Source organism: Muscardinus avellanarius (assembly GCF_963383645.1).
Source record: "Muscardinus avellanarius genome assembly, chromosome: 9".
Lineage (NCBI taxonomy): Eukaryota > Metazoa > Chordata > Mammalia > Rodentia > Gliridae > Muscardinus > Muscardinus avellanarius.
Window position 1 is genome coordinate 63,569,327 of NC_137795.1, and position 243,897 is coordinate 63,813,223.

Sequence of the window (243,897 nt, forward strand, 5' to 3'; positions counted from 1 at the left end):
AGACAAGCATTTACAGATAAACAAAACAGGAGCTTCTAACTAAGAATCTCACTCTAATACAACTTTTGAAAAATTATACTTTAAGGAAGGGGAAAAGAACACCAGAGGAATTGCTGAAATTCAAGAAGAAATGAGGAACAAACAAAAAATGGTGGACACATACAAATTCAAAGAAATAATGGCCTGTGTAAAAGAGTAACAGTGACCAATGTATAGCATTCAAAGAGAGAACTGAGTTGTGTGTGGTGGCGCAGGCTTGTAATCCCAGTACTTGGGAGACTGAGACAGGATGATCACAGGTTCACAGCCAGCCTCTGCTATTTGGTGAGGCCCTCTGCAATGTAGTAACACCCTGTTTCAAAATAAAAAACAGGGATTGGGTTTAGGTCAGAGTTAGAACATCCCTGAGTTCAATCCCTAGTAACACACACACACACACACACACACACACACACACACACACGTGTGCGCATGCTTGCAAGAAGAAAAAAAACAACTGACCAGACCTGGTGGCACATGCCTGTAATCCCAGTGCTTGAGAGGTGGAGGTCGAGACAAGAGGATTGCAAGTTCAAGGCCAGCCTGGGAAACTTAGACTGTTTCAAAATAAAAAATAAAAATAAAAAAGGGCTGGGGATATACTCAGTGATAGAGTATTTCTGGGTTCAATCCTCAGTACTGCAAAAAAAAAAAAAAAGACAGCTGGAAAATTACATAATAGTATATGAGTCAAAAATTACCCCAAATACCTTTACTAATCATAGTGGATAATAGTAACTTTGCATTAAAGAGGGCCAGTAAACATGGCTTGGGCCAAGTGATTAAACCACTCCCAATGCATCATGTTCTTTTGGATGCAGAGGACTGGGGATGGAAGGGCACCTCACTCATGTGGTATTCTTCCAACACTATATATTCTCAGTCTAATCATGGACAAATTAAGCTTCAGGGACATCCTACAAATAACTGACCAGTACTATTGAAAAATGTTGGAGTCATTAGAGAACAAGAAAGACTTAGAAAATAGGAAAAGATGGATGAGACAGAGATACAAATAAACTCTCTTTATTATTTTTACAACTTTTCTGTAAATCTAAAGTTATTCTGAAAAGGAAGGATTCTCTCTCTCTCTCTCTCTCTCTCTCTCTCTCTCTCTCTCACACACACACACACACACACACACACACCCCTTGGTAGTGCACACTTGTAGTCTCAGGAAGCTGAGGTGAGAGATCATTTGAGCCCATGAGTTTTTAAGACCAGCCTGGGCAATGTTGCAAGACACTCTCTTTTTTATTATTTATTTATTTATTTATTTATTTTTACTTTTTATTGGTGAATTATATTCATATATCATATTGGGGTAAAAACTTGTGTGTACATACATGTACACATCACTGACTTAATCCCTACCTAACTCCCACCCCATTCCCTCCCCACCCCTCCTTCCCATGCTTGGCTTAGTGGATGACTTTGATATGTTTAAGTACAGTGTGTATTTTAGAGAATTTCCTTCTTCCCCCCTCCCATCCCCTCATTAAGGTTGTCTTGTTTGCTCCTCTATAGGATTTCCTTTTTCATCTAGAGTTCCTCCTATGATCCATTTCTCCTTAGCTTTCACATATTAGGGAAAGCATCTGATTTCTTATTTTTTGTGACTGACTAATCTCACTTAGCATAATGTCCTCCAGTTCCATCCATTTCCCTGAAAATGATGTAATTGAGTTTTTTTTTTTTTTTTGATGGCTGAGTAAAATTCCGTTGTGTACATATCCCACAGTTTTGTAATCCATTCATCTGTTGATGGACATCTTGGCTGGTTCCATAGTTTGGCTATGGTGAATTGTGCAGGTTTGAACATAGATACACATGCATTAGTTTGGTAGTATGGTTTCTTTTCTTTTGGGTAGATACCCAGAAGAAGACACTCTCTTAAAGAAACAAAAAACAAAAACAAAGTCCGAGATTAAATGTTCTAAGGTCTTTTAGCTAGGGTAGTTTAGAAATGGTTCATCTTTAAGACTCTTAAACATGCTTGATAAAATTTGATAAATTAATCCAGGCATGATGGCTCATACTTGTAATCCCAGCATTTGGGAGGCTGAGACAGGAGGATTGTGCAGATTCAAAGGCAGCCTCAGCTACTTAGTGGGGCTCCTTGCAACTCAGTGAGCCCCTGTTTCAAAAAAAATTAAGAATAAAAAATAGGGCTTGGAGTGTCGCTTGGAGATGGAATGCCCCCAGGTTCCACCCTCAGTACCACACACAAAAGAATTGATAAGCGTGTGTGTGTGTGTGTGTGTGTGTGTGTGTGTGTGTGTGTGTGTGTGTTACTGGGAATTGATTCCACAGGCATTCTATCTCTGAGCTACTCCCAGCCCTATTTTATTTTTTAATTTTTGAAACAGGGTCTAAATTGCAGGGGTTTCACTAAATTGCTGAGGCTTGCTGCTAACCTGTGATCCTCCTGTCTCAGCCTTCTGAGTACTAGTGTGTGCCTCCATGCCTGGCTTGATAAGATTTTAAGTTCTTTTTAAATAGGGTATGGTTCTGATATTTATTTAATTATTTTATCTATGATACATAGGCTGGCCCTGAGTGCCTGGGCTCAATCAATCTTCCTGCCTCAGTCTCTAGAGTAACTGGAACTACAGGTAGATGCCACTGTGCCCAGATAAAATTTCAAATTATGAAAAGGATAAAATACAGCGTACATTTTAGATTTGTGAAGACAACAATGTTAAATAATGGGGGAAATACAAAAGAAGATGAGGAACAAGACTCAATCAGATTTTTTAAAAAGAGAAAAAGGAAAAACTGGACAAAAAATTTGAGAGGACAGAAATCAATCTCAGACTTTCACTAACCAAAATAAGTGTGAACAAACTGGGTGTCGTGGCACACACCTTTAATCCCAATATTTGGAGGCTAAGGCAGGAGGATCACAGGTTCAAGGACAGGCTAAGGTAGTGAGACTTTCAGCAACTTAGCTAGACGCTGTTTCAAAACAAAAAACATAAAAGGGCTGGGAGTATAATTCAGAGGTAAAATGTCCCTGGACTGAATCCCCAGTATCACAATGAGTAAATAAAAAAGTAAATGAATAGGGCTGAGGGTTTAGCTTGGAGGTACAATGCCCCTGGGTTTAGTCCCCAGTACCTAAAACAAAACAAAACAAAATAACAAGTGTGAATATGCCAGGTGTGGTAGCACACACTTGTAATCCCAGTACCTGGAAGGCTGAAACAGGAGATTGCAGTTCACCGACAGCCTCAGCTATTTAGTGAGGCCCTCTGCAACTTAGTGAGCCCCTGTTTCAAAATAAAGAATAAGCGGGGCATGGTGGTGCACGTTTGTAATCCCAGCATTCGGAGGCTGAGACCAGAGTACTGCTGTTCGTGGATCGCCTCAGCTACTTAGTGAGGCCATTCACAACTTAGTGAGATCCTGTTTTGAAATAAAGAATAAAAAATAGGGCAGGAGTGTAGCTCAGAAGTAGAATGCCCCTGGGTTCCATCCCCAGACCTGCAAAACAAACAAACAAACAAACAAATAAATAATAAAAATAAAGAATAAAAAAAATCAGGCTAGGAGTGTAGCTCAGAAGTAGAATGCCCCTGGCTTCCATCCCCAGTACCACAAAAGAAAAAAAAAAAAGTGTGAAAAGACTAGATACACGAAGTGTCAGATTTGTAAGACAAAAACAACAACAAAAAGCTACCCCACATGTTATTTTTAGATGATAACTCTAAAATGTAAAGGTCACAGAAAGGTTGAAATAGAAAGGATAGGACCTGTGCACGCATATGACAAAGGCGACCCTACCGAGCACTGGGGAAAAGATGGGTTTGGATTCTGAGCCACTGGCTATCCATACAGAAAGAAGTAGGTATTTGACTCCATCCCTCCAAGTCAATTTTAGATGGGCTATGGATTTAAATGTGATAAGTTAAACAATGAGGCATTAAGTAGATGATTTAAGAGGTTGTCTTCATGACCTTGGGACAAGGGAATGAATTCTTAAATGAAAGAAAAGCAATGCTGGAACAATATATAGATTGGAAATAGACAGGCATGGTGGCACATGCTTGTAATCCCAGTACTTGGGAGGCTGGCCTCAGGTGTTTTTTTTTTTTTTTTTTTTTTTTTTTTTTTCCCTGTACTGGGGATGTAACCAAGGGGCATTCTACCTCCGAGCTACACCCCAGCCTGATTTTTTATTCTTTACTTTGAAACAGGGTCTCACTGAGTTGCAAAGGGCTTTACTAAGTAGCTGAGGCTGTCCTGAACTGCAATCCTCCTGTCTCAGCCTCCCAAATGCTGAGATTATGTTTGCCACCACATCTGGCTCAGCCTCAGCTATTTAGTGAAGCCTTCCACAACTTAGTGAGATTGTTTCAAAATAAAGAATAAGAAGTAGGAGGTATGGCTCAGAGGTAGAATACTCGTGGGTTTCCAGTATAGCAAAAAAAAAAAAAAAAGTATTTCCTTGCATAGATCTAAATTTGTCTGAATGTAGAATCTGAGCCACTCCATGCTGGGATGGAATTTAATCAATACACTTCAAGATTTTTTATTGTTTTTACCATAATTGTTACTATAACTGAGTCAAAGAATTGGGGTTTATGATTTTCTATTTCCACAATGTATTTTGTCGTATTTTAATTTTATGGTTTTGGTCTTTGTACCTTAAGAAATTCTTCTTTACTTCTCTACCAGTCAGGGACTCATAGTAAAGAGACAATCCTTGTAAACTGACTAATTTTCAAGGTGCTGTAGTACACACCTGGAATCCCATAATTTGGGAGGCTGAGACAGGAGGATTGCAGGTTTGAGGCCAGCCTCAGAAACTTAGCAACTTACTGAGATGTTGTATCAAAATCAAAAGGGCTGGGGATGTAGCTCAGAGGTAGAATGTCCCTGGATTCAATTTTCAATATCCACAAATCAAAACCAAACCAGCAATAACAATAAACAAAACAAACAAACAAAAAATCCAAATTGGATAACCTGAGGAAAGTTTAAGTGCTGATTTATAGAGGTCTGAGCAAAATGTACATAACTGACAAATTAAAAAATGATGCTTTTCTTTTTACATTTAATCCTTATGGAAATTATTTTGTAGGTAGGAATCTAAGTTAATTTTTTCCTCTATGCTTAGTGAATTATCTCCAACAATTGAATGAATAGTAAATTCTTTTATCAATGATCTCCAATGCTTCTTCAAATGTACATCATGTATCTGTGGGGATATTTCTAGACTTTCAGTTCCATTTCTTATTTGTCTAAGTTTGCATCCATTCCACATATTTAATGATTTTAACTTTACAATGTATCTCGACGTCTGGTAGAGACGGTCTTCTCACTTTGTCCTTTTTCTTCAAAGCTCCTGTGATTATTCTCAATCTTCTACGTAGTCAGATCAACTTTAGAATCAGTGTGTCAAGTTCCACAAAACATCTTGCTTGGATTTCAAGTAGAATGGATAGAAATTATGCCAAATTCACAGGCAAACAATGAAAAGTCCTCTTAGAAAGCTGGCCGTGGTGGTGCACTCTAATAATCCCAGTACTTGGGAGGCCGAGACAAAAGGATCGCAGGTTCAAGCCAGCCTCGGCAACTTGGTGAGACCCTGTGTCTAAACAGGGCTGGTGGTGTAGTTTGGAAGTAGGATGCCCCTAGATTCAATGTCCAGTCTCTCCCCCACCAAAGTCCCCTTGGGGGCAGACCAACACTACTTTGTTTAGACTGCTTTATCGATAACAAAGATGCTATTCCCAGTATATGTACTGACAGAGAATTTGGGAGGGGAAGAAAGGATGTTATTGGTTGATGATCGCTCAAATTCCAACATTGTGGCAGAACACTTTGAAAAATAAGTACAACTGGAAGTTGATATAAAATTGATTGCCTAGGATTCATGGTTTATGGACTCAGCATTTTGAAGTTCGCATTTTGTAGGAGCCAAGTTTGTGCAACTGGCTTTCGTGAGGATGGCTTTTTCAGATGGCGTTAGCCCTTGGGCTTTAGTAAGCGTGGCATACCTGGGATTGTGATCCTGGTGGGTCACTGCCAGTTATGGTAGTTTTGTTCCCTGGTGTTTGGTTGTGTGTGTGTGTGTGTGTGTGTGTGTGTGTGTTTCACAAGAAAGAGATTCCTCCTTTTGTGTGTGTGTGTGTGTGTGTGGTCCTGGGGATGGAACCCAGGGGCATTCTACCTCCAAGCTACATCCTCATCCCTATTTTTTATTCTTTATTTTGAAACAGGGTCTTACTGAGTTGCAAAGGGTTTAAGTAGCTGAGGCTGGTTGTGAACCTGGATCCTCCTGTCTCAGCCTCCCAAATGTTAGAATGACAAGCTTACACCACCATGCTCAGCTTGATTCCTCCTTTTTAGGGTTTAAATATACACAAAATAAAATTTCCATTTTAAACTATTTATCATTCTGTTTTACTTCGTTTTATTTTGTAGTGCCTGAGGGATGCACCCAGTGACTTTCTACCACTGAACTACACTCCTAGCTGTTTTTATTTTGAAACAGGTTCACATTATGTTAGCTTGTGCTGCCTGAACCTGTGATTCTCCTCTCAGCCTCCCAATTACTTGGATTACAGGTGTGTGCCACCATGTCTGGTTTAATTTTAACGTGTGTGTGTGTGTGTGTGTGTGTGTGTTGGGAATTGAACCCAGGGTCATTCTACCTCTGAGCTATACCCTCAGTGCTAATTTTTTTTTCCTTTTTGAAACAGGGCCTGACCAAGTTGCTGGTCTAACTGAGTTGTGGGGGGGCCTCACTAAGTTGCTGAGACTGGCTTTGAATCTGTGATCCTCCTGTCTTGGTCTCCCTAGTACTGGGATTACAGGCATGTGCCACCACGCCTGGCTAATTTCAACCATTTTAAAATAGTCATCCTAGCCAGGTGTGGTGGTGCATGCCTTTAACCCCATCATTTGGGAGGCTGAGACAATTCCCAGGACCGCAAAACAAGCAAACAGGCATCTGGCATTAGGCGCCTTCACATCATTGTTCAATAAAAGAACACTCTTGAAAAGATGCAGAACATATTAAACACTGCACTAGCCTTTCAGTATGAGGAGAGCTATAGATTAACCTGAAGCGGATCCCACCGAGTACTAGAGGGGACACAATTAGAGATGAGAGCTCCTGTTCCACTGGCCCAAGTTAGTCACATACCCATCCCTGGACCACTGATTGTGGCTAGAGTGGGAAAATGTTGTTTTAGATAGTGCTATGTGGTTTACCCTAGAGCTTGGGGTAGCATTTGCCTCCCTAGAGGAGAAAGAACAACCCCAAACAAGACTAGATGCTGGAAAAGCAACGAGGATCTTCTTCATCTTCATTCTCCTTCTCCTCCTTTGGTTGGAAACCAGGGGCATTCTACCTCCCAGCTACACCCCAAACCTCCTCCTCCTCCTCCTCCTCCTCCTCCTCCTCCTCCTCCCTTCCTCCTCCTCCTCCTCCTCCTCCTCCTCCTCCTCCTCCTCCTCTCCTTCTCCTTCTCCTTCTCCTTCTCCTTCTCCTTCTCCTTCTCCTTCTCCTTCTTCTTCTTCTTCTTCTTGTGATACTAGGGTCCCTGGAAGCCTTAATATCCGGGCTACACTCCCAGACCTACTTTATACTTTTTATTTGGAAACAGGGTCTCTTAAGCCAGCACAGCTGGCTTCAAACCTGCGCGATCCTCCTGTCTCTGCCTCCCAAGCGCGGGGATTACAAGCGTTTGCCACCACACCCTGCTTATTCTTTATTTTGAAACAGGGTCTCACTGAGTTGCAAAGGGCCTCACTAAATAGTTGAGGCTGTCAGTGAACTGTAATCTTCGTGTCTCAGCCTCCTGAATGCTGGGATTACAAGCGTGCTCCACTACCCCCAGTCAGGATGTTATCTTCTTAGACACTAGAAGGACAGACATTCCTTAAAGATAACCATTGGTGAATATTACTTATATATGTTTTTTTTTTTTTAACAAAACGGAGACCTTAATATGTAGCATCATTGTCCAATAAGATAGCTGCTAGCAACATGGCTATTTCAACTGAAATTAATTAAAATTAAGTTAGCCGGGCGTGGTAGCGCACGCTTGTAATCCCCGCGCTTGGGAGGCAGAGACAGGAGGATCGCGCAGGTTCGAAGCCAGCCACGCACGCTGGCTTAGGAGACCCTGTTTCCAAATAAAAATGTAAAAATAGGTCTGGGAGTGTAGCCCGGAGGTAGAAGGGCTTCCAGGAACCCCAGTACCACCAATAAATAAATAAATAAATAAATAAATAAATAAATAAAATTATGGTTCAGTCCCCTCGTCTCACTCGCCATATCTCAGGTGCTCAGTATCTTCCTTCAATTGGCTTGTGACTACCTTATTGGTGAGTGCAAGTAGCTAATGTTTCCACCATCACAGAAAATACATAGTTATTCACTTGCACTGATCGAAAACAAATATCATTTGAAAATTTTTTTCATGGCTACAAAATATTCCACTGAAGAAGGTGCTGTCAATTAGCCATTACCCTGTAAGCCTGATCTACACAGCCTGATTATATCTGTGGGAAAGTCCTTCTCCCTTCATCCTCTCAAGCATCAAGCATCTCATTTGAGAGCTGGGTGTGGTGGTGCATGCTTGGAATTCAGTATGGCAGTGGAGGGTGGAAGGTGTGTGGCCAGCCTCAGGAACTTAGCCAGGCTCCCCACAACTCAGTGAGATCTTGTTTCAAAATAAAAAAATAAAATAGAAAGCCAGGCATGGTGGTGCACACCTGTCACCCCAATACTTGGGAGGTTGAAACAGGAGAATTGTAGGTTCAAAGACAGCTTTAGCAAATTAGTGAGATTTTTAGCAACTGAGACCATTTCAAAATAAGAAATCAAATAGGGCTGCGGATGTAGCTCAGAGTTAGAACGCCCGTGGGTTCAATTCCCAGTAACACAAGAAGTGAATAAAAATAAATAAAAATAGGAGCTGGTCATGGTGGCGCACGCTTGTAATCCCAGCATTTGGGAGGCTGAGACAGGAGGATCACGGTTCGTGGACAGCCTTAGCTACTTAGTGAGGCCCTTTGCAACTCAGTGAGACCCTGTTTCAAAATAAATAATAAAAAAAAATAGGGGGTAGCTTAGAGGTAGATGCCCCTAGGTTCCATCACCAGTACTGAAAAAGAAAGAAAAGAAAAAGAAAAAAATAGGGCTGGGAATGAAGCCCAGAGGCAGAATACCCCTGAGTTCAATTCCTAGCACCACATACACTAAAGAAATAAAATAAAAAAGAGTCTCAAGCCGGGCATGATGGTACACACTTGTAATCCTAGCATTCAGGAGGCTGAGTCAGGATGGCGGTTTGCAGACAGCCTCAGCTACTTAGTGAGACCTCCACAACTTAGTAAGACCCTTCCTCAAAATAAAGAATAAAATATAGGGTGGGGGGGTGTAGCTCGGAGGCCAAATCCCCCTGGGTTCCATCCCCAGACCCGCAATAAATAAATAAATAAATAAATAAATAAATAAAAGTAAAGAGTCTTACTTGAAAACCAGGCATGGTGGTGCAGACTGTATTCCCAATACTTGGGAGACTAAGACAGAAAAATCGAAGGTTTGAGGACAGCCTTAGCAACTTAGTGAGACTCCAAGCCACCTAGTGAGACTCTGTTTCAAAACAAAACAAAAAAGGGCTGGGGGTGTAGCTCAGAGTTAGAACACCCCTGGATTCAGTCCCCAGTACCTCCACTTTCCTCACCCACAGAGGCTCATGTGAAAATAAATATCATGCTGGGGGTGATGGCGCAGGTATATAATTCCAGTATTTGGAAGGCTGACACAGGAAGATCACAGGTTTGAGGCCAATGCATGATAATTTTTTTTTTTTTTTTTTGCAGTACTGGGTATGGAACCCAGAGGCATTCTACCTCCAAGCTACAACCACAGCCCTATTTTTTAGTCTTTATTTAAAAATTTTTTTAAAATTTTTACAGTACTGGGGATGGAACCTGGGGGCATTCTACCTGACCTCCAAGCTACATCCCCTGCCCTATTTTTTATTCTTTATTTTGAAACAGGGTCTCACTAAGTTACAGAGTACCTCACTAAGTAACTGAGGCTGTCTGCAAACTGTGATGGTCGGGTCTCAGCCTCTCCAATGCTGGGATTACAAATGTGAGCCATCATGCCTGGCTTTGTTCTTTATTTTTCTGAAACAGGGTCTCACTGAGCTGCAAAGGGCCCCACTAAGTAGCTGAGGCTGGCTGCGAACCTGCATGATCCTCTTGTCTCAGCTTCCCAAATGCTGGGATTACAAGCGTGCACCACCACACCTGATTTAGTATTTATTTATTTATTTATTTATTTATTTATTTATTTATTTATATTTTGCGGTACTAGGGATGGAACCCAGGGACATTCTACCTTCGATAGCCCTGTTTTTTTATTTTATTTTATTTATTTATTTATTTATTTTTGGTGGTACTGGGGTTCCTGGAAACCCTTCTACATCCGGGCTACACTCCCAGACCTATTTTTATACTTCTAATTTTGGAAACAGGGTCTCTTAAACCAGCGCTGCTGGCTTCGAACCTGCAGATCCTCCTGTCTCACCTCCCAAGTGTGGGGACTACAAGCGTGTGCCACCATGCCCGGCTTTATTCTTTATTTTGAAACAGGGTCTCAGTGAGTTGCAAAGGGCCTCACTAAGTAGCTGAGGCTTTCCAGCGAACCGCAATCCTGTCTCTGCCTCCCGAATCCTGGGATTACAAACGTGCACCACCACCATGCCCGGCTCAAGGCATGACAATTTAAAAGAAATTGTTTCAAAATAACATAAAATAAAATAATAAAATAAAGGGTTAGGGTATTTCTCAGAGATAAATCCCCTATGGGTTAAATCCCCAGTACCACAACGCGCTAATATTGCCTGTTTAATAGGCAAAAATAATTCCAAACTGTTTTAACAAATATTAGTAAAGTTAAAGACAGAATGAGATTTGTTACATGACTGAAAGACATAGATATTCAGGAGCCCCAGCGCTTTCTCCTATTGTGCAGCACCAACAAACCGTTTCCTAGGATGTAGGGGAAGGGGGAAAGGCATTGGACAAAGGCTAAAAGGACAGGGACAGAATGCAGACCTGTGAGAATAGGTACCCTGGAGCGGTGGAGACGAGGAGGCGGTGCCGCGCTGCAGGTGTTGAGGGGAGGTGGGCAGAAGCAGAGCCTGGGCTGGCTTGGTGGGTCCTGGGTCTTGCTCCTCTCAGTCTCACCCGGGCTGCCGGGGCTCCTGCGCGGCCGGCAGGGGGCGCGCTGAGCGAGGGTCCGGCGGCGGCTGCCCTGGCCTGACCGTGGTCGGGGCGGTGGCCCTGGGCTCGGCCGCACCCCCGCGTTTGTGAGCTGGCCCTGGGTCACTGGCATGCCTAAGGGGTCCCTTTCATTTCCCCAGGACCCACGCCCTGCTGCCCCAGGCACCGAGAAGGCCGCCCACGCCCCGGGATGTTTACTGGAATCTCCCCGGGAGCTTTGGCAGCGTGCCCGAGGCCTGACCCGCGGAACCGGACTCCAAGGAGCAGCCAGGATGGAGAACCTGGATCCTGGTCCTCTGACATCCTCACGATAAGCCAGCTGAGTCCAGCTTTCGGGATGGTCGCTCTCCCACTGGCTTCCAGGGAGCTTTATTTTCCTGCCTGATTTCAGAGTTTGTTAACAAGGATGAGTGAACAGCAGGTGATGCAGGCACACCTGCAAAAAGGTATTAGGGACAGAGGAGAACCCACGTCATTGTTCACTTTCAGCCAAACCTCCTCACCGAGTCCCGCCTCATTTTTGTTAGTTACTCCAGGCACGCCCGGGCTTCCGAACCACAAGCCTGAATGAGGGAGAGCCACCCGAACCCAGGAGGATCCCAGCACACATCTCAGGCTAGTGCCACTGTTTAAAAGCACCCCCGACGTTCCTAGGGTTTGGGTTTTGGAAGCCGACCTGCCTTGGCTGTTACTGGGAAGGGTACCGGTTAGTAAGTCTGTAGACACCGGGGAGGTGATGGCGCTCTGCCGAAGTTTCAAGGGGAAATTGGGGCCTGGTCTTTCCCCATCACCTAAACACTAGGAGACGAGTCAGAGTTACAAAAAGACTAAAGTAGCCCAAACACAGTATTTGTCAGAAAACCAACTAGTATTTGTAGACTATGAGGATGTAACTGAAGAACTAGATAGTTTTTAGAACGGGAAAAATAGAGCAGGGCGTGGTGGCGCACGCTTGTAATCCTCACGCTTGGGAGGCTGAGACAGGAAGATCGGACGGTTCGAAGCCAGCCCGGAGGTAGAAAGTCTCTGGGTTCCACCCCCAGTACCACAAAAAGAAAAAAGAAAAAAAAAAAACAGGGAAAAAAGACTTTGTTTGGTTAATAACATCTAAAATACAACAAAATTAAACCAATGAGTTTGTCTGATTGAGAAAGTATTTTAAAGTGCCATTTGAATTCATTTTTTTTTTTTTTTTTTTTTTTTTTTGTGGTACTGGGGTTCCTGGAAGCCCTTCTACCTGGGAACCAGACCTATTTTATACTTTTATTTTTATTTTTTGGAAACAGGGTCTCTTAAGCCAGCGAGGCTGGCTTCGCACCTGAGGGATCCTCCTGTCTCTGCCTTCCAAGCGCAGGGATTACAAGCGTGTGCCACCACGCCCAGCTTTCATTTATGTACTTTTTTATGAAAAATAAAAACATAGCCTCACATGGTGGTACATGCCTGTAGTCCCAATACTTGGGAGGCTGAGAAGGGGGAAGCGCAGGTTCAGGACAAACCTCAGCAACCTAGTGAAACCCTGTTCAAAATAATAAATGAATAAATAAATAGGGCTGGAGGTGTAACTCAGAGGTAGGATGCCCCTGGATTCAATCCATGCATACGTGTGTGTACGCGCACACATACCTACACACCTGAGCACTTTATCACCATCTACATTTCAAGATGATGTTTAATGTGTTCTTATACTGATAGTTTAACAGGACACCTGCAATGCCTTATCCAAACTTAGGCTTTCACTTGCTGCAGACCTTGCTGTCTGCAGGGTGAGTCTGTTCTGGGGATTGGTGGCTGCCACCTTGATGTAGAGACAGACTGCTTCCTTGTTGATAGGATGGTTGGCCCAAGACTCTTCCTGGACCTCTCTCCAGAAGCCTGAACTATATTCAAGTTGTTAGTGTGTGGAGCCTTGTTTATAACTCCCATCACCACCAGATTTGAGTTTTGTTTTTTGTGGTACTGGGGATTGAACCCAAGGGCATTCTACCCCTGAGCTACACCCCAGCCCTATTTTTTTTTTTAATTCTTTATTTGAAAACAGGGTCTTACTAAGTTGCAGAGGGCCTATGTAGCTGAGACTGGCTGCAAACCTGCAATCCTCCTGTCTCAGCCTCCCAAGTACTGGGATTACAAGTGTGTGTCACCATGCCCAGGTTCATAGTTCAGTTTTGAAAAAAAATTTTTTTGGTGTATGATTCTGGGGATTGAACCATTCTACCTGGGCATTCTACTTCCGAGGTACATCCCCAGCCCTATTTTATTTTGAAACAGGGTCTCAAATCTCACTAAGTTGCAAAGGGCCTCAATATACTAAGACAACAAGCGTGCGGCACCACGCCTGGCTTCAGTTTTGAATTTAAAGGTTAAGTGTTGAATGCAATTAACTTCCTTTTTATGAGCAGCAGTGATGCTTGTCTATAATTCTACATGTGTAGCTTTTTAGTTTGCTACTCTATGGAATGAATTTGGAAGTTGTCATTTGCCCAAGTTAATCTAACAGAATTTGGTAATTATCTGGAAACACATATAATTAGTGTTCTAATTAGTCTATGTTGCTCCTTTTGTTTTTAATAGAAGGCATTAAAGGTTGCTGCTTAGTGTATTTACTTTTACTTAGTATAGGGGAGAGGGAAAACTTCTCAATCTTAATTTGGAAATTTATTACATTTTTCTTTAGAATACAGATGGCTTTTTCTCTTTTATTTCATATTAATTCCATATTTACATAATAGGTTGGAATAATCTTCACCTAAGTATTATCCCAAATTTTATTTATAATTTTTTTTCAGGTCTGGGGATGGAACCCAGGGGCATTTGACCTCCGAGCTACACCCCCAGCCCTATTTTTTATTCTTTATTTTGAAACTGGGTCTGAGGCCCTTCGTGGTGGGCGTGGTGGCGCACGCTTGTAATCCCCGTGCTTGGGAGGCGGAGACAGGAGGATCGCACCTGTTCGGAGCCAGCCTTGCTGGCTTAAGAGACCCTGTTTCCAAATAAAAAAAATATAAAATAGGTCTGGGAGTGTAGCCCGGAGGTAGAAGGGCTTCCAGGAACCCCAGTACCACCACCAAAAAAAAAAAAAAAAAAAAAAAAAAAGAAACAAAACCAGGTCTGAGTTGCAAAGGGCCTAAGTAGCTGAGGTTGTCTGTGAACCAAGATCCTCTGGTCTCAGCTTCCCAAATGCTGGGATTACAAGCGTGTGCCACCACGCCCGGCTTATTTATAATTTGAAAGTAACTTAAACTTAAAAAAAAAATTGTCACAGTAACTTCTAGAAAAGTGATTACTTTATCTTGGAAAATTTCTACTTATCTTTTCCTTACTTATATGATGATCTAAATGTGAAACAGTATATTTCACTATTCACTTAAATGGCTGATTATGACTAGGGGGAATGTTATTAACTTTACTGCATTCAGGAAAATTCTGCTTTTAAACTTTTTTTTTCTCTTGGTGGTACTGGGGATTGAACCCAGGGGCATTCTATCTCTGAATTATATTTCCAGCCTTATGTTTTGTTTGGAAACAGAGTCCTGCTAGGTTGCTGAGGCTGGCTGCGAACCTGAAATCCTGGGGTCTCAGCCATTCGAGTAATGATGACAAGCATGCATCGCCAGGCCCAGCTCCCCCATCTAATTTCTTGCAGCACTGGGGATGGAACCTTGGGCCTTGTACATGCTAGGCAAGTGCTCTCACTGTGCTACGTTTGAGTCACATCTTTTTTTTTTTTGGGGGGGGGATTAAACTCAGGGGCATTCTGTTGCTAAGTTAGATTCCCCCAGGCCCTTTATTTATTTATAAGTAAAGAGGGTCTGGCTAAATTGCTGAGGCTGGCCTCAAATTCGTGATCTTCCTGCCTCAGTCTCCCATGTATTGGTATTACAAGCATGTACGACCATGCCTGCTTTGCTTTTAAACTATTATATGACATAAATTATTATGTGGTCAGTGGACATCCATAAATTTAAAAATAGTAAATAACACGTAAAGTTCAGAAAAAATTAAACTTTTAACTACAGAGAGTTAGTGAGTTGGTTGAAATAAATTACAGACCTAGGCTGGCTCTTTTCTTTGTCCTAGTGGTTATGTGTACAAAATCAAATTTAATATTAATTGAAAGCAAACAAGAAAGGAAAAAATGGCAGACATTTAACTTAGGTGAGAATTATTTATTCATTTTTCTCTGCAGATGATTTATTATTTTAGGTTCTATTCTTTCCATTGTAAATACCAGTAGGAACTGGTATTTATTCAGTAAATACAAATAAAGACATCAGCATCTATAAGATAAAATAAGGAAGGCATGCTATTAAACTATCACATAACATATCCCCAAAGCCCACAAATAATCTGCTGATTATTGGTCTGAGGTTATACTTGCTTTACTCATTTAATTAATTTCATTGCTGTCTTGGTCATTTTCCATTAATAACACATACCACAGACCGAGTGGGTGACAAACAGTTTATCTTGGCTCACAGTTCTGGTCCAAGGTCAAAGGGCCACACCTAGTGCTGGCCTTCCTGTCAGAGCGCTAAGGAGGCACGGGGTTATCACCTGGGAAGAAACTGAGCACCTGTGTGTCTAAGTCCTGCCTCTTCCCCTCTCTTTAGAAAGCCATCAGTATTCAGTCATGGAGCTCCATCATGATAACTCATCTAATCCTCATCACCTGCCAAAGCCCCACTTCTAAGCACTGCAGTAGAATCAAGTGTTCGCTCTCCTTCATACCTTATAATGAAGACCAAATTTCATCATGAGTTTTGGAGGGAACAAGCCATATTCAAATCATAGCAATGGCATAATCCCATTATTCTTTAGCAACTAATTTGGCATACTCTGGGGAGAAATTTATTTTAAATGCAGCTGCCTTCATATATTTTATTTCCAACTGTACAATTTTGTACCATCTTTACTCTTAGGAAACTACCATTTTCCCCTGTTGAACTGAAGTACAGTTCACTCTCTAGGCCAGCAGAATTGTACCAGCCAAGCACTGCAAATGAGAAGACAGGGCGGCAGGTCCATCCTTGGGCTGGCCTCAAGTGGGAACAGGTCAAAGAGAGTAAATAAACATTTTTCAGACTGCTTTACCAGCAGATTGAACCTATTTTCAGTGCCACCCAAAACATACTCCCATATGTCACCATGGTCCTGTGCCATCACTGATTTTTAATTAATGTAGTTTTATTCTTAAAATTTTAATAAGGTTCTGTTTGGCATTTTTGTTATCAAAGATCTTTCTTTCTTTCTTTCTTTCTTTCTTTCTTTCTTTCTTTCTTTCTTTCTTTCTTTTTTTTTTGTATTAGGGGTTGACTCTAGGGGTGTTCTACCTCCAAGCCTTACTCCCAGACCATTTTATTTTTTATTTTGAAACAGGGTCTCATCAAGTAGCTGGAGGTCTGTTTCATTAAGTTGCTAAGGCTAGCCTTGAATCTGCAATCCTCCTATCTCAGTCTCCAAAATACTCAGATTACATATGTGTGCCACCATACCCAGCTTAAATTACCCCATTTTTGAAAGTTGTCTGCATTTCCAAAGATTTCTGTAATGTTAATCTTGTCTGATCATTCACTAAATGGAATATGGGCAGTGACTTATATTTCTATAAAATCTTTATATAGCTGAGCATGGTAGGCAGTACATTCATTCATTCTCAGTATTTGGGAGGCTGAGAAAGGAGGACTGCAGGTTTGAGGCTGATGTGCAATAACATAGTGAGATACTGTTTCAAAATAAAATAAAACTAGGAGTGTAGCTCGGAGGTAAAACCCCTAGGCCCAATCCCCAGTACCACACAAAAAAAGAAAAAAATGTCCAATATTTCAAAAACACTACCTTATACTAGATATATTTATATATATTGTTTTAAATAAACATATTGAGAAATGTTTATGGACTGCAGAAAAATGTTTTAAATAACAGTGGGATATGCTCCAAGTAGAAAATACATTTTCTTTATTCAAAGCTTCTTGACTTTCAGCATATTTTGAAGTAACACACAAAGTTATAACAAAGCTACAATTTAATTTCATCACACTCCGCTCCAAATTCTTTAACATATACCAAAAATAACTTTATAAAGCTTAGTATTTTGTCTTATTATACAGACTATCAATCTATATTTTATGTGTTTATCTTAAAAATTAGAATAGCTTATGAGGATATCATATAAAACTAATTGGTATATTACACACCAAACATAAGTACAGATTCTGTACAGTGTAATAGTATACAGATATATTACAAGAGACTAAGTGCCTTGTTAAAAGTAATACTTTAAGAAATCTTTCATGGAAAAAATGCAGTAGCTTCAGTACCAGCTATTTTCCTCTCAGGAGTTTCTTTCAGTGGGCATTAACTGTCCATTTAGCTTCATTAGCAGTTTTACCACAAGACCAGCCTAAAAAAATAAAATATATGTCAACAACACATATGAAACATACATAAGGATGTTTAAAGGATATACAGGGCAGTGGAAAGTTCCCTATTTGAAAGAAAGTTTTCTTTCTAGGAGGCAGCCTATCAAAAAACGGAACACAGCCAGGCATGGTGGTGCACACCAATATTTGTAATCCCAGTATTGGAGAGGCTGAGAAGGGAGGATTGTGGTTTGAGGAAAGTCTCAGCTATTTAGTGAGGCCCTTTGCAACTCAGTGAGACCCTGTTTCAAAATAAAGAATAAAAAATAGGTCTGGGGGTGTAGCTTGGAGGTAAAATGCCCCCAGGTTCAATCTCCAGTATTGCAAAAGCAACAACAACAACAAAAACCCAAACAAAACTGAGCACAGTGGGTGAATTTACTCAGGATTTTTTAAGAGATTTAAGATGTGATCTGCTAGATACTACTAGTAGTTCAAATAGGATATGAGTGAAGAAGCAGGAAGGATTATCAAAGATCTGATAGGAGAGGAAATACTAATCAGAATTTAAAGAATATAATTGTTTTAAAACTAAAATAAATAGCTGAGTTTCTGGCTTTCCTTGCTTAGGAAAGGTCTTCCATTTTTCCTTGGACTTAAATATTTAAATTTCATCTAATATTAGAAGGCTCCCTTGAAGTTAAATGAGTATACGACTTTATTTATTTATTTATTTATTTATTTATTTATTTATTTATTTATTTATTTATTTGTGGTACTGGGGTTCCTGGAAGCCCTTCTACCTCTGGGCTATACTCCCAGCCCTATTTGATATTTTTTTATTTGGAAACAGGGTCTCTTAAGCCAGCGCGGCTGACTTTGAACCTGCGCGATCCTTCTGTCTCTGCCTCCCAAGTGCGGGGATTACAAGCGTGTGCCACCACGCTCGGCTTACGACTTTAAAAAAAAAAAGAAAGAATTTGAGCCGGTGTGGTGGTACACGCTTGTAATCCCCCTGGTTGGGAGGCTGAGACAGGGGGATCGCGCAGGTTCAAAGCCAGCCTTAACTGGCTTAAGAGACCCTGTTTCCAAATAAAGTATAAAATAGGTCTGGGAGTGTAGCCCGGAAGTATAAGGCCTCTGGATTCCATCAGGAGTACCACCAAAAAATAAAAAATAAAAATAAAAAAAATAACTTTACTAATAAAACACCTCATTATTAGAAGTCCAAAATAATGGATGACTGCTTACCTGTTTTGTGTGTACTATAAAGCTCATTTTATTTTCCATACTGTGGATCTGAAAACAAGTATCAGCATCTCCCAATTGCCACATAAAACAACCATACTTAAGACTGATGAGTAAAGCCTACAACATAATTAGAAATTATATTAAAAGACATGTTAAAAACAACACATATCCTTTTCCTTCTAAACTTATCTAGTCAGTTCTAACTATAAAGGGTTTAAATATTTTAGTTTATTCAGCGCAACCAGGCTAACTTCACAAACCTGCAGCACAGAACCTAGACGGCAGATGCTCAGGAGAATGCCAAGCACAATGATTTCTTTCTTTCTTTTTTCCCAGTACTAGGTGTTGAACTTGGAGGCATTCTACCTCCAAGCTATACCTCCGGCCCCATTTTTTATTCTTTTATTTAAAACAAGGTCTCACTAAGTTGCAGAGGGCCTCATAAGCAGATGAGGCTGTCTGCGAACCTGCGATCCTCCCAAGTACTGGGATTATAAGTGTGCGCCACCCTGCCTGGCTATCAATGTATTTTTTAGTATCAGATTGACAATTTTTAGAAGATATCCAATTTATCAGTGACATTCAGGATAATGTACTGAAAGCTTTTATTTTCTGCCAGTTAAATTATTTCTTTAGCTGGGCGTGGTGGTACATGCTTGTAATCCCCGCGCTTGGGAGGCAGAGACAGGAGAATCGTGCAGGTTCGGAGGCAGCCTCGCTGGCTTAAGAGACCCTGTTTCCAAATAAAAAAATATCAAATAGGTCTGAGAGTGTAGCCCGGAGGTAGAAGGGCTTCCAGGAACCCCAGTACCACCAAAAAAAAAAAAATACACACACACACACACACACACACACACACACACACACACACACTTCTTTAATTTATTCAGTAACTTTTTAAAAAAAATACATATAGTACTTTGTGTATGTGGTACTAGGGATTGAACTCAGGGGCATTCTACCTCCAAGGTACAACCCCAACTCCACTTTTATTCTTTATTTTAAAACAAGGTTTCACTGAGTTGCAAAGGACTTCACTAAGTAGCTGAGGCTGTTAGTGAACCATGATCCTCCCATCTCAGCTTCTCAAATGCTTGGATTACAAGTGTGCACCACCACGCCTGACTTTGAGCTATACTTTTTTTTGTGTGTGTGTGGTGGTACTGGGGATGGGATAGAACCCAGGGGCCTTCTACCTCTGGGCTACGATCCCAGACCTATTTTATATTTTTTATTTGGAAAGAGGGTCTCTTAAGCCAGCAGAGGCTGGCTTCAAACCTGCACGATCCTCCTGTCTCAGCCTCCCAAATATGGGGATTACAAATGTGCGCCACCACGCCCGGCTGAGCTATACTTTTTGATGGACAACTTTCATTATTTTTAGGAAAAACAAGCTATAGAAGTAATTGATATAAAAAAATAGCTGTATTCTGTGGCTTTTCTTGAGAAGTAATATCCGAGGCTAATGTATGCTGTGTGGTTGTGGAGTTTTAAATGCGAATGAAGGTAGTTTTGCAGGTGAAGGTGTTTATTTTAACAAAGCTTTACCAAATTTAACCATCGCAGATCTTGGTGGATCTAAGACAGCTAAGGGCAAGCTGGTTCCTAACTTTGATAACTGGAAATATAATCATCTCAGAGCTTTCAAAGGTGTCAAATTTACCAGTGCCATTTCTGGATTGTGCATGCAGCCTCCTATTGTTATTTTAGATATTACATGTGAATGTAATCCAATGAGAATGGTCAAAAACAGTTGGAAATCTACCTTAGTTTCCATGTTGAGGAGATGAAGTCCTTTTATATTCACTCCTACATAAACAGGGATGACTTTATGATTGCTGGGACTTGCTTTTGTAAATATCTGTCCTGTGAAAAACGCTGCTCCATATGTAGGAATTTCCCAACAATTCTGTAAGAACATGCGCTGCAGGTGATGCATTTCTTTACTGACACCCTCGCTTGTACTCAGATTCTAAAAAAATATATAAGGTAAAATAAAAACAAATAGCATGTGACAGGAGAATTACACTGTTGATAATCCTAAGAGGGCAATTAAGCAGCTTCTACAACCAAGCTTTCTTCCCAAAGAAGACTGAAATCATGACACATTATCCCAAGAGTACTTTTCTTTTGTGATCTTAATTTTAAAAGTAAGTAAACTGAGATCTAAAAATATTGTCTATTAGATTATAAGTGCTTCATGGTGAAGTAGAGTATATTATTCCAAATTTTATCCCTAGCTCTTAGTATTGTATTCAGTATAAGATTCTGTATTACTAAAAATAAAACATATTTTGTTGCTTTCAGTTTCAGGCATTGTGAAAGATCCATCTTTAGTTTTAGAACTATAAATTTAATGTGCCTATACTTAAAATATTAATAACACTAGCAAATATCAACTAGGCTATAAAATATCTTTTGACTCTTTACCTTGTATTCATGAAGTATTCGATTTGTCCAGTGAGGTGCCTTACTTTTCAGTTTGGTAATAGGTACAATGGATTTTAGATTTTCTTCACTGCAAGCACATATGCCAACATCCTTTAAATAAGTTATATTTAGTAGCTAAAGTACAATAATTTCTTTGACACAAATAACTTTAAATAAGATAATTTTAAGCCAAAAAATACTATTTTAAAATATTAGAGAACTCTAAAGTTTTAAGAGTTCAAAAGTTGTGGCAAAAAAAGTCACAATACTAATAATACTATCAGCTTAGAGAAATGTTTCTTCTTTCCATAACCAGAAAATATTTTGGAAAATTAAAAACCACAATAACCAAACTTAAGATGTATTAAAATCTCAGTGTTTTCTCCTAAAGACTGAATAAGATTTTGAGATTCTAGTTTCTATGGTAGGATTCTTAAGTGTATCTATCTTATAAATATATTTTTTTACTGCGAATTTAAGTCAGGATTTAGTAAACTTACCGAAAAAGAAATATTAAGGAAAAATAAGAAAAATATAAAACTGAGGTATATCAAACTATTCAAATATAAGAAAAATAACTTTGGCCAGGTGTGGTGGCGCATGCTTATAATCCTTGTGCTTGGGAGGCAGAGACAGGAGGACTGCACAGGTTTGAAGCCAGCCTCACTGGCGTAAGAGACCCTGTTTCCAAATTTAAAAAATATATATAAAATAGGTCTGGGAGTGTAGCCCGGGGATAGAAGGGGTTCCAGGAAAAACAAAACAAAAAAAACATTAAAAAGTAAAACTGTAAGAATGCTTTAGTATATGGTTGAGATTTTCCCCCCACTCATTCTATGTCTTGTATTATTTAATTCTATCAACTGTATAAGTATCATTATTACCTGGGGCAGTCTACCTCTGAGCTATATTCCCCAGCCCATTTTACTGTTAAATAAGAGTCTCACTAAGTTGCTGAGGCTAGCCTTGAACCTGAGATCCTCCTGTTTCAGCCTCCCAAGTACCCAGATTATAGATAGGCATGTGCCAATGTGTCAAACATTCTAATAACACTTCTAAGCTTTCTTGGTTAAACAGAATCTTGAACATAGCAGAAGACCATGCACTGTATTAAGTACTTACTTTAGAAAACCTTGCTTGTGTTTCTTACTCTCATAATTTCCATAAACTATTTGCAACAGTAGACTTGCCAATGTTATCAGTTTAGCATCAGGAGCTGTATAAAAGCCCTTTAGTAAATTATATCTGGCTTCATCAAAAAGAATAAGAATAGCTAGTGGGTCTTCGATCTTAAAAGAAAAAGTGTAACTTGGTTATGAGGCTATAATTTCCTTTTTAAAATGTACAACTTATCATTGTCTACTACAGAAAAAGCAAAGGCTACATATTTGTATATAAATGAGCTGTTAACTCTCTGAATTAGGAGTTGGCAACTTTTTCTATGGGGCAGATAGTAATAGCTGAAGCTCTGTGAGCCACATAATCTCTGCTGCAACTCCTCAGCCATCAGTAGCCACAGGCAACACATCAACAAATGGGCGTGGCAGTGTTCTAATAGGACTTTTTATAGTGAAATTTGAATTTCATAAAAATTTCACATGTAATGTAAATTGTTCTTTTAGTCTTTTAGCTATTAAAAATATAAAAACACATTCAGCTTTCAGGATATATATACACGTAGGCAGAAGGCAGGATATAGCCATAGTTTGCTAACACTCGATTTACCATGTAACAATATTACCATCAGCTAATAGATATTCATAAACTCTGGCAAAATTTCGCCTAAATATTTACATTCCTAAGACATTTTTCTATTATCTATACTTCATAAAATATATTAAGAAACCTCAAAGAAGATAAAAAAGAAAGTATGTTAAATTCCAGAAGGACAAACAGTTTGAAAAAGCGTTTTTTGTGGCTTTGGTGATTGAACACAGGGGCATTCAACCTCTGAGCTACATCCCAGCACTATTTTTTATCCTTTATTTTGAAACAGGGTCCCGCTAAATTGTGGAGGGCCTCACTAAGTAGCTGAGGCAGGCCATGAACCTGCGATCCCCCTGTCTCAGCCTTCTAAGTACTGGGATTACAAGCATGCACTATCACACCTGTCTTAAAGCTTGTTTTAAATCAAATATTTTTATATTATTTCAATAAAAAACTTCATATTTTCAAATAACATAAAAAGTTAAAATTTTATCCAGTAAGATTAACAGATTGAGAAATGCTAGCCTACAGTATTTGTTTCTACTTGTTTAGAATAACTTCTTAAGCCGGGCGTGGTGGCGCACGCTTGTAATCCCCGCGCTTGGGAGGCGGAGACAGGAGGATCGCGCAGGTTCGAAGCCAGCCGTGCTGGCGTAAGAGACCCTGTTTCAAAAATATAAAATAGGTCTGGGAGTGTAGCCCAGAGGAAGGAGGGCTTCCATACCTTCTTTGAAATTTACACAACTAATTATCCCTTTGTTAACAACTTATTGTTAATACAACTTAATACTCTAAAAAGATTTCCAAGCAAACCTTTTTTTCAACTTCCAAAGGAAGTCTCACATCTCTTCTTAGGAAAAGCTGTGGTGTTTCCCTTTGGGGATCCAAATTAGTCAACTCAGCAAGTATTTCTGGCCAATCACGAACATGTTGCAAGGGTTTATGATAAGGCTTGAGCTGAAGGCCTGAAAAACATCTTTCCTTTTATAAATGATAATATAAAAATAAATCAATTATATCAATGCATACAAACTTTGTATTAAACTATCTGCTCTTATGTTCTGAACACACACAAAATTCAAATTCTTAATCATTATTATTACCCAATATGTGGCTAACTATAAATATTAGAATATAAATATAAAAATAATTCTTTTTTTGTACTCAGGATTGAATCCAGGGGCATTCTACCTCTGAGATATACCCACAGTCCTATTTTATTTTGAAACAGATTCTCACTAGTTGCAGAGGGACTCACTAAGTTGCTGAGGCTGGCCATTAACTTGCAATTCTCCTGTCTCAGCCTCCAAAGTACTAGAGTTACAGGCATGCACCACCCACATTGGAAGAATAATTCTTAAATAAAATGCACAGGAAATTCTTAATTCCATTATAGCCTACTTAATTATGACACAATCAGTATAATTTGGTGTTAAAAATACAATGGAACCAATAGATAACAACCCTATCAATCAGTTAAATATTTTGAAGTAATAGATAACAACCCTATCAATCAGTTAAATATTTAAAAATCAGTTAAAGATTATTATGTTGATTTTTTTTTTTTTTTTTGCGGTACTGGGGATGAAACCCAAGGGCATTCTACCTCTAAGCTACACACCCATCCTTATTTTTTAGTCTTTTTATTTTTCAAAACAGGGTCTCACTGAGTTGCAAATGGCCTCACTAAGTAGCTGAGGTTTTCAGAGAACCTTGATCCTTAGGTCTCTGCCTCTGGAATGCTGGGATTACAAGTGAATGCTGGGATTACAAGCATGCACCACCACGCTGGGTTTATTATGATGGTTATGCATGCCTGTAATCCCAGTACTTGGGAGACTAGGGGATTCTTGGTTGGAGGACAGCCTCAGCAATGTAGGGAGATTCAGCAACCTAATGAGACCCTGTTTCAAAAAGAAAAACAAATAAAAAGAACTGGAGGTATGACCTGGGAGGTAGAACGTCTCTGGGTTCAATCCCTAGTAACTTACTAACACACACACACACACACACACACACACACACACACACACACACAACTAATGTGAAGGAAAAGAACATTTGTACTATTTTGAGATGAGCACTGAAAATAAGCATGAGTTATATGAACACTACATTTAAGGATTCAAATCAAATGCAACTGCCAGAGAAGACAAGTTTTAGTTTTCACTATTTACAAAATACATGAAGCAGAGAAGGGGGCCTAGAGTGTTAACTATTTTAGTAGTTTAAACATGGGTAATTTATATAAAAAATAATAATGTATTATTTTAAAATCTGCAAGTCAATAATATATATATATATGATATACTGAAGTTTAACAACCCACTCTCAAAGTGTAATAATAAGGTTTAAGCCACAAGATTAAAACTTTCTTACTGAGGTTTTCTGAGCAGATCCAAATAGTGAAATACTGCTGGGTTTCTTGAGAGAGACGCATCCCTTCCATTATTTGCTGTACAGTGGTATTATTTCCATGCTTCAGTTCAACAGAACGGTATGATCCATCCATTCTGTATATTCGAACTTTTTCATACTAGGACAAAGAATGATGACAAATTATGCAAACTGCTTAAAAACTGCCTACCACGATCCAAGAAGATACATCACTTTGAATTTTACAACCTTAGTATAGATTGCTAATATGGAAAATATTAGAAAAACAACTTCAAATGAGAACTTGTAAACAAAATTTAAAAACACTTAACTTCCATTATTTATATGTTATTTTCTTCTGAATGTTCCATGTCAAATAAGTTTGGAAAATTAAAGAAAATGGCTTTTTATATTTATTTATTTATTTGTTTATTTATTTATTTACTTATTTTTGGTGGTACTGGGGTTCCTGGAAGCCCTTCTCCCTCTGGGCTACACTCCCAGCCCTTTTTTTTATTTATTTGGAAACAGGGTCTCTTAAGCCAGCAAGGCTGACTACGAACCTGCGCGATCCTCCTGTCTCCGCCTCCCAAGCGCGGGGATTACAAGCGTGTGCCACCATGCCCGGCCTAGAAAATGGCTTTTTTAAAAAAATATTGAGCTGGGCTAGGTGGTGCACGCTTGTAATCCCCAGGTTTGGGAGGCGGAGACAGGAGGATCATGCTGGTTTGAAGCCAGCCTCGTTGGCTTAAGAGACCCTGTTTCCAAATAAAAAATATAAAACAGAATAGGTCTGGGAGTGTAGCCCGGAGGTAGAAGTGTTTCCAGAAACTCCAGTACCACCAAAAAAAATAAAAAAATAAAAAAATAATTGAGCTCAGTGTGGTGGCACACACCTATAATGATAGTACTTTTGGAGCTGAGACAGGATGATCTCAAGGTTCAAGGACAGCCCCAGCAACCTAGCAGGACCCTGTTACAAAATAAAAAGCAGGGCAGGGTATAGCTTAGAGCTAAAATGCCCCTGGGTTCAATTCCCAGTACCACCATAAAAGAAAAAACTGAACTTCAAATTCTTTTAAGAAGTCTTTCACATTTCAACCTTTAACATATAAATATCATATGGGGAATTTAGACTTGGTTACTAAATCCAGTATTAGTCAAGTACTAATGTCTGTTAGGCTATAAATAATACTGAAGATGTATGGAAAAGCAACAACTTGTACTGAGTAGTCTGTAACAGAAGACTCTTCAGGCAAAAGTTGTTGAACAATAGATTATTTATTTATTTATTAAATTAGCAATGGAGTAATTTTTGTGAGTATGTGTGTATAGTACTGGGGATTGAACCCAGGGAATTCTACCTGTGAGGTACACCTCCAGTCCTATTTTATTTATTTTAAAATTTTGAAACAGAGTCTCAGCCAGGTGTGGTGGCACACGCTTATAATCCCAGTATTTGGGAGGCCAAGACAGAATTATCACAGGTTTGCAGCCAGCCTCAACTACTCAGTGAGGCCCTCCACAAATTAGTGAGACCCTATTTCAAAGTAAAGAATAAAAAACAGGGCTGGGGGTATAACTTGGAGGTAGAATGCCCCAAGTTCAATTCCCAGTACTGCAAAAAACAAAACAAATAATAAAAAGAAAAAGAAACAGGGTCTAAGTTGTGGAGGGCCTTGCTAACTTGAAGCTAGCTAAAATCTGCTATCCTACTGTTCTCAGTCTCCCAAATCTGGGATTACAAGCATGTGCCACCATACCCCGCTGAACAATAGATTTTGAATTAGTCTCTGTCCTCTAGTTCAGAAAATCCCAGCAATAAGTGGCATTCTCAATAGATTTTTATTGTTATGGGATGTAGCTAATCCTCTTAAATGACCTGTAGGCCAATTCATTTTGTTGAAGTACCTGATTCCTTTTATTGTATCCATTCACAATATAAAAATTATGCCAGAAAGTCAGGCATGGTGGCGCATGCTTGTAATCCCCGCGCTTGGAAGGCGGAGACAGGAGGATCACGCAGGTTTGAAGCCAGTTGTGCTGGCTTAAGAGACCGTTTTCAAATAAAAAAATAAATAAATCTGGGGGAGTAGCCCAGAGGTAGAAGGGTTTCCAGGAACCCCAGTACCACCAAAAAAAAAAAAAAAAAAAAAAAAGCCAGAAATAAAAATGTTATATAACTACATGGTTAGAAAATCAATTGTAGCCGGGCGTGGTGGTGCAGGCTTGTAATCCCTGCGCTTGGAAGGCAGAGACAGGAGGATCGCACAGGTTCGAAGCCAGCCTCAGCTACTTAGTGAGACCCTGTTAAAAAATGTCTGGGAGTGTAGCCCAGAGGTAGAAAGCCTCTGGGTTCCACCCCCAGTACCACCAAAAAAAAAAAAAAAAAAAAAAAAAAAAGAAAATCAATTGTAATGAAGTATAGCATAAGGGGGCCTCTACTGCTTATCTCTTTCCTTTACTATAGATTATTCTCTTGAAAGAGAATTTTGAAAAATGTTTCAGAATATCTGGTGGATGAGTCTGAGTGTATGTGTGTGTGTAAGTATGCACACACTTGAGTGATACTCCCTAAGTGCAGAGATATATATTCTTTTTCAAGAGCATTTTATGGTGTTAAGCTCAGACCTACTCAACAAATACTCTTATTGCCTGGTTGATGGTTAATATCTAGAAAGGCTAAGAAATACAGGTTACAACTACTGGTAAAGGATAAAGCTTTCCTTTATCTGATGATATAAACGTTTTATCTGGTTTAAAAGTTTTTAGTTTGCCGGGCGAGGTGGCGCACGCTTGTAATCCCCGCGCTTGGGAGGCTGAGACAGGAGGATCGCACAGATTCGAAGCCAGCCTCAGCTACTTAGTGAGGCTCTCAGCAACCTAGTGAGACCCTGTTTCCAAATAAAATGTAAAAAAGGTCTGGGAGTATAGCCCGGAGGTAGAAAGCCTCTGGGTTCTACCTCCAGTACCACCAAAAATAAAAAATAAAAATTAAGTTTTCAGTTTTAAAATTAATGATAGTTTTATTAACACTATAATGTTTATAATGTTTAGGCATAACCAGGTTTCTTCTAATTATCACTTTATTACTTCTTCATCTTCTCTTTTTTTTTTAACAGTGCTGGGAATTGAGGCAGGTGTTCCACCTCTGATCCACATTCCTAGCCCTTTTCTCCATCTTAATGTTACTACTGATTGTAATTAAACTTTGTTCTTTTTGTGTGTGAGTGGTACTAGGGATGAAACCCAGGGGCCATCTATGTCCAGGCTATATCCCCAGCCCTATTTTATTTTTTATTTTGCAACAGGGTCTTGCTAGATTGATGAGAGTCTCACTACTTGCTGAGGTTATCCTTGAACCTGTGATCCTTCCAAGTACTGGAATTACAGGTATGCACCACCACACCTGGCCTAAACTTTATTCTATTTTACTTACTTACTTACTTACTTACTTACTTATTTATTTATTTATTTATTTATTTATTTATTTATTTATTTATTTATTTATTTATTTGCGGCACTGGGGATGGAACTCAGAGGCATTCTACCTCCAAGCTACACTCCCAGCCCAATTTTTTATTCTTGATTTTGAAACAGGGTCTCACTCACTGAGTGGCCTAAGTAGTAGCTGAGGCTGTCTGCAAACTCAGATCCTCCTGTTTCAGCCTCCCAAATGCTGGGATTACAAGCGTGTGCCACCACGCCCGGCCAACATACATTTATTTATTTATTTATTTGTTTGTTTGTTTGTTTGTTTGTTTATTGTGGCACTGGGGGTGGAACCCAAGGGCTTTTCTACCTCCAGGCTATACTCCCAGACCTATTTTTTAAAACTTTATTTGGAAACAGGGTCTCATTAAGTTAGTTGCTGAGAGCCTAAGTAGCTGAGGCTGGCTTCAAACCTGTGCAATCCTCCTGTCTCAGCCTCCCAAGTGCTGGGATTATAAGCATGCGCCACCACGCCCGACTTCAACTTTAGTCTTTTAATGCAACATTATTTTAACAGGTATGTGCGCATGGCATTAGATTTATAAATTTATGTTGGGTGGTTGGGTGGAATTAGACGGAAAGGTTAGGTTGAATTAGCAGAGTAAAAGAGCCAGGAAATGACTTATTTTACTTTTTGTGAAGAGGAAAATGAATATATTACACATTAACTTGCTGAAACTAAATAAATTAATGCAGGATATGCAAAGCTCCTATTTACAAACACAAACTTGCTGAAAAGGCACAAGTAGAGGGATATAATTCAATGAATAGATTAGAATTGTTTTAATCAACATGTCAAGTACACTCATGTGTCACTTAATGTTTCAATCCATGACAGAACCAGATATGATAGTATATACCATATACCCTCATAAAGTAGTAGGCTGTGACATCTAGGTTTATATAAATGTACTCTATGATATCCACACAATGACAAGATCACCTAATGACACATTTCTCAGAACGTGTCCTATTGTTATATGATGCATGACTATAGAGTTATATTGGAAATTAGATGAACTTTTGTGTGTGTGTATGAAGGGGACCAGGGTCTTATGCATGCTAAACATACACTTTACCACTTAGCTACACCCCAGCCCCAAAAGAGAATAATTTAACTGTCTTGAAAGTTTTATTTACTTATTTAATTTATTTTGTGGTGCTGGAGATTGAACTCAGGAGCATTCTACCTCTGAGCTATACCCCCAGCCCTATTTTATTTTTTTATTTTAAAACAGTCTCATTAAGTTGCAGAGGGCTTATTTATTTTTCCAAGTTTCATTTGGTTATGCTAGAATAAATGTTCAACTGTTAGGAATAATAAATCTGAATAAAAATGATAACAATGAGGTTTTATAGTATTAAAGCAGCGATCCAACTGTTTTTTTCTGCTCCTGCTGCGATCTTCAAATTATCTATTAATTTACATATTATGTTCAGAGCTAGGCACAGTGATGCACACCTGTAATCCCAGTACTTAGGAGGCTGAGACAGGAGGATTGCAGGGCCTCTGTAACTTAGTAAGAACCTATTTCAAAATTAAAAAAAAAAAATAAAATAGGGTTGAGGGTGTAGCTCAGAGGTAGAATGCCCCTGGGTTCAATTCCCAGTACTACAAACACACACAAATAAATAAAGTTAAAAAATATTATGTTTGGATCTATTTATAAATAAAATTCTTACTGGTTTGTTAACAGCTTCTTTCAACAATTTTGCTGCTTCTTCCCAGTTATTTTGTTTGTTTTCTTCACAAATATTTAATGGGGATCTTCCTTGTTGGTCTGTTATGTGCTACAAATGTGCAGGAAGGGAAAAGGAAAAAAAGACATTATAAATATAAGGTATTTTAAGGAAAATGTTATTCAGCTAATCAAAAATTCACAAAAAATTGTCAAGTAGTAATTATTAACCATATGTAGTAAGTACTACAGACTTAAATAAAATTGGCAAGGATAAAAGACTGAAAGTACGAACCAATTGTATTTTTTTAAAGTTCTGATATAGAGATAACAAAGTTTTATTAATGGCTTTATATTCTCCTTATGAAATATTTGTTACTACAAATTCTAGAAAATAGATTTAAAACCCTTTTTCCTTTTTAAGACATGTTTGGAAAATATAAAATGAAAAGAGGTAACATTTTCTGTATATTCTAGAGATCAGTAGTGGTAACAGTTGCACAGTAATGTGAATATACTTAATGTCACTGAATGGTGCACCCCAAAGTGACTAAAATTATAAATTTTATATGAAGTATATCTTACCATAATAAAATCTTTATAAATTTATGTTGAAAAAGACAGCTAAATATTATTCTGTAAAATAAGTGAAATTTTGTTTTTACTTTCCAGCTGACCTCTCAAGTGTACAAATGAATATCATTACTTACTCGGTCAACTTCTGGATGGTTTAGGAGAATCTGTACTATTTCAGCATGTCCTCCTCCAGCAGCAAAATGAAGAGGAGAACTCAGCTGTCCATTTAAAAGGTTTGGGTTGCACTTTCCTTTCTCTAATAATATCCGAGTGGCTTCAATTTTTCCATACCTATAAAAAAAAAAGACTTACCTAAAAAGTCATTTGAAATGTTTTAAAAATCTCAAAGAAATCTAAGATTTTTCTAGTACAGTGAGCAAAAGATTAATGGATTGACACTAACATGAATTACTGAGTTACTCATGATGATTAATTATTATAGTTCAGTTCAACTTTCTATTTATCATCAATGAAGAGAAAAATATACTCAAATACAAGATAGAGCAGATGACAGAGAAATACCCTATACAAAGTACAAAAGTTATAAATTAAGGAGATACAGTTTTTAGTTAAAAATAGATTAAAAAGGGCCGGGGGAATATAGCTTAGTGGTAAAGCTTGTGTTTAGCATACATGAGACCCTGGGTTCAATCCCCAGTAATACACAAACATATACACAAAGGTTAGATCAGAAAGTCAGTCATAAAGAACCTTATAAAAATATTCCACATTTAGGCCTGATTATGAACTACAAAATAAGCCCAAAGACAATTATTTATGTAAGTGCTAAATTAGGCATTGTGGGAGACATAAAATATATAAGATCCATGGTTCTGCTCCAAAGGGTTTGCAATGTAATCAGGGAGACAAGATATTGAACATGGATAAACTACATAATGCCTTTAATGCAACAACTCAAGACAACAATCAACAAAAAAGGTACTTTACATTTGTTAAGTCCAAATAATATATAACTAATTCCTAGAGTAAATACACATATAAATATATATACTGGAGAAGGGAGATATGATTTCACTGTTTTCAGAAACACTGAAAAGTGTTTTGAAAGAACAGTTTGAACTATATTTTAAGTAGGAAAGAATTAGTTGGGCGTGGTGGCACATCACCTGTAATCCCAGTACTTGGGAGGCCGAGACAGGAGGATTGCAGGTTTGAGTACAGTCTCAGCAAGTAGTGATGCTCTCAAGGATCTACTGAGATACTATTTAAAAAAAAAATAGGCTGAGAGTGTAGCTCAGAGGTAGACTGCCCCGGGTTGAATTCCCAGTGCCACATAAATAAATAAATAATAAATGAATAAATAGGAAAGAACTAAGAAAGTGTTGAAGGGAGGTAAAATAGTCTAGGTAGAGGAACAAGGAGTAATCAAAGCAAGTTATCAGAGGAATACAAAGCATGTGCCAGACATAGCAAGTCATTCTTCTGGTTGCAGGCAAAGATTTATGCAAAGCTGCAACCTGTAGCGTTGGTGGAGAATAATTCATTGTTTGGAAATAAAAGAGTGGCAGGACAGAAGGAGAAGGGAAATTTGGTTTTAGATCTGGCACATTTGAGGGCAAAATAGCACATCATTAGAAATGATCTGATTTGCCATCAACCTTTTCTTGCTTCCCCTTCACAAACACTATGGTCTTGTAATACTCTGAATTGACCAACCGCATCCTGGCTCTTCTAATGAAGGCTTCTGGAGGTGTCCTGATACTATAGCTTCACAAAGAATTAATAGGATACTTTCCTAACACAAAACCAAATACAAAGTCGTTTACTTTGGATTACACTTTATAGTATAGTATACAGTACTCTAAAGTACTGTATACTTTATAGTAAGGATAAACTAACATAACGCCAATAAAAAAACAACAGAAGCTGCAAAGGTATGTAAAGGGCACTGTGTTCTGCAGTGACATTTACTAGTTAGTAACTATCCTACTGTTTGACTTGGCAACACCTAAGAATACTCCTAGTACTTTTCCCATGAGGCAGACCTTGCAATTCTGAACATTGGCACATGCACAGTAATCAAAAGATCAAAATAGAAACCTCAGAGGCAAACATGGCAAAGAAAATGTCTGTAATTAAAATAGTCTTTAATATTTAAAACTAAGAATTAATTCCCTTTAAAAAGAAGAGTAAGTAATCCATTTACCAGCATGCATAATGAATGGGCGCCCAGTGGTCACTATCTAACTGGTTGACGGAAAATTTCTCATTGAGAAGACGACTTAGTAATTCCAAATCTCCTTCACAGGCACTTCGATGGAGAGGAAAATCATCCACCCACTGTCGTTCTCTAATCATTAAAAACAAAGTAAAAAAACAAAACAAACAGCACTGTTGAAATTCAAATTGTTTCCAAACAGATGAGACACACCATTGAAAGCTATATATTACATAGCCACTGTAATCTAACTAGTAATTAGATTGCATAATTGCACAATACCATTTTAAACTATTTTAATATTAGAATATAGGTTTTTTTTTTATTTTTGCAGTATTGGAGATGGAACCCAGGAGCATTCCACCTCTGAGCAACACCCCCAGCCCTACATTTTTATTCTTTATTTTGAAACAGGGTCACACTGAGTTGCAAAGGGCCTCACTAAATAGCTGAGGCTGGCTTTGAACCTGCGCAATCCTCCTGTCTCAGCCTTCCAAATGCTGGGATTATAAGTGTGCGCCACCACGCCGGGCTTAGAATATAGTTTTAGCCAGGCATGGTGGTGCACGCTTGTAATCCCTGCGCTTGGGAGGCGAAGACAGGATGATCGTGCAGGTTTGATGCCAGCCTCGCTGGCTTAAGAGACCCTTTTTCCAAATAAAAATGTAAAATAGGTTTGGGAGTACAGCCCAGAGGTAGAAGGGTTCCATCCCCAGTACCACCTAACACACACACACACACACACACACACACACACACACACACACACACACACACACACAGTTTTAAGAAAAGCAATAGTAAAGTAAAACCAAAACAATACTTGTCTTCTGTGACACTGCTCATGCTTCTCTGCCACTTTTCCTGTTTGGGAATTTGGATTTTTGAGTAATCTGGAGCTCCTAGACCAAAGTATGGATTTATTACCACTTTATCTACCTAGAAAGGAAAAACGAAACAAAAATACCTTAAGAGCTTTAGATACTTGACACACACACATACACGTAAACAGAGCACAAATGACATCTCTAAGTAGATAATAACAGATGAATTTATCTCATAAAAAATTATACATGAAATATGTTTTGAAACAAAAGTCAAAATTCAACTCTTACTCGATTTGTATACTGAAGATCTGATCCAAACAATGGGTTGTAAATACAGGTGTCTGCTTTCTCAAGAGCTAACATTTTACTCTTTATTTCTAGTGCACTGTAGCCCATATGTAGTGAGTTTTCTGTCTGACCTGATTCAGCAGCATATGCAGGGTTTATGACATTAGTTTTTATTCGCTCAAGAGGAGAAGGTCGGAATAAAGCCGGAATAAAGTGAGACTGTGCATGACGTTCATCTAACCACCTGGAAAAATACAAAGAAAGAGGTAGTAGAAGTACCTATTCAAAAGTAAAGATGAAAAAGGTAGACAACTACCACATTTTGATACATCATACTATCTAATATTACATTCAGGTTCTTATAATTTTAATTATTGTTGATTAAGCATTTCATTAATGTAAGTTTTGTTAATGAACACAGTAAACAATTTTAAAAGGTATATGCTACTTTAATAATGCCTTTCAAAAATATGTAGTACTTCTAAAATTTAAACCACTGTTATGTAGGTGACATGACCCCTATTTGTGACAAAAAGACAAAGACAAGAAAAATTAAATGACTTTGTTTCCTGAAAGAGTAATTAAATCTAATTTTATAATAGAAAAATCTTAATTCTTAAGTCAGGGCAGCATTCATTGTTGTTATTATTATGTTTGGTACTATGGATTGAACGTAGGGACATTCTTAACTATACTAGTGGCCCCATTTTATTTTTATTTTGAAACAGGGTTTCGCTAAGTTTCTGAGACTGGCTTTGAATCTTGTGATTCTTTTATTTCAGCCTCTTGACTACTGGGATTAGGTGCACACCCGCCCAGCATTTGTTAGTTTTATTTATTTACTTCTATCATTTGTTATTCTGAAGAATAAATTTAAAAGCTATAAGCAGACTAGCTAATCTTACCTTGGGAGTTTTTCATTTTTATATAATTAAAAAACTTACCTTTTTTTTATGCGGTACTGGGGATTGAACCCAAGGGCATTCTACCTCCGAACTACCTCAGCTCTAGAGTTTTATTTTTATTTTGAAACAAGGGCTCACTAAGTTGCAGAGGGCCTCACTAAGTAGCTCAGGCTGGCCATGAACCTGTGATCCTTCTTTCTCGGCCTTCCAAGTACTGGGAGCCCATGTGATCCCATGACGGGCTTGAAACTTACCATTTCTTAATACATATATCATTTTCATTCAAAAGTGTCTGTATCTATCAGACTAATTGCCACTATGAACATATATCTGATTAATTAAAAACACTGTTAGCCGGGCATGGTGGTGCATGCTTGTAATCCCAGCATTCGGGAGGCTGAGACCTGGAGGATCATGGTTCGCGGACAGCCTCAGCTACTTAGTGAGGCCCTCTGCAACTCAGTGAGACCCGGTTTCAAAATAAAGAATAAAAAATAGGGCAGGGGGTGTAGCTCGGAGGTCAAATGCCCCTGGGTTCCATCCCCAGACCTACAAAAAAAAAAAAAAAGAAAAACATTTTTAATGATGTTTCTTACTTATCCAAGGCTATTAACATTCTTGCTGTAAGTGTTGCAAAGTGAGTACTGGATTCACTACAGACTCGCATAATATCTTGTAAACAGTAAAAAATTGGGCATCCTGGAGTATAGGCATATTTAGTATTATCTGAAAGAGAAAAATGAAGAATTATGCCATTATATAAGGTTTGCAACTCTACATTCTTCATTTAAGTATGTTTTACAACTCCACATTCTTCACATACAGTATGTTTTTTAAAAGCTTGTTAAGTATAACATGTTTTAGATTTGGAATCAGGAGACCTGGAATCAAGTGATGATTGTTAGCTCAGTGACACTGTCTACTTAGGTGAATGCAGTACTTTAAAATCTTGGAGGACTACACAAAGTGTTTCTTTCTTTTCTGTAAACCATATTAATTTTTCAACACCATGTAAAATACTGAACTTTTAAAGTCAAGAATGCCTGGGAAAATATATTTGTAATGCCATAGGTGGCTAATAAAATACATGTAAGCACCAAGAAGCAACAGGCTTGGTGGGTCATTACGATGTCATCAGTATTATTACCATCTTCTGTGAGGCCAGTACTGTGTAGTTTACAAAGTGATTTCACTTCTAATACATCATTTAATTCTTCCTGCACTAGGAACCAGACTCAAATTTAATTTTCATATTATATCTACATTCCTTAAATATTACCAATAATAACGCTGGGCAGAGTATTTTAGGGTTACTATTGCTATTTTCTTATCTTCAGCATATGATATGCTCTGATCAAAAAGTGATTTATTTCCAGAATACTAAATAGATATTTATCTATTTCTGTTGTATTTATAGCATATTCTTTTTTTTTTTTTTTTGGTGGTACTGGGGTTCCTGGAAGCCCTTCTACCTCCGGGCTACACTCCCTATTTTTACATTTTTATTTGGAAACAGGGTCTCCTAAGCCAGCGCGCGCGGCTGGCTTCGAACCTGCGCGATCCTCCTGTCTCTGCCTCCCAAGTGCGGGGATTACAAGCATGCGCCACCACGCCCGGCTATAGCATATTCTTAAAAAAAAAAAAATCCCTAATTTTAATCTGAATAGTTTTAATTTCAATTATACCTTCAGTCCTTATTTCTCTATTCTACATGTAAAAACTAAAACAAAAATATTACTGTTAAGCCAGGAAGGTTATATATTACATTAAAATCAAACATTTTACTTGAGAGCCTGGGACAGGAGGATCACAAGTTTGAAGTCAGCATCAACAACTTAGCAATGCTCTCAGCAACCTAGTGAGACCCTATTTGCAAAGAAAAAATAAAATAGGGTTGGGGGTATAACCCAGACACAGAATGCCCCTGAGTTTAATCCCCAGCACTGTACACACACACACACACAAATTTTTTGATAAGTAACAAATTTTGTTTCAAGTTCCATAGCAGTATCTATAAATGCAAATTCCTAAGTTCTCAATAGACATTTTCTTAGCATCTAAAGTACATAAAGATTATTTTCCTAGCTTATTTATTTTTTAGAATTTTATTGGTACAATATAATTATACATTCTAGTCAGATTCAAAGTGATATGTTCATAAATGCAAAGATAATCTCCAGGTGTGTTTCCCTGGCTCCTTTTCCTTCCCTGTACATGCTAGTGAAATTGGTAGTGATATCTTCATATATGAATATAACATGATTTGATCTGCTTCCTTCTTCACACCTCCTTTTCTTCCTCCCTGACCTCCTTCCACTATTCTACTGGTCTCTGTCCTTTTCTTTCTTAGCTTCCAACACATGAGAAAACATGACTCTTGACTTTCTAGCTTCCACATATGAGAAAAACAATTTTTGATTTTCTTCTTTCTTTTTTTTTTTTGTGGTACTGAAGATTGAATCCAGGGGTATTCTACCTCCAAGCCACCCCTAGCCCTATTTTATTATTTTGAAACAGGGTCTCATTAAATTGCTGAGGCTGACCTCTAGCCTGTAATCCTCCTATCTTAGCCTTCCAAGCACTGGGATTACAGGTGTGTGGCACCATATCCAGCTGATCCTTGATTTACTGAGACTGGTTAATCTCACTTAACATTATTTTCTAGTTCCATGTCATTTTCCTGAAAATAACAAAGATTTGTCCTTTATGGCCAAGTAAAACTCCACTGTGTGTATATACACCATATTTTCTTTATCCATTCATCCGCTGATAGACACACATCCATTCATTTGTGGTTGGTTTCATAATTTGACTATTATTAATTGTGTGGCTATAAACATGGGTAGGCATGTATTACTTAATATTTTTACTTTAATATTTTGGAAAGATACCAAGGAGTGACAAATCTAGGTCATTTGGTGGTTATATTCCTAGTCTTTTAAGGAACTTCCTTACTAATGTCTACAGTGGTTGTACTAATTTACAATCCCATCAAGAGTGTAAAGTATATAAAGATTTATACGATACATTTAGACTTTACCTTTTACAACTGAGGGAACAATAAATAATGCTGCTTCTCTACCCATCTTCTCTCCATCCAGAGGAAATTTTTTCATTAGAACCACTCGTTTTCCTAATCATTTAAGGAAAAAAGTTAGCAAAGATAAAAATACTTTAAATTATGTAAGCCATCTTGCAAATTAGAATATAAATTTCTAGAAGCTGGGGATATAGCTGAGTGGTATAGCATTTGTCTAGCCTGGGCAAGGCCCTGGGTTTGATCCCTAGTAATATAAAAAAATAAAAGGAAAACAAGGGGGAGGACTTAAAATTAGGCCTGGGAGTGTAACTCGAAGGTAGAACGTCCCTGGGTTCAATCCCTACTACCACACACACAAAAAAAAAGTACAAAATAAGAGATAGTAAAAGGAACTAAAGTTAGTCAGTTTTATTATATATACTAATAAAAACTCATAATTGTGGTAATACAGGATCATCTGCAGATAATCAATTAGAAGGTTTAGGTTGTGGTTTGACTCACTATAAGAGACGCTTCCTATGAATACTAAGAAAGACTGTTGTGCTAAGGACTGAGCAATTCTCACAAGGCCTCCTATAGAGTCAACATACACTTTCTCACTCAGCTGTGATAAATGTGTTAATTTTATTACAGATTGGGTTCAATGAAGAGAGTGATATATGCAACTTTTAAAATCTTAAATGTTACTAGCTCTTCTTTTAACATTTAAGCTCCATTCCCAATTTGAATTTTTTTTAAAATCTGACTGAGCTACAAACTTTTGTTCTGAATTGTAACTGTTTTTAGTCTGTTTACTGTGATTGGGTTGTAAAGGAGCTATAAATAATAACATAGATCATGTACTCTAAAACCCCTTATACTCTAGATATCTTTGCCATATTAACCCTTCCAGTCTTCTCACTTTAAGAAACAGAGCAGCTAGCAGGTAGGATGACTTCTGTGAACAGAAAGATAGTTTCAAAGTATCAGCATTTGTGACTAAGGCCTTTTCTATTATAGGCCCCCAAACTATTTTACAAAATAAACATTTGTTTAAAGTGTGTTAGAAGCCAGGCTTAGTGGCACACACTTGTAATCTTAGTAGCTGAGAGACTGAGACAGGAGGATAGTAGGTTCAAGGACAGCCTCAGCAAGTAGTGAAACTCTGTTTCCAAATAAGAAAATCGGTTTGGGGGTGTGGCTAGGAGGTAGAATGTCTCTGGGCTCAATTCTCAGTAACACACACACACACACACACACACACACACACACACACACACACGCAACCACAGTGTTAGATACAGAATGACATTCTAATACATTTGGAGGCATTGCTTCTGTTGTCTGGCTTGAGGTCTCCCCTTCATTTGATTTTTTCTGTGTTGCTGCTTCCCCAAATTTGGCAAGATGGACTGTTTAACTGCCTATTTTGCCTATGAGATCACTTGTGGGAGAAAAAAACCCACTGATGTGAGGGTTCTAGTCATAATTCCTCTATCAGTGGCAATGCATTCTTAGCAGGTGACAACTTATGTATTTCCATTAATAGATGTTAAAAAAGACCACAAACCAATGCACGGGACCAATTTAAGAAATTAATGAATAAGTGTGCTTTACAAGTGTTTTATGAACTATATAGTACTGTATAAAATGTAAAGCATGCCTACTGCTACTAGTCATTTGTAATTTTCACATGATGCTTATTTAAAGACTCATATCACTATATGATATAGACTAGTATACAGCTAATTGGTAGAGCATGTGCTTAGCCTATGTGAACTCCTGAGTTTGGTCTCTAGTACCAAAACACAAACAAAAACAAATAAAAACAAAAACTTATATTGAGTTTTAGAAAATCTCAATTGAATAGGAGGAAATTCAGGATATGGTATGGCTCATTAATATAATTTTCTATTCAGCTAAGTAAACTTCTCTTTTTTATTTCCTTTATTAAAAGTTGCCTGAAAATGTTATCAGTACATTTTACTAAGTATACAAGGCAAAATTATGCTAGACATATTTCAGGGAACCCACTCATTCATAACTGGGACAGGGGACATTTTATTAACACAGACACCTCTTCCACACCCTTCTAGGTAAATGAACCTAGTGGGAGAGCTTGGCTAATTAAAGCAAATTATGACTTGTATATCTCAGCTCAAATATGTGATAAGATAGTAACATTTCTCTCTTCAGGGATTTGGACTCAGGATAAATCCTGATAACTAATTTGGCAACAGTGGAACTAGTCTGAATGAAAAATTTTCAGAGAATTCCAAGAGTAAGGTAGAAAGATTGATAAATTTGTGACACCTAATCTTTCACATTGTTAATCAGTTTCCCTTCCTTTTTATTTTAAACTAAATTTGGTTTCTAAATTATTTCATTTCAAAAATGAATTTGAGCCGGGCGTGGTGGCACACGCTTGTAATCCCCGCGCTTGGGAGGCAGAGACAGGAGGATCATGCAGGTTCGAAGCCAGCCGTGCTGGCTTAAGAGACCCTGTTTCCAAGTAAAAAAGTATAAAAAATAGGTCTGGGAGTGTAGCCCGGAGGTACAAGGGCTTCCAGGAACCCTAGTACCACCACCACAAAAAAAAAAAAAAAAAAAAAAAAAAAAAAAAAAAAAAGAATTTGAAGTTGGGCACAGTGTACCTGGGAGGCTGTCAGGAGGATCACAGGTTTGAGGCTCAACTCAGACACTTAGCTAGAACCTCAGCCACTGACAAAACCCTGCTTCAAAATAAAACAGGACTAGGGTTGTAGCTCAGAGGTAGAATACCCCTGGGTTCATATCCAGTACAAGTAAATAAAAGGATATTATAATTAAGAAAAAGGAATGTTCTTTGTGAGACTTAGAATATGTATCAAAGATCTGTAAACTTCTTACAACCATGAGTTTCAATGCTTAAGAGTCCCAACTCACAAAAACCTTAAGGTCCTATTGTGGAATTAACCTCCTAGGAAAGTGTAATATAGTGAATGGTACCTACAAAAGTTACAAAATTATAGTTCAGCTAAATTGTTACTAGAAAATAAATATTCAAAATAAGTAATATATCACAGGATTCAACTACATCTCTGCACCAGAAAAATCTCTTTACTGAAACAGATGAACCACTTACTTTCAGATTTATGAACAGAAAAAAAAAAAAAAACACTGAATAAGTTTACCAAAAAAAAAAAGTAGGCATGGAGAGCTACTTTTTCTCTCATTAACAACTGTTTCCAACTGTTGCTGACTGAGCAAGGATTACTTTTTAAAATTATGATCCTTAAATCTTGGACATACTTTATAGTTTAACTTTTCACAGCTTCTTCTGCTTATCAGGATATAGCTGAGAAAATGGATCATTAATTTTAACCACTTTCATAGTCTATATATTATCTAATATTTTAAATGGGGCTTCAATCTTTCAAGGTTAACACTTCTACAATTCAGTTTGGCTCTTCGAAAAGGGTCTTATTCCTATGACCAAATAGGAAGAAATTTGGTAACTTTGCTGCCTGGTAACTTCTAGGTATTTTTCTATTAATTTTCTTTTGACTTTTTTTTCTCTTTTTAAATTTTTTTTATTGGTGCATTGTAGTCATACATCTTGATGGGATAAAAGATGGTGGAGACACACATGCACACATCACCCAATTGGCCCTTACCATATCTCCACCCCATTCCCTCCCCAACCCTCCTTCCCATGCTTGGCTTAGTGATTGACTTTGATATGTTTAAGACATCATGTGCTTTAGAGAGTTTCCTCTTCCTCCCTCCCATCCCTTCAGTTAGTTCGCCTTATTTGCTCGTCTAGAATCTCCTTTTTCATCTGGTGATATTAACTTTCACTTAGTTATGAAGAGAAAATTAGTTTCCTCTCTCCTGCTATAGAGACATAAAAGTAGTAGTTTAAAGATACTTTTCTAGGAAACTATTCTTTTAGCAAAAATAAAAGTAGTAGTTTAAAGATACTTTTCTAGGAAACTATTCTTTTAGCAAAAGTAACTTACACTCTATTAGTTTTTAAAAGACTCCACTTCTCCTATTGAACAAATCATTAATACTGCAATTTCTTAAAATGCTTTTTAAGTTTTGAAAAAAAATAGATGAGTTACTTCATAAAGGGCGTGGCTATAGCTAGAAAAACCTTTTTCTGCAAGTTTTTCAAATGGAAAAGAATATAAAAAGAAACTTTCATATATTTAAAAAACATATTTCTTTGCAAGTATTTAAAGAAAACTGTTTTAAGAAAATAAAGAAAAAATGTTTCCTACCTCTGATACCCTGGTTTGCAGGAGAAATTGGTTTGGTGGTTTCTATTACATAATCCAATATGCCTTGTGTTATTTCACTATTGCCTTGAAGTTTAGTTTCCAACAAAACTTTCTTTCTCTTTTTTTTCTGTCCTTCAATAGGAACTTCGTGCAACAAAATCTTAGACAAGGAAAATCACATTAAGACAAAGTTTAAAATAAAATGTAATTGCCATATAATGCTGTAATGAGCTGGCAGCAGCCATAACTGCATATTAGAATATCTTGCAAAACTCTAAAATAATATCAATGCCCATACTCATCTCAGACCTATTAAATGAGAAGGAGGCTACAGTGCTGATATTCACAGGTTTTTTTTTTTTTTTTTTTTATACCAGGGATTGAACCCAGGGGCATTCTACCTCCGAGCTACACCTCTAGCCCTATTTTTTATTCTTTATTTTGAAACAGGGTCTCACTAAGTTGCGGATGGCCTCACTAAATAGCTGAGGCTGGCAACGAACAAAGATCCTCTTGTGTCAGCCTCCCAAATGCTGGGATTACAAGTAAGAGGCACCAGGTCTGGTGATACTTATAGTTTTAAAAATTCCCCAGATGGTTCTACAGTGCAGTCAAGATCGACAAACAGTAAGTCCTTGCATTGCTGAAGAAGCAGCCTCCTGAACAGGTTTCAGATAGACTTAAAAAATAGTTCAGGCAAAATGTTAGAGAAATTAAGTTAGATCACAAATATTTAACAGTGCTTGGAATTTGTTGCAATGCACTTAGATATATGTTTATATATGTATTTGCCTCAATTATAAGTTTACTAATATATTTAATACATTCAAGATCACAGAGAAGTAACTTAACTAATACTTAATTTAGGTAAAAAGAAACTTTAAATGAATTGTTAAAAATAATTTGAAAAAATAATCAAGCAGGAACAATGTTTATATTTAAATTGAATGAGTTTGACTTTTGCATTTCTTAAATATAGAGAGCCATGTCATATATTGTACTAAAATGTGAGTATATAACTTTTAAGAAAACTCAAACAAGCCAGGTATGGTGGTTCATGCCTACACTCCTAGTATTTGGGAGGCTAGACAGGTTTGGGACCAACCTCAGCAATTTAGTGAGACCATGTTTCAAAATAAAAAATGAGTCTAGGTGCATAGCTCAGCAGTAGAATACCTTGGTGTTCAAGCTCCAGTAACACACACACACACACGCACACACGCACGCATGCCAAAACAAAAACAAGTCAGGTGTGGTGGTGCAATTTTGTAATCCCAGTACTTAGGAGGCTGACACAGGATTGCAGTTTAAAGGACAGCCTCAGCAATATAGTGAGATTCTCAATGACCTAGCAAAACCCTGTTTTAAGATAAAAAATAAAATAAAATGTAGGGCTGGGGGTAGAATACCCTTGGATGTAATCCCCAGTGCAAAAAAAAAAAAAAAAAAAAAAAAAAACCACCCCAAAACCCACGAAACTCAAACAAGTTCTTTTTACTATCTAATAATCTACACATGTAAAATAGCAAATGGTCAAAAGAAATGCAACAGAAAAAAGACACAGTAATGGTCAGAGATCTACAATAACTAGCTTATCAATAAGAATTTGCAGCACATGGTAAGCCATTACACTTAGATGGTAGTTCAGAATAACATTTGATGGTAGAAATCAAAGGCCATTAAATCTTCTCACTTCATATGACTTAGCTCTGTATTCCCGAGAATTGAGGCTGGCAGTATTCTTTGGACGAATAACAGCAACATATGCATCTTCTACGTTTTCTGGATTTCCCATTGCTTTATAAAACAAATAAAAACAATTCCTTTAAATTTAAATGACACACTGGTGGCAAAGTAAAAAACACATTATATTCCAACCTGAAAACTTATTTCCACATACTCACTTTGAAAAACAATTTTAAAAAAATCTTTACTTTTATACCCTAGACAATATAGTACCTAAAAGACAAGCTAAGGATGACTTTGATTATATTTTTATCATTTAAGTATCCACAACCTTATCTTATAATTTAAGGTTATCTCATAGTCTTTTTATTCCTTTTATGTTAAAAGTAAAATTTTTCTAAACAGCGACTCAACTTTTCATAGGTCTTGACTTCACCAGTAAGAGTTGGCCTTTAGGGCTTAAAAATTAATATAATTATAAAATATCCTTAAAAGTGAATAAGGACTTGAAATAGTAATCCAGAAATAAAGCATTTATTTTCCATAAATTATGCAAGTGAATGAGATATATGAATACCTCCTTAAAGACTGCAAGCCCCCTAAAAGATACTGTGTTGTGGAGATACTATATAATACATAGGCACAATTATGGAAACAATTTTTTTCTATTAAGCACATAAAAGAGGAATCAAGTAATTCTTAGTTTTCCAAACAGAATTTAAAGCAAATCAATTCCTGTCTTGGTCAACTCATGCTAACCAAATAATTATTAGTAAGGTTCTTTGTTAGTATTCATTATTTACAGTTTTTTTTTTTTTTTTTTTTTTTTGGTGGTACTGGGGTGGAACCCAGAGGCTTTCTACCTCTGGGCTATACTCCCAGACCTATTTTTATATTTTATTTGGAAACAGGGTCTCACTAAATTGCTGAGAGCCTCATTAAGTAGCTGAGGCTGGCTTAGAACCTGTGAGATCCTCCTGTCTCAGCCTCCCAAGCGTGGGGATTACAAGCACCACCACCCTGGTTTAGTGTTTTGTTTTGTTTTTTTTGCGGGTCTGGGGATGGAACCCTGAGGCATTTGACCTCCGAGCTACAACCCCTGCCAAATTTTTTATTCTTTACTTGAAACAGGGTCTCACTGAGTTGCAAAGGGCCTCACTAAGTAGCGGTCTCAGCCTCCCAAATGCTGGGATTACAAGCATGCGCCACCAAGCCCGGCTAACAGTGTTTTTTAAATTTTTTATTTTAATGTTAATATTAAAAGATTCCTAAATTTTTAAAAAGTATTCATACTTGACTATTTGAAACATACATTCTTCCAGTGACATGAAAGTACGTTTAAGTCAATAAAAGCTACTAATATAGGAAGGCAAAAGCTGCTAAGGCAGAAACACATAAAAACGGGCGGAGATTAAGCTGAGCTAAAACTAAGAGAGGTATAACTAGAGCTTGAAATGTTCAGACTGAGTTTTTAATAACAGTTTAAGTGACTATAGAAAATATATGGCCTTTGTTATATGGCTCACTCTATGCTAAATGCTTAGGCATAAATGACAATATACTGCCTAAATAATGAGGACTCATAAATGGAGCGGTGGGAAAATGGGCGGGGTACCTATCTGGGCTCATCTGAAAATATGTAGGGGTGGCACTTTTGGCTGGCACCACAAAAAGGAGACATACTATTGGTACGTAAAAACCCATGGGCAGGGTAATATGTCTGTAGTAAGTCAGATGGTCTGCAAACAAACAGAAGAGACGAAAAGGAATGGAGCTGAGATCCTGATATAAACAAGGTAGATAAAAGACATCTGGTGAAGCTAAAACCACCACGAAGAACAAGCAAAGAAAGCAAGCACAAAACTTTAAACGCAGGGAAAAGGCACAGAGGGAGCAGAGGGAGCTAGAATGAGAAACTGTGCATTGCATTGCTTTCCCTCTCATGACAACAGCAAACACTCTGCCTAGGACTTTCCTCTCCGCCACCACCCACCAAGGTCCATTACCCGGAAAATCACGAGCTTCTTCGCTCAAAGAGTTTCCGCTCAAAAGGTGACTCTGGCCTCTCTGTAACTACTCCTCGCATAAATAAAACTCCTCGCCTGGAGACACTAGATGTGGAGATGACTCCGTCCCCCGTCTCTGCTTTCCCTCGCTCTGGTCTGGATCTCGCTTCTCCCGGTTTCCCGCGCGGGCGGCCGACGCCTCTGGCTACTACATCAACTCACGGGCGTGGGACGGCCACCGGGAGGCGGAGACCGTCACCGAGTTCTCACCCCTCCTACCCTTCTCCAGGCACAGCAGCCCGGCCCAACCTCCAGCGCAGAAAGCCCCTCGACGGCCCCCAGGAGCGGCGGGCGCTCGCGGGCTCGGCCTCCGGAGCCGGAGGACCTCAGGCACCCGCTCTTTATTGTCCTTCCTTTTTCTCGCGCCTGTGCACCATTCGCCCCCGTCACCCACTCCAGAACGTAAGGGACGCCCAGGTCCTCAAGGGCCTGCTCTTTCCATCCCGCCGCTACCGGGGCGAGAAACCACTTCCGGGGTTACGCCCCACACCGCCGCCTCTTGGCGGCGAAGAGCTTCCGGGTCGCGGCCGCGGTGCTGCCGTTCCTGCCGCCGCTGGTTGGGGCTGCAGGCTCACTGGGGCTGGCGGCGGGCGGCTCGGGCTCCGCGGCGGCGGGAGCGCCGGGGACAGAGCCCGAGGCCGGGGCGCAGAGGAGGGCGGCGGGGCGGCGCGCGCCGGCGCGAGCATGAGCCGGACTCGAGTGTGAGGCGGAGGCTAGAGCCACCGCCCCCTCTCCACTGCCCGAGGCGGCGATGGGGGGCGCCCGCCCGGTGTGAGCTCGGCCGCGGCGTCCTCGGCTCCGCGACGCTTCCCGCCGGCCCGGAGCGCCGCCTCGGCCCCAGCAGCCTCGGCCCGCCGGGGGGTGCACCCGGGCCGGCGAGCTAGGGGCGCCCGTCCGGGAGGGTGGGGCGGCGAGGGTGCCTGAGGTCGCCCGCTCCGCGCGAGAGGAGGGACCCGCGCGGCGGAGCAGAACTGCAGCCCTGCCGGGTCCGGCCGGCCCTTCCCCGCAGCCCGACAATAACCGTAAGTCTCAGCCTCGCCGTACGGGTCTGTCCGAGGCTGCCTCAAGCCTTTTGGGGTTCGGACTTGAGAGCTGGCCTGTTCACGCCCTCTCGTGTCTCCCGCGAATGTGCCTCTCTCCCCTTCTGGAGCACTGCCCTTCTGTCCCCATCACTGAACAGGCAGCATCCTCTCGTCTGCCCCGCGGGGCTTATCCCCGGACGACTTTGCAATCCTCCGGGTTTCTGTGACGCGCCCGGTCCTCCCCTTCTAGATGCATCGCCTGGTCCCTCTCTCCTCGAAGGATTGGTGTCCTCCCTCGTTTTCCATCAGCACTCCGAACACACAGCCTCCCCATCTCTGAAACGTGGAAAGCCTCGGGCTCTACGGAGCACGGGGGCTCGAGTGTTGAGTGAATGAGCTCGGCAGGGCTGTGATGGGTGGGGATAAGTACAGATGGTTCCAGTGAACCTTTATTTTTGCTGCTTCTGCCACCAAAACAAAAGGGCGCTCCCTGTACCGTGTGTGTCTGAACTGTTTTCTGTACGTTGTTGGTTGGGTCGAAGGAAATTGGAGCTAGATATGTAATTAAGCATCTCCCGAGGTGGTTTTGAGAATTAGTCTCACGCTTTACCCACACGCAATGACATATTGAACAGTCTTGTATTGAAATGCAAACCCATTCCAGAAGAGCTTTACTAGTAGATCTGAGAAACGATGTGAAAACAAAAGCCTGATGTTCCAGAGTGTTTTGGATAACCTTTAGTTAATTTTTAGTGCTTCAATTTACATGTAGTTTGTAATTTACAAATGTGAATATATGTGCATCATGTGAAAATCCTTGTATTGTTCTTGCTTTGTTATTGGAGACATACAGGGGTTTAAAAATCTTAACACTAAAGTGATTTTTAAAGATGTCAGGTTGTATTTTATGATATTCTCAATTTCAGAGAAACCTTTTACTAATTTGTATCAAGCACCCACAGCTGTTACACATCTTGCTGCCAATGACCTTCCTACTTAGTTTTTTTTAACTGAATATCTTTGTTTATTTTCAGTTTTTTTTACTAGACTTTTCCTCATTAAGATTTGGTTTGCATTTTAAGCTGCTGCTTCAGAACTTTCCAGAAATTAGATTAAATATAACTTTAATGTTGTCTATGGACAGTAGCTGTCATGTGCCTTCATGCTGTTACTACTTTTCAAGGAACCACAGAAAGCAATTGATCATTTAAAAATAATATTACTCAGTGTATTGCATGTTCAGTGTTATTAATCAGTAGATGACTCCATAATGTAGTCTAGTAGCTATTGTGATTTGTTTTTCTTAAAGAAACATTTTGTTAAGAAAGATAGATGTATTTCGTGTTTTCTCTTGTTTTGCTTTCATAAACCTCTCCGCAATTGATTCGAACCTTTTGTAACTTTACACTTTACAGATTTTAGTGTGAAGCAGGCTCAGGAGATAGAGCTTCAACTGTCTCTGGAAACGTACTTGTCACAGAAGACAACCACTGTACAGTTGAGTGTATTAAGGGTGTGGCTTTTGTTTTCTGTAAAAGCAATCAGTTTAAAATAAGAATGGGGTGCTGTAGTAAGTGGATGGGCAATAACTTGGAGAAATCTTTTTTTTTAAAAAATCTATTAATTTTTGTTTTTTTGTCTTTGGAGTAGGATGGGAAAGATAGGACCATATTTTCATATTTCATTTGTTCCCTCATTCGCATATCTGAGAATTTTGAATTTACAATAGGAAAGGGTTCTGAAATCATGCAGACTATTGTAAGGAAGTGGCTGTAACAGGTGGCTACTAAGACTTGAGCAGTAACTTTTGTTAGCCACTCTACTCCTATGGCACTGCCCACTTCAAAGAATTGTTTTCATTTTCTTTTTGTGGGTGTATACACAAACTTGTGAAAGTGAAATGTGTATTTACAACTTATAAAGGTTCAAGCTGTGTGTGTGTGTGTGTGTGTGTGTTTGTGTGTGTGTGTGTGCGCGCGCGTGCACATGAGCACACAGCTGTTGTAAGAATGATGACTTAACTTTATCTTATTCTTCCTGAATGGAAGTTATAAAAGATCCTCATGCTGGGTGTGGTGGTACACAGTTGTAATCTCAGCATTTGGGAGGCTGAGATAGGAGGATGGCAGTTTGTGCCCAGCCTCAGCTAATTAGGCCCTTTGCAGCTCAGTGATATCTTGTTTCAAAATAAAGAATAAAAAATTAAATTTTTTTTTTCTTTTTTCTTTTGCAGTACTGGGGATGGAACCCAGGGGCATTTTACCTCCAAGCTACACCCCTAACCCTATTTTTTATTCTTTATTTTGAAACAGGGTCTCACTGAGTTGCAAAGAGCTCCACTAAGTAGTTGAGGCTGTCTGTGAACCGTGATCTTCCTATCTCAGCCTCCCAAATGCTGGGATTACAAGTGTGCGCCACCATGCCCAGCTAAGGATTTTTTTTTTTTTGGTGCACTATCATCTCACATCATAATGTGGATCATGTTGACAATGGCATATATTCACACAGTACTTGGTGACCCCCTTTCCCTTTTCCCTTCCTCCCAATACTGCGTGTCCATGTTAACTATGTTATATTTACATGTATACACATATTCAAATGTAGTTTTTCCATTATTTAACCTCAGCTTTCTTCCTTCCCTACCCCTCCTTTCTGGCTTTGCTGAGGTTTCCCCTTCATTATCAAAGTCCCTCTGGTATCCCTAATGCTCTCTAGCTTGGGCGTATTGGAGAAAACTTATGTCCCTTCTTTTTCTGTGCTTGGCTAATCTCATTTAACATAATGTTCTCCAAGTCTTTCTATATTCTTGCAAATAACATGATTTTGTTCTTCTTTACTGCTGAGTAGAATTCCATTGTGTATATTTCCCATAAGTTTATAATCCATTCATCTGTTGATGGAACCCACAAATGGTGCTAGGAAAACTGGCTATCCATTTGTAGAAAGATGGAACTATAAATCCTTACTTCTCACCGTGCATAGGAATCAACTTAAGATGGATCAAAGACCTGAAAATCAGACCAGAGACTGTGAAGATATTAGAGGAGGGCAGAGGTTCAACACTCCAACATATAGACACAGGTAGTAACTTCCTCAATAAGACCTCCAAAGTGCAGGAAATTAAACAAGAATTAACAAGTGGGATGGCATCAAATTAAAAAGTTTCTACTCATCAAAGGAAACTATCAAGAATCTAAAGAGAAAGCCTACAGAATGGGAGAAGATCTTTACCAGCTACCACTCTGATAGAGGGCTAATATCCAGAATATACAAAGAGCTAAAAAGACTCTACACTAGCAAAACAAACAACCCAATTAGTAAGTGGGCAACTGAATTGAACAGACACTTCAGAAAAGAAGAGATACAAAGAGCCAATAGGTTCAATATCATTAGCCATCTGGGAGATACAAATCAAAACTACACTGAGATTCCATCTAACTCCAATTAGAGTGACAAGCATAATGAAATCAAATAACAATAAATTCTGGCAAGGATGTGGGGAAATAGGAACTCTTTTCCACTGTTAGTGGGAGTGCAAACTAATTTCAGCCACTCTGGAGATCAGTGTGAAGATTCCTTAAAAATCTGGGAATGGATCCACCATGTGATCTGGCGATAACACTTCTGGGTATCTTTCCAAAGGGGTTGAAATCAGAGAACTACAATAATGTAGGCATACCCATGTTCATAGCAGCCAAAGGATTTGAAAGTGGGCTCAGTCATTAGAGACAAGCCTGAAGGGAGTTTCCATGCATCATTCTACAAATGCTTAGGTACTTTTATTTCTTTTCTCAAAGTGACTTGCTTAGGGAACAATTTTTGGACTTCTGATTTATTTTTTGCCTCAGATTGTCTTTTTTTTTTCTTTTCCAAATAACTTACTTTCATGCTTTTTTCATTTTAATAAACCTTTATTGATTGTCTATCATGGGTGTAAGGTCTTGTGCTATTATCTAAATCTACAAGGATAAATATGTTAAGATTCCTTTCGTAAATTGAATTTACTAGTCTAGATGTTTGACTATGCGTCTGCCCATGTTCCTGAATAGGCTTCTCAAATAGATTTTTAAGACATTCGACTTATTACTGAGTTGTTTCACATCCTTTCTATAAGAATAAACATGTCACTTAGTGCTTAATTTGTGCCAGCTCTGCGTGTGTGTGTGTGTGTGTGTGTGTGTGTGTGTGTGTGTGTGTGTGTGTAAGGGATACTAGGGATTGAACCAGAACCAGAGGCATTTTACCTCTGATTACACCCACAGCTCTATTTTATTTTTTATTTGGAAACAGGGTGTTGCTGGGTTACTGGAAGTCTCAGTAAGCTGCTGAGGCTGTCCACAAACCTGCCGATCCTCCTGTCTCAGCCTCCCAAGTACTATTTCTTTAATTTAAATTAGAATATTATTACGAGTGGTTTGTCAGCAGTTTGATACAGTTCAGTCTAACAATTTTTCAGATCTTCTAACTTTTTTTTTTTTTGGGGTGGTGGTGGTGGTGGTACTGGGGTTCCTGGAAACCCTTCTACCTCCCGGCTACACTCTCAGACCTTTTTTTTTTTGTGTGTGGTACTGGAGTTCCTGGAAGCCCTTCTACCTCTGGGCTACACTCCCATACCTATTTTTACATTTTTATTTGGAAACAGGGTCTCCTAAGCTAGCGCGCGCGGCTGGCTTTGAACCTGTGCGATCCTTCTGTCTCTGCCTCCCAAGCGCGGGGATTACAAGCGTGCGCCACCACGCCCGGCTCAGACCTATTTTTTTTAAATATATATGTTTTGGAAACAGGGTCTCCTAAGCCAGCACAGCTGTCTTTGAACCTGCGTGATCCTCCTGTCTCTGCCTCCCAAGCGTGGGGATTACAAGTTTGCGCCCCCATGCCCGGCATCTTCTAACTTTTTAAACATAATCTACTATCAACTCTTTTCCAAAACCATCTTTGTATTCTAAACATTTGTTCTGTTTTTTTTACCCCAAAATGTTATTTCATTATTTTTTAGGCTAAAGCCTTTTACTAGTAGTGCAATCTTCTGCTTTTAGGAATATTGAGCAGACAATACTTCTCTAGTTCTAAGAATGGCAGTTCTTGATATTTTTCTATTCTCAGTCTTATATATATATTTTAACTTGACATAGTCCTTCCTTTTCAGTGTAGCAAAATCCTTGGTATTATTCAAGTCACTGATTGGAACAGTATTGGGAGTAGAATTTCTACTGAAGAACCTGAGTGACTAAATTACAAATGTGTTGGGTGCTGAGGCTACCAAAAAAATATATCCTTGCTCATTTAAGATCCATGAAAAAAATTCATTTATAATATTGAGATGCTCTTAGTTTTTTAAAACCTGGTATAAAACATTCTCTTTCTTGTTCATTCATCTAATCAGTGTGATAAGGAAGTCATGTAAATGAACACAGGAAACCAGAATCTTTATTCTATTTCCTGGCTTTAGACAATACATGATTTGTGTTTACTGTAAAATTTTCTATATCACATCTTTGTTTCAAAAATTTAAAAATTATTTTGAAATAATTCAGACTTATAGAAAAGATGCCAGAACACTACATAAGAATGGCTGTATCCTCTTCACTCAAATTTCTTCCATTGTTAATTTTTTTTTACTGTGTTTCTTTCATTATTTGCCCTATCTCTATACATACATGCATTTGTGCATGTGTATGGATTACCAGTCTTCTCCAAAACCTTGTAAACAAGGTGCGAACATGCCCCAGCATCCTTCAGTCCTCCAGTGTCTACTTCTTAAAATCAAGGAACTGGGTCAGGCATGGTGGTGCACGTTTGTAATCCCTGTGCTTGGGAGGTGGAGACAGGAAGATCGCACAGGTTCGAAGCCAGCCGTGCTGGCTTAAGAGACCCTGTTACCCTGTTTCCAAATAAAAAAGTATAAAAAGTAGGTCTGGGAGTGTAGCCTGGAGGTAGAAGGGTTTCCAGGAACCCCAGTACCACCAAAAAAAAAAAAAAAAAAAAAAATATATATATATATATATATATATATATATATCTGTCTATCTATATCAAGGAACTGTGTTACACAACCAACATAAAATCCTCAGTCCTCCAGGAACACATTTTTATATTTAGTTGTCATATATACTTTTTTTTTGTGTGTGTGTGGTACTAGAGATGGAACCCAGGGGCATTGTACCTCTAAGCTATACCCCCTGTCCTATTTTTATTTATTTATTTTTTTTTAGTCTTTATTTTTTGAAACATGGTCTCGCTGAGTTGCAAAGGGCCTTCCTAAATAGCTGCGGCTGTCTGAGATCCTTAGGTCTCTGCCTCCTGAGTGCTGGGATTTTAAGTGTGCCTCACCACGCCCGGCTAGTTGTCATATCTTTTTAGACTTCTTCAGCCTTAGTTTTCCCTATCTTTTGTGTCTTTGGCAGTTTTATAAAGTACAGATCCTGAGTTTCATATGATGACCCTCCTCCTAGTTGTGTGGTATTTCCTCATTACCCTAATAAGGTGATGCTTTCCTGGTAGGAATGCCACAGAAATATTGCTCTGTCCTTCTTAGTATGTTACATCAGAGGCATACAGGATCAAACCATGTCATAAGTATTGATGTTAATAAGATCACATTTGTGTTCTTTGTAATTGATTAATATTTATGGAGATTTATTCCAAAATTGTGCAACTATCCTGTTTCATAATGAAACCTCCACTCACTAACCTAAAGTCATTGATGACTCCCATCTCAATTAAACCTCTTTTATGATGATTGACCAACGCTATTTATTTCTGTTATTCTTTCTACATGTAGTAGTTGATACTGTACTTTTCTTCCATATTAAATCAGTAAATTCTCATAGATTTTAACTATATTCAATGTGTTATGATTTGTTACTATTACTTATTTTGCTCTTTAAATTTCCCCCAGTTTACTTGTGGGAGCCCCTTCAAGCTGGCTGCCATCCACATTTTTTTTTTTTGTTTTTTTTGGTGGTGCTGGGGTTCCTGGAAACCCTTCTACTTCTGGGCTACACTCCCAGACCTATTTCATATTTTTATTTGGAAACAGGGTCTCTTAAGCCAGCGCAGCTGGCTTTGAACCTGTGCAATCCTCCTGTCTCCACCTGCCAAGCGCAGGGATTACAAGTGTGCGCCATCACGCTCGGCTGCCATCCACATTTATTATGTTTCTATCTCATTTATTGTGCTTTTCCTTAGGATTTTCTTGCAGAACAAGCTGTTCCTGGTTCATCTTGTGCTTTGCTTGCTCTAGCCCTGGAATCAGCCATTTCTTCAAGGAACATTATTTTTGTCAGATGATATTTGAAAAACAAAGATTTGGGAATTTAGTGTGCATATTGATGTTGGGTATCACTGCTTCCAAGTCTTGGTGGACAAAATTAGGATATATGTATATGGCTTACATATACAAATATGTATATGTATATATGCTATATGTATATACATATAAATTACTTCTATACCTGTTTGTATTGTAAAATCATAGATTTGTTTCTGTAGTTTCAATTCCAGCTTAATACTCCATATTCATTCTAGTCTACCCCCTTCCTGTGTTTCTCTGGTAATAAGGAACTAGGCTTGGCATGTATTTATCATTTGCCCAGTTTTACTTGTTTACTTAGTGTGCTACAATTCTCCCTGCTATGGAGACCATCACCTATTTGTTTCTACCCCTACCATCTTGCATCATTGACTGCTGGGCCTGCTGGCCTGTGCCTCTTGATAAATCTAGGGTTCCTCCTTGGACCAACAACTGTATAACCTTTCCCCATACAATATTCATTGTCCTTGTCTCTGGGCGTAATGTTCCAAAACTTTTGCTAGAGCCTGGGGTGATGGCGCACGCTTGTAATCCCAGCATTCGGGAGGCTGAGACCGGAGGATCGCGGTTCACAGACAGCCTCAGCTACTTAGTGAGGCCCTCTGCAACTTAGTGAGACCCTGTTTCAAAATAAAGAATAAAAAATAGGGCAGGGGGTATGGCTCGGAGGTCAAATGCCCCTGGGTTCCATCCCCAAACCTGCAAACAAAACAAAACAAAACAAACCTTTTGCTAGCTTTTCTAAAATGCCCTCACTGCCTGGCATTCTGAGCCAGCATCTTGACTTCTTTGTGTATATCAGTATACAGTTTTTAAGTAAATTCCAAACATACATGTATGTGATAAAATGATTTCCTGACATGTAAATGGCAATATATTAAATGTTCTACACCTTGGAATTTGTTTTATTTACTTATATCTTGAAATATTTCCACATGAATATGTAAAGCAATACCTTATTCTTTTTATCAACTTATGTAGATATTTCAGTGTTTCTCTGTCTATATATATGTATATACATCCAAACACACATACCCCTGTGATAGTCTTTTGTTTTTGTTTTTTGTGGTACTGGGGGTGAAACCTCTATCTCCAGGATAGAGGTTTTTCTATCTCCAGGGGCGTTTCTATCTCTAAGATCTACTCACAGACCTATTTTATATTTTAGTTGGAAACAGGGTCTCACTAAGTTGCTGAGAGCCTCACTAAGTAGCTGAGGCTGGTTTTGAACCAGTGCAATCCTCCTGTCTCAGCCTCCCAAGCGCTGGGATTATAAACGTGCGCCACCACGCCCAGCTAGTATGTTTAACAATTACAAATATTTCTTATTCTGGTGTGTATTCCTCTTTGCAATGTGCCTTTCCTGCTGCTTCCATCTAAAAGAGGAATCGCTTTCTCTCTTGAGTTTCTGCTAACCTTGAGACTAACTTTGATCAATGAATATGGTGGAAGTGATCTGTGAGTTCTGGAGCTAAAACTTAGAGGCTTCAAAGAGTATAAATATTAGCAAGGAAATTGGTCTACCATATTGGAGGATAAGAATTTTCTTAAAGGAGAACCAAGATGCCCCAGCCTACAGCCAGCACCAAACAGGAGACATTAAAGTAGGCTATCTTGGATCTACTAACCTATTTGACCCCTTAGTTGAATGCACTAGCAGAGGAGCAGCAGGTAACAGCAGCAAAAAACCTCCATCTAATTGACAGAAGTGTGGGAAATAACATAATTGTTGTTTTGAGTTTGGGATAGTTTGTTCTGGAGCAGTAGATATCTGAAGCTGTTAACTGTGTTCATTTGGACAACTAAGTAATCTCTCCTCCAATGAATACTATATTGCAGTAAATATCTTTATACGTAGTATATACCAGTTTAATTTTTTGCTTTTTTGGTACTGGGGATTGAACTCTGGAGTGTTCTATGCCCAGCCTCCTTCCCCTTTTTAAAACAGTCTCAAGTTGCTCAGTGTCTCCCTAAATTGCTGAGGATGGCCTTAAGCCTGCGATCCACTTCCCAGGTACTTGGATTATAGGCGTGCACTGCCAAGACTGGTTTATACTAATTTAATTTTTACTTATTCTTTGTGGTAGTAGAGATTGAACCTGGAATATTCTACCTCCAAACTATACGCCTAGGCCTATTTTATATTTTATTTTTATTTATTTATTTTTTGGTGGTACTGGGGTTCCTGGAAGCCCTTCTACCTCTGGGATACACCCCCATGGGCTACACTCCCAGACCTATTTTTTAACTTTTTTTTTATGTGGAAACAGGGTCTCTTAAGCCAACGAGGCTGGCTCCGAACCAGCGCAATCCTCCTGTCTCAGCCTCCCAAGCGCGGGGATTACAAGCGTGTGCCACCACACCCGGCTATATTTTATTTTGAAACAGAATCTTACTAAGTTGCAGAGGGCCTTACTAAGTTGCTGGCTTTAAACCTACAATCTTCCTGTCTCAACCTCCCAAGTACTGGGATTACAAGTATGCACCAACATGCCTGGCCTGTTTTTTTCTTATTTCTTATTTATTTTTTTATTTTTTTGGTGGTACTGGGGTGGAACCCAGAGGCTTTCTACCTCCGGACTATACTCCCAAATCTATTTTTATATTTTATTTGGAAATAGGGTCTCACTAAGTTGCCGAGAGCCTCACTAAGTAGCTGAGGCTGGCTTGGAACCTGTGTGATCCTCCTTTCTCAGCCTCCCACGCGCGGGGATTACAAGGGTGCACCACCATGCCCGGCTCTCATAATTTTTATTTTGACATTTTTTTGTTTGTGTGGGTCTGGGGATGGAACCCAGGGGCATTCTGCCTCCAAGCTACACCCCCTGTCCTATTTTTTATTCTTTGTAATTTGAAACAGGGTCTCATGAAGTTGCAGAGGGCCTCACTAAATAGCTGAGGCTGTTCCCTGGGATTACAAGCATGCGCCACCATGCCCAGCAGTATTTTGACATTTTTTAAAAAACTGTTTAATCTTTTTTTATTGGTGCATTGTAGTCTTACATCTTAACGAGGTATAAGATAGTAGAGACATACCTGCAGACGTCACTCATTTAGCCCTTCTCCAATTCCTACCCCATTCCCTCCCCATCCCTCCTCCTGTTTGGCTTACTGATTGACTTTGATATGTTAATGAATGAACATCTTGTACAGTAGGGAATTTCCCTCTTTCCCCTCCCATCCCCCTCAGTCAGGTTGCCTTATTTGCTCAGCTATGGTTTCTCCTTCTCTAGAGTTGCTCCTATAACCCTTTTTTCCCCTAGCTCCCACATATTAGGGAAAGCATAAGATTTTTTACTTTTTATGACTGACTGCTCTCACTTCTTTTGACATTTTATGTAATCATTTATGTCCAACTTTTTTTTACCTTAACTTCTAATGTTCCTATCCTCAAAATATCTGTCTAGGTTATACAAACTTTTTCTTAATTTTTTTCTAACTTTGTATTGTCTTTGCTATCAAATAGAAATCATGTTCAGCTGCCACAGAATCTAAAATTGAGTTATATAAACAAATAGGTAGGTAATGGTGTGTGCTTCTAGTCTCAGTCACTCTGGAGGCTGATGAAGAAGGGTCACTCGAGCCCAGGAGTAGGAGACCCTTAAAACATAACGAAAGGTTGTGGAGAAGGATATAGTTCAGTTTTAGCGTGCTGGTCTAGCCCTTGGTTCATCCTTGTACCACAAGAAGGAATAAGCAAAGCCCTGTCCAGGGCCATGTGGTGGTTTAACAAGAATGAAACTATCAAGAATGCAGGCACATTGTCTTTCTCTTTAGTCATCCAAGCTTGTCACCTTGTGGTCCCAAGATGAAATTATAGGCTGGGTAGTGGCGTCTTTCTATTTTTTCTTTCATCATATATGCCTCTGTTTTAACTGAGGGTCATGTAAAGTTTTCTGACTGATATCTCTGTGAATGGGGCCCAGATAAAGGAGGCCCCCAGAATAGCAAGTTCTTATAAAATATTTTTTCTGTTTTTTTTTTTTAAATAATGCTGATTTTGCTTTCTGTATCATAATAAATGTGTCTGCAGAATAAAATCCTAGAATTTTTTGCCTTTAGCCTATTGGTCTACCATATTTAATATTTTCAAAGTTATTTACAAGCAGACATAGAGATACATAATTATTGAAAATAATTATTGGTAACAGGACTTTATCATGGGGTTCAATAACTAATATCCTTTTTTGTGTGTGTTTGTGTGGTACTGAGGGTGGAACGCAGGGGCTTTTCTACCTCTAAGCTATACTCCCAGACCTATTTTTTTACTTTATTTGGAAACAGAGTTTTACTAAGTGGCTGAGAGCCTCACTAAGTAGCTGAGGCTGGCTTCAAACCTATGTGATCCTCCTGTCTCAGCCTCTCAAGCACTGGGATTACAAGCATGTGCCACCATGCCCAGCTACTAATGTCTTTTAAAAGTATTGTATGTGCCAGGAACTCTGATAAGCAGTGGGTATAAGACTAAATACATAACCGGTAAAGCATTGTTTAGATGGTAAATTGAGTATATGATCAAGTTAGGCAGACTGACTTAGTTGAGGATTGGGGAGCTATGGTCAGGGAACTTGATAGAGAAAATGACTTTTAAGCTGAGGTCTGAATGATGTGTAGGAGTTTGACTATTGGAAGGAGCATGGGTTAGGGGAGAGAACATTCCAGAAGCTTTAATTTTTCTGTGGTGGGGCTGAGTTACATAAGAGCTTGTGAAGAGATAAGTGCTGGTCTTGGCAGAGAATTTTCTTTAAGGCTGAGAGCCTTTAGAAATTTTAAAAATAGAATTGGATGAGATCAGATTTGTCCTTTGATAAAAGTAATCTAATTGTAATAGGAAAAATGCAGTTGAGGGTGGGATCTAGAAGGAATGGAATTTTATCTGATATATTAAAATATATTCTAGTATTAGTTAAATATTTATAAAATACCTATGCAAATATAATGCAGGAGAATTCAGAGATGTATCAAACATATTTCCTATTCTCAATGAGTTTAAAATAAGCACTAGATATTGATAGTAGGAGGCAGTTTGCTAATATTATGGCTTCGATCCTATAAAATGAGGGCAAGAAAAGGCTGGAATTAAGACATTGAACCCTCAAAATCTAAACCTGTACCTTTTCCCAGTATTCTACACTGCTTTCCATAGGACTTATTTTCTCCCTGACCTGTTGTTATCTGTATGTTGCTTGTACCTTACCTCAGAACCCTTGGGAATAAGACCAGAGTACAATCAAAATTGTTTTTACCTTGGGTACAAAGTATCAACAAAATTCACTCTGGCTTTCTTTAGGCACTTTTAGTGTTGGGCAGAGTATAATCAGGAAGATAAATGTTGGTCAGACAAATTTACATGTTAAGTATCAAAGAGTTATTGTGAATAGTCTTGAGGTTAGTTTTGGAGAAATTTAGTATTGAACTGATAGGATAGTGGGAAACAAGATGATGGCATGGCATTCCATGTTATTAGATAGATAACTGGATAACAGTCTTATTAAAGTTCTTTTTCCACATTTACAATACAGAACAAAGAATGAGAAAAGAGCATGTGCTATTGCCTGCAAATAAAGCATTTTTTAATGTGCGTTAATTGGCACATTATAGTCTCACATCATAATGTAAATCATGTTGACAATGTAAATACATGTGCACAGCACTTGGTTCCCCTCCTCCCCATTTTCCTCCATCCCAAAACAGAGTTCTGAGATTGACATTAGTATATTCATAGACATGTGAATACTCGATGATAGTATTTACATTAATGAACCTCAGGCTTCCTCTTCTCCTTCCCTTAGACCTCCTCCCTGGCTGCACTGAAGTTTCTCCTCCATTATCTGAAATCCCTCTTGTATCCCAGTTATTCCCTAGCATACGCATATTAGAGAAAACACATGACCCTTCACTTTATGTGATTGACTAGTCTCACTTAACAATAAGATTTTCCAGGTCTTTCCATTTTCTTGCAAATGAGATAATTTGTTCTTCTTAATTGCTGAGTAGAATTCCATTGTATGCATTTCCCCTAATTCTGTAATCCATTAATCTTTTGACAGATACCAGGGTTGATTCCATAATTTGGCCATTGTGATTTGTGCTGCTGTGAAAATGAGTATGCATATATCACTGTAGTTCTCTGGTTTCAACTCCTTTGGAAAGATACCCAGGAGTGGGATAGCTGGATCATATGGTGGATCCATTCCCAGTTCTCGAATCTTCACAGTGATCTCCATAATAGCTGGGCCAGTTTGCAATCCCACCTACAGTATAGAAGAATTCCAATTTTCCCACTTGACTTCTTTATGACTACAATTCTGATTGGGGTTAGATGGAATCTCAGTGTCGTTTTGATTTGCATCTCTCTGATTGCTAATGATGTTGAACATATTTTTATTTATCGGCCATTTGTATCTCTTCTTTTGTGAAGTGTCTATTCAATTCAATTGCTCATTTCTTGATTTAGTTGTTTGTTTTTCTTTTTTTTTCTTTTTGGTGGTACTGGGGTTCCTGGAAGCCCTTCTACCTCCGGGCTACACTCCCAGACCTATTTTTTATACTTTTTTATTTGGAAACAGGGTCTCCTAAGCCAGCGCGCGCGGCTGGCTTCGAACCTGCGCGATCCTCCTGTCTCTGCCTCCCAAGCGCGGGGATTACAAGCATGCGCCACCACGCCCGGCTAGTTGTTTGTTTTTCTAGTGTAAAGTCTTTTAAGTTCTTTGTATATTTTAGATATTAGACTTCTGTCAGAGAGATAGCTGGTAAAAATCTTTTGTAGGCTTTCTTTTTAGACTCTTGGTTTTCTTTGATGTGCAGAAACTTTTTCGTTTAATACCATCCCACTTATTAATCCTTGTTTTAATTTCCTGAGCTTGGGGGTCTTGAAGAAGTTTCTTCTACCTGTGCCTATATATTGGAGTGTTTAACCTACGCCCTCCTCTAGTAGCTTCACAGTCTCTGGTCTGACTTCCACATCTTTGATCCCTCTCGAGTTGACTCTGCAGGGTGAGAGGAAAGGATTTAGTTCAATTTTTCTACAAATGGATAACCAGTTTTCCAACACCATTTTTGAAAAGGCTATCATCTTTTCTCCAGCATACGTGTTTGGCCCCTTTGTCGAAGATCAGTTGGCTATAAGTATGTGGATTTGTTTCTGTTTCTTCTATTCTCTTCCATTGGTGTATGTGCCCATTTTTGTGATAATACCATGCTATTTTTTTACTACTATAGCTCTGTAGTTTAATATGATGTTGGCTTTGAATTTATTGTATATTGCCTTAATGATGTTTAGATACATTCCTTCTGTTCTGATTTTTGCCATGTTTTTAACATGAATGGGTTTTAGATTTTGTCAAATACTTTTTCAGTGTCTATTGAGATCATGTGATTTTTGTTCTTAGTTCTATTTATGTGATGAACAACATGTATTGATTTGTGTATGTTGAACCAGCCTTGCTTTCTTAAGATGAAACCAACTTGGTCATGGTGTATAATTTTCTTGATGTGGTTTTGAACGCCCATGGCTATTATTTTGTTTGGAATTTTTGTCTCTGTTCATCAGTGATAGTGGTCTGTAACTTTCTTTTCTTGGGGTATCTTTATTTGGTTTAGTATTAATGTGATACTGGCCTCATGGAGTTTGGAAAAATTCCATCTCTTTAGTTTTAATGGAATAACTTGTGAAGTATTAGGTTTAGTTCTTTTATAAAGATTTTGTAGAATTTAGCTAGAAATTTATCTGGACCTGGACTTTTCTTTAATGGCAAACTTTTTATTGCTGTTTCTATCTCTTTGTTTGCTATTGGTCGGTTTAGAATTTCTGTCTCCTCCCTGTTCAATTTAGGTAGGTTGTATTTGTCTAGATCTCTTTTGATTTCTTCATGTTTGTCAACTTATTGAAATATAAATTTTCAAAGTAGTTTCTGATGCTCCTCTGAATTTCCTCACTGTGTCGTGATGATGTCTCCCTTTTCATTTCTGATTTTAATCATTTGGGTTGATTCTCTTTTGTTTAGGTTGGCTAGGAGTTTGTCAATCTTACTAATTTTTTTTTTAAAGAACCAGCTATTTGATCTGTTGATCCTTTGTATTTTCTCTATTTCATTGATTTCTTCTCTGATTGTGATTATCTCCTGCCTTCTGCTGGCTTTGAAATTAGACTGTTCCTGTTTTTCTAGGTTCTTGAGGTGTGTCATTAGGCATTGGTGGTTTTGATGTATTTATTTCCAGAAAGCAGTTACAAAAGTAAAGAGTATTTTCTCAACCTTTTTCTTTATTTAAATTTATGTAGCCAGCTGTTTAGATAGATAGATACATACATACATACATACATTTTTTTTTTCTTCAGTATTTCTAGTGCTTGGGAGGCGGAGACAGGAGGATCCAGGCTAGCAAAGACCTGCAGCAACTTAGATAATTTTATTCTTTGCTTTCTTTTTACTTTTGTAAACGGGTATGCATGCCATGTGACCAAATGTGGCTACATTTTACCTGTATCCAAATTGTAATTTGACATGACATCCATAAGATTACTTTAAAAGTTATAATATATTCTGATTGGAAAATCATTGCTTTTTCTAGAAAATGGGGATGGAGAATAAAGGTTGAATTGATAAGTTGATATCACTTAATGAGGAGAAACAGGGAAACTTGGGAAGTATGCTTCTGATTTTTTTTTTCTTTATCTTGAAACAGTGTCTCACTTCCATTGGGAGGGCCTCACTAAGTAGCTGAGGGTGGCCTTGAACCTGAGATCCTCCTGTCTTAGCCTCCCAAGTACTGGCATTACAGGTACCCACCACCATGCCCGGCTACTTCTGACTTTTTAACTACTCAGAAGCTCAGTTATGGAGACCATGTGTGTAATCCTAGTACTTGGGAGGCTGAGACAGGAGGATCATAGTTAGAGGACAGCTTCAGCAGGTAATCCGCAACATAGTGAGACTCTCAGCAACCTAGCAAGACCCTATATCAAAAATAAAAAAGTAGAGCTGGGCATGATGGTGCACCCTTGTAATCCCAGCATTGGGGAGGCTGAGACTGGAGGATCGTGGTTCTCAGACAGCCTCAGCTACTTAGTGAGGTTCTCCGCAACTTAGTGAGACCCTGTTTCAAAATAAAGAATGAAAAATAGGGCTGAGATTGTAGCTCGGAGGTCAAATGCCCCTGGGTTCCATCCCCAGACCTGCAAATAATAATAATAATAATAATAATAATAATAATAATAATAATAAAAAATAACAAAGTAAATCCAAGGGCTGGGGTTGTAGCCCAGACATATAGAGTCCCCCCTGGTTCAATCCCTTATAACTAACATACACACGCACACATACACACACACACACACACCCTCACCTTCTGAAATGTAGATTAAATTTTATGCATATGACAAGAAAAAATGAAAAAAAATAAGGTTTAATTTATAAGACTTTTATACTCTAATAACCTTATTCATTTGGCATTCCTTGAGAAAAATTGAGCTGTTTGAGAATGTTCTAAGCTAGAAGTTCTCAAAGTTTAGCATGTATTAGAATTATCTGGAAGGCTTCTTAATATACAGAATACTGGGCCCCACTTTCAGAGTTTCAAATTCAGTCTGACAGTTTTCATTACTAACAAGTTCAGAGATGCTGCTGGTAGTGCTGTTATCTATTGTATGAAATGAATTTATGTCTTATGCCTCTCGAATGGTACTAGTTGTGTATGATCTTTGGTAGAATTTAAGAAATAGTGCTCAAGTCATTGTGTGTGTATCTGTGTGCTTGTGTGTGCACATGCACTCGTGTGTTTTGTGCTTTGGATGAGGAACTCTGATGGAGAAAACCTGGATTAGTGAGAGATTAAAATGTATGAAATTAGTCATAATTCTAAAACTTAAGAGTCATAGACATATGTCTCTTAAAAGTTGCATAGACATAGGTTAATATGCATAGTTGCAGACACATAGATTAATCTAGCATCATGTGCAAGAAGGATTCGAGTGGGAAGAAATAGGGTATAGGATCATTTATTCATGAGGTCTTCCATCCGCAGGCTGCCTGGAGTATGATTTAAAAGAAACCACTCCATTTGTAATTTGTTTGCCTTAACCTCTAGGTAGCATCAACTGTACATCAAGGGCCAATTTAAAATATAGCACATACTGTGATATTTCTGTGCCAGTTTACAACCTAAAAGTTACATAGCTGTAGATACTTCTCCATGATGCTTCTTACTGAACACCTTCCTTGTTAATTCCCTTTAGTCTTTGATGTGGCTTGTAATATTTCTGTCTCCTTAATTGAAATCCCGGCTCCTGATATTTGTCTCCTATTTAACATGTGTGTTAAAACTTAATAGTTTATTATATAGGCAGGTGAAATACTTCAGCAGTTTGTTTTTTTTCCCCCCCAGTACCGGGAATTGAACCCAGGCATTCTACCTCTGAGCTAAAGAACCCTGTTTTTTATTCTTTATTTTGAAACAGGCTCTCACAAAGTTGCAGAGGGCCTCACTAAATAGCTGAGGCTGTCCGTGACCCGTGATCCTCCTGTCTCAGCCTCAAGTACTAAGATTACAAGTGTGAACCACCACTGGCTCATATTTCAGCATTTTAAAATTAGAAAAACATGTATGGAAAATTACAGGTTCATGTGTTTATGAGCTTTTTGTGTATGGTGTCAGTTTCCTAATTGTATCTCCCAACTGTATTCTTTCACTTCAGCTTCACTCATTTCTCTTCTTTTGCTATTAAACATCTAATAAATGTAAGCAGATCTTTCCACTCCCATTCAAACCTCGCCTGCTCCAGTCTCCCCCTTTCAGTAATGATAACTCCGTCCTTCAGACCAAGAACCTTAGAATCATTCTTACCTTTTCCTTCTCTCTCACTACTATTTGCAGTCTGTCAGTAAATTTTGTCTATTCTTAACCTGTAGAGTACATTGAGAGTTGGAAGAGTTACCTCCTATGTGCAGGCTACCATCATCTTTTACTTGGCTTAGTGCAGCCACTTCCTAAATGGTTACTTGCTTCTTGTCTTTCCCTAACCCCATTAGTCTTCCCAACAGCCAGCCAGCCTGGGCAATTCTGTTATATTTAAGTCAGGTTATTTCACTTCTCTGCTAAAAACCTCCAGTGACTTACCTTTTCACACAGAGTAAGTGTAGTGATTTACAATGACCTTCAAGGACCTACCTAAACAGACTGTCTGCTACCATTCTCCCAAATTTCTTGATTTCATATCTACTACTTTCTTCTTCACTTTCTACACTACAATACTCTGGCCTCTCCTGTGCACCGTACACACAGGACATGCTTCTGTGTATTGGCTCTCCGTATGCCTAGAGTTCTCTCTCCCCTCCACACTGCAGGCATGGCTTACTACCTCACCTCCAGCTCTTACTCAAATGTCACCTTGGTAGGGCCGCCTCTCATTATCCTTTTAAACATTACAACATACCAACCCACTCTTTCCTTCCTGGCTATGGTATGTGTTAAAATAATACTTTATAGCTGGGCATGGTGGTGGACGCTTATAATTCCAGCATTTGGGAGGCTGAGACAGGAGGAGCGCAGTTCGTAGACAGCCTCAGCTACTTAGTGAGGCCCTTTGCAACTCAGTGAGAGACTATTTCAAAATAAAGAAGAAAAAGTAGGTAGAATGCCCCTGAGTTCCATTCTCAGTACCGCAAAAAAAAAAAAAAAAAAAAAAAAAAAGTCCAGCTGGCATGGTGGCATATACCTGTAACCCCAGTAACTTAGGATTTTTTTTTTTTGGTGATACTGGGATTCCTGGAAACCCTTCTACCTCTGGGCTACACTCCCAGACCTATTTTTTATCTTTTTTTATTTGGAAACAGGGTCTCTTAAGCCAGCGAGGCTGGTTTCGAACCTGCGCAATCCTCCTGTCTCCGCCTCCCAAGTGCAGGGATTACAAGCATGCGCCACCATGCCTGGGTAATTTAGGATGTTGAGGTAGGAGGATAATAAGATCAAAGCCAATAGAGCTGGTGATGTAGCTCAAAGGTAGACTGCCCCTGAGTTCAATTCCTAATACTAACAAACAGAATACAAAATCACTTTGCATTATTGAACATAGAGTTTATTCAGCAATTTTAGTTTGTTTCTGCTGTATTCCTCTACACTTAGAATAATGTATGGAATGTGGTAAGTGGAAGATAAATATTTTTGCATGAGTTTATCTGCCTAGAAAATTATACCTTTCTTTTGAGAAGTACATCTGAAAATTATATGGCTTTAGTGTAGGGCAACAGTCATTGACTTTCAACACTTAACTTTTGTTTCTTATTCCTAAAATTAGTATGTTTTATGCCTCTCTCTTGTTTGTATTTGAAATTACTGTGTTTTTTGCTTTGTTTTGTTTGTAACATATGTCCCCTGACATAAATTATAATTCCTAAGTTTATGTATTATTTGGGGAAATACTTAAACACACTTTAATCTTTATAAAGTATATGACTTATTAATTACTGTCATTGACTGCTGTTTCCTAAGTCATAATAATATTTTGGTATGCATTTTGCTTTTAGATGATTTTATCTCATAATTTATAACTAAACCTTTCTTTCAAAAAAATAGTTATTTTCAATACTTGTTTCCCTTTTTAAGCTTAAGAGTACTTAGTACTGATTTGATTTTTGAGAGTTTAGTTTTTGTGTAGCCAGTACTTAATAACTCTCTTAATCAGAGCAGTTAGATACTACAGAAACACCTTGCTTTCTCCGTTTCTTTTGGCCCAACAATATTTGAATTTTATGTACTTGCTTGAAAGTCATATACTTTCACTTTTTCATTTCTTGTGTTGTACCTGTTGTTAGATCATGTGTGTGTGTGTGTGGGGGGGCTACTGGGGATTATTGAATCCAGGGGAATTCTACTCTGAGCTATACCTCCAGCCCTATTTTATTTTTTATTTTGAAATAAAGTCTTACTAAGTTGCAGAGGGCCTAAGTTGCCCAGGCTGGATGTAGACCTGAGATCCTCCTGTCTCAGCATCCTAAGTACTGGGATTACAGGCATTCACTACCATGCCTGGTTTAGATCATGTTTTAAATCACATTCTGACTTCCCAACTCTTTTTTCCCCACATACTTGGGATGGGACCCAGGGGCATTCTACCCCTGAGCTACACCCCCAGACCTATTTTTTATTCTTTATTTTGAAAAAGGGTCTCACTGAGTTGCAAAGGGCCTCACTAAGTAGTAGCTGACGAGGTCCTCAAACTGAGATCCTCCTATCTTAGCCTCCCAAATGCTGCGATTACAAGAGTGAGCTGCCACTCCTGGCCAGACTTACCAATTTGAAATAGTCATTGTAGAACTTTTGTTTGTCCTGCTATCATTTTTTTCAGGATGCAGGGAAGTACAGGTAGCTTACAACTCAATTCTTCATCTCTATTTTTAGGTATTACAGGATGCTATATTCCTGTAGTGTCTTTCATAACTTCACTAAGATAGATGGAATATAAAGTGAATTCCAACACATTAAGTCAAATTCATAGAATTCAGATTTTAGTTTCTAATATTCAAGAGTTTCTAGTCTAAAGTGGGGTCTTTGGCCTTGCCAACAGGTAATAGACATGAGGAAGCCCTCACTCTTAGTTATATTTTATTGCTATGGCCATAGAATGTACTTAATGCTAAGGTTCAGTATCAGTAGCTAAAGAATTATAAATGAATTCCTCTACATATAAACAATGATTTGAATGTCAAAATATATACGTAGCTTGTAAGCTAATAAGTGGTACAGCCAGGATTCTAACTAAAGTTTGTCTTAAGAATTTTCTCAGTATACCATAAAGTCTTTCCAAAGACTGTTAATCATTATCGTAAAATGCATATATGATTTTAAACGAATTGACAGAAGGTTCATAAACCATGGGAGTAGGTTTTTCCTATGAGCATCTCCTTGTAAATCTAAGCTTTTGGCTTTCTTTCTTTCTTTCTTTCTTTCTTTTTTTTTTTTTTTTCTTTTTTGGTGGTATGGGGGTTCCTGGAAGTCCTTCTACCTCTGGGCTACACTTTTTATGTGGAAACAGGGTCTCTTAAGCCAGCACGGCTGGCTTCGAACCTGCATGATCCTGAACCTCTTGTCTCCTCCTCCCAAGCACGAGGATTACAAGCATGCACCACCACGCACGGCGCTTTTGGCTTTAACAGTTCACTTCTGCATATGTATTCTTCAAGTTCTCTTGTTAAATTTTTTAAGTTAACAACATTATTGAAACATTGAAAATGGAGCTAGAGAGTCGCAAAGGAGGTAAAATACCAGCCAGGTTATCAAAAGCTTGGCACCCTTGGGGAGTCAGCCAGCTGTGGGGGAAGAGAGCAACGAGCCATGTGTTTGGAGAGTTGTGCATAGTCCCAGTTGGCCAGCTGAGTCACATGGCGGAGCAGAAGCACCAATGTTTTATAGGCATGTGATTCTCTCATGGCATCTGTAGTCTCGTGACCTCTGGAGTATGTCTCGCAATGTTTGGAGTCTTGTGACTCCTGGAGTCTCGCGATATCCCCTCTTCTGGCTTTCAGAGTTCTACCTCCTGTCTCCCCCCCCCCCGCCCCCGCGCTTAGGGGTCATGTGGAGGGAGGGGGACCTGACCTATCATTCTGGCCTTGGTGTTAATGGGTAGAGAATGAGTCCAAGCTACTTCCTGCTGTCAGGGGACATCGTATGGGGCTTCTTGGCCGGGAGAGGTTGAGTCCTTTGGAAGTGGGCAGGTGGGAGTATGGCTGCAGGAGGAGTCGGAGGTTACCCTGGACAGCTATTAAAAAAAAAGGCAAATTGTGAGAGCAGGTCCTGGGAAAGACAGGAGCCCATCAATTATTGGCCCTTGCCCGGAAGGGAAGGAGCCCAGTAGCTTCTGGCCCTTGGAACCTTTCCAGATATGAGGTAGATTGTAGATGTTTTGGTTGAAGTAACTTGAGGAGGACTTGATCCCCTGGCTTAAGTGACTGCTGGGTGTGGAGCTGCTTTTCCATCCCAGGTTGGGGAAGATATTGGTTAGCATGTTCCCTAAGAAGGTGCCTGAGAAAAGACAAGAGAGATAGGAAGTCAAAGGAGGGGAGTCCTAAGGGAGAGTGTGATTAAGCAAAACAGGTGACCATACAGCAATTCAAAGGGGCTCATGAAAGTGGGGCTTCAAGGGGTGGCTCTCATATGGGCTAGAGCCAGTGGTAGGAGTTCAGGCCACAATACCTGCAGCTCCAGAGAGAGAGTTTTGTTAGATGGTTTTTAAAAATCCCATTCATCCTGATGACTGCAGTCAATATGAGATGTGGAGCTTCCAAGAAATGGCAAGGGCTTGTGCCACCTGTTGAGTAACCTTAGAAATAAAATCTGGTCCATTATCAGACTGTAAGGAATTAGGGAGTCCAAGCATAGAACTTTGGCCACCGTGCTGGCCGTCTCGTCTTTTGAGGGAAAAGCCTCTACCCAACCTGTTAGGGTGTCACCTCTTATTTGGTGGGTAGGAAAAGAGGGGTAAAGGCCTCCTTGGGGTGAAACAGTAGCACAAGTAGAATAGGTGGGACTGACTTTAGTAATCAGCTGATGCAGGAGAGGAGAATAAAACAAGGGTTTTAGGAAATGTTTAAGCACGTAGGACCCACATGTAGGGAATTATGTATTAGGCTAATGACCTCTTCAGCCTCGGCCTCAGGCAGGGCAGTTTTGTAAAAGAGACCCTGTAGTACGTGGCAATTGGCTCACCCGCTACCTTGAGAGTTACCCTGGACTGACAAGGAGGATAGAGTTTGAGGAGTCCAGGAGCTATCAGTCTTCGTCCAGGCCAAATAGGGCCAGCAGCAGGACCTAGACTGGAAGGGTGGTCCCCCTGTTTTGAGGCACCTGGGGCTCACCGCTTTTCCAAGGGAACCGTTCCAGTGGTCCTCTTGGCCACATGACAGACATTGTCTCATTGGTAGGCATGGCCTTGCCACACTTGAGACAGGCCCTTGGAGGTAGTTGTTGTGCTGTCCTCCACCCCTAGGTGGCGCTCCAGAGGGCTGAGCTGCTGCCGCCAGCCACAAGGCAGCTACTAGGGCTCCAGCCTGCAAATCTGCCTTCTGGTGACGTCGGAGTGTATGCTCCACCTCCACCTGTTCCTCTCTGGATATAAAAACTTTAATTGCCATGTTATCCAAATCTCGGGTAGAAGTGACACCTGTAACCCAGCTGGATCAAATTCTGGCTCCCACATGTCACCACAAAATGGCGACTGTGCCTGTGACTCAGCAAAATTGCAGGCTTGTGCAGGTGACTGCGAGTAAGCCTGTAACCCAGAAAGACCACCAGATGTTGTCTGTATGCTGCCATGTGGCGACCAAGATGGCAACTATGACTGGTGGGAATCCTTAGCCAGGATGACTTAGCGCTATAGCGGGGGTGGGGGTGGGGGGTGGGGGGGTGGGGGGGGAGTCGGAAACGCACACAAAAGAAAGCTTGAACCTAAAGGACTTCCGAACATTTACCAGATGACTTACAAAAGTTGTTGAGATTGGTCAAGATCTTAAAAGCCACTGCAACCCCATTAACTGTTCTGTGCATAACTCTCCTGCCAAACCTAGTAGTGAGATTATGGAGGTTTGGCTCCCCATAATTGGTCCGCGGGCAAGAATGAACAACAGGACACAGGCATCCCCTGTAATCCTGTTAAAGGTCTGGGAATGGGGGTTCTCGAACCGACAACTCAGTCGTCACCGGAGTCTTGGACGAGTGGTCCCAATGGACCAGAAGACAAGGGTCCCCACGCGCTTGGTTTTGGGTCCTAGCGGACTGGTATTGAACCCAAGTCGGGAGGGACAAAGTGGGAACCCACTGACCAAGGGGAGAAGAAGCTTACCTAGTGCCAAAGCGCGGAGCAGAGCCGTGCCAGCCAGTGTCAGCATCTGTGGCCCTGGGTGGGGTTTGGGTGGTGACAGGAGCCCTGAGCCAGACTGGTAGTAGCGGGTGCGAGGCTGCCGGGCACGCAGCGGGCCCGAGCAGTTGTGGGGAACGTGTGGCGGGTGCCGAGGCTGGGCCATGGGGCCCAAGCAGCCAGCAGCAGCCAGGTAGGTAGAGGTTTAGGCAGCGCCTGCATGGAGCCTGCAAGCAGCAGAGGAAACAGAGCCTGCACTCCTGGGCGGTGGCGGCTGGCGAAGCTGTGCCTGCAAGCTGAGCATTGGTGCGGTACCTTACGGGCAAGTGGCTGGTGGGTTGGAGAGTCCGGTGATCAAAAAGAGGAAAAAAAAAGGAAAAAAAATACAAAAAAATCCTCCCGGGTTTCGTGCACCAAATGAAATGTTGAAAATGGAGCTAGAGAGTTGCGAAGGAGGTAAAATACCAGCGAGGTTATCAAAATCTGCTGCTTTATTCAGACCCAGCACCCTCAGGGAGTCAGCCGGCCATGGGGGAAGGGACCAACGAGCCATGCGTTTGGAGAGTCCCATGTAGTCCCAATCAGCCTGCAGGGAGGGGGGACCCGACCTATCAATTTTCTGCAATTTATTTCTGTAATACTAAAACTGTAAGGTGTGTTTCTTCAAAGAACAACAAAGCTTAGCTGTCAATTTGATTTTTTTTTTTTTTTTTTTTTTTTTTTTTTGGTGGTACTGGGGATGGGACACAGGGGCATTTGGCCTCCATCCCTAATTTTTAGTGTTTTTATTTTTGAAACAGGGTCTCACTGAGTTGCAAAGGGTATTGCTAAAGTAGCTGAGGCTGTCCATGAACTACTATATTCAGGTCTCAGTCTCCCAAGTGTTGGGATTACAAGTATGTGCCACCACGCTCATCTGTTGATTTAAATTTTGCTATTTAGCTGGGCGTGGTGGCGCACGCTTGTAATCGCAGTGCTTATAAAGTACAGTTTGGGAAGTTTACATAAAGGTTAATGATACTCTATGAAAAACTCATGTTCTTTACCTTGCTTAAAACATGTTTTAAGAAACTTGATAGTTCTTGGGATTTGAAGGTACCTGTATTCCTTGCCTCATTTTTTTAAAATTCTGTACTGGGAATGGAATCCAGGGGCATTCAACCTCCAAGCTACACCCCCAGCCTTATTTTTTGTTCTTTATTTTGAAACAGATCTCACTTAGTTGCAAAGGGCCTCACTAAGTACAGGTGAGGCTGTCAGCGAACTGCGATCCTCCTGTCTTAGCCTCCCAAGTGCTGGGATTACAAACTTGCACCACCACGCCGGTTTTCTTGCATGAATTCTGAACCAGGAGAATTCAAAACAGTATGCAGATGCAGTTTTTCTTCCCAGATTTGCTAATATCCCTGGAGTAGATATCTTACAAATATTATAACAGTTGGGCTATTTGCAAAGGAAAGAACATTAGGAATGTGGAAGAAGTGTTTTTTTGTTGTTGTTGTTTTGTTTTCTTTTTTGCGGTACTGAGGAGGAACCCAGGGACATTCTACCCCTGAGATACACCCCCGGCCCTAAGTTTTTTATTCTTTATTTTAAAACAGGGTCTCACTGAGTTGCAAAGGGCATTACTAAGTAGTAGCTGAGTCTGTCTGCAAACTGCAATCTTCCTGTTTCGGCTTCCCAAATGCTGGGATTACAAGTGTGAGCCACCATGCCAGGCTAAGAAGTGTTATTTTCAACATATCTTTCAGATTTTATACTATCGTTTAGAAGTTAGTGTAGGCTGAGCATGGTGGTGCATGCTTGTAATTCCCACACTTGGGAGGCGGAGACAGGATCGGGCAGGTTCGAAGCCAGCCGTCTGGCTTAAGACACCCTGTTTCCAAATTTAAAACGTATAAAAATAGGTCTGGGAGTGTAGCCCAGAGGTAGAAAGGTTTCCAGGAACCCCAGTCCCACCAAAAAAAAAAAGAAGTTAGTGTAAAATTTTTTAGGTGCTGACATGCCAAAGTATGGTGATTTGGATTCTGTCTGATACTTTTTGTTATAAAATGAGCAAAATATGTATACATAGATTGATTAACTGAGTGTAGATATAAAGTGCTTATTCTTATATTCAGCATTATGCTGTTGCATATGAATACAGTCAGCATACCTTCCAGAAAATATAATTTCAAATATTATAAGAAATATCTTTTAAGCCAGTTGTGGTGGTACACCTGGAGGTTGAGACAGGAGGATTGGTGGTTCGAGGCCAGCTTCAGCTACTTAGGCCTTCTAAAACTTAGGCCCTGTTTCAAAATAAAGAATAATTTAAAAAAAATAGGGCTGGGGTGTAGCTCATTGGTAGATTGCTGATGGGTTCAAGCCTCAGTACTCAAAAAATAAATAAGAAAGAAATATGATTTCAAGAATTAAATTTGTCTTCTGTGTATGTATGTCTCAAATTTGGATTTGGAAAATATATACAATCATCAGCTGGGCCTAATGGTGCATGCTTATAATCCCAGTATTTGGGAGGTTGAGACAGGAGGATCGCAGTTTGCGGCTAGCCTCAGCTATTTAGTTAGGCTCTTTCTCTGCAACTTAGCGAGACCCTGTTTCAAAATAAAGAATAAAATATAGGGCTGGGGGTGTAGCTTAGAGGTAGAATGCCATTAGGTTCTATCCCTAGTACCACCAAAAAAATTTTTTTTTTCTCTGTGGGAAATGCAAAGAATTATAAAACCATTCTTATCCACAAATTTACTATTTATTTATTTATTTATTTATTTATTTATTTATTTATTTTACTGGGGATTGAACCCTGGTGCATTCTACCTCCGAGCTACATCCCAGCCCTTTTTTTATATTTTTTATTTTCAAACAGGATCCTGCTAGGTTGATGAGAGTCTCACTACTTGCTGAGACTGTCCTCTAACTTGCATTCTTTTCTCAGCCTGGAAAGTTCTAAGATTACAGGCTTGCCCCACCATGCTCAGCTACAAGTTTAAAATTATTTATTTGTTTGTTTTTTTGTTTGTTTTGTGGTACTGGGGATTGAACCCAGGGGCATTCTACCTTCAAGCTTTACCCCCAGCCCTATTTTTTATTATTTATGGTGAAACAGGATCTTACTAAGTTGCAGAGGTCTCACCAAGTAGCTGAGGCTGGCCCAGAACCTGCAATCCTTCTGTCTCAGCCTCCCATGTACTGGGATTATAAGTGTGCAGCATCACTCCTGGCACTACAAGTTTACAATTTAAATGGACAAATACAGAATTCTTTTAAAGAATTCATATATGATTTTGTGTGTGTGTGTTTAACTACTGCATAATATTCCATTGTATAAGTAACCACATTTACTTTTTTATCTATTCTACTGATAAACAACTAGATTGTCTTGGAGAGAAAGGGGGGGAGGGAGGGAGGGAGGGAGAGAAAGAGAGACAGAGAGAGAGGGAGGGAGAGAGGGAGGGAGGGAGGGAGGGAGAGAGAGAGAGAGAGAGAGAGAGAGAGAGAGACAGACAGACAGACAGACAGACAGCGCGAGCGCGCACGCGCATGAGTCGGAGAGTCAAGTCAGAGTCTCAGAGTCAGTCAGTGTGCCTGTGATGCTGGGGATTGAACCCAGGGGCATGCTCCTGAGCCACATGCCCAGGCCAAGATTTTATTTTTATTTTGAAACAGGGTCTTACTAAGTTGCCAGGGGTATCACTAAGTTGCTGACAATGACCTTGAACCTTCAATCCTCCTATCTTGGCCTGTGCCACCACATTTGGCTTTTCTGAATTTTGAAAAGACAAACTTCAGTCTATTGGTTTTTTTGGGAGAAGGAGGAAAAGGGACTATGGCTAAGAGAAGGCTTAATTGTATATTATGCTTTTAAAATACAGCAATTTGAAGCAATTATAGAAAATGGCATATACACATAAAATAAATATTAACTGTGGCAAGAATTCTGAGGAAAAAGAGAATACTTTCAGGAAAGAATCATTCTCTCAATAAATATTTATTAGGCATTTTTAATGTGCCAATATGCTAAGTTCTGGCCTCATACCAGTGTCTGAAAGAATCAAAGCATCTGCCCTTAGCAAGTTGGTAATTTAGTGGGATAAACAAACACTAAACCTTTATATAAAGCAAACAGCAAATGATTTGACAAAGTACACAAACTGATAATAACTTGAGGGCAAGAGTAAAGATATATTTAGATATGGTGTACAAGGAAGTCTCTGAGGACATATTATTTAAGGAAAAAAAAAAAAAAAAAGGAAGGATGGCCAGGCGTGGTGGCGCACGCTTGTAATCCCCGCTTGGGAGGCAGAGACAGGAGGATTGTGCAGGTTTGAAGCCAGCCGCACTGGCATAAGAGACCCTGTTTCAAAAATATAAAATAGGTCTGGGAGTGTAGCCTGGAGGTAGAAGGGCTTCCAGAAACCCCAGTACCACCAAAAAAAAAAAAAAAAAAAAAAAAAAAAAAAAGGAAGGATGAGAAGATGTTTAAGCCCAAGAGGAAAAGAGGATGGAGTAATGCCAAGAGTGCGTTAGGCAGAAGGAAGTGCATATGCAAAGGTCCTAAAATTTAAACCAAATAAATAAATAAATGGAAAAATAATTGGTATATTAAAGGGTGCCAATATGATCAAGGAAGGGATTTGGATTCTATTTCATTTGCAGTTTCAGACTATCAAATTATGTTTTAAAAAAACAAAGTAATTATTTGACTGTTGTGTAATATTGATTATGTGGTGGGAGGGTAAAAGTAGAAATGGACAAACTAATTAGGGTTCTGTTGAAGTTGGTGAGGGATGAGGTGAAGGTAGCCAAAGCTGGGGTTTCCAAGAGATGGTATGATTTGTTCATATTCACAATACATATATTTTCATAATGGATCTGACTCTGTGTGTGTGTGTGTGTGTGTGTGTGTGTGTGTGTGTGTGTGTCTGGGCATTGAACCCATAGGCATTCCGAGCTACGCTCCCAGCCCTATTTTATTTTCATTTTGAAATAGGGTTGATTAGAGTCTTAATATTTACTGAGGCTGTCCTCCAACCTGCAATCCTCCTGTTTCAGGTGTGCACCACCACACACAGCTCAGTGCTTGCTCTTCTGTTGAGTGTATGATGAGAGGATTTAAGATGACTTGTTATTGCCCTGAAGAGGCCAGTTCTACTTAGAATAAAGGATATTAAGTAGGCATTGATAGAGGAATCTGAATTTCAGAACAGAAATCACTTAGGAAGTTGGTGTGTGTGTGTGTGTGTGTGTGTGTGTGTGTGTGTGTGTGTGTTTATATAGATATATATTTGCCAAAGACAGGTATAGGAATATTCATAACAATATTATTTCTAGTAGTGAAAAACTAGGCACAGTCCAAATATCCATCAATAGTAAAATGGATAAATTGTGGTATAGTCACAAATGGAAATAAATAATAAAGTTAATTGTTATGTTTGGGATATGGAATTTCCCCCAGAAAAGTAGGTAAGCTTGTAATGCAGGAGTGTTCAGAGGTGAAGGAGTTGAAGTGGGGATTTACTCTCATCAGTGGATAAGTCCAATGATGGTTTAATAATTTGAGTAGACTTAACTAGGTGATAACTGTAGGCAGTAGGTTTGGGCTGGAGGGGAAGGTCACTAAGGGCCTGGCCTTGAGAACTGTGTCTGTCCTTCGCCACTTTCTCTTGATCTCTCTGCTTCTGACTAGCTTGAGTTAAAGACTTGCCTCCACCACTCTGTGCTGCTGCTATAATCTTTTTTTCCTTGGAGGCAGAGGACTATGAACTGAACCTCTGAAACCATGAGCCAAATAAGCCTTTCTTCCTCTAAGTTGTTCTTGTCAGGTATTTAGGTCACAGCTAAAAAGAAGCTAACTAACCCAATAATAAACCAACCACATGGAGAGGTGCATTTTGAATAAAAGATGTCACAGATTAGCATGTACCATATGATGCAATTTGATAAAGAACAGTTAAAACAAAAGCAAAGCTGTATTGTTGAATTCACAATAATAGTTACTTTGGGGAGGTAGAATTTTGACTACATATGAGACGGGGTGTATGAAGGAGGCCTTTGGGATACTAATTATATTTTGTATAAAAATCTGGATGCCTCTGTAAATACCATAAACATACATACACACGCACACACAATGCACAGCATTTATACTGTGCGTGTATACATACATACATATAGATATCTATATATGGTGATGGTGATTTAGGTCTATATCATTTTCTGGATTCTAGAGAATCAGGCATAGGAATAAGTTAAGGTCAGTGAAAGAACAAAATTTCTGAAAAGGAGAAGTTTTTGATGAGGAAGGGATTCTTAGCATATATAGAACATATACCTTTGCAAGGGATGTGTACTTTCATTGTAGCAGGAATAAAAGAAGATAAAAACAGGTTTAAGTGTGAGCTAACTTGTAAGCTTGACCACGAAATGAAGGAGTCGGGGGCCTGAGAAGGTAGGTCAAGGGTGGAATGCTTTGTTTATTTTGGTTTAGTTTGTTTATAGGCCTTGCACAGGCTGGACAAGAGCTCTACCACTGTAGAGCTCTACTCCCAGCCCAAAGGTATGGGTTTTTTGTTTTGTTCTGTTGTGTTTTTTTTTTTTTTTTTTGTACTTGTGGCTGTCTAGTTATTTTTGTTGAAAAAAACGATTGGTTCTTCATTGAATGTCTCCACTCTTTGAGTGGAGCCAGTCCTAATAAACCATGACATTGTGGTAGAAGGCAATTTCTCCAGAAATAATTAGATTTGTTTATTATTTTTTTTTACTAGAGAAGGGATATAACAGTTTTTAGATAAAAATTATTAAAATATAATGGAAAAATTTGTAACCACTTGATATGTGAAAGAGTCTGAAAATCAGTGAATTAAAAACTGAAGTCATGTTGCAAATGAAATCATAACTGTATAAAGTATCCTAATGTTAAATTCTTGTGCTGTGAATGAAAGCAACATTGCAATGGATTGTGGGCATTTCAGCTTGCATCTCTTCCTTCTTTAACTTATTTTAAGTATTTTTTTTCTTTTTTTGGTACTGGGGATGGACTCTAGGGGCATTCTACCTCCAAGTGACACTCCCAGCCCTAATTTTTATTCTTTATTTTGAAACAGGGTCTCCCTGAGTTGCAAAAGGCCTCACTAAGTAGCTGAGGCTGTCCTTGAACCACAATCCTCCTGTCTCAGCCTCCCAAATGCTAAGATTACAAATGTGCACCACCACTACCAGTTTATTTTAAGTTTATGTTTAGTTAATTTTGTATGAGGATTTAAAGGAAAATTTTCCTTTATTATCAGAACAGTTTATGGAAAAATGATTAGGGAGGGAATTACTCCACTATATAAATTATTCATCACTAGAAAATACTTTTACAGACATGGCATTAAGCCACATTGGTTTTTAGACTCTTCTTAATGTTTGACTTTAAAAACAAAGAATGTTAGAAATTCTATGTTCATCTTATAATACAACTGAAAGTATTATATAAAACCTTTAGTATAGCTCACTTTCTTCTGAAATCTGTTTTTGTAATAGGATGTTTTATCCTGTTTTTTTTTTTTGTTTGTTTGTTTGTTTTTTGAATCATTAGGAAAGCATTGAGGGACAGGAATAATAAAAATTTCCCCAGATTCTCAACCAGTTTCCTTAGTTTGAAGGCTAGAGTTATTTAGCAGTATAGACTATGGGTATCATCATGTAAGCCTATGATTCTAAAATGATCTTTCATCTAATATAAAAAAGGAAGGAGATTCAGTAGTAGTGTTTACCTAGCAGTGTGTGATGCCCAAGGTTTGATCACCAGCATTGCCCCCCTCCAATTTTTATAATTTAACCAGAAAAGATAGGTTATAGCATATTCAGGAGTTGGATAGGAGGAACCACTGTATTTTCAAAAAAATTCAGAATGGATTTACATGGCTCCCCCTTGTTTTTCTTAACTAATTATGTAGTAAGTAGCTTAGGAAAAAACAATCTTTTCTGGGGAGAGCTGCATTTAATAATCAAATTGTTTTGCTAAAGTATTATGTATTAGGAGAGAAACACGAAAAGAAGAGTCAGGTTTTAGGCCCATTCGTATAAATTCCTGCTAATCTGGAAAGCTTTTTATAATTCAGTAGCAGTGAGACATTCTCCTAGAGGGAGTTCAGAATCCAATCTGTCTGCAGTAGGCCAAGGGGTCATGCTCCTTGTGATAGGCTTTCCCCAACTTGTAGCCTTTGGCAGGAATCACAAGTTAGCAGTGCAGTTAGCCACTATATCAGAAATACAGAGTTGATCAGCAGCCCAATTTCAGATTGTCCCATCAGAGAATAAGCCCTTTCCTTTGGGCATTTGGATGTGACCCAGACAGTTCAGCTGACATCCATTCATGTTTTCCATAGTTCAAGGCCGACAGAGTAGTGGCCTAAATCTATAACAGTCCCATAGTCTGAGTTGTGTTCATTGAGCCTGTGTCTATTTTCAGTGCAGCAGAGCTCATGCTGAGACTGTAACAGTGCATATCAGACAGTATTAGGTTTTAGGTTAGAGTCAGGCCTGGGCAATTAGGATCTGTGAAGTCAGAATTCCAAAAATGGTAGTCTTTTTTAGTAACAAAGCCGACTGCAAGGCTAGGCAGCTGTGTTCCAACTCCAAGTGGCATAAAGGCTTTCTTAACTCTTTTTATCTTACCAATAGAGAGTTTAAATTGATCTACTCAAAACTATGAACATCAGACTGAAAAGTCATAAGTGTAAGGTTCAGACATCTGATTTCATAAGATGCTCATCAGCAACTAAAGGCTGATTTTTAAACTCCAAAAATGTATCTACATCTAGATACTGTCTGTCATTTTATGTTGTCTCCTTTTTTGCAGACTCCAATAGGCAAAAACTATCAGTTTATAGAGACTTATACTCAAAGTATTTGAATTTTGATCTCTTCTTCAGCAGCAAGACACAATAGTTTTGTCTCATTGTCTTTTGGTTTCTAAGTAATTTTTGTCTTGATCTAAAATGCATCAACTTTGAGCCTTGATTTCCTTAATTCCAAAATAAAACACTCCAATTTAACATTTTCACTTACGTTTTAAATAGGGGCAAAACAAACAATGCTGACTCATCGGAGATGCCACAGTTGTTGAAATCAAACTATTCATTGACAGTACCATAGCATTAGAGCATGGAATGTTGATTTTTAGTCACTATATGAAATTCTGAATTCAAATTTGGAAGAAATTGATGGGGGACTTAAAGTATAGCACATAACATTTTGATTAGTTGAAAAGTCAAATGTATGAAGGCTAAATACTGACTTAAACATTTTATATATTTGAAAAATGTATTTATGTAAAGAGCCATGATCATTATATGTAATTATCCTTTAATAGGAAATCGAGTGATTTTTAATAGAGTAATTGTATTCCAAGTTTTCAGTTTTCCATTTGTAGACCTCATGTTAGCTATTTTCAGTGTTCTCTTGGCAGTTTGGCAAAAAAGCAGCAGTTAGCTGCTGCCTTTTGCAGCTATTTTCATTTCTTCCTTTACTAACTGTAACATCCTTTATTACACTGTGAAAGCAATGGAGATCTAAAAGGCATCTAAAAGGAGCCAGAGTATGTTGCGTTATTTCCTTTTCCTATTTATTAAAAAATCTCAGGCAGCTAAACTCATGAAATTTTTTATTACTACCATGATAATATTTTTGTGCTTATGTTGCCATTTTATTTTGAATGCTGCCATATTAAGATAGCGGAGTAACAGCAAAATGAATTTTAATTCTGGAATATGTATTACTAGGGTTGCTCTTTTCAGTAAAATATTTTTCTAGCTGAGCATGGTGGCAAATGTTTGTATAATCTCAGTACTTGGGAGCTGAGACAGGAGGATCGCAGGTTTACAGCCAGCCTCAGCAACATAGTGAGGCTCTCCACAACTTAATAAAGCCCTGTTTTAGTTTTGTGCGTGTGTGTGTGGCGCTGGGCTTGGTGGGGGGAGTGGAACCCAGGGGCTTTCCTACCTCCGGGCGATACTCCCAGACCTATTTTATACTTTATTTGGAAACAGGGTCTCACTAAGTTGCTGAGAGCCTCACTAAGTAGCTGAGGCTGGCTTTGAACGTGTGCGATCCTCCTGTCTCAGTCTCCCAAACTCTGGGATTACAAGTGTGCGCCACCATGCCCGGCTAAGCCCTGTTTTAAAATAAAAGAATAAAATTCAGCTGGTGGTGTAGCATTGAGATAGAATGCCTGTAGGTTCCATCCCCAATAATGTACATACAAAATAAGGTGTTTCTCATGCCAGGCAATTTTCCCAGTATTTTAAATATTCAGAAGTTTTTCTGTAAATTATGGATATTCATGAACTTCTTCCAGAAAGCCAACAAGAATGTATTCATTTGACTCCAACCTCTATGTTGTTTGGAAAGCTAAGCCCCGAATCTCTTTGATTAGACTTCATTTTAAGCACCATTTCATACTAAGACCTCTTTACTTACTCTGTGTGTGTGTGTGTGTGTGTGTGTGTGTGTGTGTGTGTAGTTCACATATTCCTTAGCTTCGTTCTTATCAATTCTGTGTCCCTTTCCCTTAGTATTTGTAAGTACAGTTATTGCCAGTTACCTAGAAAAATAATTAAAATGGAATTAACTTTTGTTCAGAATATAGTTGAAAATATATAGTTTCTTTTTAACTTGTTAAAGGTCAGGCACCTAGAGGAAGAGCTATAAAATTTATTTATTTATGTATTTGTAGTACTGAGAATGGAACCCAGGGGCTATACTACAGCCCTGTTTTATTATTTTATTTTATTTTTTATTTTTATTTTTTTGGGTGGTACTGGGGTTCCTGGAAGCCCTTCTACCTCCGGGCTACACTCCCAGACCTATTTTATATTTTTTATTTGGAAACAGGTTCTCTTAAGCCAGCGAGGCTGGGTCCGAACCAGCGCTATCCTCCTGTCTCCGCTCCCAAGCCTGGGGATTACAAGCATGCGCCACCACGCCCGGCTATTATTTTATTTTAAAACAGGGTCTGACTAAGGTATGGAGGACCTCGCTAAATTGAGAGCCAAGTATGATGGCACATGCTTATAATCCTACATCTTGGGAGGCTAAGACACGAGGATCACAGGTTCCTTGCCAGCACCAGCAACTTAGTGAGATACTGTTTGTAATCCCCACGCTTGGGAGGCAGACAGGAGGATCACTCAGGTTCGAAGTCAGCTGCACTGGCTTAAGAGACGCTGTTTCCAAATAAAAGGTAAAAATTGGTCTGGGAGTGTAACCCGGAGGTAGAAGGGCTTCCAGGAACCCCAGTACCACAATAAATAAATAAATAAATAAATAAATAAATAAATAAATAAATAAATAAATAAATAAAGACTGGGGATATAGTTCAGAGGTAGAATATCCTGGATTCAATACCCAGTACCACCACCAAAACAAAACAAAAAACAAATACAGAACAACCTATGAAGTACCTACTATGTGCCTATGTGCCTACCACTGTATTAGCTACTTTATTTATGTAGTCATAAAAACTCTAAAAACTTGGTATTCTCCCCAGTTTACCCAGAAGAAAATCAAGGTATAGAAAAGTTAACTAATTTATGTTAGAGTTAGGAAGTAGATGTGGGGTCCCAACCCAAACTGTTCTGCTGTGCTATGTTCCTTCCTCCAATCCAGGGGTTGGCAAACAATGACCCATAGTCCAAATTTCCCCGTTTTTGTAAATAAGGTTTACCTATGGCTTTGTAGCTATAACAGCAGAGTTGAGTAGTTGTAACAAAGAGTATATGGTACACAAAGCTACTTTTACTATCTGGCCCTTTATAGAAAAGATTTGCTGACCCCTACATTATTTACAGATGCTGTGATCTAACTGTATATTCAGTAATATAAATTTTGGTCTTACTGAAGCATTAGATTTAGAGGATAATAGATTCCCCATGATCTAATGAAGAAAGCAAAGTATTGACTAGATAAAATGCATGAATATTCAAAAGCTTTTAGTGTTAAATTTGGAAAGGTAGACTGAAATTATTTAAATGTATTCTTTTATATTTATGGGATTCTATTTATGGTAATTCATTTAAAAATCAATAGCAATAAATATTTCAGTGATAAGCATAATAAATATAAATTGCTTTTCTTATTTGTTTTATTTTTTATAAATACAAGTTAACATTTTAATAATATTTGTGACATTTAAAGTACTCTAGTTGTATGAATATTTGCACACAATTGAGTTTTTTGTTTAAAACAAGGTATAATATAGTTTAAATTTTTAAAATCTATTATAGGATTAAGATCAAGAGGTGTATATTGAGGATCGATGGTTCATAGGATCAGCTGTTAACAATGAGTAACTTTATGGGGGATGTAAATTTCTCAGACTCTTGCCAGTTTGCCATCAAATTCTGAAAGTCTTTCTTTATAGTCAGTTGATCAGATTGATCCTTTTTATTCAGTGTGCAGTTTTATTTTACTATAGTACTTTCTTTTCATGTGTGTGGTACTGGGATTGAACCCTGGGGGTGTTCTACCTCCAAGCTATACCTAGCCCTTTTTATTTTGAAACAGAGTCTCACTAGGTTGCTAAGAGTCTCCCTGCTTTGCTAAGGCTGGCTTCAAAACTCAGATACTCTGGTCTCAGCCTTCCAAGAATTGGGATCACAGGCCTGGCCACACATCCATTTTATTGTACTTTCTTGATAATACTTTGATATTGTTCATGAAATCTCTATGAGCTTTTTATAAATGGCAGTTCCTTATTCTTTGTCATCTCAGTTCTTAAAAGAATAACAAAGGAGGGAAAATTAATAGTATTTTAACTTTAAAAAGCTCATGTTTATTTAGCATGATGGGGAGGGGGAAACCTGTATCCATGATACCCTGACATCTCTATGAAATTTGAAGGATACTCTGACATCTCTATGAAATTTCTTGGTACTAGGGATTAAACCCCGTAGTTTTCACCTATGAGCTACACCCCTGGCATTTTTTATTTTCAAGCAGGGTCTCACAAAATTGCTGAGGGTCTCACTAAGTTCTTGAGGCTGACTTCAAACTTGTGATCTTGTCTCAGCCTCCCAAGACTACAATTACAGGCATTCACCACAATGTCTCTCAAGAACCAGAAACTGGGTTCTGAGGGAAGTAGGGGAGTACTGGGGATTGTACTCAGAGCCATTCTACCTCTGAACCCCCAGCCCTGTTTTATATTTTTATTTGGAAATAGGGTCTTGCTAAATTGCTGAGGCTAGTGTTGAATCTACCATCCTTCTGTCTCAACCTCCCAGGTACTGGGATTACAGGCATGTGCCCCAAGCCTTACCAAGTCAGATACTTTTAACAAAGGATTTCAATGACCATTTCATGGCTTAATTCATTGTAGACTTTTTAGGGATCTAGTGTGGAAGGCAGTTACAATAAGTCATAAATGTTAAGAGCTTTTATGGTTAAATCTAGGAATGCATACTGGGAAAATTTAAATGTAGCCCTTTCTGTTCCTGTGATTTTTATGAATTAATAATAAATTTGTGCTACAAACAATTTTCTTTGTAGAGAAGTATAAGACATGTTTTATATTAGTGGACTTTATAGTTTTTTGGTTTTTTTTAAATTTTTTTTATTGGTGCATTATATTCATACAACTTATTGGGGTAAAAAACTTGTGTGTACAAACATGTACTCATCGCTGATTTAACCCCTACCCAAATCCCACCCCATTCCCTCCCCGTCCCTTCCTCCCTTGCTTGGCTTAGTGATTGACTTTGATATGTTTAAGTACATTGTGAGTTTTAGAGATTTTCCTCTTCCCCCCTCATTTCTCCTCCTTTAGGTTGTCTTGTTTGCTCCTCTTTCCTCCCTAAGTCTCACATATTAGGGAAAGCATCTGATTTTTTATTTTTTGTGCCAGACTAATCTCACTTAGCATAATGTCCTCCAGTTCCATCCATTTCCCTGAAAATGATGTAATTGAGGTTTTTTTGATGGCTGAGTAAAATTCCATTGTATACATATCCTACAGTTTTGTAATCCATTCATCTGTTGATGGACATCTTGGCTGGTTCCATAGTTTGGCTATGGTGAATTGTGCAGCTATGAACATAGATACACATGCATTAGTTTGGTAGTTTGGTTTCTTTTCTTTTGAGTAGATACCCAACAGTGGTATTGCTGGATCAAATGGTAGATTTGTTCCCATTCTTCTGAGGATTCTCCATACTGTTTTCCAAAGTGGTTGCACTAATTTGCAATCCCACCAACAATGTCTTAGAGTTCCTACTTCTCCACATCCTCGCCAGCATCTGTTGTTGTTTGTGTTTTGAATGATGGCCATTCTAGTTGGAGTTAGGTGAAATCTCAGGGTAGTTTTGATTTGCATCTCTCTGATTGCCAGTGATGTTGAGCATTTTTTCATACATTTATTGGCCATTTGAATTTCTTCTTTTGTGAAGTGTCTATTTAGTTCATTTGCCCATTTTGTTATTGGATGCTTTGTTTTCTTAGTGTTGAGTTTCTTGAGTTCTCTGTATATTCTAGATATTAGTCCTCTATCAGTGGTGTAGGTGGCAAAAATCTTCTCCCATTCTGTTGGCTCTCGATTGAGATTCTTGATAGTTTCCTTTGCTGAACAGAAGCTCTTCAGTTTCATGCAATCCCATGTATTGATTCTCCTTTTAATTTGTTGTGCCTTTGGGGTCTTGTTGAGGAAATGTTTGTCTGTGCCTATGTGTTGTAGTGTTGGACCTATGCCCTCTTCAAGGAGCTTCAAAGTCTCTGGTTTAATTTCCAAGTCTTTGATCCATCGTGAGTTGACTTTTGTACAGGGTGAAAAAGTGGGATTAACATCCAATTTTCTGCATATGGTTAACCAGTTTTGCCAACACCATTTGTTGAAGAGGCTATCTTTTTTCCAGTGTATGTTTTTGGCCCCTTTGTCAAAAATCAATTGGCTGAAAGTGTGTGGACTTGTTCCTGGGTCTTCTATTGCCCCTAGGGGCCGCAATTTGACTCACAGTTGTTGAGTGCACTGATGGAGCTGTAGTGAACTCAGTGGAATCACTGCTGCCGCCACTGACAATATGGCACCACTTCCATGCCCTCGGCCGTGATGCGGCGTATTTCTTCTCTGGTTTTGAACTCCGCTCTGAGTCCTTGCCAGTTGTGCTGTGCCCGGCCCTTGGGAGCTTTAGATGTTCCCTGCACCAACAAAACTGCTGACTGCTGCCCGGCTGTTCAGCACCTGCTCACCTCAGCTCGCTGTCCACCCCACCTCTCAGGCGCCTGGTGGCTGGTTGAGTGGGTTGGTCTAGGGCCGTCCGGTGAACTCGCCGCTGCCGCCAGCAGTAAGACGCTGCTTCTGCATCCTAGGCCACGAGGCCAGAGTACCTCCTCTCTGGATTTGAGTTCTGTTTTGAGTCTCCCTCCTCTCTGGAGCCTGGTGCTGCTAGGGGAGATGTAGGCCGCGCCGCTCTGGCCGCTCTGCGCCGTGGCTCTGGCTGCTCCGCACCACGGCTCTGGCCGCTCCAGCCGCTCTGCACCGCGGCTCTGGCTGCTCTGCAACGCGGGTCTGGCCACTCCGGCTGCTCTAGCCATTCCGCAACGTGGCTCTGGCTGCTCCGGCTGTTCTGGCCGCTCCGCTCCGGATGCTCCAGCCGCTCCACTCCGCGGCTTCGGCCACTCCGCGCCGCCACTCCAGCCAATCCGCGCTGCGTCTCTGGCTGCTTCGGCTGTTCTGGCCGCTCTGCTCGACTGCTCTGAACCGTGGCTCCGGCTGCTCCGGCCGTTCCGCGACTCGGCTCTGGTTGCTCCGGCTGCTCAGGCCGCTCTGCTCCGCGGCTCCCCCCAATCCGCGCTGCGGCTCTGGCCGCTCCGGCTGCTCCGGCCGCTCCGCACCACGCGGGTGCGGCACTTCGGGCTGGTTTTTTTCCGGTGTCTTGTTTTTCCAGCCCTTTTTCTCTGTCCCTTGTATTTACCGTTTTTATTTCTTTGCTGGTGGTGTTTTCTGGCTCTGAAAGGCGCCGGTTTTGTGGTAGTAGAGTTGGATTGTTAGCGGGACTTGTAAGTGACGCTTTCCTCCGTCGCCATCTTCCTGGAAGTCTCCCTGACTTTATAGTTTTAAGTGAAACAAAGATTATGTTGTATCAGTATTCTCTTGAAAAGAAGAATGCATAACATCCATCTTAAATATAAGAAAATATTAGTGAAACTCCAATTGAGAGACATTCTATAAAATAACTGGGCAGGGACTCCTTAAAAGTATTAAAACCAAAAAAGAGGAGAAAAATCTATAACTCTTCATTTGTTAGTGAAGACTGAGAATACTTAATAACTAGATGCCATGTGAGATCCTAAATTAGATTTTAAAACAGAAAAACAGCTGAGCGTGGTGGTGCACCCTTAAATCTCAGGAGTTGGGAGGCTGAGACTAGAGGATTGCAGGCTAGCCTCAATTACTTTGTGAGGTCCTCTGCAATTTAGTGTGACCCTGTATTTGAAGGTTATATGAATTTGCTTTGGCAGCCCCCACCCCAAAATCTAGTTTTAAACTCCTAGAACTAAGAAGTGAATTTAGCAGGTTGACAGAATAAAAAGTTAATATATAAATTCAACTATATTTATACTAGAAATGAACACTTAGAGTTTGATTTTTAAGTACTACTGATAATAGCACCCCCAAAGAAATACAGAAAAAACTCAGGTGTGTGTTTGTGTGTGTGTGTGTGTGTGTGTGTAATATTACCTATTACATGGAGAATATTGCCTGAGGGTTTTGATTCAAACAAAGGAAATAATTACTATAGGTAGTAGTATCTGTATTAAGAAAAAGTAAAAGAACATATTTAGGGAAGACTTTTGAGAATAAATATGAATTTTAAATGGCATGTTTTCTGATGACTTTCAGACTTATTGATCCAGTTTTTAAAAATGAAACAGGCTTGAAAGTAACTGAAAGCCACAAAAAAGCTTCTAGGTGCCATTAAGCTTTCATTATCAATAACAGTAATGTTTAATGTACATTTGGAATATTATTGATTCTTTAAAAAATAATCTTGTTACTTTAAATAAGTACCCTAAGGTAACATTGGTTTCTTTTTTTTTTCTTTTTTTTTTTTATTGGTGCACTGCATTCATACATCATAGTGGGATACAAACTTTTGTAGACATACATGCACACATCGCCCAGTCAGCCCCCACCCGAACCCCACCCCATTCTCTCCCATCCCACCCTCACATGCTTGGCTTAGTGGTTTACATCTAGTATTATAGCAATTTATCCAAAATTAAAAATTATAATCTCACATAACAGTTTCATTTGTCTGATACCAAGCTTTTGATGACTTAAAGATAACATTTCAATATTTCTTTTTACTTACTTTCTTACCAGAGAATTTTTTTTCTATTTTTTTTAGGTGAAACTATCATATATTTATATATTTATTTTTTAGAAAAAAAATCTATCCTAATGTGGAAAATGGACTCTAGATACCCAAAACGATCTTGACAAAGAACAAAGCTAGAAGATAAATATTTTCTGATTTCAAACCATATAAAGCTACAATAATTGAAACAGTGTAGTACTATTCTAAAGGCAGATATATAAACCATTGGAGTTAAATAAAAGCCTAGAGCTAAATTCTTCCCTATATTGTCAAGTTATTTTTGACAAGGTTTCCACGAACATTTGGTGGTGGAAATAATAATCTTTTAACTAAATATTGTTGAAACATAATAATTACATGGAAAATAATAAAATTGGACCCTTACCTAATCCCATATACAGATATTAACTCAAAATAGATAAAAGACCTAAATATAAATCTTAAGACTATAAACTTTTAGGAGAAAATCTGGGTCATAAAACCTCACAACATTGAAATTGGCAGTGATTTCTTGGTTATGATTTCAATGGCACAGGCAACAGAAGAGTATACAAACTCCCTAAAAAATAAAAAAAAAGTATTGTATATCCAAAGACAATGTAAACAGAATTAACAGTTACTAATAGAGTGGGATAAAATATTTTTTTTAAATTGGTGCACTGCATTCATACATCATAGTGGGATACAAACTTTTGTAGACATACATGCACACATCGCCCAGTCAGCCCCCACCATTTTTCCAAAATTAAACAAAGTTAAAAGTTACTAATAGAATGGGATAAAACATTTCCAAATGCTGTATCTGAAGGTATATTAATATTCCAACTAGAAATCCTAAAAATTAACAACAATAAAGGCAAACAATATCATTTAGAGATAGGTAAAAGACTAACATAAATAATGAATCTCCACATATAACCAGTCTTAGTTGTCTGTTTGATGGAAAATCTTGTTTCTCTGGTTCTGGTGTGTGTTACCTATTTCTTCTTTGTAGTTAATCTCTTTGAGTATTTTCTCTAGCGCTGGTTTTGAAGACATAAATTCCTTCAGTTTCTGTTTGTCATGGAAGCTTCTTATTTTTCCATCTAATTTGATAGAAAGTTTTGTTGGGTAGGAAATTTTTGGCTGGAAGTTGTTTTCTTTCAGAGTTTGGAATATGTTACTCCAAGCCCTTCTGGCTCTCATGACTTGGTTTGGGAAGTCTGGAGTGATTCTAATTGGCTTGCCTCTGAATGTCACTTGGCCCTTTGTATTTGTTGCCTTTAAGATTCTCTGCTTAGCTTCCACATTGGTCATTTTGACAATTATGTGGCGTGGAGATCCTCTTCTCCGATCCTGTCTAAAGGGAGTTCTGTAAGTTTCCTGGACCTGTGTATCAACCTCTTGCTCTATGTTTGGAAATTTTTCTGCTATTACTTCCTTGAAGAGATTGTTGATCCCTTTGGTTTCACTTTCTTTTCCCTCCTCTATTCCAATTATTCTTAGGTTAGCTCTCTTAAAATGGGCCCATATTTCTTCAATGTCAGATTCCTGCTGTCGGATATTTTTTTCTAGATTAGAAACTATGCGTTCATTTTTGGAATTACCATCTTCTAAGAGCGAGATTCTGTTCTCCATGTGGTCTAATCGGTTGTTTGTGCTTTGAATTGAGGCCTTTACTTCATTAATTGCATCCTTTATCTCTTTTTGGCTCTCTCTGAGTTCTTTTCGAAGCACCTCTATTATTTCTACAGTTATTTTTCTGATTTCATCTTCTAGAAGTCTCTGATTTTCTGTTTTATCGGGTTCTGATGTTGTGGGGTTGTGGGCATTCATTGCTCCAGTATTACTCCTCTTTCCCATGATTTCGGAAGTTTGTGCCTTCTCTGGGTTCTTCCCTTGGGTCACTATGACTTCACTTAAGGTGTTCTGGATCTCTAGTCAGTAGTATCTCAGACCCCACTACTCCTTTACTGGGTTGTATCACAGAGTCTCCGACCCAGGGAGTCAATAGAGGCTGCTTTAAACTATGGGGGGTGCCAGGTTGCACGTTCTCCTATGGTGTGATATCTCTGCCACCGCCACTCCCCCACTGGGTCAAGTCCCAGGGAGTACAGTACTGGGATTTCTCCTCTGTGGCCCGCAATTTGACTCACTGTTCTTGAGTACGCAAATGTAGCTGTACTGGATTCGGTGAATTCTCCGCTGCTGCCGCCGGTGGCAATATGGCGTCGCTGCTACGCCCTCGGCCGTGAGGCTGGCGTATTTCTTCTTGGTTTTGATTTCCACTCTGAATCCCTGCAGCGTGTGCTGAGCTCAGCCACTGGGAGCTTTAGATTTTACCTGCAGCGAGAAATCCCGCCTGGCTTTTCCGCAGCGGCTCACCTTGGGTTGCTGTAGCCGTCCGGTGAAGTCGCCGCTGCCGCTGGCAGTATGGCGCTGCTGCCGCAGTCTCGGGCGTGAGGCCGGTGTATCTCCTCTGTGGCTCTGAGCTCTGTTCTCAGTCCGCTTTCTCTCTGGAGCCTGGTGATTATTTTGTTTCTCTGGTGATGGTGTTTTCTGGCTATGAAAGGCGCTGATTTTGTGGTAATGGAGATTAGTTGTTAGCAGGGCTCTTAAGCCCCGCTTTTCTCGGTCGCCATCTTCCCGGAAGTCCATTGGTTTCTTAAATAATTTTTTTTTGTTTAATCTTGGATACAAGTCATTTTTCCTATAGAACATTTCCTAAAGTAATACTTTAATATCAATCAAAGAAAATTTATTTTAATTCAGAATTCTGATGATTTTTATTTTCAGAACCCACATACTATCTTTCATATTTGTATAGATAATTTTTATCAAAAATAATAAACATTTAATGCCTAAGGCTACACAACAAAAATGAAAATAAACACATTACACCTAGATTCTATGAAAAAAAAAGAGTATAATGAAATCCAGGCTGTCCGTGAAAAATTCTAGAAGTGTCTATAGTATATTGTCATAAGAAGAAAGTGTACAAGGGAAGGGTTTGCTCTTCTTATTCAAGAGCAAATGATAATGGAGTAGTTCTTTAGGCTAAAGTTTCAGCCACCCTCTGAAAAATTAAATAAAAAATTTTAACTTATATAGTGTGATCCAATTAATGTATATATTTACAGTGAATATATATAGAAGTATGTATTTATACTCACACACATATACACATAGAAATAGGGTAGTTATCAAAATGCTAACTGTGGTTATCTTCCAATAGACTTTCTTTTTTTGGTTCTTTTTCTTTATATTTTCAGAATTTTTTTTAACTACACATATGTACTTACATATTTAACTTTTTAAAAATCAAATTATATGTGTTAGAGCATGCCTGTAAGCTCAGTACTTGTACTTGGGAGGCTAAAACATGTTAATCACAGGTTTGAGAACAGTCTTAACTACTTGGTGAGACCTGTTTCAAATTAAAAAAAAACAAAATAAAAAGGACTGGGGAATAGCTCAGAGGTAGACTTCTCCTGGTTTCAAGCCCAGTAACAAAAAATAAAAATAAAAAATAAAAAAAATCAGTTAATCAGTCAGTATTTAAAACTCAGCCAGTCCGGTGTGGTGGTGCTCATTTGTAATCCTAGTACTTGGGAGACTGAGACAGGAGGACCATAGGTTTGCAGCCAGCCTCAGCTACTTAGTGAGGCTGTTTCAAAATGAAGACTTTAAAAATAGGGTTGGGGTATATACTGGAGGTAGAATACCCCTGGGTGACCTAACTTCTTTCCACTAGGCTCTATATCTTAAAGGTTATACTGCCTTCTACTAGTGTCATGTGCTGAGAACCAAGCCTTAACCACTTATGTCTTTGGAGGACATTCAAGCTATATAAATCATAATTCAACAGTAGATTCAGAAACAACATTTATTAGAATAGAATAAAAGTAGCATATTTTGAACATATTAACCAAGGTCTATCTTAAGTACATTACATAAAGTTGCTTTTATAATCCTTATATCTGTGTCTAAGAAGGCATCCTTTTCCTAGCTGTACAAACTTAAGGCTTTTAGAGGACAAATAACTTGTTTAAAATTAGACAGTTGGTGTTGACAAATATGGCACTCAGATTCCAGGTTCAGTGTTTGTTTCTTTGACCTTCTGCATGCACCTCACATGGCTTCAGTGTTACATGCCCATATGATCTTTATCATAACTTCTTTCCAATTAGAGTATGTGTAAACATTTGATGTTTCTGCCTTGTTTTGAAATTTTTGTAGAAGTAAATTTACTATCTTAATAGGTAGAATGAGCACTGACTGTTCTTTGTATAATCAATTTTTTTATTTTGCTGTAACTGAGTATCAAGAAGTTATGTAGTACTATATATTGGTATTTCAAAAGTTATTTCTCCATGTTCTTATAAGTACTGAGCACTTTCCCTTATTGTAGTTTTAGGCCTATTCTTCATTCTTATTTGAACAAAAATTTTTACTTTTTTTTTTTTTACCATTTCACAAATCAGCTGGATTTATATAAAAACTTAGTTGCATTCAACCATAAAACCCAGTCAGGTTGATTTTCTGCACATTTGAAGAGGAAATTTGAAAAGCTCATATATGTAGGTAACTATTATAGTGCAAAGTACAACCTATGAAACCTTACCAGACTTTGTGCGGGTGCTGGGGGAGGGGGGATGTTGTAGTTTAACAAAAAGTTAATTTGGTAACTGTTACAAATTTGAGATTTTGTTAGCTAAAGTAAATTTCATAAAATATTGTTTGACCCCTTACATATACTTCCCAGATTTTTTGTGTGTTTCTAGTTGTATCCTTAGGATGCTGCTTTGTAAATTACTGTTTTACAATCTAATTTGAATAACTTTTCCTCCATTAGAATGTGAAACATGTTGCTGAAGCATTCAAGAAGTGGCTGAAGGAGGAAAGAAGAAAGCACCACTGCTTATCAGAAAAGAAAACCAAATAAACCATGGGAAATACAACCACCAAATTCCGTAAAGCACTCATCAATGGTGATGAAAACCTGGCTTGCCAAATATATGAAAACAATCCTCAGCTAAAAGAATCCCTTGATCCAAATACATCTTATGGGGAGCCCTACCAGCACAATACTCCATTACACTATGCTGCTAGACATGGAATGAATAGAATATTGGGGTAAGTATTACTGTAAGCTAATTGAAAGTGAATTGGTAAAAGGAGAAAACAAACTATGATATTTGAAAATCTATATAGGCATATGTACATACTATGTGACATTACAGTGAGTTAAACTTTCTAAAATTGAGTATGCCTAAATTATTTGGTAGGATTTTTTTTTTACTATGATTTAGTATGATTTTCTTTATTATAACTAATTAAACCAAAGTGTTAGTAGTGAGGTTGGTTCACATATTCTTATTGTTGTACATATATTTTGATCCTTGGTATGTTTAGTTTGAAGGAAATACAGTATTTAATTTATTATTATATAGTATTTATATTTCAGTTCTAAAAAAGTGCTTGTTGGCTACCAAAAAATTACAGGGAAGGTCTGAGAGACAGACTTATAAGTTTTGACTAGCTATTTTAAGTTGAAAACTTGGTGTGTTTACCTTGCCTAGTCATGATCAGGTTTGAGTTTCTTTAAGACTTTTCTAAAGGTAAAACATTTCCTGAAAACTGAAAATACTAAGAACTTTTAAAAATATCTCTTCAACAAGAAAACATTACTGACAGCAAAGATTCTTGCCCAATTACATGGAAATTACATATGATATTTACTAGCTTATAAAAGTGAAAGGAACAAGTGGTAGAACAGTAGTTGTAAAACAAGTTCAACATTTTTAGAAGTAGATTATGTAGCTATGGAAGTCCAGTGCTAGAAGAGAAACTCCTTCCTTCCCTCCCTCCTTCCCTCTCTCCCTCCCTCTTTCCTTTCTTCCTTCCTTACCCTCTACCCCTACTCCCGCCCCTCTCTTTTTGTTGTACTGGAGATGGAAACCAGGGGCATTCTACCTCTGAGCAACATGCCCAGCCTACTTTTTATTTTTTATTTTGAAACAGGGTCTCACTGAGTTGCAGAGGGCCTCACTTAATAGCAAGGCTGGCTGCAAACCTGTGGTCCTCCTGTCTCAGCCTCCCAAGTACTAGGATTACATGCATGTGCCTCCACACCTAGCTAAATATTTCCTCTCTTAGAGATTGAAATCTAATTCTTAATCTAGTATTCAAATCTCTTTAGATTTGACAAAAAAACTTAACCTTCGTCCTTGTATTTCTTGTGTGTACACATCGCTGTTTAGGCCAAACTGCTCTTTGTGGTCTCCCCAGAACATGCTGTGGATTTTCTCCTTGCCATGTCCCTGCTGCTGTCTGTGCTAAGAGCGTCCCCCTTTCTCACATTCCTCTCACCTTTTCTTGGTTATCTAAATCTTACTCTTTCTTTAAGATCTTGTGTATACCATATCCATCTTCTTAAATTGTCACAACCCACAGGAACCTCAATTTTTTAAACTTCTATGGTATGTGTGAGGTGCTGGAGATTGGGACATTTTTCTAGCTATACCCCATTTTTGCTTTTTTATTATTGTTTTGAAACAAGATCTCACTAGGTTGCGTGAGAGTCTCACTACTCTGCTGAGGCTGGCCTCAAACCTGCAGTCTTTCCTTCTCAGCTTCCCAAGTACTGGGATTACAGATGTGTGCCACCATACCAGACTTACAGCTCATTTTTGTCCATTAGAAACACTTCTTTGCTCTACACTACCTCAGTGTCATTGTATTTTTGCAATTTTATCTTCTTTGCCTACTTTATAACTTTTTAAAGGTACCTTCTTTGTACTTCCAGCACTACTGTTGTATCTTATCCACAGTAAATAGAAGTTTTACGGAGACCATTATACAAGGAAATACCATTATAATCAGAATTTGTAAATGTGGAAAAAAAATCTAGTCAGGCATGGTGATGCATGCCTGTATTCCCAGTACTTGTAAGGCTGAGACAAAAGAATTATAAGTTCAGAGCCAGCCTCAGCAAATGTTTCAAAATGAAAAAAGTCCTGAAAGTATAGTGCAGAAGTAGTAGAATGCCCCTGCCCCCCTCAAGTCAGATAATTTAGCTCATCCAGGCCTACAGTTTTATCAAGTATACCTTGCCTTTTTTTTTTTTTTTTTTTTTTTGTCATACTATGAATTGAACCCAGGACATGGTACCTCTGAACATTACCCCCACCCTATTTTATTTTTATTTTTTTGCGAGTCTGGGGATGAAACCCAGGGGAATTTGACCTCTGAGCTACACCCCCTGCCCTATTTTTTATTTTGAAACAGGGTCTCACTAAGTTGCAGAGGGCCTTCCTAAATAGCTGAGGATACGCCAACCCAATCCTCCAGTCTCAGCCTCCCAAATGCTGGGATTACAAGCATGCGTCACTACACCCGGCTATTTTTTTTTTTTATTTTGACACAGGGTCTCACAAAGTTGTGAGGGGCCTTGCTAAGTTGCTGAGATTGGCTGTGAACCTACTATCCTCCTGTCTCAGCCTTCCAAGTACTGGGATTTATAAGTGTGTACCATCACAATTAGCTTATAACTTGCAAATTGTATATGTATTGCTCTTATCTCATTTTCCATCTATTTTTTATTTTCATTTTCATTATCTAAAATAACCTATATAAATACTATCTTCAGTTTTGCGGGTTTGAAATTTTGTATTTTTAGATTAAAAATTAGATCTTCCTTATGTTAATGACATCTGCAGATTGTGTAGATATAATAACTGGGTTCTATTCCCAGTACCACCAAAAAATAATAGTAGTAGTAGTAGTAGTAATAATAATAATAATAATAACAACAACAACAACAACAACAACAACAAATATCTTTCAAGGGCTTAGTATTTTCTAGGCCCTGTTAATAGTGTTCTCTGTGATCCTCATTATAATTCTCTGAAGAAGTTTATTGTTTGTATTTTACAGGTGAGAAAACTGAAGTACAGTAAGGTTAAACAAGTTGTCAGAACTCTCAGAGCTTGTAAGAGGCAAAGTTAGTTGCTCAAGCAGATGACTGTAGGCTTTGGACTCTTCACCAGTGGATTACAGCGTCTTATCTCAGAGTGTCAAAGTTGCCTCAGCAACTTATTAGCAAGCCAAGTTACTTAGTTACTCTAAACTTTCAGGTCCCTTATCTGTAAAATGGTTATCTCATAGAGCTTATAGGGCTCTTATATCGATTCATGTTATATGTCTGTAATGCTGTTAATTTCTCACCTCTATAATCCTAAATATTTTCAAGTCAAACTTCATCTACTCGCCCCCTCAACCGCACCTGCTACTAGTTCACTAAATCTTATCTTCTGGATTTACTTCTTTTCATGCTCATTGCTTCAAACTTAGTTCACTTTTATCAGCCTCTGCTCCCAGTACTTAAAGTATTTGGTTTCTAAATGGTCTTTTTACAAGTCTGTTTCTCTTATAACCTCATGTCCAGGCTTATTTTTTAAATCTTCCTTTCAGTGTTCTTTCTGTCATGAGAAAGTTAAAACAATACCCTATTTTCTGTATAATTCTGCTTGATTTCCAAAACATTCTTACGAAGGCTACCTAGTTAGCCTAATCTTTCATTATTTTCTAACATATCATCAGTTAAATTAATTGATTACCTTCCCTCCTGGTCGTACCACCTCTAGAAAATAACCCCTTCCCCTTTAGCTTTATTCCTGCTGTTGTTTGATGCTCAAATGTGTGCTTTCTCTCTAATTACCCATCCTTTAAGTCCTGACTTGGTTTCTACCTTTTCTATGAATTTCAGCTACTTGGGCCTGAAGTATACTATCTATTCTATGAAACTCCTACTACTTTCATTTTAATTCATACTATCATTATTAAGCTTGGCTCTTCCACTAGATTGTGAATATCATAAATACAATGCTAGGCATATAGTATTTTCTCAGTAGATTAACTGTTGGTTACTGACTCTTAAGGTACTCTAACAAGACTTCTTGTTTTGTTTTCATGACTATTTTATAAGTATGAGTATTTTATGAGTATTTTCTATAAAATTATGAAGTCATTGATTTAGCCTCCTAATATTGAACCCTTATAATATTTTACATCAAGTCATATATGGTTAAAACTTGTTTTAAAAATACCAATGTAAGCTGGGCGTAGTGGCACATGCTTGTAATCCCAGTGTTTGGGAGGCTGAGACTGGAGGATTACACAGGTTCGAAGCCAGCCTCAGCTACTTAGTGAGACCCTGTTTTCAAATAAAATATAAACTATGTCTGGGAGTATAGCCCAGAGGTTAAAAAAAAAAAAAGCCCCTGGGTTCCACCCCCAATACCACCACCAAAAAAAAAGTAAAATATATTTAAATGTTATTATTGCTGAGACTGTGCATATATTTTAACATGAAATCAAGTAGCAAAATATTTTTTGACCATTTGTAGTATAATTTACAAATATACTTTTTAAGTTGGAAAACAATATAAAAATTGTTCAGAGCTGAGTGTGGTGGTGCACATCTATAATCCAGCAAATAGGAAGACTATTTGCTAGAGGCAGGAGGATCACTTGAGTCCACAAGTTTCAGACTTGTCAGGGCAACACAGTGATACCTTCTCCCAGTGAAAATAAAATGAAATAAGATAAGCATGTACAAGCTGGGCGTGGTGGCGCACACTTGTAAACCCGCATTTGGGAGGCTTAAACAGGAGGATTGCAGTTCGAGGACACCCTCAGCTACTTAGTGAGGCCCTTTGCAACTCAGTAAGACCCTGTTTTAAAATAAAGAATGAAAAAAATAAGGCTGGGGGTGTAGCTCAGATTTAGAATTCCCCTGGGTTCCATTCCCAGTACAGCAAAAACAAACAAACTAACAAATAAATAAATATTTTAAAACACATACAAAGAAAATAATATAGTCTGATGAGATTCTTAAACTGTACTCTGAGAATTCCTTGACCTTAGACTTTTTTGTATGTTTTAGATCAAAAGATCTAAAACAGAAAATACATATTCAATGGATAAATGTGGTTCATTTTATGAGAGGAAAAAACACCAGCAGGGACAGAACACCAGAATAACAGAGGCAGAGCAAAGAGATCCTTTATCCTCTTTTAAAGGGTATATATCCTCTTCAAAGGTCAAAACTTTTTATATTGGCAATAAAACACGATTGGCTTTTTCACTGCATTGGCATTTGTAGTGAAAATGCAAAAATGGAGAGTTAAACTAACTGCTGGCACTTTTAGAAGAATCAAGGCAGTGGCACCAACTGATTCTAGTAATCATTGTAGTCATCATGTAGTCTGCTAGGAACTTGAAGTTAAAAAGAAATAAAAAAGACCAGCTTCACTTAATATGCAATTTATGAAGCAGTAAAACCTCCATTATTGATTACATGTCTTTTTAATAATGTATGTGACAGCTAAGAAATATGTGTAAAGCACCTCTTGTGCTTTTATTTTGTTTTTTGTTTTTGTTTTTTGCAGTACTGGGGATTGAATCCAGGGGCATTCTACCTCCAAGCTACACCCCCAGCCCTATTTTTTAAGTCTTTATTTTGAAACAGGGTCTGTCCAAGTAGCTGAGGCTAGCTGTGAACCTGCAATTCTTCTGTGTCATCCTCCTAAGTACTGGGATTATACATATGTGCCACCATACCTGGCTTTTTGTGCTATTTGAGTTGTGAGTTGAACCACTTTTCATAGAACACCATTTTACAACTAACAACAACAAAAAATGATGGATTATTCAGACTTGGGTACTTGGCTGACATTTTCTTGAAAATGAAGTAAGTCTGTCAGTTCAAGGATGAAACTACTGCTAATGTTTGCTGTACATGGTAAAATTTGGACTTTTAAGTGAATGTTAAAATTTTGGAAAAAATGTATGCACTACTTTCAACTTGATAGCTTCCCATTGATTACTTTTGTGATGAGATTGACAGTGATATAAATTAATGCAGTATTGTTTTATATATTATATAATGGAATGTGACAACACCTAGAAGGTCTACATAAATCAGTGAATCAATATTTTTCAGATCAGTGTGTGGTTTTTTAAAAACTATCCATGGGTAAAGATTTATTCAAAATCTAGGCTAGACCAGATTGTAATATAGCAGTACAGAAAATTCATTAATATAGTTTCAGATATTACAAGGTAACAAATCTTTAAGAAACTACTAGTTGATTTTTTTTGGCATAGTATCAAATACATAATTTCATACTTATATATGAAATTTAGACATTATACATATATATAAATATATATATTATACATATATATAAATTATATATCTATAGAATGAGAGAAAATATTAAAGCATACATCTGATAAAGGATTAAAAACCAATATATATATATTCTATATATATTCTATAGATATATATTCTATATATATTCTATAGATATATATTATATATATATTCTATAGATATATATTATATATATTATACATATATAAATATATATATATTATACATATATATAAATTTAGACAATTTAAAAATACTTCCTTTTCTAACTGTATAAAGTAATTCTGAATTTTCTTCATGTATTCTTCTTAAACCAAAACAGCATATTACAACAGATTGGATCCTTTGAAAATCTCGCTATCTTCTAGTAAACCAGGCATTAAAATAGTTATATAAACATAGAAAACAAAGCCACTCTTTTCAGTTAATTTTCTAAAATATAAGATCACCTCTCTTATTTTTTCTTTCTTTTTTGTGGTACTTGGGATTGAACCCAGTTGCAGCTCCAAGCTACACCCCCCATCCCTATTTTATTTTGATTTTCAAACAGGGTCTTGCTAGATGTTTAGAATCTCACTACTTGCTAAAGCTGTCCTCCAACCTGTGATCCTCCTGTCTCAGCCTCCCAAGTACTGGGATTACTGGTGTGAGCTACCATCCCAGCTATATCTTTTCATTTTAAAATGTTATGTGTAGTTAATGTGTAATGGGTTTATTTTTTAATTAATAAATAACCCACATAAATAAAAGCTTAGTTGTAAGAGTCTTATGACCAAAATTTTAAGACTTGCTTAACTAGTCAATATTTTTGTTTCCTCAAGCAGAAATCTATCTGTTCATTCCTATCATGTGTTTAGCATTTGATTAAACAATAACTTAAAAACTTATGGTAAGCCTGATGTGGTGACACATGCATTTAATCCCAGTACTTGGGAGGCTGAGGTAGGAAGATTTCAAGCTCTTGGCCAGTCTGGGTAACTTAGCAAAAAATTAAGAAAGGTGGGATTATAGCTCAAATGTAGAGCACTCCTAGGTTCAATATTCAGTTCCTAATACAGCACACACACACACCAGTCAGTATGATTATATGTATATAAATATATTGAGTTGTATAGGTTTCTTATATATTTTGGTTTTTAATCCTTTATCAGATGTATGCTTAAATATTTTCTCTCATTCTATAGATTGTCTTTGCATTTCATTAAATCATTATTGTAAATGATTAATAGCTTTTGGAGTAAAGAATTAGCTCTTCTTAATACTTTATTATTTCATATAGAATAAGGATAAAGGTCTTTATTCATGGGCATTATTAAAAAAAAAAAAAAGCCAGGTGTGCTGATACACACCTGTAATCCCAGTATTTGGGAGGCTGAGACAAGAGGCTTTTGGACAGCCTCAGCAATTTATCAAGGCCCTTTGCAATTTAGTGAGACCCTGTTTCAAAATAAAACATAGAAATATGAATGGAGGAATCGTTCAGAACACCCCTGGATTCAGTACCACAAAAATAAAATAAAAAGCTTTATTTTAATTGTGTTTTGGTAACTTTAAAAATCCCACTGAGCTAGGTGTGGTGGTACAAGCTTGCAGTCCCAGTACTTGGCAGTCTATGACAGGAGGATCACAGGTTGGAGGACAGCCTCAGCAATTTACAAGACCCTGTTTCAACATAAATAATAAGAGGTGGGGGTGTAGTTCAGAGGTAGAACCACTCGCACTTCAATCCCTAGTGCAAATGAACACTTGAATGTTCCACTGGATAGGCACTTGCTTAACTTTCTAACAAATTGATAGCATTTACTATCTCATGCTGCCTCATGTAATCTGGAGTGCCTGTCTGCTACTTCATTGTAGACACCAGCTCAGCTTGTCTGATCCCTACAATAGAACATACGTGTGTAGACAATGATAGGGATATCTAGTCAAGGACCTTTTAACCACACTGCTTTGTGATAAGTTCTTGATTTCATCCTCATTATCTTTGGTTTTTGTTGTTGTTTTGTGGGGTTTTTTCTTCAATACTATGGATTGAAGCCACAGGCATTCTACCTCTTGAGTTACACCTCCAGCCCTATTTTTTATTCTTTATTTTGAAACAGGGTCTTACTAAGTTGCAGAGTACAGTTTAAATTTTAGTTATAATCTACTATAATCATAAATACAATGAAATATGCTAATTTTATCAACCACTATTGATATAAAGATAATCTCTTCTTAAACTATTAAGCAACATTAAGGCTGTGTAAACCAAAATTACCCATATTCCTGCCCTCCTTAAACAACTTTTAGAATTATTCTATGTTTTCTTTTAGTATATGATTGGGAAATAAAGTTATTTTCTCATATTTCTACCTAGTTATAGACATTCATGGATAGATCTTTTTTTTAATTTTTGTGGTACTGGGGATTGAACCCAGGGACATTCTTCCTCTTATTGCCATATATTTAAGTGGTTTCCAAAATGTTTTATTCAAAATAACACTGTAATGAATCTCTCAATGTTCCTCTAGCTTTTCTTTCCAGAAGTAGGTTTGTTCAGTCCAAGGGTACAAATCTTATATTAATTGTTAGAAGTTATTTGACTAGCCCAGGGTCACACTGCTAAAAAGTGACAGAACTGGAATTAGAACCAAGCAGTCAGATGCCATGTTCTTAATTATGTTAGATACTGCTGACTTGAAAGACCTTCCCCCCCCAACTGCATATATTGCTCATCTAAATCATAGTATGTATAATATACATCAGTTCATCTGTCAAAATTATAGCATGGTCCGGGTATAGTGGCACACGCTCTTAATCCAGTACTTGGAAGGCTGAGACAGGAGGAACTCAAGTCTTTGGTTACTCTCAGCAATTTGTGAGGCCCTCCGCAATTTAGACACTGTTTCAAAATAAAAGAATAAAAAAAAATGTGCTGGGGTGGAGCTCAGAGATAGAATGCCCCTGAGTTCAATCCTCAGTATCACCAAAAAAAAAAATAAAATTATAGCATGTATTTGCTATATATCTGATACTACTAAAGACTCAAGAAAGAACAGGATGTAATAGTGCAGCCTTAGAGGACTATAAACTCAATGAAAGAAGGGAACAGATATGTAAGAAATCAACTATGATAGAATGAAATACATTGTATAAATATGATGCTAAGTAAGGACAAAAAAGAGAATGATCATCTTAACTGGGGGTGAGGAGCCTAGTGTGAAATGACATCTAATTAGGGTTGGTTTTGCTTAAATAGGCTTGGTCAATTCTGGGAAACCATTGGAGGGGACTTCAGATGTCAGAAGACCATAATGCTGTGTGAAGCCATAGGGGAAATATGCATGTAGAGAAAGTCTGAACAGATTTTATACAAACAGGACCTAGGCTAAAAGATGTTCCTTGGAAGTTATAGAGATTGAGAATTCAAGAGAGATTTACCTCCCAGGAAATACTTTTAAAGGAGATTGAGAAATGGGTGAGGCTTAGTGCCTAGAAATAGTTCCTAAATTGTAAAACCCTGGAGATGCTAGTCTGTCATTTCCCCTAGAGACATATTTACATTACAGAGGGTCAGAACTCAGTATCCTTTCTTAAGAACATTTGTTTACACTGCGGAGAGGTCTGCTATACAGATTGTGTTGTACAGCTTCCCTGATTATTATTTTCAGGGTTCCTTGCTATATTGCTTTGTTAATGCTATTGTCAAAAATTAACCACAGATATAATGACTTAAAACAATATAAAAATCTACTATCAGCTGAGAGTGGTGTTTCATACTTGTAGAACCTTGATCTTGAACCTTCCCATCTCCAAACTATGAAAAATAGGTGTTGGTAATGTTTATTAGCCAACCAGTTTGTTTGTGGTATTTTTGTTATAGCAGTTCAAGTAGACAAAGGCACTATATAATGTATATGCCTTGTTATTTCAAAAGCTAGCTGCTGACATTCAGGTACAGAATTTTTCCTAGACTTAAAGTTTAGTCTTATGCATTACTTGCTGTCTTTATATTAGTTGGCACCATTGTTTTTAAGTAAGTCTGTATACAAAGTAGATAGGACTGAACTTTCATTTCCCCTTTTCTTTTATTAGCAAGTACTATAAAGATATTTAAGTTTATTTTTCTTTGTATTATTGTTCTAGACTGAAGATATTTAAAACATTTAAGAATTAGTCATAACCCAGCATGGTGGTGCATACCTATAATCCTAGTACTTGGGAGGCTGAATCAGGATGATGCAGGTTTTAAACCAGCCTCAGCAATTTAGCAACTTAGTGAGACCCTGTTTTAAAAATAAAATAGGCCAGGCATGGTGGCACATGCCTCTAATTTCAGTACTTGGGAAGTTAAAACAGGAGGATTGCAGGTTTGAGACTAGCCTCAGCAAATTAGATCTCCACAACTTAAAGAGACCCTGTTTCAAAATAAAATAGAGAATCAAAAATAGTGCTGGAAATATAGCTCAGAGGTAGAATGTTCCTGGGTTCAATCCCCAGTACCACCAAAAAATAAATAAAATAAAAAATAAAATAGGCGCTTGATAATTTTCCTTTCACAATAACCAAATTATGGAACCAGCTTAGGTGTCTTTCAACAGATGAATGGATTACAAAACTGGTCTATGCACACAATGGAATATTACTCAGCCATAAAGGATAAAATTGTGTCATTTGCAGGGAAATGAATGACACTTAAGAATATTATGCTAAGTGCAATTAGCCAGTCTCAAAAAACGAATAGTTGTATGTTTTCTCTTATATATGGAAGCTAAAATAGAAATTGGGAAACGGGGTAACCTCAGAGAAACAGACACTAAATTACCAATGCCAATCTCAAAGAAATGTATGGGGAAGGGTAAGAGGACCTGGAGGAAAATGCTCCCAGAGTTATGTGCATGTGTATTCCTATCACTCTATACCTCAGTATGGTATATAATTGCAGTGTACCAATAAAAGTATAAAGTAGCCGGGCGTGGTGGCGCACGCTTGTAATCCCCGCGCTTGGGAGGCGGAGACAGGAGGATCGCGCTGGTTCGAAGCCAGCCTCGCTGGCTTAAGAGACCCTGTTTCCACATAAAAATGTTAAAAAATAGGTCTGGGAGTATAGCCCGTGGGAGTGTAGCCTGGAGGTAGAAGGGCTTCCAGGAACCCCAGTACCACCAAAAAAAAAAAAAAGTAAAATAGGAATGAGGGTCTACCTCGAAGGTGGAACATCTATGGGTTCAATTGCCAGCACACACACACACACACACACACACACACACACACACACACACACACATTCAATCGATCTTAACCCGAACACTTAAAAAATTACATTTTTACCTTTGAACTAGAACTTTTTTGTTAAATTTTTTCTTTTATGTGTATTTCCAGGTAAGGAAAAATGATTTTCATCCTTTCTCTCCACTTTAGGACTTTTCTTTTTGGTAGAGATGGAAATCCAAATAAACGGAATGTCCACAATGAAACATCTATGCATTTGTTGTGTATGGGACCTCAAATTATGATATCTGAAGGAGCCCTTCATCCACGCTTAGCACGTCCTGTAGAAGATGATTTCAAAAGAGCAGATTGTTTGCAGATGATTCTAAGATGGAAAGGAGCAAAACTTGACCAGGGCGAATATGAAAGAGCAGCTATTGATGCTGTTGATAACAAAAAAAACACACCCCTTCACTACGCTGCTGCCTCAGGGATGAAAGCCTGTGTAGAGGTAAAACTGTTTTCTTTTAATATTCTGCATAATAAAATTTGTGTCTTGGTAATATGTAATACGATTTGTTTTGCTTGTGTTAACAATATTTTTGTTGTTAACAGTATTTTAACTAACTGTTTTTGTCCCCTTTGTCATTGTAAAAGAATCAGGGTCCTTTCCAAATAAAATTTTCTTGTTGCTTTAACAAGAAAGATGTGGCTTTGTTGGAAATGTTTACCATTATTGGGAAAGCAGTGATCCTAATGATAATAAAAATATGTATATATGAAAATTTTAAATGTTTGGTTACTGTTGTTATAATTCATCACTGTACAAAAAATATGACTCTGCACAGTGGTGCACACATGTTTTCCCACTACTTAGGAGGCTAAGGTAAAAGGATCACAGGTTCAAGGCCAGTCTCAACAATTTAACAAAACCCTGAGGATGTAGCTCAGAGGTAGAATGGTCCTGGGTTCACTCCGCAGTGCCACACACACAAAAAAAAATACATAAAAAAAATAATAGGGGTGGGAGTATAACTCAGAGATAGAATGCCCTGGGTTCAATCCCCTGTGCCAAAAATATATCTATAGACAAATATGAATTATTTTATATAAATCCATTACAACCATGTGTATGATTTCTTTAGTAAATATAAAATGTCAATTCTTTTTTACTTCTAGAGTTCTTGTGATTTTATTTTTTGTTTACTGCTGTTATTAGTGATGCTTATTGATCTTTTAGAATGTTTTATATCAATAATTGTGTTTGTGTTACCTTTGCTCACTAGTGAGTGAGTGACAGTCATTAATTTGAGGCTTTTTTTTTTTTAGCAGTGCTTTAAATAGTGATTCAGTAGAAAAATGCTCTGAATTTTCAAGGGAGGACTAATAGTAGAATTTTTGAGAATTTATATATACCTTTCTGGATATTGTCTCTATGTTCATCTCTTGTGAAAGAATCCCTGCTTTGGAGATTTACCATTATTTATGGAACTGAATCATATTTCTCAAGTGGATTAGGGTAGAAAATGGATTAATTTTGATAATAGTAATAATGTTTTTAAAATGCTGCTTTCAAAGGCCGGGCATGGTGGTGCTCGCTTATAATTTCAGCATTCGGGAAGCGGAGACTAGAGGATTGCAGTTCGTGAACAGCCTCAGCTACTTAGCTAGGCCCTTTGCAACTCAGTGACACACTGTTTATAATTTTTTTAAGAAATTTATTTATTTATTTTTAATTTTTTTTATTGGTGCACTGTATTCATACATCATAATGGGATAATAAAAAAACTTTTGTAGATATACATGCACACATCGCCCAGTTAGCCCCTACCCAATCCCCACCCCATTCCCTCCCCATCCCTCCTTCCCATGCTTGGCTTAGTGATTGACATCTAGTATTATAGCAATTTATCCAAAATTAACAATGATAATCTCACATAACAGTTTCATTTGTCTGATACCAAGCATTTGATGACTTAAAGATAACATTTCAATATTTCTTTTTGCTTTCTTTCTTACCAGAGTATATTTTTTTCTTTTTTTTTAGGTGAAACTATCATACATTTATTTATTTATTTTTCAGAAAACAATCTATCTTAATATGGAGTATGGACTCTAGATACCCAAAATGATCTTGAAAAAGAACAAAGCTAGAAGATGTATATTTTCTGATTTCAAACCTTATAAAGCTACAATAATTGAAACAGTGTAGTACTGTTATAAAGGCAGATATATAAACCATTGGAGTTAAATAAAAGCCTAGAGATAAATTCTTCCATATATTGTCAAGTTATTTTTGACAAGGTTTCCACAAACATTTGGTGGAGGAAATAATAATCTTTTAACTAAATATTGTTGAGAAATAATAATTACATGAAAAAGAATAAAATTGGACCCTTAACTAACACCATATACAAATATTAACTCAAAATAGATAAAAGACCTAAATATAAATCTTAAGACTATAAACTTTTAGGAGAAAATCTGGGTCATAAAACCTCACAACATTGAAATTGGCAGTGATTTCTTGGATATGATTTCAATGGCACAGGCAACAGAAGAGTATACAAACTCCCTAAAAAATAAAAAAAAAGTATTGTATATCCAAAGACAATGTAGACAGTGTTAAAAGTTACTGATAGAATGGGATAAAATATTTCCAAATGCTATATCTGAAGGTATATTAATATTCAAATAGAAATCCTAAAAATTAGCAACAATAAAAGCAAACAATACAATTTAGAAATAGGTAAAAGACTAACATAAATAATGAATCTCCAAAGATAACCAATCTTAGTTGTCTGTTGAGTGGAAAATCTTGTTTCTCTGGTTCTGGTGTGTGTTACCTATTTCTTCTTTGTAGTTAATCTCTTTGAATATTTTCTCTAGCGCTGGTTTTGAAGACATAAATTCCTTCAGTTTCTGTTTGTCATGGAAGCTTCTTATTTCCCCATCTAATTTGATAGAAAGTTTTGCTGGGTAGGAAATTTTTGGCTGGAAGTTGTTTTCTTTCAGAGTTTGGAATATGTTACTCCAAGCCCTTCTGGCTCTCATAACTTGGTTTGGGAAGTCTGGAGTGATTCTAATTGGCTTGCCTCTGAATGTCAGTTGGCCCTTTGTTTTTGTTGCCTTTAAGATTCTCTGCTTGGCTTCCACATTGGTCATTTTGACAATTATGTGGCGTGGGGATCCTCTTCTCTAATCCTCTCTAATGGGAGTTCTATAAGTTTCCTGGACCTGTGTATCGACCTCTTGCTCTATGTTTGGAAAATTTTCTGCTATTACTTCCTTGAAGAGATTGTTGATCCCTTTGGTTTCACCTTCTTTTCCCTCCTCTATTCCAATTATTCTTAGGTTAGCTCTCTTAAAATGGGCCCATATTTCTTCAATGTCAGATTCCTGCTGTCGGATATTTTTTTCTAAATTAGAATCTATGCGTTCATTTTTGGAGTGACCATCTTCTAGGAGTGAGATTCTATTCTCCATGTGGTCTAATCAGTTGTTTTTACTTTGAATTGAGGCCTTTACTTTACTGATTGCATCCTTTATCTCTTTTTGGCTCTCTCTGAATTCTTTTCGAAACACCTCTATTATTTCTATAGTTATTTTCCTGATTCGATCTTCTAGAAATCTCTGAATTTCTGTTTTATCGGGTTCTGATGTTGTGGGGTTGTGGGCATTCATTGCTCCATTTTTATTCCTCTTTCCCATGATTTCGGAAGTTTGTGCCTTCTCTGGGTTCTTCTCTGGGTCACTATGACTTCACTTAGGGTGCTCTGGATCTCGAGTCTGTGGTATCTCAGACACCACTACTCCTTTACTGGGTTGTATCGCAAAATCTCAGACCCAGGGCGTCAATCAAGGCTGCTTTAGACCATGGGGGGGTGCCAGGTTGGGTGTTCTCCTGCGGGGAGTTGTGACTATGGTGTGATATCTCTGCCACCGCCACTCCCCTGCTGGGTCAAATCCCTGGGAGTGCAGTACTGGGATTTCTCCTCTAGGGGCCGCAATTTGACTCACTGTTGTTGAGTGCGCTGATGGAACTGTAGTGGACTCTGGTGAATTCGCTGCTTCCTCCGCCGCAGGTGGCAATATGGCACCACTGCCACGCCCTTGGCTGTGAGGCTGGAGTATTTCTTCTCTGTTTTTGAGCTCCACTCTGAGTTCCTGCAGGGTTTGCTGAGCCCAGCCCCTGGGAGCTTTAGACGCTCCCTGCACTGAAAAATCTGCCGAGTTCCGCCCGGCTGTTACGCAGCGTCTCACCTCGGCTCGCTGTCTGCTGCTCCTCTCTGAAGCCTGGTGGGCTGTTGAGTGCGTTGGTCTGGTGCCATCTGGTGAGTTCGCTGCTGCTGTTGGCAGTATGGTGCTGATGCCGTGTCCTCGGCCGTGAGGCTGGCCTATCTCCTCTCTGGCTCTGAGCTCCGTTCTGAGTCCCCCTCCTCTCTGGGGCCTGGTGCTGCAAGGGAAGATGGCACCCGTGCCACTCCGCGCCGAGGCTCCAGTCGCAGCACTGCAGTCTCACTGTTTATAAATTTTAAAAAATGTTTTAAAAGACTATAAAAAAATAGCCCCAAGGGTATAACTCAGAGGTAGAATGGCCCTAGATTCCATCCTTAGTACCAAAAAAAAAAAAAAAAAAAAAAATGCTGCTTTGCTTCCAAAATTTGCCAATAAACATTGCTTTAGTATTTGTTGACTTTGAATCATATTGACAATGATGTGCTTGTTATGAATAATTGAATAATTGTGGTGCTTTTACTATTATTTTTTGTTCAGTGTGGTAAATTAGTACCCGGCTTATTCTGTATACTCTGGAAGATGGACGATTTGATTTGTATGTAAGTGTGAGTGTATATGTGTGCATATACTGTTTGATCTATCAGCATATCACTGTACATAAGTCATACCATTTAATGACTTTTTAATTGGTGTGTTGTAATTATATATCATACTGAGGCTTTGGGTGACAAAAACATACATACCCACAGCATTTTGTGTGTTTCCCTTTGTGTTCCTTTTCACTCCCCCTTTTCCCATAGATAATATTTACATTGATACAGATAAATTTGTGTATGAACAAAGAATTATTTAAATTTTTTAATAAGCAGCATTTAATTACTTTACATTTTTCTATATTCAAAAGATTTCCTGACTTAATATAAAACATTCCAATTAGAGCTTTATGAATACTTTATATTTATTCTAGTATTCATCAACAAATTTAGCATATATTTTACCCATATGAAGCTAATCTTTAATCTCTGTGTTTTGACTATAGTCTTGCCCAGCCTTAAGCTCTTAATGACTTCTGATTGTGTTTACTATTATTTAAACTATAATAGAGTTTCCCAGGGATGCATATATTATAACTCATTCCCAGAGACCTTATTGTATTTCCCTAGTACATGTGCATAAAAAAATACGTTTTAATATATAGCCTCCTGTATTAGTGTAGTACTTAGAATATTAATTTGCATTTTTCTTCTGATGATGTCTTGCTACATTGATGAACATAAAAAGCTTAGACTTCTCAAAACTTACTATCATGAGTAATTTGAATATTTTTTTCTAAATTTATTTCTCTACATTATTGCTTATGGTCTATGGTCATAAAAATAATACCAATAATAATTAACAGTTGTATAATAGTTTTTAATTTCATAGTGTTCTTTAGTACCAAGCATGATATAAAAGTTTGAGTTGAGTGACAGAGTGTCACCAGATATTTATGTATTTATGTCGTACTGGAGATTGACTCTGAGCTACACTCTTAGCTTTAATTTATTTTTATTTTGAGATAGGGTCTCACTAGGTAGCTGAGAGTCTCACTACTTATTGAGACTGCTCTCAAACCTGCAATCTTTAGCTAGGCATGGTTCCATCCTCAGTACTGCAAACAGAAAGAAAAATACATCTTCTGTAATTATTGAAAATGTTTTTCTTTAAGGATAGAACGGATGAAATCATCATTTGATAATTTCATATTTACATTTAATAATTGAAATAGTTTCCTGTGGCTCATTATCTTGAACCAAAGAAATGAAATTTAAAACCCCCTTTTCTTCCTATAATAGTTGTGTTCCATAATATACACACACACACAAACACACACACACACACACACACACACAATAAAATTAAAGGCCCTTAATTGTAGACTTCTTCTGGAAACCTTCAGTTGTGAAGGTATAACTGGATGTGTACACAGTTGCATTGATATCTATGTCTGTGATGCCTACCCTCTGAAATTTCAAATACATTACTGCTGCCTAGTTGACTTCTTCATATAAATATTCCAACAGACTCTCAAATTCAGCACTTTTTGAACTGCTCAATCTTCTTTTATAACACTAGTTTTTCCTCCTGCCTCTCTTATTTCTCTTAATGGCAAACATAACCAGTCTTTTTTAAAAATTACTTTATTGGTGCATTGGAATTGTACATCATAGTGAGGTTCAATGTGTTAAAAATATACATACTAGGCCAGGTGTGGTGGCTCACGCTTGTAATCCCAGCATTTGGGAGGCGGAGACCAGAGGATCGCAGTTCGCGGACAGCCTCAGCTACTTAGTGAGACTCTTTGCAATTCAGTGAAACCCTGTTTCAAAAATAAAAAAAGACTAAAAAAATAGGGCTGGGGGTGTATCTCAGAAGTAGAATGCCCCTGGGTTCCATCCCTGGTACCGCAAAAGAAAAAAAAATACATACACATAACTCTTTGTATATGTCCCTGCACATCCTACCCTTCTCCCCACCCCATACAAGTTAGTGAGATGGGTAGTAATACCTTCACATATTACCATAGTATTATTTGAACTACTTCCTTTTGTAGGCCTCCCTCTTCTTCACCCTAACTCTCACCCATAACCCCTTCAACTACTCTATAGATCTCTCTGCATTATCTCAAGTCCCTTATGTTTCCCCTTTTTCTCTCCCAGTGATGAAAGAAAACATACCACCTTTGACTTTCTGAGACTGACTTATTTCACTTAGCTTAAAAATCTCTAGTTCTATCCACTTTACTGCAAATGACATAATTTTGTGCTTTTTTATGACTAGAATTCCATTATGTGTATATACCACATTTTCTTTATCAATTTATGTTTACTGATACCTGAGTTGGTTTTATGAATTGTGCTGGTATAAATATGGATATGCATGCATCACAATAGTATTCTGACATTAATTCTTTAGGAAAGATAGCAAGGAATGGTAAGTTGGGTCATATGGTGGTTCTAGTCCTCGTTTTTTGAGGAATCTTTTCAACTGATTTTCATAATGGTAGTAGTAATTTACAATTCCACCAACAATGTATTAGGGTTCCTATTCCTTACATCCTCTCCAGGATTTGATTTTGTTTGTATTTTTTGTTTGTTTCTTTTGGTACTGGGGATTGAACGCAGGGGCATTCTACCTCCAAGTTATACTCCCAGCCTTATTTTTATATTATATTTGGAAACAGGGTCTCACTAAAGTTGCTGAGGGTGGCCTTGAACCTATGATTCTCCTTTCTCAGCCTCCCAAGTACTGGGATTACAGGAATGCACCACCATGCCCAACTTTCTATTCCTGATCATTGCCATTCTGAATACGAGAATGGTAGAATCTCAGTGTAGTTTTGCTTTGCATTTCCCCGATTACTGGTGATGCTTAATGTTTTTCATTTCTTTATTGCACAATTATATTGCTTATTTTGACAACTGTTTATTCAGTTCTGTTGCCCATTATTGGGTTGTTGTTTTTTTTAGTGTTAAGTTTTTCAGGCTCTTTATATATTCTAGATATTAGTCCTCTATCAGGGGAGTAGCTGGGAAAGATTTTCTCCCATTCTGTAGGCTCTTTTTAGACCCTTGATTTTGTCCTTTGTACACAGAAGCTTTTTAATTTGAGGCCATTCCATTTACTGATTCTTGGCTTTATCTCTTGAGCTTTGGGAATCTTATTAAGAAAGTTTCTACTGGTGCTTATATGTTTGGAGAATTGGTCCTATGATTTCTTCTAATGATTTCACAGTTTGGGTCTGATTTCTGGGTCTTTGTCCATGTTGAGTTGACTTCTGTGTAGGTGAGAGTGAAAGAACTAGTTTCAGTCTTCTACGTATGGATATCCAGTTTTTCCAGCACCGTTTCTTGAAAAGGCTGTCTTTCCCCAGCATATGTTTTTGGCACTTTGTTGAAAATCAACTGGCTGAGTGTGCTGATTTATGTCTGTATCATCTATTCCATTGATCTGTGTGTGTGTTTTTATGACAATAACATGCTGTTCTTGTTACTCTAGCTCTGTAGTATAATTTGAAATCAGGTGTTTTGATACCTGTAGCATAGTTCTTTTTGTGTGTGTATGTGTGGTACTAGGGATGGAACTCAGGGGCTTTTCTACTCTAGGCTATACTCCCAGACCTATTTTATACTTCATTTGGAAACAGGGTCTCACTGAGTTGCTGAGAGCCTCACTAAGTAGCTCAGGCTGGCTTCGGACCTGCGCAATCCTCCTGTCTCAGCCTCCCAAGCGCTGGGATTACAGGTGTGTGTCATTATGCCCGGCTTTAGCATAGTTCTTACTGCTCAGAATTGCTTTGGCTATTCCAGATCTTTTGTTTTTCCATGTGAATTTTAGGACTGGTTTTTCTAGTTCTGTGAAGAATGTTATTGGTATTTTGATAGGGATTGCACTGAATCTGTAGATTGTTTTTGGTAGTATGGCCATTTTGAGGATGCTTATCTGTCTGCCAGGAATCTGGGGATGGGAGAGATTTCTTTCCATCTTCTAAGGTCTTCTTCAGTTTTTTTCTTTTTTTCCTTCAGTGTTATATAATTCTCACTGTAGAGGTTTTTTACCCAAGTTGTTTTCAACATCTAAATTTTTATTAATGTGAGATTTATAAACAAGCATTCATACCAGTAGGAGAGATGAGGTTGGGAGGGAAGGGCAGGTAGGGCGATACTTAAATAATTTATTGTTTTAGAGACATTTATGAATGAAATTGTTTTTCCCACTGTTTTTTCAGTGGATTCATGGATAATATATATAGAAAAGCTATTGAATTTTATAAGTTGACTTAGTATCCAGATTCTTTGTTGAATTTGTTTTCAGTTCCAGAATTCTTCTGCAGATGGCAAAAAAACCCTCCCATCCCACATAACCATCTTCCATTCCACATAACCAGTCTTGATATCTAGCCTTTCTTTTACTGTTTCTCTCCCTCTCCCTCCCTCCCCCTCTCTCTCCCTCCCTCCCTCCCTTTCTCTCTCCCTCTTTCCCTCCCTCTCCCTATCTATCTATCTATCTATCTGTCTATCAGGAATGGAACCCAGGGGCTTTCTACCTCTAGGCTATACTCCCAGACCTATTTTATACTTCATTTGGGAACAGGGTCTCACTAAGTACCTGAGGCTGGCTTCAAACCTGTGCAATCCTCCTGTCTCAGCCTCCCAAGTGCTGGGATTACAAGCATGAGCCACCATCCCCAGCTTTTTTCTTTGTTTCTCTCCCTCTCTCCCTTTCTCTCTCTCTCTCTTCCTCTCATCAAACCAATAACACTCTTTTTAGTCAGCCTCCCCTTTTAATCTCTATGCCCATTCTCTAATACCAACATAAAGATGTTTATTCTTCACATTTTAGAACTTCTTGAACAGGAAATGCTGAAATTTCACATGTACAAATTATTCAAAATTATTTATTGGATGAAATAATACAAAGAATAGTATACTAGTAATCTTAAATTGTTTGAAAATTGGAAATGCTTGCTTTATAAACATTTATTAAGGGTAAATGATAGAGTCCCTCTAGTGCTGATTTTTTCATATAGCAAAGATGTATTTAGGAATAAGAAACTTTTTTCTGTGGAAGCCTAGATAGTAAACATTTCAGGCAACTCTGCTATTGTAACCAGAAAACAGCCACAGACAATACATAAACAAAGTGTGTCAATGTTTCTTTTTTTCTTCTTTTCTTTCTTTCTTTCTTTTTTTTTTTTTTTTTTTTTTTTTTGATGGTACTGGGGTTCCTGGAAACCCTTCTACCTCCAGGCTACACTCCCAGACCTATTTTTATACTTCTTTAAATTGGGAAACGGGGTCTTTTAAGCCATCATGTCTGGCTTCGAACCTGGGCGATCCTCCTGTCTTGGCCTCCCAAGCGCGAAGATTACAAGCATACACCACCATGCCCGGCGGCAATGTTTCATTAACCATTTATAAACACTGCCATTTGAAATTCTTTGAATTATAAGGAAAATAAAATATTTATTTGATTTTTTACCATTTAAAAATTTCAAAGCTAACCGTGCCTGGTGGCGCACACTTATAATCCCCATGCTTGGAAGATGGAGACAGGAGGATCGTGCAGGTTCGAAGCCAGTCTTGCTGCCTTAAGAGACCCTGTTTCCAAATAAAAATATCAAAGTTAATCACCAAACAAGCATGGGATCAAAGGAGGGGGAGGGAATGGGATGGGGACTGGATGAGGGCTAATTGGATGATGTGTGCTTGTATATCCTCTCAAGTCTTGTATTCCAATGTGATGTATGATTACAATGCACCAATAAAAATAAATAAAAAATAATAATAATTTGTACCCCCCAAAATATTTCTAATTCATGAACTATGCAGAAACAGGCAGCAGTGGATTTGGCTCATGAGCATTAGATTGTGATAGACCCCAGAACAATGCACAAAACTAGGAAAGCAAAGCAAAAGTGGCTCCACACTTCAAAAGCTTTGCTTTTTCTTTTGTGTGTGTGTGTGTGTGTGTGTGTGTGTGTGTGTGTGTGTGTGTGTGTGGTACTGGGGATGGAATCCAGGGGCCTTCTGCCTCCGGGCTACACTCCTAAGCCTATTTTTATATTTTATTTGGAAACTGGGTCTCTTAAGCCAGCTAAGGCTGGCTCCAAACCTGTGTGATCCTCCTGTCTCAGCCTCCCAAGCACAGGCATTACAAGCGTGCGCCACCACGCCCGCTCACAAGCTTATTTTTAACATTTAAAATAGCCAGGTAGAGAGGCACACACCTGTAATCCCAGCTACTCCAGAGGCTGAGTCAGGAGGATCACAAATTCCAGGCTAACCTGGGTAGCTCAGCAAAACCCTGTTTCAAAATAAAAAGAACTGGGAATATAATTCAGAGGTAGAGCACTTTCTTGTTGGCATGGTTGAAGCCGTGGGTCCATTCCCCAGCACAGCTAGCAAATACATACAAGGCTTGTATGATTTAATTATACCAAGAACTTAAAAAGATACTAGGTAGAGCCAGGCATGATGGTACATGCTTGTAATCCCAGTACTTGGAAGGCTGAGACAGCCGAATTGCAGGTTCATAGCCAGCCTCAGCAACGTTGTGAGGCCCTCTGCAATTTAGTGAGACCCTGTTTCAAAATAAAAAATAAAATAGAACTGGGAGTGTATATCAGAAGTAGAACCCTTCTGGATTCAATATCCACTAGCGTGCGCACGCGCGCGCACGCACACACACACACACACACACACACACACACACCTACTTATAGGTACCCACCACACAAAATAAAACTTCATTAAAATTATAAAATGAAGAGTCGGGTGGGGTGGTGCACGCTTGTAATTTCAGCAGTTGGGAGGCTGAGACAGAACAGCCTCAGCTACTTAGTGAGGCCCTGTTTCAAGATAAAGAATAAAAAATAGGGCAGGGAGGGTGTAGCTCGGAGGTCAAATGCCCCTCGGTTCCAGCCTCAGACCCACCAAAAAAATTATAAAATGAGAATTTAATATAAATGACACTTTGGCAGCTATCAGCATTTCACTCTCCATTGGAAACCCATAAAAACCATTCACAGATTAGACTGAAGAGTTTATGTGATTATTTATTTTCAGCACCTTGAGTTTTTTTTGTTGTTGTTGTTGTTGTTATTTGTTTTATTTTGTGGTACTGGGGATTGGAACCCAGGGCATTCTGTGCCAATAATCTGATATTGTACAGAATAAGATGAAACAGTCAGCTAGGTGTTCTGTAGACAGGGTTACATGGATGGCGTCCATGTCTTTTGCTCTTTTTAGGCTCTGGGCTAGTAGTCTCCCTAATCATGTTCATTGGACCCTGTCTCATCAACTGTCTGACTAGGTATATAAAAAAACACATACAGGCAATAAAATTAATGGTACCCCAAATTCAGTATAATAATCTGGCCATCATGGAAGACCAAAATACGGTATAAACCAAAGATTTGTTTTGTGTGAAACAAAATCCAGCGGGGAATGTAATAGCAAAAGTAAAAAGGAGGCAAACTGGAAAGAAAGAAGAAAAAATATAGTTTGAAAATTTAGAAACTTCATTATCTTCACCCTGAAAGTTCTGCTTTTTCTTTGAGAAAAGCCCCTAATAGGTCACACTTTTAATCACAATAGCCCATAAGGCCTGTTCCTTCCTAGGCAGTAGTACTCAATAGGCCCCATACTTACAAAATCATAATGGCCTGTCTCCCCACCTGAAATTCCTATGATTTGTGGTAAACAAAGGATCTCTTCCAAAGGTCTTACCTTAGGTTGAGCCCAGGCATCACTCAGTACCTGACCAAAACAGCACAGTTTCTGCTTCTGTAAACCTGCTTGTTTGTTTTAGCATAATAGATGGATTACATGCTCGTGATTTTCTCACTTATAAATCCCTACTCCTGGCGAGTCCACCCGCCCCTCCAGTCAGATTTCTAGACTAAGGGTACCACTGCTGGCCAGCTAATAAAGGCTTCAACTGGCACATAAAAAAAAAAAAAAAAAGGATGGATATTTAGGTCTTGCATTATCCAAATGAAATAGTAGTAGGCAGGTGTGTTAATTAGCTTTTAATTGTTGTGACCAAAATACTTCTTAATTTTGGCTCACAGTTTGAGAAGTCAGCTCATGGTTGGCTGGCTCCTAGGCAGAAACATCAAGGCAGCAGAGTGGCAGGTGAAAGCTGCTCATAGCAGCAGGAAAGGATTGGGGAACCAGGGACATACACAGTCCCCAAGGCCTTGCCCCAGTGACCCACTTCTTCCAGTCATGCCTGCCTCTGAACCTAGATGCATTGGTGGCCAGGCTTCCAACACATGGACTTTTCAGGAGACATTTTAGGTCCAAACTATGACAGCAAACTATTGAAAATGAGGACTTAATGTTTGAGAATAAAGAATATAGACCAGAGCTATATGTGGTGACTCATACCTGGAATCCCAGTACTTGGAAAACAGACAGGAGCATTACAGATGCAATGCTTGTCTCAGCAACTTAGATCCTCAGCATGGAATGAGACCCTGTTTAAAATAAAAAATAAAATAGGGGTAGGGGGTCTAAAACCTCAGAGATGAATATCTCTGGGTTCAATCCCACTACCAAAAAAAGAAAAGAGAAAACAGATTTGGAATTGTCACTAACAGAGTTGACAACTAAAAGCATAATAATGTTATACATTACTTGAATTCCTCAGTAAAAACTTGGTCCATCTAGTGTAGAAATCCAGTTCTTCTGCTTTCTAGGTGGGTAAATTCTTGAAGTTCTTTACTTTTCTGAGATGCTCATTACCTGGGTGTGGAATATTATATGGGAATGTATATTTAAATTGCTTAGTGTACTGCTTGGCACCTAGAAAGCAATATATGGGGACTATTACTATATTATAATCTATGATTATCACACTGTTTTTCAGAGTTGTCAAAGATTTTTATGTCCTTCCTAATGTCTCCACAGTAGATAATCTTTCTTTTCCTTTTCTCGTGTGTGTGTGTGTGTGTGTGTGTGTGTGTGTGTATGAGGATAGAACGGAGAGACATCCTACCTCCAAGCCGAATTCCCCAGCCCTTTGTATTTTTGTTTTGAAGCAGGGTATCACTTGGTTGCTGAGAGTCTTGCTAGGTTGCTAAAGCTGTCCTCAAACCCATGACCCTTCTGTCTCAGCTTCCCAAGTACTAGGGTTATAATCATGGACCACCGTGCCTGGCTCACAACAGGGAATCCTGAATCTTTGTCTCTTAAAAATGACACAAAACCAGCAGAAACCTCAATAGTAAGTAAGTTCATGTCTTTGAGCCAGAGAGATTGTGTGATAAAATACTTTCTCAACTTGTTCATCGGTAACTATTTCCATCACTAACTTTGAGGAATATTTAAAATAGCTTTGCCTCAGTGACTTGCTCATCCCAGTTTCATTTCAGTGTTTCACAGGTCAGTGAATGATACAAGTGAAAATTTTTGTCTGCCATGTACCCAACTATAAGTAATTCAAGAAACAGTACTAGCAGTGTCTTGCATTAAATAACCATAAACATTCTTTCATTCATATGGTGGTTCTGGGGATTGAACCTGGGGTATTCTACCTCTGAACTACACCCCCAGCCCTATTTTATTTTTTATTTTGAAACAGGGTCTTACTAAGTTGTGGGGGAGGGGTCTTGCTAAGGTACTGAGGTTGGTGGCAAACCTGTGGTCACTTGTCTCAGCCTCCTAAGTACTGAGATTACAGGAGTGCATCACCATGCCTGGCTAACAATTTTATTTATTTATACATGCGCACATATATACATACATACATAGGATTGAACCCAGGGGCATTCTTCCTCCGAGCTATACCCCCAGCCTTATTTTATTTGTTTTATTTTTTATTTTTTATTTATTTTTATTATTTTTTTCCCCTGGATCTGGGGATGGAACCCAGGGGCATCTGACCTCCGAGCTACAGCCCCGGCCCTATTTTTTATTCTATATTTTGAAACCGGATCTCATTGAGTTGCAGAGGGCCTCACTAAGTAGCTGAGGCTGTCTGTGAACTGTGATCCTCGGGTCTCAGCCTCCCGAATTCTGGGATTACAAGCGTGCACCACCACGCTGGGCTATATTGCTAGGTTGATGAGAATCTTACTACTTGTACAGGCTGAGATCCTCCTGTCTCAACCTCCCAAGTGCTAGGGTTACAAGAATACCACACCCAGCTACAGTTGATTGGTTGGTTGGTTGGTTGGTTGGTTGGTTGGTTGGTTGGTTGGTTGGGTTTTTGGTGCTGGGAATTGAACCCAGAGACATTCTACCTCCAAGTTTTACTCCCAGCCTGATTTTATTTCTTATTTTGAAATAAGGTCTCATTAACTGCAGAGGGCCTTGCTAAATTGCTGAGGCTGACTTTGACCTGCAATTCTCCTGTCTCAGCCTTACAAATACTGAGATTACAAGTTTGTGCCACCACACCTGGCTTACAGTTTTATTTTTAAGTAAAGCTTTTATTTATGGGCTGCATAAAAAGTTCATCATTTTTATTAAGAATTACTATTTTATTGTTTTAAAGCAAAGGGATTAATCTTATTGCTAAGAAAAACAAGAATGTCTAGTATTAAAAATAAGACATGTAACTATAAGTACATTTTATTATCATTCAAATACATACTGTACATATTGATGCATTTTTGTTATGTCTGTCCTATTATATGTTTATTTTTTAATAAAGAGCCTGAAATAACTTGTTATTTAAATCTGTGGTTGCATGTTTTTTGAAGAAAATATTTTTTAGCTTTTAGTAAAACATGGAGGAGACTTGTTTGCCGAAAATGAAAACAAAGATACTCCTTGTGATTGTGCTGAAAAGCAACACCACAAAGATTTGGCTCTCAACCTGGAATCTCAAATGGTATTTTCAAGGGATCCTGAGGCTGAAGAAATAGAAGCTGAGTATGCTGCATTAGACAAACGTGAGGTAAGGTTTTTATTTTTTTAAGTTAAATATTTCTAGTTAAAAGATGTGTCAAAACTAATTTTAGGTTTTAGATTAAATTTTGTTTTTCTTCTTTAAACCTGTGTGGCCATCTTTATAATATGCTAAATATCTTCATATTTACCTATAGCAATAAGTACATTTATGAAGCTGGAGTATCGGGTATTTTCTCTAACAAGTGATCATGTTTACTTACATATAAAAGGAGGTGCTGATATCTAATATAAGTCCTATCTACTCCTACTCCTGTAAGGCTCTATTCTTCCTGTTCATTAGTCTTCCTTTCTTTCTGATTGCTTTTATCAACAAATGTGCTTTGGTAATTCCCATCATAAAAACAAATCAATAAGAAATCAACCATGCACCACTCTTGCTCAGCCTTTCCCAACTTCTGCTGATGCCTTTTATCTGTAGTCTTCGTAAGAAAAACAAAACATAATAATTATCTATACATACCAACTTCTCCATCTACTGTTCACTCTTCGACCCACTTCATTATGACTTTCTTCCCTTCTACTATGACAAACTACTCTTACCTTGGGAGTTACATGTTGCCAAATTTGGTAGTACTTTTCTCTCCTCTTGAATTTCTCAGCATCAAAGGACATATTTGACCTTTCTTAGTGAAACACTCTTCCCTTGACTTCAAGGACACTAAGGAGTCTCTTCTGGGTCCTGTATCTCAATAAACATTCTGTCCATATAACTGAGTTGTTCAGTCATAAAGGTGACAGATGCCCTTGATTCCTCACACTTTTAACTATCACATCCAAATAATCCGGTTCCTGTTAATTTTACCTACCTTATAACCTGAATCTGATTGCTCTTCCCAATCCCTATGCCTACCCCAGGCCCTTACCACACTTCCACACTTACTTCTTATCTGAGCAATTGTCAGAGGTTTTCTTACTGATCTCCTTGTCTCTGTTCTGGTCCCTTTAAAATCGTGTGTGTGTGTGTGTGTGTGTGTGTGTGTGTGTGTGTGTGTGTGTGTGTGTAGGATTCTGGTCCCTTTAAAATCTCTCTCTCGCGCGTGTGTGTGTGTGTGTGTGTGTGTGTGTGTGTGTGTGTGTAGGATTAAACCCAGAGGCTTCTGCCTCTGAATTACACCCCCATTCCAGTTTTATTTAATTTATTTTTTTCAAACAGGGTCTTACTAAGTTGCTGAGGCTGGCTGTGAACCAGATCCTCTGTCTCAGCCTCCCATGTACTGAGATTACAAGCGTGAACACCACCATGCCCAGCTTTAAAATTTATTTTGTACTCGGGCACCAGAGTGACATTTTTAGATATATAGCACTTAAATCATTTAGTGACTGTATTAGTCTGTTTTGTATAATGAAATACTAGAAGGCTAATTTTATAAAGCAAATAGGTTTTCTTAGCTCATGGTTTTGGAGGCTGAAAGTCCAAATATTAGGTTCTGACAAGGGGCCATGGCAAATAATAGAGAATGGGTGAGAGAAAAGATATCTTAAAACAAGAAGCAGAAAAGAGAATGGTTGAGAAAAAAGATATCTTAAAACAAGAAGCTGAAAAAGACTGGAGTCCCTTTCGAGAGCATGCCCCTGATTGACCTAAGGACCTTCCATTAAGCCCTACTTCTTTTTTCTTTTTTTTTTTTTTTTTTTTCTTTTTTTGTGGTACTAGGGATGGAACCCAGGGACATTCTACTTCCAAGCTACATACCCAGCTCTATTTTTTAATCTCTTTATTTTTGAAACAGGATCTCACTGAGTTGCAAAGGGCCTTGCTAAGTAGTAGAGGCTGTCATTGAACCACGACCCTCCGGTCTCCGCTCCTGAATGCTGGGATTACAAGTGTACACCACCATGCCCAGCCTTAAACCCTACTTCTTAATGGTTCCACACCATTATCACCACACTGAGGACCAAGCTTTAAACATACCCAAACAATAAGAGCAACTTATCATTGTACTTAGAATAAACTCTGAACTATTTGTTCATGAAATAGCAAACAGATGAAGGCCTCTACAGCCTACCTCTCCACCATCATCTCAAAATGTATTTCCCCAGCACATTTTAATTATAATATTTAGACTGTATCAAAGCTTTTGTATTTGCTCTTTCCTATACCTGAAATCTCCTCCCAATTATTTTCTTTGGGCCCAGAGAGACAATCTTGGGCCGTTCTATCTAAAATAAACATCCTTTTCTCCTATTATTCTTTATATAATTTATTTATATTATTTTTAATTCTTATTTCATTATTAATATTTCGACTGACAAATCATAATGATGAACATTTAGGGCTACATTATGCTTTATATATACATACAATGTAGGAAGATTAAATAAAAATTCAAGCCAGTTAATATAAACATCACCACATTTAACTATGAATTTTGTTTATTTTTTGGTGCTAGCAATTGAACCCAGGGTCTCATGCGTGCTAAATATTACTGAGCTGCAACTTTATAATTTTTTATGGTGAAAATTTGGAATTACTATGTTAGATGTTTAGAAATACATAGCATTGTTGACTATAGTCATTCTGCTATGCAATATAATTAAAAACCTTTTTTTCCTGTATATCTGACACTTTGTACCCATTTATTTTTCAAAAGACCTATCATGCTGGGCATGGTGGTGCACGCTTGTAATCCCTGCGCTTGGGAGGTTGAGACAGGAGGATCGCACAGGTTCAAAGCCAGCCTCAGCTACTAAGTGAGGCTCTCAGCAACTTAGTGAGACCGTTTCCAAACAAAGTATAAAATAGGTCTGGGAGTATAACCGAGAGGTAGAAAAGCCCCTGGGTTCCACCCCCAGTACCACACACACACCAAAAAAAACTATCACATATTATAGTATTTATTTACATATTTATTGCCTTTCCTATTGTCAGTTCCATTAAGGCTAGAATTGCATCTGCTTTATTCAACAGAGTAGTTTCAGTTTTTAACACTGCTTGCAAATAGTAGGCATTTGTTGATAGTTCTTAAGTCATAATATAAGACATTTTTTTCCTCCCAAAATGATTCTGGTTCCTTATTTTTCAGGGCTAACTTGATTTCAAAAGGTATTATACTGGTTGGTTTTTGTTCATTTGATCATGTTTTATTTTTCCCTTGAATTCCTAATCATTTTTGAGCTTTTATATTCCCTTTATTTACCAAAAGAACTGAGTTTCTTGGAGTTAAAATTATATTTATTTACTTTTTTGTGTCTTTAGGTTATTTTATAAACATGCTCTTCAGTTTAAATACACAAAGAAATAGAAAGGGCCCAAAATATTTTGACCCTTTCACATGGCTATTAAATCCACACCTTGAATGATATATGTGCCCCCTCTCATTTTTTTTTTTTTTTTCAGTTCTAGGGATAGAACCCAGGTGCATTCTACCTCAGCTACACCCTCAGCCTATTTTTTATTCTTTATTTTGAAACAGAGTCTCACTGAGTTGCAAAAGGCCTCACTAAGTAGCTGAGGCTATCTGTGAACTGTGTAATCCACAAGTGTGTGCCACCACACCTGACTCCCCCCATTTTAATGAGGAAGATAAACCAGAAAATAGTTGAAAAACTCGTCAGGATCCAAGAAAATTGTACTTGATTCTTCTAAGTTTAAATCCTAGCATTTTCTTTTTGCTATATTTCCTACCATTTGACAATCTATGATTTTTAAGTCAAACACAAATTTCTTTTTTTGTGTGTGTGATACTGGGGGTGGTACCCAGGGGCTTTCTACCTCTGGGCTACACCCCCAGACCTATTTTATTTTTTATTTTGAAACAGGGTTTCACTAAGTTGCAGAGAGCTCATTAAATTTCTGAGACTGGCTGTGAATCTGAGATCCTCCTGTCTCACCCTCCCAAGTACTTGGAAAAGCATACTCCACCATGCCTGGCTCAAAAATAAATTGGTTTTGTGTGTGTGTGTGTGTGGGGGGGGTGTTTTGGTACCAGGGATTGGATCTAGGAGTATTCTACTTTCATGGTACACCTCTGGCCCTTTTTAATTTTTTTTATTTTGAAACAGAAGCTCACTCAGTTGCTGAGAGTATTGCTCTGAGTTGTGGAGAAGGATCTTAAGCCTGCAATTCTATGTCTCAGCCTCCCAAGTACTGGGATTACAGGCATATTTGTTAGAAATTGCTAATATAATAATTATTTGGTCAGAAGGCAACATTTGAGCAAGAATATTCTAGCAGTAATATTGATATACTTAAAATAATTTATGGCCAGGCGTGGTGGTGCACGTTTATAATCCCTGCTCTTGGGAGGCAGAGACAGGAGGATTGCACAGGTTCGAAGCCAGCCGCGCTTAGGAGACCCTGTTTCTAAATAAAAATATAAAATAGGTCTGGGAGTGTAGCCCGGAGGTAGAAGGGCTTCCAGGAACCCCAGTACCATCAAAATAATAATAATAATTATAATAATAATTATTATTATTATTATTATTATTATTTATGACTTAGTTTTTCTCCAAGAAATCATTTTAATTTAGTTTATAATTATATTAGTAATTAGTAGAACTTAACATCTTGGAGAAGACAAAAGTTAGTAGAATAGTTATTTTTTAAGTGAATTTAGCAGAGCTATAATAAATTATTATGTTAAATTAAAAATGTTACAGAGCAGTCAGGTATGGTGGCACACACTTGTAATTCCAGTACTTAGGAGGCTGAGACAGGATGATCTCAGGTTCTCCGCTAGCCTCAACTACTTTTTGAGGCCTTCTGCAATTTAGTGAGACCCTGTCTCAAAAAAAAAAAAAAAAAAAAAAAAAAAAGAATACAAAATAGAGCTGGGAATGTAACTCATGGGTAGAATGCCCCTGGATCCAATCCTCATTACCACAAAAAAGAGAAGAAGCTGTTATAGAGCATTTTAAATACAGATTACATTGGCGGTACTGGGGTGGAACTCACGGGCACTGTACTTCTGAGCAACACCCCAGCCCTATTTTTTACTCTTTATTTTGTTTTATTTTTTTATTATTTATTTATTTTGGCAGTACTGGCGATGGAACTCAGGGGCATTCCACCTCCAAACTATACCCCCAGCCCTATTTTTTTATTCTTTATTTTGAATAAAGGTCTTACTGAGTTGCAAAGTGCCTCACTAAATAGCTGAGACTGGCTATGAACCTCGATCCTCCTGTCTCAGCCTCCCAAATGCTGTGATTATACACGTGCGCCACCACACCTGGTTTAGTGTTTTTATTTTTGAAGGAGGGTCTCACTGAGTTGAGAAGGCCCTCACTAAGTAGCTGAGGCTGTCCACAAACCACGATCCTCCAGTCTCATCCTCCAGAATGCTGGGATTGCAAGCATACTTCATATATACATATATATGAAGTAAATTAGCATATAATTTCAGAGAGTAGTAACTGCTATAAAGCAATAAAAACAAGAATGATGCCTGTGGAGACTGTATGATAGCCTCTGAGTAAAATGAAGGGAAAGTATGCAGTATGCTGCTGTAAAGTCCATCTTAAAACTCTTCCCTCCCCCTGTCTGTAACTCAAGAAGGCTCAAGGTTCTTTGGCTGACAAAGAACTCACATTGTTGGATGTTGCCTTAACTGGCTACCCTGGTGAGCAGGCTTAACCCACTACACCCTGTAGTAGCATTTGCCTTCCTGTTAAATGAAGTTGTAGGTTAGAGTAGCCTAAGTCTTGATGATACCTTGGCAAGGATAGCTGAATAATGAGAAAGGATAATGGAATGACTTTCGCTGGCTACTTTTTCCTCTCTTAATCCCAGATTGGTATTAAGGGAAATTAAAAATACACTCTGTCCTCTCTAAGTGTCTTTCACATCTTTTAAAAATTTTAACAGTCAACAGTGTATTTGGGAAAATAAGTACTCAAAAAAACGAGCCTTTTACCTCTACAGTCAGTGGGGAGTTCTATTTTCATTGTTCAAAACAAAGACTCCTTTTATAACTTCACTTTGTGGCTGTCTTTCTGAAACAATTTTTGAAAAAACTGTCACTTTTTTTTTTTTTTTTTTACATGGTATCAGAGTAGTTCTGTTTGTGTGCTAGGCTGTTTCTCACTCTGCAGTGGTCTTTGGGTAGCACTGGTATGCACTGAAACAGAACAGATATTTTATTCACTGTTTCTTTTTCATTTTGTTTCCTTTTCTCTTTATATCAGTACTGAATCCTTTGAAGGTTATTGCTGGTTTGAATTTAATCTGAAAATAGTAGCAGTTTATCTTTGCAAGAAAGGCACCTTCGTTTAATCCTTCCCTCAGAAGAGAGAGCAAGTGCCCACTTGGGGCTGAGCAATGTACTGAAATGCATCACATGACCTAATTACAGAGACCCAGAGTGAATATGCTCTGTGTTCATGAAGCCAATATGTCTTTGTCCTTCATCTATTTTTCTTACATTATTACCAATTTCAGTATAAAACTACATGCATTAAAAAAAAACTCTGTTCAAGTTGCTTTATATTATTCCTTCTTTCTTAGTATCTAAGAAAAAAAATCCCAAATATTATATCAGAATTGCAAGGAAAGCTATTTTTCATTAGTTGTACTAATCTTTGAAGTCATAATTAAATTTACCATTTTTTCTATTTAATTAGCTCAACATGAATAAAGTAAAATCTTTATTAATCTGAAAAAGAACATTTTGAAAATGAGTTCAGGAAATATACAATTGCTGGCATTGGGAATATTAAAAAAAAAATACTCTCATGCTGAGGCAAGGAGAGGTACCAAGGAATCCCAAGTCTGGACTTGAAACATATTTTCTAGAAACAGTGTAATAGATTGTTATTTACATGTTGTGTACATTTGGGAGACTGAGACAGGAGGATAGAGGTTCATGGCCAGCCTCAGCTACTTAGTGAGGCAGTTTGCAATTCAGTGAGACCCTGTTTCAAAATAAAGAATTAAAGCCGGGCCTGGTGGCACACGCTTGTAATCCCAGCATTTGGGAGGCCAAGACAGGAGGATCACAGTTCAAGGATAGCCTCAGCTATTTAGTGAGGCCCTTTGCAATTCAGTGAGACCCTGTTTCAAAATAAAGAATTAAAAATAGGGCTGGTGATGTAGCTCAGAGGTAGAATGCCCCTGGGTTCCATCCCCTGTACTGAAAAAAAAAAAAAAAATAGGGCTGGGGGTGTAGCTGGGAGGTAGAATACCCCTGGTTTCCACTCCCAGTACCACAAAAAAAAGAAAAGAAAAAAAAATGAAATGGAGTGGCTATGTCCATGGTCACTCCAAAGTCATACCATGTTGTATACACATTGTTACATACATAATGTATCACTTCTATAACTAAAATGAGTACTATAGATTTAACTATTAAAAGATTTTTTTTGAGGTACTGGGGATTGAATCCAAGGGCATTCTACCTCCAAGCTATACCCCTCGCCATTTTTTAATCTTTATTGGAAACACAGTCCCACTAAGTTGCTGAAGGCCTCACTAAGTAGCTGAGGCCGGCAGAGAACCTGTGATCCTTCCTGTCTCAGCCTCACAAGTACTGGGATTACAAATGTGCACCAACACACCCGGCTTTATTAAGGTATTTTTATTATATCTTTAAGGGTGTGTGTTTTATAGCTTGAAAAGCTTACTGATTGCTGGGTTTGGTGGTACATGCTTGTAATTCCAGTACTTGGGAGGCTGAGATTGGATGATTGCAGATTCACAGCCAGCCCCAGCAACTTAATAAGGAAGGCCCTGTTTCAAAATGAAAAGAATAAATTAGGGCTGGAGGTGTAGCTTGAGGTAAAATGCCCTTGGGTTCCATTCCCAGTACCCCCCCCAAAAAAAAAGCTTACTGATTATCACAAATTTCTATATATTAAAACCAACATACATTTTTTGTTTAAATCTTGGCAGATTTTTATGTAGTCAAGTTTGTTCTTTTTTTCTGTCTTTGATACACTCATTGTGTGTGTGTGTGTGTGTGTGTGTGTGTGTGTGTGTGTGTGTGTGTCCTGCAAGATGTCTGAGGATCAGAAAGTTGATCCTATCAACTCAGAAATTAACCTTGGTGAATAGTATTAGCCACATGGAATTAAGTAAGAACTGATGAACTTATTACCGACATACTAAAAAAAGCAAAAAATAAAAACAGCATCTAATTCTAAAATATCTGTAATTTAACTATGAGAGTAAGATTTGTTTAACTGCCCAGAATTCTTTGAGAACTATTATAAATTCTGCCAGAGGATATCCTAAGTGTTGTTTCTCTAATAAAAATATATGGGAATTTCTACTGCTTTTTAAAATTGTGATCTTTTTTTCTGTGTTTACTGAAAGAAATAAACTAGTTACTTTGATTTTTCAAAGAATGAAACTGTACCTTAAAGTGGACACACATATATTCACACACAATTGATAATGCAAAGCGAACAGACAGGATAAACACAACAAGAGAGCCAGGCATAGTGATGCACACACACCTATAATCCTAGTATTTGGGAGGCTGAAATATGAGTGATCACAGGTTTGAGGCCAGCCTCAGCAACTTAGCAAGATCCTCGGCAACCTAGTAAGACCCTGTTTTAAAGCAAAAAATTAAAAGGGCTAAAAGAGATACAGGGTAAAATGTTCCTGGATTCAATCCTCAGTACACACAATAACAATAATAACATGAAAACTGCAATAATTATTATTTCTTAGTTTAATTATAAGTTTTTATTTCAAATGCTTTTAATATAATCCAGATTTGCAAAACTATAAGATATGATAGTCTTGCCATTATAGTGTAATATTTTTATTGTTAGGATAATGAGGTACGTAAGTCCCAGCATCAGCTTTCCAGCTTAAAGAGACTTGGAGAAAAGGTGGTTTGAAGTCTATGATAGTAGAACCTTAAAAAGCCTTTTGAACTTCCATAACTGAATTGAAACTGAAAAGTTAAATAAATTATAATCATATATATTTGTCTATAAGTATTCTGACATACTTTAAGCCTGTAAGAGTCAATGTAACTTTCTCTTCTTTTCAAAGCCATATGAAGGATTAAGGCCTCAGGATCTTCGTAGATTGAAAGATATGCTTATTGTGGAAACTGCAGACATGCTTCAGGCTCCTCTCTTTACTGCTGAAGCTTTACTTCGAGCTCATGGTAATGAAAGAATGTCATATGCTTCTAATCACACTATTGTCTTTGGGAACTTTTCAGAGTTAAATGATGGCTGTTTGGTATTTTAATATAAAACAAAATGGCTTCTTAAACAGGCCTAAGGTGTTTGGGGGCAGTGATTACTCCAGTAGTCATTATCCTCATAACATATTTTGAATCATAAAATGGCTGTAAATCAGAGGGAAATTAAGTATTTTGTTTTCAGATTGAGTTCCTAAATCAACTTACAGTTGCTTTTCAGAAATATATTTGATTTGAACCTGACTAGTTGTTAGAATTCATTTTGCTAATTCTGGTTTCACCAGTAATTTTTGCTAAAGTCATTTACTTACAACATTGTAGTAATTCAATAAACGCCTAAGAATTGTATCATTAGTTTTTTTCAGTTGTGTTTTTATGTAAAAGATTCTTAACCACTATACACACAAAATGGCATTAAAGACTATGCTATTCATCTTAAGGATTCTTTTTTTTTTTTTTTTTTAAGACATAACCACATTTACTTAGGAAAGTTTTCCTAAGTGCTAAGCTGGTTGGTTGGTTGGTTGGTTGGTTGGTTGGTTGGTTGGTTGGTACTAGAGATTGAACCCAGGCATTCTACCCCTGAACTATACCCCAGCCCTATTTTGTTTTTTATTTTGAAACAAGGTCTCACTTGAGTTGCAGAGGGCCTCACTAAGTTACTGAGGCTGGCAATAAACCTGCAATCCTGTCTCAGCCTCCCAAGTACTGGGATTACAGGTATGTACCACCACACCCAGCTCTGTGATTCTTAAAATAGCTTTCTAGATGTTGTCAGGTACTAGATTGGACCATCTCATTGCACACTCAATACAGACAAATTGGCTGGTGTTTAAAAATAGTATTTTGAAATTTAAAAACATTTTTAAAAAGAAAAAGACAATGTTGAGTTTTTTTTTTTTAAATAAAACCTAGAAGCTGGTGTGGTGGCACACACCTATAATCTCAGTACTTGTGAGACTGAGAAGAGGGGATTGCAGGTTTGAGTAAGACCCTGTTTCCAAATAAATTTTAAAAGTAGGGTTGGGGATATAGTTTGAAGGTAGAAGGCCCCTGGGTTTAATCCCCGGTATCACAAAATAAATAAACAAATAAATAAATTAACTAGCTAAAAGAAAAGTAAATGATTATTGTATTCCAGTTGTTTTGAGCCTCTAACTATTTTAAGTAGAAATCTTTATCATGTATCTAAAATATAATACTACCTTCCAAAATGTTTATGTAATATTTTGATCAGAAGAAAATTTAAACTCCCTATTTTATTATCTGTTGTTCACCAGATATTTTATTATCTGTTGTTCACCATTGTTAATAATTTATTTAAACCTCTAGAATCAATCTCTTCAATATTCATGTTTTCATAGTTCTAGAATTTGCACTGTTTTTATACTTTATCTATCAGTGGCTCCTAAATTTTAGTATATATAAAAATATATAAAAATAGCCTGGGATCTGGGCATGGTGGCGCATATTTGTAATCCCAGTACTTGGGAGGCTGAGACAGGAGGACCGTGCAGGTTTGAAGCCAGCCTCATCTACTTAGTGAGGCTGTCAACAACTTAATGAGACCCTGTTTCCAAACAAAATATATAAAATAGATCTGGGAGTATAGCCCAGAGGTAGAAAGCCCCTGGGATCCATCCACAGGAACACACACACACACACACACACACACACACACACACACACACACACACACAGATATCTCAGCCTCTGTTCACCTTCCTTCATTCTTTCCTTTCCACAGCCACCAATTTAAATCCAGGCTCTCATTATTCTTCATTTGAATTGTAGTACTCAGAGTCCAGTGTTATGATTTGTCTTTCACCCACCTAATTTTTTCATATTGCCATTAGAATGTTCTTTCAAAATGGCAATGTGAGCATGTCATTCCCTCCTTGGAAACCCTTCACGGCTTTCCAGACTTAACAACGCAGGCTTCTGTACCTGCACTTTTAGTTTCCCCATTTCTTTACCTTACCCACTCCAGCTTGTCCTTAACAGTCTCTTCTAGGAAACCTTTTCTGAGTATTTCTTCCAGATTCTCACTGGGCCTCTGCCTGTCTATTCACATTATATTCCATGCATATATGTGTTATATGCTTAGAATGGACTATTGTAATCTTATTTACTTTTCCTCTCTGTTAATGGGGGAACTCCTTAATGGCAGCTGTTAATGTTTTGTTTCTACAATATCTCTCAGAAAGTAGTTGTGGAATTAATGAGTAATATACATGAGCTGCTATTATTATTATTATTATTATTATTATTATTATTATTATTATTATGCAGTGCTGGGGATTGAACCCAGGGGTATTCTACCACCTAACTACACCCTCAACCCTATTTTTTAGTCTTTATTTTGAATCAAGCTTTCACCAAGTTTCAGAAAGCCTCATTAAGTCGGCTGTGATTTGTGATCCTCCCGTGTCAGCCTCCCAAGTACTGGAATTACAAGCATGCACCACCATTCCTGGCTCTGAGCTATTATTTTCAAACACACACAACACACACACACACACACACACACACACACACACTTAAAATTTACCTTTTTGTTATAACATTATGCTTTTGTATTGTCATCTTTATAAACTTTGAAGTAAATTCTCAGTCTGAAAGCCAAATTTAGGAATTCATATAATTTAGACACAAAAATTTTCTTTTTAGTCTATAATAATGTTTACAGATTTAAAAACCATGCAAAAATACAAAGTACCTTAAATTTTATTTCTTCTGGGCAGTGTTCATAGCACTGGAAGGCATACTCTTATCTTTTGCTGGAGCTTTTAAACACAGAGTGTGTATTAAATATATGTAGAACTGATAGAAAATGGAAACTGTTAATCACAAACGTAGCCTCACAGCTGTACAGTAGTCTCCTCTTGTTTCCAGTTTCACATTCCCTGATTTCACTTACCCATGTGTCAACCATGGTCCAAAAATATTAAATGGAAAATTGCAGGCACATTTATAGGTTTTAAATTGTATACCATTCTGAATATTGGGATAAAGTTGTGCACCGTCCTGTTCATGACATGAATCATACCTTTGTCTATGGTTTACACTGTTTATGCTACTGCCTGTTAGTCATTTAGTAGCCGTCTCCATTGTCAGTTCAACTATCACAGTATCCCAGCGCCTGTAACTTCAAGTAATCCTTGTTTTACTTAGTAATGTCACTAATGCACAAGTGTTGCTGGCAATTTTAGTATTGTTCTATATTATCATTATTAATTGTTCTATATTATCATTAGTTATTACTAGTTTTATAAATTCAACTTCATAGGTATGTATTTATAGAATAAAGTGTATGTGTTTGTGAGAGAGAGAGAGAGAGAGAGAGAGAGTGTGTGTGTGTGTGTGTGTGTGTGTGTGTGTGTGTGTGTGTGTGTGTGTGTGAATTTAGTCTTATTCATAATTTCAGGCAGCCACTACAAGTCTTGGAACATAACTCCTTTGGATAAATGGGGGCTACTAGACTAGTTAAAGGTCAAATGGCTTCTGAAACAAAAGTATGAGATCAAACACAATAAGGTTTTTTTTGTTTTGTTTTGTTTTGTTTTTGCAGTACTGGGAATTGAACCCTGGGGCATTATACCTCTGAACTACAACCCAGCCCTATTTTTAACTCTTTATTTTTGGAACAGGGTCTCACTAAGTTGCAGAGGGCTTCACTAAGTAGCTGAGGCTGGCCGCAAATCCACAATCCTCTTGTCTCAGTTTCCCAAGTACTGGGATTACAAGTGTGAGCCACCACACCTGCCCAATAAGCATTTTTAATCATGTAATAGTCAAAGCATTTCTATTTTGACTAGGTAGAATTGCGGCTCTACTCTACAGAGTCATTCAAGGACTCTTCCTGAAACTTTACCACCTTAGACAAAGTGGCTTCTGAGTTTGCCCGGGGGATTATCTCCATTCCACGCAACCCACCAGAAAGGGAAAGAACATTGAAGAGTGATTGTGGGAAACCTTTTGACCTAGGTCCTGGGAGTGGCATACATCACTCCTGCATGTACTCCCTTAGCCAGATTTCACTGGAAGGTATGACTCATGTTATGAGCAGGATGGTGCAAGATTTCATCACACTACTCAGAATGGCATGCAATTTAAAACATGAATTATTTATTTCTGGAATTTTCCATTTAATATTTTTGGACAATAGCTGACCATGTTGTTATACCTGACTGCAAGCAACAATTCTACAACAAAACATTTTTATGAACAGATAACCATCTCTGCCACAGGTATCTATGTTCAGTTAGGTAATATGGTATATCCTAACTTATAAAGTACAGTATCATTTAGAATCCAAAATTAACTTTACCAGTAATTTCACTATAATAAAAACATTTTATTCCTATTTTTATACATTGTGTTACCAAGTATTACTAAGTGATCAATTCCATTTTTACTTCATTGATATTTTTCTAAATTCTTTTTTTCATATAATAGGACCCAATTCTCATAAAGTGAAATCTAATCAAAATTTTTAATTTGGTTTGTCTATTCTGTGGTAGCATTTTTAATAACTTACTAAAATATTAATTCCATACTTCATTTCTCCCATTAAGGTATAAAATATAAGGTAGTGTGAATTTTAAAATAAACATGTCTTCTATATTGTTAAAATAATATCAGTGACATTTAATAATTAACAATGTTTACAAAGATAAATTATGTTATTGAGTAAAGTAATACCCAGCTGTTTACTATAATTGCTCATAAAGCCATGACAGGTTGTGTTTCAGAACTGAGCTATGTGAAAGGTATAAATTATATCCTTGATAACAGTTCAGCTTTACACAGGAAAATAGATATGATTATTATACTATCTGTTGTCAAATTTAGTTCCAAAGTGTTCGTTTTGAGATTGCTTCAGATTAAGCAAAAGGTGGAAATGTTGGCAGTATTTTCTAAGTACTATTGAATTTTAAGAAAGATTGTGTTAGAAACACATTTTCTTGAGTTTCTCCCAGCAATAAATGTAACTTATATAATTGAGTGCTACCTAATGAAAAATAAATAAAACATAAAATTTGAGACCAAGACTAATTTGCTTATACTTAGAATAAATTTATTTGGAAGCATTGTTTTTAGTGACTTTGGGAAGTACATCATCTTTTATAGGCAGTTGAAGATTGAATATTGGTTATCTATTTCTTCTTCTTCTACTCTCTCCCTAGGAAATGTTATCTTCTCTCAAAATTTTCATAAGCATATATTTTTCCCTCTGGATTACATCTTTATTTTGAGCTCCATATCTTAGGTATAACTGTCTTTTTAAGAGCCCCTCCAATATGTTTAAAATATACCATAAACTTAATCATGTTTCAAGCTAAACCCATGCTTTTCCAAACATTACCCGGTTCTCTGATATTCCCTATGTCTACCGAGAGGAGCACCCGCCAAACAACTGGGTATTCAAAGCAGAAATCTGGGACATCAACTTTGACATTTCCCACCATCAGACCCTTTACCCTGTCATTACTGAACTGTCCCAAAATCTTAAACTTCACCCTTTGTCTTCATTTTCTACAACCACCACATAGCCCTAGCAGCTGTTATCTCTCACTTATACTAAACAATAGCTTTTCCTAGTCTACCATCTTTCTATTCATTCCCTATCCAGTTTGTTTTGTTTTTCTGTACTTTAGTCAGAATAATCTTTTCAAATCTAATCATAACAGCCTGTCCTTCCCGTTCCCAAGTCCAACTTTTCATTGACTCTCTATTACTCCTACACTAAAGATGGAAGTGTTTATAAAAAGTCCTGCACGGCTGAGCCTGTCAGTTTCTCCAGACTTATCTCACACAAAGCTCCCCCTCTGTTCTCCACGTTGCAGGTATATTGCCCTTTTTCATTTGATAAGGGTGCCACCTTCCTTTCTGCCACAAGGCCTTTGAACATGATATGTCTCCTCGGTCTAAAATGTCTTTGTTTTCCTTCTTTTGCCTGGTTAATTCCCACATATTTTTAGATGTTCACTCCATGCCATTTCCCCAAGGTCACCCTCCCTGGCCTCCTTGACTGGGATTCTCTACCTCTTGTCCATGGCACTTCTGTAAGTGGTGACTTTTGTGTGTATGTGTATTTTATTATTATCCTTTCTTCTTACTAACTGCAAGTTCCATGAAGACAGAATTGTACCTGGGTTTTTCTACCATTATATCTTCATTGCCTGATAAAACATAAAATTAGCATTCATAAAATTAGCATAATAAAATTAGCATTCAGTAAATACTTGCTAAATGGACTGATGTGATCGAATCAAAGCAAAAAATATGCTGAAAATATTTATAGAAGATAAGACTAAAATTTAGCAAATTTTATCTGTACATATGTATTATATTAGTTTTTCCTTTATTTTTCTGAAAAAGAATTTTGTCATAAGAAAATTTTTACTTATGTGCCTCATGATTTGATAATATTTAGTATATTTTTACATGATATAAATTCATTTTTGCTAGAATTTTCCTCCTAGCACATCCTTCAACAGTAATTACCACTTTTTTTTTTTTTTTTTTTTTTTTTTTTGGTAGTACTGGGGTGGAACCCAGAGGCTTTCTACCTCCAGACCATACTCCCAGACCTTTTTTATACTTTATTTGGAAACAGGGTCTAAGTTGCTGAGAGCCTCACTAAGTAGCTGAGGCTGGCTTCGAACCTGTGCGATCCTCCTGTCTCGGCCTCCCAAGCGCAGGGATTACAAGCGTGTGCCACTACACCCGGCCCAGTAATTACCACTTTTAATGACTATATGTAAGAAGATTATTTGGATATACCAATATAAATTTGGGAGGTGGAACTTGCTCTTGAATTAGTTTGTGAACAATTTATTTTTAAAAATTTCTAAGAGCCAGTCATGATTACTCATGCCTGTAATCCCAGTACTTGGGAGGCTGAGACAGGAGGATGGTAGGTGCGAAGACAGCTTCCGCAAGTAGTGAGACTCATCAACCTAGTGAGACCCTGTTTCAAAATAAGAATAAAACATTCAGGCTAGATGTAGTGGTGGCTGAGACAGAAGGATCGAAAGTTGGAGGCTGGTCTTAGCAATTTAGCAAGACCTTCAGCAGCGTAGTGTGACATTGTTTCAAAGTAAATAATAAATAAGGCTGGGGTGTAGCTCAGAGGTAGAATGCTCTTAGGCTTAATGTCCAGTAACACTTCCACCAAAAAGAAAAAAATTATAAGAGGTTATAGTACTTCTCAGTACCATTACTGATTTCCTTATTACAGACCCTATACTAAATGCTTTACAAACATTTAGAATTGAAAGAATTACAAAGCAGAGATAATTCATTTTTATTTTTCTCATTCATATTGTTACATAAGTAGCATATCTGGAATTTGAGATCTTCATTCACAGGTTACCTATATGAAAGAGTATCAACTAAGACAAAGACAAAGGGAAATGACGTTGTCTTTAATAGTAGGAGGGTTAATCAGCATATGCTGTATGCTGTTTTGTAATAAGCTTTTTAAAATTAATACATGATATAAAGCTTTTTAATATAAATAAATATATGGCTACATAATCTTCCTAACATGCTCTACTTCATTGTTGATTATTTGTATCTTTTTTTTTTCTTGCAGTACTAGGGATTAAATTTGGGGGCATTCTGCCTCTGAGCTACACCCCGAGCCCTCTTCTTGATTTTTTATTTTGCAACAGGGTCTCACTAAGTTGTAGAAGCATCACTAAGTAGCTGAGGATCCTCCTGTCTGAGCCTCCCAAGTACTGGAATTACAAATGTGCGCCAATATGCGTGGCTGGATTATTTGTACCATTCTTTTTCATTTTGTCGTAAATAGTTCATTAAAGCATATCTATGTACAGCTATCAATTTATTTACTTGGGATAAATTCTTATCAATGAAATGATATCTCGAGCCGGGAGTGGTGGTGCATGCTCATAATCCCAGCATTCGGGAGGCTGAGACCAGAGGATCGTGGTTCGCAGACAGCCTCAGCTACTTAGTGAGGCCCTCTGCAACTTAGTGAGACCCTGTTTCAAAATAAAGAACAAAAAATAGAAGCCAGGCGTGGTGGCGCACGCTTGTATTCCCCGCGCTTGGGAGGCAGAGACAGGAGGATCACACAGGTTCGAAGCCAGCTGCTCTGGCTTAAGAGACCCTGTTTCCAAAAATAAAATAGGTCTGGGAGTGTAGCCTGGAGGTAGAAGGGCTTCCAGGAACCCCAGTACCACCAAAAAAAAAAAAAAATAGGGCAGGGTGTAGCTCAGAGGTCAAATGCCTCTGGGTACCATCCCCAGACCCACAAAAAAAAGAAAAAGAAAAAAAAAAAGAAATTGTATCTCAAAGAATATGCTCTTAATCCACATTCTGCATTCTAAGTTACAAGTGAAGGCTAATACATTTTCATGTTGTTTGGACATCTATTTCTTTTTGTGATTTGTCATTTTTTATCTCTTATACTATTTTTTTGTTAAGGTGAAAAAATTGTACATTGTATTGTCATTATCATTCATTTAACATGTTTAAATTTCTCTTCTTTGATTCATGTGTCATTTAGAAGGATATAGTTCAATTTCCAAATATTTAAGGTTTTTCTGGATATCCTATTATTTCCACTTCAGTCCACTAAGTAAAATTTCAATCTCTTAGAATTTTTTTAAAATTTGCTTAATATTTCTTTGAGACTTGCTTAATAGCCTAATATATGATCTCTCTTGATGACTGTACCATGTGCATTTGAAAATAATGTATTCTAAACTGGGTTGAGTGGTGCATGCTTATAATCTCAATACTTGAGAGACAGGAGGATCACAGGTTCCTGGCCAGTCTGGGCAACTTAATAAGACCCTTCACAACTTAGACTCTATTTCAAAATAAAATAAAATAGGGCCAGAGGTGTAAATGGGTGCAACCTCCAGCACCAAAAAAGAAAAAAAAAAAAAAAAAAGAAAATGTATTCTGCACTTGTTTAATGTAGAGTTTTATTAACATCAATGATACTTATATAAATTGTTGGTGTTTTTACTATTTTCTATTGCCTGGTTGTAATAGAGGGATGGTAAATTTTCCATTCATGAATAAACATTTATATATGTCCTTTTTTATTTGGTTGAGGTTGTTTGGGGTGGGGGGATACTTAGGGTTGAATCCAGGAGCATTCTACCTCTGAGCTACATACCCAGCCCTTTTTAATTGTTTGGTGCTTTTTTGTTTTTGTTTTGTTTTTGTTTTTGTTTTGGTGGTACTGAGGTTCCTGGAAACCCTTCTACCTCCAGGCTACACTCCCAGACCTATTTTTATACTTTTTTAAATTTGGAAACAGGGTCTCTTAAGCCAGCATGGCTGGCTTTGAGCGTGATCCTCCTGTCTCCGCCTCCCAAGCTGGGATTACAAGTGTGCACCACCACACCCGCCTGGCTCGTGTTTTTGTTTTGAAACAGGGTCTCTTTAAGTTGCTAAGGTCTTTCTTGCTAAGGTGCTGAGGCTGGTCTTGAACCTGCAATACTCCTGTCTTAGCCTCCCAAGCACTGAGATTATAGATGTATGCCACTGTAGCCAGCTTTGCTTACTTGCTTTATTATTTTTTATTTTTCCCTATGTCTTCTAATACACTCAGCTTTTTCAATTGAACTCTTAGTATAGTTAGTTAGCCAGCTACCTAGCTAGCTAGTTTTGTATTATTAGGAATTGAACAGAGGGGTGTTCTACCTCTGAGCTACATCCTCAGCCCTATCTTACTTTTAATTTTGAAGCAGGGTCTTGCTAAGTAGCTGAGAACCTCACTAAGTTTCTGAGGCTGGCCCTGAACCTGTGATCCTCCTGTTTCAGCCTCTAAAGTTTTATGATTACGGGTACGTGCCATCTTGCCCAGCAGTTCATTTATTTTTAATGAAATTATTGCTATAATTGGATTTAGGTCTTTCATTTCACATTTTTCCCCCTCCTCTCATTTCTCTTTTCTGGATTTTCTTCCTCTGTTACTTATTCTCTGTTCTATTTTGAATTGCTTGAATAATTTTAGAATTCGATTTTAATTATCTGTTGGGATTTTATTTATTCTTGTTTGAATTTTTTTTAAAATGCCTGTTCTCTGGACTACTGTATTCTTTCTTTTTTAGACTATGTCACATAAAATATAAGATCACTATAACTATTTATGGATCCATTGCCTCATCTTTTATGCTATAAATAAACTATGTATATCATAAATATTATAGTGTTATAAATTTTCCTTTAAATGCCATATGTATTCAAAATAAATTCATCTTCTTTCTCTGTTCTTTAGATTGGGTCTTTTTATTAGTATTATTTTAAGCTCACCAAATTTTTCCTCTGATCTCATTTTTATATCTAAACTCAAGCTGATCCTTGTGATTTATTTTTTAAGATATTGTTTTTTAGTTCTTAAACTTCCATTTGGTTCTTTTTTTAGTTTTTATTATTTTACTGAGTTTTGTTGTCTTTTCATTGTTTACACATTTTTTATGATCTCCAGTATAAAGTTATTATTTAAGTCTTTGATGGTTACTAATTCTATGTGAATCATTTCAGTATTGGTCTGTACTGATTACATTTTCTTACATTTTTCCATTTTTTCAAATATCTGTAATTGGGACTTGTGTCTTTAATTTTGAACTTTTGTCTTGTATTTGAACTTCATATTTGATATGATACACTGGGAGGGCTTGGGGGGCAGGAGTGTGGCTTAGTGGTAGAGTGCTTGGCTAGCATGTGAATGACCTTGGGTCCTATCCCCAGCACTGCATTAGAACACCAAATAATGAAATGATATGTTGGAGTACAGGTGTGGCTCAGTGGTAGAACATTTGCGTTGTAGGCTTAAGGTCCTAGGTTTAGTCCCCAAAGGATATATTTGAAGAGATGCTGGCTTCTGTTACACTCTTCTGAGTCTTGATATTTATTTCTTGATTTTATTCACACTTCTGTGTCTCCCTTGCAGTGGGCAGCATCTGAGTCTCTGTTCTCTTGTTATCACTGCTTGGAATATGTCCCCCACACACATAATTCAGGCCCTGGTCAAAGATTTGGAAAGTCTTCATCCAGCATATCTGGATTTTTCTAGAATATCCTCCCTCATTTTCCAGGTGCTCTGGTCACCCTGAGTCCAATCTCATTTCTTCAAACTAATATAATTCCAGGTTACTGTCTGGGTGCCACACGAGATCTCCCCACAGGCAGCAATGTGGAGAAGCGCACACCCATGCAGTGCCTCTTCATTTGGCCAAGAGTTGTCTCTTCAATTTCCACCTGCTTTTGATTGCTCTCTACTGTCTTCAAATAGTTGTGATTTATATTTTATAGGAGGAGGGTTGGTCTGCTAGGTGCTACTTCAAAATTGCCAGAAAAGAAGCATTTATTATATCCAGACCATCCCTCATAGTTTTTTTTAGGATTATAAGAAGGGTGATTATATCATTTGTAAGTCATGGTAGTTCTGCCCCCACCTTTTTCTTATCTTCTGTCTGGTTTAATTATGTTGCCCAGCACTCCTGTGTAACACTCCTGATGAGTGATGCTTATCATGTCCTTGGCTTCAGCAGAAATTCAGTCACTTACTAATTAGTTCTTTACTGTGTGGCAAGCAGTGACTTTGAGAAAACCAAATGGAGAAATTGTCTAGAGCTCAGAATCATTTGGGCAGGAAATAGGTTTTTGTAATACTTCAGTAAATAGATGATAATTGAAATACAAGAATTTCTCTAGTATCTTAATATATTTTAATTGTAATTATTCATCATAGCGAGATTCAAAATGATGCAAAAATATACATTCACAGAGCGCTTTTTATTTCCCTCCTGGTCCTGTCACTCACCCCTTCCCCATACATGTTAGTGCTGATAGTGGATACCTTCTTAAATGGACACAGTGTTATTTGAACTGTTTCCTTCATCAGGCCTCCTTTTGCCCCTTTACACTGTTCTCCTCTAATCTCCTTCTACTCTTACACTGTTTGTCTGATTTATCTGAAGTCCTTTTTATTTGCTCTTTTCTCTCTAGCTTTAAAGTGAGAGAAAACATATGGTCTTTGACTTTCTGAGACTGGCTGATCTCAGCATAGTATTCTCTAGTTCCATCAGCATTTTCCCACAAATGACGTGACACTTCACTAGAGTTAAATTGTTGATTGAATGTAAGTCAATATATTGTTTGTATTCTTTTTTTTTTTTTTTTTTTTTTTTTTTTTTTTTTTTTTTTTTTTTTGCCGTACTGGAGATGGAACCCAGAGGCCTTCTACCTCCGAGCTACAGCCCCAGCCCTATTTTTTATTCTTTATTTTGAAACTGAGTCTCAGTGGGTTGCAAAGGGGTAGCTGAGGCTGTTCGCGAACTGCGATCCTCCAATCTCAGCCTCCCGAATGCTGGGATTACAAGCGCACGCCACCATGCCCGGCTATTGTTTGTATTCTTGATTATTGCCGTTCTCAATTAACGTAGAATCTAAGTATAGCTTTGATTTGCATTTCCCTGATTGCTAATGATATTGAACATTTTTTATGTATTTATTGGCTATTTCATGTTTGTATTGTGCACATGTAGGAGGAGATTGAACCCAGGGGCATTCTACCTCTGAGCTATACCCCAGCCTTATTTTATTTTTTGTTTGGAAACAGGGTCTCACTAAGTTGTTGAGAGCCTCTCTAAGTTGCTGAAGCCGGTTTCAAACCTGTGATCCTCCTGTTTCAGCTTCCCAAATACTGGGATTGCAGGTGTGAGCCACCACACCTGCCTTTTATTAGCCATTTCCATTTTCTTTAAAGTATTAAATTCATTTGCCCCCCTTTAAAAAAAAATGGGATTATTTGGGTTTTTTAGTGTTAAGTTTTTTAAGTTCTTTGTATACTCTAGTTATTAGTCCTCTATCAGAGGAGTAGCTGGCAAAGATTTTCTCCCATTCTGTAGGCTTTCTCTTAAGACTCTTGTTTGTTTCCTTTGCTGCACAAAAGCATTTTTGTTTGATGCTAGTCCACTTACTGGTTTTTGATATTTTTTCTCAAGCTTTGGGGACTTATTGAGGAAGTCTTTACCAGTGTCTGTATGTTGAAGAGTTGGTCCAGTGTTCAAGTAATTGCAGCATTTCTGGTCTAATTTCTAGGGTTTTAACCATCCTGAGTTGACTGTAGTGCAGTGTGAGAGGTTGGGGTCTAATTTCAATCTTTTACATAAGGATATTCAGTTTTCCCGCAACATTTGTTGAAAGGCTGTCTTTTCTCCAGTATATGTTTTTGACTCCTTTGTTGAAAATCATCTGGCTGTAAGTATGCAGATTCATGTTTCTTCTATTCCATTGGTCTGTGTTTTTATGTCAGCAGCATGCTGTTTTTATTACTGTAACTCTTTAGTATAATAACTTAAGGTACTGTGATGCTTCTAGTATGGTTCTTATTGCTCAGAACTGTTTCTACTATTCTGGGTCTTTTGTTTTCCATATGAATTTTAGGACTTTTTTTTTCTAGTACTGTAAAGAATATCATTGGTATTTTGATAGAGATTGCATCAAATCTGTGGATTACTTATGGTAGTATGACAATTTTGACAAAGACATGGGAGATCTTTCCATCTTTTGAGGTCCTCTTCCATTTCTTTATCATTGTATGTATGTATGTATGTATGTATGTATGTATGTATGTATATTATTGTGTTACTGGGGATTGAACCCAGTTGCATTCTAACTCCAACCTATACCCTCAGCACTAATTTATTTTTATTTTGAAACAAGGTCTCTCTAGGTTGGTAAGAGTCTCACTACTTGCTAAGGCCGTTCTTGAACCTGCATTCCTCCTGTTTCAACCTCCCAAGTACTGGGATTACAGTCATGCACCACTATGCCCGGCTCATTTCTTTCTTTAGTGTCTATAATTTTCATTGTGGCAGTCCTTTGCATCCTTGGTCAAAGTTACTTCTTTTTTTTTTTCCTCTAGACTATTGTGAATGGAATTGTTTTCCATGTTTCTTTTTCAGTGGATTCATGGTTGATGTGTAAAAAAAAAACTGTTGAATTTTGTAAAGTGATTTTGTACTCAGCTACTATTTTGCTGAATTTATCAGCTCTAGAAGTCTTCTGATTGAGTTTTTTTTTTTTTGATCTTCTAAATATAGAATCATGTCATCTCCAAACAGAGATAATTTCAGTGTTTCTTTCTTCTCTTGCCAAATTTTTCTGGCTAAGATTTCAAGAACTATATTAAATAGGAATGGCGATAGTGGGTATACTTGCCTTATTCCCGGTTTTATTTTATTGTTTTACCCCCAGCCCTATTTTATTTATTTTGAAACAGGCCTCACTAAGGTGCTGAGTCTGGCCTCAAACCTGCAATCCTGTCTCAGCCTCCAAAGTACTAGGATTACAGGCTTGTACCACTATGTTCAGTTTGTTACTGATTATAAAGGGAACACTTTCATTTTTACCCATTCAGTATAATGTTTGCTTTGGGTTTATCGTATATTGTCTTCATATTGTTGCAATAAATTTCTTCTATCCTTAGTTTTTTTGGTATTTTTAATTTGAAGGGTGTTGGATTTTTGTCAAATACTTTTTGTTGTTGTTTTTGAGGAACTGGGGATTGAACCCAGGGGCATTCTGCCTCCATGCTACACACCTATAAATAGTAGCCCTATTTTATTTTGAAACAGGGTCTCATTAAGTTGCAGAGGGCCTCACTAAGTAGCTGAGGCTGTCCATGAACCTGCGATCCTCCTGTCTCAGCATCCCAAGTACTGTGATTATAAGTTTGTGGGACCACGCCCGGTGATTTTTTCAAATACTTTTTCTGCATCTATTATGATGATCATTTGAGTTTTATCCTTGGTTCTATTTATATGGTGAATTACATTTTGTGTATGTGTGTTTGAGTACTGGGGATTGAATTTTCTTTCCTTGAGGTATCTTTATTCAGTTTTGATATCAAGGTGATACTGTCTTTGTAGAATTTGTTTAGAATTATTCCATCTCTTTTTTTTCCATGAATAATTTGAGGAACATTGGGCTTAGTTCTTCTTTAAAGGTTTTACAGAATTTAGCCAGGAATCTGTCTGGTGCTGGACTTTTCTTTGCAGGAAGGCTCTTTATTGCTGTCTGTCTCTGTCTGTCTGTCTGTCTGTCTGTCTGTCTCTCTCTCTCTCTCTCTCTCTCTCTCTCTCTCTTCTCTCTCTCTCACTCTCTGCCTGTTATTTTTCTGTTTAAGTTTTCTGTATCCTCTTGGTTTAGTTTCAGTAGGTTTATTTATCACCTTGTGTGTGTGTGTGTGTGTGTGTGTGTGCGCGCGCGCGCGCACATGCGCACATGCACGTGTACAATACCAGAGATCAACCTCAACTGCACCCAGAGCCCTATCTTATTTTTTATTTTGAAACAGGATCTCGCTAAGTAGCTAAGGGCCTTGCTAAATTGTTGAGGCCGACTTTGAACCTGCAATCCTCCTGTCTCAGCTTTCAAGGGACTAGGGTTATGGGCACGCTTTACTGTACCCAGCCTATTTGCTAATTATGTGAGGAGGTGGGGGTACTGAGAATTGAACCTAGAGGTGTTCTACTTCTGTGCTATACTCCCCAGCCCTTCTTTACTTTTTATTTTGAAGCAAAGTTATAGTAAGTTACCATGTACTGGCCTCAAACCTCTGATCCTCCTGTTTTGGCCTCCAAAGATTTGTTTTTTAAAAATTAATTATTTAATCTACTTATTTTTTGGTGGTGATGGTACTGCTGGGGTTCAACCCAGGGACATTCTACCTCTATGTTACACCCCCAGCCTTAATTTATTTTTTATTTGGAAACAAGGTCTTACTAAATTGCTAAGGCTGGCTTTGAACCAGTCTCCCAAAAACTGGTATTACAGTTGTGCACTACCAGGCCCAGCTAAAACGTTGCCAAATTCTATGTCATATATTTTGGAAACAAAACTCATAGACCTTTTAAAGAAATATAAATGCCTATTTTACATTTACATATTAACTTTCCATACAGATAGAAAGTGCCTATTTCTCCTGCAGTGTGTGTGGCTGGGGATTGAATGGAGGGACATTGTGCTCCTGAGCTAGGCTGATAAATGTCTCACTACTTGCTGAGGCTGTTTTTGAACCTGAGATATTCCTGTCTCAGTCTCCTAAGTACTGGGATTATCAATATGCACCACCACACCCAGCTCTCTACCACACTATTTGAAATATGCAGAATTTAGAAGATAGTTTGCAGAACCACAAAAAGAGACATATTGCACACAGGCCATGATCTTAAAAGTAATGATTTATCAGAACATTGATGGTTATCAGGATACATTTTCTGAAGTCTGTTCCTGTGCAATTCTTTTCAGTAATTAGATTTTTCTTCCCTTATGTAATCTAACCCGTATTTCCTGTGTTACTTCCCATCTTCCCAAACCACAACATCCTAGACTGCAGTTTTACAGAACTATTTAAGTTTTTGCACTTGTGGTTTTCTTGACTGAAAACACACAACATTAATCTTCATTGCATGTCTAAATCATGCTTACCCTGTTAAACTGCCAAATACATTGCTTTAATATAGTTCAAAAACACTTATATAGAAATTTCCCATAGCTGTTTGTGTTTTGTTGTGGTACTGGAGAATGAAACCCAGAACATTCTACATCTGAGCTACCCACCCCCAAGCCCTGCCTGTTTCATTTTTTAAGTGTGTGTGTGTGTGTGTGTGTGTGTGTGTGTGTGTGTGTGTTACTGAGGTCAGAACCCAGGGGCTTTTCTACCTCCAGGCTATATTCCCAGACCTATTTTATACTTTATTTAGAAACAGGATCTTACTAAGTTACTGAGAGACTCACTAAGTAGCTGAGGCCGGCTTCGAACCTATGTGATCCTCCTGTCTCAGCCTCCCAAATGCTGGGATTACAAGCGTGCACCACCACACCTGGACTCATTTTTAAATTTTGAAGCAAGATCTTGCTAAGTTGATGAGGGCCTAAGTTTCTCAGGCTGGCCTTGAATAGGCAATCTCCTGTCTTAGCCTCCCAGGTTCTGGGATTAGAGTTGTACGACACCATACCCAGCTAACTGTATTTTGAGTTCTCAGATTTTATAGAAAGGATCTACAGTGAATAAGTTTACCCCTTTTAGTATACTTGAGAAATAGTTTGTAATACTGGAAAGAACACAGAGGAGATTTTAAGTCTCTATGTCAACTTGGGCAAATTATATAAACTTACAAGGTCTTAGTTTCTTCACCTAAATAATGACTGAAAAGTTTGCTGGGAGGAATAAATTAAATGATGTGTGTAAAACACCTAGCAAAATATTGGATATATTGTTTTTATAGGGTTAGTTTTTTATGGCTTTAGACTTTATCATGGTCATGATTCACTTGGCCATTTTTTAAGTGTTCATGGTAAAACAATGGTTTTTTTAAGTAGCCGAGTGTGGTGGCACATGATTATTATCCCTGTACTTAGGAGGCGAAGACGGGGAGGATCATGGTTCACGGACAACCTCAGCTACTTAGTGAGTCTCCACAACTTAGTGAGACCATGTTTCAAAATAAGGAATAAAAAATCACACTGCTGGTGTAGCTCAGCAGTACAATGCCCCTGGGTTCCATCCCCAGTAACAATAACAACAAAAAAAGTTATATGCAAGAAAATGGGAAGACCTGGAGAACATTATGTTAAGTGAAATAAGCTAATCACAGAAAGTGAAGGGTCATATGTCTTCTCTAATATGTGCAAACTAGGGAGTAATTGGGATACCAGAGGGGCTCCAGATATACTACCATCAACTATGTATATATACCAGCGTCAATCTCAGTACACTATTGGGAAGGTGGGAAATGGGGAGCTAAGGAGGAGGAACCAAGTGCTGTGTGCAGGTATATCATTGTCAATATGATATGATATGAGACTATAAATAAAAATAAAAGCACATTATGAAAATTAGCCTTTTTTAGTTAAGTCAGATTTCAGCTTAAGTAATACAGAATTTATACCTAATTTACTAAAACTCTGTTTATAACCCAGATTCTGTGGGAAGTCCTTTCTGCTTTCACGCTGTTAATCTCATGATTTTTTAGGACCTGCTATTGATATTTTGACATGTTTATAGTGACTACAATCATTTTGCAACTTATACTAATGAGGCCAATTACATATAAAAAGTAAAAAGGCTAAATTAAAATTTACACCAATAAAAATTTAATAAATTCTAATAGTAATGTATCATCTGTTTTGTTCAAAACTATTGATAGTTTTGAACTTATTGTACATATTTATACTGTTTTAAGCCCATTAGGATATAAAGCAGTTTAAATTCTGTTTAAAAATGTTAATAAATTGAACATAGTTATTATTCAGTCGCAGTTATGACTTATATAAATACTACATTTTTCCTTAGATGACATATCTTTTAAATTTATCCTCACTGTTTCTTTTGCTTTATGCAGCTTTTAAATTTTACCATAGTTTCTGGTCTTTGAGAGATATCAATTTCATTTTTCTTAAAGACTGGGACAGGGAGAAATTACTTGAAGCTTGGATGTCTAATCCAGAGAATTGTTGCCAACGTTCGGGTGTTCAAATGCCAACTCCACCACCAAGTGGGTATAATGCCTGGGACACGCTCCCTTCTCCAAGAACTCCAAGGACTACCCGTTCTTCTGTCACCTCTCCTGATGAAATCAGTTTATCTCCTGGGGATTTAGACACCAGTTTGGTATGGTTTAGTATACAGTGTACTTCTCATAGCTTTGTGTTTCATCTTTTATATTATTTTATAGTGCATCTGGTTGTATTCTTGTAATTGAATCTTGTACCTTTCTTTAAAGGTTCAATTAATTTCATGCTTTGGTAAATATTATCACAGAATATTTTTTCTGATCTCTAAACTATAGATTGAAAGATTTTCTTTGCTCATCAAAACACAAAACAGTTTATGGAAATCATTTACTATATTTTTACCTAAAAGCTTTAGTATGTTTAAATACCCCATTCTAAATATTAAAAATTGAATCTATGATATATACTTTAAATCAAAACTACAAAAATCTATAATTTCTTGAAAACTACTGATTTTAACATTTGCAGTATATTGATGATCATATATTTGTTTCAGCAAAGTTTTTAGAGTTTTGCATTTAGATGCATCTCCATAATGTTTCGTTTTTATTAAGGAACAGTACTCCCCTTGTGGGGGGTTTTTAATTGGCATAGCATGGTGTGCTGTGTAGGAAGTTTTGATGTTTCTTGAATGGTTTAGCCACTAGAAATTTATGATTAATATGAAAGCACTCCTTGTTTTTCTTGGCCATTTTAGAAACAGAATCCTATATCTCCTCAGCTGTAACATAAAATTTGCCTCTAGTCCAGTCATTTTTGAGACGATACATAGTTTTTCAGCAGGATTCCTTGCTTTAAAAAGCCTTATATTGTTACTCTTAAGATCTTCAGTTGCTATTTTAAAAACACAAGGTTACCTTTTATAGACTGTCCAGAGTATATGCAGGGTTAAGGACATGCTATTAAAGTGGTTATTTTGCATCACTCAATGGAATCTTTGTCTTAGATTTTTGTAATGATTTGTTTCTTATATTTTCTTTTCCGAATGTACAAATGCTGATTAATCCCTATATGGAATTTGACTTTTGCATTAAAACATTTAAATCCCACATTTGTTTATAACGTGGTAGTCATGGTATTTGTTAATGAAAGATAGGCACTTTTAACATCCAGCTAGCCTCATAACCTTGAAATATTTAACTTTCTAAATTTGTAATTACTGTACTAAAATTTTTGCCTTTATACTAATAAACAAAATGAATGTATTGTTCCCTCTCCAAAATATGACTCTGAAGTCATTGTTGTTCTTCTCCAGTGTGACATTTGTATGTGCAGCATTTCTGTGTTTGAAGACCCAGTGGACATGCCCTGTGGACACGACTTTTGTAGAGGATGTTGGGAGTCGTGAGTATATGAACAGCTAGCATCTCTTACTGATTGGTAGCATTCTGACTTGGTTTAAAAAATAAAAAAAAAAGCTTGCTCTCAATATTTAATGATATGGATCATTTATATTTGTTTCAGAGTTATACTGAAACGTATTATACTTTACTACTAAAGAAGAATTTTTTTCTCATTTTGACATCTTTCCAGCTACTTTAATGCTATTTAGCTTAATATATGATATTTTTTAAACAAAGCAAGTATATCGAAGTAATTTTTTGTAGTAGTTTAATTTACATAGCATTTTCTGTACATGTTTAATCTTATACATAAATATCAAAGATCAATTATTCAGTCCCATAATTTTTAAGCATTTGTTTTTCTGATTTCTCTGAATTTTTTATCGTTGCTCTTTTCAAGAAAAGTTTGTAAACAAATGAAGATCAGAATAGTGACCAATACAATATCTTGTATGTTATTAGTAGAGGGAAAAAAATTTTTTTTCAAAGTACTGGGGCTTGGACCCAGGGGCATTCTACCACCGAGCGATACCCACAGCCCTGTTTTTTATTCTTTATTTTGAAACAGGATCTCACTAAGTTGGAGATGACTTCACTAAATAGCTGAGGCTGTTCTCAAACGTGAGATACTCCTGTCTCAGCCTCCCAAGTACTGTGATTACAAGCATATGCCACCACACCCAGCTGAGTATAGGGAAGTCTTAAAATTAAGTTTTCAAACTATTTATTTTCATAGAGTACTGGGTACTAAAGTATAGGGAGCTGGGGAATACCATGTGGGTAAGAGAACAAGAAAGAACTTGAGTGTATTTCCTGGATTTTGTTTTGTTGGGGTACAGTTGTCATACATTAAACCACATATTTAAAGTAAATAACTAGAGCCATACATGGTGGCTCACACTTATAATCTCAGCATTCAGGGGGCTGAGACAGGAGGATCGCGGTTCACAGACAGCCTCAGCTCCTTAGGCCCTTTGCAACTCAGTGAGACGCTGTTTCAGAAAAATAAAGAATAAAAACTAGGGCTGGGGTGTAGCTGGAAGGTAGAATGCTCCTGGGTTCCATCCCCAGTAACCACAAAAATAAGTTAGTAAATTTAAAAATAATAAACAATTCGGCCGGGCGTGGTGGCGCACGCTTGTAATCCCCGCGCTTGGGAGGCAGAGACAGGAGGATCGCGCAGGTTCGAAGCCAGCCGCGCGCGCTGGCTTAGGAGACCCTGTTTCCAAATAAAAATGTAAAATTGGGTCTGGGAGTGTAGCCCGGAGGTAGAAGGGCTTCCAGGAACCCCAGTACCACCAAAATAATAATAATAATAATAATAATAATAATAATAATAATAATAATAATAAAAAATAATTTGACAAACTTTGATATAAACCGGTGAAACCATCACTACAATCAAGATAATTTATATCCATCATACTCAAAAGTTTCCATTTCTCCTTGAATTCCTCCTGCCTTTCTTTTTCTGCCTTCCCCTTATTCTCCCACACTATTTCCCTACCCCCAAATCCACAGGTAATCTACCAAAGTATTATTCTGGTTTCATTTTTAGTACATTATTTTTTCCCTGTTTTTCAAAATAGAATTTCAAGGCAAGATTTTTTTTTTTTTGGAGGGTGGAAAAACAATTGTCACTTGAGAATTCCAAATAAATAAGAATATCTGTTTTTTATAAAACAACAACTACACTTTATTAGAGTATAATTAATGTAGCTGATACAGATGAATAACCTGCCAGGGCCATTGCTCATAGTTTAAAGTAGTCTTTGGCCCAGTTATGAAAGCAGAAAGTCTTCCCAGGTATAGTACTTTATTTAGCTTAAAATTGTTCACTGGCTAGACATCGTGGTACACACCTGTAATCACAGTACTTAGAAGGCTGAGATGGAAAGATTGCAGGTTTGCAGCCAACCTCAGCAACTTAGACCCTGTTTCAAGATTCAAAAAAAAAAATTTTTTTTTAATAGGGTTGGGGGCATAGCTCAGAGGCAGAATACCTCTGGGTTCAATCCCCATACTACTAAATTAATTAACTAAAAACTGTTAACTCTACTGTACTAGGAATTATTACCTGGGTTTTACCAAGTTTGCAGCTCTTGGCCTTGGTTCATAAGTGAAAACTGAGCTTTCCCAGGAATTACTTGAATTTTTTTCAACTTACTTGACCTTCCTCACCTAACTCGTATCACAGGAACCATCTCCCATACTCATCACAGACTAGCTGTAATAAATTTATGGTAAGATTTAACTTTGAAAGATCTAATTATTGTTTTCCTTAGTATCTTACCAGCCACCCTAGGATTCTCTATCCTACCATGCCAATTCCTGTCAAATCAAACACCAGTAGAACAAATTTCATACTAGGTGATTCATGTTGATAAAATCATTTTTAAATTAATTGCAATCTTTATACAGGTATATAGAACAGAAATGCTTATCTAAAAATGAAGAGTTTTTAATGGTCCTTAGATATTTGACAGCCCCTCAATCTATCTTACTCTCCCCAGTTCCTCTATCTTATCAATCCAGCCAGATGCTTTGAAGTATCTCTGCCAAGGGCTTAAGTTATAGGGATTATTATTCTCTACCCAGACTAGAATTTCATTTCTAATATTTAGGATAAGGGCTCAGGTTCTGGATATACTATGCTCTGGGTTGTGAATTTCAACTCTACTAATTGTTTATTTAGGAAGGTGACAACCTGCCTGTGCCTCAGTTTCTTAATTTATAGAGTGGTGATAATAGTAAGTACTTGATAGGATTGTTGTCAGTTTATATAAATGCTTAGAACAAGGCATATGATAATCACTCACACTTAATATCTTCCTAAGCATTGTAATAGCAGAGAGCCTCTCTCTGGTAGGATCTGTGAAGCTGATCTATGAGATAAAAACATAGGTAAAAATTTCCCCATCTGTATTTTTACTGACACTCAGGGGCTTCATGTTCTACTCATAAATTTAGTAAAAAGTTGTGTCTTGAGAATTAATAATATGGCTAACAGGAAACTGATAAATGAGATCTTCTCAGTTCTGCCATTTAACTCCCCAGAGATAATTCATGTTCTGGTGCATTTAGAATACATAAATTCAAAGCATTATCATTTAGTAACTATGTCTAAGCAAACTACTTTGGAAGGGGACTATAAGTATTAACTATTTATAGAAAAAGAAGGGATTCTTTTTTAAAAGGGAAGGCTATAGTTAACAGTTCTCTAACTTAGTTTTAAGACCCCTTTATATTCTTAAAATTTGTTGAGTACTTCAAAGAGATTTGTTTTATGGCTTATATCCATATGTACAATATTATAAATTAACACTAAAAATGTTTAGTATTCATTAATTCATTAAAATAATAATAATAAGCCAGGCATGGTGGCACACACCTGCAGTCCCAGTACTTGGGAAACTGAGACAGGAAGATTGCAGGTTCAAGGACAGCCTCAGCAAGTTAGAAGGACTCATCAACCTGGCTATATTTTATTTCAAAACAAAAAAATAAGCTGAGCGTGGTGGTGCATGATTGTAATCCCAGTACTTGGGAGGCTGAGACAGGAGGATCTGGGTTCACGGACAGCCTCAGCTACTTCGTGAGGCCCTCTGCAACTCAGTGAGACCCTGTTTCAAAATAAAGAATAAAAAATAGGGTTGGGGTAGAAAATAATAGATAAAAATAATAGAAAAAAATAGAAAATAATAGAAAAAAATAGCTTGGAGGTAGAATGCCCTTAGGTTCCAACTCCAGAACTATCAAAAAAATAAAATAAGATAAAATAGGGCTGTGGATGTAGCTTAAAAGTAGAATGCCCCTCGATTCAATCCCCTGAACTAAACAATAATAATAACAACAACAACAATCCCATTTTATATTAACATAAATAACATTTACTATGAACAAAATGTTTTTCCAAAAATTTAGTTAGAAGAGTGACAGTTGTTATATTTTTTGCAAATTGCTTTAATGTCTAGCTTAATGGAAAACAGTTTTATTCTCAGATCTGCTTCTGCATGCAGTCTATCATGATATATTGGCTTTACTGGTATATAAAAAGAAAATCAGACTTTGCACAAATATATAGATGGAAAAGAGAGAAATACGTTTAAAAATGTTCATATAATTATGAATACTCTCTGATATACATCAAAACTCAGAAAAAGTTTTTAATAGTTAATTGCAGGGTAAAATCTGGTACCAGGTCTTTTATGCATGTATGGTTTTGTAACATTGTTCATTGATCATCTGAAAAATACTGTTTTCCTAAATTTTGTATATCTTCCAACATTGACATTTGCCTATGCATAAATATAGTGAAGAATCACAATAATCTCACCACAAATCCCATCAGAAAAGTCTCATAATAAGAAGTTGCCACATTCACTATAACAAAGTTTTTTCAGAGTTCACTTTTACTTTGAAAGCCTGATTCTTATCAACTTTTTTTTTTTTTTTTTTTTTTTTTTTTTTTGTGGTGGTGGTACTGGGATTCCTGGAAGCCCTTCTACCTCTGGGCTACACACCCAGACCTATTTGTATAATTTTATTTGGAAACAGGGTCTCTTAAGCCAGCGAGGCTGGCTTCGAACCTGTGTAATCCTCCTGTCTCTGCCTCCCAAGCGCCAGGATTACAAGTGTGCACCACCACACCTGGCTCCAAATTCAACTTTTTTAAAGTCTGCCATTTACTCAAGTTTAATAATCATTGTAGTCATTTTTTCAAATAAAATAGTATTTAAAGAAAAAAGCAGATATATGTCCTTACTACTTCAACTTTTCTTTGAGCCAACCATCAGTTCCATAGACCATACTTTTTTTTTTTCTTTCTTTTCTTTTTTCAGTACTGAGAATGGAACCCAGGGGCATTCTACCTCTGAGCTACACCTCTAGCCCTATTTTTTATTCTTTATTTTGAAACAGGGTCTCACTGAGTTGCAAAGGGCCTCACTAAGTAGCTGAGGCTGTTCTCAAACCACTATCCACCTGTCTCAGCCTCCCAAATGCTGGAGTTACAAGCATGTGCTACCAGGCCCGGCTTAGACCATACATATTTTGAGAACTGCTACTCTGCAACATTCCCCTGAATGCTTCATTCATCCTCTGTGAAAATATTTTTTCTGACCTTGATTAATACAGGTAATCTTTTATGGCGAACTGAAGTGTTAAATGCCTTTTTGTTGGAATATATCAGAGTTTTGTGGAGACAGTATAGTTTTTAAATGATACTGAAAATAGAAGGGGAGATTTTTACATGCCTATGGGACAGTTAAATGAAAATAATATGTATATAATCAAGTATATAGCTAAGAAAAGATATGTGAGCTTTTAGCCATTGGCATACATTTTAAGTTAGATGTGTTCAGACCACTGAGGGAGGTTGTATCAAATGGGAAGGGGTAGAAATCTGAGAAATAATGAAATATAAGGGATCAGGAGCAAAAAGGCACCAGTGTACAGGGAGCGGGGCCGGACAGGGTGGGGTCTGGAGGGAAACACATCAAGTGTTGTGTGCATGTTTATGTCACTTGGCACCTCACTATGATGTGTAGTTACAATGCACCCATAAAATTATTTTAAAATGGACAAGAAAAGAAGAGGTAAAAAAATTCCAAGAAAAAAAATAATTTCAAGAAGCCATAGGGAAGAGAGAATTTGACAGACATTTGAGCAGTGTATGATGCTTCAAAGAAGTCAAGATAAAAAGTGAGATAAAAAGTGGTCTAGTGGTCACTGTGGTCCTGTTGAGATCCAGCCATTCAGTGAAGAGGTGATGAAAGCCAGAGTGCGGCAGGTTGAAAAGCAGATGTGATGGACTTGGAGAGAGAATGACAGATCATCATAAACTATTTTGGCAACAGTTATTGATGTAAAAGGGGAAAACGCAGAACTAAAAAGTTGTTTGGCTGGAAAGAAGTTCAAGATGGCAAAACTTGAGCATGTTTATTGTGCTCAAGGTAAAAGCTTTTAGATGAGGAGAAAGGAAACAAATAGGTTGTAGGATAATGCAGGTCCCAAAGCTGGTCAGAGGATTTGCTTATTAGTCAGTTGGGAAAAGAGGAAGGACTCCTTCAATGAAGTGAGTGGGAAGAAAGCAAACAGCTCAAATGCTGGTGGGGCCGGTGCACCTTTACGAGAGGACAGCCTGGGACTCTTTCCTGTGACGTGCCACGGAGAGGGTGTGAAGGTGGGAGAAGAGAGAGCAGACCCGGTGAGGTCTCAAGAAGGTTGATTATTTCTTTCCTACTAAATATGATGGAATTAAAAAGCTGGGAGCCGTAGGAAAAAGATACAGTCAATGGAATGATCAAACTGTTGATAGCTAGAGAGTTATGATTTAATTGTCCTGTTTTCTATTTATTTTCTCTAGGTTTAAGTGTTAAACCCACTAGTCCAGACTTCAGAAATTTGTTTTTTTTTATTTTCTACAGGAAATATTAAAGAATAGCAGCAATAACTCTTTGTTAACATTTGTGAATTCTTCCTCAGTATTAGGCAACGAAGATATTTCACATTTATAACCTGCGTGACAGCCCTGGAAAGTGTATATTATTATCTACATTTTATATATGGTGAAACTGAGGCTTGGAACAGTTACTAAATTGCTTGAGGTCATCAAGCTAAGACGTAGATTTTCAAATACAAAATCCTGGTCCCTTGGACTGGATTACTGCCACTCTAAAGGATACCTTTTCCTTACTAGGCTATACCTAGAGCAGGACAAAGGATTTATTATAATATTTATCAAAATGAGATATATGGAGAAACCCTTTTCTTTAAAAAATGTTATGTTCTAGTGTACCACAAAATATCTTTAATTTTGTGCCCCCTATTATCTAAAGATAGAATTGAGAATTAACTATTGCCTTTCTAAGCCACTCATTTCTGAAATTTTTAATGTTAAATAAGTGTTTTAAATTTTTAGACAAGAAAGCGAAATAGAAACATACATTCAAATGTATTTGTACATATATCTATATATATATATATATATAAACATATACACACATATAAAAAGAATAGCTAAACAGGTCCTAAGTATTACAGTTAATATTTCACACTTTGTTAGGGTGTGTGTGTGTGTGTGTGTGTGTATGTGTTGCACTGTGCCCTGGGGATTAAACCCCAGGGCCTAATGTGTGTGTAGGCAGTACACACTGCACCACTGAACAATACCTCCAGCCCTTGTTGGCATTATCTTAATTATACTTTAACAGAAAATTCAGCATAAAAAAAAATAGAATGTACAAATAAGTTATAGCCTTTCCCTTTTTCTATCAATTTCTCACCTTAATAGATTTTTGAATCTGAAAATTCAAGAAGGTGAAGCTCACAACATTTTCTGCCCTGCATATGATTGCTTTCAACTTGTGCCTGTGGATATCATAGAAAGTGTAGTCTCTAAGGAGATGGACAAACGATACCTACAATTTGACATTAAGGTATGCTGTTAATTGGGTGTCTGAGTTCCATACTTTTAATTTTGTTAAGTTTTTATAACAGATGTTACTTGTGTTTGTTTTATTCTTGGAAACATAATCTAATGGTCTTAGAAAAATTACACAAAGGAACGATATCATTAAATTTTTTAACCAAAGCATTATTTAATAATGAGAATAGAAAGAAAAGTGAAAGGTTAACATAGAGGTTGAAAAAAATTATATTGTTCAGAACTGTTTACTCATTTGCCTGTTAGACCTTTATGATTCATCGATCAAGATAATGTTCAAAGTAGATGATACCTAAAAGTTTCCAAAATATTTTATACTACTAAAAACAAGCATTTAAAAATAAAAATATTTAACTTTGAAATTTAACTTTAGAAATCTTTATTCCATCTAATAGTTTCATATAACAAATTATAATGTTTTTTTGAGTTTTTTCTCTATTCTTTATTTTCATTCAAGACTTATTTAGAAGCATATGCTAGTTATTGTCATTTTTGAGTATATGTTTTAAAGTTATATTTTAATGGCTGTGTGCAGATTTTTTTTAGTCTGAGCCATAATATATACTTTTAAAGTAGAAGCTCTGCTTCTTTAACAAAGGAAATATTAATTCTCATGTTATTATTGAGGTGCTACTTAACTGTTTTAGCTGGGTGTTGTGGCACACACTTGTAATCTTGGAAGGATGAGACAGGAGGATCTGGTTTCACTTAGTGAGGTCCTCTGCAACTTTGTGAGACTCTGTTTCAAAATAAAGAATAAAAAATTGGGCTGGAGGTGTAGCTCAGAGGTAAAATGCCCCTGGGTTCGAGCTGGGCATGGTGGCGCACACTTGTAATCCCAGCATTTGTGGGGTGTCTAGACAGGAGGATCCTGGTTTGCAGATAGCCTCAGCTACTTAGTGAGGCCCTTTGCAACTCATTGAGACCCTGTTTCAAAATAAAGAATAAAAAAATAGGGCTGAGGGTGTAGCCCCTGGTTCCATTCCCAGTACTGCAAAAATAAATAAATAAAGAATGCCCCTGGGTTCAATCCCCAGCACAATAAATAAACAAACAAACAAACTGTTTTAATACACCTAATAATTATATATAAGATTCTATTTCACTTGTAAGTTTTTACCTGGTCTTTAAAGAAAATAAGTTATAAAATTGTATCATTACTAGAGTAATCATCACTTTTTCCCTTCTTAGATTTTTCAGTACTTGGCAATATTGTTTTATGTTTGGGTTTGTTTTTTTTTTAGCTTTAAATTACTGTTAAAGAACTGGGTGTGGGGGTGCCCACTTGTAATCCCAGTACTTAGGAGGCTGAGACAGGAGGATCACAGGTTCACAGCCAGCCTCAGCTACTTAGTGAGGCCCTCCACAACTTATTGAGATCGTGTTTCAAAATAAAAGATAAAAAATAAGCCTGGGCGTGGTGGCACAGGATTGTCATCCCAGCATTCGGGAGGCTGAGACAGGAGGATCTCGGTTTGCAGACAGCCTCAGCTACTTAGGCCCTCCACAACTCAGTGAGACCCTGTTTCAAAATAAAGATTAAAAAAAAATAAAAGGCTGGGGGGTGTTGCTTGAAGGTAGAATGCCCCTGGGTCACATCCCCAGTACTGCAAAAATAATAATAATAATAATAATAATAATAATAATAATAATAATAATAATAATAACAACAACAACAACAACAATAATAATAACAATAATAATAAGGCTGTGGGTGTAGAATGCCCCTGGGTTCTATCCCCAGTTCCACCAAAATAAATAAATGAATAAAATTACTGTGGAAGTTTAGTGTGTGTGTGTGTGTGTGTGTGTGTGTGTGTGTGTGTGTGTGTGTGTGTGTTTTACTGGGGTGGCACCCATGGGCTTTTCTGCATCCGGGCTATATTCCAGACCTATTTTTTACACTTTATTTGGAAACAGGGTCTCAATAAGTTGCTGAGAGCCTCACTAAGTAGCTGAGGCTGGCTTAGAACCTGTGCGATCCTCCTGTCTCAGCCTCCCAAGCGCTGGGATTACAAGTGTGTGCATGACACCTGGCTGGAAGTACACTATTTAGAACTTAGAGTTAAAATATTTTCTCTTGCTTTTTGTTGTCACTGTTTAAACAGGCCTTTGTTGAAAATAATCCTGCCATTAAATGGTGTCCTACTGCAGGCTGTGAAAGAGCAGTCAGACTAACAAAACAAGGGTCAAATACATCTGGATCAGATACACTCAGTTTTCCATTGCTGAGAGCTCCTGCTGTGGATTGTGGAAAAGGACACCTCTTCTGCTGGTTAGTATAAAACAAGTTGGATCAACCTTATCACCTTTATAACAGTTTTATAGAGACTCTCTACCTTGAATCAGGTCTTTAAAATGTAGTATAATTGATATTCTTATTAATTTAAAACATGTAGCCAATCATGGTGGCACGCGCTTGTAATCCCAGCATTTGGGAGGCAGAGACTGAAGGATCACAGTTTGTGGACAGCCTCAGCTACTTAGCAAGGCCCTTTGCAAGTCCTTAAGACCCTGTTTCAAAAATAAAAAGACTAAAAACTAGGGCTGGGAGTGTGGCTTGGAGGTAAAATGCCCCTGGGTTCCATCCCCAGTACCACACACACAAAAAAAATAAATAGTACTAGTTGGTATATATCATGTGCTTCATGTATGCCAGATGCTATGCCAAGTCTCTGAATATGTAACTCTTCAAGCGATCCTCTGAGTTGAATGCTGTTATTATGCCCATTTTACAGATACAGAAATTTAGGCACAGAAACATTTCCCAAGATTATACAGCTAGGAAATGATAAAGGAGATTTTAGTTCAGCTCTGTTTGATTCCAAAGCCCATGTATTTAAACTATAATAACCTAATTGCTGGCCATAAATTAGAAAATGTTTACAGCTTAACTTCTCATCCCAGAAGCCTTTAGATGTGATTCTTAATCAGGGCCGTCCAGAATTACCAAGGAATCTTTTTCACATTTTTATCCTATGCACCCAAATTATTTAGTAGGGTTTGAATGGGGTTCAAAAAGGTAAACTCTGGTGATTCTAATGCAAGGTTTTAGTTAGGAACCAATGACTATGGACCTTTATTTCTTTTGTCTTGTTTCATGAAAAGGAGGAAGTTATGATAATAATGGAAAGTGTATGTAGCTTCATAAAAGCTCATTTTACTCTATTTGTCATCTGTCCGAATTCTGTTTTGTTTTTTGTTTTTGTTTGAAGTACTGGGAATTGAACCCAGGGGAATTCTTTCCCCGAGCCACACCACCAGCCCTATTTTTTATTCTTTTATTTAGAAACAGAATAAGTATCTGAGGCTGGCTGCGAACCTGCAATCCTCCTGTCTCAGCCTCCCAAGCACTGGGATTACAAGCATGCGCCACCACGCCAAGCCACATTCTGCTTTTTCAGAGTTGATCCAACTAATTATTTTGTTTTACTTAATAAATAGAAAAGTAAATAGTATTTATTCTGCTTTTTGCTCATTTTCAGAATTATCCCATATACACGGATATAAAACTTTGGATGGATATAACCCTCTAGTCTTCTGTACATATCAGAAACCAAAATCCAATCATAGTCCCACTCAGTAGTAAAAAGGTATAGTTATGGAACTGTCTCTACTCTGACAGGTTTATTTCTTACCCTTACCATCATTATAAGCTAAAAATATTTGTTGAACTGTTAGACAGTATATAATAACAAGCTCTAGGTCAGGAGTCAGCAAGCAAACTACATCCATACCTGTCTTTGAAAATGAAATTTTGTAGGAACAAAACCATGCCCTTTTATGCTAGTTTATTTTATATATTATCTGTCTTCTTTGGGTTCTATAACAGAAGTGAGGGTGCGACAAAGACTGGACAGCCAGCAAAACTCAAAATATTTACTATTTACCTGTTTACAGAAAAATTTTGCTGACCCCTGCACCAAATGCTTTCATATAGTTATTAATAAAAACTATGCCAAGTGTGCTGTGGCACATACCAGTACTCTCAGTACTTGTGAGGCTGAGATAGGAGAATCACAGGCTCGAAGCTACCAAATGTTAACTTAATGAGACCCTGTTCCAAAAATAAAATAAATAGCTCAAAGAAAGAATACCCCTGAGTTCAGTGCCTCCAAGACCCCCCACACACACACAACTGTTTACTACTTTCCCGGCTAAATCAGACTGAGCAAGTAAAACAGCAACACAGTACTGAACAATAGGTTATATCCACATGTCTTTAAGTTTTCAAAACATTTGAAAGAATAAACTTGAATCTTTATATTATAGTAATAAAATATTTTTTCTACTGAGTCTACAAGTGTGGGATTTCTTGAGAAATATAAATCCCAATGTCTTCAGGCACCCTTTGTCTGCATCCTGTACATCTAGAATGGTACAAGTTTTTTACCGTCATTGGGAAAAGTGAGAAAAATTACGACATAAATCATTTTCTGAGTTGTGTGGTTAACAGAGGAATTCTGGTTGACAAAGGTTTTAGATGATTACTTGGAGATGTTACAAATAAGGAAACAAAATTTATCAAAATGTCTAAAAGATAAATTTTAAAAAAACATTTGTTCAGATCAGAGAAAAAGTTTGGAAAGGAAAAGAAAACCAGTGATTAGCATTGTCTTAAACTGTATGGCTTCTGTGATCTTCAACTAGTTTTGGTTTCAAATAGTTTTAGCTTTTACTTTTTCATCTTCTCCATTTTCTTTGTTTTCTCCAAATAGTAAGTTTGGTTTGACTCAAGTACATCTACTAGAATAAATCATACTGTTAAAAGTGTGTGTGTGTGTGTGTGTGTGTGTGTGTGTGTGTGTGTGTGTGTACGTACATACATAGATGATGCTATAAACTGTGTATTTCTTCACCAACATTTGGAAAAATGTATCTGCTTACTCTTTTGTACACTAAATTATCAGGCAGTTATACTCAAAATATAGTGGAGACTGTTTGCCAAAATCTTAGGCCTTGCTTTGATTTTCATCCCAGGTTAAAAGATCTGAGATTGAGCACATGAACTCAGGTCACATTTGGCAATTATTTACTCTTTCTCCTATTTATAAGGGTAGTAGAGAACTTAGAAAATAGAATTATTAAGCCAAGTGTGGTAGCACACGCTTGTAATCCCAGCGCTTGGGAGGCTGAGACAGCAGGATTACACAGGTTTGAAGCCAGCCTCAGCTACTTAGTGAGGCTCTCAGCAACTTAGTGAGACCCTGTTCCCAAATAAAGTATTAAATAGGTCTGGAAGTATAGCCCAGAGGTAGAAAAGCCCCTGGGTACTACCCCTAGCACCACAAAAAAATAAATAAATAAAAAGGAAAATAGAATCATTTTCCGGACATAACACCTGAGGGAAGGAGAAGAAAGAATCTTGCATGAGGACTTCCAGGAAGATGGCGACCGAGAAAAGCGGGGCTTAAAAGCCTCGCTAACAACAAATCTCCATTACCACAAAATCAGCGCCTTTCATAGCCAGAAAACACCATCACCAGTGAAACAAAAAATCACCAGGCTCCAGAGAGAAAGCGGACTGAGAACAGAGCCACAGAGGAGATACACCGGCCTCGCGCCCGAGGACGCGGCAGACGCGGCAGCAGCGCCATACTGCCGGAGGCGCCGGCGAATTCACGGGATGGCTACAGCAAGCCGAGGTGAGCCACTGCGGAACAGCTAGGTGGGAATTCTCTGCGCAGAGAGCATCTAAAGCTCCCAGTGGCCGAGCTCAGCACACGCTGCAGGGATTCAGAGTAGAAATCAAAATCAAGAAGAAAAACGCCAGCCCCATAGCCGAGGGCGTAGCAGTGGCGCCATATTGCCACCGGCGGCAGCAGCAGCGAATTCAGCGAGGCCAGTACAGCTACATCTGCGTACTCAAGAACAGTGATTCAAATTGTGGGCCACAGAGGAGAAATCCCAGTACTGTACTCCCTGGGACTTGACCCAGTGGGGGAGTGGCGGTGGCAGAGATATCACACCATAGGAGAATGTGCAACCTGGCACCCCCCACAGTCTAAAGCAGCCTCTATCGACTCTCTGGGTCGGAGACTCTGTGATAAAACCCAGTAAAGGAGTAGTGGGGTCCGAGATACTACTGACTTGAGATCCAGAACACCTTAAGGGAAGTCATAGTGACCCAAGGGAAGAACCCAGAGAAGGCACAAACATCGGAAATCATGGGAAAGAGGAATAATACTGGAGCAATTAATGCCCACAACCCCACAACATCAGAACCCGATAAAACAGAAAATCAGAGATTTCTAGAAGATCAAATCAGGAAAATAACTGTAGAAATAATAGAGGTGCTTCGAAAAGAACTCAGAGAGAGCCAAAAAGAGATAAAGGATGCAATTAATGAAGTAAAGGCCTCAATTCAAAGCACAAACAACCGATTAGAACACATGGAGAACAGAATCTCGCTCTTAGAAGATGAGCAATCCAAAAATGAACTCATAGTTTCTAATCTAGAAAAAAATATCCAACAGCAGGAATCTGATATTGAAGAAATATGGGCCCATTTTAAGAGAGCTAACCTAAGAATAATTGGAATAGAGGAGGGAAAAGAAAGTGAAACCAAAGGGATCAACAATCTCTTCAAAGAAGTAATAGCAGAAAATTTTCCAAACATAGAGCAAGAGGTTGATACAAAGGTCCAGGAAACGTATATAACTCCCTTTAGACAGGATCGGAGAAGAGGATCCCCACGCCACATAATTGTCAAAATGACCAATGTGGAAGCCAAGCAGAGAATCTTAAAGGCAACAAAAACAAAGGTCCAAGTGACATTCAGAGGCAAACCAATTAGAATCACTCCAGACTTCCCAAACCAAGTCATGAGAGCCAGAAGGGCTTGGAGTAACATATTCCAAACTCTGAAAGAAAGCAACTTCCAGCCAAAAATTTCCTACCCAGCAAAACTTTCTATCAAATTAGATGGAAAAATAAGAAGCTTCCATGACAAACAGAAACTGAAGGAATTTATGTCTTCAAAACCAGCACTAGAGAAAATACTCAAAGAGATTAACTACAAAGAAGAAATAGGTAACACACACCAGAACCAGAGAAACAAGAGTTTTTATCCAACAGACAATTAAGATTGGTTATCTGTGGAGATTCATTATTTATGTTAGTCTTTTACCTATCTCTAAATGGTATTGTTTGCCTTTATTGTTGTTAATTTTTAGGATTTCTAGTTGGAATATTAATATACCTTCAGATATAGCAATTGGAAATATTTTATCCCATTCTATTAGTAACTGTTAACTCTGTTTACATTGTCTTTGGATATACAATTTTTTTTTTTTATTTTTTAGGGAGTCTGTATACTCCTCTGTTGCCTGTGCCATTGAAATCATAACCAAGAAATCACTGCCAATTTCAATGTTGTGAGGTTTTATGACCCAGATTTTCTCCTAAAAGTTTATAGTCTTAAGATATATATTTAGGTCTATTATCTATTTTGAGTTAATATTTGTATATGGGATTAGGTAAGGGTCCAATTTTATTCTTTTCCATGTAATTATTATTTTTTAACAATATTTAGTTAAAAGATTATCATTTCTACCACCAAATGTTCGTGGAAACCTTGTCAAAAATAACTTGACAATATAGGGAAGAATTTAGCTCTAGGCTTTTATTTAACTCCAATGGTTTATATATCTGCCTTTAGAATAGTACTACACTGTTTCAATTATTGTAGCTTTATATGGTTTGAAATCAGAAAATATATATCTTTTAGCTTTGTTCTTTTTCAAGATCGTTTTGGGTACCTAGACTCCATATTCCATATTTGGATAGATTTTTTTCTGAAAAATAAATATATAAATATATGATAGTTTCACCTAAAAAATAGAAAAAAAATATTCTCTGGTAAGAAAGAAAGCAAAAAGAAATATTGAAATGTTATCTTTAAGTCATCAAAAGCTTGGTATCAGACAAATGAAACTGTTATGTGAGATTATCATTTTTAATTTTAGATAAATTGCCATAATACTAGATGTCAACTAAGCCAAGCATGGGAGGGAGGGATAGGGAGAGAATGGGGTGGGGATTGGGTGGGGGCTGACTGGGAAAAGTGTGCATGTATGTCTACAAAAGTATGTATCCTACTATGATGTATGAATACAGTGCACCAATAAAAAAAAAGGAAAAAAAAAAGAATCTTGCATGAAATAAAATTAGGTTTTACGAAGGACAAACTCAGATTTAAGTTCTTCAAGTTAATCTTGTTGCCTATCCGTTTTGATATAAAGCTATAGTATTGTGAGATAGATTCTCTAAAATTTGTATATTGCCTTCTTCACTTCACTCAGCATTAATTTTTAAATCCCTGTTTTTGCATTCTTAGCCTCTCTTATTCATATAAGAACTATCGCTATAATCAGAAATTTTAAATAGCAATGGTCACATGTTTTCTAAAGCCTTTTATCTCTTGTTTCAATGATAATCAAAAACTCCTGCAAAGCCGGGCGTGGTGGTACATGCTTGTAATCCCAGGACTTGGGAGGCTGAGACAGGAGGATCATGGTTCATGGACAACCTCAGCTACTTAGGCCCTCCACAACTTAATTTCAAAATAAAGAATAAAAATAGGGCAGGGGTGTAGCTCGGAGGTCAAATGCCTCTGGGTTCCATCCCCAGACCTGCAAAAACAAAACAAAACAACCTGCAAAAGGAAGCTCTTACAAGAGAGATCTCTACAAGATAAAGGCATGTGATTCTGGTTTGAGTCCCTTCCCACCGCCCCCCCCCAAAAAAAAAACCTCAGAGATTATTTTCTCAAGATGATTACAAAGACCACAAAATATCAATATTTTTTTCTATTTAAGAACTACACATGACGTCAGGCGTGGTGGTGCATGCTTGTAATCCCCATGCTTGGGAGGCTGAGACAGGAGGATCGCACAAGTTCGAAGCCAGCCTCAGCTACTTAGTGAGGCTCTCAGCAACTTAGTGAGACCCTGTTTCCAAATAAAAATATAAAATATGTCTGGTAGTATAGCCCAGAGGTAGAAGACCTCTGGGTTCAACCCCCAGTAGCACCAAAAAAAAAAAAAAAAAAAGAACTACATATGACAGAATCAGTTGAGCTCAAGAGATGTCTACCTGGATATAACTGCTAACTTTTATGATTGGAATTTTTCTAATATGGGCAAAATTATCTTCAGATGGTAATTCAAAACCTGGATGGAAGCCAGGCGTGATGGCACATGTCTGTAATCCCAGTACTTGGAAGGCTGAGAAAGGATCACAGGTTTGAGAACAGCCTCAGCAAATAGTGAGACTCTTATAAACCTAGCGAGACCCTTTCAAAATAAAAATAAAATTGGGCTGGGATTGTAGCTTATAGGTAGAATGCCCCTGGATTCAATCCCCAGTATAAAACACACAACACGCACATGCACACACACACACACACACACGTGCGCGCGCACACACACACACGCACGCGCGCGCGCACACACCACCCCCCCATGGACTTTGACTTGAGCCAGTGACCTTTTCTCCCATTTTTCTTTGTAATAAGTAGAATATGCTACTGTATAACTTTTCTGCCCTCTGCACTAGCACAAAGTCTCTCTTTTCTTAGGCAACAAAGATTTGTTGTCAGAAATATTTCTTTGTCACCAAAATCCTGATCGGACAAGAGAAAAGCTCAAATTTAACCTGATATAGTGGTTATTTCTTTCCTATCTTGCTTTAGAATGTCCTCTCGTCTTTTATTTTAACCACCACTGTCTCTTTAGAAACTGAAAATTACATGTAATTACTTTTCTAAGCCCATAGACAATTAAACATGTTTTAGACTTATTCGGTCAAACTGACTGACAGGAATATTCTAAATAATAATATGGTAGGATTCTGGAGCACTTATATACTGAAACAATGCAAAGAAGTCTTCAAAATAGTGTCACTACTACCAACAAGCAAATTTAAACCTTTCAGAGAGGCTTGAATCATAGTAATGCACAAATTAAGAAACCACAGTATCAGGTTTTGGCACATTTACATTTCCAGCGAATCAGTGAAATGTGCAGACTTGTCAAGTATTCAGAGTGTACTCTGAAAGTAAGTCTTCACATTAAAGTTGTCATCAACTCATTCAGGATTTTTTTCTCAAATACCCAGAATAAGGATATTGATAACACCTACCCCCTTGTTAGGAGCATGAATCTTGAGTGATGTAAAGCTTCATCTGCGTTTCCTCAGACTTCATAGGCAAGGAGATTCTCCAAGAGTCCTCTGAACAAAATCAGTGAAGTTCTCATTATTTGTGGTCCTAATAGTTTCATCTCATCTTTTCATGCAAAGTCAGTCTCAGACCCTTGGCTTAACAGCTCAAAAGAAAAAAAAATTTTTTTTTTCCAGATTGACAGTTATCTAAGTATCACAGCCTTACTGGCTAGCAGGACATTCCCTAGCTCTTCACAATCCAGTAGTGAAAACATGATCCTCTAGCCAGGCATGGTGGCACACGCTTGTAATCCCCACACCTGGGAAGCTGAGACAGGAGGATCAGCAAGTTCGAAGCCAGTCTCAGCTGGCTTAAGAGACGCTGTTTCCAAATAAAATATAAAATAGGTCTAGGAGTATAGCCCAGAGGTAGAAGGCCCTTGGGTTCCATCCCCAGTACCACCAAAAAAAAAAAAAAAAAAATTATAAAAACCTGATCCTCTTTAGCAGGGTTCAATCATAGACTTTGTCTAACTATCATATATACTCTATACAAATTAACATTCCTAGATAAATACTGCTTGAGAATTTGGTTTAGCAAATTTCAATAGAGCACAGATAGACATGGTTCTGCCACCACCTAGCTGTTTGGCTTGTTGATAAACAAGCCCCTCTCATTATGCAGTAATAAAATGGATATTTTGAGGTATAGTTTCACAAGTACCAGTCCTTCAGAATACTCTTCATCAATCATTGATTAAAATTCAGGTGTGGTGGCACATGCTTGTAATCCCAATACTTGGGAGGCTGAGACAGGAGGATTGTGGGTTTGCAGCCAGCCACAGCCACATAGTGAGGTATTCCGCAACTTAGTGAGACTGTTTCAAAATAAAGAATAAAACATAGGGTTAGGGGTATAGCTCAGATTCAACCCTAAGTACTTCAAAAAAAGAAAAAAAAAATTCAGGAACTTAGCTTTCCAGTGTCTGGAGAACTACATTTATAATCTAGATTATCAATCACCTCTCATGTTTGGTAGCAGTTATTATAAACTTTGGGGAAATAAGAGCTTATTTTCCCAGATACCTTAGTGCTCAAATATATTTAATAGTTTAAATACCTTTCTAATTTGCAGTCCTTTATAAACTGCTCCCTTTTATTTTTTTTTGTTTTTGTTTTTGTTTTTGTTTTTGGTGGTACTGGGGTTCCTGGAAGCCCTTCTACCTCCGGGCTACACTCCCAGACCTATTTTAACATTTTTATTTAGAAACAGGGTCTCCTAAGCCAGCCCGCGCGGCTGGCTTCGAACCTGCGCGATCCTCCTGTCTCTGCCTCCCAAGCGCGGGGATTACAAGCGTGCGCCACCACACCCGGCTAAACTGCTCCCTTTTATACCCACTCTTAATATTGCATTGGAAACTAATAGAAACTATACCAAGTGGTTATAACACCGCAAAGAGACCCTACTGATTGGGCTAGCATCTGAGGAATCAGCAGATCCTTGTCCAGTGAGGTTCTCGAAAGGAAAACCTTCTGTTGATATTTAATGCAACACAACCTCAGGGAGCCAAGCACACTGATAAGCAAGTATGGCTTTTTGATAAAGTGCTGGTTTTTTTTTTTTTTTTTTAGGTTCTGTTTGAAAACATTGGGCTTTTCCTCCATTAATTGTTTTTTATGTTTTTATGACAATGAAACCAGTATGCTAGTATTTATTCTTCTAGGAAAAAATATTAAATGTACTGTTTAATCTCCTAGGGGGACAAAATTCTTAGTGGAAGCAATTTATTTCCATTGACTTCATTAGTCACTTTAGACACTGCAGATGTATAAGAGTATTTTGCATTGCAAGACTCCTTTTTTACCCCCCCTTTTTTTTATTGAGGTATAACCAACAGGTTTTTTTTTTTTAATAAGTGGGTGAGAGATGTAGACTGTGCGTTCCCACATGTATTCTCAAGGACCATATGGAAACATATTTTTCTACATCTGTGGCAGATTTCTTATTCCTGTGTATGCTAGTACTGTGTGCCAAATGAAAATCTACAGTTATCACAGATATCCTGTACATTTCTGGAAAGCAGAGTTGATTCTGATGTGCATCTAAATAAATATTGTATATCCAACTTCATTGTAAAATAACTCAATATATTTTTAATATCTAAGTTACCACTAAGTTACTAAGAAGATTGCTATAAAACTGCAGTTATGAAAAGGATTTCCCAAATGCCAGCTTAGGTGATAAGTCAGTAAATTAAACTACCCTTTCAAGATAATTGGTGCCCTTTAACTCCATTTAGCCGTTTTAAAGTATGCGAGTCAATGGCATTAATTGCATTCACAATGCAACCACCACGTATACCCATTTTCAGAACTTTTCCATGATCCCAAGTAACTATTCTATAACCATTTTTTTTTTATTATTCCACTTGTTTTTTTTTTATTATTTTTAATTTTATTTTATTGGTGCACTGTATTCATACATCATAGTGGGATACAAACTTTTGTAGACATACATGCACACATCGCCCAGTCAGCCCCCACCCGATCCCCACCCCATTCTCTCCCCATCCCTCCTTCCCATGCTTGGCTTAGTGGTTGACATCTAGTATTATAGCAATTTATCCAAAATTAAAAATGATAATCTCACATAACAGTTTCATTTGTCTGATACCAAGCATTTGATGATTTAAAGATAGCATTTCAATATTCCTTTTTGCTTTCTTTCATACTAGAGCATATTTTTTTCTGTTTTTTTAGGTGAAACTATCATATATTTATATATTTATTTTTCAGAAAAAAATCTATCCTAATATGGAATATGAATTCTAGATACCCAAAACGATCTTGAAAAAGAACAAAGCTAGCAGATATATATTTTCTGATTTCAAACCATATAAAGCTACAATAATTGAAACAGTGTAGTACTGTTCTAAAGGCAGATATATAGACCATTGGAGTTAAATACAAGCCTAGAGCTAAATTCTTCCCTATATTGTCAAGTTATTTTTGACAAGGTTTCCACGAACATTTGGTGGTGGAAATGATAATCTTTTAACTAAATATTGTTGAAAAATAATAATTACATGGAAAAGAATAAAATTGGACCTTTACCTAATCCCATATACAAGTATTAACTCAAAATAGATAAAAGACCTAAATATAAATCTTAAGACTATAAACTTTTAGGAGAAAATCTGGGTCATAAAACCTCACAACATTGAAATTGGCAGTGATTTCTTGGATATGATTTCAATGGCACAGGCAACAGAAGAATATACAAACTCCCTAAAAAATAAAAGAAAATATTGTATATCCAAAGACAATGTAAACAGAGTTAAAAGTTACTAATAGAATTGGATAAAATATTTCCAAATGCTATATCTGAAGGTATATTAATATTCCAACTAGAAATCCTAAAAACAACAATAAAGGCAAACAATACAACTTAGAGATAGGTAAAAGACTAACATAAATAATGAATCTCCACAGATAACCAATCTTAGTTGTCTGTTGGATGGAAACTCTTGTTTCTCTGGTTCTGGTGAGTGTTACCTATTTCTTCTTTGTAGTTAATCTCTTTGAGTATTTTCTCTAGCGCTGGTTTTGAAGACATAAATTCCTTCAGTTTCTGTTTGTCATGGAAGCTTCTTATTTCTCCATCTAATTTGATAGAAAGTTTTGCTGGATAGGAAATTTTTGGCTGGAAGTTGTTTTCTTTCAGAGTTTGGAATATGTTACTCCAAGCCCTTCTGGCTCTCATGACTTGGTGTGGGAAGTCTGGAGTGATTCTAATTGGTTTGCCTCTGAATGTCACTTGGCCCTTTGTTTTTGTTGCCTTTAAGATTCTCTGCTTGGCTTCCACATTGGTCATTTTGACAATTATATGGCGTGGGGATCCTCTTCTCCGATCCTGTCTAAAGGGAGTTCTATAAGTTTCCTGGATCTGTGTATCAACCTCTTGCTCTATATTTGGAAAATTTTCTGCTATTACTTCCTTGAAGAGATTGTTGATCCCTTTGGTATCACTTTCTTTTCCCTCCTCTATTCCAATTATTCTTAGGTTAGCTCTCTTAAGATGGGCCCATATTTCTTCAATTTCAGATTCCTGCTGTTGGATATTTTTTTCTAGATTAGAAACTATGCATTCATTTTTGGATTGCTCATCTTCTAAGAGCGAGATTCTGTTCCCCATGTGGTCTAATCGGTTGTTTGTGCCTTGAATTGAGGCCTTTACTTCATTAATTGCATCCTTTATCTCTTTTTGGCTCTCTCTGAGTTCTTTTCGAAGCACCTCTATTATTTCTACAGTTATTTTCCTGATTTGATCTTCTAGAAATCTCTGATTTTCTGTTTTATCAGGTTCTGATGTTGTGGGGTTGTGCACATTCATTACTCCAGTGTTATTCCTCTTTCCCATGATTTCGGAGGTTTGTGCCTTCTCTGGGTTCTTCCCTTGGGTCACTATGACTTCGCTTAAGGTGCTCTGGATCTCGAGTCTGTAGTATCTCTGACCCCACTACTCCTTTACTGGGTTGTATCACAGAGTCTCCGACCCAGGGAGTCAATAGAGGCTGCTTTAGACTGTGGGGGGTGCCAGGTTGCACGTTCTCCTATGGTGTGATATCTCTGCCACCGCCACTCCCCCACTGGGTCAAGTCCCAGGGAGTACAGTACTGGGATTTCTCCTCTGTGGCCCGCAATTTGACTCACTGTTCTTGAGTACGCAGATGTAGCTGTACTGGACTCGGTGAATTCACTGCTGCTGCCGCCGCCGGTGGCAATATGGCGCCTCTGCCACGCCCTCGGCCATGAGGCTGGCGTATTTTTTATTCTCTGGTTTTGATTTCCACTCTGAATCCCTGCAGCATGTGCTGAGCTCAGCCACTGGGAGCTTTAAATGCTGTCTGCGCTGAAAGATCCCGCCTGGCTGTTCCGCAGCGGCTCACCTGGCTTGCTGTAGCCGTCCATTGAGTTCGCCGCTGCCGCCGGCAGTATGGCGCTGCTGCCGCGTCCTCGGGCGCGTGTGTCTCCTCTGTGGTCTGAGCTCTGTTCTCAGTCCGCTTTCTCTCTGGAGCCTGGTGGTTTTTTTTGTTTTTCTGGTGATGGTGTTTTCTGGCTATGAAAGGCGCTCTTTTTGTGGTAATGGAGATTGGTTGTTAGCGCGACTCTTAAGCCCCGCTTTTCTCGGTCGCCATCTTCCCGGAAGTCTCTATAACCATTTATGCAGTAATCTCCCATCTTTCTCTCCCTTATCTACTGATAACCACCATTCTACTTCCAGTCTCTGAATTAGCCAACTTTAACTATTTAAAATAGGTAGAACCCAACCATTTTTATCCTTTCATATCTGGCTTATTTCACTTAATAAAATGAAGCTTTTCCCATGTAACATTTCTCAAAATATCATTGCTTTTTTTTTTTTAATTTGGTGGTGGTGATGCAGGGGATTGAACCTAGGAGCACTGTATCTCTGAGCTCCATCCCCAGCCCTACTTCTAATATTTTATTTTGAAACAGGGCCTCACTACATTGCTGAGACCCACACTAAGTTGCTGAAGCTGGTTCTGAACCTGGGATCCTCCTTTCTCAGCCTCTCAAGTAGTAAGGAATTACAGGCATGTGCCACTATGTCCAACTTATTGTTGCTTTTCATGACTAAAAAGTATTGTGTATATGGAAAAATGTTCCACTGTGTATACCACAATTTGTTTATTCATCTGTTGATGGATACATGTGGGTTGTTTCCACCTTTTGACTATGGTATGCTTCTGTGAATGTAGCTATTCAAATTTGAGTCTTTGTTTTCAGTTCTTTTAGTTGTATGCAAAGAGAAGAATTGCTGAATCATATGATAATTGTATGTATAACTTTATAAGGAATCACCAAACTATTTTCCATAGCCCTGCATTAGCATTGACATTTCTATCTGCAATGCACAATGGTTCTAATTTTTGCAAATCCTCACTGACATTTGTTAGATTCTAGCTTTTATTAATACCCATCCTAATGAATATGAAGTAGAACTGCTACATTCTTACTATAGTGAAATATTACCTCTTAGTTTGTTAGCATCTATCTGGGTCATTTGGTATATTTTCTTAACATACTTAATCTTTGCAAATTAAGTTCTTTATTTAAAATAAGATTTGGGGGGGGTGAATTGTCCCCAACCATCCTCCCCCCATGCCATTTTGGCATGGGGCTGTAACTATTTTCTGTATTTCTATCTTTTTAATAAACTTCTTTAAATCTTCAAAAATAAATAAATAAATAAAATAAGATTTTTAAAAATAAACAATGATGTAATATTATCTCCAGATTGGGTGTTTTCTCCCTAAGATGATCTTATATTTTCCTGGAAGTTATCTGGTTTTGAAGATAAAAATAACTGTAACTAGGAAAGGTGTGGTGGCACATACTTATAATCCCAGTACTTGGGAGACTGAGACAGGGGGATCACAGGTTTGAGGCCAACCTCAGCTGCTTAGTAAGGCTCTCCACAACTTAGTGAGACCCTGCTTCAAGATAAAGAATAAAAAAATAGGGCTGGGGGTGTATCTCGGAGGTAAAATGCCCCTGGGTTCAATCACCAGTACTGAAAAATAAATAAATAAAAGTATAAGAATATAACTTAAATTACTGTTTCTCAAAATGTAAAATGAAAAGGATCATATAATTATAATGTACCCTAAAACAAGGTAGAGTCAGGTGGTAATTTCTGTAGAATAGAGATTCTAAGTATGGGTCTCCTCAGGCCTGCTCTTATGCCTATCTAACAAGCTGCTAAGCAGTGGCAGTGCTGCGAGCCAGAGGAGCACACCTTGAGTAGCAAGAATTTAAAGTATCACTAAGAATAATGCCTAATGGATAAAAATGTCTTTAGCTCTTGAGGTGTGCAAAACTAAGTTATAAGTATTAGATAATCTACTCGGAACATTTTAAATGTGTAAATGAATGTACTGACTATTTTTTAAGCTAGTCTGAGGGTATCAAGCTTTAGAATCGCATTTTCAAGACCTTCATTGGAATATTTCATGTCTCATTAGTCACTGTGCCTTAGTTTTTTTCAACTTCAAAATTGGAAGATCCCTTCCTACCTGTTTTTTTTTTTTTTCTTTTTCACCTTGATATTGATGAACATTTTTAAATTGCCTTTTCTGTTTTCTTCCTTAGGGAATGCCTTGGTGAAGCACATGAGCCTTGTGACTGCCAAACATGGAAAAACTGGTTGCAAAAAATAACTGAAATGAAACCAGAAGAACGTAAGAGGAATTTTGATAGTTGTGCTAGATATGTCCAAATATAATGTCATATTTCTTATAATATTCATTTAAGAGATTTTCAGGTCTGTTAATGCTAGAGCTCCCAGATTAACATTGACTCTAACCAACATCCTTTTGGAGATAATAGTTTTGCAAGGAAGAATCGTATAAAAGTCCCAGGAGGAGTGAAGAAGGTTCAAGATCATTTACAGGAAGGTTAGGCTTTGCAGATGTTAAGAATTGTATGTACAAAGAGCCAGATGTTTGGAACAAGCATGTTCAGAAAATTGGAGGTGAAGGTATTTTTTTCTAACATAATTTATTTATTAGAGTTATAGTTGTTTATTTCCTGAGTGTGATTTACTTCATGCAGTCCACTACAATGCAGTTAAAAGCTAGGATTCTCCAAGACTGAAAGAAAAAAATTGTTATGTTGCAGGGCCACACAGCTGCTTTGTTTTATTGGCTTTGTGCTTTATTATTATCACAATGGACAATAAGGGTCATTAGAATATGTTAGAGCCTCTGAGCTCAAAATAATGTTGATACTGAAGAGAAAAGAAAGGCCACTACTTTGAAACAAAAATTAAATATTTTAAATTTGAAATGTACTTAGTGATTAGGTTTTATAGCAGTGCTCTTTAGAAACAGCATTACCTCCATAGCTTGGCCACAGTAGCCATAAATTACTAAGTTCCTCCTAAATTATCTGAGAATTCTAATCAACACCCTCAACAACCCATTTTCTACCATGTGGGTTTAGAGCTGGAGTAAAGTCTCATTGCTGCACTGCTGCTGTTTCTCTTTGCTCTTTGAAATTAAAAACCAGTGCTTTACAGTCTGTCACTAGATGCTGTTGTATTGCTGACACAAACTTTAGTAAGTAGGCACTCAGGAGTCCCTATTACCAGGACACCTTCACTCCTATACTGCTATACTCCATCAGGGGGCTCTGCTCATAGTTCTGCCCCTCTAGTTCATATAAAAAAACATTTCCCAGGATGTCAGTCAGTTCAGAATTTGTCCCCTTCCCTCTCTGGAGACCTAAATCTAGATATTGGATAACTTTTCCATTTGATCTTGAAAACTCAAAGGGTCTGAGTTCTCCCCTGCTTTGGACAGTAAGGGTTAACCAGTATCCCATCACCACCACCCATTTGCAATGATTTTAACTTTTTCACTAAAAAAAGGTAGGGTTTCCCAATACTGTCAGAACTATAGAGGAGAAATATCCTACTAGATTACTGCCACCCTTGCAGGAAAAAATAACTTTTAAATTGTGCATCTCACCAAGCATGATGACACATGCCTGTGATCCCAGTACATGAGAGGCTGAAACAGGAGGATAACAGGTTGGAGGGTAGCTTCAGCAATTTTATGTGTGTGTGTGTGTGTGTGTGTGTGTGTGTGTGTGTGTGTGGTGATGGGGATTGAACCCCAGGGGTATTCTAGCTCTGAGCTATACCATCAGCCCTATTTTTTATTCTTTATTTTGAAGCAAGGTCTCACTGAGTTGCAAAGGACCTCTGTAAGTAGCTGAGGCTTTCCAAGAACCGGGATCCTTCGGTCTCAATCTCCCAAATACTGGGATTATGAGCATGCACCACCACACCCAGCTTTGGCCTCAGCAATTTAGTGAAGTTCTCAGCAATTTAATGAGACCCAGTTTCCAAATAAAAAATAAAATAGGGCTAGGTGTGAAGCTCAGAGGTAGAATGCCCCCTGGGTTCAATCTCCAGCACTATCAAAAAAAAAAAAATGTGAATTTCTATATTTCTCCATTGGGGAGAAAATTTTGTAAAATTTAGAATTATTTAAAATAATGGACTTCTGGGAAGATGGCAACCAAAAAAAGCAGTGTTTACAAGTCCTGCTAACACTCGATCTCTATTGCCACAAAATCAGTGCATTTCATAGCCAGAAAACACTATCAGCAGAGAAATAAAAAATGTAAACACAAGGGACAGAGAAAAAGAAGATGAGAAGAACAACCAGAGACCAGAAAAGAAACCGGCCTTCATTGCAGACCCAAACCAACCCCATCATGCCTCACAACACCAGGCTCCAGAGAGGAAAGGTAAACAAGGAGCTAAAGTGAGCAGCTGCAGATCATTCGGGTGTAATTCAGCAGTTCTTTCAGTGCAAAGAACGTCTAAAACTCTAAGTGGCCAGGGTCATCACCCCTTCCAGAGACTCAGAATGGCGCTCAAAACCAGAAAAGAAATACGCCTGCCTCATGGCCAAGGCATGCCAGCTGCACCATATTGCCAGCAGAGGTGGCGAGTTCACCATGCCCGCGACGGCTCCAGATCAGCATGCACAATAACTGTAAGTGAAATTGCGGCCCCTACAGGAGAAATCCCAGCACTGCACCCCCAGGGACTTGCGCAGCTTTGATAATCTCCCTGGGTCTGAGATTTTACAGTCCAACCCAGTGAAGGAGTAGTGGTGGCAAAGATACCACACCCTAGTCGCAACTCCCCATGGAAAAACGCCCAGCCCGGCACCCCCATGGTCTCGCACAGCCTGAATTAACTCCCTGGTTCTGAAACTTTATGATACAACCCAGTAAAGGAGTAGTGGCGGCTGAGATTACAAAAAACTCGAGATCCAGAGCACCCTAAGTAAAGTCGTGGTGACCTAGGGAAGAACCCAGAGAAGGCACAAACTTCTGAAATCATGGGAAAGAGGAACAACAGTAGAGCAATGAACACCCACAACCCCATAATATCAGAACCTGATAACACAGAAATTCAGATCTCCAGAAGATCAAATCAGGAATATAACTGTAGAAGTAATACAGGAATTTTGAAAAAAATTTAGTCTAAAAGAAGTAAAGGATGCAATCATTGAAGTAAAGGCATCAATTCAAACTATAAAAATGATTAGACCAAATGGAGAATAAAATCTCGCTCCTAGAAGATGATCACTCCATAAACGAATGCATAATTTATAATCTAGAAAAAATATCAGACAACAGGAATCTGACATTGGAGAAATATGGGCCCATTTTAAGAGAGCTAACCTAAGAATAATTGGAATAGAGGAGGGAAAAGAAGGTGAAACCAAAGGGATCAATAATCTCTTCAAAGAAATAATAGCAGAAAATTTTCCAAACATAGAGCAAGAGGTCGATACACAGGTCCAGGAAACTTATAGAACTCCCTTTAGACAGGATCAGAGAAGAGGATCCCCACGCCACATAATTGTCAAAATGACTAATGTGGAAGCCAAGCAGAGAATCTTTTTTTTTTTTTTTTTTTTTTTTTTTGGTGGGACTGGGGTTCCTGGAAGCCCTTCTATCTCCGGGCTACACTCCCAGACCTATTTTTTTTAATATATTTTTATTTGGAAACAGGGTCTCTTAAACCAGCGCAGCTGGCTTCGAACCTGCACGATCCTCCTGTCTCTGCCTCCCAAGCATGGGGATTATAAGCGTGCGCCACCACGCCCGGCTCCAAGCAGAGAATCTTAAAGCCAACAAAAACAAACGGCCAAGTGACATTCAGAGGCAAACCAATTAGACTCACTCCAGACTTCCCAAACCAAGTCATGAAAGCCAGAAGGACTTGTAGTAACATATTCCAAACTCTGAAAGAAAACAACTTCTAGCCAAAAATTTCCTGTCCAACACAACTATCTATCAAATTAGATGGGGAAATAAGAAGCTTCCATGACAAACAGAAACTGAAGGAATTTATGTCTTCAAAACCAGCGCTAGAGAAAATACTCAAAGAGATTAACTACAAAGAAGAAATAGGTAATACACAACAGAACTAGAGAAACAAGATTTTCCATCCAGCAGACAACTAAGCAAAGAAGAATACACAATATATCAAACAGAAATAAAATCTTAACATGTTAGGAATTAAAAGTTATCTCTCAATAATCACACTGAATGTAAATGGCCTCAATTCCCCAATAAAAAGGCATAAACTGGCAAAATGGATTAAAAACCAGAATCCATCCATCTGCTGCTTACAAGAAACATACTTTACAAGTAAAGATAGTAACAAACTCAAGGTAAAGGGTTGGAGCAAGGTAATTCATGTTAAATAGCCATCCTAACAAATGTGAAGTAGTATTTCACTATAGTTTTTATTTGTATTTCCTTAATGATTAGTTATATTATGATAATGATGAATGATATTCATGTGTTTATTGGTCATATGAAAATCTTTGGAGATTCATTATTTTAGTCTTATACCTATTTCTAAGTTGTATTGTTTGCTTTTATTGTTGCTAATTTTTAGGATTTATGTTTGGAATATTAATATACCTTCAGATATAGCATTTGGAAATATTTTAACCCATTCTATCAGTAACTTTTAATTCTGTTTACATTGTATTTGGATGTACATTATTTTCCTGTTTCTTAATGAAGTTTGTTTGTTTATTCTTTTGTTGCCTGTGCCTTTGGAATCATATCCAAGAACTCACTGCCAATTTCACTGTTGAGAAATTTTATGACCCTGGTTTTCTTCTAAAAGTTTATAGTCTTGAAATTTACATTTACGTCTTTTGTCTATTTTGAGTTCATATTTGGATATGGAGTTAGATAAGGACCCAATTTTATTTTTCATGTAGTTATTATTTTTCAACAATATTTAGTGAAAAGATTATTTCCTTCACCAAATGTTCTTGGAAACCTTGTCAAAAATAACTTGACCATATATGAAAGAAAAAAAAACATATCAAGTTAATCAGGAAACCAAGCATGGGAAGGAGGGAGGGGGAGGGAAGGGCTAAGGATGGTAGGGGCTGATTGGGTGATGTGTGCATGTATATCTCCACAAGTTTTTTATCTTATTAAGATGTATGACTACAATGCACCAATAAAAATTTATTTAACTAAAATAAATAAAATAATGGCATTCTGTAAGATAGCAAGTTTCAAATTATCATAGGATGAATTGAATTTCAGTAAATTTAAGATGCTGACCATGGTGGCAAACTTCTGTTATCTCAGTACTTGGGAAGATGAAACAGAAGAATTGCAAGTTCAAGATTAACCCCAGCAATTTAGTGAGTCAGCAATCCAATGATACCCTGTTTCAAAACAAAAAATAAAAAGATTTGGGTGCATAGCTCAGAGGTTGAACATGCTTGGGCTCAATCTCCAATATCACCAAAAAAATACCTAAAAATTTAAAAAGTTTAAGAAGACAAAATCTAAACTTGGTTTGGGAACATGGAGTTGGTGAAGAACTTTGTATTTACCAAAGTGATTTGATTTTATCATGTAGTCATATGTAGTCAGTGGAGAACAATCGAAAGATTTTAAGGAGATTTTTATTTTTAAAAGATCAATACAGGGCCGGGTGTGGTGGTGCATGCTTGTAATCCCCGTGCTTGGGAGGCAGAGACAGGAGGATCGCGCAGGTTCGAAGCCAGCTGTGCGCGCTGGCTTAGGAGACCCTGTTTCCAAATAAAAATGTAAAAAAAAAAAAATATGTCTGGGAGTGTAGCCCAGAGGTAGAAAGGCTTCTAGGAACCCCAGTGCCACCAAAAAATAAAATAAAATAAAAATAAAAAATAAAAGATCACTATGGCCAGGCATGGTGACATATACCAAGTACTGACATATCCCAGTACTTAGGACACTGAGACAGGAAGATCACAGGTTCTCAGCCAGCTGTAGCTACTTAGTGAGGCCCTTTGTAACCTAGACCTTGTTTCAAAATAAAGAATAAAAAATAAGGCTGGAGATATAGCTCAGAGGTAGAATGCCCCTGGGTTCAAACCTTAATACCGCAAAAATTAATAATAAAATGAAGATCACTATTATAAGCAGTATAGTTGGGAGCTGGGGAGATTGGTAGGTGGTCTATGCTTTTGCTGTCCAGATAAGAGGTATGGAGGACCCTAGCTAATGTAATAAAACATGGGAATGGAGAGAAAACACACATGAAAAAGAGGTACAGTTGGTGGGATATTGTCATTGAGGAAATGAAAAGGGTAATGAAGATTGTTTTTCCTCCTTGGTTGACTCTGGACAGATGATCATTGTTATTACCCACTTTGGGGAAAACGGTAAATTTAGTTTTAGATGTGTCATCTTGGATTCATTTTAAGTTTACCCGTAGTAATTATAGATTTTTTAAAAGATACAGATATTGCATGCTTTTTATTATGAAGACTTTATTAGATTTTTTTCTGCTTTTAATTTGGGAAAAGGATCTCCCTAAGTTGCTGAAAACCTTGCTAAGTTATTCAGGCTGTCTTTGAACCTACAATCTTCCTGTCTCAGCCTCCTAAGTAGTGGGATTATAGACATTGGCCACCATGCACAGCTTGATAATTATATTTTCAACTGGCTTATTTAAGAAATTATTTTCTAAAGTAACTATTCTTTTTCCTGTTCTCTTGGATATAAGTTTAGAAAAAATCTACTTCAAACCAGATTTTAGATATAGGGCTTTTGGAATAGTTTCTTTTCCTATACCTATGCTATTCAAAAAAGAAGTGATTTTAACACTTTGCCTTAGACCCTAATAAGAGGACTGGGGATTCAGCATAGTGGTTGAGCACTTACCTAGCACATATGAGTCCCTGAGTTTGATCCCAGGCACCATTAAAAAAAAAAAATGTTTTAAAGACCCTACTAGGAAAATAATTTTATGATTAAAATAAAGAAACAACCTACAAACAAGACAAAAAAGTTGGTATTTTTTTCTTCCCTGAAGTTGAACACTAAATCATTTCTTTTTATGTTTGTGCTTAATATTCTAAAGTTGTTGGAGTTAGTGAAGCTTATGAGGATGCTGCCAATTGTCTCTGGTTGTTAACTAACTCCAAGCCTTGTGCAAACTGTAAGTCTCCAATACAGAAGAATGAAGGCTGCAATCACATGCAGTGTGCTAAGGTAAGAAGTTAAATAGTGATTTGTATACTTTACACTCAAAATCTTAGTTTGTCAATCCAAAGTAGAAATGGTACTGTGCTAATTAAACCATCAATTAAATAAATAATTTACTACTGTATTGAAAACAAAAATGCCAGTGAAGATCTTCTTGACTGAAAAATAATTAATAGAAATAATTACTTTTAGTATGCTCAAGGCTGTATAGAATATGCCCTTCCTGACTTCATTGTGCAGAAAGAAACTACCATATGTCTCAAACAAATATTTGGGAATTAAGCAGTAACATCTCATTAATCATGCCTTCATTTGGGTCATTTTTGTTTTAAAATTGTAATAATATTGTAGTATTTTTCTTTCTTTCTTTTTTTTTTTTTTTTTTTTGGTGGTGGTACTGGGGATGGAACCCAGGGGCCTTCTACATCCGGGCTACACTCCCAGACCTATTTTATATTTTATTTGGAAACAGGGTCCCTTAAGCCAGCTGAGGCTGGCTTTGAACCTGCACAATCCTCTTGTCTCAACCTCCCAAGCGCGGGAATTACAAGGGTGCGCCACCATGTCCGGCTGTGTTTTTCCTTTTTAATTGGACGTGTCATCAATGTTTAAGAATGATTATTTAGCTCTCAGTGTGGTGCATGCCTGTAATCCCTCTATTTGGGAGGCTGAGATGGTAGGATCACAGGTTCAAGGACAGCCTCAACAATGTAGCAAGTCCCTGTTTCAAAACAAAAAATAATAATAATAAAATAAAAATAGGCCTGGGTTCAACTCCAAGTACCACAAATAGGAGGGAAAAAAAGAATGATTATTTAAATTATTGAGAAGACAATGTAATTTTTTTCTAATTTACAATATGGAAGTAACTCAAATAACTTGATTCTTAACCATGAAACTCATCATTAGAATGTGCAAAGCAGTAAGAGTTACCAAATCATTTTAAAAATCTATATTATTATAAAATTAATATAAATGAATTGCTTTAGTGAGCCAGTTTTGTAGGATACAAAAGATGACAGATAAATGAAAAAAAACAACAAAATCCTTAAAGGATTCCCACAGAAACACTAAGAGTTATTGTTTTTGCATATAGGTAAGCTTAGGTCAAAATTTGCCAGATTTTTATATAGACTCACAAAAATTTATAGACAATGTATGATTACCATATATCACACACTTGAAAAGCGAAAAATGTGTCAGAATTTGTTTAATTTGGAATAAATATTTTATTGATATTTTAATGATCCCTTGTGATTGCTTAAAAATATTATAATTTTCATATAATTTTCCTTATAAATGCAATAATTTTAAACTGTTCCCCACATCTTTCCATAATGCAGATAAGATATCCAAAGGAAACATGAGAAAAATTGCATATCTTTGAGAAGATTTGTTTCTAGTCAAACAGAATTATCTAATCATTACAAATTGGTTGACTAAAAAGCAAAACATCATTTGCATATTAATTTAGGGAGATGTTTGCATATGTTTCTCTTATAAAGTGCAAGTATGACTTTTGCTGGATATGCCTAGAAGAATGGAAAAAACATAGTTCTTCTACTGGAGGTTATTACAGATGTACTCGGTATGAAGTCATTCAGCATGTGGAGGAGCAATCCAAGGAAATGACTGTGGAGGTAAGAAGAACCTGTTAAACCACTTTATACATTAGAAGCATTTTGCGGTTCTTTTCCTAACTTCATCATAATAACATTAAATGGAATGGCCACTTGAGAGTGGCCTTAATTAAAACAAAAAAGCTATATACACTTGGCATCTTTTTTTCTTTTAAGCTTTACCTTTTCTGTTTTGATGAAGAAATGAGAAGTCCAGTCTCAGCCTGCCTCTGTAAAAACTTAAGATAATTTTAACACAGTATCAACAACAAAATTTTACACTATAGCATACAATAAGTGTCATAGTCTGCTCAGCTACCACAGACTGGGTGTCTTAAACAACAGAAATTGATTCCTCAGAGTTCTAGAAGATGCAAGGTCCAAGATCAAGGCTCTAGCTGGTTGGTTTTGGTAAGGGTTCTCATCTCGGTTTACATACAATCAACTACCTTCTCATCTGTGTCCTCTTATTTTCTTGGAAAGATAATGAAAGAGCTCTGGTGTCCCTTTCTTATAAGGGTACCAGTAGTCTTATCAGAATAGATCTCTACCCTAGTGACCGTATTTACCTTTTATCACCTCCTCACAAATTCTGTCTTCAAAAAAATTTGGGGTTAGGGCTTGAACATGTGAATTTTGAGAGTGCACAGGTCTTCTATAGCAGTAAGTCCTATAATAAAACATTGAAGATGTGGGTTTATGGATTCAGTGGGTTGTCACAAAGAATACAAATATAAGACTTTATTCTGGGAGCTTTAAAAACAATTAATAAATATGTATGCATTTCTGCCTATTACTGGTAAAAATTTTAAATGATCCCTACAAAACCAATTTTAATAATTAATAGATTTTATAATGGATTTTTGTTTTCTAGGCTGAGAAAAAACACAAACGATTTCAGGAACTCGACAGATTTATGCACTATTACACAAGATTTAAAAACCATGAGCATAGTTATCAGGTATGTCCCAAATCACTTCAAATGAGCTGAACTGCACTGTTGTGAATAAAGAGGATGGTTTAAATTATTTATCTTTATTTCTTTAGTTAGAACAACGCCTTCTTAAAACAGCCAAAGAAAAGATGGAGCAATTGAGTAGAGCTCTCAAGGAAAGTAAGTTCTAAGTGGTATGTGTGATCATTCATATAAAATACCCCCATCCATGCTAATTCGGTTCACTGGCAGTAGGTTAATCCTTTAAGGAGTTACATTTTATTCGTTAGCTCCTTCTGGCACTGTTTTGAGTTTTCTGGAATCCTGGTACAGCCTAGCAGATGATCCTCTTGTGAATGGATTTTTTACCCAGCACCCAACATGTTTCTCTTGATGCAGCGGATGCTGTTACCAGACAAAAACATACCATAACTTTGCTTATTCTGTGCCACCGCTGGTTCTGTCCGTGTTGGGAAAAGTGGGTGGGTCCTTAGAGCATCCCTGACCCTGTCAAAGGGAACAGAATAAGATATGCTTGCTACCCAGATGTCACATAACTGAATACCCAAAGATTCTTGAGAAAATTTAGCAGAGTGCCTGATGGAATGAATGTCAAGTGTAATTTGAGGAGAAAGCACTTCACTGGTAAATAATGAAATTGAGATTAAAAAAAAAAAAACTTGTGAGTCCTAAATTGAAAAAAAAAATCATTAAAAACAAAAAAAATTTCTAAATATGGATTCAGTGTTGATTGCATCATTAGACCATAATATACCACAGAGTATGAGTTACATTTAAAGTCACATTTTAAAAAGAATCTTAACTTATATATAAAAGATATATTTTAAGCCTAAAATGTGATCAATTATTACTTCTGTATGCTCCACTTTTTAAAATAATATGTACTAATAATTTTTGTGAGAATAATTCCCTAATAAAGCAGAAACCATAAGGAAAATAAATTAGAGTAAGGAAGACTATCCATAGCAGCTTAGTCTTCTTGTTAATTTTTAATTTATAGACATTATTAATGATATCATACACATACCAAGCTCTTGAATTATTATCCACAGTAAAAGGAAAGAAAAAATTAGCAGAGTATATAATTCTTTAGCAGAATTTTTTTTCTATTTTGTCACCTGTATGTTCCTAGTGCCTACAACTTTTCCTGACAAAAGTAGACAATAAATATTTGTAGATGTGAGTTACTGCTTATGTTCAACATTTTGGAGGTTCTAAGCAGCATAGTAAAGTATGAAAAAGAACTAAAAGATGTAACATTTGCAAAGAAAGAAACAACCTTACCTACTTCTCCTACATACCATAATGAGCCAAGGAGGAGGGGGGTTGGGTTTTTTTGTTTGTTTTTGTTTTTTTACATTCTAGTCCAGATACCTACCCTCGGTACTGAATATACTCAGAAATTTTAGAGAGCTCTGTGTATATGTATATATAATTTCTTTCTAAAGGCATGCAGAATAATCTGATTTTTCTGTGGTTCTTATTAATTTAAATTTCTGTTTCAATGCAGTTAAAGAAAAAGCTCAAAAGCTGTGAGACTTTGCCTTTCTTTATGAAGGCAAAATTACTTCTCCCTTTCTCTTCACTCTTCCTTTCTTTTTCTCCTTTATGTTTTTTTGTTTCTGTGTGAGTGTGTGTGTGTTTTTGTTTTTTGGGGGGTTTTTTGTGTGTGTGGTACTGGGGTTCCTGGAAACCCTTCTACCTCCGGGCTACACTCCCAGACCTATTTTATATTTTTATTTGGAAACAGGGTCTCTTAAGCCAGCACGGCTGGCTTCGAACCTGCTCTATCCTCCTGTCTCTGCCTCCCAAGCGCGGGGATTATAAACGTGCACCACCACACCTGATGTGTTCTCCTTTATGCCTTTTATTTACTAGCACTAGCTATCCAGTTGTTCCTCAGAGTATAGTATCTTTTCCTTACAGTATTGTCTTTGCTAGGCCATAATTATAAATTAGACTTTTTTTTAGCAGGTAAGCAACTTAGGAAAGGCATTTGTTCGTGTGTGTGTGTGTGTGTGTGTGTGTGTGTGTGTGTGTGTCTTTTCAGTTTATTGCATGTAGGAGTTACATAGTCCAAGTTAAAAGTGAACATCAGATGGTTAACATTATACAAGCTGTGAGGTTTTCAACTTGTGACAAGGGACTGAGAGAAATTCTACTCATTGCCAGGAGATCCTCACTTAAGCCTCAGTGAGCAGGATCACTTAGAGCCCATGAACCTTTAGCTGCTCATCCTTAGCCAGGAACTGGCATGTGTTCTCCCACTGGTCACCCTGTTGCTGAATCTCTTCTCTGTATTCTGGACGTCCAATTACAGTACCTTTACAGACAGATTTCTTCTTAAACACCTTCAGTAGTTCCTCGTTATCATAATCATCAGCCATTTTTGTTGAATTCTTATATGGATATAATCCTCAGTGCTAGCAAGAAACAGATTATCACCCTTACTTGGATCAGCAAACAGGTCAAAAGAGTGGAGTTCTGGATAGAAGGCATGGTGGCAGGCAGAGTGGCAGGAAAAAAGGGGGTTTGAGGGCAGGCTGCTGAGTCCTCAGCAGTGACCCAGTGCCTGGGGCTGGTTCTGATTCTTAAGCAGCAAAATTCCCCTTGGGATGATGTGCTGTTAATTATAGAAATGGTGGAACCTGTGAGGTGACCCAAAGCTATGTTTCTTTACCAAGAGAATGAGGACAGAATCTAGGATTAGTATATGCATTTCTTCATGGACCCTGGGCTGCAAAAGTGTGTGCTTCACTTACACATGTGGATATTAATGAATGTTTCAGGGTTTTAGTCTAATTCAAAAAAGTATTATCATACAACTACTTTTAACAGTTTTCTTCTTAAGGATTTTTTTTTCTTTTTTAAAGAAAACATAGTTGCTTAGTTAACTTTATCATAGGCTATTTGCAAACAATTCACTATGCCTCAATTACTTTGTAGCTGAAGGAGGCTGCCCAGATACCACTTTCATTGAGGACGCAGTTCACGTGCTCTTAAAAACTCGGCGCATTCTCAAGTGTTCTTACCCATATGGATTTTTCTTAGAACCTAAAAGCACAAAGAAGGAAATTTTTGAACTAATGCAAGTAAGATTCCTTTTTAAATTATATTTAACATCATAGCAGTTACTATCAAAGCAAATTTTCTCCCTTTTTGATCACTAAGCTTTAACTAATTTGAGTGTGACTAGTAATTTTTATTTTCATTTTTAAAATGGTTTTGAATTAAGGGAAAAGTTACAAGTAATAAGCTAAAATTTTCTTTAAGTTTGTCGCTGCAAGTTTGAATAAGTTCTGAGATGTACTTACATTTCCTACAGCATTTAGTTCTTAGTTCTTTGTTTTAAATACACTGGTTGAGGTTTAAATCTGGCCTATTTCAGATTGTGTAATGGGAATTTATCTTAAAAAATTAAACAAACCACATTATATTCTAGATTAGAAAGTTATCGGTTATAGCCACGTACAGTGGCGCACAGCTGCAGTTCGGGTACTTGGGAACTGAGACAGGTTCAAAGCCAGCTTCAACAACTAAGCAAGACTCTTAGCAGCCTAGTAAGATCCTGTTTCAAATTTTAAAAATAAAATGAAAAGGGCTGGAGGTATAGTTCCAAGGTAGCATACCTCTGGTTTAATCCCCAGTCTTCTTTCCCTACCCACTCTCCACCAGGAACAGAAAGAAAATTACTAGTTTATTTTATTTATTTATTTATTTTTATTTTTTTTTTTTTTTTTTTTTTTTGGTGGTGGTACTGAGGTTCCTGGAAGCCCTTCTTCCTCCGGGCTACACTCCCAGACCTATTTTATATTTTTGAAACAGGGTCTCTTACGCCAGCACGGCTGGCTTCGAACCTGCGCGATCCTCCTGTCTCCGCCTCCCAAGCGCGGGGATTACAAGCGTGCGCCACCACGCCCGGCTTTACTAGTTTATTTTAAATAAAGTGAAACTCGGTTACAGTATTATTAAAAAATAAAGCACTTAAGCCACTTCATTTGTACATTTATCATTTTTAAAGCCACCCGACTCCTTCCTTGTTACAATTTTTATGTCGTTCCTTTTGAATTACCCTCTACTAATTTATATTCTACATTTCTTTCAAAGCTCAATATTTATTTTCTCTTTAAAGCCTTCTAGAACTGACCCCAAATCACAGTATTCTTGCTTGGCCTCAAATTCTTCACCATTTATATGTTGTCTGCACCACAGCATTGTGCATATTTCTGTACAGTGAGTGCCTTGATACACACAACATTTATAGACAGTGTCTATACCAAATAACTTTTTCAAAAGCTCAACCAACAACACTACTGTAAGTATCTATTAAATGAATGCTATTTTCCTAAATGTAAGGTGATTTAGTATATCTCTTTTCTTTTATAACTTGGGAAAATGTACAAAATATAAAATATGAGAGCTAGGAAGTTATTTCAAATTTAAGATTAATTTTTTACCTCAAAAGAGTTAGACTTAACAGGAACCCAGATGAACTCTGGGTTTGCTATTTGGTAACCCATTCAGCCTATAATCTTTTGTTCTCTTCATTTTACAGACAGACCTAGAAATGGTCACTGAAGACCTTGCCCAAAAAGTCAATAGGCCTTACCTTCGCACACCTCGCCACAAGATCATCAAGGCAGCATGCCTTGTACAGCAGAAGAGGCAAGAATTCCTAGCATCTGTGGCGCGTGGGGTTGCTCCAGCAGACTCACCAGAGGCTCCAAGGCGCAGGTAAAAAAGATGTACACCAAGGAAACCAGTCTAGCTTGAGCCACAAATGCCAGCAGTTTTTTTTTTTTATCCAACTAATGTTTATATTAAATATGTTTATATTTAGTTATTTAAAACTAAAATAGGGATAGCTGGAAAAAGTATGTTAAGTTCTTATTTTTCCCTCCATATTATTTTTTTGTTTGTTTGTTTAGGCTAGGTTAACCTCACATTTTAGGTGAAGTTACAATTCAAAAGAATATTCTAATTCGTCATTTCAAATGTATATGTGTGATGTGATGATAGTCACAAACATCTTATAATGTAGAATTTGGAGACTTTGCCAGCTTGTTATGGTCACATTTTTATTTTTATGTTAGGAAGTTTTAAAGAAATGATAAATCTGTTATTAGTAGAGCTATTTAAATGACTCACATTCATCCTTAAAACAGCAATTGTTTTGATTGTTTTATTTCAGATGCTTATACTTCTGCTACTCTAAATTGAAGCAGGTTTTCTCATTCATGATAAGCATTAGAAATTTATTTGGGGGCCTGGCATGGTGACATGCATTTATAATCCCAGTACATGGGGGCTGAGACAGGAGGATCACAGGTTCAAGGACAGACTCAGCAAGTAGTGAGACTCATTAACCTAGTGAGACCATTTCAAAAATAAAATTATTTATTTGGCCCTATTTTTACATAAATGTTTATAAGGAAATATCTTATAAAAATAGAAGCAGTTATAAAATACTTTGTTATAGTGATTTTTTCCATCATCATGCACAAGCAACAGAATTTGAAAGAAATGTTATCATTTTAATTATATTTAATTTATTTTGGTTAAGCAAGTTTTGAGCAGAAGAAATTTAAAGTAATATTCAAAGGGCAAGGGTCTGGTTGTGTGTACTTTGTAGTACTGATAATAAATCAAACGGTATGTCTAATTTCTTTGTAGCTTTGCTGGTGGAACATGGGATTGGGAATATTTAGGATTTGCATCACCTGAGGTAATTGTTTTGTGGGGTTTTTTTGGTTTGTTTTTGTATTTTTTTCTTAGTGCAACCCTGCTTGCATTTGCACCCTCATCTATTCTAAATCCTACTGAGATTATCAGCAGTGCTTTCTCTTTCATAACAAATGCCTCAGCAGAGCCCACACTGAGCTCTTCATAGTATTGTAATATTGTTAAGTGAAACCCACTTTTATTGTTCTTAACTATTAAATAGCACTTGGGCAAATTTACAGCATGAATTTTTGGAAGATATATTCTAATTTGTTAATAGATAAATTTTACTTATTAGAAATGCAGTTCTAGTTGTAATGGTCAGTCTGAATCTGTTAAAAACTTAAATGAACAATATATTTAATACTACTGAAGAGAATTTACAATCAGTTGCTAAAGTGGAAAACTTTACAGTATTAATGTTATTACAAAAAGAAAATGCCTTGCTTAGTTGCTTTCTGCTTCCCTTTAAGACTTTCTCACTCTTATTGTTTTTTTTTTCTTGTTATTGATATGCCATTTTTAAACTCAGAAGACTAAAATACTACCGCTAGCAGTTGTGGCAAATAAAAATAAGATAGAGTGAAAAATCTTAATCATAAAGCTATTTTCTGATATTTAAATTGCCAGTGTCCGTGTTAAATCTGATACTAAAGTGACTTTAGAAGTTTTCTCTACTTCTCTTTCCTGTGGTCTATAAAATAGTATACCATTTGATATTGATGTCATAATAATCCTTCAGCTTAGTTCTTGGAAGAAAGCAAGTCAAATCATGAAGCCCTTGTGTATCATTTACAGCCCATTTGTTCTCTGAAACTGAAAAGCACTGAAAGTGATTATTATCCAGAAATGACTGTGGCTTGTTTAAATCAAATAATTTTCTCTTTTTATCTGCTAAGGATACTTGCAATCACCTTGTGGCTTTTTGTATTGGAATAAATTGCCAAGAAAATATTAACTGGAGAAAAAGGTTGTGCTTAGAGGACATCAAATTTAAAATTCATTTAAACTACAAAATTCTTAATATGCTAATGAAATTTTTTGTAAGATCAATTAAGAACCTTTTTCTTTACCTCATCCCCAACTTACTATTTCTATGTTATAATTACAGCTTTGGGGATATTATGAGTAATTTTTACCCAAAAGGAAGAATCAATAAGATTTATCAAAAAATGAACATAATTTAATAAAATAAAAACTTTATCAGTATATTCACAGTCATGTATATATCATTTTGCAGCTTCTGGCTCTGAAAGTAACTTTAGGAATCCTGAAATATTTGGCCTTCCAATATAACTACTGTCACTGAATTTATTTTTTATGAATTAACTTTAGAAAAATTATTTAATTCACTTTTACTTTTCTTTAAAGTCTTTGGCATGTTAAAATACCAAGCATATGGTAAAGTTTTGTGTCAGCTGAACCACAAATATAAACAATTACCATGCTTTGTAAGACTTTAAAATTTGTATTTGTGGTGACTATCAAGTAACAGCCAAAGTTATATTTTTAAAAATTAGCTCTTTGCCTCAATTTAACCTGGGGAATAATGTTACCAAACTCCAATTAACTTTTAGGTTGAATTTATATATTTTTCAATGAAGTTAATTCCATTTTTTTTCTTTAAATTGCATGAGTCCATGGCAGGCATAAATACTTGTTTTTATACCACTTTAAAGGCAGTACAGCCCACTGGAAAGAGCGTATAGTGAAGCAAATGGAAAGCGCAAAGTCCGCAGGACATCTGTATTCATATTCTAGTTCTGTAACTTAGTAGATCTTACACTTCATTCTTCCTTAATTTCTCATCTTTAAAATATGGGCAGTAGCCAGGTGGGGTGGCACCCATCTGTAACCCCAGTACTTGGAAGGCTGAGACAGGAGGATTGCATGTTCAAGGTAATTTAGCAAGATCCTGTTAAAAAATAAAATAATAAAAGAGGGGTAGCAATATAGCTGAGAGTTAGAATGCCCTTTACTCAATCCTCAGGACCATTAAAAAAAACTTATTAAAATGAAATATGGGCAGTGATACTCACCCCATGGAAGTTCTGAAAGGATTAAAGTGCCTCATTAAGGCGCTGGCCAAAATGGCATGCAACAAATGGTGACTTATGTTTTTATATGTGAATCATATTGAAAATGGCATACATTCAAACTGGACTTGGTGACTTATTTTTAAAATAGAAAACTCTCAGCAGCTTTTTTCCCCTACAATCTTAGAACTTTTTAATCTTCACTTTTTTATTTTTTTTTTTAATTTTTGGTGGTACTGGGGGTTCCTAGAAGCCCTTCTACCTCGGGGCTACACTTCCAGACCTATTTTATATTTTTTATTTATTTGGAAACAGGGTCTCTTAGGCCATCGAGGCTGACTACGAACCTGTGTGGTCCTCCTGTCTCTGCCTCCCAAGCGCAGGGATTACAAGCGTGCGCCACCACTCCCAGCTTCACTTTAATTTTAACACTATAAAACTGTATGGAGCATCTTCTCATATGGCCGGGTGTGGTGGTGCACTCTTGTAATCCCAGCATTCGGGAGGCTGAGAACAGAGGATCAGCTACTTAGGCCCTCTGCAGCTCAGTGAGACCCGGTTTCAAAATAAAGAATAAAAAAAAATAGGGCAGGGGGTGTAGCTCGGAGGTTGAATGCCCCTGGGTTCCATCCCCAGACCTGCAAAAAAAAAAAAAAAGTCTTCTCATATGTTTTCTTCAAGATCGTAGATTCTTTAGAAATATTCAGATAATTTAATGGGTAATTTTTTTTAATCTGTTGCATCATAAGAGAATGACATTTAAGAGTTTTCTGTCAGTCAGAATAATTAGGAAATATAACATTTATTTTGTAGTTGTTATGTGTGTGTGTGTGTGTGTGTGTGTGTGTGTGTGTGTGTGTGTGTGTAACTAGGAATTGAACCCAGCTACTGACCCATACCCCCAGCCCTTTGGGGGTTTTGTGGGGGTTTTTTGGGTTTTTTTTATTTTATTTTGTTTTGTTTTGGTGGTACTGGGGATGGAACCCTTCTGTCTCCAGGATACACTCCCAGACCTATTTTTATATTTTTTATTTGGAAATAGGGTCTCTTAAGCCAGCGAGGCTGGCTTCGAACCTGCAGGATCCTCCTGTCTCCGCCTCCCAGGTGCGGGGATTACAAGCGTGCACCACCACGTCAGGCTTGTTTTGTTTTTTAATTGAGACAGGGTCTCGCTAAGTTGCCCAGGCTGGCCTCAAAACTGTCTCCTGTCTCAGCCTCCCAAATATGAAGATTACAGCTTGCATGCCCCACACACTGGGCTCTTACAGATTTTAAATTAGTTTTCTTTAATTAGAAATATGTATATTCTGTGGTTAGTAATAGTTTATATAGTTTAGAATAACTTTGTACTATTATCAAGTCTACAATGTAAGCAGATTCTGTCTAGATAAAAACCTTTAATTGAGAAATAAAAAAGTTCACATCATCTTCATCCAAGGGTGGTTCTCAGTGATCCAGTGAACCATAATGACACATAATAAGTTATCCAGGGTGAGATCATGAGTCTCCAAGAAAAGAGAAAATGATATCCAGCCCAGCAAAAAGTTTTAAAGAATCTAAATAGTCCCTCAGGGCACTTTTAATATCTTTCACTCTCGTTTCTAACATGGTAAGATGCTTCCCATCTCTTTTTTAAAGCCCAACTCAGATAAAGGTGTTTCAGTAAATTTAACCAGAGTGGTATATGATGTGGACGTTTTATCATATAAAACTTATCTTCACATGTTAATATTTTCACCATGTAAGTACATTGACTATTCCAGAGTAACTGGGATAGTCATAAATCTGAAGACCTTAATGTTAATCACTGCAAGATTCTACAATGATTTTCAGAATTAACCATTCTTTACTGGTGTCATACGCCTTGGTCTCTTTTATTCTTATTTTTTGTCACGAAAATTTAAGAAGAAAAAAAACATTTAAGCCCAGGTAGTAGCAGATATTCCCAGGTTTAAACTGTTGTCATAAATATAAAATAGACTCATGAACACTTGCCTAAACCTTCCTACATGCTAAACAGAAAACACTTCCCTTTCTATTTTAGAGAACACCATATATTGGCTAATAAGGGAAAGAAACTCATTACCATCTTATTTTAAAGCTAACCTTTTTCTCTTAATCTAGTCATTTGATTTATGAATGTGGTATGTAGTAGTCCCAAAGAATAAAAAGTTCAACAATCTGGCAAGTATTTCACAAGGTATTTGTGGTTTGGGTTTTTGTATTGTTACTGTCATTCCCTACTCCTACCCTTCTCCTCTGTTCCATGTATCAGTCACTTTTTTAAAAGTAGACCTTCAGGGAGAGACTAACTTCAGTTAGTAAATAGGTTGTGATACTAGTTACAATATTTATTAACAAGACCACTGAAATCATCAGGCATATTAATTAACAGTTGTAATCTAGCACTGAGGCTTGCAAGTATTTTCAATTTGTCTGGGCAATTGTAATAAGTACTTGAAATTTTTCTTTTTTCATTTCCTTGGCATGGCAAAATATGAAGTTTCTTTTTCTAAAGCCAAGTGATTTTATAATATGTCTATAAAATCACAGTTTTTTCCCCCTGGGGAAAAAAACATATTGTTTGTTTTATTTTCATTTAAAAATTGCATGCTCTCCTGTATTTTATAACCTTTGGTTTATGCAGGAATATGCTGAATTTCAGTATCGGAGGAGGCACAGACAACGCCGTCGAGGAGACGTGCACAGTCTGCTCAGTAACCCTCCAGACCCTGAGGAGCCAGGTGAAAGCACTTTAGGTAAGCGCTTGATCCACGTGTGGTTTAATCTCTTGCTTCCCCTGAATTTATTTTTTTTTTAAATGGCTGATGTCAAAGTGTGTGAGTTTGTAATTTAGATCCATAATGAATGGGCAGATGCTTCTATTGTCACAGGATACAGAAAACCAGGGGGGGTTAAGAAGATGTTGTGGAGTGAGACAAACTAGGTTTATGATGCTATCTCTGCTATTAACTTAATGCAAGTCACCTAATCTTGGTTCCAGTTTCCTCATTCTAAAGAAGCAATAATAATAATGCCACCTCAGTGGCTCATTCTGAGCATTAAATTAGTTAATGCAGCCAGATGTGGTGGCATAGACCTATAATCCCAGTACTTGGAAGGCTGAGACAGGAGAATTCCAGGTTTGCAGCCAATCTTGGCAACTTAGCAAAGCCCAACACAATTTAGTGAGACCCCGTTTCAAAATAAAAAGTAAAATAGGGGTGGAAGTGTAGCTCAGAGGTAGAATGCTCCTAGGTTCAGTCCTCAGGATCAAAAAAATAATAAATTAGATAATGCACATAAAAATACTTGAACTTCTCATGAACAATAAATAAACGGTAAATAGCGATACTATTACTGTTGTGAAATATTTTTCTCCTAGCCTCAGTTCTTCTAGAAACATTCTTTAAAAGAGAACGCTTTTAATTACTCAAGTACTAAATGTTAAATTATTTGTTGAAAATCAAACTATAATGTAAGAATCAGTGGGTTAAAGATCTGCTCTCCACGCTATTGTAATTCCCTAATTCTTTAATTTTAAGAAATCTGAAGCCGGGCATGGTGGCACATGCCTGTAATCCCAGTACTTGGAAGGTTGAGACAGAAGGATCACAGGTTTGAAGCCAGCCTCAGCTACTTAATGAGGCCCTCTGCAACTCAGTGAGAACTTGTTTCGAAATAAAGAAGAATAAATAGGGCTGGGGGTATAGCTCAAAGGTAGAATGCCCCTGGGTTCCATCCCCAGTATTGGGAAAAAAAAAAAAAAAAGGAAGGAAGGGGAGGGAAGGAAGGATGGCAGGTGGGCAGGCAGGCAGACAGAAATCTGAAAACAAAAACACCTTTATTTGCTATTACTTAAAAAAATAAAAAGGAATGTATAATAGTATTTGCATTTATGAAGAAAACCTTATCAAGGTCAAAGAAAAATATAAAAATATAGTTATGAAAATTGAGTATGGTGGCTCACGCTTGTAATCTCAGTACTTGGGAGCCTGAGACAGAAGGATCACACGTTTGCAGCCAGCCTTGGATACTTAGTGAGGCCCTCCTCAACTTAGTGAAACCTTGTTTTAAAATGAAACACATGGCTGAGAAGTCCCAGTAAGATGAAGTGAATGATAGCCATGTATGGTAGCATATGCTGACAGTCCCAGTAATTGGAGATTGAGACAGTAGGATCACAGGTTCAGAGTCAGCATGTGGTAACTTAGTGAGACCCTATTCCAAAATAAATAGAGCTGGGGGTATAACTCAGAGGTAGTACATCCCTGCGTTCAATCAGCAGTAACACACACACACACACAAAAAAAAAAAAAGTTAAGTGAACAGATTTTAATAGCACTGAAAGAGAAATTACCTATTTAAATAATAAGATGCAGGGGGAAAAAGAATTCATCTTACTTGTCACTGAATTGACTATGGTACCAATTACTTTGAAACAGATATTGCAGAGAGTGGCAGTGGCCGCAGGCCTGGCGCGTCTGTGGTAAGTTCTGCCTCCATGAGTGTGCTGCACAGCTCTTCCCTGCGCGATTATACCCCTGCCAGTCGCTCTGAAAACCAAGACTCTCTTCAGGTAGCCTTGCTGAGCAGCCTCTGTTGCCTGTGCTTTTGCTCTTTCTCTGTTTAGCATGCTTTTCTGCTTTTACTTTTACTGCTTTCCTTTTTCTTCCTTCTGTTGTGAAATCTGTTTTAAAAATCTGCTACAGGAAAAAATTCTGGTATTTAAAATATATCTTAGATATTTTTTTCCTTGACATGGACAAGGAGGAAATGATAATACAATTTGAATAGGTAAACTAAGTTGCTTATATAAGTAGTATTAATTATCTGTTTTATAAAGGAAAAGTGGTAAATCTGATTGGGTTAAATTATTTTTCTTTTAGTCAAATTTTAAAGTGATTTTACTTTCTGTTGTCCTAGGCTCTGAGTTCCTTGGATGAAGATGATCCCAACATACTTCTTGCAATACAGTTGTCACTACAAGAATCTGGATTGTCTATTGATGAAGAAACTAGAGACTTCCTCAGTAATGAAGCGTCCCTAGGAGCGATAGGCACTTCTTTGCCTTCTAGGCTGGACTCTGTCCCCAGAAATACAGATAGCCCTCGGGCTGCATTGAGCAGCTCTGAGCTGTTGGAACTTGGTGACAGCCTCATGAGACTAGGAACAGAAAGTGACCCATTTTCCACTGACACCTTGAGTTCACACCCTCTCAGTGAGGCAAGAAGTGATTTCTGTCCCTCATCTAGTGACCCTGACTCAGCTGGCCAGGATCCCAATATCAGTGACAATCTACTTGGCAATATCATGGCTTGGTTTCATGACATGAACCCTCAGAGTATTGCCCTGATTCCTCCAGCAACTACTGAAGTCAGCGCAGATTCTCAGCTCCCCTGTGTTAAAGATGTGTCAGAAGATGTGAGGGATATGGAGCTGGTGCCACCAGAAGAAGACTCGGTTTTTGAAGATGCTAGTGTCAGTGAGGGTGGAGGAATCCAGAGAGAAGAAAATCCTTTGGAAGAAAATATTATGGCTGGGGAAGCCTCGTCTCAAGCTGTTGACAGTAGTAATGAAGCAGCCAGCAAAGGGGATGTTTCAGATGTTTCAAGTCAAACACCTCAAACGTCAAGTGACTGGCTTGAACAAGTACATTTAGTATGAACTGCACACATCTGAGCTCCAGATGAATCGCAGGGACAGATGGTATGCTAGGTGGAGTATGCTTTATAGAGACTTTGATCCAGTTAATTCCAACTCAATTATAAACCACTGATCTTAGGATAATACAAAGGAGTTCCCTTAAACGGTCGCTTCATTTTCGATTTTAACCATATAGGGAATTTCTTTTGTATTTAAGTGAATAGCTTTTCCCCTTTCTGCTGACAAAAAGAATAGCAAGAGAGAAACACAAACGGAATAAATATGTTGTGTTCCACATTCTAAACAGAAAATGCAGTGCTCTCTTTGGCCTAGAGTTGGCAATATTTAACTTGAACATTTAAATCAAAGGCTTACTCCCTAACTTTTTGGTGGCTTTTCTTCATTTTAGAATTTCATTCTGGGACAGATGTGATGTAACATGTATGTCCTCGACCTGTTTGTGCTCTCCCATAACTTTCTTCCTCCCTCTTTGAGCAGTATGAATTGAAGTGTCCACAGCTTCTCTTTAGTGCTGCACTACCACAGTGTCATTAGTTTTAAATTTCACATGAATCAAAGATTTCTTCTTCTGTCTATTTACAGTCCGATTGTGCCAAACTCTGACTTGTGTGCTAACAAGGTGTCCAGGTGTGCCACATCCTAGCGTGCTCCAGGGCAGGGTCAGCGTTCTTGGGAATAAAAGGTGCCACTTGGTAGCAGTGATATTCCGGAATTTAATGGGCTTTTGTTGCCATGGAGACTGCATTTAAATAAATGTAGCCTGTAGCTTAAGTTAACTAAACCTAATGCTGCTGTTAAAAACAGTTTATTTTAATATTAAAATACAGTTGATTAGCAACAGCGGTGCTGTATTTTAAGAGACACTTTATTGGAAGTGCAATCATAGTTTTTTGTTTTCACAATTTTACAGTGCATTCTAATTACTAATGGGTGCAATTACTTTTAATGGTAAGTGTTTTATAAAATAGAAAAAAGTGGAGTTTTCATGAGTTAGAGTAAATCCCACGATTATTAAAAAAATTCAATAAAACATCCTGCGCAACATGTTACCGTGCCTTTGCCTAACCTAAATGGATAGTTGCCAGTAAATAAGTCAGTAATTCTAATTTCAATGTCTCTTCTGAAGTAATTATGCTATGAATTGCAAAGACCTCCATAAAACCACCCATGGCCTTGCCTTTACAGTAAATATAACAACTAAATGTTCAGTTTGTTTGCCTAAATAGCAAATGCTGACATGTGTTTGTTCTCTTGCACAATACTCATTTGCTGTTGTGATTACTGTTTAGTATTAAAAAAAATCAACTTCCTAGTTATCAGTGTCTTACTGTGAAGAAAATACTGGTCTTAGTTGTAATTAAGATACAATGGTACAGTCTGTAATTAAAACTAGAGTAAACTGTTGGAATGGCTGTTTTACTTCATATTATCAGAACTAACATAAGCAAAATAGATACATGCAACACTCCATTTAATGTTTTGCCAGTTTGTTACCAGAAATCTACAAAAACCAAAATTTCTGTACTGAATTTGTACAGGCAAGTCCTAGGCCAGGTAAAAGGTTTTATTAGTATTGATATGCACATGAGTTATGATTACAGTGTTTGGTTATTTTTTTTTCAAACCTTGCTTTTAAAGTATTTCTATACTTTGAATTATTATGGCCAGGACATTATATTAATATTTCCCAGGTTCTTTTCGTGAGACAGAATTGCTCCTATGCCATGAATATCAAAGGTCCACACTAGTTTTTATTTCCCCAAAACATTGATATCAATCCCTATTAAAGTTAGTGGGGGATATTATTTACCTTATCTACAGTGTATTACTGTATATTAAACTGAAATAGTCCATTAAAGGATTTTTTTACAAATTTATTTTGAATTAAAAATATTAACACTCTTAAGTTTTTAGACTGAGTTGCAGTGCTTCCTCTAGCGAGGGTTTGCATCGCACCATCACACTGCGGTGTCCTGCTTAGCTGCAGTGAGGTGAGAAGTGCTCGGTGTGAAGATAGCGTCTGCAGTGGGTTCTGTTCCTTGCACCTTGTTTCTGTGCTGGTCTCTCCTGAGCATGAAAAGTGATCATTATCCAATTTGTATTTCTTTGGTACATATTTTAAAAACAACCCAGTCATTGACTTTACAATTCAGTAATAAAGTTTGGCAAAGCCTATTTTGTAAACAAGTTAATTTTATAATGTAAAAAAAATTAATCTAACCTTGACTTGTTATTTGCACTTTCATAGTCTATACTTGATACATTCCCACTTTATATGCAGTAGGATTCTATAAACATGTAGATGTTTGGCCAAATGAATGCTGTTAATAATATGTAAAATTCTTTGATTAAACATTTATTACTTAAACTACTTCCATTTTGTCTCATTACATTATAGACTTTGTTTTAAGTAGGTCAGGAAGCTTAATTTTCTTCTAATTAAATCCCCTCCAATTTGATGGGATTAATCGGTTCTGGCACATAATTGATAAGTGCCTAATAGTTTTACACTAGCCCACTCAACCCAAAGATAAACCTGGCAGTGCTACATGACGATGTATTAAAACATTATGATTTCAATGCTCATTTTAATTTTTATCACTGTAGCCTTAAGAGAAAAATATTATGATTTTTTTCCTTGAAATCTCCATGGAAACACACATAAAAATATAGAACTTTAAGATATGTTTTGTGAAATTGCTTAGGAAAGGAAAAAGAATTTGCTGTATGAATAAAAAGGCCTGTTTCTGCATTGTTTTATTATTCTAGTATTTCACAGGGTCTGCCATTGATAACCGCTTAAAAGTAATTTTATTTATGCCTTTTGTGGTACAAATTCATAACTTAGCTAGCAATGTCTATATGCTGAATTATTTCTTAGGTGTTTATTGCCACCACTGATCTCATTTTATTGTTTTCCTTTTAGTCCTAGGTATTTGTCAGCCTGTTAGGACTTTAAATCTGAGACTTACTGAGGTTTGGTTGTAATCCAAAAACAGTTTTCGTTTATATGTCTTTAAAGAGTAAAACCTTGAAATTTAAACACTACGTCATAATACAAATTTGGTGGTTTTATAAACGCTAAAATATCCATCTTCTCGGCTCTTATAGTAAATAGTAATTTCATCGTAGCTTTCTGCCAAGAGGATAATTCCTGGAACTCCTGAGCAGCACCAGGCTCCCTTGTCAGCTCTTGTAACCTTTTTTTCAAAATAGTAGATTTCTTTCTAGAAATATAGAAGTGGCTCTTTCTAGGCCATATTTTACGACAGTCCTTATTTTAGGAACTGGCAATAGTAATAGTTGTTACAAAAGATGGACGAGCCAGCCGTGGAGGCACACACCTGCCGTCCTAGTGCTTGGAAGTCTTGAGACCGAAGGATCACAGGTTTGAGGCCAGCATATGGTAACTTAGCAAGACCCTGTTTCAAACTAATACATAAAAAGCCGGGCGTGGTGGCACTTGCTTGTAATCCCAGTGCTTGGGAGGCTGAGACAGGAGGATCGCACAGGTTCAAAGCCAGCCTCGGCTACTTAGTGAGGCTCTAAGCAACTTAGTGAGACCCTGTTTCCAAATAAAGTATAAAAGTAGGTCTGGGAGTATAGCCTGGAGGTAGAAAAGCCTCTGGGTTCCACCCCCAGTACCAAAAAAAAAAAAAAAAACAGGGCTGGGCATGTGGCTCAGGTCAGATTCTTCTAGGTTCATTTCCTGGTACCACAGAGGAAGGAATGGAAGAAGGAAGGAAACAAGTAGCTAAGAAGCCATAGCTCTCCAATCCACTTAGAGTTGACAGGTAACCTGACAAACTGACAAGGTGGCCAAGCTTTTGAAGGAATTATTCTTCAGTCTTTGAGTCTGTAATTTGACAGTATTCTCAATCGTGCTATCTGTCATCTCTCGCCCCTCATTAGGCATTTATTGCACAAGGGCCTGCTCTGCATGAGGCATCAGTTTATAGACAGGCTGAGAGATGAACACATGAAGAGTAGACAGAACAACATAGAAGAGGACAGCAGCTGAGAAAGAGGGTCCTCTTGGGCCTCTTCTGTGCTTACACGTCCTCTGTTGTGCCAAAATAGCAAGGTCATGATGACAGTTTTGCCTGGGCCATCTCTCAAGTTCTATTTAACTAGTAACCTTGATGCTCATTAACGATGCAGCATTAACTCACTCGTGCCCAGTGTTCATCCAGGCCCCTTCTGTTGCCCTGTGGAGCTGGAGACATGGGAGGCTGGCGCACATGTGATGTGGTGCGCCGTACACCATATGGTCAGTCAAGTCCTTTGCCTCTGACCAGGAATCACGTGTCTTTGGCAGCATGCATGAGATTATGAGGCAAACTTACCAGCTCTTAAGTATGGGCAAGTGAATTTTTAGACCTGAGAATTCTGGCAATGAGGATAGGATGCCGACAAGAGACATTGATTTTCTGGGGGGAAAAAAAACCAAAGTCATGGGAATGTACCTATGGCAGTGTAAGACTCTTGGCTCTCACCCAAGTGATGGGTGAGGGGTGAGGACTGGGAAGACTGACAGTTCCCACTGCCCTGCCTGTGATGAGAAGGGGTTGAACTAATGTTTAGAGGCTTGGTGACCAGAGGAAGGATTGAGGCAAACCCCAAATGGTGCCTTGATTGAGACTGGCAGGCAGAGGAAGGGACATTCTCATAACAAGTGGTCAGCAACTCTGGCCCTCGCTGAAAGGCAGCATTATTGTTGCTGTTGAGTCAAGGCATGCCCCAATGGAAAATAAATAAAAGCCTTCATCTTTAAGAGCTTAGGGTGGACTACAGACATTAGACATTCATTTGGTTGAGCTACAGGAAGTAGTCACTGTTAAAATGCAGAAACGAAAGCCTCTGCCACAGCTAGCTTAGCCAGCAAGGAGGACAAGGTGCTGGGTGCAGGGATGACAAGTGTCCAGCTGTGGGGTAAAGTACAGTGATGTGAGGGAAGAAGGAACTAGGCTCCAGGGCTCTGGACTCTGAATCCTCAGAAGCATTGCCACTGCCATGGGAGAGTAGTGGTCAGGCACTGCCCATCAAGCTAAAGGAGATAAAGGCAACAAGTATCTTCCTCGCAGCTAGTCTCTTCTCCCTCTTGGGCTCCCAGCCCTTCTGGGTAGAGGATAATGTGAGCTTGTGCCCATTGCCATCTGCTGCTCCCACCACGTGTAGCTCACACATGTCCTTGACTCTGTCTGTTGCTCTAGTGGAAATGGGTTTGGGTGAATGGGGTTCAGGCTGCCATTCTGACTGTAATGAAATTAGTGTGTTAAATAGCTGCACTCAGTCTGTCTTGTCAGGATTCTCCCTTTCAGAGGCTGTCACGTGAGGAGAATGATAGTGAGGTATCTGAGTTGCTCCTCGACTTGTCTTCTCCCCTGGACCAGCAAAAACTGTCAAATCTCAGGAAAGGGAAATTGCTGCTTAAAGACTTAATGGCTGAGTCAAAGCCATTAAGCTAGACCCTTTCTCAGCACAACATCGCCACCTGCCTGACTTAGCCCCTGTTTCAGTCAGCACATACAAAATGATCACAGCTTAAAGGAAGGAAAATGTATTTGCTCACAGTTGAAAAGTTTCAGTCCATGTTAAGCCAGGTCGTATCTGCAGAGCTTGGGGCATCGCAGGGAGAAGCAGGGAGAACCAGGGGAGGAGAGGAGGGACTTGTACATATTCCCAAGGCCACATCCTGTCCGCCTACCTTATCACCCAGTAAATCCATTAATATATCAGTGGGTTCATACACTCATGAGATTAGAGTCCTCATGATTGAATTATTTCACTTCTGCACATTTTTGATTTGCCAGTCTGTGAGCTTGTCCAGGGGACATTTTATATCCAAACCATACCTGCTTTGAGATCAGTTACGTATATACTACTAAGCTTTTAAAACTGAATACCTGACCCATGGAAGCCTTGTGACTTGCTCGTCCGACATCCTGACTTTGGGATGGGTCAACTTGAATTGGAGGGTCAGATGAGATGGAGAAAGCCCAACAGGCCTCACTAGTCAAATAGAAATGATATATTTGAAAGTAGAGGTATCTCAATTTTACCTGGAAAATTATAGCTACCCCTTTGGGAGAAATTTTGTTCTCAACTCCATGGCTCAAAGCAAAGCCACTAGCTTAGTGGGGAATCCAAGTTCACAGAATGAATGAGCTTAGTCCAGTTGCTTAGCAGCAATTCTGCCAAATATCAGCAAGTTTTTCTTGTTTTGTGACAATTCTAACATTTATGTGGAAATACAAAGGGACAGAAGTAGCTAGAACAAGTTTAGAAAAAACTAAAATGGGAGGAATCATTCCAATTTCAAGAGTACACTAATGAAGGCTGATGTTGAGCATGGTAGCACACGCCTGTAATCCCATAAATTGGGAGGTTGAGACAGGAGGATTGCAGGTGCAAGACCAGCCTCAGCAACTGTGTGAAGCCCTCAACAACTTAAAGATACCCTGTTTCAAATTTAAAACAAAAATGTAGCTGGGCGTGGTGGCACACACTTGTAATCCCCGCACTTGGGAGGCAGAGACAGGAGGATCTCGCTGGCTCCCTGTTTCCAAATAAAAAGTATAAAATAGGTCTGGGAGTGTAGCCCGTAGGTAGAAGGGCTTCCAGGAAGCTCAGTACCACCAAAAAAATAAAAACAAAAAGGTAGGGGACCCTGTTTCAAAGTTAAAGGGGAGTTTGAAGCCAGGCAGGGTGGTGCACATTTATAATGTCAATACTTGGGAGGCTGAGACAGGAGAATCACAGGTTCGTGGCCAACCTGAACAACTTAGACCCTGTTTCAAAATAAACTAGGGCTGGGGGTATAGCTCAGAGTTAGAAGCCCCTGGATTCAATACCCAGCACCAAAAAAAAAGAAGAAAGGACTGTATGACACTGTTGTAGTGATATATACAGCTCAGTGAAGTGGAATAGATAGCCAGAAATGCCTTACACATACAATTTTCAACTGATTAACAAAAGGAGGAAATATGATCTCTTCATCAAAAGATGCTGGAAATTGGTATAAGGCAGGCAAAAATGTGAATCTGCCTAAAACTCATACCATATAGTTTTGGGTGTCCCCCCCGCCAGTATTAGAGATGGAACCCAGGGGCATTCTACCTCTGAGCTACACCCCCAGGCCTATTTTTTTATTCTTTATTTTGAAACAGGGTTTCACTGAGTTGCAAAGGCCCTCACAAAGTAGCTGAGGCTAGCCGCAAACCATGATCCTCCTGTCTCAGTCCCCCGAATGCTGGGATTTACAAGTGTGTGCCACCACACCTGGCTGGATTATAGATTTAAATATAAAATTTAGAACTTTCAGGAACAAACTCTTCAGGATTTAAGGTAACAGAATATTTAGGCTTAGCACCAAAAGCATAACCCATAAATAATTATTTGAACTCATCAAAATATAAAAGTTTAGTTCCATGAGAGACACAGTGGAGAAAATGAAAAGTCAAGATACAGCCTCAGAGAAAATATTTGCAAACCACATATCTGACAACTCATCTAAGATATAAGAAGAATTATCTAAACAGTAAAAGACAGTCCAGTAAAAGGTGGACAAAAAACATGAAGGTATTTCACACACAAAAAAAATAACATACAAAAAGATGTTCAATGTCACTTCATCTGGGAAATGCAAATTAAAATCACAATAAGACACACCGCATACCTATCAAAATGACTAAAGTATTAGTGTCAACACCAAGTGCTAGCAAGGACACAGAGAAAGTGGATTACTCATACATTACTGATGAAAATATAAAATGGAACAGCCACCCTAGAAAATAATGAAGTTTCTCTGAAAACTAAGAGTATACTTATCATATGATCCAACACTTGCATTTCTGGCATTTATCAAAGGAAGATGAAAACTTGTGTCCACATAAAACTTTTATATATTTTTCTTTAATGCCTTATTTTAAATAGCCACAAGCAAGTCCACCAAAATGTCCTAATGTAAAATATTGGCTAACTATGGTATATCCATGTAAGGTATAAAAGGAGACGACAAACTATTGAGACCTACATCTGGTGTACCTCAAGGGCATTAGACAAGGTGAAAAAGACCTCAAAAACTCACATTCTGTATTTTGCTTATATAACATGTTTGGAATGGCAAAATAACAAAGATGGAAACAAATGAGTGATGACCAGGGTTCGGGGTGTTGGGTTCAGGGAGGGTTATGTTTGTGTCATTAAGGGGACATCTTTGGGCTGGTGGAATAGTCTGTTAGTGATAGTTACATGAATTTACATGTGATAAAATCATACACACAGAAACATTTATCAGCATCAACTTCTTGTTTTGATATGCATTATGTAAAAAATAATCATTGGAGGAAGCTGGGCAAAGGGTACATAGAGCCTCACTTACAGCTTAGCTACTTCCTGTAAATCTATACTTATTTCAAATATAAGAATTAAGAAATTTTCAAATGGCAGGCCAAATTTGTCCTTCAGGCTATATAGATTTTGTTCTATAAGCCTCCCAAATACTGGGGCTGCAGGCATGTACCATCACCACTGGCTCCAACATTCATCCTTGATAGTAATGTCCAATAAATATATGCCACTGCAGTTTGGTCACTGAGCTTTGAACCTGTGTGTACTAAGAGGCATACTGATTGTGAAATGCACTTGACTGTTCACAGCCTTTAACAATAGTTCCGCCACCCTCTGTATGTGAATGGATGTGCTCCTCAAACTGTGCCTAGGGCTAAATAAGGACTGGGGACACTTAAGAACAAAAGTTAAAAGTAAATTATAGTGTGCCTTATATTTGTGCACATTATAGAAGTATAACCTGAAGACATCTGTGAATGCTCCTTCCTCTATTCCTGGCCAGTAATCCTCCATTATACTTTTATGGGTATCTTGAATTGATGTGCTACTCATTCAGATTTTGAGCGACATATGACAGATCTTCAGATTGTAGAATAATCTCAAAAGATGAACTTCTAATATTGAGGACCAAAGCTACTCTTTTTGGGGGAGGTACAGGAAGTTTAACCCAGAGGCATTCCACCTCTGAGCTGTACCCCCAGCCCTTTTTTATTTTTTGAAACAGCCTCACTAAGTTACTGTGGCTGATCTCAAACCTGTGATCCTCCTGTCTCAGCCTCTCAAGTACTGGGATTACAGGTGTGCACCACTGAGCCAGGTCGATCTGCTCATTTAATAGACTAGCCATAATGGCAGTGTCTTGCTCAGAGCTCATAATGAATGCACAAGTCAAAAGATGATTGTAAGCCGAGCGTGGTGGCGCACGCTTGTAATCAATCCCAGCACTTGGGAGGCTGAGACAGGAGGATCACACAGGTTTGAAGCCAGCCTCAGCTACTTAGGCCCTCAGCAATTTAGTGAGACCCTGTTTCCGAATAAAGTGTAAAAAAAAAATAGGTCTGGGAGTATAACCTGGAGGTAGAAAAGCCCCTGGGTTCCACCCCCAGGACCACACACACACACACCAAAAAAAAAAATCATAGAAGCATGGGACTTCCTTTCATCACTGCCCTATTCACTGGCACATACTGGCTCTCACAGTAGGCTGCAAGTGGGCGGGAGCTTTGCTGAGACGGCAGAAATGCCGGATGCTGTGCCGGGATGGCAAAAACTCCAGAAAGCAGTCAGCCGATTCTGTGTATGAAGGTTTTCTTGATGCCCAGGAAAATATGCAAAACCTCAAAGCTTCCCAGCTACACTTGCTTTCCTGTATGCAATTAATTCCCTGTGACTTCGCTCTCAAAGCCTTTGGCAAGAGCATGCACAGTAATGCTTGTTAAGATCTCCAGGCCCAGGAGCTTTGGAGGGTCCTCGCAAGGATTTTTGCTGAGTGGTTGTTTTTTTTAAAATTGGTGCATTGTAATTGTACACGATAATGAAGTTCAACGTGTGTTTCTGCCCAGACCCCACCCCGCTCCCCCCAACTCCCTGTACATAATACTGAGTTGGTGTTGATAATTTCATATATGGACATAGCATCATTTGAATTGTTTCCTTCATCAAGTCTCCCCATTCGCCTCCCTCCTGAAAACCCCTTCCATCTTCTAGGATCTCCCCTTATTTATCTGATGTCCCAATTTCTCAATTTCCCTCTAGCTTCCACATGTGAGTGGAAACAGATAGGCCTTAAAGTTCCTTTGTCTTTGAGTTACTCACATTTCAGAGGTGAATCTCAAATTCCAGGATGTTTCTGATTGTGAGCTAAGAGATAACAAAACAACATGAGACTCTGCTGGAGCCCCCTTCTTTTTTTATTGTACTGGGGATGGAACCCAGGAGCATTCAACCTCCAAGCTACACCCCCAGCCCTATTTTTTGTTCTTTATTTTGAAACAGGGTCTCACTGAGTTGCAAAGCACCTAAGTAGTAGCTGAGGCCATCCTCGGACCACGATCTTCCTCAGCCTCCCAAATGTTGGGATTATAAGTGTGCACCACCACGTCAGGCAGGAGCCCCCTCCTTTTTTTTTTTTTTTTTTTTTTTTTTTTTTTTTTGGTGGTACTGGGGTTCCTGGAAGCCCTTCTACCTCCGGGCTACACTCCCAGACCTATTTTATTTTTGGAAACAGGGTCTCTTAAGCCAGGGAGGCTGGCTTCGAACCTGCGAGATCCTCCTGTCTCTGCCTCCCAGCACGGGGATTAAAAGCATGCGCCATCACACCTGGCATTAGGAGCCCCCTTCTGAGAGTACCATAACCACAAGATAGCAAGATAGGGTGAGGCTGAAACAATCGTAATAAAGACAGGTGCCTGGGGCTGCCCATCATGTTTGCAGTTAGCCCACAAGTCTTACTTGAGATGTGTTAAGTCAGCCTTATTTTAATACTTTGTATGTATGTTTGTGTGATATTGGGGGCTGAACCCAAGAACACTCAACCTCCAAGCTACACTCACAGCCCTTTTTATTTATTTGTTATTTTTTGTTTCCAAACACAGTATCGCTGTATCCCTGCATTGCTGAGGGCCGGTCTTAAGCCTGCAATCCCCCTGTTTCAGCCTCCCAAGTACTAGGATTTCAGGCATGTGCCATCACACCCAATTTTTTTTTTTTTATGGTCCTGTGGATGGAACCCAAGGGCCTTCTAACTCCAGGATACACCCCCAGACCTACTCTATATTTTATTTGGAAACAGGGTCTCACTAAGTTTCTGAGGCTGGCTTTGAACACGAGCGCTCCTCCAGTCTCAGCCACCCAAGTACTGGGATGACAAGCGTGTGCCACAATGCCCAGCAAGACTCAATGTTTTTAATCCTTTTGATAAAAGAAGGAGTAACCAGCCCTCTCTGTCTGACTCCCGTGCATAGCCCAGAGCAGCTGGATCAAACCCCTCCAGGGTTCTGAGCCCTCATCCTCCGGCATGGGCTCGGCAGAGTCCTGTCCCCCATGTGTCCTCCAGTCAGTCTGCCTCAGAAGAGGCTGCGCAGGTGTCTCTGTCCTTCCAGCCCTCGGCCTGTGCAAGGCCTTCTCCTCCTCCTATCCATACTTGCTTTGATTTGTCCTAGTTTCTAGGACTTTTCATTTCTTTCTGTCTTCAAACATGCCTAAATTTTCCCCTGTCCTGGAAAACCAAGAAGCAAAAGCACAACTTTCGCCTGCCCCTGCTCCTTCTCCCCTGGCGGCGGCTGAATCTGGCTGCCCTCTCTCTGTCTCTGGCCTCTCATTCCACTGTGACCATGAATTCTGGACTCCCGGCTCCCTCAGAGTCAGTGATGTGCTCACTGTTGAATACTCTCGTCTCGTTCTCAGTTTTCTTGTGCCTTGACTGTGTGTGTGTGTGTGTGTGTGTGTGTGTGTGTGTGTGTGTGTGTGTGTGTGAGAGAGAGAGAGAGAGAGAGAGAGACAGACGGGGGAAATGAACTCAGGGCAATTCTACCTCTGAGCTATACCCCCATCCTGTTTTATTTTTTTGTTCTTTTGAAACAGGATCTCACTAGGTTGCTGGGTACTGGGATTGCAGGCTGTACCACCACACCCTGCTGTGGGTTTTTTTTTTTTTTTTTTTCCAGGTCTGGGGATGGAACCCAGGGGCATTTGGCCTCCCCTGCCTTATTTTTTTATTTGTGTGTGTGTGTGTGTGTGTGTGTGTGTGTGTGTGTGTGTGTGTGGTACTGGGGTTCCTGGGAACCCTTCTACCTCTGGGCTACACTCCCAGACCTATTTTGTTATATTTTTATTTGGAAACAGGGTCTCTTAAGCCAGCACGCTGGCTTCGAACCTGCAGGATACTCCTGTCTCCGCCTCCCAAATGCTGGGATTACAGGCATGTGCCACCACGCCCGGCTTGACTGTTTTGATCATGAAAACCCCTCAGGTATTCTCAAGGGCCTGGACACCACAGCCCTAAAAGAATCGTAGCTGAGTCACCCCAACACTTCCCACTCTTCGTGGTGATTTGCTCTCACCATCCTCATATTTGGATGGGCCAGTGGCCATTTTCTTGCATCTCTAAATTATGAGAATTCCCACAGTTCCTTCTCGGGCCCCTCCCTCCCTCCTCCTCTCTCACTCCCAACAGTTGGGTCTGATCTCACCAGATGGTGATGGCCCCCAATTCTATATGTCCAGCCCTGAGCTCAAGCTCCCAAACCTCAACCAAGTTAACATTCCCTCTGTTTCTACACACTGAAAACAACTCCCCAAGTTATTTCCTCCTTTCTTGAAATGGTCTTATTTTAGTAAAAACCAATTACCTGCAGTACAACCTAATTTCCCCTGCATTGCAGATCTGTCCAAGCAGATATGAATTTTGTCCGCCATCTTGATCACACGTGATTAGTTCTACCCCATCTAGTGTCCTCCTTGTGTCCCTCAGTGCCTTGAGCCTACGGTCTTGCAGTAACCCTTGTACCACCCTTCCTTTCTCCAGAATCTAACCTCACCCACCCGCCATGACAACACTAATCCCCTAAAGCATGCCTTCACCATGATACTACATAGAAAACCTTATGCCTACAAAATAAATATGAAATCCTAAATTTATTATTATTATTATTATTATTATTATGGTACTAGGGCATTCTACTTCTGAGCTACACCCAAGCCCTGAGGCTAGCTTTGAACCTGTGATTGTCCTGTCTCAGCCTCCCAAGTACTGGATTTACAGGCATGCCCCACCACGCCCAGCTTGAAATCCTAAGCCTTTGAGGGTTAAAGAACTTCGTCTGTACTACAGCCATGACATGCTGACCTGCTGGGGCAAGCGGCAAAGACTGACGGACCAGGACTCAGAATTAAAAGTATGTGTGGCGGGGGTGCAGGTGGAGGTTTGTCTGGATGGATTTGGAAATGAGTTTTTACATCTGAGTAAAACTTTTCCTCATCAAGTATCCCCCCCCCAGCAAGGGACATACAACATTCAGGAACATAAAGTGGTTGTATAAGACATTTATAAATATGTCATTTAATTCAAAAGAACCTCTTAACAGGTACAAATAGAGCTTCAGTTTCACAAGATGAAAAAGTTCTGGTATTCGTTATACAACAGCGTAAATATACTTAACACTGCTGAACTATATACTTGAAACAGTTAACATGTAAATCTAATGTATTTTTTACCACAACTAAAAATAAAAAATTAAATTTAAAATATTATAGGGCTTCAGAGAAAGCCAATTGTCCCAGAGAAGTTGGTCTCTGAGCCAAGCTTAGGATAGGCCTTTCATGGACATGTCAGAATTCTTTGGTTTGTCTTACTTAAAAAAAAAAAAAAAAAAAAATGAGCCGGGGTTTTCTCTTATATATGAAATCTAGAGAGAAAATAGGAAACTTTTAAAGGGACTGCAGATAAATGGAGAGACCAGTAGAAGAATGTAAGGTGATACGGGAAGGCGACATGGAAAGGGACAAAAGGTTTGATGAAAGAAACATTTCAAAGAATGTGTGTCCATAGATGAAGATATCATGGCCAGTCTCACTGGTATGTATGGGGAGGGGGAAGAGTGCAGTGGGACCCAAAGGAAAACACGCCAAGTGCTGCGTGCATGTATGTTTGTATCATGTGAATCTCACTGTGATGTGTAACTACAATGTACCAATAAAAGCCTATTTTAAGACATGACGTGCTGGTGCGTGCCTGCCATCCCAGTACCTGGTAGGCTGAGACAGAAGAGTAACAGGTTCAAGGCCAACATCCACAGACTTGACCCTCAGCAACTTAGCAAGATTCTTTTGCAAAATAAAATAAATAAATAAAAGGGGCTGGGGATGTAGCTTGGAGGTAGAGTGTCCCTCGGTTAAATCCTAGTACCCGCTCCCGAAAATGAGATGCCAAAATATTCCCATAGAACCTTCAAATCAAGAGTAAAGAAGTAAATTTAAGCTTCTGTAATCAGTTTTATTCATGTAGAGATGTTTACAGCATTAAATAGTGCCTGCCAAACTTCAACAAATGATGGGCATCTTTAAAATGTTCATAAGTATACAACTATGATACTCATCTTTCAAATTTATAAAAATCAGAAATGTCCCCCAGAAAGTTTTGCTATGTGACAATGGATCTAAAATTAATAACAGCAACAGCTCCCATCTACTGGGTACTGTTTCATTTGACCAATAAAGACGGGGGAGGGCCTTAGACTTTTTTAAATAAAAAAAGGGCTCAGCAAGTTGTAATCTCTGTGTGTGTCTACGCCTGGCGGCCCTTCACAAGTGTCCCTCTCTCCCTCCCTGTCCCCTCCACATGAGCTATCCTTGGCAATACCACTACCGCCCCAGTCCAATCAGTTGCAAAATAAAAAGGAAAAGGTTGATGATGTCCAAGTAGATGTTCAGGGCAGCAAAAACATATTCCTCCGGGTCCAGGGCATAATGGTGGCGCCCTCCCACCATGAGCTGCACGTCCATCACCAGGTACTGGAAGAACAGGAAGAAGAATTAGCTGCTTAAACCGTACGTGTCCAGCCAAATGTGGTGGCGCACACCTGTCATCCCAGTATTTGGGAGGCTGGGACAGGAGGATCGCAGGTTCATGGCCAGCCTCAGCAATTTAGCAAGGCCCTCAGCAACTTAGTGAGACCCTGTTTCCAAGTAAAAAATAAACAAAATATGGGCCAGGCGTGGTGGCGCACGCTTGTAATCCCCGCACTTGGGAGGCGGAGACAGGAGGATCGCGCAGGTTTGATGCAAGCCAGCTTAGGAGACCCTGTTTCCAAATAACAAAATATAAAAAAGTATAAAATAGTTTTGGGAGTGTAGCCCAGAGGTAGAAGGGTTTCCAGGAACCCCAGTACCACAAATAAATAAATAAATAAATAAATAAGGTTTCCAGGAACCCCAGTACCACCAATAAATAAATAAATAAATAAATAATAAAATATGGCTGGGGGTATCACTCAGAGGTACAAATTATGCCCCTGGGTTTAATCCCCATTAACACACACACACACACACACACACACACACAGTACATGTCCATCAGGTAAGTGTCCTAAATACTCTGAAGAAAATTATTTTAGCATCAAAGAAAGGTATTTCAGAAAGTCAGTATGGGGATGAATATGTTATTCCTTCACCCTCAGTCATTCATAAGGTCCCCAAGTTTGTACCCTATAAAAGCAAAGGCCTACCATGCTTACAGCAGCACAATTCATATATAGCCAGGCGTGGTAGCACACACCTGTGATCCCAGTACTTGGGAGGCTGAAACAAGAGGATCACAGGTTCAAGGCCAGCCGCAGCAACTTAGGCCTTCAGCAATTTAGTGAGACCCTGTTTTGAAATAAAAAATAAAATGGGACTGGGAATGTATCTCAGAGGCACAGTGCCCCTGGGTTCCATCCCCAATACCATAAAAAAAAATTAATAAGCCTGTGGGACCACATCCCAGCCCTTATTTGCTCTCCAAAACAAAAGGATTTGTACCTTTAGTCAATGATGTGGACCCACTGGACAAAGTAGACACAGAGATCGACTATAAAATTCCTGTGTTGGCAATTCCTCCACCCACATCATGTTCTTTTTTTTGGGGGGGTTACTGTGGGTGGAACCCAGGGGCTTTTCTATCTCCAGGCTACAGTCCCAGACCTATTTTATATTTTATTGGAAACAGGGCCTCTTAAGCCAGCTGAGGATGGCTTTGAACCTGTGTGATCCTCCCGTCTCAGCCTCTCAAGCGCTGGAATTATAAGTATGTCCCACCATGCCCGGCTTCACCCACATGTTCTTGATAGACAATCAAAACTGAGACTGTTTCCCAGACACCTGGATTTGCAGAGTAATAATTCTGAATTCTTGGAGCTTGGGTGATAGCAAATCTCACTGTATGGGGATGAATTTCTGAAGATGCCTATTCAAAAGAGAATGAGGGGTAAAGGGCACCTGGGTATGGTTAAGTAACCCCCCCCCCAAAGAACCCTGTTCATGCAATGGCAGTAGGTAAGTTACTTCACAAAAGAAGAAATACAGCCGGGCATGGTGGCTCACACTTGTAATCCCAGCATTTTGGAGGCTGAGACAGGAGGATCGCGGTTCGCAGACAGCCTCAGCTACTTAGTGAGGCCCTTTGCAACTCAGTGAGACCCTGCTTTAAAATAAAGAATAAAAAATAGGACTGGGGTTGTCATTCGGAGGTAGAATACCCCTGGATTCCTTCTGCAGTACCGCAAAAAAAAAAAAAAAAGAAATACAAATGGCCAATAAGTATATGAAAAAATGTTCAACATTATTAGCAGTCGAGGAGATGCAAATCAAAATTACACTGAGATCCATCTAACCCAATCAGACTGGCAATCAGCAAGAAGTCAAATAACAGTAAATGCTGGTAAGGAGGTGGTGGAATTCAAACTCTCTACACTGTTGGTGGGATTGCAGATTAGTACAGCTGCTATGAAGATCAGTGTGGAGATTCCTCAGCAAACTGGGAATGAATCCATCGTATGATCCATCTATCCCACTCCTGGGTATCTTTCCAAAGGGACTGAATCAGAATATTATGGTAATACATGCATACCCATACTTATAGCAGCACAATTCATATACAGCCAAATCATGGGACGAACCTAGGTGTCCAACAGACGAATGGATGACAAAATTATGGAAAATACACACAATGGAATTCCACTCAGTCAATAAAGAACAACAAAATTATGTCATTTGCTAGAAAATGGATGGACCTAGACAGCATTAGGTTAAGCAAGATTAGCCAGTTCCAGAAAGTGAAGAGTGCTGTGTTTTTTTTTCTCATATGCAGAAGACAGGGAGTAATTAAGGGACCAGGTAATGGGGAAGCCCCAGCGGAGTGAGGGAGGTGGGCTGGGGGGGGGGGCGAGGGAGAAATGACGAAGGAAACACTTCAATTAACACGATACATATACAAAATTATCAACGGCAATCTCAATATTGCAATATGGGGAAAGGGAGGAACTGCGGAGGGAGCCGGGAACAGCAAGTGCTGTGTGCATGGATGTCATTATCGCTGCAAACTACATTATGATGTGAGACATTAATGCGCCAATAAGAGTTTATTTGTTTGTTTGTTTGTTTATTTGGTGGTACTGGGGTTCCTGGAAACCCTTCTACCTCCGGGCTACACTCCCAGACCTATTTTATACTTTTTTATTTGGAAACAGGGTCTCCTAAGCCAGCGAGGCTGGCTTCAAACCTGCGCGATCCTCCTGTCTCCGCCTCCCAAGTGCAGGGATCACAAGCGTGCGCCACCACGCCCGGCAAAATTATATTCAAAAAAGAAAATAAAAAAAGCCATGTTTGTGTCTGTTGTGGAAGGAGCAGAGCCTGGCAGTGAGTCCGTTGGAGGGAGGGGAAGAAAACTCAGCTACCACCACCAGACACTGTGAGGCATGGCTCCTCAGGCAACACCAGCAGTGGAGAGAATTCTTTGAGTTTTAAAGATATCCAGAATAGAACAACAGCCACTGTGGTGCAGCCCATCCCATGGAAGGCAGGTCTTGGCTCCCTCTGGCTCCGGGTTCCCATGTGGGCTTGTTTATAGGAATGAGGAGAAGGGAGGAAAGAACTAGACAGAAGTTATTGGGCGCTCGCTGGGCAGCCCCGCACTGAGTTCATGACAGATGTTATCCCGTGTAATGTTGGAGCGACCCACTTGACGTTGGCAAGACTTAACTGAGCCTTGGAAAGGGGAAGGACGCTGTGGGTCGCCGAGAAGGGAGTGGAGCTTTTACCTGTGCCACATTCCAGCACCTTTGCAAAGAAAACCAGCTGGGTGACCAACCATTCCAAATCACACAGGACTTTGGGACATCCTGGGAAAGCCCCAGTCCCAGGTAAACTGGGACATTTGGCCAGCCAAAAGGCCCTGAGAGGCTGAGCATGGCGCTTTGCTCTTACCTCTGTCCATCACTCTGGGGCCCTAAATTGTATGAACAAGTGCTTTCCTGTCTTCATCTCCCCAAATCCTTGAATTTATCTTATTTTTTCTTCTTCTAAGAGCAGAGTAATGACATAGTCATTTCACAGGAATGACTGGGTGCTTAGGAGTGTGGCTTTTCGGGGCAGGCAGGGAAGTGGGAGGGCTCCAGCCCTGCCCCGCCCCTCCAGGAGGACCAGGCTGGGATACCATCCAAGACAACCCACCCTCAGGGGAGCCCCAGGCAGCGCAGACCCCTGCGAGTGGAGCGCTGGAAGTGAGGTAGCCCACCTCACTCCTCATCACAACCCTGGCAGTTAACACACACACACACACACACACACACACACACACACACACACACACTTTGTTTGGCATTGGGAGACCTGCCTGAGCCTATGGAAGCTTTGGCTGCACCTGCAGATGGGAACGGCACGGCAACATACTTTGGTATGCAAACAAACTGCGCCTGAAAGAAGCCAGAGCCAGAGACACACCCCGGCAAACATCGACACCCAAGGGACCAGCACGCAGGAATAAAGGAAGATGCGCAGAGATCGATTCCTTTTATGGTAGGAGAAATGGGAAAAGTAAAATGTAAACACTCAACCTTAATCTCCTGGTATCAACTTTTCCGTATTTAAAAGACATGACACTGTTCCAATAACAAGTAACACGATGAAGGAAACCCTGGATGGGGTTAGAGCGTGGTGGTAATGTAGGGGCTCATTCTACCATTGCCTTTACTTCTAGGTATGTTTGGAGATTTTCAAAATATTTTTTTTCTTTGAAAACCCTAAGGGTGATGTATGTCTTCACCATCTTGTACCCCATTAAGATGTATGACTGCAATGCACCAATTAAAAATTTTTAAAAAAGAAAACCCTAAGGGACTGAAATGTAAAAATCAGTTTTAAAGCCCTTGCCTAGCAAGCACAAGGCCCTAGGTTCAACTCCTAGCATTACAAAAAATAAGTGAAAAAATAAAAATAAAACCCTAAAAGAGGTGATTTAATAAAAGTATACAGTAGAATATCACACAGCCACACAATGGAATATCACTCATTTCAAAATAAATGAGTTACACTCAGGTCTTCTGATATATAAAGACTATTATTATTATTATTTTTTTTTTTTTGTGTGTGTGTGTGTGTGTGTGTGTGTGTGTGTGTGGTACTGGGGTTCCTGGAAGCCCTTCTACCTCCGGGCTATACTCCCAGACCTATGTTATATTTTTATTAGGAAACAGGTCTCTTAAGCCAGCGCGGCTGGCTTCGAACCTGCGCGATCCTCCTGTCTCCGCCTCCCAAGCGCGGGGATTACAAGTGCGCGCCACCAAGCCCAGCTTAAAGACTATTATTTTTAAGCAAAAAATCCAAGGCAAAATATTAAATATATTCTGACTATATCAGCGTAAGAGGAAATGGTACATTTATGTGTAAAGGAATTCTGAGAAGCTGGGCACAATGGCAGATACCTGCTATCCCAGTCCTTGGGAGGCTGAGTGAGACATGAGGATCGCAGGTTTAAGGCCAGCCTTGACAAATTAGTGAAACCCTGCTTCAAAATAAAAAGCAAAATAGGGCTGATGCATAGCTCAGAGAAAGAGCACCCCTAGGTTCAATATCAGTATCACAGAAAAAATGAAGGAGAGAAAAAGAAAACAAGAATGAAAATTCTAAAAAGATTCCCCCAAACTGATAACAATAGTTACCTCTGAGGAGATAACTCACCAAGAGTTGAGGGCCTCACTAAGTAGTTGAAGCTGTCCACAAACTGGCATCCTCCGGTCTCTGTCTCCCAAACGCTAAGATTACAAGCGTGCACCACTATGCCCAGTTTATTTTTTATTCTTATTTTATTTTTTATTTATATATATATTTTGTGTGTGGTGCTGGGGGTGGAACCCAGAGGCTTTCTACCTCCGGGCTATACTTCCAGACCTATTTTCTATTTTATTTGGAAACAGGGTCTCACTAAGTTTCTGAGAGTCTCACTAAGAAACTGAGGCTGGCTTTGAACCTGTGTGATCCTCCTGTCTCAGCCTCCCAAGTGCTGGGATTACAAGCATGTGCCACCATGCCTGGCTATTTTATTATTTATTTATTTATTTATTTATTTATTTATTTATTTATTGGTGGTACTGGGATTCCTGGAAATCCTTCTACCTCCAGGCTACACTCCCAGACCTATGTTATATTTTTATTTGGAAACATGGTCTCTTAAGCCAGCGAGGCTGGCTTCGAACCAGCGCGATCCTCCTGTCTCCGCCTCCCAAGCGCGGGGATTACAAGCGTGCGCCACCACGCCTGGCGTGCATTACTTTTTAAGTAAGATATTCCTTAAAATAATCATAAAGTGGTGGCACAAGAGATGGGGCTAAATGGAGAGTAAGTGATTTTCAAACACACATCGGTGACCCCGGCCAGATCCCTAATGAGAAGTTGACATTGTGGTGGGGATTTTGTTGTGGTGGGCTGTTTCTTTGCAGTACTGAGGAGTGAACCCAATGGCATTCTACCTCCAATCTACATCCCCAGCCCTTTTCTAACGTTTAAAACAGGGTCTCACTAGGTTGCTGAGGCTGCCCTCTGCTATCTCAGCCTCCCAAGGACTGAGATTACAGTCCTGCACCATCATGCCTGGCTGAAGTTTGTGCTGTGAAAGAATAGAAACAAGACACTGGTCTAGGGGAAAACTGGAACCAGGCCTTACTATGACAAGCTTCAAGGCTCATCCATAATTCTTCGTTCTCTTTCTTATATTGACTCAGGGAAAGGTTTCGGATGTGGTCTCTAAGAGGTGGCGAGGGGCCGCAGGGTTTCCAGTGAACCGCTGACTCCAGCGAGGAGCCACGGGCTGGTCGGCGCACCACAATCCTCATCAAAGAAACAGAGTGGGACTTACTAAGGAGAAGATCACGGTTCCCAGTCCGGCATACAGCAGGTGCAGCCACTGCGGAGAGAAAGGAAACAGCGGTAGCCTGAGAACCAGATTCCATTTAACAACCGGGCTCTCTGAAGACCAATACTGTGGGAGCCAAATCTTTGGGGGAATGAACCACTTCTTAACACGGTCAACAACATCCATCCAGGTACCACAAACTTGCAAAGAGAAGCCATCCGCGCATGTGCCAAGCCAGGTTCCTCGAGACAGGGCTCAGCACCTTGTGCATGGCCCGGCAAGGAGAATGTGCCAGACCATCAGGGGTGTGTGTGTGTGTGTGTGTGTGTGTATGTGTGTGTGTGTTACTGGGTATCAAACTCTGGAGTATTCTACCACTGCACTATGCCCCATCTCCCCCCCTTTTTTCTTTTGGTGGTACTGGGGTTCCTGGAAACCCTTCTACCTCTGGGCTACACTCCCAGACCTATTTTATACTTTTTAATTTTTGGAAACAGGGTCTCTTAAGCCAGCGCTGCTGGCTTCGAACCTGCACGATCCTCCTGACTCCTCCTCCCAAGTGTGGGGATGACAAGCGTGCGCCACCACGCCCGGCTTGTTTTGTTTTGAATCAGGATCTCGCTAGTTTGCTGAGAGTTTTGCTGCTTTACTGATGCTGTCCTCCAATCTGAGATTCTCCTGTCTCAGCCTCCCAAGCACTGGGATTACAGCCATGTGCCACCACACCTGGCTGTGTTTCACTTCTGGAGTCGTCCACATGGTCTTCTAGAGAGATCCGCCCTCCCCGCGGCTCATGGAACTTAGCAGCCTCACACACTCTAGCTGGAGTGGAAACAGTCAATCTGCTGAGTGATGGGGAGCATCCGTGCTCTCTCTGGGACTCAGCACATGTGCCAGGCCTGCCGGAGACCAGCTCTCAGGTCCCTCCGCGGCAGCAGAAGCAGCTCACCATACCATAGAAGGGGAGAGGGGAAGGGCTCCCAGGCCCGGAACTCCGGCTCTTATTCCCACCCAGGAGCTCAGTGAGACTCTCCAGGTCTCTGCCTCAAACTAGTGACTGGGATCTGGCTCTGATCAGTGTGGGCTAAATCTCCATGTGCAAGGGTGGAGAGAGGCCAGGGGAGGGGCGCTGGGCAGCAGAAGAGCAGGCCCTGGGAGGGCTGGTCCTCAGTGGAGGGGACTCGGCGTCGGCGGGGCTAACGGATGCCCATGCACCTCCCCAGGACACCTGGACCTGGGGCCCCTCAGTCACAGGGAGGACATGGAGCTGACCAGGAGCCCAGCTCTGAGCCACCCATTGCTCTTTGTCCTGGTCACGTACCCACCATAGACTGGGAGTGAGGCCCTCCGAGAGGCAGGGACCAGGGCCTCGCTGTCCCTGCCTTAGACCACACCAGGTGTAGACTGCCCAGCCAGCCTGCCTGCCTTCTCCCTCCTCGGAGTGCCACGTACCACCCGGGCCGCAGCTCCCCGAGCCGGCAGCCACCCCTCCCCACTCTTCTTGGGGACACATCTCTTCTTAAAAGCCTGGCATGCTGAGCCCCAGCTCCACGACTGCCTCTCAGAGGGCCCAGGCTGAGGCGCCAGCACTTCACCCAGGCCTTGGGCAATTCTCTGCGGCTTCCCAGGGGGCGCCACTCACGTAGGCACGAATGAAGATTAAGAGAAGTCCGTAGATCAGAAGGACGAAGATGGAAACAAACAGCACTCCGTTCAGCAAGGTGAAATCCCACTGAGGAAACAAAAACAGCAGGTTCTAAGGACGGACGGACGCAGAGGCCGGTGCCACCATTACAAAGGGGCGGTTCCATGCCAGGCATGGTGGCACACACTTGTAATCCCAGCAATCCGGAGGTGGAGACCGGGGATTACAGTTCAAGGACAGCCTCAGCTACTTAGACCCTTAGCAACTCAGTGGGACACCGTTTCAAAAATAAAAAGACTAAAAAATAGGACTGGGGGTGTAGCTCGGAGGTTCAATGACCCTGGGTTCCATCCCCAGTACCAAAAAGGGGGGGGGGGTAGTTCTGAATCACCTGGCATTCTCAGAGGAATCATGGCCCTTTTGTGTTCTGCTGAACTCTACAGCTCTTTGATTTTTATTTATTTATTTTCTGTGGTACTGGGGGTGGAACCCAGGGGCTTTTCTACCTCCGGGCTACACTCTCAGACCTATTTTATACTTTATTTGGAAACAGGGCTCACTAAGTTGCTGAGAGCCTCACTAAGTAGCCGAGGCTGACTTCGAACCTGTGCCATTGTCCTGTCTCAGGCTCCTAAACGCTGGGATTACAGTTATGCACCACCATGCCCGAGCCCTAGCCCAGAACAGATGCTAAACTCAAATAGGATGGTTCCAGGAGGGCTTGTGTATAAAGGAGCTATCTATAAAAGTAATCTCTTTTTTTTTTTTTTTTGGTGGTATTGGGGTTCCTGGAAACCCTTCTACCTCCAGGCTACCCTCCCAGACCTATTTTAATTTTTTTTTTATTTGGAAACAGGGTCTCTTCCAGCGAGGCTGACTTTGAACCTGCGTGATCCTCCTGTCTCCGCCTCCCAAGCGGAATTACAAGCGTGCACCATTGCCCGGCTATAAAAGTATCTTCAAGGAAGCTGGGGGTGGTGGTGCACACCTGTGATCCTAGCCCTTGGAAGGCTGAGGCAAGAGACTTACAGGTTCAAGGACAGCCTCAGCAAGTAGTGAGACTGTCATCAACCTACTTAAACCCTGTTTCAAAAATAAAAATAAAAAATAGGGCTGGGGGTGTAGCTCAGAGATAGAATGCCCCTGGGTTCAATCCCCAGTAACATACACACACACACACACACACACACACACACACACACACACACATATCTTCATGGGAACCAGCACACATGGGTCTAGGTTAGGAGTAGGGAGCTGTTGCTACCTAGGGGCCCAGAGGGAAGAAGACAGGAGCCTGGAAGGCTGTGCTGGGTTGACTGTCTCTAGACAGTGAATTTTTGTAAGGAACAAGGCTCACCCAAGAGGAACTTGTCTCCTGAAAGCTGTGGGAATAAGTGCTTCCCTCCACCCTCCCTCCCTCACGTCTCCAACTGGGCTTCCTCCGTCCAAGCCCCTGGCAAGCCCGAGGGCAGGAGGCTCATGTGTTGAGGCCCATGGGCTGGCACAGCACAGAGGCGAGCGGGCGGGCACAGGCTGGGCCAGGAGGGTCATGGGAGGGTCATGGAGGGTCATGGGAGGGTCATGGAGGGTCATGGTAGGGTCATGGGAAGATCATGGGAGGGTCAAGGGAGGATCATGGAGGGTCATGGGAGGGTCATGGGAGCATACTTGCACATGACAGAAACCTGCTCCAGTAATACGTACTTTCGTTTGTAGAGCGAATATAGTGAGCGCAATTGTCACCAGGGTGGTCGCTGCCGTCGCCCACAGCACCTCATCGGCATTATAGAAACTAAAATGGAAGACCACGATTATCATCCATATTCAAAGAAAAGCACACAGGCGAGCATAAGCAAATGTGTATCCAAGACTTACACTGTTACGGTTCCTAGCAGCAGACCTTGAAGAACTGTCTAAAAACAAAACGCACAAGAAGTCAGGAGCCTGAGGCTGAAGGCCAGGACCCAGAGGCCCCAGTGGCCTGGAGGGCGCGCTCCAGGCAGGTCTGCGGGGCCAGCGAGGGTATGCAACCCCAGCGCACAGCTGCAGGGCAGGCGAGGGGACAAATAGCACAACCAACCACTCCCAGAACGTCCTCCCTAGGACTGACAAGAGAAAATTGTTTTATTAGCCAAAGTTTCTTAGAAACTAATGGTGAATCTAACACATTCAGTGAAGTGAATGTGTATTGACTATGAATGTAAAACCCAAGCGTATATACATAGACAGATATGCCTCGGTGAAACCCACTATTCTGTTTAAACACAGAGGATGTGTGCATGAATATATTTCTGTGTGCATCTATTTGGTACTAGAGACTGAACCATTGGACCCACGGGCATTCTACCTTCCATCTACACCCCCAACCCATTTTGTTATTATTTTTTTATTTTGAAACAGCTGAGGCTAAATTGCTGAGGCTGGCCTTAAACCTGCGATCCTCCTTGTCTCGGTCTCCCAAGTACTGAGATTACTGGTGCGCACCGTGAACCCAGCTACATTCTGTATCATTAATAGGCACTAGTGAAAATATTTTCAAAAGTTCATTTGTGGGTGGTCGTATAGTCAGGAAGCAAATGGGGCCATCCACACAGTCCAGTGATGTCCAACAGGGACAGGACCTGCTGTCTCCACACAGGTTTCACTCACCGCACAGGTGCTGCTGGGTGAGCATAAACTCTTCCCCTACCTCGGAGCTGGGTGAGAACTGAGACCGCAAGGTGAAAGGCAGAGCACCATGCTGCAACTCCGCCCAGGGGCAGCAGGAGGGCTGCAGAGGGAGACACCTGCTGCCCGAATAGAGCCAGGGCTGGGGTGGCCGAGCGGGGAAGAGGCAGGGTCCAGAGCCAGTGGGCAGTCAAGTCGGAGGATGCACCCAGGAAAGACACTGCAGATGTGACTGGCCCACTTAGGCTCAGGATGGCCACAGCTGCGGGCGAGGACAGCAGCGGACAGTTGGAGCAAGTGCAGGGATATGGCGGACCCACTGGTGGGCAGGAAGAGCCAGGAGGGAATCCTCCAGTCTCAGGAAGTCAGACGGCTGTGTCCTGACCAAAGTGCGAGAACTAGGCTTGGCTGGAACTTCTCCAGCTGGCCAGCCGTAGACAGGATCAGAGGATGAAAAAGGATGCTCTCCCCAACCCCGGAAGCCCCTCGTGGCCTGCCTAGATCTCACAGACCCAGGGGCGACTGCTTGGTTCCCTACTTTGTTAGACTTGTAGGCTCTACAAGTAGGCTGTCTTGATTCCCATTATAGGAGAAAAGAGTGTTCCTATTTCATATACCTACAGTGTTTTGTGTGTGCATGTGGTATTGGGGGTTGATCCCAGGGGCATTCTACCTTTGAGCTAAACTCCCAGCCCTATTTTGTTTTTATTTTGAAATAGAGTCTCTCTAGGTTGATGAGAGTCTCAGTACTTGCTGAGGCTGGCCTCCAACCTGTTTCTGCCTCCCAAGTACTGGGATTTCAGGCGTATGCCATCATGCCTGGCTATACAATATTTTATTTACCTTTAGGATTTTTATTGATACATTATGATTATATATAATGGTGAGACTTGTTACATAGTTTTACATGCCCATAAAATAATTTAGTCCATGTTATTCCCTGGTATGACCCCTCCTCTCCCCACTGGGCTCCCTTCTTCTACTCTACTGGTCTTCCTTCTGTTTCTATGAGTTCTCCCCAATTTTTCCTTTTTTCTTTCCAGATTCCACATATAAGACATTCAACCCTTGACTTTCTGAGTCTGGCTTATTACGCTTCACATAATGCTCTCCAGTTCTGATCCATTTTCCTGCAAATGACAGAATTTCATTTTTCTTCATGGCTGAATAAAAGTTCATACACATGCTATTTTTTTTTTTGGTGTGTGTGTGTGTGTGTGTGTGTGTGGTACTGGGGTTCCTGGAAACCCGTCTACTTCCGGGCTACACTCCCAGACATACATACATATATATAATATATATATATATATTTATATATATATATATAAACATCATCTCTTAAGCATCTCTTAAGCATCTCTTAAGCCAGCAAGGCTGGCTTCAAACCTGCGCGATCCTCCTGTCTCCGCCTCCCAAGTGTGGGGATTACAAGCATGCATCATCACACCTGGCACACACATGCTATTCTAATCATATACTTGCTTTCAATCTTCCATACAAGATACTTTCCCTCCCCTTCTAGCTCAGGTGCTGCATACTTCTCTTGTCCCAGCAATACATGAAAGGTGTGTATGTGTGTGTGTGTGTGTGTGTGTGTGTGTGTGTGTGTGTGTGTGTGTGGTGTGTTTGGGAGAGACTGGGAAGTCAGGAAGAGGGACTGAGTCAGGGTGGGAAACGCTGTAGACTCAACCTGCCTGGTGACTTCAAGCGTTCGTAGTATGGGCTCCACAAGCCACAGTGCCACAGGACGAAAGTGATCTTTCATGCAAGCGTTTCCCTGTTTGCTCTCAACTCTTTTTTCTAAATGGATTTCTCCATATACTTTCTTTTTTTTTTTTTTTTTTCAGTACTGGGGATGGAACCCAGAGGCATTCTAGTTCCGAGCTACACCCCCAGCCCTATTTTTTATTCTTTCTTTTGAAACAGGGTCTCACTGAGTTGCAAAGGGCCTCACTAAGTAATAATAGCTGAGGCTGTCCTTGAACCAAGATCCTCCTGTCTCAGCCTCCCAAATGCTGGGATTACAAGTGTGTACCACCATCCCTGGCTGGTTTTTTATTTTTGAAACAGGGTTTCACTAAGTTGCCAAGGGCTGTCTGCGAACCACCACCCTCTGGTGTCATCCTCCTGAGTGTTACTTGCTTTGAGGAGAAAAAAAAGGAGCACATCAGAGAGGAGAGCTTCTTGGAGAACAGTAACATCTATCTGTTCATAGGAAAAAACTTGTTTTTAGTTCTGGGGACTGAACCCAGGGGCACTCTACCTCCAAACCACATCCCCAGCCCTATTTTATTTTTTAGTTTAAAAGAGGGTCCCCATGAGCCACTGAAGGCCTCACTAACTTGCGGAGACTGGCCTTAAACCTGTGATCCTCCCTGTCTCAGCCTCCCAAGTACTAGGATTACAAGTGTGCACCACCATGACTAGCTTTAAATTTTTAAATAAAAAATTCAGAGCCAGGTGTGGTGGCGCATGCTTGTGATCCCAGCATTTGGGGGGCTGAGACAGGAGGATTGCAGTTCGTGGACAGCCTCAACTACTTAGTGAGGCCCTTTGCAACTCAGTGAGACCCTGTTTCAAAATAAAGAGTTAAGCCGGGCGTGGTGGCGCACGTTTGTAATCCCCGCGCTTGGGAGGCAGAGACAGGAGGATCGTGCAGGTTCGAAGCCAGCCGCACGCGCTGGTTTAGGAGACGCTGTTTCCAAATAAAAATGTAAAAATAGGTCTGGGAGTGTAGCCCGGAGGTAGAAGGGCTTCGAGGAACCCCAGTACCACCAAAAAATAAAAATAAAAAATAAATAAATAAATAAATAAATAAATAAAGAGTTAAAAATAGCGCTAGGGGTGTAGCTCGGGTGTAGTACAGAAAAAAAAAAAAATCAAACATTTCTAGAAAAATAGCACCCTTCTTATGTCCCTCCCTCTACCCCACCACCTCTGCTCTGGGAACCCCAGTAGCTTCCCGAGACCGGCTTGTGCGTTGCTCCTTCCTGAGCACAGTGTGTGTATTGTTAAGTACAGGGCCTAGGACGTGATACAGAGGCCTGGCAATGGATGGGCAGGCTGTTCACGCTGGCCAGGAGAGGCTCCTCAGTGCTCTGGTAGCCAAGGCAACAACACAGCCCAAACTGTGGTCATCAGGCGGCCAGGCTTCTCCAGCTCAAGAGGAAGCCATTTGTCCCAAAGTGTAAGTCACGGCAGACCTGCTGGGTATGGACGCTGAGACTCACATCCAGGATCCTGGCTTGCTTGGACACCAGGAGGTGAGGAACTCTATCTACACAATGTGTTTCATAAAGAATCCCTACTCTATTACTTTATAGGAAGAAATGCCATGATAAAAGGAATGAATGTAATAAAGGGACAAAAACATATTTCAGAGGTGCTAATAAATTTTACTTACAAATAATCCCAGGAGAATGTAATTTGCAGGCACCTGACGGCGGAGATCCCCACAGCAAGCAAGAATAATAAGCACGAGAAAAAAGGATGGGCTGGAGGACAATGCAAAGCCACATGTTACTCACTTCCAGTGACCGCGCCGTGTGATATAGCCAGATAGATAGAGATGCACGTAAATAGAAATACGATATGACATTATAGGATAAGAATATAAGCAAAAATTGTATTTCTTTTACTTTTTTTGCCTTTAAAATTAGATTTTTTTCAATTGCTATCATCGATAGCTTGTGGAGTATTTAAATTTTTTTTCATTTTATGAAAATGGTGGCACATGCCTGTAATACCAGTACTTGGGAGGTTCAGACAGGGGGATCACAGGTTCAAAGCCAGCCTCAGCAATTTAGCAAGAACCTGTTTCAAAATAAAAAACAAATAGGCTTGGGGATGTAGCTCAGAGGTAGAATGCCTCTGGGTTCAGTCCTCTGCGCCACAAGTAAAAACAACAACAATAATAATAATAATAATAATAATAATAATAATAATACTTGATAATATCATTAGCTGGGCATGGTGATGCACACTTGTAATCCCTACGCTTGGGAGGCTGAGACAGGATGATCACGTAGGTTCAAAGCCAGCCTCAGCTACTTAGTGAGGCTCTCAGCAACTTAGTGAGACCCTGTTTCCAAATAAGACATAAAATAGATCTGGGAGTATAGCTTGGAGGTAGAAAGCCCCTGGGTTCCATTCCCAGTACCACAAAAAAAAAATAGTATTATTAACTTGATAATAACTATTATAGATTCAAGAAGTTTCAAAGGGGCATAGAGGTCCCATGAAACTTACACTTGGTTTTCTTCAATGATTGCAATTTTTACCACTATAGTATAATAGTATACTATCACAACAAGTAATTTGACATTGGTATAGTGTGCATAGGTAGTTCTTTGACAGAGAACTATGACACAAATCTATGTACAGACACATGTAGCCACCAATAATCAAAATTCATAACATATCAACAATGACCTCCCTGGTGTTGCCCCTTTACACACACACACTTTAACTGTTTTCTGTCCATCTTTATAGTTTTGCCATTTCAAGACTGTTACCCTTTACCTCATTTTGAAATTTCAGTTGCTAGCTAGTAGAAAAACAATATTTTTTTAAAGTCGAGGATACTTACAAGAGTGCATAGGTGAACCAGGGGTTTGCAACTATCCATACTTTTGGAGCTTTCCTGGTTAAAAAATTAATACAGTTTTACATAGTAAATATTATATTTTGCTAACTAACATAATATTTAAGTAGAAATAGAACAGTATAATGAAAACAATGAGAAAAACCCTAAATGATTAACAATGGCAGATGGGGATAAAATTGTAAAACACTCTTCTTTTTTTTTTTTTTTTCCCGGTATTGGGGATGGAACCCAGGGGGATTCTACCTCTGAGCTACACCCCCAGCCTTATTTCTATTCTTTTTTTAAATAAATTTTTATTGTTTCATTGTAATCAAACATCACAATGAAATATAAGACTTGTGAGGATATCCAAGTATACATCATCCAATTAGCCTTTATCCAATCCCCATCCCATTCCCTCCCCCTCCCTCAATCCCATGCTTGATTTAGTGATTAACTTTGATATATTTGTTTATGTACAACTTATGTTTTAATGAGATTCCATCTTCCCCCTTCCCATCTTCTCTGATTGGTCACCTTAATTGCTCCTCCATAGGGCCCTTTCTTCCACTGGATTCCCTCCTATTACCCATTTCTTCCTAGTTTTTGCATATTAGGGAGAGCATCTGATTTTTTTATTTTTCTTTGATATTTCTCTGTTTATGCCACATTGCAAGTTCTGATCCCACTTGCAAAGGCACCGGCACTGGCCTGGTCACCCAGCAGACTCTGTTCCCAGCCTTGCTGGCTCCAGCACCGGCCTTGCCTCATGGCAGGCTCTGATCCAAGCCTCGGAGGCCCCTGCACCGGCCTTGCCTTTAGGCAGTTTCCTATCCCAGCCTTGCTGGCTCTATCTACAACCTCACCAAATGGCAGGCACCAATCACGGTCATGCTGACCCCAGCACCGACCTTGCCGCATGAAAGGCTCCGATTCCAGCCTCCTTGGCCCCAGCACCAGCCTCCCCCCTTGGCAGGCTCCAATCCTGGCCTTGGAGGCCCCAGCACCAGCCTTGCCTCACAGCAGGCTCCAATCACGGCCTCTCTGGCCCTGACACTGGCCTCACCCTTCAGCAGGTTCTGATCCCGGCCTCAGAGGCCCCAGCACTGGCCATGCCTCACAGCAGGCCCTGATCCTGGCCTCGCTGGCCCCAGCACCGGCCTCACCCCTTGGCGGGCTCCAATCCTGGCCTCGCTGGCCCCGACCCCAGCCTCAGAGGCCCCAGCACCAGCCTTGCCTCACAGCAGGCTCCGATCCTGGCCTCACTGGCCCCAGCACCAGCCTCACCCCTTGGCAGGCTCTGATCTTGGCCTCGGAGGCCCCAGCACCGGCCTTGCCTCATGGCAGACCCCAACCCTGGCCTTGCTGGCCCCGACCCCGGCCTCAGAGGCCCCAGCACCAGCCTTGCATCACAGCAGGCTCTGATCCCAGCCTCGCTGGCCCCAGCACTGGCCCCACCCCTCGGCAGGCTCCAATCCCAGCCCCAGAGGCCCCAGCACTGGCTTTGCCTCATGGCAGGTTCCGATCCCGGCCTCGCTGGCACCGGCACCAGCCTAGCCTCATGGCAGGCTCCAATCCCGGCCTCCTTGGCCCTGGCACTGGCCTCACCCCTCTGCAGGCTTCGATCCCAGCCTCAGAGGCCCCATCACTGGTTTTTATTCTTTATTTTTGAAACAGGGTCTCACTAAGTTGCGGAGGGCCTAAGTAGCTGAGGCTGTCCACAAGCTGCGATCCTTCAGTCTCAGCCTCCCAAATGCTGGGATTGCAAGCATGCACCACTACGCCCAGTGTAAAATTCTTCTTTTTAAGAGAAATAAAGCCGGGTGTGGTGGCACATGTCTGTAATCCCAGTAGCTGGGAAGCTGAGACAGAAGGATTATAGAATCAAGGCCAGTCTCACCAACATAGCAAGATCCTGTTTCAAAACAAAAAGTAAAACTGGGCTGGGAGTGTAGCTCAGAGGTAGACTGCCCCAGGATCAATACCCTGTACCCCCACAAAAAGAGAGAGAGAGAAAGAAAGAAACTGGGTGAAGTGACACACACCTGTAATCTCAGTAGCTAGGAGGCTGAGACAGGAGGATCACAGATTTGAGGGTAGCCTCAGCAATTTAGCAAGACCCTCAGCAACCTAGTAAGACCCTTATCAAAATAAAAATAAAATAAAGTTCGGTTGTAGACCAGAGGTAGAATGCTCCTGAGTTTTTTTTTTTTTTTTTTTTTTTTGTTTTTTGAGGGTGGGGAGGTAGAGGAAAAGATCCAGGTGGAGGTGTAGCACATGCTTAGCATCACTGAGGCCCTGGGTTCAATCCCTAGCACCAAGAAAAAAGGATACTTTTTTTTTTCTTTTGGTGGTATTGGGGTGAAACCCAGGGGCTTTTCTACCTCCTGGCTATACTCCCAGACCTATTTTTCTTAATACTTTTTGGAAACAGGGTCTCACTAGGTTGCCGAGAGCTTCACTAAGTAGCTGAGGCTGGCTTCAAACCTGTGCGATCCTGTCTCGGCCTCCCAAGTGCTGGGATTATAAGCATGTGCCACCATGCCCCGCTTAAAAAGATACATTTATAAAAAGATAATTTTATAAATTGTAAGTCAAATTTGAATAAGTACAAACAGCTAGTAAAATTCTTTTTTTTTTTTTTTTTTTTTTTTTGGTGGTACTGGGAGTGGACCCAGGGGCTTTGTACCCCTGGGCTATACTCCCAGACCTATTTTATACTTTATTTGGAAACAGGGTCTCACTAAGTTGCTGAGAGCCTCACTAAGTAGCTGAGGCTGGCTTCGAACCTGTGCGATCCTCCTGTCTCAGCCTCCCAAGCGCGGGGTTTACAAGCGTGCGCTACCAAGCCCAGAAAATTCCTTAGTTTAAAAAATAGTAAGGCTCATATGCATGCATAGTAAGAGAAATCAACGCATCTATTTGTTTAATAAGTACAAATTTTCATAGGATGCACTTAAGCAGTGATCAGTCATAGTCCCTCAAGTAATTTCTGAACTGAACAATGTTCCAAGCCAGGTGTGATGGGAGGCTGAGACAGGACAATCACAGGTTCAAGGACAGCCTCTGCAAGTAGTGAGGCTCTCATCCACCTAGTGAGATCTGTTTCAAAATAAAAATAAAAAATAGGGCTGGGAGTGTAGCTCGGAGGTAGAATGCCCCTGGGCTCATGAACCAGACAAGCGAAGCAAGGCCTTATAGGGAATCCAGACTCTCAGATGCAAAACTCAGGTTTCATACGTAATGATCAAATTCCCCTCCCTAAAAGGTAGAAAGAAGCGGCACCAAAAAGTAAGCAAATAAAGAAATAAATATAGTGTCCAAAATAAGAGGAAGTAAAAAGCAAAGAGAAGTTATTGTCTTAGGGAGGAGTTAAACTGAAATTCTAGAAATCTCCCACCACCTTGGACTAGGAGCTGCTTCAAAAGAACAAACTATAGAAATTTCTCCTCCTGGGAATCATGAAGGAAAGGAGGTAATTTTTTCAATGACCAAAACTAAAACAAGCTGATTCAGTGAAAATTCAGGGGAACAACTTAGCATTTACTTCTACATCAGCCGTAAAGACTTACCAGAAAACAAATACGCTGATAATCGCCCCAGTGACAAACAGCTGAGCCGACAGGATGAGGAATACTTTGACAATAAAAGCTAAGGAGACAAAAGCATTGTTTTTATCACTTATTTATTTGTGGTACTGCGGAGTAAAGCTGAGGCCTTCTACCTGCAAGCTATACCCCCAGCCCTATTTTTTTTTTAAATTTGGAAACAGGGTTCTTAAGTTGCTGAGGGCCTCGCTAAGTTGCTGAGGCTGGCCACGAACCTGAGATCCTCCTGTCTCAGACTCCCACATACAGAAACATCTCCAACCTATTTATTTGTTTATTTATCTATTTACTTATTTATTTTGGTTCTGGGGGTTGAACCCAGGAGTGTTCTACCTCTAAGCTACACCTCCAGCCCTATTTTTTATTCTTTATTTTGAAGCAAGGTCTCACTAAGTTGTAGAGAGCCTCACTAAATAGCCGAGGCTGTCCTCGAACCTGTGATCCTCCTTTCTCAGTGATGATGGCTGCACAACTCTGAAAGTACATGAAACCCCGGGAATTGAACACTTCAAAGTGGTCAAGTTAGTGATCAGGAGATTATACCTCCACATAGCTGTTTAAGAAGAAAAAAAAAAAAGACATAATCCATTCAAGTCAGGTTAAATCTATGGCTTCTCCATTTTACAAAGACTACTGCCTAAGCAGGATGAAAATCATGTAATTGCATCTTCATACTCCAATGCTTAAATACAATCCTTCTCCAGCCAGCAAGATGAATGGAGTCAAGGAAGTGCCTGATCCTAGCTCACTGCCCCTCATGTGCTTCATTCTGTCTTCCATGAGAAATAGAATGGGGTAGAGGAGGACTGCGGATACTTGAAGATGGAGATGTGAGATGCCTAAATGACCTTTTCAAGATGGCAAAGCTCCTACTGGCACCATGTGCTTTTAGATGCTCTCTTCTTCTAGACTACACGGTGTTTGCAAAGCAGGGGAGCAGCCAGGCGCAGTGCCACACACCTGTCATCCCAGTACTTGGGCGGCTGAGACAAGAAAGATTGCAGATTCCAGGCCAGCCTCAGCCATTTAGTTAGGCATTCAGCAACTTAGCAGGATGCTGTTTCAAAATGGAAAATGAAAAAAAAGGGGGATGATTTAGGTCAGAGGTAGAATGTACCTGGGCTCAATCCCTAGCACTAAAAAAAAAAAAAACCAAAACAACAACAACAACAACAAAAAATGAGGGGAGGGTACAGCCTCCAGGTGACACCCACTCCTCTCAACTTCCTCCTCATTTGACCCAGAGATGGCCAAGTGATAGAGACAGGTCAATGACATGCCACTGAAAACCCTTGGGGGCAGCTTCTGAAAATAAGTCAGATGTGGCTGGGTCTGGATGCCAGTCCAGGTCGGTGCAGCACTCTCCCTTGGCCCTTCTTTGTCTCTGGCCCTTTGCCTGCTCCCTTTTCTTCCTGAAAGGTTAGAGCTCTAAAAGATATCTTTCCAGAGGGTACTCGAAGTTCACCTGTGAGGCCCTCAGAGGGCTTAAGAGCAGGCACCATGGACTCCGGGGACCTACAGGATGAGCCTTAAACCTTCTATCTTCAAGCAGCATATTGCATGAGAAAGAAACAATTTCTCATTTATTTAGCCCACAGTGTTTTAGGTATCTACTGCTCATTGCTGAGAGTATCTCCCAACTTACACAGAATTAATATCTAGGACACTGAATTAATATTTTTTGAAACTTAAGCCAATATTATCACTGCGTGCATTGGTGAGAACATTTTGCAATCAATGACTAATTCATGTTTCCCAAAAAAGCCCAAACACCATATGTTTATTATGGATTCCTGCATCTCTGGGACAACCTGGGGATGGTCTATTATGGAAGCCCTATGTCACGGTCCTTGAGGAAGCATGAGTAGGGAAAGCTAGAAACAAAATTAAATCCCTCTGACAATCCACACCAGGGAAGTTATTTAAGGAAACATTGGCTCTTCTCTTTCAAAAAGCCCATTTCCGGATTCTTACCTCTGCGGATGGCTACGTCTGAGAATGGGCTGGATGAAGGTACAGAGCTATCATCGGGGGACAGCTCATCCAAAATCTGTACCACGTAGGTACCGGACCGCTCAGTGGCCTTTGGGCGTGGATTCTCGCGAGTTTCCTGCGGTCGGTCTGCAGGCGAAGACTTGTAGGGCTGATCAGATTTGGACTGGACGCCTTTATCTGCTGCTTTCCTGATCAGATGTTGATCTCCGGCACTGAAGTCTATCGGCTCACTGACATCCATGTCCACTTTCCTGGAGGACAAAAACCGTTATTCATATCCTCACAGTCCTACCTCTACAACCTTAGTATCCTCGTGACATTCGATGGGTTTATTCATTTTATTTAATTTTTACTAATTTTAACTGCCCCGACTCAGTGCTTACCATGTTGGTCCTCAAAAAACATTTGTGAGATGAATGATGAGCAAATACTTAAAAGAGAGACATGTTGAGTAATTTTTTTTTATTTTGGTGGTACTGGGGATGAAGCCCTTCTACCTCCGGGCTACACTCCCAGATCTATTTTATATTTTATTTGGAAACAGGGTCTCTTAAGCCAGCCTGGCTGGCTTCAAACCTGCGCGATCCTCCTGTCTCCACCTCCCAAGCGCGGGGATTACAAGCGTGCGCCACCATGCCTGGCCTGTTGAGTAATTTTAATCAATTATTAAGTTTGGGGGGTATGGAGATTCTACCTCTGAGGGCGATTCTACCTCCGAGCTACACCCCAGCTCTTTTTATTTTGAAACAGGTTCTCACTAAGTTTCTGAGAGTCTCACTAAGTTGCTGAGGCTGGTCTCGAACCTGTGATCCTCTTGCCTCGGCTTCCCAAGTCCTAGGATTACAGGCATTCACCCCCAAGCCTGGCTGAAATTAGTATTTTTTTTCTAAATTCATTCAGCAAGGAATTAAGGGCCCCACCCAAGCATGAAGACTCCATCATCGCTCTCTGACCTCAAAGAGCTTACATTTAGGGAAAGAAGATAATCAGACAAGCAGTAATGTGAAAGCCAGCACAAGCAGGCCAGGAGCAAGGGAGGATGATCTGAAGCTCCTTCACAAAGTCTGGAGGAGCAGGCAGGCAGTACAAGAGGCTTCCAAAAGCTCCTGGGGAGCCAGGCACGGTGGCACAAGCCTGTAATCCCAGTACTTAGGAGGCTGGCACAGGCGGATCACAGGTTTGAGGCCATCCTCAGCCACATGGTGAGGTTCTCAGCAACCTAGTGAGACCCTATTTCAAAACAACAACAACAACAACAACAAGCCGGGTGTAGTGACGCACACTTGTAATCCCAGCATTCGGGAGGCTGAGACCGGAGGATCGGGGTTTGTGGACAACCTCAGCTATTTAGTGAGGCCCTCTGCAACTCAGTGAGACCCTGTTTCAAAATAAAGAATAAAAAACAGGGCAGGAGGCATAGCTCGGAGGTCGAATGCCCTTGGGTTCCATCTTCAGACCAGCAAATAATAATAATAATAATAATAATAATAATAATAATAATTAATAATAATAAAGAGCTTGAAGTATAGCTTGGAGGTAGAATATACCTAGGTTCAATCCCCAGTACCACACAAAAAAAGAAGGAAGGAAGGAAAAGAAAGGAAAGAAAGGAAAGAAAGAAAGAAGGAAAGAGAGGGGAGAGAGAGAGAGAGAGAGAGAGAGAGAGAGAGAGAGAGAGAGAGAGAGAGAGAGAGAGAATATCAAGGTTAAACAGAGGGGTGGTGGGAGCATGTCCCTGGGGTCTGGCCAGCCAGCTGAAGGAGTCTGCACACGGTCCCAAAGACCATGGGTGACAGTGACGCCCACAGCCCAGTCCTTAGAACCTGTCCGTGGCACCTCCCGTGTTATATTCCAGGTGCGGTTCAGGACTGAGAGGTGGGGAGATGGACCAAATCACAAGGGTTCTTATGAGCATACTCACAGGAGGGAGACAGAAGGGACAGAGTCTGAGAAGGAGGCTGATGGTGCAGGCAGAGGTTGAAGAATGCAGGTGTTCACTTTGAAGACGGAGAAAGGGGCCACGAGCCAACGGAGAAAGGGGCCACGAGCCAACAGGTGCTCGTGAAATTGGAAAAGGCAAAGGAATGGATTTTCCCCTGGACGCGCCAGAAAAGGATGTGCCCCACCGGCACCTTGATGTTGGCCCAGGGAACCAGATTCTGGTCTTCCGGCCTACAGAACTGTAAGATCAAAGTGTGACGTGCTTTGTCTCAAGGCGTTGAGTTGGTGGTGATTTGCGACAGCAGCATCCTGCCGGCGGTCCTGGGGAGCACAAAGACTCAGGCAAGCATGCTGCTGCCAGCCTCCCATCACAGAGAGCCCCAGAGGGATCTGAGAGGACCATGGACGGAGGCGAAACATGCCTGGACACACGGAAGGCCACATGGGGATGGTATCAAAAGGAGGGCTGAACCAAATATCTGGCTTTTGGAGAAGCAGATATGCTTTGGTGAAGATGTCCTTTGTCTTCGAATTAATCTCTCAATTTTACGAAATTCGGGATTTTTCCCCATACAGTGTGGAAGGGAATAGGGACGCTCACCTGTAACACCATTACTGGGGAGGCTGAAAAGGAGGGTCGCTAGTTACAGACCAGTCTCAGCAACTTAACAAGATCCTCAGCCACCTAGTGAGACCCTGTTTCAAAGTTAAAAAACAAAATAGGGCTGCATGTGTAGCTTGGACTTGGAGGTAGTATGCCCCTGGGTTCAATTTTCAGTATCACACACACCAAAAAAAAAAAAAAAAAAAAAAAAAAAAATGTAAAAGGGGACTATGGGGAAAAGAGTTACAATTTACATTATGAGAAATCAAAATGTCATGAAGCAAAACTATGGTACTAATGGGGTAATACATAAATGGGATGGAAAAAAGTAAAAAAAAACCCACAGATACATATATGAGAATTTCATATTTAATAGAAATGAAATTTCAAACTACTGTCTCATGGCATTAAAACAATTAGCTATGCTCTTGAAGAGAAAATAAGATTTAATAGCTATTTCACGTGTTCTATAAAAGTGTATTCCAAGCCAGGCATGGTGGCTCACACTTGTAATCCCAGTACGTTGGTGGGGGGGACAGGAGAATTGCAGGTTTGTGGCCAGCGTCAGCTACTCAGTGAGGCCCTCTGCAACATAGTGAGACTCTGTTTCAAAACAAACAAAAAAGTTCTTTAAAAGGGCTAAGGGTGTAGCTTGGAGGTAGAATGATCCTGGGTTCAATCTCCAGTACTGAAAAAAAAATGTACTTCACCAGACATGGTGGCGCATACCTGTAATCCCAGTATTTGAGAGCCTGAGATAAGAGGATCACAGGTTTGAGGCCAGCCTCAGAAATTTATCAAGACCTTGCTTCAAAATAAAATATAAAAAGGGCTGAAGGTGTAGCTTGGAGGTAGAACGTACATGGCTTCAATCCCTAGTATCAAAAAAATTATCATGTAGCCAGGTATGGTGGCGCACGCTTGTAATCCCCGCATTTGGGAGGCTGAAACAGGAGGATCACACAGATTCAAAGCCAGCCTCGGCTACTTAGTTATTTCTAAATAAAATATAAAATAGGTCTGGGAGTATAGCTTAGAGGTAGAAAAGCCCCTGGGTTCTGTCCCCAGTACCACACAATGATGATAATGATGATGATGATGATGATAATAATAATAATAATAATAATGAAAATATGGACAACCCAATAAAAGGATGAAAAAGAAAACAGGAAATTCATAAGGGAAGTTTAAATGGTCAGTAAATTTAGGAGATTACACCTTACAAATAACCAAAGAACAATAAATAAAAGCAATAGTGAAATGTCATAAAAGATTGGTAAAGATTACAAAGATGATTCTCAAAGATTCAAAAAAAGAAATAGATAAACCAGGCCCACACCTGCACGAGGCCGAGATATGCTTGCTTTCATACATTACCTTCTCCACAGAAACTTAAATATATTTTAATTTAAATAATTATAAAAATTAAATATACTTAAATTTAAAAACCACCTTTAATGACTACACTACTATAAAGATGAATGTGTCAGACTAAATTCAATATACATACAATATTTTCATTATTATATTCATTTTTTCCACTAATTTTAAAGAACATTCTATTTTCATGGTTCCCAAACAATCACAGGCCCTAGGTCTTGGACTCACTGTGCCTAGTAGGAAAGTCAGGTGTGGGATAGCCTCACGGCAGCGTAAAGTTGGTGGGTGGGGGAGGAATTCAGCAGCATTAATCAGAGTTTGAAATGTGTACTGCTTTGAATCCAACTGTTACATATTTAGGAATTTATCCCATAAACACACTCACAAATAGGCAATGTACATGTAAATGAAAGGTCATTACATCATTCATTGCTTATAACTAGAAAAAATTTAAACTTAAAATGATCTAACATCAGCAGGGAAATAGCTAAATTAATTTTGGCACAAAAAAGGCAGATGTGCCGGGTGTGGTGGCACACGCTTGTAATCCCCGCGTTTGGGAGGTGGAGACAGGAGGATCACACGGGTTTGAAGCCAGCCTCAGCTACTTTGTGAGGCTCTCAGCAACCTAGTGAGACCCTGTTTCCAAATAAAATATAAAAAAGGTTTGGGAGCCGGGCGTGGTGGCGCACGCTTGTAATCCCCGCGCTTGGGAGGCAGAGACAGGAGGATCGCGCAGGTTCGAAGCCAGCCGCGCGCGTTGGCTTAGGAGACCCTGTTTCCAAATAAAAATGTAAAAGTAGGTCTGGGAGTGTAGCCCGAAGGTAGAAAGCCTCTGTACCACCAAAAAAAAAAAAAAAAAAAAAAAAAAGGCAGATGTATAATATATATGGGTTGGTGTGGAAAGTTCACTGACTCACCTTTGTACGTATTTATTATTTTTGCGGGTCTAGGGATGGAATCCAGGGGGATTCGACCTCCACACTACACCTCTAGCCTTATTTTTTAAAATTCTTTATTTTTGAAAAGGGTCTCACTGAGTTGCAGAGGGCCTCACTACTTAAGTAGCTGAGGCTGTCTGTGAACTACGATCCTCCGGTCTCAGCCTCCCAAATGCTGGGATTATAAACCTGCACCACCACGCCCAACTTCACCTTTGTATTTATAAAGTAAGACTAGAGCCAGGCGTGGTGCACGCTTGTAATCCCAGCATTCGGAGGCTGAGACCGGAGGATCGCAGGTTCATGGATAGCTCCTTAAATAGCACGGCCCTTTGCAACTCAGTGAGACCCTGTTTCAAAATAAAGAATAAAAAAATATATATAGGGATAGGGGTGTAGCTTGGAGGTAGAATGCCCCTGGGTTTCATCCCCAGTACCACACACAAAAAAAGACTAAATAACATTTAGTAAGACTTTATTAATAGTACCTGTACATACTTGCTTCCAGAGACTTGACACATATATTGCAAACTGTTCGTGGTTGTGTCTGACAGCAGAGTCGGGGAATACACTCTACATAACATTCATTTTAACAACGAAAAGTTACTAATACTTATAATAGGAACAAAATCCATATTTACATTTTGAAGAGAAGAAGCGGTCTTTATCTTTTGATCCGGTCTGAGCTCCCCGGGCGGGGGCCTCTGGCCAGGCTGAGCAGCTCTGAAGGATGCCCTCTACTTCCCAGCGTCCTGCGAGGCAGACGCTAGAGTCAAAGCACTGTAAAAGGAGCCTAAACTAAAGGCGACAGAGCATTCCTTGTGAAACTACGCTCTGCCGGTGGTCGGATCCCAAAGTGAAGCTTTTGCTTGACCCACAGAAACCTCCCCTCAGCCAAAGGCCAGGCAGGTGCTGGGGCTGAGAAGCAAAGTTCTGAGTGACAGTTGGGGGAGTGGCAGTTGGAGCTGCAGGCGACTGACCGCGGCCCGGGAGAGGGACAGTCCAGCCCAGCCTGCCTGGCCGCCTGTGGGTCCTGGGAAGGCCTCCGCCCTAGTGTGCAAACCAATTCCACGTCAGGGACTCTGTCCACGTGGAAACAGCGTCCCTTTCCTCACGCTGCTTTCTCCCCAGCAGGAGGAAGATGCTCCTGAAACTGCATGGGGGGGCACCCGCCACAGACCCTGCACAATTATTTTAAATAAGTAAGAGTCATTTCTGATAGAGAGTGGTTGGTCTTTCTGGTGAATGGCGAGGATCTTGGTCCCCCATTGGAAGGGGAGATTGCTATCTGCCAGCTGCCGGCCAGTGAGGAGCTGTGGAAGGGCCCAGTTCAGGCTGCTTGGGGAGGCAAGGCGAGGAGTAGGTGGGGGGCAGCGAGCAAGAGCCCCCTTTCTCTGAGATTTCTAGGAAGGGAGAGTGATGGGAGCAAAACTTGTCCTGGGTGACGGTTGGTGCTGAGAAAAGGCAGATTATTGACCCATTCATTAAACTGCCAGTCGGTGCTTGTATGCTGAGTACAAGGAGTGGGAACATGGAGGAAACACAAAGAGGAGAGAGACGCTTCCTGTCCTTGGAGTCGGCTGGAGGAGGCTCGTGTGCAAACGGTATGCGTGACGTAGGAGGGGGAGCCAGAGAAAGGACAGCTGTGTCCAATTAGGGAGCTGGAAATGTGATTCCTTTTTTTTCTTTCTTTTCCTTTGTTGCTGCTGTTGTACTGAGGATTGAACCCAAGAGCATTCTATCTCCAAGCTACACCCTAGCCATTATTATTATTATTATTATTATTATCAATTATTGTGGTGCTAGGGTTTGAACCCAGGAGCATTCTACCTCTGAGCCACACCCTCAGCCCTATTTTTTATTCTTTATTTTGAAACGGGGTCTCACTGACTTGCAAAGGGCCTCACTAAGTAGCTGAGGTTGGCCGCAAACCACCTCCTGTCTCAGCCTCCCAAATGCTGGGATTATAAGCGAGCACCACCACGCCTGAGCTTTTATTTATTTATTTATTTATTTATTTATTTTTGAAACAGGATCTTGCTAGGTTGCCGAGGGTCTCACTACCTGCTGAGGCTGTCCTTTAAGCTGAGATCCTCCTGTCTCAGCCTCTCACGTACTGGAGTTACAGGCACACGTGCCACAGTGCCTGGCTTGAAGATGTAATTTCTGCCTTGGGTCTGAGCTGATTGTTGACGGAGGCGTAGGGTCAGTGTGAAGGACATTCTTTGCAAGGCTACCACCCTGAGACAAAGCATGAGGAAGGGCACCTTGGGCACACTGTACACAGAAAGTCCTTCTGAGGTAGGATAGAAGAAAAAGGACAGGTAGAAAAGAGACAGAGAAGGAAGGAGGGAGTGTAACTTTCCATCTAAAAACCCCACGAACACCCTCACCTTCACTCCAGGCTTGTTTTCTTCCAGGTCTGAAATCCTGAAAGTTCTGAGAAATCTTAAAGTCCAGTTATTAGTACCTTTATACCTAGCTAGCTTACAGAATGTTTTTTGTTTTGTTATGAGGTACAGAGGATTGGACCAAGGGACATTCTACCTCCACTATACCTCCAGCCCTATTTTTATTTTTTATTTGGAAAAAGGTTCTCCCTAAATCTATTAGTTGGATAATGCCAACCTAAAGATTCTAAGAAAAACCTAGGCCACAATGACTGTCTCTGTGCCCCACAATCAAAAGAATTAAGCTCATAGCTGGGAATGGTGGCACATTCCTGTATGCTCAGTATTTAGGAGACTAAGACAAGAGGATCACAGGCTTGAGGTCAGCCTCAACAACTTAGCAAGACCCTCAACAATTTAATGAGATCCTCTTCCCAAATAAAAAATGAAAACTTCTAAGGGGTATGGCTTGGAGATAGAATTCCCCTCGGTTTAATCCCCAGTACCAAAAACTAAAAAAAAAAAAAAAAAAAAAATCAGTCTCATTAGGCTGAAGGCACCCTGTGTTTTTCTCAGATTCCTGGTTTACAAAGTTTCCCTTAAAAGAAGCCAGAGCCAAGCACGTCTCACTCCCAAGAGCCCACACTCCCTCTCCGTTTTTGTGTATATCCTGCTTTATCATTTACTTTTCTGAACACATCTCCCTGCTTTCCTAATAAATGTCTTCTCGTGATTCTTTTGAGGTGTCCTGAAGTTCCTTTCTGCAGTGCAAGTCAAGAACCTGCCTGGGCTGAGTTGAAGTCACCTTCTCCCTTCTGGGGGAACTTCCTAGGTCCCCAAGCGGTGACAATTCCACTAGGTTAAATTGAGAAGAAGGCTTAGGAAGTATGTCTGCAATGGACGTTTCACACTGGCCCTTCTGAAGACAGAAAGGGAAAAGGAACTCTATTCAGCCACAAAGAAAAACAAAATTATGTCGATTGCAGGCCAATGGATGGAACTGGAGAACATCATGCTTAGTGAGACCAGCCAGGCTCAGAAAGCCATGGGTACTATGTTTTCTCTCATGTGTGAAAGCTAAAGAGAAAATAAGAAAGAAAAGGGACTTCAGATAAATAAGAGAGAGACCAGGAGAACAGTGGAAGAGAATGGGGGAGGCAGGTGGGGAGGGAGGCTTCACGAAGGAAACAGCTCAATATTATGTCCATATATGAAGGTATCACCACCAACCTCACTAACATGCACGGGAGGGACAAGTGGGTGGGATCCAGTGGGAACACACCAAGGGCTGCAAGCATGTGTGTTTGTATCTCTTTGAACCTTACTATGATGTATCATTACCATGCACCACCGTGTGTGTGTGTGTGTGTGTGTGTGTGTGTGTGTGTGTGTGTGTGTGTGTGGTACTGATTAAACCCAGGGGCATTCTAGCTCCTCTGAGCTATAACCCCAGTTCTATTTTTTATTTTATTTAGAAATAGAGTCTTGCTAGGTTGATGCGAATCTCACTACTTGCCGAGGTTGTCCTTGAACCTGTGGTCCTCCTGTCTAAGCCACCTTTTAACACTCAAATCATGCAAGTTGGATTGCATGATAACACTGATCATCCCCTGGGGAACTCTGCTCTTTCTTTCTCTTCAGTGTAAATTTCTAAGACCTTGGGAGGTGTTAGTTTCTATGTTCACATCTTACATACAAACCATTACCACTACAGTTTTCTCAGGCATATCATACCCATAGGTACCAAGGCTGAGATATCTCTCCCCTCCTCTCCTCTCCCCTCCTCTCCCCTCCCCTCCCCTCCCCTTCCCTCCCCTCCCCTCCCCTCCCCTCCTCTCCCCTCCTCTCTCTCCTCTCCCCTCCTCTCCCCTCCCCTCCCCTCCCCTCCCCTCCCCTTCCCTCCTCTCCCCTCCCCTCCCCTCCTCTCCCTTCCTCTCCCCTCCCCTCCTCTCCCTTCCTCTCCCCTCCTCTCCTCTCCTCTCCTCTCTGTCCTCTCCCCTCCTCTCCCCTCCCCTCCCCTCCCCTCCTCTCTCCTCCTCTCCCTCTCTCTCCCTCTCTCTCCCTCCCTCCCCCCCCCCTCTCTTTCTGCTATGGTCTGAATGTGTTTCCAGTTCAGAATGTTATTAAGAGGTGGAGCCTTTAGAGGGCAGAACACTTGTCGATGGAATTTGCAACCTTGTAAAACTGCTGGCGGAGCTAGCCACCTCCCCAGTTGTACTTGTACTCTTTCACCAGGTGAGAATACCTACCCAAGTTTTTTAGGGCCAAAAATGTCTTTCTGCCGGGCATGGTGGCACATGCTTATAATCCCAGCATTTGGGAGGCCAGAACAGGAGGATCGTGGTTCCTGGACAGCCTCAGCTACTTAGTGAGGCCCTTCGCAACTCAGTGAGACCCTGCTTCAAAATAAAAAAACAAAAAAATAGGGCTGGAGGTATAGCTCGGAGGTAGAATGCCCTTGGGTTCCATCTCCAGTACCACCACACACACACACACACACACACACACACACACACACACACACGATACTTTCTGCCCTGTTTTTTATTCTTTATTTTTATTTTAATTAATTAATTAATTAATTAAATTATTATTTTTTTGCAGGTCTGGGGATGGAACCCAGGGGCATTCGACCTCCGAGCTACACCCCCTGCCCTATTTTTTTTTTTTTATTCTTTATTTTTGAAACAGGGTCTCACCAAGTTCTGGAGGGCCTCACTTAGGAGCTGAATCTGTCTGCGAACCGCAATCCTCTGGTCTCTGCCTCCTGAATGCTGGGATTACAAGCTTGCGCGACCACGCCCGGCTTTTATTCTTTATTCTGAAACAGGGTCTCACTACGTTCCCAAGGGCCTTACTAAGTAGCTAGGGCTGGCCGCCAACTGCAATCCTCTTGTCTCAGCCTCCCGAACGCCACTATGCCTGGCTCTCTTCTTTTTTATTTTTAAAAATAAAAGTAATGGAGTTGGGCATGGTGGTGCATGCTTGTAATCCCAGCATTCGGGAGGCAGAGACCGGAGGATCGCGGTTCACAGACAGCCTCATCTATTTAGTGAGGCCTTTCGCAACTCAATTTAGCAAGCCCTTTGCAACTCAGTGAGACCCTGTTT

The 243,897-nt window shown here is 39.1% G+C and overlaps 3 protein-coding genes across 6 annotated transcripts; 1 reads left to right on the forward strand and 2 right to left on the reverse strand.

Annotated features, from left to right (window-relative positions):
* Nucleotides 1–17,632: 17,632 nt before the first annotated feature.
* On the reverse strand, nt 17,633–44,449 carry KRIT1 (KRIT1 ankyrin repeat containing; the record flags this gene model as incomplete). Of its 3 annotated transcripts, XM_080701379.1 has the most annotated exons (16): nt 17,633–17,701; nt 18,912–19,028; nt 20,677–20,883; nt 21,342–21,429; nt 22,464–22,630; nt 23,862–24,013; nt 25,428–25,584; nt 30,600–30,707; nt 31,306–31,462; nt 33,339–33,482; nt 34,174–34,289; nt 34,466–34,709; nt 35,967–36,096; nt 38,411–38,503; nt 42,655–42,814; nt 44,348–44,449. In XM_080701379.1, 16 exons carry the CDS (start codon nt 44,447–44,449, stop codon nt 17,633–17,635), a joined length of 2,211 nt encoding a protein of 736 aa, XP_080557505.1. The 3 variants fall into 3 exon arrangements, with proteins under 3 accessions (XP_080557505.1, XP_080557507.1, XP_080557506.1); XM_080701381.1 differs by lacking the exon at nt 33,339–33,482; XM_080701380.1 differs by lacking the exon at nt 18,912–19,028.
* Nucleotides 44,450–48,075: 3,626 nt separating this feature from the next.
* ANKIB1 (ankyrin repeat and IBR domain containing 1) lies at nt 48,076–197,793 on the forward strand (the record flags this gene model as incomplete). Of its 2 annotated transcripts, XM_080701377.1 has the most annotated exons (20): nt 48,076–48,105; nt 93,781–94,061; nt 105,547–105,847; nt 120,841–121,023; nt 129,982–130,099; nt 148,606–148,814; nt 149,973–150,061; nt 157,355–157,499; nt 159,616–159,782; nt 174,848–174,936; nt 181,671–181,801; nt 183,301–183,435; nt 184,289–184,375; nt 184,462–184,528; nt 187,316–187,461; nt 188,925–189,103; nt 190,043–190,094; nt 194,774–194,885; nt 196,572–196,705; nt 197,053–197,793. In XM_080701377.1, the coding sequence occupies 19 exons, from the start codon at nt 93,874–93,876 to the stop codon at nt 197,791–197,793; spliced, it is 3,273 nt and encodes a 1,090-aa protein (XP_080557503.1). The 2 variants fall into 2 exon arrangements, with proteins under 2 accessions (XP_080557503.1, XP_080557504.1); XM_080701378.1 differs by lacking the exon at nt 48,076–48,105 and having other exon boundaries at nt 93,874–94,061; nt 194,792–194,885.
* A 14,712-nt stretch (nt 197,794–212,505) lies between these two features.
* On the reverse strand, nt 212,506–233,772 carry LOC308266804 (protein lifeguard 1-like; the record flags this gene model as incomplete). The annotated part of the gene is made up of 8 exons (XM_080701199.1): nt 212,506–212,655; nt 219,032–219,079; nt 220,671–220,760; nt 222,381–222,468; nt 222,552–222,589; nt 226,747–226,837; nt 231,501–231,579; nt 233,511–233,772. The coding sequence occupies 8 exons, from the start codon at nt 233,770–233,772 to the stop codon at nt 212,506–212,508; spliced, it is 846 nt and encodes a 281-aa protein (XP_080557325.1).
* Nucleotides 233,773–243,897: the final 10,125 nt, after the last annotated feature.